Source organism: Corvus hawaiiensis, chromosome 3 (assembly GCF_020740725.1).
Source record: "Corvus hawaiiensis isolate bCorHaw1 chromosome 3, bCorHaw1.pri.cur, whole genome shotgun sequence".
In the NCBI taxonomy this organism is placed as follows: domain Eukaryota; kingdom Metazoa; phylum Chordata; class Aves; order Passeriformes; family Corvidae; genus Corvus; species Corvus hawaiiensis.
Window position 1 is genome coordinate 49,514,945 of NC_063215.1, and position 288,358 is coordinate 49,803,302.

Genomic DNA, 288,358 nt, shown 5'->3' on the forward strand with positions numbered 1-288,358 from the left:
GTACAATTCAGCACACCCCACCCACCCCCCTTACCCCTACCCATAGTTCTGTCTCCTCCTATCCTCTTTTTATCTGTGAAAGTGAGCATTTTCAGGAGATACCTATTAGCAGCATTCACAGCTGCAAAGTTGTAATCAAACACACAAAAATGTAAGGAGCAAATCACAGACAATGCTCTTGACTTGTCCTATTGTTAATGCTGTTGATAGACCTTACATAAGTTCTAGAAAGCATAATAGTAAATAAGGTTTTGGAGTCACTTTCCTGAGAAGAGAACACAGATTTCATCATGCAGATACCTTACTAATGAGATCACTTTATGCAGAATGTCAAAATCATTAAAGAACAAATAGACAAAGAGAACCAAATAGGAAATTAACTGTGAGGTTCAAATTTGCTCCCTTGCTTACTTGTGCAATAAACACTGGCAATATTGCTATCTACTAACTGCTTTTGAATTTCAAGAGGGTAGACTGCTGAATATTCTTCCTTAATTGCTGCTGGAAAGTGCTAAGACTAATAGTGGTTTTGTTTTAATGCTATACAATAGTCTGGGATCTTGCCTTGATCCTGAATCCTCATGTTGATAGTAACACACACCAATGACTTCATTTTAAGTAGTAGTAGGCCAGTATATTTTCTTACATGCCTATCATTTCTCTGTGCAGCGTCTTCATCTCTATGTCATGTGTGTAAGCATAATTCATCTCTATCATATTGTGCCTGGGACAGATGTACCCACCCACTGAACCTCTTCTGCAATTGCCTGAAACTTGTTCCCTGTGCAGTTTTGTGCCTGGCCATTTGATAGCCAGGAAAAGTCTGTCTCAGTGCACAGCACGTAAATGCAGATGCAGTTTTTATTGAAAGTGGCATAATTCAATAGTTCTAATGCTTGTCTTAAAATAAATGGCTAGAAGCATCAATATTCAAATATTTTCTTCTAGACTCTTACTTTTGAAACAGTCGTTAGGAGTAGGAAGGTGGATTAAAAGAAAACTGTAATGGTAGGTATAGTATAATGAGAGCAAAGCAATTAACTTTTCCTATTTGTATTGAAGGTTTTAACAGACCTAAAGAAAATGGTACGCATTCACCTTTAGAAGAACTTAGATCTCTGACACTAGCTTTTTCAGTTTAAATACCATTTATTGGTGACTGCTACAGTGCTGGTGTATAGAGTCTTTCAGTGCTCATTGTTTGCAAAGACAGATCAGTTTAAATTACACTTGCTTTCAGTGAGACAACTGAATGATATTCTCTGTATCTGGTAATTTCTGAAGAAAGATAGACTTTTTTTTTTTTTGAGAAAATCTGACATATTTATGACATTCAAATGACATTCAAAAATATAGATTAAAAATGTAACCATCCATCACAATATGTTTTCCAGAGCCACAGACCTCCATATCAAGCACAGTACTTGTACCTTACTTGTGTCTGCTTTACTTTGTTTTATCCTATCTACTTCTAAGCTAAATACTGAAGTTGAGTGGAAGGCAAACTTGTAAAATGTAGACAGGCCTTCTCAACATATAAATGATGTTTTAATAGCTCTGTATTAGTATGCTTGCAAATTGCTAGGGTTAAATGTTTTTGTTCTTAGCAACAGTATAATTTACAGAAATTGGTATGGACACAGACAGGTAAGGGTTAGTTTTCAGTATATAGAGGGAAACTTGGTCCATGCTAGTGGAAAACAGTTTGCCAATAGGAAGTCTCCAAATGAGGAGCATTGCAGGACATGGATGAGCATGGTGAAGAGTACCATAGTTCTCCAGAAAATTCTGAAGGGTGAGTCTTGAACTGCTATAACCTAGAAATCACTTCCTTGTTTCTTCTGTGTCTCAGGAGCTGAGCAGGTCACAGCTGATAAGACATTCTAGTCCCTTCGATTCACTCTTTCTCCCATTTCCTTGATTAACCCTTGATCTCTCAAGCAAGCAAAAACCAGTGAGCACTGACCATCTATGCAAACAACTCATCAGTGCTAGTTTTTTGCATATCTGGTGTACCATGTGTAGTGTTATTAAACAAAAATATGTCTGCATAAGGAAAATGCACCAATTTATTTTAAATCCAATTTAAATCTAGTCATGAGGCACTGTATAAACACTATTTCAATTTGACAGTGGTGGGTTAGCTTCAATATAAACTGATTCTAATCTTTGGAGACTAATTGATATAAAGCAGCATCCACATAGTTATTTGTATCAATTAGAAAACAATTAAAGGTAAATGGGAAAATTTCTCTTAGAATTGGTACCTATCAGTTTGATTTCTTGTCTGACTGAGTCTTGACAATAAAAAACTTGCCAATGAATAAAACCAGACAAAATAAATGGATTTATGGAGTCTATAGACAGTTCACTGCTCAGAGGACAAGACTACTCACCACTACTTCAGCCATAACAATAAAAGTTTTAATAACAGAAAGAGTGATCTGAGGATGGATGTGTCTGAGAAGATGTGCAGTTATCAGCATGGAGATGAGGTCCTTGGCAATTCTATTTGACTTTATTTCCTCTGTACAGGAATTGCTAGCAGGTCGTGGATCAGCAATCTCATTATTGCAAAGTCATGAATGTTCCTTCTCTCCTCATCAGTTGTTAGGGTGGATATATCATAGGTGCAATGTACCATAACATTTCTTTGCAGCACAGCAAACCTGGGTGTCAAAGAACAGAAACAAAGATGAGCAAAGGTTTCTAGTTACTTCTCTTAAATTTAGTCAAAAAAAGGTCATCGTTTAGAGGTTTTTATGCATCTATGATTTTTTTTTTTTCCAGGAATACCACTAAAAAAAAAATTAGTAAATATTATGTTCTAGAAACCACATAAATTTCCCATTTTAGGGCCTATGCTTTATTGGTAGTTTGTAAGAATCTATGATATTTTATCCAGATGCAAATACTGCATTATATATACTGTGCATATTTTGTCCTTTTACATGCAACGCTGCCTTTGGTAAAGGAAGCAAATTCTTCTCTACACCTTTCTGCCATCATTTTTCCTGGCACCATCAGTGTTGATATGCTGGCTGAACACTCACATCTCTGTTAATATTCCTGTTTCCTCGCCTCACCCCACTTGGTAAGCAGATTTCTTCAGGAATATAATATTCATGCAGGTGGTGTCTGGTAGAGCAAAGCATTTGAAGGGCAGGATGAAACATGTTTCTTGTCACTGGAGTGATTAAGGAGCAAGCTAAAAAAAATAAAGGAGAAACTCGCTGTTACATTTTTATTCCCCATTAAATTGCCCATGGCATTTTATTTGCCTTTTAATCAGTTTTAGCCCATGATATATTCAATATCAGGGTTAAAGAACAGACATCTTGGAAGGCTGTCTGACAGCTGTCATGGCCACAATCTATCTTACTGGACTCTACAGCACTTTCCTATTTCCAGATTTGACTGTACACCCCAAAAGCAGGCCACCTGGATCAAGAAAAGTGTTTACTTAATGCACCATCCTCATCTCTTCAGTCCCTTCCTTGGTTTCTGTGCAGGTCCACGTGTCCCTTGACACATCCGTCAGAAGGCCATTGTGGACAAAGATCAGGCACAGGTGTGTGGGAAGTGCCTCAGTGCTTCACCAGCGAGAAGACTGTTGGGACCCAGGTTCTCCAAAGAGAAGGGCAATACGGTGAGTCAGATCTGCTGAGTACTCGTAGGGTATTACAATAAGAGTCAATGTCCATTAGGCTGACAGCTAAGAGAAGGAGAAAGAGTAAATGTAATGGAATAAGACATATAGAAGCGTTGCCCTCTAAAATGATCAGGAGTGACAAGGAAGCAGTGTGCTTTAGCTGAGAGGTTGTGACTAGTTGTGCTTTACATATGGCCAGACTCTAAATCTCTCCTGATTCTTTCACATCTCCAACCCCAAGTGTGATGTCTCTCTCTTCCCAGCATCGCAAATTCCAAAGTCTCCTGGTAGGCAGTCATGTCTGTATTTTAGGTTTTCCGTGATACTTCCTGCCTGAGGAGAGAAGGCAAGTCAAAAAATGCATTGAGCTGATGAGAGAGGCAGAGGAAGAAAGCTGGTTCAGGGTCTGAGAATGAATTCTTAAATTCTAAGCTTTAGCAAGATTCTATGAAGCAACTTTTTTCTTCTTTTCTTCAAACGATGGTTTACTTAAATCTAACTGTCTACACAAGCAGCTGGTTTAGCACCTCAGCTAATTATACCAGCTGAAGATCTGGACAAGCTACATTCCAAATGATTCCCAAACGACTTAGTTTCACTGCAGTTTACTTAAATAGCCAAACCTATTTTGAGAGCACTGAGTAGTTATTTCTGCTACTGTATATTTGTATCAAAAGTTTTAACAGTTCCCAATATATCTTGAGTTTCCCAAGAGATCTAGGCTTTAATAGCAAAATATGGTAGAAACCAAAGACTTTAGTTCTTACATGAAGAGCAAATAAGAGAACTAGATATCATATCTTTTTTCAACTCAAACATTTAATGCTCTGTCATGGACAAGATGAAAACCTGAGGTTACTCTGTCATAGATAACCTGATAGCCTAGTTCTCCACTACTTTATTCTTCATGGAGTCCTGAATTAAAGCAGAATTTAAGACTGCTTACGAAGTGTCCCTTGGTTCAGATTTTTAGGTGGCAATGATTAAACATACTGAGATGTTAGTATGCAACATTCACAAGGTTGTGAGCTCCATTTTTGAACCATAAGATGGACACATGAAGCTCCATCTGCCTACCTTCTGTTCCAGGTGTGGGAAAGAAGTAGCTACAGATTTCTTTAACAAAAAGCTAAGGATACAAATGTTTTCAGACTCAGCACTTGAAAAGAGGAGATAATAAATTTGCCAGTTAGAAGAATCCACCCAATGAAGTTGCTGCATTTTGGACAACTGACAGATTCTCTACACTGTCTTGAGTTCAAGGAGTTTCCAAAGATTGATAAAGACTTATGTCAAAACCTGACATTTTTCAAGACATGAGAAACACATTGAGTCATGTTACTTGGCGCTTTTTTAGAAGAAAAATATTGAATTCCATTGCATCTGAAGCCAAGTCCAATATAATTTTAAGGTGTTGTGTGTTTTTAGCTGTTTTGAAGTTTGTTTCAGTGTTCAGTGTGCATACAGGAAGAACTCACTGTGCATCTGTCCTTGATGACTCTTGAAGCAGTACGGACAACAAGCTGACAACAATTTTCCAAAGAAGAGGAACATTGGAATGGGTTGCCCAGGGAGGTGGTAGACTCACCATCCATAGAAGTGTTTAAGAAATGACTGGACATGTCACTTAGTGCTATGATTTAGTTGGCATGGTGGCGTTTGGTCAAAGGTTGGACTCAATGATCTTGGAGGTCTTTTCCAGTCTTAATGATTATATGATTCTATGATTTCCAACAATAATGATTCCACCACTTCCCTGGGCAAACCATTCCAATGCCTGACCACCAGTGAAGAAATTTTTTCTAATATCCGATCCAAACTTCCCCTAATGCCACTTAAAACCATTTCCTCTAGTTATGTCACTTGTTACCTTGGAGAAGAGACCAACCCGGCCCTGCTACAACTTACCTTCAGGGGGATGATCACTGCCCTGGTTTCCTTCTACTTAATAGTGTATCACCATGACAGAGAAAATGCTGACGCATTTGGGCTGCTTCTGTAGATTGTGCCTAGGATGTGTTCAAATGCAAGGATTACAGGCCATAAAAACTCACTTGTATCCATTATGTAGCACTAAGGGATGATACAAAGCACTTCATTTAGGAGTAGGTAACAACGTATGGAGTATCCTGAGAGAGAAACTCTATCAGTGTGTCTGCAAACACTTTCCTCAGCCCTATTTTCTTTTATCGTGTGTGTTCAGTGGCCCCTTTCTTCAATACCACCCCATCATGGCAGAATTCCATCACCCAATCTCAATGCATCAATATCTTTTAGCATGCACACTGGTATGATATGGTATGATATATGATGTTCCCACGTAGTTTCCCAAAAGTTAGGCATTTAGTCTGGAAGCCATCATAAGGGAACCTCTACAGAGCTGTATTTGTCATTCGGTTAACTGCTGCAATTCTCCTGTCTGACACAGTTCCTTGATTTACATAATGTCCTTGGAGTAGGAAGGAAAAGCTGTGAAAGAAGCTATTGCAAGAGAGTCTTTCAAGTACACTTCTAGCAGTCCTTTTCCTGTTAACAGATATGTAGAATAAAAATGAAGGACTTTCATTTGTGTTTCATACAAATCCCAGGGTTGCAAATGGATTCCTAGTTTATCTTAGAGAAAGAGGGAGGAATAAAGGAAGGTAAGTAGAAAATACCACCAACCCCCCAAAAAAGAAAAAAACAAAACCAACAACAACAACAAAAAACCAACTAACCAACCAACCAAAACAGTAAAACCCCAACTTTTGTATTTTTTCTTCTGTCCGTAACAATAGTTGCAAAATTTTTGCCTCCACAGGTCTGCTTGAGGGACCTCATCCTTATGTGAGAAGTAACTATGTTGGTAATTGAGAGCATTTGCTATTCATAATATATAAAAAAAAAAGCCTTTAATTAAACAAAAATACTTCCCCAGACCCAGTGCTGTCCCCCAGACCCAGTGTTGTCACATGATCAGATGAATGATAATTTATACATGATCTCATGAATATGTACCCCACCCTCCAAACTAATGTTGAGGTTCCTGAACCCAGTCTTGCTTCTGACCTTCAAGTGTCCTCAGCTCAGCCTCAGCTTGCAAGAGCAGAATATAATTGGTAAGTTAAAGTTCTTTCCAGCCTGGGGTTTTGAGAAATTTGATGGTATATTGCAGTCATTCCTCTTCGTCTCTGATAAGCAGTGATAGAAGGATGTTGACATTTAAAACATTATCAGTGGGTAGCTAAGTTGATGCTTGCTGAGAAGGATGAGGCAAACTGTTCCTCAGAACATTTTTAGTTAAGGTTCCAAAAGTACAAGCAGATGCCACTATGTCTGTAACATCCTCTTCCTGTGTTTTGAGTGCCTGTCTCCCACCATGTTAGCTGGAGATTTCATTCTGAGGCAAACAGACTCAGATATTTAAACAAACACAGATATTTCCCCTCACTTCCCAAGTCTTTATGATCTGCAGAAAGAAGAAATAGCATTTAAAAATACCAATGTATTTTACAGCTTACTTGCCAAATCTAAACTGTGCATGTGTTTACTATTAATATTTATGCATATGATGCAGAAGAAACTTATTTTTATAAATTTTGCGTAAATAGCTAAAAATGTGTGTGTTAAAAACAACGTGAGACTAGAATCTAAGGAAATATGTTTCTCCAATGTGAGAGACATACAGGACAAAATGCATTACGTGGTCTATTATGGCCATTTTCACAAAGAGAATAGCAAAGGAAACAAGCTGTAAGTGGCTAAGTAGGAAGCAGCATATCTTCATGATACCTCTTGCAATTATGGAATAATTATAGATCATTCATAATAATAAATGTCATTAGTGTTTGTTATTCCTTTTGTAGAAGTAATTCAATAATTTACATATATGTGGGTTTTTAGCATGTTGAATTAGTTTTCCTGGCTTTGAAATATTTCTGTATATCTGTTACCAGCATTGTTCTCAACATCACATGCTTAGGACATGCATCATTACGGTCCAAGGGCCGTGAATCATAACTCATAATAATATTTAAGTCCTGTTCTGATTTTTTACCTATCAGGGCAATAATTTTCAATGGCTGCACAGGTTATCTTTTTTTACTTCTGTAGCATTTATACTACAGTAAATTCCAATGGAACTAACTGTGTTGAAGCCAATGGAATAAAATGAGCACAGTGTTTACAGAGAGTTTTTTAAGGGTCAAATATCAGTAGGACAGACACATGTTAAGGCAGAGCCTGAGGAAAGGAACACTTATTTCATAGTTACACACTGAACAATTTACCAGTTAAGCTACCATACAGATGGAGAAAGGCAGCTCCAGACATGCCTTAAAGGAAAGGTTCAGAAGAAACTACAGTCAGCACCAGCTTTCAGGAGCAGGCTGTGGGTTCCAACCAGACAGAGAACCTATCTTGGAGGTCCTTCTGAGCTTTTTTATTAGCTAGCTGTAGGTGGCTTTCCATCAAATTCTGTTCCTGCAGATAGCCCCCATTTATCATGCAACCTGATATATACCAAAAAGTCACTGAAGAGGGTGGCTGTCTTAAATCCTGAGACATAAAAGTTTTCCTTAGCAAGGAAGCTATGCAGGTTCTAAAAATGCAAGCAGATCCATGGGTCAGATTTGAGTATGGTTATGGATCTTTTCCAATAGGCAGTTTGGATGCGGCCATCTGATTTGGAAGGCTAAGGTAATTTTATGTTATGAACATGCACTGCACTCTTCCAGTTGACTTCAATGCTACAGAGCTGTCCTGAACTTGATTAAATTACTAGCAGAGACACTGAAAAAGAATTTATTGTATTTAGGGCTTGCTGTGTTAGTGCATAATGTTTAGTATTAGTTCTTATTTTGGACAGATTCAAGCCTAAATAAAAGTCCCTTGTGCATAAAGTCTATCTCTTTGCAGGTTTGCTTCAGAAAATTCATACTGAGAGTTTATTATGTTGCTTTCCCATCCATTACAAGAATACAATTTTTAATTGACTTGACAACACAATTAAGCAAAAAATTTCATGCCAGTGGGGCACACAGTGATGTATTTTGTTTGGTTGGGTTTTTTTTTAAAGCAATTCAAAGCAGAAAATACTAAAATTCTCCTTTCTTTTTCATTAGGAGGAGGGAACATTCTTTTTTTTTTTCTTTTTTTCTCTTTATTGTCCTTAGTGTCAATTCTGACCTTAAAGTCAATGTCTTCCATAAGATTCTGCTAGTGATTTTTTTTCCCTAGACCATGCAACCAGTTCTTTAGACTGTACTTCTTTCTAATTGACTTGCTAAGCTTTCCTCCAAAAGCCTTTTTTCTTTTCTTCTCCATTTCTTTTGAAATTTAGAGAAGGCAATTTGGACTGATTTCAGTCTGTTATAGATTTTGGAAATATTCCAGAGGCAAAGATAGGACTAAATCAAACTGGAAAACTCAATTATTTTAAAGTTTTAGCTTTTAGTTTAGACAGTTTTGACAATAATGCTGAAAGGATGCTACAAAATGTCACAGTCTGATCAGGAAACTGCAGTATAATGTGTGGTGAATAAATAACACACCAAGTGACACTGATAAAAGAGTTCTGGGGAAAATGACACCCTCAAAATGTTTTCAAATTATTATATCCCAATTTCTGGTCCCACTTACATTGAACTAAGTCTGCAGCAATTTCACTGACAACATCAAGATTATATTCTTTATTCCCACAAACAATTTTTTCATGAAAGGTGAGCCTCATTCAAGTTATTTCAGCAAGAAATAGAGATAGCTCAAGCTTTTAGTGAAGAAAAGAAGCACAAGGATCATTATGCCTGCATTTCGCCTAAACAGTGGTTGCATGGCACAGACTGCTGGCCCGTTTTCCTTTGCAGCAGCCAGCAGCATTCCCTGGTCTGGGTGTCTGGGCTTCTTCCCTGTGAGAATTATACAAAGAGGAATGGGGCCGAGGAAGTGGGCTGAGATATTCTGACATCTTCTGATACTAATATATATACTAGTACATATATTTACTGGTTCTTGAAAATACATAGAAGTAATTCATCAGCTCAGACTAAAAATTTTTTACATCATGAGAAGAAAAGGACTGTTAGATGAGAAGCTCAACACAACCTGGCAATGTGCACTTGCAGCCCAGAAAATCAACTGTGTCCTGGGCTGCATCAAAAGGAATGTGGCCAGCAGGGCAAGGGAGGTAATTCTGCCCCTCTATTCTGCTCTCCTGAGACCCCATCTGGAGTAATGCATCCAGCTCTGGAGCCCCCAGCGTAAGGATATGGACCTGCTGGAACAGGTGCAAAAGGCCACAAAGATGATCAGAGGGCTTGAGCACCTCTTCTATGAAGGCAGGCTGGGAGACCTGGGGTTGTTCAGCCTGGGGAAGAGAAAATACCAGGGAGACCTTATTACAGGTGGTGGTGGGGTCAATGGCTCTCACCCAGGAAGAGGTGACCTGTCCGGGGAGATGGTCCCGAAAGGAATCGCCTTCCCGAGGCCCGGTGTCTTCCCTCAGCTGCTGGCAGGAGGGCCCTTGCAGAGGCTGTCAGCTCTTCAGTGATTATCAGCTCGTGATTCCAGCTCAGCTCTGCAGGGCAGCCTCCAGGCCAAGCCAGACCAGAGAGAGATGAGAGGCTCGTGTGGCTGGTTCCGCACGAAGGGAGCTTTATTGTGGGTCCCCTCCGGCGAAGGGGAGAGCCAGGGACGAGAGCTCTCTCCCACAGGGGCAGAGGCCTTAGCTTTTATAGGGATACAGGGGATGGGTGAAGGCCAATGGGTTACAAAGGATCTGCATAGGGTCTCCTAAAGGATTGTGGGTCTGTCTTTTCTCACCTTGACCAAAGAAGTGGTTGCCTTTCCACGGAGTCCTGCTGGGCGATTGCGAAATCTCTTATCTCAGCAGAGATCCCTCCAGGGCAGGGGCTGGGCATACCCCACAACACCTAATAGCAGCCTTCCAGTACCTAAAGGGAGACTACAAGAGAGCTGGAGAGGGACTTTTTACAAGGGTATGAAGTGATAAGACAAGGGTGAAAGGCTTCAAGCCAAAAGGCATTATATTTAGAACAGACATTGCAAAGAAATTCTTTACTATGAGGGTGGTGAGGCACTGTAACAGGTTCCCCAGAGAAGCAGTGGATGCCCCATCCCTGGAAATGTTCAGGGACAGGTTGGATGATGGGGCTTTGAGCAACCTGGTCTAGTGGAAGGTGTCACTGCCCATGCAGGGAGCTTGGAACTAGATGATCTCTAAGGTCCCTTCCAACCCAAAATTTTCTGTGATTCAGTGACTCTGCGACTCTGCAATTCAGGTACCATCCTTAATTCTGAGGCTGTAGCACTGATCACTACATTTTTCTGCAACCTACATCATTGCGATTCTCTGCCAGCGTAATCATGAGCTGATGTTGTGCAGCTGTAAAGCATGTGCAATGTCCTCCATCACCCAGCTATTCACTGACACAAGTGTGTACAGACAGTCTCACCTCAATCCTCCCAGAAGGGAGAGCAACTACCCTTCAAAGGCAATGATGTTCAAAGACCATCCTACTGAGTAGTATTAGGGATAATTACATAAAATGATGTTTTAACAGACTTTCTATGAGGGAAGGTGGGGTAATATTCCAGTTTACCTGCGTGTTTCCCAAGAGATGTTTTTTCTCCTTATCTGTGACTTTTCTGTGAATTTCTTCAAGCACCACCTTCCAATGACACAAAAATAAAACCTTAGGCCTCTTAAGAATTCTCTGTTCCTTAATGCATGAGCGTGCCCAAATATATAGCTGGACATTTGTAAACCCAGGAAAATAGGAATAAACTGGTTTGCATTAATCCCAGGTGGAATGTTCTTTGTCATGAGAACTGAGTTTTGTCAAAGACAAACCTTGAACCCACAAGATAAATTGCTGAATATCCATAACCAGTCAATTCCATACCAGTACTATATCATTACTTTGTAATAAATCTTATGTGATCATATTTTAATCCCCTTCTTAAGGTGCACATAAAATACTCAGTCTGAGCTGGCGAGTTGCTTACTTATGTTTTGCAATAATAATAAATGCAGCTGCTTTTTTTTTGAGTTTGCCTCCTAAAAGCTTCCCTATCACTACACACTTTCCTTTATTGTCAGAAGATGAAGCAAGTATTTGATTTACTCTGGCTGAGGCAGCAATCCTAAGCCTAACACTTTTCCTCATATAGGATAAACCTGCCTTTATATTACTAAGGAACAAAAAACTCCAATACCATAAAGTAGAGACAGCAAAAAATTGTAAAGGCAATAATTTCTGGCTTCGAGGAAGGCAGCAAGTGCTGTTTTCCTGCCTTGTCTCCTCATTGTTCAATAGCTCCAAGTTTGTTGTCTGTCATCTTTCACACGGCATGAGCTTGGCAGAGTCCAAATGCCACATATTTCTATTTTTGCCAGCAGAACTCTTGGGTCTCTGGGTGGATCTCTAGAAAAATTGCTTTTTATTATATTTTGATTCAGCTAGCTCTGTGATGGAGTTCTGCTGCAGTTGTTTGAACAGTTTGCAATGGAGATGGCATAAGGAATAAATGTTCACTGACTCTCTCGGGAATGAAAGGAATGCATCTGCCTGCTAAATGTCTCAGAGTTGAATTCAAAAGAGTGAAGTGATCCACCCAACAGCATGCACCTTTTCCTCAGACTTTAAAATACATAGTCCCTTAGGTTGTTTCAGGTTATATATTTACTTTTGATTGCTGTTCACTCTTGACTCTCCACCACCCAAATAAACTCCTGAAGTAGCTAAAATATAATAGCTCATTTTCTCTTTCTGGTAAGTGGTTTGGGCAGCCTATGCATAGATTAGCCTTCCAACACCATTGGGATTCAGCTAGAGATGACTGAGTTCAGCTACGCAGGACTAAGGGAGCCTGTTGGATTATTTCGGGTGACTTCAGCCTTCACATGGCCATTTGATTAGCTCAAGCAGCACCAATACTTTTCTATTTGATTTGTGGCTTGGCATTTTAATAGGGCAATGATGCAAATCCTTGACTCATCCTTAACTGGCACAGCCCCTTTGATTTTCGTAAAATAATGGTAGAGTGAAAAATTGCCCAACAGTTACCCTACCTTGAAACTGCCTGTGTAGCTACAAATTGCATTTTCTCAGCCTACAATATTCCACTTTAATGGATTTGAAAGAAGTAAGGGCTATCCTAGTGCTAAGAATGAAACTAAATTTTCAAGTTTTCATTTATTTTTAGTTGTCTTTTTTAATGAATTACTATTTGGTTGTTAAGTGTTACAATTACATCTCTTCAGCTTCTTGCTGGAACGGGCACAATTAATAGGCTTGCCAGACATTTAGATCTAGAAAAAAATACGGTTCTGTATTGAAAATAAAACCCTGTTACCAGTGGCAACCTCATTGGCTGTTTTAACAGACAGACTGGGTACTGAAGGAGCACTGGGACAAATCCACTCTCTTCAACATAAGAGAGGACTCTTTGTGAGGACAATGTAGGAAGGATGCTCAAGCTATACTTGCTTTGTGTAAAATTTCAGAGCCACAGCTTCTAACATGGGCTATTCTATAGTAAATTACTTTTAGAGCAAGCCAGAAATAATCAGAACAAAGCAGGATAATAGCTGCTGTCATCTGCTTTCATGTCTCCAATGGGAACTAAATTCACTAAAATGAACTGTAAGAAATAGCGGGGGTGGCTCTGTTCCTTTTCACCTGAGCCTGAATATCTGGCTGCACCCTTCAGCTGGGTTCAGGCAAATTAGCTCATTGAGGGCAACAGCCATCTTGTCTTCAGACTATTGAGAAAAACTTTAAATCTTTTTGGTTAGTGAAAATTGCAGAGGCCATTCACTGCCAAAATAATTCTGTGGGGACTAAAGGACTGGGAAATAGCTAAGAATTAATAAGAGGTAGACATTGTCCAGTAGAGATCTTTTTATCCCCAAAATGACTCTGACATCAATTCAGAAGAAGGAAACGCAGGATATCCTGAGTGCAGCCCTCTACGTTCACCGAGATGTTAGCACAGGAGAAAAATCACACTGGGTGGAGATGCCTGTGTTCATCCCATGTATGTTAGTGCAAGCAATGGAAACATAGAACACAGCCAGCTGTGAGTTGAGAGCCAGACTGAGACATCCAAAGGGATGGGACAGCAACACTAGGCTGGGGGTCCACAGCACCAGCAGCACCCTCTGAACTGGCCAATAGCCAAACACTTGAGCAGGAGGCTCTAGGTGTCAGGTACTGAGCATCACCTGAAGCCAAGGAGAAGCCAGGCACTGCAGCTACAGCAGCGATCATAGGGACAGGAGCTGGAACAGCACAGCACTGAGCCCTGAGAAGTCAGTGTCACCATAGCCATCACACATCTGCCCAGCCTGTCTGTCATGGACTTGGACTTTGCTGCCAGCTCAGACTGCAGTGGGCAGTTGTGTGGGGCTCAAGAGACCAATGGCTCCTGGAGACCTGCAACTGCTGGAGCTGCTTCTCCCTCAACACCCACCACAGGCACAGTAATCCTGAGCAGCCCCAGGTGTACACAGGTCTTCAGCTTCTCGTGCTACTTGCATCCAGGCAGAATTGCTTGACCATTACTGCCATTATGCTTCTTCCATGTTGCTTTGACATGTGAGCCAAAATCTAGGCACACTTCCTGCAGAACATCATTCCATAAATATTTTTTTCCTTTGTTCTTTGCCACTGGAAACAATGGCAAGTTTCTCTTCAACAGAATTTTGGATTAGTGTTACACTCTACTTACAATTGTCTGTATTTATTGTTTGTGTTTAATCTTTCCTCTGCTGTGTTTTAGAAACACATGCCTGAGAGGTCATCATTTACTCAAGACAATGACAAAACATTTTATTATGTTTTATTTTAGAATTATAGTGAGGAAATGGTGCCTCAGTCCACAGGGTTTAGAAGCTCATAAACCAAGGATTATTTAGAGCAGTAGTTGACATGGGAAATTATTTACCTCTGAAGACTCCAGAACAGATGAGGGATTGTTTTTATCAGTTTATAGTAGGATGGCATCAATCGTCCAATGATGGGAAAAAACTCACTTCATTGATGAGCAATTACTTAGCAGATCTTTTACTAAAAGACAAAAAGTTACAGGATGAGTGAGAAAAATTAATAGGAAATTTCTTCTCAGGAAGAAGCTTATTCATATTATAAACATTTCAAGCAAAATAAGGCTCAGGTAGGACGCTGATCTAGACTCGCATGTCATGGGAATTGCTACCCTCATCCGAGACAGCTGACCATCAAGTACGGAACCACATAATAACCAGATCCAAAATATTTTCTAAGTATTCAGTACTTGCTCCAACCACAGGTTGTTCAGGATTTGTACAAAAGAAGGACATTCACACAAAGGGTTTGCTAGTGTTATACATTCCTGTGCTTCCAGACATTGCTCAATCTGCAAACTTGATTTTGAATAAATTATTTTGCAGTAATCAGTCACATCCAATCAATAGTAAATCACTGGCTACCTATTTAATTTTCCTGTCATAGTTCATCTCAGATTATAGATAATCCAAAGACTGAGATACAGTCACATTTCCACCACGACAGAAGCAAAGACTGCTTCACTGCATTTGACACAAGGGAGAAAAATCCTCTTGCTTTTGTGTAAATTTCACTTATAGTATAAAAATAGACTCATGGCACTTCTCACCACATGCCTCTACTACAAGGGAAAATTTCTGAAACTAGGAGATTCTTTTAAAACAATTAAAAGAAGTTGTTGCTACACAGTGGATAGAAAAAGATATAAGAGAAAGGTTGACAAAATGTGACAAGGAAATGGAAGAAAGAGAAATTCCAATTAGGAAAATATTTTTCACAAAGAGCATTGTTAAATACAGGAACACGTTGCCCAGAGGTGTTGTGGAATATCTGTCCTTGGAGATTTCCAAAGCTGAGGTGGATGAGGGCGCAAGCAACCTGGTCTAACACTAAAGTTAACCATAAAATGCACAGGAAGTTGGACTAGGTGACCTCTAGAAATCTGACCAACCTGCAATAGTTGATGATACTACTGGATTTTGTTGCTGAAGGTGGTTGAGGAATACAGACCATATCAGCAAATTCAGACAGACATTTGACAAATCCATTGACAATGTGTCCATAAATAGACAGTAAAGAAAGAAGATGTGCCCTCCAACATCCCCGATGATGATGGATGCTAGGGATTAACGAAAAGAGCAGTGGATAACACTATGCTCATGATGTCTCTCTAAGTTGTATGTCCTGTTGACATAGCCAAGGGGAAAATATTTGGCAAATGAACAACTGGTCTGATCCACAGGACATAGCATTTTATCATTAATTCTTCTTACTTATTGGTTGGATACAGCACTACTGCTTCTGTGTCTCTCTTACATTTCCTGGATCCAGGATTTGAATTACAAATTATGTTCTGTGCAGAAGATGTGAGCATGGAAATACAGACCTTGGAATTCTGGAATTTACTGGAGGACAACTGAGCTTTGTATTTTGGGATTAAGCTAGTTCCTAACTTGCTAAGAGAATAGTTTTTTATCTCACTTAAGAAAAAATATGGGCTATACCTCAGAAAAGAGGATCAAACCCAGTGTATGTTTTAAACTTTAAAGCAGATTTTTTTGTGCTTTGATAGGTTGAGAAAAAAGTCAAAGGAAAATCTTAGGTAGCAAAAAAATACCTAAAAGCATATCTCAGCATACATTTGCTAAGAGAAGCCTGTAATTAAATGTTTGTATTTAAACTGGTAGTGGTAGTCAAGCTGACTTAACTATTCAGCAAGCCTGAAATGCTCTCCCTAAGAAGCACTCTTTCTTGAGTTGGGATCTAAAGCCTTCACTCTGTAAAAGAGTTTGGTCATACCTAGGTTCCTTCTGCCCTGCTGGAGACACTGTGGTTATCCAAGCTATGAATGCCTCCTGGAACTTCTGCTAGGCTAGCATGCAATCTCAGTCTCTCTGGAATAGTCCCATCTGTCTATAGCATAATGATTCACACATTACTCCTTAGTAAAGGGTAGACAAAGTCAATGCTCTGGGAACCTGCAATCCCCATTGGTCGTCCACTATGCCAGAACCTTGACAACAGCTTTTATTATTGTGCTCGAGTTTTAATGGATTATCCTTTTTATTGTTGGCTGCAGTTGCAGTTCACAGAAATAAACCAAAAATTATCCACTATATTAAAAAATTCTCCAATCTTCATTAATGTTGATTTCTTTAGTGTTATTTATTGAATGATAAAATTACCATTAGCAGATGGTAACTGAAGTATATAGAATGCAAATTCCTACAATATCAAGCAAGCATATTTTACTGACAAAATTTAATATAAGTGCACATCATGATTGGTCTTTTTTTGTGCAGAGAATGGAAGATAATGGGGATGCTTGTCTTAAATTAATTAATCTATTTATTCAACCAAACAAGCTGATGCCACTAGTTAGGTTAACAATATGGAAAGATAGGTGATATTGGAGCATATGGGCTGCAGTTAAAATGAACTTTTTTGCTCTATAATAGAATGTTTTCCTTGTGATTCTAAATTTTAATGGTACAACACCCAAAGCTTAAGGCGTATAAGAAAATAAGGTTGCAAATTGTTTCTCAGCCTTATTCAGAAGCCTCAATAATCCTGTTTTATAGATGAGACTCAGAGCACTGAGATACAGACTCTAAATACCTGAATAACGTAGAAAATGTTCTTTTTCTGGTCACCAGGGTCCTCCACATTCCCCATGCAGTTTGTTTGAACTTGTACACCAAATTCCCATTGATTTCAGTAGGACTTAGACAAGTATCAAATATTCAGAGCTGTAGCCTTTGCAGACTATAATATAAAGTTAATGGGAATCGTACAGAGTATCCCCATTGTCTCATTTCCTGATTCAGCAGGATTAGTTCTTCCTTTATGCATCTAATTCAGCAGAAGCCATCTGAAAAGTCCTGAAAACATCAGGGTAACTGCACAGTGGGGACCCCCCCATGCACACACTCTTCCTTAATGTACCTGTGAGTGGAAAGTCTCTCTCATTACAGAGACAAATGAAAAGTGCCTTCTTTAGTGGGAGTAGCAGTAGCAAAACCAATTGCATTTGCTGCATTCTTCGTTTCCTTTCTAATCAGCCCCTGATACTACAGCCTTTGCAAACCACAAAGCTAGCTGACACAGGGCACAGAATTATTCCTTCTTGCATGAATAGAAATTTGTGATGCAGCCTGGATGTTACAAGCTTGCATTTGCTTACTTGCACATTGTTTGTGACAGATGAGAGGCCACCAGTAATGAGGAGATGGGGTATGAATGTAATGATAAAGTAACTGAAGTGTTTGCAATGTCTGTACGTTGCATGTCCACGGAAATGAAGGTGTAGGTGAGGAAGAAAAGGGTTTAGTCAGCTGAGAGGACAGTAAGAAGAATCAAAACAAATGTTCTCTAGAAAAAAATAATATGGAGTGTTGCTGTGTGGGGGGTACTTCTAACACTTTTAAGGTCAGAGAGTTTTATGATCAGACATGGATCCCTTTACTTGAGGGATTTAGTTTACACTTAAAAATAAAAAAATCCTTCTGCAATTGCACTGATTTCAAAGTATAAACTATGGCTTCATGTGGCTATGAGTAGAGACATGCCTGGCTGCTGACCATTTCCCTCCAGCTCTCCTTGTGTAGATTGAAACATTTGCAGTTCTCAGGTCATAGCCCAGAGGCCACAGCATATACAAAAGACAGACAACATTGATTTTTTTTCTCAGTAAATGTCTATGGGCAGGAAAGGACTACCTACTGTGAAGCAGTATAATTTCTGCTTTCCTCTCAAAGCCATATATTTGCTACTTGAGCTACTGGAGAACTGGGGAAAAGGTTTTTGTGCTAGTTGATTAGAGAAAAGGGGTGCCATTAGAAAGTGCAACTAAAAAGTAGACTGAGGCTTTGTTCTGATGGAGAGTCTTATTAACATTAAGGCAATTCTTGAGAGAGTAAGGAATTATAAGTATTTACTTAAAGTTCTACAGATTTTGTTGTATAGCATAGAAGAGTAGCTTTGTTTGCACCCGCTGAACAATAATTAACTAAATTTGACAAAATTAAGTCAATTAAATCCTTCTGTCCATTTAGCTGCAATTTATTTCACTTTCAAACAGTTGCTACTCGTGTTATGGTTTTTTAAATTGACCAAAAACCACTCTTCTCTCTCAGCAGATTCTACAGCTGTACCATACTTACAGGTAGGTAGGTATAGTAGGTTCCAGGAAACTCTCTGGTTTCACTGGTTTCACTGCCTGTGTTTGTCTTGCAGTTTCTGTTGAATAAATACACATAATTTACAAAGATTTGCTCTTAGATCTCTGGCAGCTGGGCTCTTGAATGACAGAGCATTCCCTCTGGCTGCTTAGGGGGAATAAGGGGCAGTACCAACTCCAAACTTTCAGGATTGAGCAACCAGTGCAGGGCAAGGGCTGTATGTGCACAGTCTACTGCAAAACTGTGAGGGCCTGCAAAATACAAAATCTAACTACTGTGCCAAGAAAAATAGCATGAAACTGTAGCTTTTAAGGACTTGGGTGGAGTGACGTTGCTGTGGCCAATCATGTGTATCATTTTGCTTTCTATCTACTGTACATCATTAAAAGGAAAACCAAAAAGTCAAAGAACAACAATAATTTCAATGTTAAAAAAACCCAGGTACCCATCCCTGGGAGGATTGGACTTGTTAAATACCTTTCTAACTGCCACAAATTGAAGAAGAAATCAAACAGTAAATAATGTGAAAATATGGAAAGTGGAGCCTCTAAGAGTGGCACAGCCAGTATTGTCTTTCCTCAGTGTAAGGAGGTGGAAATAGTCACAGACTGCTAGTGTTTAGTCAACAATGTTCTTTTAGTTAGGATAAACTTCTTAGCCAGATCAAAATTTTATTTAATAATCATATTTATACCATCGCAGTGTGACTGAATGTGGACAGGCAGAGAAAGCCCTAATGTCACTGAAACTATTGCAGAGAGTATCTCAGGCCATCTTTTCCTGTTTAGGATAATTTTATAGCTTTTTGACTTGTCCTATGACAAGTCAAGGTGAAGGGGCACTGGGGATACTAGAGGCAGTGAGAAGGGAACAAAGTCAAGTCCCATTCCTGATGATGATATCACTCATGCTCACCTACTTAGTGACAACTGTTTGGTACTGGGTATTCCCTCCTTCCCTGCCTGTTTGGGTATCAGCACACTATTAGTGCTGCTGCAGTATGAATTCAGCCAGGTGACTGACATTTGTCATATATGACTCATTCTTCTCCACCCCAAAATAGTGATGTGCTGTGTTTTGTTTGATATATACTGTTATTTTGATTGGATTTGGGTTTCTTTATTTATACTGAAAAAAATGTCTCTATCAGAGAAGTAAGGCTGAAGAAGTGCAAAATTTAAGGCTGAGGGTCTTCATGTCTTGGAAGAGTTCCTTCCACAGTTTTTGGACACCATGGCCTAGACTTCCTTGACAGAGTGTGGACCATTTGTCCTCCTGTGTCCCCTCTTTTTGACACTGAGAATTTTCTAGCCCATCATCTTTTCTGAATGTATTGCCTTGACTGACAGTGGGCAGTGGGGCTGCTGGAGAGGTGCTCTGCTAAGAGCTGCTTGTAATGACCCATCTAGCAGGTCTCATTTAATCTGTGATGAAGTGTGAGGGATGGGGCTGAGCCAAAACACAGGCTTTTTGTATTACTGCGGAGTGTGGGTATCACTTATTTTATGGTACAAGAATTGGAGCTTGAATGAAATCATACTTATATCCCCAAAGTCACTAAAATCAATATTCTAATCTTTTCTGGCCTAGGTTTCTTAATTTAAGAACAGTCTCACTTCTACATGAAATTGCTTTGCAAACTACATATCAGCAGTAAGTGACAGAATATGCTGAAGAATATCTCTAAGATTTTGTAGGCTAAGATATAAGGATTCTTCTAGTCAAAATGAGAAATCTGTATCGTCTATCACAAAACTAGTTTCCCATTGTATTCCTTGAGGGGGAGCTCCAGTTTATGAAAACGACTCAAGGTGAAATCCACTGAAAAAAACCCCAACCCTACAAAGTAATGGAATATTTTCTAAAGATGTTAATAAGCCAATTGAAGGAATTAATCTCTCACTCATTTATAGCAGGCTTAATTTTCTAGCTGATACACTGCTTTTCCAGCTATCCCCCTTCAATTACTACACTGTGAAGATTTGTAACCAAGATTTCTGTGCCATCTTCAGGGGAACACAAGAGTCTCCTGTATTCACAGCTCATGCTCCTTGCATGCACAGAATTTCTCAGCCTCTCCCAGCCCAGAGTGGATATACTACTTTTCAGTGAGTTCCTAGCTACTCTCTGGGGAGTAAAAGTTACCAATAAGTTAAATGTAAAAAAAAAAGAAAAAAAAATATTTTATGACATGCAAAGAGAAATGAATGAAATCTTTTGTATTTTAAGATGTGTTCCTCATCCCAACCTTTGAGAAAAAGATACAAAAGCACTACAAATTCTGTATGGACTACTAACCCCAGTTGTTTTGAATGTAGAATGAACTGCATTTTAAACTGCAGGTTCAGAGGTTCTCATAGTAAGGTAGAATCTTCTAGCTGTAATTTTTCTTCCTACAACATAGAACATTTATCTTTTACTGAAACAGATCATCCCCTCCCCCCTCCCCTCCACCTAGTTGGTTTTTTTTGTTTTGGTTTTCTACTTAGAGGTTCGTTTTAACATGGAACTATAATTGCACTCTCTGAGTGAACAGCTACATGATTAAAACCTTACTGCCTTTGAAATGCAAATAGATTACCCTCACAAGTGTGCCTGGGCATCAATTTTGCCTATTATGCTTAGGAACAGGCTAAGCTGCTAAACACTGAGACCTCAAGGATTCCCGTTCTTGTTACCCTGTATTTCAAGATACAAAAAAATCCTAGTATTTGGATAAGAAAGCCATGAACCAACATATCATTGACTTGCCTCTACATCCTGAACAATACAACAAAACCAGCACGTATTTAAATAATTTTATGGCCTTTGTTAGTCACATGGTTTCCCTAATGCTCTTTTAGGCAGGCCTTAAGCATCAATGAGCTTCAGTACAGCTGGACAGAAAGGAATCTTTACTTCTGTAAGATGTAACTATTTCTACATGAAGAAAAACAAGAAGATTAACTTACCTTATGATAATCTGAATATGCTGTATTTTATCCATTTTCACTTGCTTTCCAAATACAAACATAGGGGAGTTGTGCAGTGATAAGGCAGCCATTAGTCTAAAGATGAACTTTACCAGCATTCTTCCATTGTGCAGCACGTAGACAATGCAGGCACAGCTCACCGTGACTGGGGGAAGCTTTCTCTCAAAGGGCAGAGGGAGGTTGTAGGGCTGAAACAAACCAGGCTTACAGGATGACTCTGCGCTTTAAATCTTGCCTCTTAGGGAAATGTGCACAAAATTAGGAGCAAAAGAAAAAGAAAATGCACATTGGGCCATCCACAAATCAAAAGTTGCTCACCACATATAGCTGGGGTGGTAGTTTCCAGCTCCTACTGGATTAATGTAGTTCACAGCAGAGCAAGCTGCCCCCTACTACAACAAGAATTTAATCTCTGGGCACTGCTGCAGTGCACTCCCTCCTGTCAGCCACTGCTCAGCAGGAGCAGAAGCTAGTGCCTGAGGAAGAGCTTATCATCTGCTGCTGCAGAGGTGGCAGTGGTCAATGTTGAGGTCCTGCAAGTGCTTGGAATGCATCCATTTCCTTTCAGAAAGTGACTCCTGGTAACAGTCAATGCCGTCAGCTGTACCTATGCAGCTAAGGCTCAGCATACTCTCTGAGTGTTGGCAGTGTTAACAAGAAGAGGGGCAGCACAACATTAATTGAAATGAAGACCTTGGAAACAGATTTCTGTAGATTTTATAGGTCCAGTCTTTTCTTTAAGTGTCTCAGCTTAGTGTTTTGTGTTGAGTAATAAACAGAAGAATGTTTCTAGGCCTTTTTTGTGATTCAGTAAAGTGTTGATGCTCATGATCTGGTACAAATGTCAATATGCCTTGTGCTGAACGAAGGTAGCCTTATTGCTGCTTATCCCAGTTTTTCACCACAGGATGGCTCACCCAAGGGATTTTTGGTTTTCCATCTCCAAAGCATCTCCTTTCATTAGCTCTGCCATCTGTTTTATATTAAGCTACTCTTAATTATGATGGTGCCTCTGATATTACCTGTGGTCATGGCCAACAGACACTTTCATTCTTGGAGTGTGGGAGAAGACTGAGACCTCCCTACTTCATCTGTTGGGGAATGTAAAGTAGCCAAATTACAACTAGCAATAGTGAAGGAGGAATATATTTGGCTTAGACCTGAAAAAAAGTCTGCCTGTTCTTATTTGTATATGTGACATACTTCTTATCTTAAGCATGCTGTAGCTTTTCTGTATGCTTCATACCCTGGTATTATACATATATATATGTATACCAATATATACCAATAAGGAAGGTGTCCAGACACCACTTGTTGCCACAAATCACTTCCTTGCCATAAGGAGTTCTAGCAGCATGGACCATGGTGAGGCAGTGCTCTAGACTATGACCTGCCCCTGATTAAATTACTGATAGAGAAATATAATTAGATAGATAGATCAGCCATGGTGCTAAACAGGTTTCTTTCCTTGTAACAAATTCTTGATACACCTATTATTTTATCAATACCCTTGTTTAAATGAAGTATTCTAGATCCCCTGTCTTGTTCTTTAGACTTCTAGAATTGAAATAAAATTCAGTATAAATATATAGTGGTTTATTATTTCCTTAAACTGCATTTAAAAGGTACTTAGTCTGTATTGACTGCTTTTCACCTTCTTCTGATATAGCTTTTTCTGTTTTCTGCCCTTTATGTCCAACAAGGATAGGATATTTCTTGTAAAGAATATATTCTGCTAAACCTGGTGGTCTTCTACATTCATCAGTATTTCCTGGCATCAGTTATTTCCCTGACAAACAACTCAGAAATGTTGAATTGCATGCCCAGTTTCCTCTGTAACTAACATCTTAAGTAGCTGCATGATCCATCTCTTGAAGACTTCACCATCAGTAACCTAAACTTTTTGCGTTCCTTATCCATGAACCAATGAGACTTTTCATTTGACTGCTGGGCTGTAAAAAATGGCAAGTTAGTCTTCAGCCTCAGAATCCTGAATGTCTTTTGTGCAGATTATTGGAAATTTAACACGAGCTCCGTTGGAAGTATTCAGCTTTAATGAAAGATCTTGACAACCATGCCCTTGGGAGCAGTTATACTGGGCCTGCTTAGGACATTTCTTTCCACAACTGTAACAGAATGAAAAAGTTTCTCGACAACTCTCCCTAAGTTAAAGCATGAAATGATTCTGTGATGACATTACATACAGCTCTTGCAATGCAAAGCCAGATCTAGCCTGATCCTGGCAATCTGCAGTGAACGCAGGAGGATAGAATAGCATGTTAATGCTAAGTGCTCACACTGGTAGGGCTGGCTGCCGCATTCAGAAATCTGCGAGCTTTTGTCCTACAGTGCATATGTAGCATGAACAAGATTTTGGCTTCATTTCCTTGGTTCTGTATAATTACACCTTTATAACTCCACCTGTGACAACTTTGAACGCCTTCAGTCACAAAGTTCTAGATGTACTTAGGATCTGGCCCTGCCTCCTTGCATTTCACTGCCCTTAATGGAAAAGGTCCTTGTGAACAATTCCCACTGTGCAGTTAGTAAAAATCTCTGGACCATGAATTCCTGTATGTATGTATAATCCAATAATAGTAAAAACTGATAAACAATAAACCTAGAAATTGGGAATCTAGTATCATTTGCAAACAAACATAAATCAAACAGAAACAGAAGGCAGCAAACATAGCTGAGTTGTTCCTTACCTCTGCAGGTGTATGGTTCATCAGGCATATTGTCCAAGTGAACTTTAAATGTGCAAATATGAAAAATGTAAATATTTATTTTGTTAATTTTGAGTATAAATTTATATTGTTTCTGTGGATAGTAGTATGCACTGGTCACATCGCAAAAAACTTCTAAAAAATATCTGAGTTGTTTTTCCTTGTCTTATACCTTGTCTTACTGCCAATCTTCAGATTTAGCTATTAATATGATGCTCAAAGATCACAGAATCACATAATCTCTTAGGTTGGAAAACACCTCCGAGGTAATCGAGTCCAACCTATGACTGAACACCACCATGTCACCCTGACCATGGCATAAAGTGTCATGTTCAGTCTTTTCTTAAACACCTCCAGGGACAGTGACTCCACCACCTCCCTGACAGCCCATTCCAATGCCCAATCACCCTTTTTGTGAAGAAAGTCTTCCTAATGTCCAGCCTAAACCTTTCCTGATGTAGCTTGAGGCAATGTTCTCTTGTCCTGTCACTTGTTACCTGGGAGAAGATACCCACCTCCAACTGGCTACAACCTCCTTCCATAGTTTTAGGGAGTAATAAGGTCACCCCTGAGCTTCCTTTCTCTAGGCTAAACAACTCCAGCTTCCTCAGCTGCTCCTCATATGACTTGTGCTCCAGAGCCTTCACCAGCTCCATTGCCCTTATCTGGACACAATTCAGCACCTCAATGTCCTTCTTGTCGTGAGGGGCCCAGAACTGAACACAGGATTCAAGGTGTGGCCTCCCCAGTGTTGAGTAGAGGGGAAAAATCACTTTTTTAGTCCTGCTGACTGCATTATTCTTGACACAGGCCTGGATGTCATTGGCCTTCTTGGCCATCTGGGCACACTGCTGGGCTCATGTTCAGCCAGCTGCTGACCAACATTCTCAGGTCCTTTTCCACTTGGCAGCTTTCCAGCTGCTCTTCCCCCAGCCTGTAGAACTGGCTGGGGTTGTGTAGGACCCAACAACTGGTCTTGTTGAACCTCATGCTGTTGGTCTCAGCCCATCAATTCAGCCTGTCCATGTCTCTCTGCACAGCCTTCCTACCACCCAACACTCCAACCCATGTTGGTGTCATCTGTGAATTTGCTGATGGTAGACTCAATCCCGTCATCCAGATCATCCGTAAAGATATTGAAGAGGACTGGCTGATCCCTGGGAGACACCACTAGTGGCTGGATGCCAACTGGATGCAACACCATTCACCATCCACATCAGTGACGGATCTTTATCTCTTTCCTACCCCTTTTGTTAAGTATAAATTCTCTGGTGTATTTCTTTTTCTGCTGACACTTTCTGACCTAATGTGACATTTTGGCATTCCAGCCATATGTCTGTTTGACTTTTTGAACTTTTTCATTTATAATATTTCACCAGCTGGCTCCAATTCATTTACACAAACTTTAGCTTTCTGTCACTGCTTTATCAACCAGTTTCTTGAATAATAATAAAAAAAAATCTATAGATTCACACAGGAATGGATGCAAACGCTCTTGTACACACACACACACACACATACACAATTTAATTGAGGAGGCAAGGCATACTTCACTGTGAATTCATTCAGCACACTCTCACTGCTTCTATGAGTAGCTCAAGATTTTGATAGCTGCAACAGTTTGAATTTCAGGGACTGCACATCTAAGTTGTTATGTACATAATTACCTAATGCAGCAAGGGTGCAAAACAGGTGCCTTCTCTCATGTGGCATCTGCTGCCTTATCAGGCTGAAGCTCAGCTACTGAAGCTGGAAGACATTTTGTAGTTTGGTAAAAGTCCAGCAACTCTAAATGTCAAGGGAAAAAAAAATAAAACATAAGTATGAAATCATTTTTCTGTAGCACTAACAGACTTCTGTAGCCACCAACTTCTCTGATACATATCTAATTTATTTGCTCCTTACTGTTGTACATTGTCAGGCTCAGATGTTAATGAATTTGCCTTGTATAACCTCTACACAGCACAGAAATTTGATTCCCACTTTGTTGAGAAGAAACTGAGACATAAGTGACCTGCCAAAGGTCATACAGAGAGAGTGAGGCAGAGCCAGAAATTCAACCCATAGTGCCTGAATTTTCAGAGAGAGTTTTAATATTAGGATGAGCTTTTCCTTTTTTCTGATCATGTATGTTTTTTTAAAGTCAATAATTTCTAGCTGGAATGCCTAAGGTTAGAAACAAAAATCTGTATTTGTGAGTTCTTTCATAAATATTTGCTTTTCAGCTACTTCTTCATCTGCTGACTTGCTACTTCTTTTGAGATTTTTGTTGGAGTTTTCTCTACATTGTAAAATATATTCTTGAAAGTGGCAATACCACTTGTAAAAATAATCTTCCTATGTTTTAATTTGCAATTTATAAACTGGCACAAATATCAGCCTTTTGGAACAGTTAGTTTTTTAACCTTAAATAGGCAAACCCATATGGATATTCATGGAAGTATTATTGTTGTCAAAATCTTATGGTATATAAATACCAGAAAAATTTCCTCCATTTTTCTTACAACTCATTACTCTTTACAACCATTGTGAAACTTTGTTACGCAGTCACTGATGTTTTAATTATGCTATCTGTATCCTTTTGATCTACTGAAGATTAATGGAAGTCAACTGCCTTATTACCTTTCTAAGTGAGACATGATTATGCTTCATTCAGGAAGGTTTACTACATTTAAATCAAGACATTTTCCTTTTTTTAAAGTGTTCCCATCTGATCTCTAAAAAATGGTATCTAATGCTTTACTGAAAAAGGAGTTAGGCTAATTGTTCTGTAATCTTTGTAATACTCATAGGATTTTGTCTTAATTATGACATTAAACTGGTCCATTCTCAGACATCAGAAGTCTCTGTTGAACATCGATTCAGTGATCTCTTTTTAAAAACTACCACTAAAATTTACAACAGCTAGTTACTACTATTACCTTTAGAAACCTTGTCTGTGACAGAACATGCCCGTATTCCTGGCTCATTTTACTGTAATAGAATGCCTGAGGTTCTAAAGTATTCTTCTGTATGAACAGGACACCCCGTCACATGAAGCAGCTGAAACCCAAAGGATTTGAAAGGGGTGTGAAGACTCGATCAGCCTCTCTCCACTTGTTCTGCTTTGTCCTGCACTTACTGTAGCCTATGGTAGAGAAATTAATGCTGCTGTTGGCTATTTGATGCTGTTCACAGAAGCTTGCAGTCAAGAGGGCTGTCAAACAAACCACTTTGTTTGCTCTCTGGGATAAGTTCTGAGGCTTCTTCATGAAATAAGTGATATTGATCTCCTAGAGCATGTGCACTTTTTTTCCCTAGAAATTTCAATTACAAAAAATTTTGACTCATCCATGATTTAAGGATCTTGGCCATCGGGTTGGGCATTCCAGATATTCAGCATCTCAAGTGAAGCTGTTGAGGCTAAGCCAGCTGAGCTGCCAGAAGTTTGGAAACCCTACCCTTGTCAGCCTAACTGCTGTGCGTAATGGAATAGCTCATGCACTGGAGACATTTGCAAAAGATCAGAAACATAGTAACCCCCAGACTGCTATGAAAACTACCCTGCATCCTTATAACTCATTGTGCAGATGATACAGAAAGGCCTTGCTCAGTATCAGATAACAAAACTGGAAGGAGGGATGGTGATACTGAAGGAGACATAATGCAAATGGTTTTGACACTGATAGAGCAATTCTGCGTAGAAGCTGATCCTGATCTTTTTTTTGTGTGAAGTTCAATAAACCAATGATGTCACTTTTGGTCAAAATGACAATAAAACACAATCATTGGGTAGCAGTAGCTGACTTTCTGATTATTTATTCTCTCACCAATTTTTATGTTATCTGGAAATGGCTGGGGAAAGACTTTTATAATCATCAGTGTTGATAAAATATTAAATATCTTTGAGCCATTGAACTTTTTGTGTTTAAAAATGAAATTAATTATTAAATAATAGTGTATTTAAGATATCATATTAAAAAGATGCACCACGGAAGTTATATTCGATTTGATGAACTTTACAGCAGAAATGCCCTTGGACAAAATTATGAGCTGCGGTGCTACTCATAATATATATGTATAGATTGTTATTTTAGTTATGACTCTGGCCTTTGAATAGAAAACTGATGCCTCTGCTTCTGAGTGATGAGCAGAGAGGTCTCTCCACCAGCTCTGTTGGATAATCCAGCTCTTACATTCTCATTATTATTGCTATTATTGTTTTTGTTGTTTTTATTCTTAGAATTACAGCTGTATTAGTTCTTCAGAATTAAGACTACTTGCCTTTGTAATAGCTTAAAATGACCTAGCTATGAACCCAGCTTAGCAGCACTTTCAAAGCAGAGAAGCAAGAGGCAAAGGCTATTCCAGAGAGGCCCTTGTTCAGTTTGGCCACAATTACCTTTCCTATGAAGTTCAAACCTAAGTATCCAGCTGCTGTGGAAGGTGCTTTTTTGGTCTCTCTGTTGGAAGTAGGCTGAGGGCAGGATTGCTTGGAAATTTCTGGGAACAAGGTAGAAAGCCCAACTCTTACATCTGAACTGAAGCACTCAGCTGAGCAAGCGGATCCTTTGAAATGATCCTATATCACTTATAGAGGAAAAATTGAAAAAAAAAATCTAGTATTGCACAGAACATATCCACTTCAGGTAAGTCATACTTATTTACTATCCTGTTATTTTCTCTGTTGTTTCATTTCTGCCATATACCTGTAAAAAGCCTTTTTGATTCCTCTTAAATACTTTGTCTGTCATTTATTTGTTTTGCTTATTTCCAGTTCATATATTGTATCTTCAAATATGGAAACTGATTTATTTTATTGTCTCTTCCTATATTGAATATGTTTTTTTCATATTTACAGCCATAGGCTTTTATGCCTATTTCTTGTTAAATTACATCTGTGCTTGCTTTTATGTGTTCTTTCCTTCCAAAGAAACTAGTGCTTTTTTCTATTACTTTTATTTTTCTCCAAGTTCCCTTTTTTTTTATTTTAAAGTGGCTTTTATTCTGAGAGACAGAAGCTATTTATCCTTCCAAGAGACAAGCTAAAGGATTATAGCAATGATTCATTTGGACAATTCAAGTTGGTTAGATCCACACATAAAATTTCTCATCCACAACTTTTTCAGACTCCCTTGCCTCCTGCAGTCTGACAAGTTCCCTATGTTGGAGAAATAACATAATCCTTGCCTGAAAGGCATGCATGAACTATACCTGAGTAAAATTCATGTGGGTCAGGAATCACAGCTTGGCGATCCCTGCTTTGGAGTAGATCAAAATGTATGCAGGCATCTTCCTTCAGTTGAAACCTCGAGTTGACAACTAGAACAAGCTCCTTTTTAAGTGGTTAATTTCTCCTATGCTTTGATTAGGAGGGTAATAGACTTTGTCAGTCATGCTCATAGTACCTTTGGCTTGACATACAGAGCTGCCTTTTCTGCCCCCCTGGAAATTTGGTAAGTCATCAAGCACGAAACCCAGCAAAAGGGCAAGATTTCTCTCTTGTGAGAAGTCTTAGCAAGTACATAGCTACTGCTTTACAAAAAGACATAAACCCAGCACACAAAAGTCACAGAGTCCCTTCTGTACTGCAAACCCACAACAATATATGTGAACAAACAAGCTCTTACCAAAGAAAGAGATTTTTTTAAACAGCCTTAAGGTGAGACAGAAAAGACCCATGCCAGTGTCTGTCTCCCAGGTGTATATGAAAGATTTAGAATGAGGCTTACTCTGCATGTACATATACAGAAGCGTTATGTAGCAAGGGAGAGACCTGCCTTATATTCCTAAGAAGAAGATGAGAACAGCCCCCCCAGGAAGCACAGTTCTTTACTGAGCTGTGGGCCAAAGTGCATCAGCAAACAAGCCCGCTTACCCTTGCTCTCCCACCACAGCAGATTTTGGTTCCTGCAGCAAAATCAAGCCTCTCTGCCAGCTGGGGAGTGTAGACCAACCCAGGGAGCTGCACTGAGGCTGCTTCTTGGCTCAGGATCTTCCCTCCTTTCATCTGTTTGGTACGAGTCAGCACCATCTACAACCACCCACACAGACACACTGGATTAGTCATTATTCTGGATTTGTGTCTCCTTTTGGTAGAGATTATGGGGAGCCTAATGGTGTGGGACCCAAAGTGGGAAGGTGACTGGATAGTTTAGACAGAGGAGGAGGAGAAGAATGGCTGCACAGATGCTCTCACAGGTGCTCTGTTGGTCCCCCCGAGAGGTTTCTGTTGATTATCTGGCAATACTCAGGGCATGGCAGTTTAACACCAAAGGAGTTTTCCCAATCTGGGTGCAAGCAGAAGATTTGCTGGGATACACTGGATATGCTAGGACCCAAACCAATACAGAAAAAGTATATTTACTACATAGACTTGGTCTGCCTTTCAGTACATGTTATTTTGAACAGTGGCTCCAGCCACTGTCATGGCCCCCTCTTTTCCACATCTGAAAGTTTCCTCAGGAAGCAGGATCATGAAATTTGCTTTAACAGAGCTATCTCCATTGATTTGGCTATACATGTGGCTGGCATGATCTCTTAAATTAAAGGCAGTCATATTTCATTTATGTGAGCTCTGACTCTGTCCTGGGTTTGACTTTCATTTATGTGGGGGAAAATTAACTCCTAGGTTCTCAGAATGCACTTCCAAAATCTGCCGCAGAAAAACAGGAATTAATTGAGTATCGAGTGCTACTATACCTTCAGCTTGATTACACACAAAGCTGTACAAGTTAAAAGGACATCAGAGCTGTTGAATTGTAACTATTAAAGCAACATAAAGGAAATGAAATGAGATAACCAGTGTTACTCAAATGAAATGTAATGCTGTTTTCATAATGCATTACTAGCTTTGAAGATTGCTTGGTGGCTAATAGAGCAATTCCAGCACTCAACCTTTTGACCAGACTAGTCAGGGCTTAAGTTTCCCTATGCCATGTGAACACCTACAATGTCAGCCCTGTAATTCACTATTCAGAGATGAAATATTGCAGAGGACCTGGTCTCATTTCTCTGCAGGACACAGTGGCAGTGTTGGTTTCCCTGTGCAGACTTAGATGGTTTTAAACTGGCTGCTAACTTGCAGACCTAGGGCATGGTTTCACACGTGAGATTTGCAAGTTCAACGGTGCCACTCCAAGACATTTGAGGTAAGTGGGGATCATTTTTGCAATGTCTAAACTTTTTAATCACCTCACAGATTTTGTAACACAGGAATAGCTGCTAGGTTATTTCTACCATGAGTAAGGATAGAGCCTTCTAAGGATTTCGCAACCAATGCAACCAATCAGTCATGCCAGATATATGAGTATAGCCCCTTACCTCTCCAAGACTTTGTGGCATCCATCCATTGGCCTTCTTGAGGAGGCTGTACAAGACCAGCTGGTGCTAAGCAAGCCTAGCAAAGAGTCATAGCACATCACCTTGATTTGCCACTGTTCGTTTTATCTTTGTCCCACAAAACGCCTACCTTACTTTCCAGTTTCCTCAGCTTGGTGGAATTTGAATGCTTGTCTCCTATATTTAAAGAATATCCTAATTATGGTGCGAGCAGCAACAGCCTTTAGGTGTAACTCAATGCGCTTTTGGGCTTGAACAAGAAAGCTGTTAAGAAGAGTCTTGTAGGCTTACACATAGGAACATCCAGGAAGGGAAGGTACATACAATTTTAATCTACTCCTGTGATTATTTTTACTATTTTATGCAACATTAAAATGCATTGCCACTACTTTTATTTCTCAAGTAACTTAGTATTTTGCACAGTTGTTTTTCTAATCCATTGAAATTGATTAAAAATAGAAATCTGAATTGTTTAGGTAGCTCCAAACATTGAGAAGATGTCTGCATAGCTATATTCTGAATTTCTTTTAATATCTAAGTGTCAAAAGTGAAAATGAAAATGACAGCTATGAAATAATCAACTTCAATCTTCAATTGACAACATTTTAAAATAAAGCCTGTGTGGCTTTGCAAAGGAAATTTTGCTGGATCTTGAATATAAATGAACCTGTATAACTAGCTCTGCTTGTTCCCCTTTTGTTACCAGTGGATAGAATGGTAGGCCACTGTGCCAGGGCAGACCACATGCATAAAGGTGGCAATTTTAGAGCCCAGGATGGAAACATAGTAGAGACTTTTTACCTAATCAGCTCTGAGTGCAAGTTTTTTCTCCAGTTAATCCTCAGGGCACTTCAGAACAAATTGATTTAAATGAGCCTGAAGGTGTAACAGTAGCTGCCCATTGTATGGGATATGCATTGCTAATTACTACTGATGGAAATGATAATTACTTGTGGCTACCTCTTGGAAGACTAGCCTTACCATTCACTTAAAAAAGAAAAAGAAAGGAAAAAGAGATTATTAGTTCCTTCATCTCCTTGATGCAGGCTGGCTGTTTTAATGCATACCAAATATGGAGTTTTTAAGACAAATGATGGTTTCACTTCACCAACCTTATAGGTTTGGGCTGCATCTTTGTAAGGTACTGTGCTGCTGCACAGCCATCCAAAGTAAAAAGGCTTTTTTTCTTTTCCTATAAAGCTCTATTACTAATGGAGGTTCACTGAGGAGCTTGCAACTACTAGAGCAATTTTCTGAAGATGAAGTTAGTGCTGCTGTCCCACCTCTTATGAAATGTGTATCACTTTTTTTTTGTATAGTAGGGAATTGTAAATTAATTCTTCTGTCTCCCTGGGTTTGAAATAGAAACGAAGCTTTCACAGTTCAATGAAGTGGAAAGTCTTTCATCAGAAGAAAATCAGCCAAGGAATTGGATGGCAAAGGCCTCATACATTACAAAACAGTTGTTTGCAATTAAGGCCAGGAGTAAGATGTGCATGATTCTGTCATGTTTCCTTTTGTCTATTTAATCAGCCTTAGGCATGACATCAGATGGCTTGAAGTAGCATTGTTTCCTTGTCATATCCTATGTTTTGCTGTATATTATGTGTACTGTATATATACTGCATCAAAGGACTGCAATCTGTTCAAAATATAGATGTTTCATAACCTGATCAACAACCAGGACACTTTCACAGAAGCATTAACCTTCTAAAGTAGTGACCACTGCTGCTGAGGGGAAATTATTTTGGAAGTTGCTAGGGAATCATGTAGGAATCACAAGGACATCAGCAGAGTTAAATTCCTCGTACCACAACCTTTCCCTGTGGTCACAGTGGCAAAGACTATGACAGCCTGTGCTGATATTTCTTTTTCTATTTTCACAAGATATAAATTCCAGGGAGAGCTGTGGATCATTGTGCACCATGAGAGAGAACTTTGAAAGGGATAAGAAGTTGAATGAAGTCAAAGCTGAACTGAAAGTAAGCTAGGCATAAACTAAAAAGAGTCCAGTAGCTTGGTCACCATCAGCTCCTAAAATCATGCCACACTACTGCCAGTTTTAATAAGAATCTCAGAACAGCAGGTAATCTTATTACCATATGCTAGGCATGGTGCAGCAGATGGACGATGGCATTCTAGTCTTTTCTGTGCTTTCCTTGCACTTTTCAATTCAAGCCCTGGGAAAAAGGCTGGTATCCAGATTGATAACACATGGATGTTCTCTAAGGGCTTGACTCTTTCATCAGTGCACTATTGCAGACAGGACTGAAAATCCTTTCTCTGTAAGTGTAAATGCAGTTAGGGATGGTTGGTGGTTCTGAAGATGGTTTGTTATGTCTGTCTCAAAGTTGTCAGAAGGTAAGTCAGTCTTTAAAGAACAGGTTAGCTACAGCTGATCAGCTGATAGAAGAGTGCTATGGAATATTACATGTAAAGTATCTCCCCAGAGAAACTCATAAACAAAGGAAAAATCATCTTATAGGTACTGATGATGGTTAGCCTGGGCACATCCCTGTTTCACTAACAAGCATGAGCCTTCAGTAACAAAATTCAGTCTTTATAATGCAATCTGAGGCTCCCTGGATCTATGTTATTAAGTTTAAAATTGTTTTTTTCTCTGTGAAGTAAATTTTACATGCCAGACTCTAAATTAAATAGAACACTAACAGCAGGGTAGCCAAATAGCTAGTTGTTCTCCTTGGACCTGATGGGTACAATAACAAAAAATGTCTGAGATTATTATTAAAATCACTTTTAATAATTTACCTAAAGTCCTTTTCTCTGCAAACAAGATCTTTCAAAAGTAAAATTTATCATTATTTATTCTGCTTCTACAGTCTTTTACAAATCTGACGACCAAGCCTGCTCAGGGATCTTCAGTAAGTATAAAGTAGTGTGGCAAGTCTTTTTTCAAGAAATGAATTAGACAATCTGTAGCATTTCCAAAGTGAGTTAGGAAGGAAGAGACAACTTCTATTACCATATTGTTATACTTATTATATATTATTATCTGGTTTGAAAGGTATTACCCAAATATCTCTGATTCATTTTGCACATCTATTCTAACAAAATGATAACTTAAGAGGGCTTAGAGGACTGCTTGGGAACAGCTGTTCTGTGGGTTCAAGGGGTTTCTGGCTAAGTACAAAGAAGAGGAAGGCAGTCAGGGCTGCTACATCTGAAGACTATCCTCTCCCACTGGAGGCATCCAGTGACTGCCAACCACTGGAGCATGGAAATGTCTTCATGTTTTCTTTGTCTTCATGTCCTGCTTGAAGCATTAATTACTGGCTGCTTCTAGTGACAGATCCTGGTTTGAAAAGATGTTTGCTCTGATCCAGAACAGTTTTAGTGATGTTACTCATCTTTTTAACAGGTTAGTCTTCTGCCTGCCTAGTGAACTGAAGCAGCTCCACATGGAAGGGGCAGGTAATCATGAAAGTCAGTGCAAAGGAGCAGGAAAGAGCACATTGTGAGAGGAGGGAGGCTGGGAGCTTGGCAGGCATGAGCTGGGTTGACTTAAACTGCCATGGGATTGTGTACTTCTTCTACACACCTTTTTCTAAAGTTATTTTTACACAGGAAAGAAATAGCATTTTATCCCACTTTAAATGAAAGCAAAGATACCACTCCCTGTAACATTCAACTCCTGATCTCTTCTTCATGAAGAAGGGTCCTTTGTGAACTTCCTAATCTCTGTAGCCTTCTCAGTCCATACCAAAACTAGCAGCAGTGATCTGTAGGACTGTCATTAACAAAAGATCTCTCCTATCAGAGGGTTCCAGTAAGTTGAACAGGCTTCCAGCATGAGTTAGATCAGCTACCCAGGGAGTAAATATGTGCCCTGTAGTGCTTCCATACCCTGGGTTTGAACAGTGGCTGGACTGGCTTGTGACATGTGCTTCCACTTTCTCTGTGGTCTGTATAACACTGAAGCAATGGGCAGTACCTAGTAAGAACTAAACAGTATAGAGAGATCTTCACAGGGTCACAGCATAGCTGAGGTTGGAAGGGAAGTCCAACCCCCGGTTCAAACAGGGATATCTAGAGGCAGTTGCCCAGGACAGTGTGCAGATGGCTTTTAAATATCTCCAATGATGGAAAATCTGCAACTTCTCCGGATAACCCATACCAGTGCTTAGTCTCCTGCACAGTAAAAAAGTGTTTCCTGATGTTCAGATGGTAATCCTGTGTTTTCAGCTTGTGGCCATTGCCTTTTAAAAATCTTGGACTGTTATAATGAAACATGTTGCTAAAAATAGTGTCTCTCTTGTATTCTTAGACATTGGGACAAAAAAAGGAAAAATCCATTGAAATAGGGTATATACATTTCCATCTTATCTATTCCACTTGCCTCAAGAAAATACAGTATAGTGGATTAATGGTAAATGAATCTCTGATCTCCAAATGTCCATCCTTCATTTACCTATATACTAATTTCTGAAAATACAGTTTCAGATTCATCTCAAATAATCCTTTATACTTCAAATTGTTGTCCTATGTAGTTTAAATAGCAGCTGGGATAATCTGATAAAAATGCACAGAAATATTAACTGTTTTAATCCAAACATTTACCAGAGCTGTGAGCCTATAATTTTAGAGTACAGAAAATAGGAAAGATGCAATGTCTTTAAAGAACTTAAATGCCACAAGTTAACAGCTGCAACTTCATATAGCTGTGCATCACTCTACAATCATAATCTCAAGATAAGAATGCTCTTCCCAGTCTGAACACTCATGGTCAATTTGAATAGAAATGATTTGCTCAGAATTTGGGAAGCAAAGCAAGGAGATTGAAGTGAATTATTCAGAAATTGCTCCTGAAGAGGTAAGTACCATAAGGTCAGGACTTCACAAACTGGTTATGAACACTGAGGCAAAATCCCCATTAACCTAGGGGTATGCTTTGGGTGATGTGTTGTGTCTATGTATTATGAATCAGTTTTGAAATTTTCTCTTCACTGGGTTATGTCAAATAGACTTGATGACATTGCATTGAAGGCTCAGTGAAAGCGAATCAGTCTCCTGCTCTTTTAGTCTTCCTAATATACATTACAATGCCTTTGAATCCTCTTTCCTCCCCTGCAGTTCCTAACTATTCTTCTGTGCATTTTTGAACCAGATTTGTCTAAGATATAGTCTAAATTTGTCTACGTCTCTCCAAAATTGCAAATGATAAGCTGCAGTTAAGCCAGCTGACTTTAACAGGAATGTGCGTAGTTGTGCCTGGTAGATCACAGTCTTTGTGACTCTTCTGATCAATGCAGAGAGATATTCATTTCAAATCCATAATTTGTGCTTGGAGGTAACTTTGACCTAACTAATTTGTCCCTTTCATTGAAAATACTTCTCAGCCTTCAGTCAGTTTGCAGCCAGGACTATCTGAAGTATCACCCAAAGTATCACCCAAAGCTGCCTGGAATCTGTCTGCCCACCTGAAGACCATGAAAAGGTTAAATTGGATAAAAACTCCCTGTTGGACACTATCAGATAAGTTAAATAGCTGTCTTTTTTGTCTGGAAGTGGGCAAGATAAATGGCTGTCATACAGGAAAACAGTGAGTTGTATTGCAGCTACTGCAGAGAATTTCACATATGCTCCGCCGTGTTGTGCTGGCACGGCTCCGATGCAGCATGAAGAAAGGGCACATTGCTCACAGTGCTAGCATATATGATTAAAGATACAGCAAGACAAGAAGCAATCTCTCACAAGAGTTTTAAAACCCACTTATTTAGAAAAACCAATGCTTCCAAATCACTGAACAAAATAAACAGCCCATGGGGAACACTTGATCTTATTATAATCTGAACTACCAGCCACTCTGCTACTGTAGCCCAGAATATTCAAATGTTCTGGACACCTTCCAAAATTTGTGTCCCCATCAATCTCTAGATGGTGGTTTTAAAGTGGTTGGTTTTTTTTTCACTTCATTTCTTTCTTTTTTAAAATTTTTTAAAAATACTTTTGAATTTGCTTTCACTGTTTTTTTCTTATGAATCTTTAAGAGCCATACAATGTATAATGCATGAAAATATTAATTTCCTGAACTAATTTCTTGTCATTTATTGAATGGAAACATGAGCTATATGTTTATCCCAGTAATAACAATACTGTGGTTGTTTTTTTCAGAGCAGATATGTGTATTACCAGATGAAAGAAAAGGTATCACAACTGCTTCCTTTGACTTCTGAAGCATCACCAGCTTTTGCTGATGAAATCTCCAAAACCTTTCTGCTAATTTTTTCTGCCTGTCTGTTATTTTGGTTTTAATGAGGGCTCTGCTTTTTTGATATACCTGGTTACAGCAGACTTTTACAGTCATGCTTTAGCCTCACAGGCAACAGAATTAATTTTAGCAAAGTGCCACAACAAAACAGCAACAATGTTCTTTGAGTTGAGCATTACACCAGATTCATAGAAGGATGAGCTTTTGAATAAACCCTCCTTGGCCACATGTATCAGTTTTCTCAACTGTCTATAAAGCAAGGTTACCTGAGCAAATCTCTCTCACACATACATATGATCTGTCTAAGCTAAGGGACCACAATGACATACATCAGGCAAAGATGAAAAGCCATTGCACATATAGGTAATTTTAATCCATTCCATTTTTAAATACCACAATAAATTTAATTTTCACAATAAATTAAATAGCCATATTCAGTTTACAAAATAGAATTACTTAGTGTGAAACCAGTATTTACAAACATTGTACACTATGTACACCATGTTTAGCTTTGTCGACACACAAGTATAGAAGAAAAAATTATTTGACCTTTTCTTGACACATGATTGACATGCTACAAGTGACACTATGGTCCATACCATAAAACAATAGTGCAAACTCACCACAGGAACTCTAAAACAATGTAGTTTGTATGAGATAAGATATTAATTTAAAATAATAAGAAAATAGTACTATTCACTCTCATTGTAAAAATTCAGCACTGTGTTTAAAGTGTCAGTATTCCTTTAGCAATACACATACCAAATATAGCCTCAAGATTATGCTTTCTCACAGCTTTACAGACTTTTGACAAGAATTTTTACGGCATAAACTAATGTTCTGCTTAGATCAATAAGTATCTCACATAAACACTTCACTAAGCAAGAGGAACACTGACCCTTTTAACAGTGTCTGACTTTGTTTCCCTAAATACCTCCTTTCCCTTTATTATTATATCTTAAAAGATGCAACTATATTGACAGTAAATTTATGTTAGTTACTACTCTGTAGAAAAAATCGATCCCACCGTATATTTGGTCACACACTGCATTATGTACACGTATGCATGAAAAAGTTACTTTGCTAGCCATGTCTATGAAAAGTGCATATTTCAGCAGAGACATCTATCTCATGCCTCAGGTGCAACAGAAAGTGGTGTATGAAGTTTAGTTTAGGGCCAGTTAAATGTCCTCGCCGTGATCTGGTAAAATTTCTGATTAAAAGGATGGAAGAACTTGCGCAATTTGGTAATGACAGAGGTATCCACCTCTGGATGGATGCGTCCCTTGCTACCCGCCAGGCACTTGTTAAAGACAATGTTAAATCGCAAGCAGTAAAACCCTCTGGTGGCATTGAAGTATAAATTGTACTGACTTATCCTTGGAGGAAGATTTAGGAACTTCTCAACCAGCTGGAGTTCTGGTAGTGGGTCTGTGATGAGCCGGTCTCCATCCACAATATGAAACTGCTCGATTGGGAAGTATTTTAACCACCTCTCCAGATGTTTTGTGTAGATGCTGGTTCTCACTGCCTTGTATTTAGTGTTCACTTCGCAGGTATTAGGATCAATAGCCAGCTTCTCAAATTTGTAGTAAGTTTTGTTCTTTCTTTCCTTGCCTTCCAGCACCTGAGTGTAATCAGAAATAGCTCTTGTGGTAGGTTCCCTGACAATGATCAATAATTTGATAGATGAGTTCATTTTGTAAATCCTTTCAGGTACTTCCTCGGTGATAAAATACGCAGGGCTTTTCTCAATTGTTATTTGATGAGGGTAAGAAAAAGGCATTTTTTTCCGGTACCACTCAATTCCCTTGGCATAGTTTTCATCATTGTCAAAGAAGTGAATCTCTTGAGAAGCTTTGACCACTGCAGGGTGAAGGTTCAGCATCTCCAGTAGTGCTCGGGTGCCTCCTTTCCGCACCCCAATGATAATGGCCTTGGGAAGCTGCTGAACCAGATTGTGCAGTCGAATTTGTTCCTTGGTGGCATTGCCCTTTCGAAATTCATGGAGCAGACCTCGTTTGAACTGCAGGGCTCTCAATGGGATTTCGTCCTGGCCGCGGGGTCCAAAACGACCATCGATGGGGCACAGGGGCTGTAGTCTGCAAGTAAAATAAGAGGTATTTGTAAAAAGAGGATATCTCTCAACACAAGTTTTATGTATAAGGGAATCATGCTCTTGGGAACATTTTTGAATGTAATGTGATGTGCCTGTTTTTCAACTTTTATTTATTCTGCAAGTGGTTAAATAATTCGCAAATTTTTTATTATTTAGTCTGGTATTTTGCTCTGATTTAGCTGGGTAAATCCTAACTTCACCCCCCTGCTCTGTGCCAGCATAGGAACTATGATTACTGTTCTTGGGTCTTGAACCTCACCTAAACCGGTGGTGGGATACTCTTTTTGGGTGGTCACCTACTGCTACAGGTGTCCTGAACAAATTATGTCATCCCATCATTGTTGTCTTGATTTTAGTTTTGATTGGTTTTGTTTTATCAACAATCTTGTACACCATGAATTGGAAAATGATGAAATGGTTAACACAATTGACATCTATAATAGATGTCCGCAATTTGGTCAATATCCCATCCACTGTGGACACACCCAAGGTTATTGACACGAGATGAACTACATGAGTATTAAAATAAGATGTGATAAGAAATTAGAGGTGTATTTTGAATAAAAAATTACATGTGTATTCTGATTAAAAAATTACTTATTCCTTCTTTTGCTTCCTTCTTTTTTCTTTTATTTTCTTTTTCTTCCTTTCTTATTTTCTCTACCCTTTTCTGGGATATGCTACCAGCATTGATGAGTCCCGAAGACTTCACAATAACACTACAAAATCGTGCTGATGGAGCTCGCTTGACAGCAATCGTGAGTCACAGGATGGTGTAAGAGACGGTCCGAAGATCCCTCATCTGCCTCACGATCATCGCCGAGGACAGACTGAACACAGTCTGGCCTGGCCTGGCTGAGGTGGGATGTCTGTCAAGTGTTGCCTGCGGGTGTGCCCACTGGGAACTGGTACGCATTCCTGAGGAAAATTAGTGCAGGTCGCAATGGACTGCGCTGTTCTTGCTGCCCAGGTGGGAAGGACTGCGCTGAAGCAAAAAGGAATGACCTGTCCTGTATCTGTTTTCCCAAAGCAACGGGCCCCATAACAATGGCTGTAGATTTCTCCCACCTCTTGGCCAGCTGCCCCTCGCTTCTGAAAAGGACTATAAAGGGACTTTCTGAAATAACTGAGCTCGAGATCTCCCCATGGAAAGAAGATGGATCTATTGGCAGCAGACCACGAGGACTTCATCTCCTCTGTTGGTAGCTATTGCCCCCCTTTTTCTTCCTCTCTACTCTTTTACTTTGTGTTTCTTTCTCTCTTTCTCTCCTCTATTGCATTACTGTGTTGTGGGCACTTAATAAAGGTGCACTGTTATGATTAAAACTGAAATCTCTTTTGTCCTTTTACACTCTGAGATCTATAAAACGAACCATCATGATCCCCGCTCGTATTAGCGGATTGTGACATTAAACATTTTAAATTAAAAACTCATTATTTTGTGATGGGTTTGGCAGTTTTTATCGCATTCTAAGATGAATTATATTTGGTCAGTTTGATCTGAAAATCCAGTTCATTTAAGTAATCTCTTTCCCACACTTTTCCTATTCCAGCCTGAAGTCTTTCTTCTGCTTTCCATTGTGTTGATCCAGAGATGATTTTTTGAGTGAAGAACAAAAGGAATGAAAACCAGCTTTCTAGGCATCACCTTTCAATATTTCTCCTCCTCTTTGCAATATGTCCAGTGTTTTCTCTGCCAGTCAGAACCAGAAAGTCCAAGGTTCTAATTCAGATAAGATTAGCAAGGTAGAAAAAGAATGGCAAGAAGAGTTTTTAAAAATACATTTATTGCATCATTACATCAATGATTTCCTTATAATCAATTTTGTATCCTCCCACCGAACCTCATTTTGTGCCTTATTATTTCTTCTTTCGCAACCCCCTTTTTCTACAATTCTTTTATATTCAGCTACAATTATTTCCCTTCTTTTCCACTTCTCTACTTCTTTGTTCTTTTATCTGATGCCACTGGATCCAATAAGTGGTTCAGTAAGAAAAATGTTAAAACTTTGCTCCTACAGAACCTTGAATAAACTCTCATCTCCACTCTCAAATCAGCACTTTGGACATTATACAGGCCAATATTTCACTGAAGATTAAATTGGTGTGTGCAGAGAGCTTCCAAGGTCCTAAAAAATATTATTACTAATTTTGTGGAGCCGTGCTCTCCAAAATTAAGGATATGTAAGAACAAAGGTTGCCTAGGCAATTTTAGTGTGAGCTTACTGTGCACATATATTATGATACAGTTCTTAAATTACACGGCCGCATGCTATTATTTTTCACAGGACCCCTGCCTTAGCCAGTATACCAGATGGGCAATGCTCATTAATAGCTGTTTAGGTATTCAGTATTTATTCTGGTTTCTCAGCATGTGGTCCCTCATTCATTTACTGTATATTATTCAAACCCCACTTTCAGGACATAATTATTTATTTCTTTGTGGGTTTTCCATCCATCACTGCTTGTTGGGGTCTCTAATTTGACACTGATGCTAGGACAATGGATGGTTGGGACAAAGTAAGTTTGATCCCCCTGGCTGACCTGCTAGCTGTTTCCTTGATTATCCAGATGCTGAGAGATATAACCTGTCCAGACAGAGCCAAAGAAACAATCCATATGACACTGCTTAGTTCAAATGAGCTCTAGCTAAGTCCTGAAGACTAATTAGAAAGTGTGATGAGAAATGGGTTCCTGTTATTTCTGTTCTCAGGTTTCTAGCTTCTTCCATCCCTTTGCTCTCTGCCATCTGAATAAGCCTGACTTGGTGGCAAAGACTGAATCATTGAAATGCTGATGCAAGCCTGCTCATATTAGGAAAAAAAAAAAGGAAGAAATGTCTTAACACTGCTATAACTTGTGGTGTGGCTGGTGAGAGTCTTAATGTAACAGCAAGGTGGCAGTTAAAAGCATAGGAAACAGAAGCTGCAATTGCTGTCTCTGTTCTCTTCTCTCTCCTTCTGTGTATTTGTTATTTGTTTTCAAGCAATGAGGATTCCACAACAGCAGTTCCAGACCCATCTCAACTAATTTTATCTCTTGCTCAAAAAGACAGCTAGCACTGCCTTCAGTGTAACACAACAGCTTGTCAAACAGGGTGGTTTCCTTTAAAAGTAAATAAATACTCAAGATATCCTCTAGCCTAAGGGAAAAGATTGGATGTTGTTAGAAGTTCGTCCTCAGCCTGTAGATTTCAGGTTTTTTTCTACTCTTTCCCCCTGCTTCTACTCTCTCTAAACAATAAAAAAGTAACTTTTAAAAAAGCTTGGCAGTGGTGGGTAAAAGGCAGATCCTCATAGTTTAATCCTAGATGTAACTATTTACTCTTATGTTGCAACATGCTAATATTCTTTATTGTCTGAGTTATTTTCCCATTAAATAACAATTCTTTGCTAAGACAGAGTATATGGCACTTATTATATCACTGAGTTGCTCTCCCAAAACAGGTAATTTCTCAATTAAAACTCCACAATTACTCTTGAGAAAACATGCCATAAAACAATTCATCTCTGGGAACTGTATTTCTGAAAAATTTCAAAACAGCTGAAGTAGGTCTGGGCAATCTTAATGAGCTGTCTCTCCTGATCCAGAATACTTGCTAATTTTCTTCCACAGCAGCAAAAGATTATAAGTCTGGTTCCAGCAGGAGTAGTTTGTAGCATGGAAATCAGGTGTGGAGACTCCTGGTAATGCTCCTGGTACTGAGTCAGGTAACTCAAAGACTAATCCAGATATTCTCAAAATTGCCACAGAATCTATTTGAGATTCCACATGTGAAGCAGATCCATGCACTCAGGAGCTGAAGGAAGGTGGCCTCCCCTGGAGGGAAGGGCTCATGCTATCAGACTTTATGACTCAATGAATCAGATAAGCTAGTGGTAATTTCCCTTTGGGCCTAGGAAAACTCAAGACACTGCCATTGGGGAGCCTAATCTGAGGCTATTAAACATGAGCCATCCCCAGCTCTCTTGTTCAAATTAAATCAGCATAAATTAAGCATAAATGAATCTGGATTTCTTCCTGAACAATTAGTTATTCCAAAGTCTGTTGAAGCCTCTCAGCATCCTTTTACTGACAGATTCAACAACAATGAGGCAGAAGAATATTTCTAGTTAATTCATCTGTGTCTTGTCCTTTCTGGTACCTCTTTCTCTCTTTATTTCATAACAAGTCCATACACAGGACTTTTTAGCAGTGTGGTATGCTTCACACTGGGTAAAGCAAGAGAACAAAACTGAATTTTACTGCCATTGGCAACACTATGTATGAAACCAGCAGAATTCACTGCCACAGGAGGTCAACGAGTCAAATACTGTGGCGAGATAATTTTATAGCCATCAGTAAATTCTGTAGATGTGCAAGCATAGATAATAGCAGAAGGTTAATTAGATTTCATGCCTCCCGGCATAAAATATACTTTTGCAGGGACCAGTAAGGATTTCTGCCTCCATTTACAGAATCACATTAGTTTCACTGAAGTTTCTACTTCTGAAGTATCAGACATGATTTGAACACCAGGGGAAAGAAAATATAAGTTCCAGGGCTTAATTTGTAATGCACTTCATCCTAGCTGAGTGCATGGTCTCCTTCTTCTTCTGGAGTGGACTTGAGGAGTTGAAGAAGGCACCCAGTGACCAGTGATGGAGCCCACCATTACCTAGCAATGGACAGTAGGTCTTCACTTTCCAAGCACTGTATAGTCACACAGCATTGTGTTACAATTTTGAAATCAACAAATACATTGCATAATTTAAAAGAAGGACATGAATATACCATTAAAACTTGCAAGTGTCTACCAGCTTCTGGAAATCTTATAGTCTTTTTTTCATTCATTCTTTTGAAACAGCTTTTTTTTTTTTTTTTTTTTTTTTTTTTTTTTTTTTTGTGTTGTACCTTTGTGGAGCAGCTTCCACAGCAATCCCAGGCCATTTCAAAGCTGACAGAAACAGCAGTGTCAGTGCAGGTAAGCACTACTGTAGCACTGTCAAAAACTGGTCAAAACTCAGCCTGGTCAGAAGTGCCAAATGCTCTTTGATTTTCTCTGCTGTACTTTCTGCCACTCTCCAGGAAATCATTTACAGAGAAAACCCACTTATTTAGCACATTTGGCTACAGAAAATACCGGCTAATTAACATAGTTAAAATTCTCAAACCCTGAAGCAATCTTTCAAATGAAATAGTATTCAAAACTTGATGAGCTGCTCTGCAGGCTCATACTTTATTTTAACTACCACTGTAGCACATTAATTGCTTGCTCACAAATTCAGAAAAGGAGATGTATAAATACATCATAACTGTTTTGCTGAAACTAGAGGTCAACACAGATGTACACAGGCAAAATGAGCTACTGTAATGACGTTTTTACTGGATGCTGGTTTATTTCTTCACTGAAAACAAATGTCAGTGTGCTCAGAATACAAATGGACACACAGAAGAACTTTGACAGAGATGACTGTGACTGTTTTCCTACTCTCTTCTCCAAAGGGTAGGAATAAGTAATGAAAACCACTATTAAAATGGCAGTCTTTCTGTCTTTCTATATGTGAGTAGACACTAAAAAAAACAAAACCAAAAACCAAAGAATTAAAGAAATCAGACCCTTGAAGCAAAGACTCAGACAATCTTAGCCCATTGTAAATAAGAGAGTAGCTACTTCATGACTTACCTATCCAAACTCCCAACTCTGGCAACTAGATATAGGAGACTTCCAATAGCAAGGCTGCCTAGCACAAAGAGCTTCTGTCTCAGCAACGCCTGCTGTTTGAATAGCATGGCCCTCCATCAATCTTCAGGACTTCTTCAGTCTGCAGAAACAAGAACACATAAAACACTCACCAGAAAGCAATATGCAGGGTAATGTTTAATCAGGTGTTGCAGCTGATTAAGCCACACTTGCAAAATTTTTGCAAAACTGCAAAATAAGTAGTTAAAGTTCTTTTGTTTGCTACTGTTTTTCTGTCCCACATGGCAATGTATCTGGGGTAGGATAGTAATTTTGGAAGTGACAGTTCAGCTGCACCCACCATTGCCAAGGCTGCTGGATAGCCAAAATGTAGGTCTTGTAGAAGCTCATATTGTAATAGGACACCTTGTTAGGTAAATATGTTTAGATTTTAAGCCTTTCGGAATCAGACAGAGCTAGATTTCAACAGAGGTTTAAGTGCTCTGATGTCAAGTAAGGCAGCAATAACCAGGAGCTAGACTTGCAGGTCCTGTGTACAGTTTATGGAGGCACGTTTACTGTGTCTCTATGATTATTAGAGTGCATGCTGGAGAGAAATCTAAAAAAGATGTCCTGATCCATGCCTGCAAGTATTTATGACAGACCTGAGAAGCAGGTATCTGGGGTGGGCACAATAATGATTTTTTAGCATCAGTGTATTCTATAAGCTGTGTCTGTGCTGGGCATCAGCTTAGTCTGTTCTCTGGAGAACCACTTAAGCTCCTCACCTGCCTGACACCAGCCTTGATTGTCACCTCAAGAACTGATGGGACACAAACTGTCATCCTTGAAACAAGCGTGCCTACATCCCCAGTTTTTAGCAATACCAAAGCATATATTTAAATTTCTTTTTCTGATGTTCTCCAGAGACCTTATAAATCCCATAAATGAACATTGCTTCAAATACTATAGTTATGAGGCAGACAGAAGTAAATACATGACCTTATGCCAAGAGAATTTAACCAGGAGGTTCCTAGGGAAGGTGGAAGCGAATGCTGAGTAAAACTGTTTGTCTTTAGTTTGACCCTTCCTCAGACATTACATTTGTGTCTGGACTACAGATCACTTTAGGAGACTCAGAGCTGGATTTCTAATACATTCTTACATGAACTGAGAAGCAAGATCAGTCCCTGCTTTCAGAGCACAATCAAAGATTACATGGTTCTCCATTCTGTACCAGTTTTGAACTTTCTTGTAGATATAAGGAGAAATAAGTTCCTGTCCTTTCACCGGCTCAGGATAAGTAAAGCCATACCGTCTACACTAAAAGAATGCTTTCATCACCAAACGGATCCTCTTGATACAAAAATCATAAATATAAAGTGTAATTGCCTGAACTACTGATCCAGAGTCTCACTCCCTCTATCAAGGAATGTTTACTCGATTATGGAGTAGTTTGAACAACTTTTTTTCCTAAATTTTGGCTGCACTTATTTTGAACAATTTTTGATGTCAAGTTTCTTATGTTTAACTACAGCAAAGCTTCTTTTGCAGCACATTTTATTCTTTTTCAGCCTTAGGATTTACATCAAGCAAGACTGGGATAGATTATTTATAAGCATGTATCTATATACAGAGGCAGAATTGTTGGGAGAGTGAAAGGTTTGACTGGCCACTGCTAACAGAGACTACAAATATTTCTTTGTCCTGCCCACGCTGTTAAACTTTTGGCCCAGAAAGCTCTCTTAAGAATCTGGGATGCAGTCAGGGAGATAATACAAGCTGGAAACCATTCCCAGCAGGCAGCACTCATGTAACCTGCCTGCCCCAGTGCTGACTGGGTTTAAAGGCGCAGATGCAGGTCACTCCATACTGGTTTTCTTCAAGCATTGTTGAATAGCCATTCTGAAGCACATTTATTTTACTGCTGTAGAGAAAGCCTTTCTAATTTCAGCCCACCATCTCTTGATAAAAGAGCCATGCAGTGCTGAAGGTCTGAGTCTGACTTGGTCTCTAAAACACTTCCGGTACGATAATAATAGTAGTAACTCCTTATACAGCCAGGTCATAGCTTAGGATAACCTATCATGTAGGATAACTTTTCACACAATATATATTGCTTTTTACACAGATAAGGGCAACTCTATAATAAGAATTCTTAGATAAGATCTTTATTGCAACAAGAATAATATAAAGCACAGAGTAAAAGGAGTTTGCAATGTAAATACAGAGACAGAAGAAGTATAACTATCCTTTAAAAAATAAATGAGGAGAGGAAGTACAGAGAGATTAAGTGATTTGCTCAAGGTCACAGAGAAAACCTGTAGCACCAGTGAGATTCAGTCTGAAATAATTCCTTTCTAGAGCTTTAATTACATGATAAACTTTTGCCTTTTTGCAATATACTTTTCTTTTTCCATAAAAATCATGAATAAATGAGGAATTCTCTACATTGAGCAAGGCAGAAAAGATGTAGCCAAAGGTGAAATATTAAGAAAAATGCACAGGTATTATATCTCTGTGTTGATATGTTACTGTCAACTACTCTTTTAACTATTTGATTAAAAAGGATGAAAGAGAAGGACATGATGATGGTGATGATAATGATGATGATTAAAAGAGATGAAAGGGAAGGACGTGAAGATGATGACGATAAATTTTCATAGGTTCCAAGTTTTAAATCTTTCAGTTTTTCTCCCTCTAAATGAAAGTTTCACTTCAATGCTACAACAATTGGTTCTGAACTTCATCTCTCAGAAAACATATACATATGCAGCCCTCTACACTTGAAACTAAAGTGCTTTCCATGTGTTCTCCTTTACACAGGCTCTTGGACCCACTTCATATCTGCCTGCAAGCCCTAGTGAGGCTGTGGAGGTCATCAGGCCAAAACAAAATCAAATTAATGACAAGCTGTTTCCTGAAATACATTCCACAAGGCCTCCTGACCTCAGTATTAATGTTTGAAATGAGACTCAGCACAAAAACACCAACCAACCAAACCACAAAACAAACACAAACCAAGCAAATCAACCAATCAAAAAAAAGCCCAAACCCAAACCAGTTCCAGTTTTATGTGTGGGTGTACCTAAGTACAGAAAACTTTCCACAGAATGTCAAGTATTAAGTATACACTAGAAATGTAAGGATGACATTATTTATTTGTTTGTTTCATTTTTTTCTCACTTTTAGGATCTAATTTAAAGGCCATGAAGGAGTTTTATTCCAGAGAGGTGGTCTCAATAAAACTTTCCCTGGATTCTAATATTTTCCTGGAAAAAAATGTGAAGAAATAATATCTTGACTCCAGAAAAGGCTACATCTTGCAATGGATGTATTGAGATAGCTCTATGTGCCAGAGGAGAGGACTGAAAAAACATTTCTATTTAAGACACAGGGTTAGTGCAAACAGAATGTGATTAAGGTGAAGGTCCCTAAGGCAAAAATGTTGCTGGAGACTAACATGGCAAAACTTAAATGAAATGGAAAGAAGAAATGAAAAGGAAGTAATTAAAATTCTGGGACACAAGGTGCACAAAGTTTTCTGTAAGGAACATATACTTTTAAACTTAACAAGAAGCTGGAAGACAAGATAAAATGAAATCCAAAGTGACAAGATTTTTAGCAGTTATTTGAGGAAAATAAGGATGTTTTAATTTTTTTTTTCTGTCTTTTAGGGACAAGAGCTGAACTGGCACAAAACCTGCCGACCAGTAGGAGGAGGGTTGGGATAAAGCCGCAGGCAGAACTTTCCCAATAGCTGAATGCTGAATGTGGAACCTCCCACCAAAAGAGATGACAGCACACTGCTGCAGAGCTCCAGCAGGCTTACATCAGGAATATCTGTCTTGGACAATTTAGTTAAATATGCATACAGGAGAGCTTGTTCCTGGCTATCCAAGAGAGTCACAATGCACAAAGAGCAATACAAATAATTGAATGTATGATTTCTAGAAATGTGTGCAACATCATGTATGTTTAAAAAAATGTAATTTGTGTAAATTAAATGTAAAATGTGCTTTGTGATTTCAGATGTACATCTGATCTGAATTGTTAGACTGACATGGTACAGTTCAAAAAAGAAGCATGAGAAAGTAACCTTACCAGTGTATTGATGTGAATGCCTCATTTAACCCCTTTCTCTGCATTCCCATCTTTGCTGGTGAGAGGATTAGGGTTATTGAGTGAATTGCCAAGAGAAGACAGTACAACTGTGTAGAATTCTGATGATAACACCAACTGAAAAGTAGATGGATTGTTCCTGACAAGATGAAGGGATTACGGATAAAGGTAGATAGTGGGTATGCCGGACAAATAATGTAAATTGTTTGTGAACTGTTGTAAAGGTTAGTTTTTGGTTCAAGTTAGGTCAAAGTCAAATGAGTAGGAGAAAACAGAAAAAGAAGCATACTAATAATGATGGCATTACTGATAAAAATCTGAATTATGCAGAAGCACAGAAAAGAGAATCTGCTGCTATAATCACTTATTCCAAATAAACAGACAATGAAACAAGAAGATTGTCAGGAACTTGTTTGAAAATGCTCAAAGGGAAATTTTTGATCACATGAAGCAGAGATGAGAAGATGCTATAGATAAATGAATAGCATGTGGTTGATTATGGATGGAAGCATAAGAAACAACAACAATATCCTTTCCTTGGAAAACAGGCTGAAGAGACACAGTCCTGATAGAGTGATGTGATTAATCAAAATGAAGTACAAAACAAAGGAAATATGCACAAAGGAGGCTGGGAAAAGAATAAATAGGAGGTGGTTTTTATTAGTAGAATTTATCATTTGACATGTTTCTTTTTTTATTTTTCACACCAGCAGGGGTCATCTGTTGACCAACAAATATTTGTTGTCATACACTGCAGAAAAATCTTTGAGTTTATGCGGGATTTAAATACAGTGATAGAAAACAAGTCAGGGAACTTATCACTGGGCACATTTGTGTTATGTCTCTGGAATGGTAACTACAGTTTCTTCCATTTTTCACTGTCACTAAAATTCATACATATCAAGCAATTAAGACTTTTTCTGGGCAATGAAATCACATGGTATTTGGGCAAGGAGGGAATCTATCCTCAAAATTGTGTGCATTCTCATCAGTTCATGATCTTAGTCATGGTCTGCCTGGAATATCCAGTCATGCTACTGCTCCTGCTTCTCCTCCAGGTCCTCCACACTCCATTTTTTCTGTCTCACCGCTGAGGAAGGCCTGGGCTAGTGGCAAGGAAAAGATAGAGTGCTGCTGTACTTTTTCCCCAGCAGCCTGTGCTTCAGTGGCTTCCTTAATTGCAACGGTACTATTGCACCACATGAACTGTATTAAAGAAATAGAATGACCATGATAAAGCATAACATGATTTTTCATTAGAGAGAGGATTTTTCATTCCTAATAGCATTGAATGGTCTAAGAAGAGACAAAATTCTTCTCTTTTTTGACACAGTAAAATGAAATGGGTAATGGGAACTGAAAGATTTGAAAATAACATCTTTTTTAGGGAACGGTAAAGTGCTGACCCTGCAGAAAAGGAACTTGGATTTTTTTAAAATTATTTTCCATAATGATTCATATTTCAATATAAAAAAGAAATTTAATTCTTATGAGTAATCATAGTTTTCAATTTTTTTCTCTATAGCATAAGACTGAGATGGGATGAAATAAGATTAATGCATGACACTTGCTCAATTCAGGTTTCAAAGGAAGAAAAGAAAGAAATATAACACGGAACAAGTTCACAGATTCATGTAAGTGGTCCTGTGTACCAGACATGTCATTTTCTCCTCATGCCACATATCGACTGAAAGAGTGGAGAAGAAAATGTCAGCAAAGCTGATGGAAAACAATAAATAATGCAGATAAACTCAAACATAAAGATTTCCTATAGTGTTATACCACAGCTGTGACAATAACCTAAAAATACTCTGGTTTTTTGCCTGCTATTGTAGAGTTTTGAGATTTAGGACTACTTTTAACCTGCCCTTGAAGCCAGTTCTTTGTAAAGAAGTCATAAAAGTCTTTCTCCAGAAAAGCTGCTAGACTCTGAGACCACCCACAAAATCAGCATCTGTATGTGGATGCCAGGTAAGAAAACATATGCTCATTTTTCAGAAGTTAGCACTCAATCAGTGCTGAAAGAGTATTTGTGACTCATAATCTCCCATTGGAACTGGCTTGGGTGTATAGCCAGATACCTGTGTTCTCTCGAGTCTATAGAGCGGTAATGACCATTTATTTAGTCCACTGCCCACAGGACATTTCACTCCAGACACACTATATCTCTAGGAAGCTGCTGTGTCAAGTGACAACAGTACAGAAGGCCACAACCAGCTCTTTATCACATTCCGTTCTCAGCCTGACCCTTTTTTAATTTTTTTTGCTTCTCACTGAAAGACACAGAGCAATATGGTGTTGGGGAGAGAGAAACAACTCAAAAGCTTGCTATTGACTTTGTAGTGCCCTGTGCCAAACAGATCTGCTGCCAGATTGTCAGAGTCGTTAGGAATCTCGGGTGCTGTGGTGCCCTTGAGGTCTCAGACACATCTGCTTAGGAAAAGTGCCTTATTGCATCTGAGCTGGCAAGGCAGGCGGCCACGTTCTGCGGAATGATGACTGGGTTGCCATGATCCAGGCTTAGCTACAGCACTCCAGGAACATTTCCAAGCATATAGACCTTAATAGGACTACATTAGTCCAAAATACAGATGCCTATCTCCTTGCCAGCATCCTGAGTATATTACCCTGCACTGCTCTTCATAGAGCATCAGATTAATCTGATAGGGTTGGCCCTTTTCTGTGGATTAATGGTATTTCCCCAGCTACTTCCCTCCTTTTCTTCTGAAATGATCACCTTCTTGAAATTATCACCTTCCTTGTCTGCTCCATTTCTCAAGAATGGTGGAGCTGGTGACACTAAGACAGAAAACCTGTGGAAATGCAACTCTGGTTGTAGAGAGATTAAAATAGATACTAATTTCAGAGTCTTCAAAAGACAATACCAGCCTTGTTTCTTCAAGCTGGCACTACAATAACTGCAACCAAAAATAGTAATAATACAGGAAAAAGAAAGTTGAGGAACAAAATTCAGTGAAATGGAAGAGAGGGAAACAATGACTGCAAAAGTCAAAAGAGAAATCATAAAGGGAGTCCAACAGCAGGATCGTGTTAGGAATAAGCAGTTTGTTTTTCAGCTCTGGGAAAGACTTAGCGAAGAAGATTATGAATCTTCTGAGCAAAAGGTAAGCAGGTAGATATCCAGAGCTTTCTTCTTTTGTCCTTCATTTAGGGCCCAGTCTTTGTCATGAACAGTTTCACTGTGTTGAGCAGGATAAGAAGGCAGAGTGATATTGCTTAATATGATTTAGTGTGAAATAAAATTACCTTTTTTCACATACTAGTAATTTTTAAATGTTCTTCTCCACTACTTAGAATCATGTCCACAGACTATTGCTCCTTTTTTTTCTTGGAAAAACTATCCTTTCTCAAATAATATCATGTCTGAAATAAGACATATGAAAGGCTGTTTGGAGGTTCCTTAATTAATTGAAACTGGCAGATAATTTAAATTAAATTTCTCTTAGATATTAGGCAAAATCTATGTGGCCTTCTGCAGCTGCTTTCAGCTCTGTTTTCTTGTGACTTCCCTTCAGAAAAGTAGAAAAACTGAATTAAATGCAGAATGTTACTAGGAGTCAAAAGCATTAACAAGAAAATGAACAGCAAAAACTTAGAGCTGCAAGTATATTTTGATGGTACTCTGCATTTACAGCAAATCTATCTGACTAGATTTTTGCTCCTGGTTTTTACTCCCCACTGAGAAAAAACACCATTGTATGGGAGCACCCCCCCATCCCTCTGTGCAGCTCTCTCTTGCCCTACATATCTTTATATAGTACACTTATCTCTTTTCTCTTATCCAAACTCACATTCTAAACTATCCCGTTGCTGCTGAATAGACATCACACTGTCTAATATGGAGCACCTACATTTGTTCTGATCAGTAGCATCTCTTTCTTTTACTCAGACCTTGAATCTGAAATGTGATCAGCTCAGACTGCTCTCTGTTATCTTGTATGCAGGCTAAATTTCATAACTTCTTTATCATAAATGCCCCAAAGATTCAGTCTGTTCCACACCTGTGTAAGTCTAACATTTTCCCATGTGTTCCCTTCACCACTTTATCCCAACTACTGCAGTGGTCTTTTCTCTGCCCTTGACCAAAACAATTGTGCTTCATTTATATCCATTCTGAACGATGCTGCAAAGGGCAGTCTTCCAGTCCAGCTCTCTGAATACACCACTTCTGTCTAGGCACAATGTTGCCACCTTCCTATTTTCTCTGTCACACCTTTCTGTATATTTCTGTGTCTGCATATCCCATGGGGATTCTGCTGGGAGAACACGGAGAAACGGAATTTAAGAACTTGGCCCCAGAGACCTTTAAGTTATTTCTCAGAATGCAAAATCTCAGTGCTTCCACTGTAAGTCCTGGCCAAGACACTTCCCTTAGAAGTGCTGCCTATTTTAATGTGGAAATCTAAGTGAAAACATTAATGACAGCTTAGACAAGAACTTGTTAGTGTGCCTCAGTGAGAGAGGCAGACCTATTAACAGCTTCCTCTGAAAATGAAAGAGCTGGGATTTTCTGCTGTGCACGTGTTCTAAAGGCCGACATTACACTGGTGTATTGACCTGAGTGACAGCTCACAGCCCCCATTTGGGTGGAAAAGTAAGGGGAAACAAGGAGACACAGCTGTTACAGTGTTATGGTGTTACAGAGCTGCCCAGTGCTGGAGAGGTCCCCATAAATGAGCTGCCTGGTCACTAAGCATTCCTCTTGTCCTGGCACAGCCCATTCATTCACCCTGCTCCCCCAGGCAGCCTGAGCTGTAGAAATAACTGCTGTCTTGGGTCTGTGTTCACTCACTTACATGTACCCAGACTGGCAAATATGCCTGCTTCATGGTTTTAAATTCTAAAAAAAGGAACATAAAAAGCCAACTGAAACATCTTTGCATGTGTTTTACTGGTAGGTCTCTGAGTCAAGCAAATGCCAGCAGAGAGGTGTGTGTTCCTGATCCTTGCTGGCAGACACACCTGGAAAATTACTGAAGGGCTGCTCCTCTGCTGGCATGAGATGCCTCCTCTCTCTGTCTCTTTCTGAGCAACTTTTTAGAGAATGCTTTTTAGTGTACTATTCATGGTCCTCATACTGATTTCATGCTAATGCAGCTTGATTGGCTTGGTGAACTTAATCTAACGTGGGCTCCATTGAATAGGCTCTAATCCTTTCTCTGTGGGCACTTGTGACTTAGGATCACTTTTCTGGAGATGTACTTTTTAAAATTAATTTAAACTTTTTTCCCTGACCTATCACAATGACAGTAACCTCGTGGACTGGCCATATTTATGGATATAAACATATTTTGCCTGCATGGTAAGATATGCTAGAAATGCTGCCACTAGAAGACGCTGTCGCTTGTTTCCCATACAGTTACTGGTGACTCAGTGAAAGAGACAGAGACATGGATCTAACTAGATGGAAAACTCATGTAGTTTATCCAGGAACTTGAAACAACTGGCCTATGCAGTTAACGTTTGTTATGGTCATTAGTTAAGGTATTCTTGTTCTGGCTTTTGTCCTGAAGCTCATTTACAGAACCTACAACCTGATACCTTTGAGGATCAAGGGCTGGCTGCAGCCCCAACCCCAACTATTTAGTCCAAATATGGAAAACTGTAAAATATGCTGCACAATTCAAAATGTCTTGGTTGGGTGACAATTAAACACAGAATATACCAGAATTTTGTTTAATTGTCTGTGAAACATACAAAACACTTCCCCATGCTCTAGAATACCTTGTATTTAAAGCAACTGCCATATAAGTACACAATAAAGTTAAACTAGTCCTGTTTGTCCATGAAAACATAGGTCCTACAGAGTCCTGCTTACAAATTGTATAGCTATCAGAGTGAGTGACATCTTATGAATGTCTCAACAGATGGAAGAGTTGATCTAATAATGAAGAAAACAATACTCACAAATAATTTATTTGTCATTTGGTGGAAGAAAAGCAGAGTGAATAATTTATTTGGTCAATATTATTCAATCATCAATAGAACTGGTAGAATAATTTATAAATTTACTTATGAATAATTTATTCATCAATTGATGGCAGGAGGAAATTAATGAAGTAAAAAATATTCAGATAACACTCAACAGGCTATCAGAGGCAGGCAGTACAGGCAGGGAGGAACTGGGAGTACGGATCCCTTCTGTCAGACTCAGAGCACGGGGGATCATCAAAGGGCAGCTGCCCCTCAGTCGCTTCTGTAGCTTGCTGATAGTAGTGACCTTCTTTCTCGTTTACCCACCCAGGACAACAGATCTGCAGAGGTGCCCTGAGAGCACTGTGTGGTTTCTTTAGGTCTTTGATGATGGTGGGAAGCTGTGTGGAAATTCCTGCTCTGGTGTTCCACCGGCTTCTGCTGTGGCGGCTCAGGCCAGACGCTGCTTGCTCTGACATATGGCAGCAGAGGCTGGGGGCCCTCTCAGCCTCCCAGTAGCTCAAATCTTGTCATGCAGCTGAGAAATGTGCTGGGCTCTGCTTGTGTACTCAGAATAAGAGACAGAGGGTTTCACTCAGGAAGCCACAGGACACTGTTCTCTGTTTTTAGTCAAAAAATTAAAACTCCAAGGCATTTTATAGAAAAAAAATCTTGGTTGTGTAACTGAACTGTGTTGTGCCAGAAAATACGTTACAAATTGCTGACATACAGAGTTGAAAATAACCCTTTTTCTCACCATGTCTCTTTAGAATACAACTTCACATGGCTGCGACCATCAAAATAATTTCAAGGCAAATCTTATCTGAATGTAATTTTTAGATTTCTTTAACTTAGAAACATCTTTCCAATGTGGCTGTGGGTGGGGGAGGTTTCATTCTATATAATTCATCCAGAAACACCTTACTACCTTCCGATAGCATTCACTAGTTTGCTCTGAGTTTGCTCTGCTGTCATTGAATAAATCCCTTAGAAATCCAGTCTGAACATTAACCAACAGCCACAACAGAATAATTTTAATACAAATCATCTGGAAGTGGCTTTTGTTGTGTTATAATCTCACATTGCAATAGCTTTCATAAAAATATAAATATAAAGTAGACATAAGGAAGTAGAAGGTTTTTTTTTCTGTTTTCAATGTACTAAGTTTAATGGCAGATATATATGCAGTTTGGGATGAGAGCAGATGCCCTTTATGAATAGACTAAGTGGAGGAATCAGCTGGTTTATGTTCTCCTCTCAACTCTCACCAGGATTTTTCCACTCTGTTCCTTTGTTAGCTATAAACTGTAAGCACTGAAAATCAAAAAATGAGGGAAAGTTTATGAATTATACACAGTCACAGAGTTTATTAGTGCTCCGTGCTCATTCTCTTGGGAGACACAGAAGGAAGAGCTTTGAGCAATTTCCAAATTTTCAAATGTGTTCTCCATGTCTTTATCTCATTTAGTTTTTGATATGGTGCATAAATTATTTATTGGGACTACCATTATTTTGTTAGCTTGTGTTGTCCTCTGGCGCCATATCTGCACAATGATATTCATTTTGCATTTGCAATGACTAAACTTAAAAGAAATCAGTTCATTCTTCCTTTATTCAGCTCTCATTCTGCAAAATGACGTGGGAAGGACTGAGATGTGGACAGAATTTCATTTTGACCTTGAATCCAAATTACTGTTTTCATCCTGCCATTTCACAAGAAGTTGTAAATAAAGTTAATTTAAGAAATATTTCTATTTTCCTCTCTGTCTCTCTGTCTCTCTCTCTCTCTTGTGGAAGAAGGAATAGGAGATAAATTCTTCCACATCATAAATTCACCAGGAAGATTTCCCTTTAACAATATATACAGGTAGCTTTACACCTAAAAGAATGTGATAATGGACTGGAGCCAGATCATAGCTTAGTCTGATGGAAAACTTTATCCTCACTGTTCGATACAAAGCAGACTCAATTACACCGGTTCAAAATAATTTTACCTCTGCTGGAAAGAACCACTGCTGTGCACCCCTTTCCTGCCCCTCCTCAGGGCTCTGTGACTGAAGTCCTCTAGCAAAAAAAAGGAGGGTGTTCTAGTGGGAGTGGGCTTGTGGTCATTTCTGTCCAGCTGTGGCTCACCTTATGCAAAGACGACCTGGTGATATCTGGTTAATAGTCCCAGTCTGTGAGGTGGTAACCACACTGAACAGCTGGCTGGGAGACACTGTGATGGAGCTGCCTTTGCTTCAGGGCAGTGGCACATCCCCACCTGAGGCCCCTGTCAGGATGGAGGATGGATGACTGTGCCACAACTCCTTCCCCTGTGCTGACAGCCACTCAGGAGAAAAATTTTTTCCTGACCTCTCTGCAACAGGCTCCATTTTCTGCAAATCCAAGATCACAGCCTAGAATAAGGAAACAACATTACAGCACTACCTAAAATTATTTTGCTAGTGTCAGCTATGGATTAATTCACTGATTTTTTTCAAATTTCTGTCCTATCTGCAGGTTCACTTTAATCCTTCAGTCTTTGAGGATGCTTCTCTCATGATGCTATAAACATTCCTGCTGCTAACTAGCCACCTTATTTTTTTCTAACTATATTTGTGGGGTTTGTGTGCATTAATATACTAATGTCCTGTATTATTTTCTTGAGAATTCTCATTCTTGAGAATGGCAGGCACTTTTACTCTTTTGTGTTTGATTAAACTTAATGCATTTAGTAGTTCTGTGGTACAGATCACAACTGAGAATCCAAGCAGGTGTGATGATGTCCGTGTCCATGTTATTATCAACAGAACCAGACTTCTAGAGAGTGCAGAATGAGATAAAGCACCTCTTACCTCCAAGTTAATGGTCCTAATGCTGTCTATTTAATAGTTGCCTAACAGACTGTGGTTGTAGACATGTCTTTATGTTGTATTAGGTGACATAATGAAGTCACTAAATTCTGTTTTATAAAACACATATATGTAGTAGGTAAAAAAGGCACCATGGAGTTGAAGTTTAATATATGCAGAGAACCTTGTTTTCCACTGTCACACATGCTTCCGTCCTTCCCCTTTGTGTTGGTAGAAGTATTTTTTTTGCCTCTGACAGGTGCTGTTTCAGTGCCCTCCCCAGCTAAACCTACCTGCAGAAAACAGGCCAAAATAGTATCAGCAGCAGCAGGTTTATCAAATTATCCCATATCATTTTCATGGTCCTGCTGTAATTCCTGGAGCAAAGCATTTAGGCAAGTACAGGTGTCCTGCTGATTCCCTGCTATGGGGTGGCTGCTCCCTGCTGCTCTCTCCTTCTACCCAGTTTCCTGTTGATAGGAAGCCTGTCCTGTAGAGCAGGTGTGAGACTCCTGCCCAATCCACCCACATTCCTGGGCTACCAGGGACAAGCCATACAGCTGGTAAGACTCAGTGAGAGGACATTTCCCTGCACCTGCCCACCTTGAGGGCCTGTGCTATCTATATATGAAGGTCGTAGATTTGTGCATGGACCCTTAGGCTAGTACTGCAAAAAAACTGGCACTAAGCATCATTCTGGCTAGTTTACCCCAAAAGGTGCCATTCCACATCAGTTTACACAGTGCCCATCTTCAGGCTGTATTCACACTGCTGTGTGAATAACAGGGAAGACTAAAAAGAAACAGGCACTCCATGTACATTCTCAGTCCTCATCCTAAATGCTCACAGCTCTGTTGGAGAAACCATATACATGAATGTGTTTGTACCTTTTGATGCATCAGGCAAAAAAAAAAAAAAAAAAAAAAAAAAAAAAAAATCTCTTTTATCTCTAGGAATGCTAACAGTTTCTGTCCATCTATGAACATAACAAATACTTGCTTTGAAATTAAGTCTGTGAGCTGAATATTAATGAAATACTAAAAAATGGCTAGCATTTAGTCTGCAGTGTAAATGTGAAACAAAGAAAAATTAAACCATCCCCCCAGTGAGAGACTTCTCTGCACAGGGCCAAGCATCCTACTCCTTCCAAGGTCACTGAAGGGGCCAGCCCTGGCACATGGAGCCTCTGTAAATGTTCTATCTGCTATTGCAGCCTCTGTAAAGATATAAATGTTACACAGCAAGGACAGCTGCTGGCCTTATCCCTTGAACATACAGGAGATAATGCAATTGAGTTTGCTCTTGGCCAAGGAAGGTCTGGCTCAATGCTTTAGATAGAAATGTGGATGAGAGGTTTGACACCAATTTAACACCTAGAATTCTAGAGTAGGCTCTAGCCTCTATCTTGCTGCATTCCTACAGATTTCCCTGCAGTGCCCCAGCGTCCAAGCCTTGATGGCTGCAATGCTGTGAGAATGCTGCAGCCTCTCCTGCTTATAAATGTCTCTCAGGTTGCAACTTTGAAAAGACAAACTCATTCCACTGACAACTTCTTCTTTTGTTCAGGATTACCATTTTCTTCCACCAAAGCCTTCCCTTGCCAGTCAACAGGAGTAATGGAGCTGAGACCTCTGCTGTGACTCACAGTGCTTTAAGCTGTACCAAATATCTGCCTTATAGGAAGGCAGATCTGTTTCAAATTCCCATAGAAGAACAATACTATTATTATTGCTAACTAATAGTAGGCAAGGACACAAACCCATTCCAGATCAAATTAAGTTCCAATCAAAAAAGTCAGCTGTGATTTCTAATTGATTGCATTTTAAAATCAATCAGTCGGGTTGTGTATGTTTTTTTCACAAGATTCAACAGCTTACTAGTGCTTGTCTTTTTAGGGGGACTGAAATTCAAGCAGGACTGTGCAGCTTTCTTTTTTTTAAATGGCATTGAGTTTTTAAATAGAAGATCCATTTTAATTAAAATTTTACAGTGAGGTTTGTCAAGATCATGTTCCTCTGGAAGTTTATTATGAAACTATGTGGAAAAAAGATGCTCTATGTGCTTACTCTCTCCCAAAAGGCCAGATGGAGTTAAAATGAACCTCTGCGCCTGCTAGCATATACAGACCCCATGGGCCTCCTAAATTCCTGCTCAGCCAAGGCTGCTTCACACCGAGAAAAGAAAATATCATCACCTCTCTTCATAATGGCAGATTAAGTTTTCCCTGGTTCCCCCTCTTTGAGAATCAGGCTCCAACATAACATTTATGGGTGCTAAAGAGCCAAGAGGGTTGGTGAAGTTTTAAAGCAATAACATCTGCACTCCAGTCAAATGGGGCATGATACAGTTGAGTTTTTTCATTCCCATCCCTTCTGTGTGTTATATTAATAGTTTAATTTAGTGCTTCTGGCTTTCCTCTTGCCCATCTTTCAGAGAATTGTTGAATAGCTGTTATCTGCAATTGGCTATGAACAATCAGAATTAGGAGGAGGGACAGTCTATGGAGCACCTTGATTCAGACTGTGACATTTAAACTCTTGGGAAGTTACAATAGTGTAACTAATGATATTGGAGTTAAATCTTTGATGCTACAGGGGAAAGCTGTTAGAAAAGTCTAAGTCTCCAAATTCCTGGGCTCTGGGTAGATCATGACTGCATTTCAAAAGGAGGTTAGTAAGGAAAGAATGTAATGTGGACTAAGCACTCTGTACTATGAAGGATGAATGAAGGAATCCCAAATGATAACGATCATGGATCAATGGAAGTCAATACAATGTGACATACAAAAGCCATGCAGGTAAACATGTCACTGAGTGAACCTTTGGAAAAACAGGTCAATATTGAGTCAATATTTCATCTATATGGAATAACCATAAAAATGATGGGGTTCAGTATCAGAATACAAAAATTTTGGTTAAAGACACATTATATTAGTAAAGAAACCCCAAACAAACAAGTCTACATTTCATTGAGACTGAAAAATCACATTTATGTCTTGGGCAGAACCAATATCAAACCCTTTGGGACTTGAATGGAAAGAGTGTCTTACACTGGTGTGTACAATAACAGAGAGGTCACATTACCTGGGACCCGGGACAGATGTCCCTGTCTACAATGTACATTATTTTTTCCTATCATTATTTTTCATGTTGCCAAAGCACAGTTAAAGCTGCTGGAGAATCAATGTATATGTCCTTCTTGCTATTTCCTTTTAAATAGGAGGAAGGGCAGAAACTGGCTGTGTTGTGTTATGTTCCAGTGTTCCTAACCAGCTGACCTGTCTCTGCTGTGAGTTGAAGGCCATGCTCCTGAGGGACACTACAGTACAGACATTCTGTAACTTCAGTGCTTCAGTGTAGCTCCGAGACTGACCCTCCACAATGTGATTTTCCTCTATGAAGAGCATACTTGTCAGTCAATAATTGCTCTTCTCAATCCTTTCTTTTAGGAGAAGTGGAAAACTCATTATATTCTTCTTGCACTCTCTATGTTTTCTTTAACTAAATTATATTCGCCACTCTAAAAGACCTATTGATTAATTTAATAGATTTTTTGCTCCTTCTACAAATTAACACCTTACTTTTTATCTTACTTTTTTGCATTCTTCACTTCAGTCTATTTAAGCACTCTGAAAGCTTTATAGCATTTTTTAAACTCTTCATTCTTTTGTCCCTTATGTATCACCCTGGGCAGGGGTGAAATCACACAAGCACTCAGCAACTACCAGCCACAAACAAGCCCCTTCCCCCCCCTAGAGGGGTGTCTGATGCAAAGATGACAAGTGCCAAAAGCTCTTGTCACTCAGAAAACTGACATCAGGATCCCTGGGCTAAAAGTTTGACTCCAAACCCCAATGGGGCTGAATAGGAATACATAAAATTTTCCTTTTTTCTTTAGCAGAAAAAATTCTGACTCCGTTTAGCTCTCATCTCTGCTTTGGCTATAGCCTTGGGAAGTCAGTCTGGGCGTGAAGCTGCAACAAAACCTGAGGACTTTCAGCAGAGGCAAGAGGAAGACAACTAATATACGAGAGTGATAATGTGTTGAGTGCAGTGTTGGGGTAGGAAAAGCAGGATGCAGTGCATAATGATACAAGTATCACCTCAGTCAGTGCCCTTAATGTCAAAAGCCTCACCAAACAATTTCACAGAGACAGAAATCTTGCTTCAGGGCCACATTCTGGAAAGTCACTTTGCTCCAGATATTAGTCTTAAACCATGACCTCTCAGTGTGCACTCTTCCCATTGAACTGAATATTTAAGCTTTCTCACAAATTTCCCATCTGCATAGAGCAATTTGTTTGTTGATGCATAGACATGATTGACATAATTCGACAATCTGGCTTATTAGCTCTCTTTGTAACTATGTAAAACACTGACAATGATTATCCCAGTTGACTGAGGACATGCTTCCTGTGACACTGTAAACAAATGTAGCAAAGGAGGCTTTTTTCCAAATGATTGCTCCAACCCCCTAATGAGACTGCTAACTTATTTCATCAGGGTTGCACTACACCAAGTGTCTTAATGAATCCCCAAGCCACAGAGCTCCGTTTCCTGAGCCTGAGGTACAGCAGCTAGAATTGTATGCCTATGAACTTTTCTCCTGTCTTCAGCTGCATGCTGCATTATAACAGACCTATTTATTATACTGCCTGCAAAAAGACATTTATTTGAAAAAAAAAAAGTATTTCGGAGACTTAGTTTCAAAACCTACCAAACTCCTTAGAGGAGTGCTTCTTCCTATAAATCACTGCCTCTTAATGGAAAGAACATGATGAAAGAATGAGTAATGGTAGGTAAAAAAAATAAGGATAAATCAACCTGATCATTAACCTGCTCAAACAGTAAATTCTCTGTGCTCTGAAGGCCAGGATTTAAGACAGTTCCTCTAAATCAAAGGATTCTTATGAATCCTGTTCTGCAGCTCCCTTCTATAAGTTATGTTTGTGTAGTCAATGACCATGTGTAGGGGATGTTTCTCAGGTGTTCATAAATATCAGCACTGATTTATTTGGAGAAAATAACACATGGTGTTCCCAAGGAAAAAATCATTACTTTAGTTTTGGTGCATCTAATTACAATAAGTCTATCATACTCACAATCTCCCCTAACTATCCAGGGAATTGACAGAGTTTAACAATGAAGAAGAGAGTGCTCCAGTGTCCAATTAAGGTTTTCTTTGAGGATTAATAAATCATGTCTCATCAGCCCCACTGACCCAGAGGTATTAATCTTCACCTTATCACTCTAATCCTAAAGCAAAATTCTGCAGATCAAGAGTAGCAGAATGGTTAAGTTAATTGTTCCATTAGGCTGATGAAGTCTTTATACCCATATCCAATAATACACTATTCTCTGAGCGTGTTTAGATGCTCTGTTACAGAGCAGAAAACAAACAGCAAAAACATCTGCCACAGCTATTTGGAATAGGTGACCAGTAGCTTGGACTCTGCTCCATACTCAGCTCTTTTGCTATAACTGGGCTGCATTCACATAGTGGAACTGAGAAGATGAGAAAGAGTCAAGAGAGGTTTTAGCACATCTAAATGCTGTTGCAAAAGGAAATGAATTATGTAGTCAATAATGGAAAGAAGACTTAACAGTTATCTGCCCTGTAAACAATACCCTTGATTAGAAGACATAAAAAATACTGTTTTATTTAAGGGCAAGGATCCAGATATTTCACTGCAAAGAGTTTTTCTCACTGACAAGTCTACAGTAATCATGGAGAGTATGGCAAATTGAGTTAAAATATGCTCCTAAGCACTACAATAAATTAGAAATCACATTTTAACTTGTTTCCAGCCTACATTTATTTGCTCTTGTTTCTAAGTAATCAGGCAGGTTAAATTCTTTTGGCATGAACACTCACAAAAAGTACTGAGCTTACATTAAAAATCCATTTCATAACCATTGCTTTTCAAACAGTTCCTTCTCCTGATCTGCGTTAAGCAGGAAAGAAAATGGCAATTGATACCTTTCAGGGTCACATACTTCTGTGCCACTGAACAAAGGGAGAGAGAGGGAGAGACATGGGATCAAAGCCAGAATAATTTCATGGGGGAAAGGAAAGAGAGCTGGATTTCTAAAGGCTTTTGAATGCGTGATCTATATTCCTGTTCGCACAATATTTCCTTCCGTATATCTGTCTCCTTTTCTTCTAAACAAAACACAAAACTCTGCTTTACCTCTCCCCACTCTGTCACACCCCTGAAGCAATGGGACTCAGACTCTTCCCTCTTTCAGGTATATGGCTAAGGATTTTGTGCTGAATTCAAGAGGACAGAAGCATCTCCTTGAAAGTGTTAAAGAAGGCTCAAGTGTTGGGTTAGAGACAGGAAAATGAGTAATGTTTTTTCCTTTCTTTCTCTTTTCTCCAAAATGTGAGTCACATATTATGTTATTTTCTGAAACTCATGCAAAGCCTCTTATTTTACACTCTGAATTCACCCCTGAATGTATCACCTGAGGAAACAAAGAAAACATTAAACAACAGATTTATTTATGTTGCTTGTCACAGAGATTTCTCAGAGAAAGTGGACAACTACTATTTCATCCTCTTTTTTGCATATTGGCAATATTTCAAATAGATTAATCTAAAAATAAAAACAGATAAGCTATTATCATGTCTACCCTGTGTCCTGTGCTGAGAAATAGAACATATCATTATACTGACTTCAAAGCATTTAATCTGTAAAAAAGACAAGTGACTTACACATGAAAGTGTGCATCTTATAAAGCCCCTAGATGAGATCATTTAAATGATTAATTTAACCAATACAGTTTTGAGATAAATTGATTTTCCTCTTTTCCCCTACTTATCTTCCTCTATCCCGTTAAACAATTTAGCATTTAACAAAATACTACCAGGCATAGAGCATTCCCAAGGTCACTCTACTAACCCTCCTTCAAGACCCCCATTGAAATCCTCTTCTAGTATAAGACCATGAACAAAACAAAATTAATCCTCCCTTGCCCTCCAGCCTAAGAGGATTCAAACTCACATATCTCACCTCCCAAGAGAATTGCAACCTCTTCATCTGTGTGCTGGTGTCTTTATGTATGCACATGCATACGCCAGTATCCAGAGACAGAGAGATGGACAGTGCTCCTGAGAAAGCTCTTTTGTTTTACATTAAATAATTAAGGATTCCTTGGACCAGAGAGCAGGACAGAGCATGACCATAGGGCAGCAATTAGGGCACTCAGCTGGGAAAGAGACCTGTTTTCTGCTCTTTGCTTCAAAGATTGCTTGTCATTTAAACCAGTGACTGCTCTGAGTTCTTCAGTCTGCCGTGCCTGGTGAAGCGTGTGAGCCCTCACCTTCCAGGTGACTGGTTAGGTGAATCAGCAGGACTCCCAGGAGAAGAGATCTTCCCTTGTTTGCTGCAGCCTGGGTCTGCATTGGGGCAGCTTCTGGTACTGAGCTTCTGCCAGGTCATCATGTGGTCAGGTCACTGCCATGACAATTACCCCAAAAAGCCAAATAACATCTTAGAAAGCTCAGGCAGAACTCAGCAACAACTGTTGCTTTTATGCTGTACTGGTGTTAGACTAGCTTCTCTTGCGTTGGAGGAGATGCCAGAATTGTGACAGTGCTTTTCTTTGGGCAGGCTTAAAGAAAAGTGGTGGCACCTCAGAGTCCTAGTGCAACCCAAATATTCCCAGTCCCTAAAGCTGAATTCTCACACAAGGCAACTCTTCACCCATTTTCCTAGTCATGCTGGTTCACAGAGGTGCCTTCAGAACATGTCTGAGGCTGTGGTTAATTATTGCTAACAAGTAGGTCACTCAGTTAGGTTATCAAGATTCAAATCCTTGCTCCAGAACAAATAATCAATCACATTGGGTGAATGAATGAATGAAAGAAATATCAAGGAAAAATGCAAAATAACATTGTGTCTGATTCTTAAAATACAGCAAGAAGGCTTGACACCAATCAGTAGGGCAGGGTTTACAGTCAAGGATGTCAAGAGAAACAGAATGTTTGTCTGGCCAGAGGCAGAAGCTCCTTTCCCATTAATTTCATTCCTAATTTGTACAGGTGGCTCCTGCACAATTCCAAGGTGGAGCACCCCACTAGGGAATTGGGAGTCCAGGAGATGATAGCTAAATCTTCTGCATGTCAGTATCTATCTTCCATATGCCAGAGCATCTAAGGGGGTGTAACTTACAGCCCCTCTCCTGTTTAATTCTTATGATGTACAGAAGAAGTAGGTGTTTCCAAAGTTCACTGAAGTCACTCATTGTATTCAGTTGCCATGCCCAGAACAGAGAAGTGTGAGACAGCACTGGAAATTGTGGTGTCAACAAAATAAAATCATTTACACAGAGAACATTATTGTGAGACAAGTAAAACGTTTGGAAAGTAGTTAATGTCAGATAGCTCCCATTCATACATTTTTAAAACAGATTTATAAAATGCATCCATTTCGTAAGTTTTCTGCCTTTCATATTTCTTGTTAGTTTCTTCTATTATGGAATTCCACTGAGTGACTATCTCTGCACATTATGTACAGAACATAGCAGAGCAGTGGAATAGTTTTATATCTTCTGTTTCCCTCTGCCTGAATTATAATAATAATAAATCTGAATGGTTATAACACAAAATTGAAAGCAAGCTGCCCGACAAACCAGGCAGAACACATGAACAACATCAGTATTGCCTTACTTTCCAGATTTGTGACAAATTACATCTCATTTATACAAAAGATGTTATTACCTTTGTGTTTCTTCAAACAACAACAAAAAATTTACTACATTATGGTTCTCATTCTGTTTGGCAAGAAAATGTTAAAAAAAAAAAAAAATAAAAGGATCAAAGACCTGTCTGAGATGATGAAAAATAAAGTGTGAGCTGCATGTACACCTCTCACTGAACAACTTTCAGTTCATCAGCCCAGGCATCCGTTTATAACTCAGTTGCAGCCTTTAAAAGAAGGTCAAATTCAATTTGCTTAAGTCTTAAAAATTAACTCCTATTTTAATCAGCTGATCCTCAGCAACATGAAATTGATAGGAGCATTTCCACACACTTAATGTGTTTGGAGTTGCACTTTTGATTTGCCACCACATTTTGCTAGTTTGGGACACCTTTTTTGCCAGTAGCTGGAACACTGCCATTTTGCATACTTGGTCTGGTTCCCTCTCCAAGTTAGAATTTAATTTCTCTGTTTATTTATTTTCAGTTTGAAATAGTTCTTTTGTCAACCCAGGAAAGACACAGTTGAGGTGATGATTTCTTGTGGGTAGATATAGAGACGGGAGAAATGTTTCTCTTTCATGGAGAGAGGCTTTGCAGAGATTGATGAATGAAGAGAGCCACTGCCATAAACGGAGAAATGTTTATTCTGCCCAGGAAGTAAAGCTAGGAGCTGTGGAAGTATTCAAAGACCTTGAAAGTGCCAATAAAGTAACAAAACATCTCACAAACTGACTCCACGCTAAATACAACCCTCCCTTGTGGATTGCTCCTCATCCCTAGAAGATCAGAGCCACAATGGGCTGTCTGCCACATCCTCTTGTCACCTCTAATTGAGGTGTAAGCAATTAGCTGCCAGGTTTGGTGGCACAGATTGAGAAAAGATTGACAAAAACTCCTTCTCTGTAGCCAAGATAAAGACCAGAAAGGATATTACTTGCTAAGAGTTAACAAGGTAGAAATTTTAGTTAAAAGAGCCCGGTTGCAGTCTCTAACCTAATAGAAAAAGCTATAGCATTGATTTTGAGCACAGCAGTTATTACCATTTGCATCTGATTCTTCAGGGGAGAAAACATAAGCAACTGCTGGCTGTATTTTCCTAAACTGCTTTGTATATCCCTCACTAAGCACAGTGTGAAGTCAACAAATAATGTATTTGGATTACCCTTCGGGATCACCCATTTCTCTTCTGCTAGCCTTCACTTGAAACAGAGACTCTTGTAGGTCTTCTATCTGCAAACTCCCTCTTTCTAAAGTGAAACTCTTACCAGGTCTACTCCAGCTGAGTGCACACCCCTTGAGGTACAACAGGATTCCCTTTCTACCCTTTCTTTGTCCTTGTCTCTCACTGAGTATAATTTATATTGCTACACAGATCTATTGCAGCAAAGATTTAAAAACAAAAAAATTGGTCTACTCCACAAGTATTAGACTGCAAGCTCAGCTCAGCAAATTTATCTTCTCTAAGATTTGATTTCTTCTCTGTCATTTCTTTTACTTCACCTAACAATTTTCTCAAAAAACCAAATTTTGTCAACACAGCTGCTCTCAGCATGCTGTCCATATTACCTCAGTAGAAGAAGTAAATTTGGTGTCTGGACATATGTAGTCTTGTGGAGAAGAATCTTACTTCACTTACTGACAAGCCTAGTGGTATAGCTAACACCATTTCCCAAGTAGGGTGGCCTTGCTTTAAAAAAAAGAGAAGAAGAAAAAGAAAAAAAATCAATATTGACTCTTGACACATTTTCATTTACATTACTGCATGGCTTTCAGTCTGGGCACAAATCAATAAGCAGCTTTTAACACTGCTCAACTAGTTTGTTCTATGTAAAAGAAGAGAGATTTGCCTCAAGTGGCTTGTTTTTCCCCTTTGAGCTCCAGGCAGTCTCTCCTCCACGAACAGTGTGTGATTCTCCGAAATGAAGTTTATTTGACTGCTCTTTCTGTGACTGATCAGAAGAGCTTGAACTGTAATATTAATCACACAACGTTTTCTTCGTCACTACTTACAGTCAATTGACTTTGTACTTAGTGACAGCGTCTCAAGCAGCCAACTCAATGTACCAGAGGGCAAGAAGTCAATAGAAGGAAGAACGATTTAGTTTCAAAACACACAGAACACAGCCTGTGGAGCCACTGACACACATACATCGGGCACTTCATCACACTGCAGGTATGCTGCTGTCGCATGTTTTTATTTGCATGATGAAGGCATCCTCACCACCTTTTGTTCAGTAGGCCTCCTCAGCTAACTACAGCTTTTCCTTCAACCTCACGGTTACACAGATGGTGTAGGGACCAAGTAGTTTCTCCAAATTGCACTGGATTCAGCAACTATTTAGTTTCAATTTAACTCTCTATATATTTCACCAGAGAACTGACCCATGAAGTAGCCACCTTCTGCCTCAGATATCCTGATGACTGTTATTCAAATGCCAGGCATATGTCATGTTAATAATACTACCCATATGCTAAACAAATACCAATTTGCCTAAGGCACCATTAATGACATTTTAATAGCCACTTGCTTACAGTGGGTCTTCTAAAACCACATCATCACATATTGATTTTTGAATATATCGGAGAGGGAGTACAGATGCCCAGGAGGTACAACATTATCAGTTTTGTTTCCTAGAGTCTCAGCACACTACCTCAGAGAATTTTTAGCTCATGAAACCTCCACAGAAGTTTTCACACTAAAGAAGTGCATGCAACATTGAAAACAAGAGCCTAGAGGATTCATTTATTGCATGCGATTCCTTAGAAATGTTCTTTGCTAGAAGCAGGCTCTGTGTGAAGTCCAACACACCATAAAATGGGCAATCACGTCTTTTCTATGGCACATTTAGACATGCATGACCAGAGCCTTCCCACTTGTGTAAAGCAGCTCGTTGGCTGCCTTCGTTGCTTTCATGGGGATTCTCCTTAAATAAAATGGATTCCTCAGTAGTGTGGAATTGATGTAACACCAAGAAAAATGTTGTCTCCCCTTCTCTGGGCTTTTGTGGATTAGGACTCTAACTTTCTACGCACATAGATACACGTAATATTAAAATAATGTATAGTAAATGAGTACATGCTCATACTAAATATGTTTGCTATCACTTTATTAAGAAAAAATACTGGTTTATTTTCTATGAATGAACTAAAGTTTACCCAAGACTGTTTTTGGTGGATAAAATTAGTATCATTTGGATGAAACACACAGAGGATATTTTAGACAGATTTTGCTGGTTATTAATTTTTAAAAATTTCCATAGACTGGACCAGAGCTGCATGAAATAGCTGTCAGAATTAGATGTGCAAATAAATTTTGACTTAAACATCCAAGTTTTCTTGACACTTGTCTCTTACTAGATTAGAGTTACAGGAAAATATGTGTTTCCCAGTGGAAAAGAGTACTGTCATAGTCAGAATAAAGAAGGACTTTCAAGGACACTCACAGAGATCAGTCAAACAAGACAAGGCTTTCTTTAATTCTGTATTCTTATTCTATTTGGAGGGGATTCAAATCAAATCAGTAAAGGAAAGAGTAAAATTAACTCTCTATTCAAATGCATCCAAACATTAATCTGGAAATCAATTCTGTATACTACCAATTTTGCACAACACTTTAGCCCTCAGTTCCTGATGCAAATACAGCAACCACTTGTTCTCAAGTTTATCCCCTGACATTTGCAAAAGAGTAGGCAAAACTAAATTAATTGCTCAATTAGGAAGCATAAAATTGTATTTCTTGTGGAACGGATCCATTTCATTACGGTTTGCACTCCGTGTACCAGTACCGAATACATAAGGCTTGTATTACTACTCACCAAAAAGCCCATTAAATGCCAAGTCCACAAGCACACTCCAGCTGATCTATACTGCTCCACCAGTGGGAACTGAGGTAAATTACCCCTGTATGGTGTGATGGGCTGTCACCCAGAGGCTATGAATGTAGGCTGTGCACAGCCACAGCAGGCAGCTCCATGGAGCCGCAGCGGGGTGAAGGATGAGGGCAGGATTGCTGAGAAGTCAGCTCTGTCCCTATCAGATGACAAACAGTGGGCACACCAGAAAGGCTGCAGTCAGGCTGCCCAGCTGCCCCTACCCCTCTTCTAAAATTCATCCACTACTTAGCTGCAAAATGTGAGCAGTACCTTCATCCCCAAATTTGTAACAGATATAAAATTTCACACCCACCATAAGAATACTTGCAGCTCCTGATTTCTTTTGTAGATCTCTGATATCATGTACTTTCAAAATTCATTCTGAATACTTACTACACCAAGTAAAAATGGGCAATATATAGCAGTTGATATAATCATAAGAAAATCTGAGGTCTAAGATGAAAGGTCACTTGAATAACCTTAAATCTGATTTTCCTGTCAATTAAATAGTCTCATCCTAATTACTGAGACTGCCAGTGAAGATATTACACCAGGATAGAGGACCTTACCATTATCATTTCCCCATTGTATAGAGGCACAGGTGGGAGGGAGATTGACTTGAAGCATCTTGTCTGAGTTCATCCATCAGAACAATGACAAAGAGATCACAGAGCTAGCCATACCTCATTTTCCACTAGATCTGTAAGAAAATCCCTAACTCTGGATCTGAAAGATCACTGGGAGAGCTGAGGGAAGTGATGGATACATGGAGCTGTGTGTAGAGGATAGAGAGAGAGACTAGAACTGCCTTTGTGAATCCTGCAGCTCTATTGGATTAAGAAGAGCATGACAGACTGTTTCAGCTCTGACTGTTCCAGTTTAACTGTACAGTCTAGCAGAGATAACACTAGGCAGGGTTTCAGTGGCCTTGGGGTGAAAATAAATTGTTCTAAACCTCTTGTAACAGAGCCTAGCACTCCTTCCTAGAGACCACACCATTGAAGGGCAGCGTACGTTTAAGTGGACAGTCAGAGTTCAAACATTTGCAGTCATGCTGGTATTTCACAAAGGACTCCATTTGGAATGAAAAATAAAATGAATATAAGGCCATGGGAATTTTTCACCATCTGTGATAATAACTCAGAAAAAGCTTGGCATGCAATCTGCAAAAGATAATTCTCTTTTGGGGATGCAATTCCAGGATTTATTTCCAGGATTCAAGTATTACTTTTTTTTAACACCTTATGATCATTCATGGAGGCAAATGATTTCTGTGCAAGGCGCAACTCCTTGAATGAGTTGCTAATTGGTGTAAAACATTTGGCACAATGTATTTGGTCCAATACTTGCAAAAGACCAGATCCAGTGCCATACTTAAGCTGATTTCCAATACGATACTCCACTATAGGTTGTCCAGTTCTTTCATATTACATTTTCTGAAATCAGAGATTAAAGGCTGATGTGACACAAAATAAATATCATCAACTGGTTTTCTGAGTTTTTGTTTTACACCTGTTTACATGCACAAGAGTTTCATAACTCTTAAGCAACAAATCTGTGCAGGTGTACCTGAATTAGGATTATCAAAATTACATTGTTAAAAATCCCAGAAATTACCATTAGGAACAGGGATATTACCAGACTAAGCGAAGATGACAGCTTGCCTAGGTAGTGGTTGACTTTCTGTGGTCAGGGTAGAGCTGTGCTGTGGCAGGTTGGAAAGTTCAGCCCAAGTCTGGACCAGCGTCCGAAGTGCCCAATAAAACCCACCCCTGGTACATCCTTCTCCCTGATGCCACTGCCCCTTCATAGGGTGTGCCTGGCCCAGTGCTAACTCTGCTGCTTCCAGGCACACAGGGTAAGACCCCTTTTCTCAGGACTGTTCTTTCCCCCTATACTGAGAGAATCTCAGAAAGTTATTCCTAGCAGTTTCCATGGGAGACAAAAGTCTGCTGGCTCTTTCCTTCTGCCTACTTCTCCCACTCCCTGGAACTGACTAGCACAAAATGAGTAAGAAACAACACGGTGAAATATAATCAAAATTTTCATTTGTAGATGAACTTGCTTAATGGGGAAGTTATTTCCTGATCCTCTCAGCCAGTGATTGGGTTGTGCTCAGGATATGGTACTTTTCTGCTTGCATTATTTAAAATTCTGGTGTCAAGTTTAATCCTATTCAGTTTGTGTCCTCAATCATTTCTTCTGACAGCAAGATCCATTGGCTAATCATTTATTCCTGAGTCGGTTGGGGCTTGCAACACACTGGTTATTAATCAGATCAGGTTTTGTATTCATTAACGGTGAAATGCAACTGAAAAAGCATTCCCCTGCCTCAACCAGACTAATTCCAGCACAAATGTGAATGTGGATTGAAATGAAAGCCCCACAGAGCTGAGAAATTCTGGCCTCAGTGCGAACATCAGAGAACCCAGGACAAAATCCTGCTCATGACTCATGCTCTGCTTTGGCTTTGTCTGAAGTTCAGAATTGCAACAACTCTGATCCTGAGACCATAGAATGCAAGGGCAATCAAGATACAGCTAGAAGAAAAGTATTTGGGGAACATCTTCTTTTCCATTCTTTACTGTCATTAAACAAATCTCATCTTTCAAATTTTACTTTGTATTTGTGTTAGAAACTGGAACACTTTGTGTGAAGCCATGGGCACTTTAAGGCTTAGGCAACGTTGGACAGTTTTGTTGGCCTGGGTGTCTGGTTCTCATCACTGGTGTCTGGCACTTGTTCCTCTCCAGCCAGGCTGGCACAGCACCAGCGTGGAAGTGTCTGCCTATTTATATTTATAATCCTGGCCCAGGCACACAATGGCAAGCAGGGCCACATGAGTGTTACAGGCAGGGACATAAATAGGTAAGGACATGCAAAGGTACCAGTGAATGTTGCACACCTTGTATCTGCTGTGATATCTAAGTCCTTTGATCTCAAGTAAAACTTAGAAAGTGAAATAAGGGTAACAAACATCCCAGCATACATGCCCAGCAATGTAAACATCTATAAGTGGAACATATTGGGGTAATATTTAACCTACTTTTATGTAGAAAGAGTTTTTAAAAGACACAATTAACTGAATTCTGCATTGATTTACAACAATTAAAAGTCTAATGCTGATGAACAAGTCTCTGTAGTACAGTGACAAAATTGCAATGGCATCTCTTCAGAGTCCAGGAGCTAATATCAATAGCTTTATTTCTTTTATGCTTCTCAGGAGGACGAGATTAGGAGAACAATTTTCCTGCCACAAAGAGTATTAAGAATTACTGAGCACAATATTGCATCTTTATGCTGCTTAAAAACATTTTAAATAGTCCTCTGGAGATAAAATTTAAGGGAGATGGATTTTCCACAAAAAGCTGCACGTGCTTACTTGTCTTTACATAAGCATTTCTCCTGGTATATCCACAACACTCACATGCACAACCTCACATGTCACTGGAGGCACAATTTCTTCATGCTAAAGGCCGATATTCCACCATGTGGTAACACTACAAAGCAGAATGCACATGATGCCAAGAAATGTGAAAGCCATGAAGTGTCATTGCTATTGCAGTATCCATCACAACATTGGGATTGGTAAGTTAAGAAGTCCATAGCCTGCTCTCTAGAAGAGCCTGCCTTAAAAGAAGTTTGAAACCTGAAGGCTAAATACCCTTTAAATCAGGGTGACCACATCTGTTTTGCTTACAACCTCCTGAACGGTGCTGGAATGTTGGCTTAGGGAATTCTAGGTGGCATGAACCCAAGTGCATGTCAGGGAGAATGCTCTCTGTTAGTGAACAACCACAGGACAGTGTTTTAACCTCTATCCTGGCACTGTCTTACTGCTGCGGGTGCAGCCCTTGGCACTTGTGATCCTGAGAGAGGATTTAAAGTGAGCTAAACTTCTTGGACCTGTACTGAGATCAGATTATCTAGGGGGTGGGACAGGTGCAAGAAAGAAAAAGAAATGGGCACTTAATCCAAATCTCCACTAATTTCTTTCCTGAAGAAGTTACGTAATGATTACCAGGTACCACAACACTTTTATCACTTTTCGAAATTGATTTAGTGAAAGATTCATATTGCGTTGTCTGACACTAACTTTTACACAGGTGGTTGCTTGGTGTATGGGCATCAAGTACTTATATTCATCATATAAGCATAAATATACATAAAACAGATCATTTTGAAAAAACAAGGCTATGGTTTTGCAGCACTACTGCAAAACCAAAATAAAATTTCTCCTGTCTTTAGCAGGCCTAGGAACAAACTTGTTGCAGATCATCAAATATATTCCTATAGCAAATAAATTTGTGAAAGTCAAGGATAATTTTAATTTAATTATTGAGTCGTATTCTAGGAGGGAAAAATTAAAGTGACATGTTAGCTTGTGTTTTTTTCCATGCAGGCTTTCTCCTATCACTTTTTGATGACGTGTCCAATTTAGTTTTGAAAAGCTCCAATCAGGAGATTTGCCTAGATGTTCCAGAGGGAGGTGCATTTTGTCAGAATTACCTGCTGTTGTTCAGTTCTAGCTGCTGTCTCAATGCTGAGATGGATAATTTAAAAAAGTAAGATGCATATAAACCAGCTGTTTTACTAGGTATGTCCTAGTTCTTGTGCAATTACTGTTGCATCTGGCATTGTCACTGTTCATGCAGCCACTGATCACTTCAGGCAACAATTTTTTTGTCATCAATATTATGATTAGCTATTTACAGACTTGTGTGAATGTAGCCTTGTTGTGGAAAATATAGAATCAAGGAATCACAGAGTTGTTGAGTCATTTATGTTGGAAGAGACTTAGGATCATGGAGTCCAGCTGTCAATGCAGCACTGCCAAGTCTACCACTAAACCATGTCCCTAAGTGCCAGTCTACACATCTTTTAGATACCTCCAAGGATGATGACTCAGCCAGTTCTCTGGGAAGCCTGTTCCAATCCTTGACAACCCTTTCCATGAAGGATTTTCTGTAATATCCAATATAACCACCCACAGCACAACTTAAGGTCATTTTCTCTTGTCCTAACAAGCTATCATCCTTGTCTGTAGAATGATATGTGAGGGATCATTCCCTTCATATCGACAATAAACCTTACAAACTGAGCTCATCATGCTGAAGTTACCAGAGAGAACTGGTAACTTCAGACTATCAGAGATTCGTAGAAGAGACTGGGGGCTGTGGGCATGTCAGGACAATCTGCTGCAGAGGCTGCTGAGTGAAGGCTGGTTGCACGGGTGCCCAGAAGTGCTCCAGCTGCAGGGCCAGGGCACTGCCAGCACTGCCACAGCAGGTGGCAGCCTTCCCCTCAAGCAGAGCATGGGTACTGGAGGCAGCAAAAGCAGCTCCACCAGCAGCACCCTGTGCTATTTTCCTGCTTTACTTTTCCCTTGGTGCACAAGGGTGCCCCTTTCTTTTAACTGTCACAAGGAAAACAACTCTTCCAAGCAGGTTTACCGTGCTTTTTTTCCACAATAGTGCCTCAAATTTCTGTTTTCCTCCAAGCTCCTGAAACTAGGGTCAGAATTTGGAAATTTGCTCTGAAGAAATCAGGTGTCCAGTTTCTACTTTCCTTTCCTTAAGGTGCTGTCGCTCTCCATGAAAGCAAATGATCCCCCATCCTGCTATTGCTAGGATCTCAGTGAGTGCCAGGCTGTGCTGGCCTTGCAGCTGGAAGCTGAGGCTCATATGAGCCTCATATGAGTGCAGAATATAGCCCACAGCTTTGAATTTTTGGAAGACAGCCATTTTCTAGAAAAAATGTTTTGATGAATTAGTGCGTGGTGGGAGGGTGATATTAGGATTTGTAATGCATGAAATTCCCAGATTTTATTCTGTGAAAAGTAGAGAGGTCACAAAGGAAATCATATATGTACATATATACACACATACATGAAGAAAATGTGTTTATATTTTAAAAATAATTGCTTGAAAAATTATATCTGCTTCTACTGAATTCTGGAGATACCTTATTCCAATTTCATATCAAGATCTGTTTCAAAAGTATTATTCAATGTGGCTATATAACATTTTTAGCAGGTAACAGTACTTAGGAACATAAGAAAAGGGTCCTATATTTGGGTTTATGTGAAAATTTCTGCTGAATTCCTGCTCAAATTTTTCAATATGCTCTATTTTCCTCTTAAACTGTCATACCATTTAAAATAGTAAATCATTAAAATATATATGTATTATTAGGAAATAAAGTCACAGAGTCAGCTTCTGCTAACAAAATTAAAAGACAGGTATTTTTACTTTCCTATCAGTCAGTTCATACTTAGTGCTTACCTTTTATCTTCTGCCCTCCCCCTCCAATCATTTTGCTCTGTGCTACCTGACACAACTTGTGCTTACACTAATTGAATACCTAAACCACAGTAAAAAATTTACATGCTGTAGGCTCTACCTTCCAAAAATACGAAATGACACTAGTTGAAATGATGATTGATGTGTAGACAAGAGAGAAAAGAAAGGTGTTTTAATTACAGGACAAGGAAACTTTGTTCTGATCTGGTAGAATTGTGACCATTTGGGTGGAACAGAGTATTTAGATAAAACATAGATAGGAAATAAGGTCCTTCTCTCAAAAATTTTGCATAAAAAATATTCTTCAGGTTTCGGCTCCATTTGAATTACACCTTCTGGCCATACAAGCATAAAATTGCTGTTTGTCTCAGTAAGAGCTGATTTTTCTCTCTCTATCCCACCTTCATCTTTTTACAGCACATATTCAGTGACTAATTTCTTTTATAAATCCTAATTTCCTAGATCCATGTGATTAAAGAGGAGAAACAGAATGAAAAAAACCCACCCCACTCAATGTGTCAGCAGCCAACTGACCAGCTTTAATGGCCGTGGAGAACAGCTTGCAAACATTATTGATGTGTTGTCCAAAAGATAAGCTCAAAGCTGATAGAAAGCCAATTTTTTTCCAGTATTTTTTAGCAAACCATGGTTTTTGTGGCCTAACTACATATCCAGGCTGACCATGCTGAGTCCAAGCAAATCCAGTGGCAGAAGGCAGATATTGAGCCAGGTAGGACTGTGAAAGGCTTGTGGTGGTGCTTTAAATCTTCTTCCTTGGTGCTGGTGCCCAAGGGTACCTTTCCAGTGCACGTCTGAGAGACCACAGGACAGGAGATGCCTTTAGAAATAGCAGACCTTTGGAAGGCATCCCACAAAATATAAACCTGCAGAGCACTTGGGTCATTGCAATGCTGAGCAGCACCACTTATCCTTTGTGTAACGTCAGCCAGTTTGATGTCTTGGGCTTCTTGCATCTTTTAAGGATGACTCAGGGAAATATAATTTCCCTCTTAGTTTTTTGTTGCCAGATCTGCAGATTTAAGTAAATAAATTGGTAACAGCACCTGACATTATCAGCTTGCTAATGTAAGTTCTATCGTCTGGCACCAGTATTATCTTTGACCATTATATACTCTGACTGAAAAAAAAGAAGTACAGAGCGGTATAAAATAAGATAAAAAGGGGAATAACAGAATAGGATGGACATTACCAGGGAAGGATGGTCACTGAATTTAAGATACTTTGTTAGGACTCAGAATGTCCAAGTGAGCTCCCCTTTTGCCTAATGAATATTTGCTGACAGGGAAGTGATTTAGAATAGCTGTGCCCCAGCACCATGTCTTAAAATATGTTCTGTCTCAATTTCATCTAATTAGATTCAAACTGTTCAAGCTAGGGGCTTCCTCTAGCTATGTACAGCGATTTACATGAAAAGATGTGTTGTACTGAGTGCATTGGCTACAGTAGTAAATTAAATAGTAAATGCACTAGTAAATTAAATAGTGACATCTATATTTTTAATTATATTATCTTCTAATAATGGTCACATGTGTCTTTAAATAATGCTTAACAGAGCAATGTTGTCACAGTCCACAGAAATCATATATAAGATGTACTATTTTCATAAGGCTGTATAGCATAATACTTTTTCTTCCCTTTTGTTATACTTTTGTTACACTTTTGTTTTAATTATACTTTTTGGCATACAACTACATATTATATATATGTATAGAGTTGTATACTAAATTAAGAATATGAAACAATGCACCTTACATGCAACCTCTTTTTTTCTGTCTCAAGATGCAGAACTAGCTGTTTAGCCCTTATGCTTTCAGTATTTGTAAGACAGTGTCAGTTAATCTCATTCCAGGCTGTAAGCCAGGATAGTTAACTGCATGTTAGAATTTCTGCATATGGTAGTTTCATATGTATGGTTTGATTTGAATTGTATTTTGCTGTTTAATATTATTAATCTAGTGAAAATTTTTCTGTCAACAAGATAGTGCTGGACATAAAAGGAATACGTTTCTCCTTTTTTTTAAATAAGTCATTGACTTACACACAGTTATAAGAATTCTCTCTCTCTGACATGAATAAACCCAGAGCAGTTTCAAGGAAGGTGCTGTAAGAACTCCACATTGAACTTTGTGCAGTCATTTGGGGAAAGAATTGAAGTGATTTTCTGCCCCCTAAAAGCAGCTTCTGGTACTTCCAGCTACTTCTGAAAAAGACTGTGTAGTGGTATGAATTTGATTAGCTCATCTCTTTTCTTTTGAGTCGGGGACAGGGGAAATAATGAATGACTAATCACTTCAGGTTACTGTTTTTTACACTGAGGCTATTACAGAACCAATTAAAAAAGTCATACAGAAAGCTATAGAGATGTGATTAGGTTATAATGCTAACACAGGGAATTGTGTATAGATAATTATTCTGCAGTACAGATAATTTCAACAAAGACTAATCAGAAGATATATCAAACACCTAACAATCACAATTTTGTCTGAATTCTTTTTAAATGTCATTTAAAAAGCTGCAGATATATTGTGACTTTTGAAACAAATATGCTGGGCTCTTTTCTTCCTTGCCTTGCACAACATTGCCACGCAGTTTTCACAGAAGCTCAGTTCTCACTACATTCCTACATTAATCACAGCTGGGTGTAATTCAAAGCAGCTTTGGACCTTCTCTAAATTCCACTAGCTGGTAACAGTTTTCTAGGGACTAACCCACAACTGCAGGGAGTAGAACACAGGCCATAGCTCAGCTGCTGAAGGGGATCACACCTCTGCATCGGGGGCTGCTGAGTGAGAGGCCAGCAGAAATAACACACTTGCAGCAGCCCGGGTGCAAAAGGGAAAATGACAGACTGTAAATTGATGTAGTGCTATGTCACTCTTTGTGTCTGATTTCTAGGAATGGAGAGAGGGCTGGAACAAACTTGCTTATACTGTTATTATTAAATATAGCCACTATGCTAACATCATATTTTGAAATGCAGAAGACAAGTGCTTGTCATATGTGACTCCTCCTGACCTCTTGCACTGTATCTCCTTCTCCCCTCCCTTGTCACCTCTCTCTTCTGAGTCTTCTCCTCTGCAGCTGTGCTCAGAATAGGTCCTGCCTCTCCCTGCCAGCAGCACATATCTTATCTCAAAACATATGACTCAGTACGATGTCTTCTTCTCTTTTTCATTATTTATATCATGTGCCCTACACAAAGTCGTGCTCCTCAGTTCTGAAAACCCCAGTGCAATTCAATTCACATCAAATCAGCCAGTTTGTCAGCTTTTCCATCACCTAAAAGCTCTATATTCACTGCCTGACCTCCCTGAGCATATCTGCTACCTTCCTGCCTTCTGTCACATAAAAAACCCCAACACTGCTGCCGTGGTACTTGCAAGGAATTGACGGATTTGATATATAAGTTGTCTGTCGTTTTCTCTTTCTTCAGTGTCTGCTGATTATTTAGCTGTTTTCTCTTAGCATGCTTGTTCCTCAGGGCAGAAACACTGCACAGAAAGCATTTAGCATGCATGGAGAAGTGCTTAAGTGATGACTACTAACTTCATTGTGTGGCTGCACAAAGCCAACAGTTATAGCTCCTGCTTTATTCCAAAATGCTTTTTTACATCAGCCCTTGAAAGGTCTCAAATAACAACATTTTCCCAACAAACAATGCTCTGTGAAATAAAATCTTTCAAATAAAACCTTTTAAGAACTGCTTGTTAGGATCCATTAATCAGTGGACATATCCTGTGTAAAGACAAATTGAAAAGCTTCTTAGCACCTACCAAGCCCCTGTGAGCTCAACAAGGCTGCCACATCATGCTTCTTGAAGTGTCCAACTGGAAATCCTTTTCTGGCTGAGCACGAGCTGTAGTCTGAATGGCTTCTCAGGGTGATAAAAGTTGCAGCATGAAGTACAGTAGCAATTTAAAAAACACATAGAAAATGGCAGTCTTCTATCTTTCTAAGGTTATCTAAAAAGATAAATTCTAAATATAATTAAGCCTTGATTTGACCCGTATCATGGACTTTATCTTTTAGTAATTTTTTCGATCTTAATTATATTTAGCATTTATGCAAGTCTGTGTGATTTAAGATGCTGTGTGATATATGAGTTCAACAGAGTCCTCAGCTGAAGGACAAGTATTTTAGTGAATGCGAGACCTGACCCAAAGGCTATTTGCAGCAGTTTGTCATTTAGTACAGGGAAGGTTAGGTAGGTTACAGTGATATATGATCTCTCATGCTCTGGACCTAACAGCACAGTTGAGCTGCTCCTGTGACTTTCATTAACTGTGTGCAGCTCTTTTCATATACAGAGTAAACTGAAGATGTGACAACCCTTCTCCCCATGACTGAAAGAGAAGTGAAAACTTCTGATAAGTTTGGTCAGTCCATCAAAACTTCATGCTCAGTCCATGTAAGCCTGAATGCAAATTTCTGCTGAGTTTATTTTGCACTCATTCATATGCCATGGGGGAGTGAGGGGAAATCTTGGCGAGTGCTCCATGTGGAGCTCTGCCAACATGCTGCATTAAACAGTCACCCCAGTGCAGGAGCAGCCCAGGGAATGCCAGGGAAAAACAGCACCTGCAAGTGTTCTGCAAATGGCATGGGCAATGGAGGGGGTGGAGAAAGGATGTAAATGGGCAAAATATGATGAAAAATGGCTAGCAGCCACAGGCAGGCAAGACATATGGGCAAAGCTTTTCTGCTCAAGGGGACAAGTTAGTGGAACAATTCTTCTCTTCCTTTCATGTATACATAAGAATTAGAGCTGTTAAAATTCCAAAGAGCGAGAAATGGCCATTTTTTCTAAACAAACAGTATTTTGAAAAATGTTGCTTTGTTTCACATTGTTGCCACTTTTCCCCTCAACATTTTCCATCAGAAGACTGACTAAAAAAGTAGAAAGAAAACCTGGAAGACAATTATATTTCTCTAGCCAGCTGGACAGGTACCAGCAAAACCAAATAAACAATCATATCAAGAGGCAGTTCATAATGTATTTTCTATTCGCATTTTCATCAATAATGTTCCTGGTTCATATTGAAAATCTTTTAAGTTGAAAAATTTCCAGCAAACTCTAAATCTAATGCTGAGGGCCTGATTCTCCCCGTAGGCTGGTGAAACTGTTTTGTGGAAATCAAGTTGCCTTGCATAAAACTAAGCTGAATGTTTGTTGTGTGCTACTGCATCAGCTTGGGGGTTAGTATATGAAATTCCTCAATAGTGGCAGACCTTTTAAAATGTCTTCCCATGTATGGCAACAAGACAAACAAATGTTCAGGTATGGATATGAGCAAAAAAGGAAGGAAATGCAAAATAATCCTTCTTTAATGGCAATTTTATGACTCTTCCTCACCCCCACCCTGCCAGGTAACAGCTGAAGAGGGAGACCAGCTTTCAGGAAAAAGCGAACACAGTCTCAAAGGGAGAAAAATTCTAAGAGCTATAAATTACAAAAATCAACAACAGGTTTACAGAAAGCCAAGATGTTTACAAACAAAATTTGTGTCCTTGATTTCCATTCAGTCCATAGTGGGAACAAGCTGTCCCCATCTGACCCTTGCTTAGCTAATGTCCACTTCCATAGCAGGGTTGGGTGGAATAAAGGAGGAAAACCATAAGACTTCTCCCATCCACACAATAACATCCTCACAAAGACAAGACTGAGAGTAGGATGATGGCAACAAATGGTGAGAGATCCCTTTCTCTCCTACATTAACACACAGGCAGCCGATTCCATCTGATATTAGCACTAGCATGGATCTGTCTGGTGAAGCTCTGGATGGCATCCACAGGAGAGCATTGATTGTTTCATTCAAGCAAGTCATGTCAGTGAGAGCATGACTCAGGCACAGTGTGGAGGAGCACATCCCAGCTTTCAGCCTCTTCCTGCTGCATGACTTCCATTTGGTTATGGAGCAGTGTTTAGAATCCCTTTAGCCCTTGGTAACCGTTTTCTATAACGATTTTACTAAAGTGACTGAAATAAGCTGCTTGCGCTTCTTATTCCTGTAAGGCTGATTGTCACTAGTTGTGTATGACCTTGCAGCGTGCAATCCCTCCTTTGCTTTAGGATGCTGACTCAGTGCCAAGTACAGGATGAGTCAAATACATTATTGCAGTTGCCTTAACTTCTGTAGCTTTGGAAAGCAGCTATTCCACAGTGCCTTCCACCCCCTCACAGCAGACATCTGCATTTCTTCTATATATAGACCAGAAAGAAAGCCTGTGAAGGAAGGAAGAGCACTGGTATAGTGAGCAGCTGCAGGAACTCGTGCTGGGAAGCTCCCCTTTACATCATTGACTATTCCGGATCTCTGCAGGGAGTCCTTGGCTGCACTTCTCTGATGTCAGAGGGGATTGTAGTAGCACTGGTTGCACCTCTGGTTTTCCAAGACCTTTACACTTGTGGCCAGCAGCGGCCTGAGGGGTATTGTCTTTCACTTGTCTTGCATCAAGATAAAGTTTTTGTTCATTTCTTTTAATTTTTAAATTTTTTTAAACTGTAAGGTTGAGGTACATTAGGCAGCATGATTTCTAGATTCCTTCCCTGGCTCTGGTACTTCTGTAATTGTTACTTGGGGTATATGATGCCCTGGTTATAAAGGGAGGATATATTCTGTTCTTTCACACAAGGCAAGCCTGGCTCCTATAAAGACTCTAGCATGAGACTTTCCATGAAACAAATCCCCTATATATTGGGCCAGAATCTCAGACCAGAAACAACACTGGGCAGAGCAACCTGTAGCTGTGGTTATCTGCATCGTTACATACAGTGTGCCACTAGACACGGTCAGGGACTGCCTCAGTGCAGCAGTGAAGTGTGAGAGTCCTCCCACAGAGTGCTGTGGTGCTGCAAGACCAAGGAGAACCTCCTCTGCTTCCACAGCATTCTTCCAGAGGGTCCAAGACTCTTTGTTAGCAGAAAAGCAATTGCAGTCATGGAAATCTGGAGTATAACTGTGATGTTTCTTATTAGGTTTTTTGCAAAAAGAGGTTGCGTGGAGATTTAAAGGACCATTTTACTGGTCTACCTAAGGAAGATTTAAAAAATAACACTTGATAGACAAGGCACTCTTTTAAGAATATTGCTAGTAACCCAAACCAGTGAAAACCACTTTTGAAGTCTCTGGAAATAAAAACATCTCTGCTTTATTGCACCAGTCCTCCACATTGCTTTTAACATTCAAAAACTCTCTGAATTTCCTTAATCAATTTGTTACATTTTTACTATTTTCATGATTTATTTGTTGTTTTTAACCTAAATTTTCAAGAGAGCCTTGCTGAGAAAATTCTAGCACACAGAACAGCTTCATGAAATTAGAATGGCCATCAGAAAATAACAAATCTACAAGGCTGTAAATAATGTATGAAACTCTGTTTCAAACTGCCTTTTACAGTGGAGAGATAAGACAGATCATTTGGGGATTTAAGCCTCTAAATATTTTTCAACATTTCAGCTTATGGAAAACATGCAAATCTGAAATACGCCATTTGAGGGGTTTATTTGTTCATCAAAAGAAATTGATTTGGTGTTTGCCGGAACAAAAATTACCCTATCTTGAGACAGTTACCAGGAAAAAAAGTCTGAATCAATCAGAGAGATTAACCCAGTGAATTTTATAGGCACAAAATGTCACACCCGTTGAACTGGTCTCACTCATGACACCTGAGAGTGAAGCCTGGTGTCTCTGTCCCATGCCGTGTCACACAAACCTGCAGAGAGCTGTCCAGGTGTCACATAGGAGGTCTGTTGCTGTGTGCTGTGGAAGGGGATGAGGTGATGGTTCTCTAGCACAGACTATGGATGTCCTCTGAGGAAATATGCTGGCTGGCTCCAGGCGAGGGACCTGGTCTATTCTCCACCTGCCTGCTGATGTGAGTTCTCAAAGCAAGTGGTCCAAGAAGGTGTTGGGGATAAGAGACTGGATTGGTTTTGTCCTTTCTTCAGTTTTGGGAGCTGGAGGGTTGTGCAGCAGGATCCAAAGGACCTGAAGGCAGCCCTCAGCAGCTGGGGAACTGCTGGCAAAGGTAAAGCTACCTCACGTTCCACAGCCAGCCAAATGTGCTTACAAAGGAGTTTTCAGCTTTCCCAAATAGCTGTTTTCCAGGGTGCCAACCCTGAGACAAACCTTTTATCTCCAGAGAGCCGGACCTCTTGTCTACAGGGATTTCTCCCTTTGGTCCTATCTCTGCCTGGCCAGCTTGTTTGTTAGTGTTCACTTGTAGAAGGGGCTGAGAGTCATTAGCTCCCTTTGAACTCGCTATGAATAAAAATAATTTAGCACCACAAGCCTGAGATGATTTTGAGGGAAATCCTGGCATATTTCAGGCAATTAAATGAATGGGTTATTATCGGGTCTTTTGTCCAATGGATGCATAATTTTACCACCTGAACAGGATCCTTCTCTTTTCTCGCCTCTTTAGGCACATGCCCTGCTCCACTAGAAGGGAAGGACTTAGAGAGAGGTGAGGTAGAAATTGCTGACCCTAGTAAAAATTTCCTGATGTTTCCTAACAGCAGAGAATTTTGTGGCTTCAAACTCTCCCAGATTTTGAATAAGCAGGCTTGAGATTTCTCTCTGGTGTCTTTCTCAGCCTTAGTTTTGAGCATGGAAATTTCATAGTCAAAATAACTCCGCTGTTTCGGAAAATGAGAACCAGCATTGAACTGAGCCTCAAAATAGAATAAAATTGGAAAAAAGCATGAGGAAGTTATGATACAAAGCAATGGGCAGAAGTATAGGAGCCAGCAAGGAGAGTAAGTGGAAAAGTGAGTATGAAAGAAATATGTATGCCCAGATACAGAGCATAGGATCTGAATTGAGTGCTAGCATGCTCATAAAGTGAAAATAAATTGTGTTGCTAGTTTCCTAGTATACATCTAGGAGTTATTTCATGCAGTCTTTTATCAAACTCTTGCAAGGTGACTTGCAGACACAAAGGGGTAGGCAATAAAGGAGCATTGTCTCATCATCATCTCTTCCTAATTGCATTTGAGGGAACATGAAATAATTGTTTCTTTTGCTAGTAAAACACATCTCTGCTCTAAATATATTCAATTTTTTAAGTCTGTTTAAGTGGCAATGGCTACCTGCTTTTTGAAGGTAAAAATCATTACAGGTGTGCAAACTATTAATTTGGTTTTTAGCATGACTTCAGATATCTTAGGGACGACTCCAATATGCAGACCACCTACAAGATTTGAAAAATAGGGAACAATCACATGGAAGACTGAAAAATTCTGTTGAGAAAGCATTGAAAAGAAATCAGTTTCTTTTTCCTGACTGAAAAAGCTTATGTTAGTTTTTTAATTAGTTGACATTATCTCAAATATTAAGCTCAAAATTTTAATCTGAAAGCTCTTACCAAATTTTATTCCACAATATAATCTAGACAACTGTCAATTTGTCAAAATTGACAACTGTCAATTTTATATTAGTATTTTCTCATAAAATCTCCTTTCCCCCTTTTGCTGCTATATTTTATGTATGCTCTACATATTAATAGGTGTTTGTACTTGTATGGGTGGAGATGAGTCCCTTCCTTCATTACAGAGGAAATTTCTCTTGTTTATGTTCATCATATTTTACTTACATTGGAGTATTTTCATGACTTCACCGCTTAGCACAAAGTCCTTTCTCTTAGCATGAATCAACCCCTTTTTTTTAATCCCTCATGATGTCGAGCAAAGTCATTTCACTAAATGTGGGATTTCTGAGAAAGAAAATATTCCAAATATTTGCTTTTAAGAAAAAGCTTTTTATAAGAATGAAGGTTATCTGAAAGGATATCTGGAAGGATTGCTGTGAAAGCACCCGTAAAAACACGTATGAAAGCAGAGTAATTAAGCAATTATTGTTAACTATGCTGTTAATGTCCTCTCTTGTTGTGGGTAACACATCGACGTACCTGAGATATGAAACCCTTTTCCTTCACCTTTCATTGTTTCTATGTTGGCTAGACATCCTACAAATATAAATTTGCTTTTCTTGACACCACTCTCAGGATTTCTATTGATATGAAGGTACATTGAAGAGATTAGAAGAAACACGGGGTCATAGAAATTGCCAAGGTAGATTTAATCAGAGGCCTACGTAATTCATTGCCAGCAAAAGCTATTAGATAATCTGCAATCTTTAGGTAACAATTCTTCCATGGAAAGTTGATGTCTGAGATCTAGCTTGTAAAACAAACTGGATGAGAACTGTGACCTCTTTTTTTTGAAATGACACTCAGTATGTGAACAACCAATATTTTTGGGGAGGATATTCTAATGTACAAATTTTTAAACATGAAAGCCTCTTGAAAGAAAGTATTACTTTTTTAAACACAAACTCACATATCATGCTTCATGTTGTCAAGAAAACTCTTGTCATTGGCATGTAGTATGTTAGTTTTGTTTCATATTTTACGTGAAAATTTACATGAAAAATTACTTTTCAGTTCTTAGCAATTCAGTATTTCTACCAGGAAAAAATATGTGGAAGCCTTTAATAAAGGCTGTTGCTAAATGTAGGCTCCATTACAGTTTTCACTTCTTGAAACATTTTTCTTTTCATTATTTTTGCTGCTTGCACCTACAAGGTAGAGTACACAGTTCAATCTTGTAATTTGTTGGAGAGAAGGAAAAACTAACCCAGAGGATATGATACAACATACCTGGGACAATAAAGTGTTCTTTAGACGTAAAAATTTCACAGAAACTGAATCAGTTCAGTCTGCATTGTGCTTTCCATGTTCACCTCCAGAAACAGAGAGATTTGTTTGAAAAAAAATTAAACATTTATTTTTGTTCATTCATAGTTGTTTTTGTTTGGTTTTGGTTTTTTTTTAATACATCACTCTAAGTATCATTCTAAAGAAGGTAACAAAATTCAATCAAGCCTTGATATTTTATGCCTAAACTAATACTTTCCATTTTGATTCTGGCACACAACCTTTCCATATAGTAGAAGCAAATATTCTAATAACAAAAATAGCCACTTTCTATATCCAAATTATTTTCTCTTTGCAGCTATCACTGATTCTTCTACCTTCTGTCAAGTTTGGTTAAGGATTTTAAAAATTAATAGGAAAGTATAAGAGCCTGACAGACAAACATGGACAGCATCTTTAAGTAAATCACCTTGTCTTCAGAAAGGAAGGGATTAAAAAAGCAGATTTCTTTTATCTTAAGAAATACATAGCCTCGTGTTTGGTATCAGTTCTTCTTCAGGAGAAGAACATACTCACATACAGAACAGCTTTTTACTGTAGAAGTGTACCTGCCAAATTTCACATGCCAAATAAACTAAAAAATGCCTCACAACTTTTTGACTTTGGTGGATCCCTGAGAAAGAGGTGTTTCTCATCTGCTGGCAAGGCATGTTTGTCACATTTCAGGCAAGAGTATCTGACCATGTTTTAGTTATCTATTTATTTGCTTGCCAGAAAGAACAGATGATGTTAATCACAGCAATGATGGAAGAGAGCATCCAAAAAGTCCACATGGCTTTTGATTAAAGCATGCGAGATAGTGTTTTGACTTCAAGGGTTTTGTTGTTGTCACAGATCCCAGCAGGGATGCCCCTAATACAGCTGTGCTTTTTCACTAAGTACTGTATACGGCACACTAACTCTCTTGCTGTTGTTTTTTTCATGTATATTTTTCTATTTTTGTTCAAATATATAACTAGAAACAGCACAACCCCCAAAATGTACCACCCTATCCAGAATGTGTCAAATGCCTTGCCCCGGCAAGCTCTGTTGGCAGTACTAATAGGGCTCTCAGAGGCATTAAAATTTTCTTGGTCAGTCCAGCTTCATTGGAGGGTGGCTTCTTGGAAGGATTAGCATAAGGCTGGGTGGAGTGACTGAAGGGCATCACCCCTGAATGCTCACTATTGCCACTGAAAGAAATTAACACTGGTTTAATCCCAAGTTAATGATGTGAAGGACATCACCTGCAAGGGGTGAGGGAGCAGGTGAGGATGTATCAGAGAAAGGAAACTTTGAGGATTTGGGATTCACACAGAAACCCATCACAGACAGGTGTGAAGCTACAACACTGTAAAACTGCAGCTCAGTGACTATCCGGTTCTTTCTAAAGAAGTGGTTTAATAAGCAATCAATCTCTCTGAGGAGTTTTTATTGTGATTTGTCTTTATACACGGACAAAACTGACTTGGAAACTGTGTTGAATTGTGAGGTTGAAGGGTGAAAGTGTTGGTATCACAAAAATTTCATGTTACTCCAAAAAACCCTTTGACTAAGAAGAGTTGCAGAAGGAATTTTTGATCAAGCTGGTCTAGTGGAAGCTCTCCCTGCCCATGGCAGGTGTGTTGGAACCAGCTGGTCTTTGAGGTCCCTTCCAAACCATTCTATAATTCTGTGTATTTCCTGGTACTAAATGACAGGAAAAATGAGGTGGCAGGAAAAATTTAATGTCAAAAAAGGCAAACTTACACATGCTGGTAGAAACAACCTTATACATGTAGTGTACACTAAAGCATAGTCATGAAAATCAGCTCTTGCCCAACAAGAGAAATGGATGCAAATAGCTGTGTGCCAAATGTCAGCGTCATCTTAGTGCTCAGGTCAGTTGAAATAACAAAGTAATGGTTGAAAAGAAAGGGGTAATAAGAGAGGAAACTGTGTGTCACTGTGTGTATTCCTGGTGTATCTACATCTTAAATTCTGCAAATAGTTCAGGTTGTGTCACTTCAAACGAGACCAAGTAGAATTACAAGTTTTTCAAAGAAGATGGGCAATGACCTTCCCATGAGAGGTAATTATATAAACTGCAACTCTTCAGGTTGAAAAAGGAATATTGGTAGAAAGAAAATATGATTTAAGTCTGTAAAATTAAGAATTGCATGGAGATACTGAACAAGAGACTGATTATTCATTATTTTTCAGCATGTAAGAACTAGGAAGAACCAAATGAGATTATCATTAGGAGGTTTAAAATAAACAAAAGGAAGTACTTTTTCAAATAAGGCATAATTCAGTTGTGAAACTCTTTGCGAATATCAAAAGTATAAGTGGATTCAAAGGCAGATTGAAGACTTTCAATGAAAAATCCATCAAAAGCTACTAAACACAGTGAAGTGATTACAACATACAGCTCACAAAGTCTCTGAAATGCAAATTGGTGGGAGTAGCAAGGGTACAAGGTAAAGTATCGTTCTGTATTTGCCCTGTTTCCATGACTTCTTCCAAAAGCACACTTTATTTATTCTTGTCAGAAATGGGATGCTCGAGTAAATGCACTTTTGAGCTAATCCTGCACAGCTGTTCTGTGTGTAGTATATAACTCAAATTTCACTTAAGCCAACAGGGTAATTTCGTTGACTTTAATGGGAGCTGAATTAGGCCATCTGACAGAATGAGCCTCCAATCTGATGTTTTGCTAAGGATGGTAAAGCTAAACTTGTTAGATTGGTAAATGCAAATTCAAAGGAAACAACAGTTGTCCAAACCACTGAGCACCTGGAATTCAGCTGCAAAGAGAGACCACTGTGGGGATTCATTTTAAAACTGTATGCAAAATCTCTAAGTTTATGATTGATCTATTCTTGAATTTAAGTGACTGGTCAGCTGACTGCTTTTGCTCTCTTGAGTGGTAGCTGATCTGTTTGCATGACTGCTCATCTGAGCTTCTAAAATGCATGGTCAATTCAAGGTCAGCCTATAGTTTTATGAAATTAAGATGATAATAGATATGGCCAAACTACAAACATGTCACCTCCTTTTCCTGAATTATTTGCTTTCCTGAGACCCTCATTAGTAAGTGTGCATTAGATCAATATTATTTGATTTTCTTTACTTTTAGAGAAAGAAGAACTCTTTTAGGAAAAAAGTCATGTACCTGCAGACAGAATATGTCCTTAAAAATGAAAGAAAATAAAACCAGACCAGAATAATCATTTTAAGACTGTAACCCACAAAGTTACTGCTTCAGTCATACTACCATAAGTAAGTTTTTTACCTAAGACAAATTAAATACCGGTGATGTTCTAGCATGGATAAACATATAATTGTCTGATGAAAATATTTATTATTTGAAAGAACAATACTCTTAATTTCCAGGAAATGTTACTTTGCATATGTAAGCATGTTCTCAAGACATCTCATATCCAAGGGCTGTAACATTGCATTTTTGTCTGAGATTCACTGTATGCTATGTGGGGAAGAGGAAACAATTCCTTCCACTGCAGTACCCTAAAAATGTGAAGAGCAATTCAGGTACCTAGCATGCCCATTTAATATCAATTGAGATACTCTATGGTAATTCAAGATACATGCATGATGCTAACAGCTATGACACAGGAATGATGGAGGACTCCCACCTTACAGAGTTGCAATACTCCAGGACACCTCAAAATGTATTAATGACAAATATTTGATTGTTTCCCTAGGTTTCAAATGTAAGCAAGCTGTAAGGGCTCTCCCAATGGAGAGTAACAGGTATGTTCCAAAGGCAGTTCATCTCAGCCTGTGGCATCATTTTCACATAGGTCACACCTGCCACTTGTGGAAAGTTGCCTTCCTCTGCAGAGAGAAGATTTTAATGGGTAACTGACTAATTCAGGCTTGACTCCCAGTTCTTCTTCAGCCAGTTCCAAGAGAGGTCAGTCCTGCAGGGGGACCATTACACTATCACAAAGCAAATATTAACCATGTAAATGAGTTTTGTTCCCTGTGCTCACAACGAGCTCTAAGGACTTAAATGTTTCTCTTTCTTGATATGGGAATGGAGTAAGGGGACTGAAGTGACTTAACCCAGTACACTTGACAGGCTATCAGCAGAGTTAGCAATACAGTCTCTGCTTGAGAACAGCTAAAGATGGTATATAAAAGCTACTTTATCCTAATACTGAATGATTAGTAACCTGGCTCAAAACAAAGATAAAGCTAATTAGGTTTGTTTCATGTTTTGTAGTTAGTCAAATATTAAATATAATTAATATAGGTGAATGAATTAACATTAAGCTTCACAAGCATGTTTATTACAGACAAATGCAGGAAATTGAGTGGGAAATAGGAGCAGTGGGTTTTACCTTTATTGTCTGGACTTACTGGGGAGGTGCCAATACAAGTCACCTCAAACAAGTATCACAATGAAGAGAGGAAATTCATTACTGTCAGAAGGGATTTTATTAACTTTAACTGCAGTCTTCCACCACTCAGTAGAATGTCTTTATAGGGAGGTATGGTGGGGTTTCTGCACTCTGGGAACACCTTGATGGCCCAAGTACAAAGGAAATTGTTTGTTTTTGTTTTTTTTTTTTTTAAATTACATCCTGTAAAAGAAAGGCTGAGATAAGTGAGAAGAGTATTTCTACATTTCTCTGAGTAATAAAAATATCTTCTTCAGTTTTAAATTGATTAATGGTTGCTCTGTTTTGAACTTTTGTATTTTAGTACACAGTAAGATTTTGTTTTTCAAAAAAATCCCTTTATTTTTTAGAAGAAAAGAAAGAGAAGGATGTGTTGGAAAATGTAATTTTTAAACAGTGGGTGCGCATACAAAACCATACTGTGTCTTTTACAGAAAAAAATTATTTACTATGCATAGAAGTCTCAATATGAATATGCATGGAGGTGATATGCACATGACAAAAGTGTTGATACTTCCATCTGAAGTTCCAAGAGGTGTCAATATGATATCTACATGCAGTGTGTGCCATATTTTTACCAATTTGGGGTTCACTAAATGTGTTCTTTGAATATATTCATACATTCCTCAAAAAAGGACAGCATAATCTCATTTCTCATATGTCTATGTATGTTTTTATTTACCTGCACCCACATGTGCAAACTTATATATTCTCAAAGAAAATTATATAGACAAATTAAAACTCATGAAAAGGAAAATGTGTGGCTTTTATTTCCCTATTTCCTTTTCTCTTCAGAAAGAAAAAAAAAAAAAAAAGAAAGAAATCCTGTCTATAAACTAAGTAATTTTGAATGAAATTGCCAGTCAATACAAATTATTTTAGATAAAAGGTTTTGGAAAATTTCAGAAACCAAACTATGTCCTATGTTCTGTAAACTTAATTAAAACCAAAACCAACATCAATTTCTCCAGTTCTAAAAGCTGAGTTGAAATATGACCTGACACAGTCTTTTGAATTCAAAACCTGATAGCTAGAATCACTCCAGAGTTCCCAATAGGCTGGGAAAACCTGAACAGCAAAAGTGTTGGCTGTCCTTTACTTCTTGAGTTTTCCAACTGTTGAGCTCTTCTGGATCCACCTGTCCTTCTTGGCAAATTTTTGGCATTTAGATTCCTCCCTGGGTGATAGATCAGACATGGTTTCTTATGCATCTGGAATCTCACTGAGATGGTGATGCAGTATCATCATATTTTAAAAATAATTTTATATTTATACATTCACATTTGTACAAACAAACAGTTCTTAAACTCAGTTTTTCTGCAAGCCCAGAAGCCCATACTACTGCACACCAATAATGGGCTTTTCCAGCCCTGAAGACAGAGTGGAGCTCCTGTGCTGTTCTGATGCATCAATATGTAGGTACTCAATTGACAGCTGGATTAGTGCACAGCGTGCATTTTCTTCTTTCTGAGTATTTTTTTTTAAATTCAAGGGTAAATGTCAAAACAATGCTGTAAAACCAATTAAGAGGGAAGAAAACAAGATTAGAGGTGCTACTTGAATTATTTATTGTTGTTCACAGTTGCCAAGTCTTTAAATAAGTACTTAATAGACCTTACTGTAACTCTCTGAGCAATACAGTAATTTATTTAATGCACAGTTCAGCAGTTTCTTAACATTCAACTGAAATAGTCCATATAGTATGTTGTGAGCCTTTGTGAAGCCTCCTAAACTTGGACTGCTCACTGCTTATGAGAGCCTTCATGCAGAGTTACATTTATTAATCTTATTCAATAATCTGATATATTAAACAGGTATTGATCTCTGTGGAGGGAAGTATCAAGATTTATTGACCAAAAAGAATGATTCTGACCAATTTAAAGCCAACTTCAATATTTCTATAGAGGGGACATAAATCTCTTTATTCAGGAAAATAAGAAGCTGCTATGTATATACTGTTATTTATTGTTGGTGCTTTAACCACAAATATCTGGAAATCACTCCTCCGTGGATTTGAATTTCAGGTATATGACCTTTTTCATTGATATTAATATGATAAAGGGGGAAAAATATTGATAGAACTGGGAAAAAACATCTTTCCTAACCTTTGCCCACCAGCATTTCTAGGGAATAAAGTCAAAAAGCATTTACTTTTAAAAATGAAGAGACTAGTCAACATAACCACAGATTTACTGATTTGTGGTCTGCTAAAATCAGGAATCTTGAAGACACAGCTCAGCACTGCTCAGCAGCCTCCTGAGAGTATTCATGAAGGCTGCATGTGAATCTTGTGGGGGTGAAGAGGGCAGCACACCCTGGAGCCCTGTGGAGGGCTCAGGATGAAGCTGAGACATACACTTCCTTATGGGGCACATGGGATCCACAATTTCACACAAACAGTGCCACCAACTTGTCCCAGCTACAACAGGAGCCATGCCTGTTCTCCTGCAATAAAACCTGTTTCCTATCCATAAAACCATTCCATTTGTAAACTATTGCTTATATAGGACCTGTGGCTACGATGCAATGCAGGAATCCAAACATTACCTATTATAGACGTAAACTATTTCTCCACATCACACAGAAGACAAATTCATCAGGGCTTTACCCTTCACACTGCCATGCAAATCAGCCTATGGAAACAGAGGATGCAATATCTTTGAGGCACTCAGGTTGTATGGGAGGTTGCCCTTCTCACAGCTAACAGAAGTTCCTGGTGGTGAAGGGGGAGAAGTTCTGGACTTGAGGGAAGATTATTTTTGATGCCACTATCTGACTATTTGAGCTGTAGGTGTCTTACTCTCCAAACATTTGGGCTGAGATCCAAATCTTTATCTGTACATGTGCCTGCTTGAAAAATAGTGTCAGACACTCATTAGCAGTAACCTACTACTTTTGAAATTGACACCATTTACCTACAGGAAATTGTCTTTTTGAAATAGTACTTTGTACTGAACCATTCTGAGATAATTGCTCCAATTAAAAAATACATGGGGCATTGCTGTGCACCTCAGGATGGAAACTTTATTGTGCTGTGAAAGAAGTCAATAGGAGTTCAAAGTATTCAGCCACCTGCAGAACTGATGATAGAGAGCCAAAAAATTTGTAATTCATGCTGGAAAAAGAAACTGTTCTACAAGCAGATACAGAGTTGAAAAGGCTGAGAGTTTTAGCTTTGTTTATTCTCCTCCCCCACCCAGTCTCCTGCTCTCCCAGCTTCCAAAACAAAAAAAAAAAAAAGGAAAAAAAAGAAAAAAAGAGAAAAATAAACTATGAATTTCTTATGTCTTTGAGTATTGCTGAGCTCTGCATAAATAGGAATATGCTAGCTGTAGGGAAACAGTGAGATTCAACTATTCCCATTAAAATGCTAATTACAGTCCTTTTATAGATCCGTTGGAGAGGATTTGGGGAACAAAAATAGCACCCAGAGATTATCACCGAAAGAAAAAAAAATCAAAGAAGAAAACATGGCATTAAAAAAACTTGCTTCTAAATTTAGAAGCCCACTAAAGTGAGCCTAACCATTTATTCTCCCTGGAGCTGCTCCATATATTAAACTGATACTGAGAAATCATGAATTCTTATACTTAAAAGCACAGCTCGCAATTTGGATTATTGTAGTTCTATATATTTTGTGTCCTGTCCAAGCTATCACTGACAACTGGAAAGAAAGCTCTCCAGTCCTCACTACATAGAAATAAATATTGTGGAGAAACAGCATTAAGCAATACAATCTTAAAATTACCAGTTATTAAAAACAGAGCACTATTTTTTTAGAGGGAATATATTACTCAGCTGTAAAATAATATGTTTGCCATTCACTCTAATGTTTCAACATTATGATTCAATCTTCTAAAAAGCTGACATTGAAAATAACGGTGTAATAAACCAATTTATCATAATGTGTAAAAGAAACTATTGGAATAAATTGGAATAACCTTTCAAAAACTAGCAGCTTTTAAAAGTATTAATTTCTACTCCAGATAATTGGAAAAGACACCTGGGTGGCCAAGCAATATTTTTTATGGGATTGCCCTGTCAGGGACTCAGATTGTCTTCAGAGTCAGGAGCGATCGTTTAGCACTAAGTGACAGTGAATCTTGCAAATGGGTCTTCCTGGATGCTGTTTGCCATAAATTACCAAACTGAACTCCCCTTCAAGGTCAACCATAAAAGAAGGCAGATATCAAATGGCCTTCATGGACACCCAAAGTAGTCTTCAGGCTTCACATAAGCAGGTGTTGGTTATGTTGGATCCTGTAAAAGTGACTTAATACATAGACAACATAAATTATTATCAAACTTTGAAGATATTCTTGGGAACTAAATAACAGAAGAACATAATTGGAAGTTGTAGTTCATAGGAATAAGGACTAACACAAATTCCTCCCCATTACAGAGCAGTATGTGCAATGAAACTAAATTAATAAGGTGAGAATTGAAGATATCAATATGTTTAAAAGCACACATGCAAAAAACTTCTTAAAGTAAGACATCCTAATTCTGTCAACTTCTTTTACCTTTTGCCTTTCAAAAAATCTCTTGTCATTTTTTTTCTCAAGACCATCTGTGTTTACATAAGCATTGTTAGTTCCAGTGTCTCTTCTTTGAAGTCATAATTTTGGATTAATAAAAGCTTAGTCAGTAGGGTTTATAAAAGCAGCCAGTAGTGGCATAAAATTCTGCTACAAAAGTGATTTTAGAAAAGCTTTTTTCTCTGAGAGAGAAGGAATCCTTATAAACAATCTGATGTCTTGAAATGACAGGAAGTTCTTTATTGTCTCTATTGTCATCCCTTTTGATCCAATATGGCAGCTGTGTTCCAATGGTAACAAATGTTAATTCACATTAAAAAAAAGTGTAGGCAAGATTTATGACCTGGCCTCTTCTGCGGTATCTGCGTTTAAGCAGAGCTCCCTGTCACCTCTCACAGGAAGGTCTGGACTGATGGTGTGTTACGGAGCACCAGCTTCAATGCTGCTTACTTGAACGTCTATTGCCACAAAGGCAGAGAAGTCATGCTCAATATCCTGTGTTTTTGGAAAGGCAGGGAAAGCAGGGGGGTGTGAGGAGGCTAAATGAGTGGCACAGTGCAGACAGCACCTGCTGCAGGGACACCAGCAAGCCCATGGATGCCATGGAGCCAGAGGGAGCCCTGAGGATCATAGAATGGTAAAATGGTTTAGGCTGGAAAACACCTCTTGGGTTGTTGAGTTCAACCATTAACCCAGCACTGCCAGGTTCACCACTAAACTATATATCCAAGTGCCACATCCACATAACTTTTGAACATTTCCAAGGATGGTGATTCCACCACTTCCCTAGAAAGCCTGTTCCAATGACTGACCACCCTTTTGGTGAAATAATGGTTTCTAATATCCAATTTAAACCTTCCCTGGTACAACTTGAGGCCATTTCCTCTGTCCTGTTGTTAGTTACCTGTGAGAAGAGGCTGACTCCAACTCTCTACAACTCATTTTCAGGAAGTTAGGTCTCTCCTGAGCCTCCTCTTCTCCAGGCTGAACAATCCTCATTCCCTCAGCTGCTCCTCATGAGACTTGTGCTCCAGACACTTCACCAGCTTCATTGCCCTTCTCCAGGCATGCTCCAGAAAATGTGAAAGATGCTTCAACCCTTGATGTGTTTTGGTTCATGTCATGCATGGGGTTGTCACAATCCCATTATAACCCTTTGCACTGCCCCCTTTCTACCTCACTGAAATGTATCCTCATGCTATCCATCCATATGCTTTAAACAATTCTGTATTGGTGTGCTGCAGCCTATCGGAAATCTTTCAGGAGCTGCTGCAGTGCACAGAGCAAAGCTTCAGCTAATGCAAACTGCTGACATGTTTTTCAGAAGCCTCTCAAAATGAGAAATTTCCCTTTGCATACGTTATACTTTTTAACCTTAAAGCAGCAACAGACCTCATGTTAAAAATAATTTTGAAGTTTGAGGATTTATGGAGTGAACTATGCCACCTCAGTCAAATATTCCCAACAGCATTCCTGTCATAACTGTGTCTTATTGTGTAGTATGAAAATAGTGCTTTTTTAAACTGAACTTTTGATAGTTTTACAATAGTTCTGTAAGAGCCCATGAAAGGATAGAAACTTTACTGGACAAAGCAAGGTTTTTGAACTCCTGTGGTTGCCCACATGAATTAGATGACTTAGAAAGTTTCATACCATGTATGTACCTTTCTTTGCTCTGCAGTGCTTCTTTCCTCCTTCCCTCCCTGTACAGTGAGCCAGTCCTCCTTGTGCTATGATAATACTTTTGTGTCTGCTATGACCTCTGGAACTGAATAGCTGTTTCATATAATTGCAAAGCTACCCCACTCTTTCCCACTAGCTTCACCTGAATCCTGAGAAATGAAACAAAGAGAGATTTTCCTCACAGCCTCTCTTCAGTGAGCTCAGATGTCTGAGCCACAGCCAAAACTAGGTCAAACAGCCCGTTTCCACATCACATACTGACCTCTTAACAATTTTGCTCTGTGATATTCCTAGTGGGTCTTAGCAGAAACATTGACAAGAAATGAGAGGAATAAAATCCTTTCCAACACTTCCTCTAATTTTAAAATAAATTGGTGACATAGTTTGAAGTTCAGTCTAAAGATGTGCTAATTATACAGAGAAAAATCTAATTAACCGAATCAGGAAACCCATAGCAACTATTGTCACATTCTTGTATGACAGAAGCATCAATCTGGCAGTCACTGGAGCATACGCTCAATAACTGCCTGAACTCAGATCCTTTTTCATCAAGACCTGCAAAGTTAAAATGAGATACCAGCTATGACAACAGTTCAGCTTCACAGGCCATATTGCATGAAGCAGCATTTCCCTCTCTCCTCTTTTTTTTTAAATTTAAAAAATAAATAAATATATAAGAAACCTCCCAAACAAAATACACTTAGCATACTTGTAGGTTGAAAGTGTTGAAAAGTTATGAAAATTATATTCCCTGAGAGTGAAAGGGGACGAATTTGTAATATAATGGAATATACATTTTTTTCTTTCTGCAGCAGTTAATATATTACACTGAAAAACATGGAATTTCTGATAAAGATAATGGGACATTAAAAGATAGAGTGAGAAAATGTCAGGAAAAAAAAATCCAATGTGTGTAGGAGAGATGAAATTGCACCACTGATAAAAATGATCACTTCTGCTGGAATTTATCTCTTCCAGCACTCATTACTCTGACTACAGGAAGAAGTTAAAATATTATGGACATTTTGAAGGCTCTTCCTTCTCCAAAACTATCACTAAAAATAGGAAGAAAAATGCTAGTCTCAGAGGCAGGGAAAGATACACAACTTGTAAACTGCAAAAATGAAGGCCCTATTTAAATAAGTTTGGTACATATGTCTTCCTGAAGCTTTTACATTTAAAAGGTTCATCCAAACAATCCCTGGCATAGTTAACATTGCTGATTAAAGACTAGAGGAGGCTTTTAGGGAGTGTAAGATTTCTTTTTTAACCAGCTGATATAGCTAGAAGGAATACACCAGCTTTCAGGCATAAAAGAAATTCAATACACTTAATGGTGTGAGAAGAATGATGCAGGGCAACACAGTGTTTGGGAGAACCCAAAACTTCCTGCAGGGCTGATGTACGTGTTTCTGATATCCATGAATTAGTGAGCTAATGTGCAAGATACATGTAAAGAAGAGACTATCAATGAAGCAGTAAATTCTCAGCATAGTTTGACACAAGAACTAACAAAAGCCCCATCTGGAACACTGTAACATCTCCAGTGGAAAGGCAAGATCTGATAGAAGGGTCAGTCTGTGGCAAGGAACGCACGAGGTATTAGGTAGGATATGGCAAATGCAAATGAAGATTGGGCAGAATTTTGTAATAAAGGCAATGAAAACGAGACCAGCTAGACAAGATTTTTCAGGACTGATAAAATGGTAAGGGGAAAAATTTGCTGCAAAAGGAGGTGAACTGTACTGAGTTTTGCCTGAGCAGCCACACCCTTCCATGGGAAATGGCATGCATGACATACATCTGGTCAGCCACACTGCGCTTGGTGCTACTCCTGAAAAGACTCACCCGCACTTTCTATGAAGAAGCTGAAGTGAGATACCCCTGTTACCCATGTAAGAGGCTTCACTTAAGGAAAATAGGATAAAAATCCACGACAGGATCATAAATCCATTTCTGAGTGTCTAGATTATAAACTCATTAAACAGGTAATGTCAGAGATGGATTTATGTGCTCTATTTCCACTAAGACATAGTAAGCAAAACAGCACAATAAAAGAACACAAATATATATTCCATAGATTAAGGCAGTATTTTGGGTAATGTGCTATAGAAGACTTGGTAGAAGACATTATCACTGTCACAGACTATCACTACAGATTTGGTAGCACTTGATGCACTTTAAATACCTCATGTATTACTCACTCAGCTAAAAAAAATTTAACTGAGGAGATACTAACTTACATGTGCTAGCAGAAAGTAAGATTGCTGGTCTGCCATGAAAAATACTTTGTTTGCCATAGCGATGGGGTCTGAGTTATTTGTAAGGAACAAATATATGTGATTTAATTTTATAGGTGAAAAATACGGTACCATGATCACTAGAATTATAAATCATTATTTCCATCCTTTCCTTCACTATTTTGGTTTGGTCTGTACAAAAAAACCAAAAAAAAAATCAAAATGAGTATGTAGGTTGTCTTTGTTGATCATAGCATCCTCTACTTTGTCATTTTGTCAAGACTACACTTCTTTGTAACTGAAGGTAGCATCATTTTCTTTGGGTTTTATATTATAGATGAACAACCCCCTTTGGATTGTATTGAATTATCAGTTATTCTCTAGAAACTGGGTTTTGAGAAGCCTTGAACCCTCTTATAGTAATTTTTAAGAAAAATGATGACTTTGTTGCTGAATCCCTGGTGCACAGAGTAGCTACCACTCAGTACCTGAGACATTGCTTTCAGGAGGCACTTCTCACTATGAACTCCAGCACAACAGTTCCTCTTATTTACAACCTAATGAGGAAATAAATGAATATTAGGAAATGTTTGCTTTAAAACAGCGACTTCTGTAGCATACTAGAAAGAAAAGAAATCTATTAAATCCTTCCTTAATTAGATTAAAGAAACCTGATCCTTGGTGTATGGGCTTGAGCCTAGAATACCAATGGACGACAAAATCAAATAATTTATTAGTTGTATGTTACTCCCTGAGTTCAGGGCAGGCTCTTGCCAGTCATCAGCAAACCTTCAAGTTATCATCTGAGTCATCAGCTAGAGAAAAGTTTATGTCCAAGCAAGTCCATTCCCTCACCTGCAGTGATTACAATGATATTATTTTCTTCAAGGTAACAAGGACATTATTCAATATAGCCAGGATCCCTCACTCCTTAATGAAGACTTAACTCTTAATCTCTTGTCTAAGAGCTGTTAGGTTTCTTCACTAATGCTTATTGTTGTATCACATCTCCCAGGATAGTTTTTTCACAGGGGAATCTCCCAGGAGATAATTTTTGTAGGGCTGTATATGACATGTTAAATTCATTCAGCATTTAACATATTTACTCGTGATTTTCTTTCCAACAGTAAGACATAATTATCAATCTCAACATAATATTGGAACATATGCAGCAGCTGTCTTTCAAAGGAACTAAAAGGTCATTAGAAGACTGAAGGCAATGACCAGCTGCAGTAATTCTTGTTTCCTCCTAACCCATACAGGAGGACAGAGGGAAAGGTGAGAGACAACTTGTCTGGCTGACTAGCAATTGGCAGTAGAAGGTATTGCTGTGGCTCTTAGTAGGAATACACAGAGTTGGATCCTTGCAGCAATACTTATTACCTGAGATTTTAAGGACTTCAGTGTTTAAGTAGCAAAGTTGTCCTTTTAAAGGTGTCATCACATGTATGCTCTGCTTTACTGTATTTTGTGAGGCATCTTCTGTTCTTGTTGCCCTGCTATGTTTTGGGAAAAAATTTTAGAATATGTCCTATAGAGAAAGGTCTCCTGTTTGTGACATTTCTCAGTGCCTTGGCATTTTCATATTGGGTAGAACTGTTCTTCCCTGTACTGATAAAATAGAGGGTAATGCATCACCAGGAGACAAGACCTGTGGGGTTTTAAAAGAAACATGCACATCTGTGTACAGGAGAGTCAGTGATAGCAGAAACACAAAGCCAGTTCCATATGTCCCCCATATTGCCAGTGAACAGGCAAAAAGGATGAGCCGCCTTCTTTCATCCTGCTGTCAGACAGATCCAGCATGTTCCCGCACATGAGGCAGAAGGGACAGCACAGCCCCTTACTTCAAGAGGGGCCCACATTTCCATGTGATGCCATGATGATTTTTTGCCTTTTCTTTTATAACCCTTTTATACCTTTTTATAACTTCTGTATTCTTTTTTTTTTTTAGCCTACATTCTTAGACTTATTTGTCAAGCTGAGAGACGAAACATCTTAGAAGCTTCGTAGTTAAGGATCAGAATGCCCCAGACACCAAGGTCCTCTCCAGAACACATTCTGTAAACTGAGATAGAACCATCCAGGGGAAGGTTCCTTGGGGAGGGGGGCTCACTCGAGCCTCTCATTGGGGAATCTTAGATAGATATGCTAATTAGTAAAACCTATAATGTTATACTTGATCTATTGTGGGTGTGCATTGCAGTGTGCATTGGGAAGCATTCAACCTGGACTTAGTGCACCTAAGGATCCTTAAAATAAATACAAAGGAAAAATCCCTTTTTCCCTTCTGACAGTGTTTGATTCTTGATTTTAAGACTAGAAAAAGGCACCACATGCATAACATCTTTAAATGTCCATAAGGATCTCAGAGACTGATGTGTGGTTTCTTTCAATCATTTTCCAGGGTGTGAAGACAGACTGGGTGTTGCCCTTCAGAGGTTCTCATAAAAAAATGCAACATTTTGAACCAAATGAAGGTGCCAAATGACAGGCATGAAGGAAGAAGTTTTAGCCAAGGTGTAGACACATCAGCTCTGGAGTCACTCCCAGAGCACATTGAAACTCAACAGAAGTCAGAAATTGATATAAAGGACCACTGGGAATAATAGTTAGGGTACTCTGTGAACCACTGTGAGAAACCCCTACAGATCCTCCAGAGCATCACAGAGTTATGAAGGCACATCTCCACTGCACCAATCACTCCTACAATGGAAAACTCTTCAGACCTTCACAGTGAAAAATTTGTCATATTCCAACATTTCTGTTTCTGTTCTGATTTTTGTTGAGGAAGATTGAGATTCCATTTGGGTTTGTAGAAAAAGATTCAGTTGAACCGTCCTTTGGTTCAGGCTTGACATTACTATTACAAGTATTTTACTAATAAATGTGTGTTCAATTCAAAGCAGCTGCAGCCCAGAGGATTATTTTAGACACTACTCTCAGAGCGTTCATAAGAAAATGTTGAGAACTTTCTTGGCCCCGAGGGAACAGCCTGGGGTCAATCAACACGTTTTTGCTTTGTTGTAATGCACATCTGGATATTAAACCCCTGTTTTCTGCAGCTGGTCTGCTACAGATTTTTTCTGGTATGCATAACAGGCTGGGCACTCTCTGAGCAATAGCTGACCTGCCTTGTGGAGCATTCAGGAAGGTGCTGAGAAAGCAGGAGACAAACACCTCCAGTGCAGTAGTGGGATGCTCTGGCAGTCACTTGGTACGTCTTTTACCTGTGCTGCACTGACCCAGGTTTCATCAAGAGTCCTACAGTGTAGCTTTAGATATGGGGAGCTGAAGCGCTCTGTGTGAGTTTACTGCCCCACTGCCTGACTATTCCCTAACACCACCCAGGGATAAACTGGGGTGTGATCTACACCCAAAGGTAATTTTGTTTGGCAAAGGCCTGTCATAAAATAGTAAGGATGTATTTAATGAAGAGATAAAATTGCACAGTGTAAACAGTGAGAAAAATACTGTGTTTCTTTCACTTTTCTGCAAGGACTGAGAGAAGGAATAACAAGCATAAACATTTTCAGGGGGTGAGTTTGAATGGAACAACGCAGACATTGGTCTGCTGGTGACAGCTAAGTTACAGTATCCTAAAAAGGAAACAACTGGGAAGGCAATGATAGTTCCAACCACAAAAAACAGAAAGAAAATTATAGTGGATTTTTAAATAACACTTAAATGAATTTTCTTAAATAGTCTAAAGTTTGCACAGGTAAGCTGTTTCTTAATTTTACATAACAAAAGCCTGTAAATGTTTTGTGTTAAAACCTGATTCAGCTACAATGGAAAGAAATCGGGCTTTTTTTTTTTTTTTTTTTTTTTATTTTGCAAGGAGAATCTGTCTTGCACAGTTTCTAACAGCATGAGTACTTCTCGTATTATATATATATATATAAAGTAATTGACACTGTCATTGAGCTGAAGATATTAGATCAATATTAGCTTGAGAGGTCCCATAATTCTTCCAGTTTTAACATTTAATTGACATTGCTGAATATAAAGTGTATCAAATATAGATGATTTAAGTATTAATTCCTCATTATTGCAGAAAGAATGATTAACTTCATTGAACCTTCACCCGGATTTCTTTGGCAGGGCATTAAAAACTGAACTCTATTTTCTTATTTTTCTTTAAAAGTCCAGGTACAGATAATAAAATGAGTGTTCAAAACTTGATGTCTTTTACTTATTTATAGAGACAAGGATGCCTATTTCGTGATAATATGAAATAAAAAGGAATTTTATGTATTCTAATTTGAACTGTTGGTATCATTGCTGCAATGAAGTCTCTTCACAGAAGATGGTACGCGATTTCAACAAGAGCAGCAAAATATGTAAATCAGCATGTGTGAAGCAAAAAGGGAAAAATAAATCCTGGTGCTGTTATATTTCCTTCTGAAGTTCTGCAACAAATTAGAAATAATTCCAAAGAAAGGGTTATATTTTACTAGATGACACTTTCATGAAATTGTTTTAGCTTTTCTCTTTACTGCAGGAAAGAAATCATTACAAATAGGATACAAGTGACCTACAGATGAAAAATCTCCCCCTAGCTATTTCTTTGTGTTTGGCTCATTGGGCATTATATATAATAAATACATTAATTTTAAATATGTTTACTTATATTTAATTTTGAAATAATTACTACAACAATATGTAAGCCTTGATGTTATTGCCACAACCATTTCACATCCATAATTTATGAAATGGCGTATAAAGCATATTAAAGCTTTGATGATCAAAAGGCCTAGATGTAATCTGGCCTCTTTGTTGTTTTTGGCTGGTGATTGTCTACAGTAATCTGTTTAGATTTGATACTAGCACGGTCCGCTAAGACACTAACGTACAGCAATATTAGACAACTACAATGACTGTGGGATGGAAATTTCCATTTGGTCCAGAAAATATTCATCAACTCTGCAATGACAAAAACCATAATAACTGTAATTAGGTTGTTCAATATACAACAAATTTTGATTCATCATTCTTACCTGTATTTCCTCCAGTTCCCCCTACTCTGACTCAAATAAATTTCTTTTTTATCTTCTCCAGAGGTCTTTGTTGTTTCAGTGATTCTGTGAGATGCTTTGGAAGTGACTGGAGTCATACTGAACCAGCTAGCTATTTTAATATCAAAAGTCCACTAATTATTAATATCATTACGACTACTTCACTTTTGTGACTTGAATATCCATAAAGTTTCATGGATTTGGTCATTTAGAAAATGGTTATTCTAGTTGCCTCATATACCATTCAGAGTTTTCTCTAGAAGAACCTTCATTGATGTTAATAAGCTTTATAAAGATCAGGAATTTTGGACTGTTAGTTGATTGTCTTTACGAATAGCATGAGGATATCTGGACTGATTTGCTGGTAATGTCTACACTTGGGAAACCTATTTATGGGACAGTGAAAGACAGAAATGGAGAATTTTCTGCTGAATTTATTTGAAAAAATTAGTTCTCAAATGCCACAGTCAAAAGGTCATGGTAATGGCGGCAGCACAAGGAGTCAGGCAGAACAGAAATTTCACTTTCAGGGAAGCAAAGAGTGCCCAGAGGAGTCCAGGAGGCATGTCCTGGGCAGCAGGATCTCCTGGGTCTGCCATCATCACCTACACCTGGGCTGGCTGGCACATTATGAAATGTGTAGAATTAAAAAGACCCAACAAAACAAACAAAACAATCCACTACAAACCCAATAGGAAAACAACCTCCCTTGGATTAAATGACCCAACAAACTCAGCATAAGTTTTAATTCTGTTTCTTTTTTAGCACATTGAAATGCATTTAACAGTAGCAAGTGTTCATATTAGATAAGGGGAATTGTTGCTACTCATATAATTATGCTGTTTCTGTAGCTGAGTCTGGCAGTGAGAGAGAGCAAGACATCGCATTGCACTGTCAGGACAGTTGGTGCCTTTGAAAGGAATCCATTTTCCAGTGATCAGAAATGCAGTTTCTATTACTTCTTCTGTACAAACTCAAACATCAATGAAACAAACTTCTTTCAGAAGACGAGTTCCTTTTAAACTTTTTTTTTGCAATGCTGATGTTTTTAATGTGTTTTTATAAAACCACAGCAAAGACAAGTGTGCAGATCAAAAAATGCTTACAAATAGAATCCTTAATCTGTATCTGTAATAGGAACTGAGTTTTCTGCGTATTACAGAGATATATTTTTTTAATGACTCAGACAAATCCTTTCCTAAATATATTCATTAGTTTGGGCTTCTTTTGCTTTTTCCTTACCTAGCATAACCTCTTCAGAAATCTTGATGTTTATAGTCATGTTCAAAAGCTGTTCACTGTAAGTCATCTGGGGTACTCAAGAAAGTTTTGTTGCTTCAAAGCTCTCCTCCCCCCACCATGCCAGCCCTACTGCTGAGGACTCGTGCATGCCATCTGCTGGCACTTTCTAAACCTCTTATAAGCACATTTCTGTTTCGTGGCCTCTCCCTTGTTCCTCCCGGCGACACAAAGCATCCTCAGTACGGCTGAGGTCAGGTACAAGTTGCCGGTGTCCCTAAAAGACAGCGTCTCGCCAGTGGGATGCCCAGATACTGAGCTATCCACATTTACTAGGCACTTCCAAAAAGATTCCTTTGTCTGATTTTTTTTTTCCTCTTTAAAGCATGTTTATTGATAAAGCTGGTATAACTACTTCTCGTTTAACTAGGAAAAGCATTTAAGAAACACTAGCTAGCATTTACATGTTCCTGTATGAGAAATATTTTATTTCCATGTGATTCAGTATGAGACACACCCCTCTGTGTGGGGTTTTGATATGAAAACATTCATGATTCATGCCAGTGCCCCTGCTCATGGCAGGGCACTTGGAACTAGTTAGTATTTAAGGTTCCTTCCAACCCAAACCATTCTATGATTTTATGGTTTATGCAATATTTTGACAGTAAAGAAATGTTGAAAAAGGCATGCCTACATAATGTAAAACATCAGGTAGTTCCTTTCAAGACCACATTTTAGGTTTTTTCAATCACTTTACTAATATGGCAATTATTTGCAATTTTAAACATAGCCACTTGTAGTTAAATTTTTTTTGTGAATATGTTAAAAAATACATGTCTGTACATGACTATGGAAATGCATGTAATTATATAAAGGTAGATGTGGGTGTTTGTGTGTCCATGTGTTTCTGTAAGGCAAGTAAACCAGCTCTGACTGAAAAATTTTGAGCACCACTGGAATTTCCCCAGTTTTAAAGGGATGAACATACATGCATGCATGCACACACACTCATATAATATCCCTCCATGTGTGACCTGTAGAAGAGCAGGTAAGCTGAACTGCTTTCTGCTGTTTCACGTTAACCAACCAGTATTCTTCAGGAAAAGACTGAAACCCACCAGAGTTCTTGTTCTGTAGTGATAGCGGCCACTGGTAGGGAAATTGTTAAGTGGCTGAAGTGGTAATTTAAGAGAAGCACTGCATAGAAAACTTTCATTTGGATGAGGAAAATGCATTGTGATAAGATCAACAAAATAAATGGGGTCTTCCATCCCGTTTGCACAAAATGACTGCTGTGTCCCAGGGGTGGAGATGAGGACTTGTGCTCTCAGCTCCTACACAAAAATGTGCCAATCTTATGTGAACCATTTCTCGCTCATTAATTTCTGGCTCATCAGCAATGCTATAAAAACAGTGATGAAGAGAGGCCATGGCTAACTTGAAGTGACTTAAAGCAGTAAAACCTCTGAATATCCTCACTGACTTTATTGAACCAGTCCTTCTTTGTGTCTCTTTGAAGGAGAAAATATGATTATTTGCTTTTTTGCAAAGTGTTGATGAAGTAGCTAGTTCTAAGGAAGGAGAAAATAAAAAGACAAACAAATATGTAAGAGTAATTTTGTGTAAGGAAAACATTGCAACTCTCAGACCAATGCAAGGATGCCTGAATCACATTTCCTGAAATGCAAGATGTGGCTTCCCTGAGTCAGGCAGTCAATCTACCTCTAAGGATGTCAGTCTGTGGAAATTCAAGGCTTCAATGACAAGAATTCCAGTCTAGAAAATGTAATAGTGGCTAAACAGAATTTAAAAAAAAAAAAAATCTCTTAAAATGCTAGCATATGAGAAACAAATTATAAATCCTAAAACACACATTGCAATAATACAATGAAAGCATAAATATTCTAACCTCTGCCCCTCACTCTTCCTCCCACACTATGACAACAACGAAAGTCTTACTTTTTGTATTTTCTTGTTTTACTTAAGTTATCTTTGAAATGGAAAAACAGCACACATTGAACTTACATTGGTTTCTGAAATGAATGTATTGTGTGGTTTTAGGAACTGGTTGGATAATCTTATGAAACATTAAAGTTAAGCCTTTTATTAAGATAATATTTAGAAAAATGTCACAGTGACACATTTTTGGAATCCTAATTATGAGAAAAGGTACTGATAGAAGACTTTATTCTTCACAGAGGAATAGAAGAAGCAACATAAAATAATTTTTCTGTTACTTATATAAATCATTTGGTACAATTATAATGGTGTTCAAAGATTAATACTGGAATGTTAGAATAATAACATTTAAAATAATTGCTTTTGTTCCTTTAATCTCCTAGTTTCATTGTTCTTTCATCTTCTGCTTAAATCCAAATGGCTGCATTTGAAAACTTTTAAAAACATTTCACCAGAAAAGCTCATTGAGATATATTATCTCACTTTCATTTCTGTCCTAAGGCTATAGTGTTTGACACTGACAGAAAATAGTTTCAAGGACAATATAGTGACAGAGATGGAATAATAAAGGAAATGACAAACTACTTAGTTGCAGAAATAATTTGCTCTTGTTCTAAAACTGAAATCTGGAATAAATATTTTGGAATTAAAAAAAAAAAAAGTGCCTTTAAAACAGGAGCAGGCTTTAAAAAAGCTGCTACTATTTAATTCATGATAGCAGTGTTTTGAAGGAACATTTCTAACATTATCCAATTACCACTTTCTCTCTGCAAACTATAAAATTTGGGTGAGAAGTTGATTACATACGTATTCTGAAAGTATTTAATCATCAACAACGTTTTGCTAATCAGGCATAAATCTGAGGGATTAGTTAAAATATGGCAGTTGTTTTCTCAGTGCTGAAATACAGCAGATGATCCTCCAGTCACTACTGTTACAGGGGCCAAAGCTACTTCCACATCCTGATGTAGAGCTGAGGGCAGCAGACTTTTACCTCTATACCTGCAGGTGTTTTTCACACCATTTTCCTCTCCCCTTCACACCACACACTTTATACCACTTTTGCTTAAGCAAAACAGAAAGAAACACCAAACATATGGGGGTTGGTGCAAAGTCTCAGCCACAGCCCTGGATTAGGGATCTGGCTCATGACATGGACAGGTACCTCCATGCCCCTGGGACTGAGAAACCAAAGCTAAGAAAATGATTTAGAGTTAACGAGATCCATACCAATAACCAGTGTGTATCAATTAGGCCTGATCTTAATAATAAGTTTGAAAGATACTGCTTTATTTCAGACTTAAAGGTCTACTTTTCTAATTTTAGTGTTTTTAAGAGTTTGCTGACTGTATTGTGGCTACAGCAAAGTAATAATAGTGATTGGTGTTTCCTCCTGATTAGAGGAAATTTTTAAATTCCCTAAGGCCAAAATCCTTTGGTGTCTCTGCAGAAACATAACAAATGGATAAAGAATTTTAAAAACTGAAAAACCAGCAAGTGATAAAAGACATTTGGCACCTCAGAAGTGGAAATATGAATGTGGACATCCTTTCTTAAAAAAACATTGGTGTGGAACTTCCCATGACTACTTTCTGAAATCCATTCAAAATCTTTTATTGTTTCTAGCTTTCATAACTAGGCTGATTTAACCCAGGGTGTCCATTTTCCTTTCGTTCTTTTGAAAGTCTCTACCATAATTAATATTTTGTATAGTAACAGCAAACATGGCTGTTTATTACTTTAAAAAGAAATACAAATATTTATAACCTAATATACCAAATTTGATTCATGATGTCAGGTAGCTAAGTTTACACACTTAAAGAAATCTGATATTAAGTGCTGATTTAATACTTTGTGTTTTCTTTCTATGCATGTTAAAAGGACCACTCAGTGTGAATTACTGACTACTTTCCAAAGTCTAAAGCTATATGTCTTTCAATTTTGATTAATACTCATAAAGGTAGCAGTATGCAATTCTGTTCAGAGTGGCTATGCTTGCAATGCCTAGATTAAATCATTTTGAAGACGTTATGAATTAAAAAAAAAAAAAGACAACAAACTCAAGACAAAACAAACCCAGAACAGTGCTACAGCATTTTAGAAATAGTTATTAATTTCTTTGTATGTTTAGAGTTATTACAATTTCAGTAAAAGCACCAAGTAGAAAAGATAAAGACTTGTCTTCATGAAGGTTTATTTTGGGGAATCATGGCATAATGTTTAACTACTGTATTACTACAGTGTCTCTGCAATAATTACATTAATGAATCTTGCTTTATTTCATACCATATTCCCACAATGCCTTGCCTTTTCCTCAAGTGCCGTACCCTTTCTAGTTTTCTTAATACTTTCCCAGTCGCAGTGTACTAGAAAGCTTTTAAATAACTTATGCCAACCTTTTTCTCTTTTGTCCTTTTTTCTTTTTAAATTAATCACCTATAAAACTGTCTATTCTCTAGATACTATGAGATGAGGATTGCCCCCATTTTGCATAAATTGCATTTTTGTTACTATTACAAGTCTTATAGGCTCAGCTCCTTGTTATGGCTCACAATAAAGCAGAGTTTTTTCAGGTCACACTAGAGAATCTAGCACTTGCCCAAGGATATTTCTGTGCTTATTGCCTTTTTTCCCCAAGAAATCCTCCTCACTGAGCAATAATAATATTGTTAAGTTTGCATCCAGTTCACCTGGGTTTGCAGCTGGGGGCTTTTCTAATGTACTGCCTTCTCTTGGCTTCACCTGGGCCATAACTTTCATTTTCTAATTTGTTTTGTCTGATTGACAACTCAGCAGTGGAGGAAAAAGAGGAAGCCTTTCTCCATTCATCCATCGATGAATCAATCATCGCCTTCAAACTTATTTCCTTCTAAGTCCTTCTGTAATTTTGGTTATGATTGTCCTTTCCGAGCAATGACAAAGGTTGAAAAGAAGTCGCTGGCAGGGGTAAGGCCAGATCAGACACTGCTCTGGTGGGTACCTGCCTCCTTGGCTGCTTGTTGGAAGGTGGCAGCAGGACCTGAGAGGCTAACTTTTCCTTCCCAAAGCCTGAGGTATCTCTATGGTTTGTCCACCAACATCAGAAGAAAAGATACAGAATGGCACGTAAAATAAAGAGCGGTATAGTGTGTGACCACTCCATGTGTGACCACATGCAAAAGCACATTTCCTAGATTGTTCTGTTTCTATTCACACAAAAGGGGCTGCAATTCTTGAAGAAACCAGGCCTTTTGATTTTAGTTACTCTGTTTTCTAATCAGTGTCCTGATGTTTCTAAGCAGTATAGTTCAATTCTGGAACAATTCCATCACAGTGACAATTCAGTCATATTTAATATGGAGTGTATGCTTTCTCCAATTTCCCCCTTATTTGCAAAATAGAATGTAGATAAAAAATATAAATTCCTAATTTTAATACACATAAAACTGAACTTCCCACCTCTCACCGTCCTTGATACGAGGCAAGCTTTTATCTCTTTCTGAACCAATATGTACTACAAGTGGAAAATACAGTCAAGTGAGGAAAAAAATAATCTCATTGCTCAAATAAGCAAGATATGTATATTCATATATTCACAAAGAATTCAGCAATGTTTTTAAAATGAGAGAGTTTTGGACATTTTCCATCTTTCTTCTGGCGCTATCAGTAGGGGATATTTCAAACTGCTGTTTCTTCATCACAAATGCAGTGTCACTATTAAGCAGCACCCAAGAAGATAACTGAGCTTGTGGGTCTTGCTTGGTTCATTGTTTGATGATCGGATCATGGGAATGTAAACAATTCTTACATCTAGAGATGATGTAAGGTAAATTTCCAAAACATAAAGCAACCATGCCTTTTATTACGTTATCAACTTAAGTAATACCAAGAAAACTTGTCTCATGGACTGAAATCAACACATTAGATACAGCTTGTTAGCAACCATATCAGCATTCTAATCAACACTACTTTGAGTTGACAGAGTAAAGGTAACCAATGCAGACAACAGGGCACACGCAGAAAGGCGCTGGGTAATATTGGGAAAGGAGGCATTACACGCTTGAATGAAGAAAAAGAAAAGGAAAGAAAAGGCAGACAAGTCTCTTCATACATCCTTTCACTCACACATTGAAAGCGTGAAAAGGATATCCAAGAATTATTTGCCACATGCTCTGAAGAGCAACTTTGAAAAAAATTGTCATATTTTTTGTCACATTCAAGAATTTTACAAGTATGAGAGAAAAAGCTGAAATCGGACAGCGGTACACAACAGATGGGCTGAATTTCACTTTCTACCTCTAATAGGAATGACAGCTTCCTTAAATGAAGACTTTCTGCAGTGAAGTTCTTTTTAAAGCTTAAAAAATGTATCTCAACAATGCCTGTGTGAGATGAGAGTATTGCTAGTGTCGCCCCACAAGACAGGGAACTGACCAACAGGTGCTCAATTGCCAAATGTAACAGTGAACTTGAAAGTCAGTCCAAGAAGCCTTTAACCTGACCCCTGTCTGCTGGCATGCTTGGGGGAAGGCTACCCAGGACCTTTAACTGCAGTTGAGAGTTTTTCACTTTTTCTGCCAATAGGCCCCAAATATTTCCTTTTGCTTAGCCAAATGGAATGAATTGGGAGTAAAATGCATTTAGGGGACAACAGTGAAAAAATTTTAGTCATGTGCCCATGATTTCCAGGAAGCCTGTGGCAGAGGCCAAGAGAAACCCAAGGCAGAGTTTTCTCTCTAGGTATGTCTTCTCTGAGATAGAGTTGAAGCAATTCAAGAAGTTGCCCTCCCTTGCTCTTACAACATCCACAACTACCTTGTTTTAGTGACCTCACCAAGAGATTGAGTCAGCTTCAGCACAAAGCCAGTGGGCTTGTTTTAAGATGCTAACTGTGAATATAACTCAGCTGTGAAGGCAGAAACCTCCAGCTAAAGCATAGTAATGAACAGCTGGTGGGCAGTAACTGCTAAAATTGCTATATCCACTTTTGAATTCTCAGGTGCTTTAATTTTTTCTTTGTGCATTTTTGTGCCTTAACTGACATGACTTCCATTTTTACTATACAAGACTGGCATCCTACAGAGATTAACATATTTTTTCTGTGTGTTGCTGGTTTGTTCTCAGTGCATAGTCCCTCCTTGTGCAGTGAACGAAGCAGAGGTCTGAAAAAACCAGTATGTAATCATGAACTAAATACTGTGATATAACATATGAAAACAAGAGAAGTGAGTGCTGAAATAGGCTACCCTAGTCCCTGGGTGCTTACCTTGGCTACATTTCAGGACAAAAGCCTGTCATTTCTCCATGTACCCTTGTTTTTCATGGCAGAGAGCTCAGGCTTCTAGGTAAAAAGCATGCTGTAGTGTTCTTCTCTCTGTGTGGGAGAGCCAAGAGGCACACAGGAGCACATAGCAACATCTCTAGGCCACTGCAGACAAGGACCAGGTCTCCATGTGGCATCAGTCTTTTCTCCTTGCTCTAAGCCTACAGCTGAAACCAGACTGTACACCAGACCTTTGTGAAGGTCCCACCAGGGAAGAACAAGCAAATACTTCAATAGGTGGAATGAATGATTTAATTCCAAAGAAATGCTGAAATAGAAAATGCCAGCTTTAGTTCTTGCTGGTTGTCCTTCTGCTACTGACCCCTGCACCGGCCTCCAGCAAGCGCTTGCCTCACTCTGTGACAATTCTCATGGGTTTTACTACTTTTCCAATTTTTAAAATCTACCCCTTTCACCCTCCCCAGCCAATAATGCCCCAGACTTTATTCCCTGTAAAATCTTGTTTGTGTGCTCTCCAAATGTTCACCTTTGTTCAAAATGATTCTTCACCATCTGCAGTAAACAATAGGAGGAATGACCTGCAAGCAGATGCCCACTGTATTTTTTTACCTATAATTTAATCACAGTCCTTTTGTGCCTTGAAAAACCCACATTAATAACACATCTGTAGATGTGTTATTTCACAGAAGTACATGTGAAAGTGCCAATTCACTTTTATTTGCACACTACAGTGGAGAACTAAAAGGCCAGAGGCAATAGAATGAGGAAGACTGAAATGTTGTTTGCAATGAAATGTTGTTGTCTGTCCTTGTCTTTTCAAAAGGCTAAAATTATTACTATTCTCTCAAGCAGTAACCCCATGGATTTGTTTGTATCTTGAATTGTGAGCTTCCTATTTACGGCTTTTCGCAAGTTTTGTCATTTGCCTTGTTTGCAGTGTCTGACTGTGGAAGCTGAAACAAGCTTCCTCTGTGGAGCAATTGCAGGAGTTGCTAAATATTATGAACACAATGCCACAACACATCGGCAGTGCACTACATTACATAAGCTTGTTACCTCTTTGTATGGGGTAAGGTCCTGAGGAAATCATCTTAAAAGTGTCAAAGGATATCTACTGATGATGTCTGGAAACAAAATATCCTCTAATGAAGCTGAGAGAACTGAGAAATGCTGAATGGAAGAATAGTTCTTCATGCACTAAGCGATTCCAGCAGCTGAGGTGTTAAGAAACCTTTCAAGTATCATGGGACTGAAGAAAACGTTGTGGGGATGGCAGAAGTGAGCAATGAGTGAGTGGGAATGACTCGTGTTTGCAAGCCTTGCTGCCCGTTAGTGGTGTACTTACTCATACAGAGTTTATCTTAGGTATTCTTTGCTACTTTCATTCCTTTTAACCTGGAGGCTGTAAACACATTTGTTATGAAAGGCATAAAGAAAACAAAACAAAAGAAGTCTTCACACAAACCCTGTGTGAAGCCTCTGAAACCTGACTACTGGACTATTCATCACCTTCCTATCCTCATCACAAAGGCGCTGCATTATTTATTATTAGTAGAGAACATGAGAACGAAAGGAAAAAAACAGCAACAAAAAAAATGAGAAAGAGGCAACACAGAAAGGAGTTGGGAAAATGAACAAAGGCAGAAGAGACTTGCTGGCGGTGTTGGAGGGAAAAGAGAGGAGACATAGTCATGACAGAGAAATGAGATTCAATTCAACAACAGTTGAATTGAACAACAATACTCCTTTATTAAGGAATGTATTTCTGTTTTCTTTTGCCTCAGTACTTTTCCTATTGTGATAAGATAAGGCTTTTGAGTAAGTTTGAATAGTGTCGTAGCAGTGATTATCAGAACAGTCTCATGTGTACTTTTAGCCAAATAGTCTTCAGAAGTCCTTAGGTCCATTTTGTGAATTCAATGGGAATTTTAATTGACTATTAAAATACAACATTACACAATAAAGACATTACTGAACTGCTGCAGAAATACCAGCAAATATGCTGTCAACAGAAAAGCGGTTCTCTTCTGTAGGTTTATCGGAACTGCTACAACAGCAGAAATAGCCTGGAGCAGCAGTAATTGACGATACAGAAGAGCTTTCCACACATGCTTTTCCCCCAAACATAAGCAAAGCAAAGCAAAAGTCCAATCATTAAAGCATTAATTTTACATGATTCTCTCTTCTCATTACTTCATATGCAGTAGGTTTTCTTTCACTGTGTGATATAGAATGATGGGAGGTACATGTGTACAACAAAGGGTACAAATTATATGACTAAGTGAAATTGGCGTGACAACAATGCACAGAACCCATCTCTTTGAGCATATTTGCCCTCTTTTAAATTTTCAGAACAAACCTGCCAGTAACTGCACTGATTTAAGACATGAGGATTTTTGTGTCCTTGGCTTCATAAGTTCACAGGGGTGGGCTGAACCCCAATTTCACCAGAATCCTGTCCCAGCTGATGGTTCCATCCATACCAAGTTCCTCTGAACAACACTAGAGGGGGAAACGTGCCTCACGTGAGCTCTCCCACATTCACAGCTCAGGTGATGTGACATCAATGTCAGTGACAGTTTGTACCAAAGTCAGCTCATGGGTGAGGCCAGTAAAGCTTGTCATGGCTCTGCCATCCTCAGGGATGAGTGAATGTCACAATGTGAACCAGTGTAAGTTATAAACAGACAACTTGTGTTTTGAAGAAATGATGCATTCACAGGAATGGTAATATCACCATATCACAAAAATCATCTGAAATTACATTTCTGGAAATCAAATAAATGAAACTGAGCTTGTACTGAATCTGTGGAAAGAAGCAAGTGACCTTCCATCTAATCCTGAGTTTCTCATTAAACAGCAAACAATTGAGAAGAAAGTGCAGTAGATTGACAATGAGCAGCATGAAGACCATACACATACAAAAAGCAGTAGGAATATTACACCACTCCTGGTCTCAAAGGGCTTTATTAAAAACAAAAGCATATAAAGTAGCTCCTGAACACTATGATTTTTAATTGTGTCTTCCTGGGAATTCTGTACATTACAGACTCGCTTGCTTCCCTTGTAATCTAGAGGGATCTGACTAGCTCTCAACAGCTTCCCTTTGGTCTAAAATGAGTTACTGCTGAGTTTCTGGACCCTAGTTAAGTCTTAGTGGCAAATAATATTTACCCGGTTCTGAAGCAAATGAAATTTTATTGACATCTTTTTTATTTTAAAAGAAAAAGTAACCCAATACATAAAGGGTTCAATGTGACATTCCACTTTCTTATTAGCATAAATCTCTGAGCATACACAAACAGCAGAGTAAAAGCAGCAAATAGTAGCCATTAAAACAATACCTGCAACATGCCCAAGTGCCATGGTAGTGGCGGCCAGTCTGCATGGCCTTACCCTTCCTAGAAAGCCAGATTATCTGTTTGGCCTTTAGGCAGTGCAAGGCTCTTGAGCTGGATCTAGAGCAGGAAGCTGGGCACAGCACTACAACGCCACACTTTACACCCCTCCATGATCTACATGTGTTCTGTATGTACCATAGGCAATGCATTAGGAAGGCTGGGAAGAGGAAAATCTGTAATGGTAGCTGAATAACATGGGGGAAAAAAACCCACATCCTGAAAGAGAAACCCTCTGCAGTTAACGAAGCTAAATATAAGGAAGCACCAATGGAAAGGATGTGACTTTAACTTTGATCCTGCCTCTGTGTCATTTCAGAATTTTTTCCTGGGCTAGCAGGGGTGCTTCCTTCCCATTGGGATTTACAGGCTAACATCTGTAGAAGGATCAATTATTTATCACAAAAGATAACCAGAGGAGAAAGAGCAGAGCCCTACTCTACTATCCCTGGCTTATTTCACAGCTTTATAGCTAGTGCCAGACAAAAACCATGCAACAGACAGGCAGGACTCTTTCTCTGATGATGAGGCACCCACTTGAAAAGAGACAAACCAGGCTCCAGTGTTTACTTGGCAGAAAAGGAGACAAAGCACCCCAGCAGAGAAGCCTGGCACTCTTCAGTTTATGTTACTGAAATCTCTATGTCAAGAGGTCTCTGCATGACAGCCTGTAACTGGACAGCTTCTACCAAAATTGGGTCAGCTCCGTTCACAGGCACCAGCTGTGGATCTGTCCTCCCAATTATTTATGTTTGCTGTGATATGGTAACGATATGGTACATTCCCCAACCATCCCATTGCCTTACATTGATCTCTCAGATGTTGTGAAAGATGATGAAAGTAGCAAGATGAAAGTAAAAGGAAAAGAGCCAAACAAGCTCATATTAAATATTCATAACTGGTAGTAATTACAAAGAGAAAGTAGGAAATAAAGCAGTAGTGATTATGCAGTGTCAAAATCATCTATCTACAACTCCCTCCAGGAATTTTTCTCCATGGATTTTTGTTGCTAGAATTGGAAAGCGACCAAATATTTTTGGCCTCTGTCTTTGGTCAGATTTTCCTACTTTTTTTATCTGATACATAAACACAGGCTAGGGTGAGTTGAGAGCAAAGGTAAGGCTCTACACCTTAATTCTGCTGTCCGTAATAAAACCTATAATGAACCTCTGTCTTCAGCAAAAACAAAATGGCATCTCTACTGTGCAAAACTTTAGATTTCAACAGCTAAACTGTTGTGTTGTCACTTCAGATGTTAAATATTGTGTTTCATAAAAGGAACTGACCTCTAATTTTTAAAAGTTCTTACAGATTGAGGGTTTTTAATATGACTTCTGTTTATTTTTGTAACTCAGGTGATTCTGATTGGCTGTTATTAATTCTGTTAACCAAAATCTTTTTTAAAACTACGTGTCTAAAAGGTTCCTTTTCAAATGTAAGATGAGAACAAACTAGGAGCTTTATCCGAAGGCTTCTCCTTCATGTACGAATTGATGAATATGCTGACTTCCTTGGAATAACCATTTCTTCAACTACATAAAATCACAAGTTTATTCCACTTTGTCTATATTTCTGTAGTCTAAAACCTGGTGTTGCTTAATTAATGTTAAATATCAACACATGTAGAAGAACAATGAAATATGTCCTAGAATGTCACAGGTTAAGATATGCGGAACTGCTGGATTTGAATCTCACACCAGTGCTAGAGAACAAGATGTTCTGTCAGATCAAGGGTGAAAAAGTTTGTTGAACTGTAGTTTTAGTTTCCTGAGCCATACCAGTCATCTCAAACCACAGAAGCCACAGATAATTCAACCTGTTACTACTGTGCGTAATTTTAATGTTCCCATGAGGTAGCCTTTTCCTCTGATAAGGAACATCAGGTCATAGAAAAAAGAGAGCATTCTACTTCTACGGTGAACTTGTCAGTTTTTGCCATCTGAGCACTCCACTCAGCTTTGGAGACCACAGTAGCCTTTTTAGGTTTCTAAGGCGCCCTAATGACACATCTGAGATTACAGAATGCTTCAATATAAGCCAGCATACAATCAAGTGCTGTGCTTTCACAGATATTCAGAAACATCATCTGCCAGGATAAAGAGAAATTGAACTGATATCTACTGGGTTTTATCTGAAGCTTTGATGCATAATTTTTCATTTTCTTTAGAAGGATTTAATACAAAGAGAGAACATGCCTAGAGTCCCACAGAGGTGTTTTGACATTAGGCTTAATAAAGCATGAAGAAGTCATTAATAAATAATGTTTTGCTGGTTAACAAGTAAAGCTGAATGCATTCACGAGACCCAGAAGTAGATCACATCATGAATGCAGCCAAATAACTTGTTAAAATGACTGCAGTGGTCCCATTCTTTCCATTGTGTTTGGCACAGCCCAACACAACATTGCACGGATAAACAAGTACTGCAGCACATACACATGCACCTTCAATTACAGTGTAACGTGTCAATTTTTATTTGCACTCCGTGGGATTGAGGGGTTTGTAAACAAGCATTCATGAAAGTGACAAAGAGCTATTTATACATTGTTGAGCTTTGCTGAGATTGAGCATTGCTGTCTGGAGTTTCAGAGGGAAAGACCTCCTGTATTCATTGAGTTATGCATCATCCCATTCCTTTGTCAAAGCTACAAGCTTAATACATTTTACTGCAGATATGTTTGAACTACAGCTTTCGAGGCTGTGTCAATATTTCCATATGTCCTTATTTTCCAAGGTTAAACATTCTGGCAAGTTTTGAATCAAGGTCTGAGGAGAGCATCTATGTCCTTTGGGTCAAATACACAGCTCCCATCCTCTTTGGCTACAACCAGGTTTCATGTGGGATCTGGATTGGGAATGTGACAGTGTGAGGGTCTGGATTCACTCTCCATCATGATGACTTTCTCAGTTAAATGCCTAAGTTGGGAGCTGAAGTCACCTCAAACTCTCCCTGTAATCAGTGCCAAGAGACAAATGTTTCCAGAATGTGATTCAGATCTGGGCTTCTGATTACAGAATCAGCTTAAAATGAGCAAGTTCTCAATTTAGAGACTTCTGCTACATACTTACGCTTGTAGGCAGGAAAACTCCTCAGTCCCTCCAATGAGGCCAAGGAACAGATTGTACAATTCAAGTTTGGGCCTGTGAGATCTATGCAGTTTGTGAGGTGGAAGAAAAAAGATAGGAAAATGTTTCCTTATTTTATTTTTAGTTTGAGATATAGTCATATTCTAAATAAAGAGTCATGATATTCAGAAACAGGGACAAAGATTCCAAATGCGTGTCTTCAAGCCTCCAGCACAGTTTGTATAAGCACAAAAATCTTCCAATCCTCTATGTTAGTTTACTGTCATTTGTAGGTAGTGCAACTATCTTGGAATGAACAATGATTTAAAAAAAAATATATATTTGATGTCATCTATTTACTGAAAACCCAACTTCCAACATATTTAGTGTGCTTATGAAAATTAGATTATTTTTCACACCTGATTGAGCTGTCAGGTTCCAAGAGTTACTGAGAATAAGAGGATTGGAGGAAGCTATAATAACTTCTGAAAATGACTTAAAATCTCTGATATATGCGAGGAAAGGAATAGCTATTTAGGTGGGGCAATTTTTCCAGTTGTTTGGAGGGTTTTTTAAGAGAAGATATGAAGACTATAAACTTCAGATCCATGCCATTTTTAGAACATGAAATTGAAAAGTACAAAACCTTTTAATCTGAGTTACAAATGGGGTGATTTTTCTGTGACATTTTGAATTTTGCAAAAGTAGAAAAGCCTTTTTTCTAAAAATCCATATATTTAAGATGTTCAGGCATCTGAAATATTAAATAAGCATTTTTGATATGGAACAGTAAGTAGGAGTGGATAAAGTGCATGGCCCATTTATTTTCCATGTTTTTCTTCCATTTACCACTGAATATCATTTCTATCCATGATAACACAAGAATGCAAATGCATGAGCACAAGCCAGTGAAAACTGAAGTATTTTAGTAAATACACTTTCTATATATTATCCTATGGCTTCACAATCTCTTCTGACTTGGTGTTGGGAAGCAGACTTGGGTGTGGATTACCTCTGAAAATGAGATGTAAATTTTAGAATTCAGTCTCTATTCAACTTTTTTCCTTATTAAAACCTAAGTACTCAAACCAAGAAAAACTTGCCCATGCTCTCAGGTGAGAATCACAAGATTACTAAAAAACTTTCACTGTCCAAACAATGAAGAACACAAATTTTTGGAGATACCTGTCTTGTGAAATCTGAACTGTGTGTGGAATGCAAGAATTAGTTGGATACAAAACACACCCAATATAGCAATGCTTCTGGGTTGGGTGATCACAGGATTTGAAGTGACAAGCGTTCTTGCAAGCTAAGATACTTGTGAGTCTTCAAAGGGTAGGTTTCTCTATTCTGATTTGCCTGTATTATACTTCTGGTATTTACATCCTTCTACGACCATGCCAATAATCCTGAAGCATGTATGAGAACATTGACTTTTGTTCTTAAGGACATAATTTAGGAGCAACTTAGTGTTACAAAACATCGGACAACAAAATTACATCAGAAAGTTCTATCCGTAGCATGAATTTGCATATTTTTAGAATGCAAATTCTACATCCACAAGATGTTAAAATAACAAACATCCAAGCTTTGTTTGTGGTAAGCCTTGTGACTTCACGAGGGTGTAGCTGATGCTTTCAAAGAAGTTACAACAGATATTCACATAGAAATATGTATATATTACCATGTGATGGAATCACACAATATATACAGGTATAAAAGGAAGTGCTTTATGGAAAGAAAATACCACTATTACCTTGTTTCAATGCACACAATTCTGCAAGGAGGAAAAATCAGATAATCATGTTTCTGCTACAAAACATGAAAGTTAGCTAGAACAGTAAATCAAAAACAATAAGGAAAACTATTTAATTTTTTCCCTTTTGCATTAGTAAGTTAAAAGAAACTTGCGATTAAATTTTTGTAAACCATGTGTACATAGTTTTGGTATTTTTGAAATATTAAGAGGTATTTCAAGCAAAAGCTGTTAAAGCAGGGATCATTTTGTCAAGCTGATTAAGACTTGAAGATCAAGTTTCCTTGACCTTCATCAAGATACCAGCATACTAAAAAAGGAGAGAAAATGCCACCCTCTATCAGAACAATGAGGAAGGACACAGAAAGCATTGGCAAGCTTTAGTATACACATCTTGCAATTGGGTTGGTAATTCTCTTTTAGGGAAGGAAGAAGGATTTAAACTTTCAAGTAACAGTTCAAAATATAGGAAAAAGCACCAACCAAATCAACAAGCATAAATTCCCCAGGGAACCCAATATTTTTATGGCAGTATTTCCTGTGAGTCTCCTAGCAGATCAAAGCATGTCAGCTTTCATTATATCCCCTCGAGAGCAAAATGTTCATACTGCAGCTTCTGATTTGCAAAGGCTCCAGGAGGCAGAGGCTGATCAGGAAAGTGTTTTGGAGTGTTCACTGCCCTGTGTCTGCTGAGACTTCCTGCAGTGACAGGGCATTTTGGGGGAACAACACCACTAGACCATGACATGGATTGGTTGGCTGTTCATTCCTTAGAGGAGCTGGGTTACACAAATGGTCAAGGAAAAGCAATTCCCAGCTTTCTAGTGGAGTCCCGTGTGCCCTTTTAGCTGGTCAGACTGCAGTCAGGATTTATGATTATACCTTATGATTTGAACACTGAAACTGGAGGAATTCTACATTTTCATGCCTTCTCTAACAAGCTCTGTCTTTTAAGTACCCCTCTAGGAATATACACACAGTTTAGAAAAAGAAATGCTTTATTCATGATGGCAGTAAGTACAGCATGGCTGTGCACATACAGATTGAATAATAGCTTTGCATTTTTTATTTTATTCCTCCCAATAACTACATGTTCCTACAAGTGTCTCACAAGCATGGACTGAGTTTTTACACAGCTTTTAATGGATAACATTTTAAAGAGTTTTCATAAAGTGAATGAGGCTGTGATAAGCAGCACAGCTGGTGAGCCAACAAGAGACTACAATGAAGGCATTACCAGGAGGAAAATGTTCTAGGAATGTATTTCCCTTATGAGGCCCAAAGATTAACCAATTAAGATCAACGCACCAGTTCATATATGCAAAATATAAAAGGAAAATAAACAGGATGACTAGAGTACTCTCTGAATACGCCTTTGCTTTTGGAACAGAAATTTCTGACAAGTATCCACCAAAAATCAAAACCATGCAATCACCAGTAATAAAGGCAAAAAAGTTGAAGAGCTGTATTATTTTACTCTTGCTTACTCCTGAATGTGAACTGGAGGAAACACAAGGGAAATGTTTAGAGGAGCACATCTTACGTGGGTCATGTTGTGGCCTCAGAAAACCTAGGGAACTAAACCGTAGGTGACTGCTTATACCAACAAAATCCTCAGGAGCAAGACCCCAGGATGACTTCTTCTGCTTCCTGTTGAGGAAACTGAGTAAAGCAAAGATAATGCTTCCAGGGAGAAGGTTCCAGATTTTTACAGTGAATATCAACAATTTTACAGGTATTTCTCCTCCATAAAGATACTAATAATTTTTCATCAGTGCTTGGGAACAGGTTCAAAGACCTGTTCCACCCTGAAATTGTACTCCAGCTTCCCCAGGAGTATTGTGTGTGACTTCTCCCATTGTGTGTTTTCATGGGACATTATTTGTCCCCATATTTGCTTTCATGTATGCTTTCCCCTCTACTTGCCAGTTATTCATTACTGTAGGAGCTGTTGTATCCTGAAACTTCACAGAAGAAGAATGTTTGTATGACCTCCCAGACTTTAAATTACCTGCCTTTAACCTTTTTCCCATCAAGAGTAGAAGTGTTAATTTTCACAGATATACAGAACCTCTGGAAGTCAAATTATTTGTTGAAAGGCCTCTGCAGTATGTACAGACCATACAAGCTCACTGTATAACTAGGTGAGAAGCATTATGCTTCTCTCAGGGACCCTTTTTGCTCAGAAGGTTTCAGATTGTTTCTTGTAGAAGCTGTCCATTTGCAGAAAATGAAAAAGCAATCGTGGCTATCAAGAGATCCAAAACAGCTGTACCTTTGAGAACAAGATTAGTGCTTTTCATCCTGATGTGATTAGGAGCTTTGGAGACATTGCACTGTGGGAGCAATGTTCCCTTACTGTGAAGAGTGAAACAGCCCTGGATACACTGAGTTTTATCAACCCCTTAGAAAGTAAGCAGAGGCATGCAAATGTTTTTAGATTTTTTTTGGTTTTGCTGCCTCATATTATAAACAAAGTGAAAACTAACAAGGACAGAAAAAAACCCGCATTGCAGATGCTTTTAACTGGACTGTGAAGAGTTCTTGGTTCATTCTCTGGGGCCACAGCTGAGCAATGTGCTTATCCTGCCTTTTTCCAAGGATATGGAAACTCATATCGCAAACTCATCGCAAACTAATGCTTAAGGCATGAATGTAGGAATCTTGCTCAACTGGCTGTCTGGATCATTTCTGTCTTTCAACCAGTATCATCTGGATCTCACCCAAATTCATTCTCACCCAGATGCTCTTCTCCAGGAGCCATTTTCCTCTAGGCAGTGCAACATCTTTATGATGGCTCTGGTTACATCTGTAGAAAGTGAGATATACACTTGGGTGTCATCTGCAAAGCCTTTAGCAGCTTAGCCCCTCTCTGGAGCTTTCTGGAGGTATTGGAAAGGGATGGAGGGAAAGGATTTATAACCCAGTGGTCAGACTGCAGGTGCAGGATATTGGGAAAAAAGCAAATTATGTTACCAGTTGTTCTGGGGTCCTACTGAAACCAGTTTTTGTGTCTGCAAGGTATACAAGATTGGGATATATTCACTTAGCATTTAAAGGAAGAAGAGAGACAAGTAATTCCTTGGCCCTGTCTGAAATTAAAAAAGTCCTTGCAAATTAATACAGCCACACCAAACTGGATTAATAATACTAGCAAATGGAAACATGTTGTACAATATAAAACGCCCTGCATAAAATAGATAGAATGATGAATATTGTTTCTTACTGCAATACATTTTGGCCACTGCATATTTTACATTTAAGTTTACAGTGCAAAGGATATTACTGAAAGAACAGCTTTAGTTGATAATTTTCTTGTTTGGTAGAGCTGATATATTAAAAGGTTAATGTACTTTTACATTTTTCTAAACTGATCATTTCTTACTCCAATCTCTCTTTCCTCATTCTTAACCTCTTTAAAAAGAAATGATATAAAATAGGACTTCTTTTTGACGATTTTAGCCAGAAAACCTTACTTTCCCTGCTGATTTTCATGCTCTACAAGCTTTGCCATCATAAACCACTTTGCATGTATTAAGGAGTATTATATTAGATGAGGCAATTTAAGTGTATCCCATTTCACTTGGTGAAACTAAGCAGCTTTGCATTATAACTAAGTTGAGCTAATGAGAATACATTTAAAGCATGTGTTACCTGAAACTGAAGTTAGCTAGTCATTCAATAGTGCAACCTGTGGGTTTGCAAAATGATGGCAGGAATCCTGCTGCGAGCGAGATAGGAAAATTATTATAATCTGCATTCCTAAATTGAATGAGTATTTTGCTCAGCAGAGGCCTCTCGACTGCAAATACTCTGAAATTACATCCTGCTGTTTAAAATGCCTTTTTTCCCAAGTAAGTAAAAATACCCACCTTTTCTTAAATCAAATATTTTTTAAATCTTACATGAATTAAATTATTGAGACAGGGAAATTTATAAATCCTTTACTACCTCTTGTAAAAACTGTTTGATATTCACATTTTTAATAGAAGGGACAAAGTGTCTAGAATTCATGGGTTTATATTTAAATTATTTAATTATTATATTGTTAAAGCTTATCATCATATCTCTCTCATCAATTTTTTACTGAAAAATAATTCCATGTTTACAAGTTCTTTAATTTGAATAGGAGAAAATTATATGACAGATAACAGAATCAGCTAATAGATGTGATGCTTAACATACTACTAAGGTAAACTCATATTGAAAGTTTCCAGAAAAGACTATACAAAAGTGAGCAAAACCACCATGACCTTACAAGATGACACAGGGGATAAACTTCTGCCGCAAGAGTAACACGGTAAACATAATTTCATTCATATGAATTCTTTATCTCATTAAAGCCAGAAATGACACCAAAAAAAAAAAAAAAAACCAAAACCAAAAAAAACCCAGGCCTGGGCATAAGGATTTGGGATCTCTGTACTCACTGTAGTTGTTTGAGAAATTGTTTTCTACCGTGTAAAAGCAATAAATACTGTAAATACTTCTCATTACATCCTCTCTAAGAGTCCAAAATGGAAGAGGAGGTGTCTCAGCTTATCCTCCTCAAACTCTCTCTCCTTTAATTGGTGACCAGTGGAAAGATTTACTATAAAAGATATCTGTGCTCCACAGCTGGAGTCAGTGGGGGCCTTGGCTTTGCAACACTTGGCAGTGTGCTTGTCTCTAAGTTGAAAAAACCAGGACTAATTCTCTTGCCCAGAGTGTGGGTGACAATGTCACTCTACCCCCCAAAAATATGTGCTTAATTTTAGATGCTTCCTGGAAACTGTCCCTTCCCTATCTGCTCCCTGAAATCTACCATGCATTGAATGGGACTGTGGGGAAAAACCGAGGAAATATGTGAATAGATGGGAAGGATGAGCACGAGCCAGGGATCAAACTCATGCCTAAGCCTTGTTTTGCTGTTACAGATAGATGTATGTAGCTTTGTTTTTTCTGATAGGAAATAATGGTTGAGAGGAAGATGAGGTTACTCTTATGTGAAAGGTGGTTCCCAGGAGAACCAACAAGACAGGCAAAGGTGATGACAAGGGTATAGACATATCTTAAACACAACCTGTTTTTCTGTATCTTAAGGGACCTTATGCTGAGTTGCAGTCTTGTTGCTTTAGATTAGGATTCACAGCTCTGACCTACTTCTGAAATGGTGGATAGATCACTTCTGGGGTTTTTTTTGGTCACAAAATATATTTGACAGAAGACATTTTTATTTCCACACATTGATACAACCTCCTAGGACATGGAAGGGCAGAATTCAGTCTTTCCTGTATCAGGGGACTCTCCTCCCGACCTCTGCGAGGAAGTTGTAGCCTCCGGGATATAGCCTGTATGCTGTAGGCTTAACATAAAATCTCCAGGGTCAGTTTTAAGTCTCAGGTTATGCCAAATGTTCCCAGTTCCCAAGCCATTTTTTTTTTTCTTCATTAAATGCACAATATTTCTTTTGACCTAAGAAATTAGGTACTCAATTCAGTATAACCATCATTTATTCACTTACATCTGGGTAATTTCTTACTTTTGCTACCTAAGCTTTTGCAAGCCTTGTGTATAAATCTAGCTGCACATGTTTGATAAAATTCAGCCAGTAACAAAAATTAACCATGGAAAATTTGGACAGGTGGAACTCCATCAGTTTTGCAGCCAGTCAGATAATTTAGCTTATTCTTTTTGATTTGCACTGTTTAAATGAACATATCTATTACCTGTCAAGGACAGTTTGTTCTCCAATCTATCAAATAGTTGTAACATTTTTTGTAATATTAACTACAAAATCCACAAAAATGAAGAACAAAGCAAATTTTTTAACATGATTTTCCATCCAAATTTATATATTGGTGTTAATGAAGGTATGCTTTAGTAGCAATACTGTAAGTAAAGTGAAAGATATGGAGGATGCTTAACCTCATGAAGTTCGACAAGTGCAAGTTGCACCTCAGTTGGGGCAATTCCAGATATGAGTACTGGGAGATGAACTCATTGCAAGTAGCCCTGTGGAGAAGGACTTGGCGATGCTCATGGAGGAAAAGCTGGACATGAGCCAACAGTGTGCTCTCACAACTCAGTAAGCCAAACACATCCTGGACTGCTTCAACCGAGAAATGTCCAGCAGGTCAAGGGAGGTGGTTCTCCTCCTCAACTCTGCCCTCGTGAGGCCCCACCTGAGTGCTGCATCCAGGTCCAGAGTCCTCAGCACAAGAAAGATATGGACCTGTTGGAGTAGGTCCAGAGGAGAGCCACAAAGGTGATTAGAAGGATGGAGCACCTCCCCTATAAAGACAGGTTAAGAGAACTTGTGTTGTTCAACTTGGAGAAGAGAAAGCTTCTGGGAGACCTTATAGCAGCTTTCCACTACCTTAAGAGGGTTTACAAAAAGGAGGGGGAGGGACTTTTTATATTGGCATATAGTGACAGGACAAGGGGCAATGGTTTCAACCCGAGAGAGGGCAGGTTTAGATCAGATGTTGGGAAGAAATTCTTTACTCAGAGAATGGTGAAGTAGTGCCAGAGGTTGCCCAGAGAAGTTGTGGATGCCCCATCCCTGGCAGTGCTCAAGACCAGGCTGGATGAGGCTTTGGCAACCTGGTCTAATGGAAAGTGTCGCTGCCCATGGCAGGAGGGTTGTAACTGGATGATCTTTAAGATCCGTTCCAACCCAAGGCATTCTATGATCCTATCTTCCAGCATTATCTGTCCTAAAACAGCAAGATTCTACTAATAACTACACTGAGCTAGCCAAACCCATAATCCTATCCTTTATGTTTGTTTATCAGTCCACACACAGACATATTGCACAAATCTCCCAAGAAGTACAAACATAGGCACAGTGCAGGAAGATGGTGTTTGCAACGCATTTGACATTTTAACTCCGAAACTGAGATATTCATTCACCTCACAATACACACACACAAACACACAGAGAAGTATAAAAGGTGTAATATTATTTTAAAAAATCCACATATTAAAGCTGCAATGTATGCTCTATATGAATTTCACTTTCTTGGAAAATATTTAGGTATCACATTGAGGGCACCCCACAGAACAAACACAGCTCTCCTCCACACAGAAAACTTTGCACAATCTTGCAACTCCTCTAACCTTCTGCTTTTAAATGGAGTCTGTATTTTTATATTCACATTCTTGTTCCTCTTGAATTCTATTACAAAAAATTCGCAGTAACTTCAATAGAACTTAGATAAAATAGAACCGTATTGGGTTTTTTGTGTTTATTTTGATTTTTTCTCCTCTTCTCCTGTCTGGAGTAGACATTTGGTGCCAATGGGCAAAAAATTATTTTTGATGAGAGATGATATTTTTGTCATCTGATATTTTATACTGGGAGTAAGTGTTTAGAATACAAACAAAAATGCTATCTAGAGTACCAGACAGAAGAAGATTGACTAGAAAGCTATTATTCAGACATCACTAGAATCCCTCCACAGGAAAGAAAAAGCAGAACTCAATTCATATAACTCTAATGCTCAAACTTGACCTCTATAGCTCTATAGCTCAAGTTTGATCTCCATCTACTTTAGCCAATAGGTTTGCTGAAATTATTTTAACAGATTGTGGAGATGTTTAATAAGAAAATATAGCATTTGTAAAACTAAATTTTTTTTAAAATGTCCATATGAAGTAAGATGAAGTTGACAGAATAAAACTGAAAAGAACTTTCCCCCCTCTTCCCCCAAACCCAGATAGAGCATTAATCCTGAAGAATATTCTGTAAAAGATGAAAAACAGATGGCAATCAAAGAATAAAATCAAGGTTACATGATTGTTCACTTTTCTTCTCTACTGCTCATAGCATTATCCACATCATTATGAACATGGTGTTTTTTTATAATGTTATGATTAGTGCTGAAAATCCTGATGTATCTTTATGATCTTGTTACTTTCCTTGTCAGTTATGTGTCTGAGACATGACTTGATGCGCACATATGCCCACACACATTCTACCACCTTTCTGAGCATATATCTGTTCACAAAATTATTTCTTCTATGTTTTCGATCATACCATAGAAAAATGTCAATGTTTTGTTCTGGTCAAGGTTGATTTCCTGAGATGGCAAAGTAGTGTCAGAATGATATCAGTGGATTATATAATATTTTAAGAAAAATCAAAGGGTAGAAAAGCATTTTATTAAAATCTCAAGAGTTTCCAGAAAGTGAATAGCTGCCATTAAAAAGAAATTAATTTTTTCCAATATGTTATGTGTGTCTTTGGCATTCCCCTGAAGCCTATATGCCATCTAGAACAATTAAGCACACAGCTGAACAAACACCTACCCCTGATCCCCACCGACAGTAAACAAGAACCATCTCATGAACAGAGGTAAGCAGAACACTCTTGTCTCCTTTTTACTGGTTGTAAATCAGGTGAGAGTGATTGAAATGCACTAAACACAAGTTTAGAAAAAATACCACAAAAATGATTCGTGGCAATCAAGCTCAGAGCATGGGTAGAGCTTTCTCTTGTTGGCCAGAAAGTAATTTAGAAGGCTTTAGGTTGCCCGAGCTCACTAAGCACATTTATTACGTGGTAGTTAAAAGCATGATCTCAGCTATATGTGCAATGTTAATCACCATTTTATTCATCTGTGCGTCTGTTTAAGCAACAAATTGAAACATAATCCCTGGTGCTAAATGTTAAATGAAGCAGTCCTGAAACCTGAGGCTTTTAAGGAAGACACTAACCTTTGTGTCCTTAGGCACATCCAGAAAGTCCAGTACATCTACGTTTGATGAAGATCATTCCAAAAGGATTTAACTCATCTGTTCCAGTGTTCAGTCCCAAGAAGTCTTTAGTGTTTACTGAAAAGACCATTCAGGGAATAAAGCATCTCCAGGTATGCAGATGGAAAGATCAGACATCTCTGCTGAAATGGTGTACAACTCGCTGAGCCTGTACAAAAAGAGAAGACCCTTGCTGCATATTTGAAAAAAAAAACCAACCCAACAAGCCAAACCAAACAACTGAAAGAACCCAAACTCTCAGTTTCCCTGTTTAAGAATGAAAAGAAATTTTTTGTAGTAGGGCCCTAGAGGTAGTACTTGTCAGCTCATGTTCTGGAAGTACTGTGTCAGTATCTTGTAAACATTGGCAGCTGGAATCTGGAGCACAGGTTAGAGGGGAAGGGGAAGGGGAAAGGAAAATTACAACAAATTCATTTCACAATAATAAGCCCCAAACAAAAGTCATTCCTAATGACAGAAAATAGCTAATTACACTTATTTTAAGTGAGCTGCAGAAAAAGGAATGCTAGATATTTATTTAATGGAAAGAGGTAATATATTGCACATGCTACTGCTACTCTGCTACATTTCACCCTTGACATTGGCCAGAAATGTACTTTACAACCATTTTGTAAATCACTGGAAAAACTACTTTTATACTGAGAACAATGCCAGACATAGCTGATGAAAATGGTAACAGCATTTAGTGAGAATTGTTTAGTTGATCTTGTCTTTTTTCTATTTTCTGGTTTTGGTTTCCTTGGTTTTTTTCTTTAATAATCAAACTATGCCTCCATATTGAAGAAGTGGGTCACAGACACAAATGTGAATATGGTACTTAATTGCAAACCCTGTACTACAATATCTAGCTTCGGGCATGAACATATCTACTTTCATTCGAAGAAAATCAGGTCCCAAGGAATTTGGAATACAGTTAAGCCCTCAAAACCATCAATGCCAATGTGACCTGCCAAAAGATATTAACTCTGCAATTATTCTCTTAGTTGGGAAAAAATACTTGTGAGTAGAGGATCAACATTAAATCAAAAGGTTTCTGCAAAAATGTTGCAAAGAATGACCAGTTTGAGAACCTTATAGTATGGTTGGAGTCTAACAAGTGCAGATGCCTTTGCACACTTGAAACTGAACTTTGCACCAATGAAAGAACGTAGAATCTTGTAAAAGTCTAGGAGAATAGCAGCCATCCTTTTTTTTTCAATGAAGTGTTTATTTCAACACATAATTTCCATCTGCATTACACAAACCACTTGGCTCAAGAGCAGTTTACTTCTGACTGCAGTTGCCTGTAGGATACATGATTTGCAACACTGAATATTTTGTTTTTCCATCACAAGCACTTATTCATTAATAATATATCAGATAAATGGCTTCTGATTGAGCAATTAAAAAAATGTAGGCAAATCAATGGCAAAAGACACCAAGCACCATATTATAATGATACAATAATTCGAGCTCATACATTAGATCGACTTGATAGTGTCCCAAATGCCTTCTTTTGATAGATCAGTTTCACAGAGTAAATGTTCGGCTGAAATAACTAGTAAAACATCTCAACTACTGCTCTGAGAAATCGTGCCAGTATCATGTACAGTATCTTTGAGAACTAATAAGTTGGCTCCAGAAAGCAAACAAGCAAACAAAAAACCCCTAGAAAACATCTCTCTGAACATACAAGCTCTCCCTGGGGGGAGATTAATAGTCACATGAAAAAGACAATGAACTCATCTCTCAGTCGTGTGAATGGGACTTTGATAATCATAAGGGTCTGATTCCTTTGATGACAGTGATACTTAGAGATACAGATTGTAGCATTAGATCCAAACAGTGCTTGTTATCACTCCTTTGTGCGACACAGAGAGTGAGGGAAGCAAATGTGATAAGTCCCTTAAGAGGGAGCTCTCAAGGGCTCCTAATGTATCACGAGTAAGTCCTGCTCTGAGTTGCAGGACTTTCAGCTGAGTTGCTCACAAGGAAAATACAATGCATTCTAAGGGCTGTGCTATGGCAAGCATCACCACCTTTTGAGGTTTCAGAGAAAAGAAAGGAGATTTGAAAACACTTTTGGAGAAAAGCTGCGTATAAATATTTTCCCTCTTTCCTAGGTGTATTGCATGAATTAAATTACTTAAAATTTTCTAAGGCAGTACTCAAGCTCCCTAAGAATAATGTTGTTAAAAGTCCTATCATTTTATAGGCATTCTGTATTTGCAGAATGGACTGGTTTCCCATCAGGCTTGAGGAGACAATATGTAGACATTTATAAAATGGATACTGTTCAGTTTAAATGAACACATATATTCTACAAAGAATAGATTGTTTTCAAACTTAGATGGAATTTATCTTCTATTATCTGATGAAGACTCATTAATGATATACAACAAGTTTCAGTAATGACAGATCTACCAATAAAAGCCACAATTCAATGTGGAATATATGCAAATATCAATATAGGTAATTATATATAAATGATCACAAATATAATAAATTTATTTATTGTAAGCAATTTAGATGAATACATATGAAGTGAAAAATCAAATTAAATGGAGTAACATAATAATTTTTTTCTTATTTGATTTCTAATTTAACTGTTTCTGTTTGTGCTAATGAGAACACTAGAGATTCTTGTTTAGTGACTATCCATTTTCAGTGTGTGTTTACCCACTCTACCTAAGACTAGAGTCTTTGTCCACACCAAAAGTAAGACTTGCTGAAGATCATGTTTGTTTATTTTAAATAATGGACTTGAGTTGGTTTACAGGTTTCCCTTTCTGAATCAGTTAGACATAGGGGGTTTTTGCGCAGTTCAAGAACAAGAACCCTGCAAGAAATATTATAAAAACAGATGACGAGAGTCTGCTGATCATCTAAAGACAGAATTTAATAAGAAATTTTCAGTTATTTTGTTTTGTTTTGGTTTTTTTTAATGATTTATTTTTCTAGTTTAGAAAATAGCAAGCAACTAAACACTTGGACATTGTAAATGACCTTCTCTTTATTCACACATGAAAGTCACTCTTCCTCAAAAAATACCAAAATCTGGTCATGTGCACACACCTTGTCCATTTCAATGAAAAATAAAATGAGCTAGATTAAACCATGAGAGCTGAATCATGCTTAACACTTCTACAGAGTGAGACAGAAGGCATTAACTTTCAAAGTGTCAAGGTTACACTGGAAGGTTCAAATCACAGTCAGAGCTGGTCCCTACAAAAACAATGAATTTGCCATAATGCCATGAAAACAGATAGAGAGAGCCATAACTGTGTGACAGGGGGCAAAGAAAAAAATAAAATCACTTATCAATCACTTACACAGATTTTCATTTTCAGGCTTCCCCTGACTTTCCTCTGCTCCATGAAAATCATTTTCAGAAAACCCCCAAACTTCTGAGCCTATGGCATCTGTCCAACTCTATTAATCAGACTGCCTCAACTTCTAAGAAGCCAGAGCTTCTAGTGTTTGTGTCTCTGGGATAAACCTTTCTAACAGAATGCCTTGGGGCAGAAGCATTGGGAAACCCTCCAGCACAGTTCTTCAGAGCTGACCGCACATAGTCCGCGAGCTATTGATGAAATCTGGGAGGAATTTCTATAGTTTCTTCCACCTGCTGCATAAATATGAAGCGTAATTACCCTCAGGGAAACAACCCTCCATTCTTGCAAATTTTGACATGCTACATATTACCTTTTCAGCTGTTAGTCAAAATGTTTTTGAGACCTGTGCAGTCACGGCAGGTCACAATGGCTACCACACCACTGTGTTCGCCATCAGCTTTTCAGTTCCAAAGTAAGTTTCGGTTGCATGATGGAATGAATTTCAAGCAGATCAATGATTTGTCCCCAAAAATACTAACAACCTGTACTTTTAAAAAGATATATTTTTCCTTTTGAACCCAAATTTCAGTGTGATAAAACATGGCTGAGAATATTTGCATCAAGGTAATAGAAGTTGGTAAACACTCTGCCAGTGTGTCCACATTTCAAAATAAGCACAAACCTCCTTTTTTTCCTCTGTTTAACAGTCAAGCAAAAGGTGAGATCGGCATTCCACACTAAGTAATGTGTTACTATAGTGTAAACCTAGTGTAGTGAGTCTACACTAAGAAATTTATAGCAAGTCAAAAAAATTATCGAACTAAAATTACATTAAGAAAAGGTGTGAAATGTGCAGTAAATCTCTTGAGGCAGTAGTCTTAAATAACAAGGCTGTGTTGCAATAAATATTTAATAAGAAAAGCAAGAATAAAATAATCATGAACAATTTTTCTCAAAGTACCCTAGAACAGGGGTACGTTCAGCACAGAAAATCTCATTTATACCTGAGCCCTGTTCAAAGTACCACAAAAGGGCACGTATATCCCTGTAATCCACCATATTTCATATGTACAATAAATATGTACAATACACACTTTACGTTGGTTCTTGTGCACCAGTTCTGCAGCATTTATTCAGTACAAATTAGTACCTGTGACAAGAGTAGCTGCTTTACTGATGTAAATTCAGCACTTCAGCACAACTGTACAGACAGCTACAGCAGTGGAAACTCTGTCGCATGATCTACAGAAATAGGTCAGCTTTACAAGGAAATCACTGGTTCTTGGAGGAAATAAATAATGAATTTCCACTCGGGGAGAGACTCCCTTGCAGACATGAGGCCAATGTGAATATTCTTAGCAGGAAACCTGTTTTCTATGAGAGTCAGAAAAAGGAAGAATGTCCCTGCCTGGGCGCAGAGAGATGCCTTTCATCACACTTACATGAGACACAGTGCAAAAGGGTACAAGGAGAGGATGGAGCTATGACAGCACTCATGTCACAGCCCTGGCAACAGGGGTATACTATGCTCACTGGGAAGGGAAGGCTACAACACATAGTGACCCTCGGCAGCTTTGTGTGACAGTGAGAAAGTGAAGAGGGCTAGTGGGACTCACACATGCTCATCAGCACATTACAAACTGACAACCCTGTCCAAACACTTCATGCATGCAGTTAAGGTACCCATATTGAAAAAGAAGACATTTGTTATGAATTTATTTTTCATAATATACGTATTTTTACATTCAAATATATTTAAAAACATGTATTCATGACACAAATTATTTTCTGGCAAAAGGAAGAGGGGAAAAGCAGCATATATTATGATAACTGCTATGGATTTTTTACCTTCCAAATCTCTGTATGTTAGTATCAGCTGCTTCATCTCTTCACAGCTACTCACTACATCTTACCATGTAATGTCTGATACAATCTGTAAGTGAACAGTTGAAAAACCACCATAAGGGATTCTTCTCTCCTTTGTCATGGGTACTCTGTCTTTCCTAATCCATGAGTTCACAGGCAAGCTCTTCTTTATTTTAGTGTTAGGTAGTGTGAGGATAGCTATATTTTTGTTTGCTTTTCCTGCCCTCTCAACTGCAGCTTCCAAATATTCTGGTTATCCAGATTTTTAAACAGAGACAAGAAAACCCACAAGAATACCCACTACTGCAGCCTATGAGAGACAAGGAGAAGATGAGGGAACTGGGTTTGTTCAGCCTAAGAAAGGAAGGCTAATGAGAGACCTTGCTGTGGTCTGCAGCCACCTGAGAGAAGGATGTGGAGAAGGTGGAAACAGTCTCTCCTCAAAGGTGCACAGTGGGAGGATGCCAAGCACTGAGAAGAGGCTGAGGTACCTGCTGTGTGACTGGCCTGTTTTTAGTGAGAGATTGGACCTGAAGCACCCTGAGGCCCCTTGCCCCCAGGTGACTCTCCTGAGCAGAAGTCCTGGCTCCCCTGACAGATCAAACGCTGCTTCCCACAAGAAGCTAGGCATTGCTTGGAGGAAAGAGCTTATCATTCTGAGTGAAATCTACACAGCAGTACTCTGAATCCTAAATAAGATTTTATGCATGAGACCCAAAGAGTCTCAGCCTCGTCAGCTTTCCAGAGGAAATACAGTCCCACGCAAACGTTACTTCACAGACCTGAGCTGACTTACAAAGATGCACAGATTTTAGAGAGCAGTAAATAAAATCTGAATGCAGATATCACTTTGACTTATCTTTTCAGTTAGTTTGCCCATTAAAGTTCTTTTCTCATTTGGGAATGAAGCACAGGCCAATTGTAAAATCAGTTAAATGTCTCTCCTTGATCTTCACTCCCTAAACTGATGAGCATATAAATTAGATGAATTATTACTTTTTATTCTAATTTTTCTGACTGGACAGCTTATTTATTACATCTACATTTATAGGAGCTTCACATCTTCTCAATGTGAAGGGTTTTAGTACATTTCCAGGCAGGCAGTGAAATGCTGCACTGAACCTCCTGGTATCTGATTGAACCCCCTCCTCAAAGGCAGCATCCTTTGATCTCAGTACCTTGCCCCTGGACCCCTTCTCTCTCCTGACTGCAGCAGCAGCAGCCTTATGTGACACCTACAACTGGTGGGGAAATGGGAGTTTTCCACAGGCACGCCGAGGGACAGCTGCCAGGTGCACGAGGCAGCACTCTGGGTACGGATGCATTGTATATCTGTACAGGCTATAAATGCAGCCTATCACTACCCAGTCAGCTGTTTAAGCGGTGTAAATGGCCACTTTTTCAGAAATTGGATCTGTACTTTGAGTGAAGACACTGTCAGCCATGAAGAATCCAAAAATTTGCCTGTGCTAACAAAGTTATCTTGCTGTTTCCTGCTTTCTGTCATAAACACACACAGAAAGAGTTGCTCTGCACCATGTAACAGCTGCATTTGAGATAGAGCAGCAGTCTTTATTTCCAATTTGCTTTTATATCAGTCCCCACCCAAGCCAAATCCTGCCAGCAATTATCGTATTTACAGCAGATTTGAAAACCGTTTTTCCTTTACAGAGCAGAGATATTCAGTCCAGTCTCAGATGACATGGTTAAAGTTTCACAGTGTTCTCCTGTCACACGTCAGATCAATTAATTTAGCCCTGATTAACTTAAACTAGAAGTTTCTTTTATTCAACCATCTAAAATACCAAATTCCACTGATTTCCTGCAGAGGTACACAGGCACACCAATTCCCATTGCAATCTTTCATTATTCTTTACAAAGATACTGTGCCATATTCCATATTCCCACTAGAATTTTACTGATGTGGCAGTACTGACATTAGTAAAATCATTCTTGATTTACTTTGGCACAAAAGAGATCAGCATCATGTCTGTTGGGATAAGGCAGTTCCTCCCCATGGTCATATTTACTTTACTTAAGACTACCAAAAAAAAAGTATTGCTCAGGCAGCTTCAATATACCATCCTTTCTCATAGGAAAAAAAAAAGAAAAATGTAATTACAGACTGCTCTAAGGTGACCTACTGCTTTTTGTGATTACCTGGAAGAATGAGAACTCTTAACAATCCAGCTAAATATCTCTGATGTTCCATTTTACTTGTGTGCACAGTATTCTTTATCCAATGCTGCTTAAGAAAAAACAGGCCTGAAAAAAAATCCTTCCTCAAAAAAAGGGAGACAGCTTTCATTAAAAATTGAGAAAGCAACTGAAATGAAAATAGTTTAAGCTCATGTTATTTCTACACTCATATGTTTGCCAGCTCTGGCAAAACCAGCAGATCCTCTAGAACTGACCACCAAGAATTGCTGTCTTTGGCTTTTAGAGTTTCATCAGGTAAGCAGATAGGAAGGCTGGGAAAAACAACTAAAAAAGAGGTATTTGATAAATGAAGATTTTCAAGGATAGGCAAGCAAGAGACAGAAGCTGCTTCATTGAGAAAGGAAGATGAATGCTTCAAAAGACTTTCTTTTCACACTGGTGAATATCTTCCAATATTTCTGTTTAACATATCAAGATGAGTGCTATCTGAAAAACTTATTGGCTTTTTAGAAGCCAATTAGCATTAGTGAATAACCACTTCTCATGCATATCATTTTTGGAAATTAAGTGTACATTCTTAGGGTGCTCAGGCATCAGAGTGGTAAGAACAACACAAGACCCTGAAATGAGTAGAAACTGTAATCATACTGAAACAATGCTAATAATGTGATAATGTTTCAGCAGACTGTGTGGAAGAGCGACAGAGCTTCTGTGGATGCATAGAAAGTTTGGTTAGCCACAAATCTTGGCCAATATGTCTTCTCTTTAGCACTAGTTTGCAGCCCTAGAATCTCCTAATCAATCTATGAAACTATGAGTTACATGATGCAGCCAAGAAGCCTTAAAGGCAATCCTCCTAGGCCTTTCTCACTAAGGACTTCCACTAACATTAATACAAATACTTTGCACAGACATCTTGCAAATGGGGTTCAAAAAGTTAAGCAGAGACTCTGTTAGCTCTTCATCCTGACATAACAAGCTGGACATGAAGAACATTGATTTAGCTCCATGTGTGTACTACTTAACCCATGAGCTTTGAAGACATGAAGAAAAAAATTTTCTTAGGAGTTCTCAGTGCTATAGCACAAAAATCTTTTGCAGCTGAAAAACCTCCTTCTGATTAAAATATAAATAGAGAATTTCCTCCCTCCTCTGATAATAGAGGCATTATTTTCTATTATTTTATGGTGATCTTCCATGTGCAATTAGGGCATTCTAGGTTTTACTTTTCCTATAACTTGAGGTCTATTTTAATTCATTCCTCAATGAAAACTGGGGTTCTTACGTGCTCCCTTGACTCTGGGCTTTACAAAACTGCAGCAAAGTATCGTGCTTAAAGAACACTGGCAACACTAAAAAAACCCACAAAATGAGATACTCATCAGCAAAGCACCACCTTTTGAAAGCAGGTGTTTATAGAGAGGAAGATCTCTTATTGTCTTACAATTCCTTCTTAACTTAATTTTGCATAACCTCCATGGTTTATTGGCAGATTGGGTGGATGTGGCACAGCATGTGACCCAAGAAGGTCTTCAAGGGCCATTCTCTGAAACCTAAGGTGTTCTCTGCACACATCAGCAGAGACTGAAATGGATGTCAGAGGCAGTTGAATGCCAGACAATGCAAAAAGCTGTGTGGGTCTACCAAAATGCTGATGTCAGCTCAGGTTCTTACACCTCCTTGTGCTCAGGCTGTAGTGACACTTCTGATGTCCATGAATCTTCCACTTTTACCTCTGGTTTTCTTAAGGGATCAACATCAAGGCAATGAATAAGGCACCAGGCAGAGCTGAATTAAACATACAGACATTTTTTCAGCCATGTTCTCTATACCCTGCCCTAAGCAGTTACAAGTTCAGTACAGGTAGGGACTAATGCATGTCTGAGAAAGGGGTTTAATTCACCAAGTTTAGTCCATTTAGAAGGACTGCTTTCAGGAGTACAAAGAAAGAATCATTCTTAAATCAATATCTGAGAAGATCTGTGTCCAGTAAGTGCTTACTCCTTTTTTCATACTCTTCTCTGGAGACCTGTGAGACAGATGGTTCAAAGGACCTAACCCTCATTTCTCCAGAATAGAAGGCTTTGTCTTTGGGTTTATTGCTGTCACAGCATGCATATAACCTCCACTTCTCTTTTTTCTGAAGCTCAGCTTGCCCACCAGTTCTAGCTCCCGTGATGACTGATATGGACAATTTGTCATCCAATAAGCTTAAAATTATACATAGCCAAAAAAAAAAAAAAAAAGACAAAACTGGAAAACAATTAATGAATAATGTTATCTTGCATTTTTGGGGAAAAATTTTTAGACTTTTCAAACTAGCTTTGCTGAAAGTCAAAAGAGTAATCCAGTTTGCAAATATGTATATGCAAATGAACTATACCTCTCAAATGAGAACTTGCATAGACAAACTTTCAGGTTCAAGAACCCAGGTGTAGCAGCTGCGGTCATTTAATTTCTACAGACACATTTCTGATGAAACAGATTAATTTTAAAATGTGCAATATGGACAGAGAGATGCAGCAATTCACACTGCATTTCAAACAATTCCTGCTCAGCATTGCTAATTAGGAAATCCCAGCAAAACAAGAAATATGCTACCTCATAGTGCTATGAAAAGTCTGAAAACCAGCAAATTCCAAACACTCCAAAGAGAAAGTCTTAAGAACTCCCAGTGCAACAAATCTGTTCCATATGAAAACTTTATAGATCTCGTTCAAAGCTTCAACAAATGCAAATACCATCATGATGTCATTTGCCATACCTCCATGGAAGTCAATGATGATACATTGATTTCCACTACAAGTGTCTGACCTAAAAAAATGCTGCATTCATTTACCTAAGAAAGGTTTCTTTTCCCCCCACTTTCAAACTTTATTTAGCTTTTCTCCAGGGGACCAGAAGTGATGAATTAGCATTAAATACATTCAGCATCCACACCCAGAGCTAACCAGACCGTAAGCACAAGCAGGGCATAAAAAATTCACCATTGTATCTCAGTCTTAGTATAGATTGAGCTAATTACTGTCATAGACGTGAAGAAAGGGTGACACAGAAGGTGCTCTGGAAAAGTTTTCAGTTGCCTAGAAAATCCATGGCAGTAATTGGGAAACAAGTTAGGTAGTTTTAGGACTCCAGATACAAATAAATGTGTAGCATTTAGGAAGAAAAAATAATAGAAAAGAGTTTAGTTGGGTTTTCCCTCAAAAAATTTTAAAGAAGAAAACTTCTGAGAAACAAGATGGATTGGAATAATAAAAATATTTTAAAATATATCCTGCTGTTTTAGCAGTATTTTTTAGTCCTATCAAAGCACTGTTTTTTCTGATAAACAATAAGAACGGAAGTATAACTTTCCTTAAGAAGAGTGACGAGTGACCCAGTTTTAGAGGTAGCATTCATACTGTTATCCTCTGGGTTTTATGTTTAAAAGATTATCTTGACATTAGTAAAGAAGCTTTACTGTATTTTTTCCAGTTAAGTTTTGGACTCTATGTTTACAGGGAAAGTTAAGCTGATAAGAGAGAAGAAAAAAGGTTTCGAACAAGAGTTCCATAAAAAAAAAAAACAAACCCTTTTAAAGAAATACGTTTCTGGAATTTCTGTTTGGGTTCCATTTCCCTCCCCTCCAAAAATACATGTTGGATGGCTTATTTGATACTATCCCCCATCTAGAACTCAAAAGTTCTGCACAGTGAGGCTCCTTAGGTTGCAGGAATTTTAAGTAGGACATGTATTCTCCCCACAGAAGAGAGCAAAGCCCCAGGCACCCAGTGTACTTTCCTGCCACTTGTCAGAAGTATTTGCTTTGTTTGATTTAGAAGCTGGGAATATACCAAAGATGAGAGTCATGGCTATGACTATTTAAAAAAAACCATTTTATTCTTGCACCTCCATAGAACTGGAACCCACATCATGATCAGTTCATCGAGTTTCTTTCATTAAAAATATTCTTTCACCAGAATCACAGATACAAAACTCTTATTATCCAAGAAATTAACCTATAAAAATAATTTATTCAAGAAAATAATTTACCTATCCAGGCAACAGTTAAAAACATATCCATTTTGCTCACATGCCTTTCTCTCTTAACAAGTAATAGAAAAAAGGTTTGAATTTTTCAGTGATCAAAATCTAGCTGGGAATGAGATTTGAATGAGATGTTGGTTGCCAGGCCAGATAAACAGATTCGTTGTCATTTCAGTGTTTCAAAGGTTGTTTGCAAATTGAATGCCTTTTATTTGGGGATGACATATTCCAAAGCTGTTCTGGAGGGCTTAATGCAGTGGTTACAACCTGCAGAGGTTGACCTGAAATATACCACAAACAGTTTGATTTAAGGCCAGAAGGAAACTTGTACTCTTCACTTTTCCATGAGAGCAACTCAGACACGTGACGTTATTATAATATCTTTATAGTTTTGAAATGCAAAAAGCCAACCCTATAATCATCACTTTATATTCTACATAATTATAGTAATTTTGTAACATATCCAGAAAGTAAACACAAAGGAAATGTAATTGCAGTTTTCCCCAACAGCTGGTAAAACCACTGTTTTAAACTTAAACCTACAAAACCACTGTTCTTCCTTATGCTAGTGATGCCTGGAACAGCAGAAAACAATCCTAAAGCTTTGTTGTTTTATAAAATATATTGATTAAACAGTTGACTGAAGTTAGAAATTTCAAATAGTGGAACATCCCAAGAGATATAAGAAGGGTTTTGCATATTGTCAGTGGAACAAAGGAGCAGAGAGCATTTGCACAAAGTGGTTTTGATATCAAAAGGCTGAATTGTTACAGCTATGAATCATCATAAAAAACTGCTGTAACAAGTAATACAAGATTTTGTAAGACATTCTTTAGTGAATCGTAGGTTTAAAAAAATCCCAAAACTAAACCCCAAACCATTTAACTTCTTTTAACTTTTTCTTCCCTATCAGAATAATATTGCACAACACAGAAAACTGATTTTCACATTCTGGTGCCCTATTGTACATGCCCTCAAAAGAAATATAACTGCTCTCTTTTTCTTCAAGGTAGTTATGAATATTTGAGAAAATATCAAGACTCAAAACATCCCACCATTTCTTTCAACACACTTGCTGAACTGATTTGATTGAAAGATTAGCATCCACTGAATTGTTTCTATTATTATTATTTTTTTTTAAGTTTCATAGTATCACTTGCATTTTATCTACCTTTTTGTCGTTTTCTCAGAACATGCTTTCACATCTCCTGAAGGAGGATAAGTAGTAGGGAAATAGTATTCTAGTTATTTCAGCTTTTGTCATCAGGAAGAAAATGGACACTTTTTTGTGGGATAGGTAGGCTGCAGGGATACAGCACATCAAGCTTACCGAGGTGAAGGGAAATGCAACTGGTGTAGATAAATCAGACAAATGGTATGCTCTGAACCCATGTGCAACCTTCTGCTTTGCCCAGCACTCAGGCTGCACCAAACACAAAACAGATTTATACATATTTTAAAATGGAGATGAGGTTCCAAAGAGGCTGGGTGGCATGAAACAGAGATGCATGGTGGCACAGACATACACTTCATGGAGAAGGGGAGCACAGCTGATTTAGCAGGTGCATCTATAGCTGTGTGCAGGACACCAAGGATTTCTTCCCCACCGTCCCAAGGGAAACCTCAGTTCCAAGACCAGCTGCTAGAAACACTCAGCTTTGCAAGTTTGGTTTTCCTAATATGACACTCGCATAGGGAACAGAACTGCATGATGAAACTAAGCAATGCAATTGTTTCCGTTATTAAATTTTTCTTTGAATAAAACGGGATCTATTTTCTCATAAAAAGTGTAGAAGTTTAACAGCAGTAAATACTATATAAGACAAAACTATTTCTTAATCATGGATCTGCTGGGAGTTTTTGCATGATCTTGGTTAGCTCTACAAAGCAAGCATTTAAAGAGTAAAAACAGATTTCATGAGATTAGTTGACAAATAACTACTTCTTTTCCTTGTTCTAGACCACTTTATCAAAAATTCATAGAAAGGAATCCATAACCCAATGGCTTTTAAAGACAGAAGATAACATTATAGGTTTTCAATGCAATGTGAAAACATATTAAGATGAATTCTTCAAAGAATTTCCATGGAGCTTGGAATATGATAAGTGTAAAACCTCAAAATCTATGATGACAGTTAATCATCTAACACAAGAGAGTCCATCTCCTAAATAAGGCACCTCCCTAAACTGAGCTGCCTTACCAAGCTTTAAACTTAGAGCTTAAAGATTAATTTAAAAAATACCTCAGTGAAAGATGATTTTGACACATCTTTAGCATCCCTCATATCTTCTCATGCAATACTTGGCAAGAGTTATTGCATATTTAGAAAACAAAAAAATACAGTATAGAAAGCCAGCTCTGAAGGGATACAAGTATACTTTTTGGGTGTTTTGCATCTCTGACCTATTCCTAGAAGAAATACCGCTTACTAAAAGTTATACTGTTTCTGTACGAGTGTGTAGTTGTAAATTAGTTTCGGTACAAAAAATACCCTTTAACTGTTGACTAGTAACTACAGGTTCTCCCAATAATACTGAAACCTGTGACATCCATTTTCAGAATATCTGAAAAAATTCTTATACAAAGCTCCAAAGACTAAACAGAGAAAAAACAGACTAGACCTTTAGCACTCTCCACTTATGCAAAAATTTTTAAGAGTCAAAGATTTAATCATGTGAATACAGTCTTTGGCCAACAACCATACCAAGAAGCTCCTGCACTGGCACAGACGTGTGCATAGCTCAGTCATATGAAAAATAAACTACAGCGAACCCACAAGGGAGTGAGCACTAAGGAAGAAGAGGAAACAAACTCAACAAGGTGTGATCAAACAAAAAAGAGTCTGGGAAAATGCACTGAGATCAGAAAACCAAACAGAAAATGAAACTGATATCTGCATAGGCTGGGGTGCTAAAATTGATTTTACAGTAATTTCTGCCACAGATCTAATGTGGTATAATATAGCATAATTTTGAACTGAAATTAACTCTCTATTGGATCAGCTCTTATAAACAGTTTTCTTGGTTCTCCTATCTAAAGAATGAGTCTCCTATATCTGTGAGATGCATTTTCCCACCATGTCCAGCTAGACCTTTCTGATTTCTTGGCTGTGTGACTACTCTGCTTGATGAGGGAAGGCTGAACCTCAGCTGAAGTTTCACATTACATTTAGGGAATGCATACAGAAATCAATGCTGATGGTGAACATGTGCCCTGGGAGGTGGGAGAGGGCGATTCTGTGAAATCTGACAGAATTTACTGCCTTGCAGAACAGCTGGGTCAGCCGAAAGCAGACTCAGCTCTCCTGACTTACACAGGCAGTGTTGGTAATGGTTGGACTTTTATTAGTCTTTCATCATCATGCTTTTACTTTCTAAGGACTTTTAACTGATTCTGTTGTCATATCTCTTCAAGGTGAAGCAACCAGCAAAACCCTGATGTGACTTCCAGGAAGGAAAACCTGCAGAAAGTCTGCAGAAAGGGACTGGTCTAAGCAGGTGGTACTGACAGAAATCTCCTTTGCTTTATTTTCTGGCTGAAGAGAATTTTGGAGTTGTATGTGTTGGACAACATGACGTAGAAACATTTGATCTGGCTGAAGGACCATTATAGCCCTGGCCATCCTCTCAGGCTTCCTCAGCAGAACCTCTTTAGGCACAAAGGTGCTCTTCCACCTTGTGTCCTCCAATTTGCTGGAAGTGAACACATTGTGTCAAGTCAAGGGGATCACCATCATACACAACTTCTGAAGATTTTTCCTCCTTTACCATCCTTCAGCATGGTCTTAGGCACTTGGGATCAGAATTTACCCAAACAGAAAGAAGAATAGATTCTTACCTTTCAACCATCTTTCCTATCATGGTTCTCTTTTCCTTCCTCTATCTCCCTCCAGGAATACAGACACCAGGCCCGCTTTTTACCCAAAACTCTTGCTACCTAAATCCTGGGTGACATGACATCCAACTTCTTTGAAAGTTAAGCACTGAAGATTTGCAGGTCAGGGAATACCCAAACCTCACAAAATGTGATGAAACCTTATGAGTAGTTAGGGAATTATTAATATGGACAAAAATGCTTTTTTGTACAAGACAAGCTTATTTAGAATAAAACATTATTTTTCTTGAGCCCTTATGCTTAATGGATTTATTTTTTCCTCCAGCAGTGTATCTCAATAACATAGCACTTCTCAGAAACTGACATATAATAACTTCTGTTTAAGAAGGCTGAGTTTTGTTAGTCATTTCTTTTGGCTCTGGAAAAAACCCACCCTTTTATCCCTAAAACACAAGGACTGTTTCCTCTGGGCTTTGATACCAGATGAACTCTTGCAGGAAATCTTTAAAAAACAATAGGCTAAGCAACAATGGAGGGGTTATTTTTTCACCAGTGGTGATGCTTTTGACTCCTGTAAACTCCTACTGGTAGCTCTCTAGGACATCTGAACCTGTGATGTTTGCCTTTAGTGCCCCCAGCTGGGGCGGCAAGGAGGAACAAGCAGAAGTATGGTTTTACAGAAGCACTAAATTGGATACTATTATTCTTAAACCATGACAGCTATCAATTTCACTCTTTTCTACTATGTATATTTGTTCAGAAACAATCCATTATTAAAAGATCATAGAATGGTTTGGATTGGGAGGGACCTTAAAAATCATCTAGTTCCAAGCCTCCTGCCATGGGCAGGGACACATCCTACTTGACCAGGTTGCTCAGAGCCCCATCCAACCAAGCCTTGAATGCTGCCAAGGATGCAGCATCCACAACTTCTCTGGACAGCCTGTTCCAGTGCCTCACCAGCTGTTTGCATATCTACCTACATTTTCCCTCTTTCAGTGTGAATCCATTATTCCTTGTCCTATTGCGATGGTTCCTGATGAAGAATCAAAAAATATTAACGAGTCCTATGCTAGCAAGTCCTGTGCTCTTATGCAGTAGGGAACTTGTCATTTTCCTGTATCTATAACTCAAGGTATTAGACTCACTAGGAAACTGGAGCTGCTCTCACAGATACTGCAACAGATACTGCCTTCCAAAGCCAACATAACTTGAGAAAGAAAATTATCCCAGGTAAGGGAGAACATTATTATGGCTGTTCTGCTGACTGCTATCCTTCCAGCTCACATACAGGAAAACAGACCATATCTGGGAAAAAGTGGTACAATGCGGTACCAGCCCCACATCTCCTGTTGCCCCATCAAAATTGGCTGATACCAATGTTAAGGCCTTAAGCTGGTGCTACACGCAACCCTACTTTCTCTGTGGAGCACTGGCTGGTGCCCGCACACGTGGACAAGACAGATACATTTCTCCTAACACTGTGTAACTGTCTTTGTGTAGCTTTATCAGGGATAGCGCTGACTCAGAGGTTCCACTTGTGGATCTGCTCAGACTGCCAAAACTCAAAGGAGGGATATGTACATTTCAAATGCTCTAACTCACAGTGAAATCTCTTTCTTCATAAATAACAGTGATTTCTAGTCTGCACTCTTCTCTGCTACTTCTCCCATAGACAGTACAGGACAAGCTCTGTGACAGTGATTGTAAACCCTGACATAAACAGCAGGATTGTTATCTGTCCTTCAACAGATAGGAGCACTGCCAGCAGGAGCTTACTTAAGCTTGTGAAACAAGCAAGGTCATTCACTCCTGTCAAAGTTTTGTTTTCAAATTTCTCTGTGGAAAAAAGTTTTCTTCATTTCTATTATCATTCTCCTAATGTTTTCATTCACTGGTGAAACTTCTCCAGGCAAAGGAGGAAATGCGGCAATTTTCATTTTAGTCCCTTAGCTACATATATTACTTCTACCTTATCAGCAAATATGTATCACTTTGCACAGTCATGTGTTAATCTATGTAACAGCCAACACAGGGGGTTATGTAGTCATCTTTAGCACTCTGTAGATATGTGTTTTCCATTATACTGTGCTCAGAAAGCTTTTCTCCCTGGGGGGGCTTCTAATGTGATATTTAGCTTGAATCCTAATGCAGCTAAGCTCCATCAAAACCATGCACATGGACTCAAGGGTAACTGTAAATAATGCAAAAATAGATCAATACTAATCTTGACTTGTTTATGTGTAATTCTCACAGAACTCTTATGACTCCAGCCACATCCTGTGCCATAGGTTCTGACTGGCTGCTCATTCCCAAGTTGTGGCAGGGACTTCAGGAGTATGTAACATAAGCATTGCTCTTACAGGTCATATGTGAAATGTAAGAAGAATTGCATTCTCTCTCTCTAAATATATTTAAGGATAAATAGGATATACTCTCTAAAATACATTTTTTTCTGGAGAAGAATGAAATTAAAGATGTAGAACAAATAACTTCAGTGTTTGGGGGACAACTTTCTGATCTTGTTGGGTGATTGTGTTTTATTCATCCAGCCTTTCATGAATAAACAGAATCAGAAAACAACTGTGATTTCTTCTAAATCTTAAAAGAAGTAAACTGTTTTCCTATATTGTACCTGTTATGTCAGTAGACTATATTTGTGCATGTGTATTCTACGCTAGAAAAAAGTCAACCATTCACATTCATTTATTGAAAAACTATTTGAATCCAACTATTTGTTGGACCCATTAAATAATAATAATTTAGTTCTTATAGTGTGTATTTTTATTTTAAGGCTAGAGTCCCATGAAAAAACATCTAATTATCCTCTAAAGGCATTCTATTTGGAAATCATTCTGAATTATGCAACTTCTTGGACAAAGAACTGCCTTCAGTCTCCTCCCCTCTTTCCCCATTCTATTTATCTGTTGTGATTTTTCTTGTTTTGTTTTTCTATTCACCAGCTCCTTTTAGGAATACCAACCCAAAAGCTGCTTTTTCAAACATCAGAAGAGCATTATGTTGAGGCAATCAGCTCCTTGCAGGGTTCTAGAGGTAGATTTTGCTCATTAGAAAGTACCAGACAGATTGTTGATGAAAATTCTAATAAGCAACATTAAAGCATTAATACCATGAGCTCAGGGTTTTGTACAACATAGCAAACCGTATGTTGCAGAACTTGGGATCTCTTTCCAGCTGTCAGTTGACAGTATCCCTAGGTTCCTGCTAATTGGCGACACACCAAGGCAAACAAGTCAGCTAATTCCAGAACAGTGAACTGATTAACTTCGGGTGTATATACATATTTATAAAGAGAGTGTTGCTTTTGTCTCAATAATCAAAAGTAGGTTTAATTTTCAATTTTAAAAGTTGTGGACTACAAAAATATTAACGGCACAAAAAACCCAAACCAGGACTAATTCTTTCAACTAAATGTTTGAAAACTGTATTGATGTCAAAAATAGAGAATGTATATGTATGTAGAAAACTGGGATTAATCAGTCATTGTATCACTCCTTTCTACTCATAAAAGCATCACAGTTATCTTTCTACTATAAGATAAAGACATTTTACAACAATATAACATTTTCTCTACTTTAATCTGGAACAATTAGATTAAAATAGACTAGTTTTCACTTTTTACCCTGTTAAATTCATGCACTTTTATCAGAAAGCCATAAGCTGAAAAAGTCATGTCTTTTTAGATCTACATCATCATAAAGTACTTCCTTTAATTCTCTTTAGTGTAAATATGAATGTTTGGGTCAGCAGGTGCCACTTTCCACTGTCACGTACACTGGGCAGTCTCTTGGCTCCACAATCAAACCTAATGTTTGCAGGGCACAAGATCCTATAAAGCAGTCAGGAAAGCAGTTCTGCTTTTTTGACCAGAATTTTGTGGTTTGGTAAAGAAATAAAACTAAAGAAACCAAACAGCTGGAAAAGGAAAGCATGTTGATAGGCATGCTGCAGAGTGATGGCATTAGAAGATGTAGAGGCTGAAGACAATCATAAAGCAACTTCTGATTGTATTCATCTCCCATGCATGATCCCCTTACAAATCAGAACGTGCATCTCCATAGATGTCAGGGTTACCATTTTTACCAGGCTGAAAGCAGAAGCTGAAATCCCATGTCTGGTTAATAGCAAGAGTGCCTTCCATTTTAAACCAGAAATGGGTGTCTTGTATTTGTCTTTCTTCTGGTCCCATCACTTCTGCATTCCTGGTTTCAATGTGGCCCAACTAGAAGAGAGAGCTGGAAAATGTTCCAGTAATCTGCCCTGCTCTCCTGGTGAGGGGAGCTGTGCTTTTAAACTCCCTGAAGATGGGAACGGCCTTGAGATTTGGCCTCCCAATTCACAGCACAAATCAGTAGAATACATCCATGGTTAAAAGTAGAATTATTGTGGTGATACATGGTCAACTATCATTAGCTTTTCTTATTTCTGAGGAAAAAAAATCAGACCCTATTTTCTCCTATAGTGTTTTAATCTATAGTTTGTCCTGTGTTTTTTGGTCAGGTTCTCTATACATTTATTGTTGTGACTTATCAATTTAAAAACAATCACTGTGACCACAGCTAATTTCAAATAGCCTAAAAGATTGGGAATATTATGTTTTGTTAAAGAACTGAAGACCTTATTCTAGGACTACCTCTCCACCACCTCTTTTATAATTTAGAGCAACTCTACAATAGCAAACAAACCTTCTGCACCAAGTCCTTGTTACTGTGAGTTTCCAAACAACCTTCCTTTTGACAGGGTTTCTCATTGGTAAAATGCTATACCTGGAAATTATTTTTAAGTGCTTTGTTTTTCTTTTGCCCACCATACTAGTCTTAATTTTATATGAAATTCTCTTCCTGGAGGTCATTGAGTCTCTTCTGAACGCTGTCCACACTTATTAAATTAAACCATTATATAGCACAGAATGCTGCTATGGCTGCAGGCAGGAGCAGGAATCCTAAAAGATATGTATTCAAATATTAAAAAATTATATGCAATATTTTCTGTTTCCTGAATAAGCAAATCAACAGAGGAAAGGGTTATGCTTATATAAAGTATCTCAGCTTGAGTGTGACAACATTAATTATCCACTGTAACATGCTGATTTATAATTATGAAATCAGTAATTTAATTGGCATCTAATGCAGTAAAAACCTTCCTGCCAGTGTTGTTATCTAAGTGCCAGTGCTTGATGCTTTCAACCTTAGTTAAACTGTCAGAAATTATTATTCTGTTAAATGCTTATATCTGCAAAACTGATAACTATTTAACAAAAATATTTTAAAAGGTGCTACTACATGACCAATGAAGGTACTATCTACACATTTCAGACAAACCAGCCAAGCTCACTGCTGGTCATCAGACACCTCTCACTGTTGATAGAAATAGCATCTATACTCCTTGGGAGGAGAAGCTGACACTGGATCCCACAATTGGTATTTGGATCACTGATTATGTCAATCTGAGTGTCAGAACTCAACTCCTGGCTGCAATTGCATCTGTGTGTTTGTAGGTTTGGGATGGGTGCTATCAACCAGAGATTCATGCACCCATCAAAAGATGAGAGTGGCCACTTTGAATGAGGCACAGATGAGCAGTACAAGAGCTGGGATCAGGTAAGCCAGTTCACTGTACTTGAGGTACTCTATGTTAAAGAGCCTGGGGACTAGTTTTATTCCTACTAGTCCTTTCACTCCTGAACTAGAGATCATAGCCTGAACAGCAGGAAGTTCTTCAGCCTTGTAGACTTGGGTGAAGGGCCTGATCTTCACAGAGGGAATCACACAAAGGAAATATATCAAAATAACCTTAACAGGACAGTGATCTGCATGAATGATGCTCTGTCAAAAGAAGAATCTAACTTAAAAACTGGATACAGCAGGTGGTAGAAAGCAGAAAAAAGAATAAAAAACCAGTGCTGTAGTCAGTAAATCATTCTACAATGGTTTCTTAGCCCTGCTCTACATGACGTATTGTGCCGTGTAACTATTTCTGTGATGGAAGGGATTTCTTCCTCTGAAATTGTTTTACGTCTCCAGCTGCTAATAGGTCTGAAGTACTACCACTCTATGCAGTTCATTAAACCCTATGGGAATAAGCCTGGATAAGCTAGATTTAACTGATGACATAACAACACATGCTGCTGAAATATTTAGGCATAATTTCAGTTATTGCATACTGGCCTTTTTTGGCTTCCTAGCACAGTTGAAGTGCTGCAACTGCTGAGTGTGAACAAGACCATTTTCTCAGATCATTTTAGAAGAGTGTCAGTTCCTTAGAGAATGTCATTTTGATATAAATAAAAGTATTCTACTAAAAGCTGCTAAGCTAAAGATAGATATAAGTATAACCAAGAAAAATATAGTATTACCAAGAGCACGGCCTATGAGGATTCCTGAAGGCAAATAAATAAATTCCCATTAAAAGTATCATGCTGTCAGATGTTTGTATATGGAGTAGGATTCAACTCATATGAACAAAAAGTTAAACAACAAAATTCAATGGGAATCCCTCTGCAGCCACTGGAGACATGCATTTCCCTGGGGTGATCCATTCCTTCCCAAGGTAGTATTGCACAGTGTCTCTGTGTTTTCTATCACAAAGGGCTTTCTACTTGCAGTTCTATAGCCTGTCTTTCACTTGCAGCTCAATTCTCTCATTGAAGTCACAACAGAAGTGTTTTCCCATTTCTTATGACAATATTTTCTTGTTCTTGCAGGAATGACCACCAGCAGTGTGAGAGTCACCCTTCTCCATCCTTTCCCCACATTTTGGTTACTCAGTGGACCAAATGGCATGCATGCAGACAGCCTAACTGGTTGCAGCACCTCCTCCCAAAGTGTGCTTCCATCAGCACTTCACAACATTATGCCTGTAAAAGCTGTCAGTTTGAGCACGTCTTGAAGACACCCATATAGGTACTGCTGAATTTTGTGTGCGTGTGTGCTGGTAAAACACCTGCTGCTGATGGAAGCAGAACCTGAGGGTGCTCAGCTGTGGATCTTGTCACTTCTCTCCCACTGATGGCCACCAGGGAAATTTTTCATTTTCCCTTTTCTCTCTCTGTTGGTTTTATCTTTGCCCAAAAGCTACTTTGACTGCCCATGTATGCCACCAGCTATAGAGCCTGCTGATAAATCTCTGTGCATGTGAATCTGTCTCCTTTGTGCCAGAATAGGTGACTGATATCTTTTAAGCACCTAATTTTCTGACAGCTGGAGTTAGGTCAAACAAATCCCACCCTCAGGCAGTGCTAAGATGGAGGGAGTTGGCAGGAGCCTTTTCCTAACATCTGACTTTTAAGTACTTATGTGCAGAGTCCTGAAGACTGTGAGCAATACACAGTAGCAATAGGACTATAGCTTATGCTGATATAACTTAATTATTCATGCTCAGTCTTTCCAATATTTCCCACAGCTTCCGTTCTGTTCGAAAGTAAGCCTCAGCCTCACAAGCACTTTTAAGTATGTGGTAACATTAATAGACCATAATCACAGAAGAATTGGAACTGTGAGAAGTAAACTCCCTAGTTTAGTACTTGCAACTCAAGACTCACAAGTTGCTTTGATCAATATAAAGGTAATTAACTGGAACATGAAAAAGAAATAAATAAAAAAAAAAAATGAAAAACTAAGCTATTATTTAGACAAAAAAACCCCAGGATATGCAAAAGAATGTGGAATACTTAATTCCATTTCTTTGTGTGTTTTTATTATCAATTGTCATCACTAAGAAGATTCACAATGGGAGCATCATCCCAATTTTTAATCACTTTAAATATAGATTTGTGAAGCATCACACAATTACCTTTTATTCTCCCTTTTCTCCCGTAAGAATGATAGAAAAAGAGCTGTTTTTAAAATAGCATGCTGCAATAGATAATGGCCAAGTATTTATAAAATATTAACTGTTAGTGAGACTCCTCAGAATAATGAATTGTTACTCATTATCTAATGAAAATGAAGCCAATTCAAAGCACTCACTGTTGCAAAAATACACAGCACAGGGTACAGGTTGTAACGAGAAACATAATATCTTTAAAAGAATAAGAAAGAAATGTGAAATACAAAAAGTTCCCATTTGAGTACACAAAACACAAAGGCCTTCCATTAGGGCATTCTGAGAGGCCTGACCCACCAGCCTTCCAAACCAGGCAGACAGTGAGAAACAGCAGGGCAAATTAGGAACACACAGACATAGTTATGTAGTTTCTGGAGCAGAGCTGATTCATATTCAGCCTAAGAGAAGCCTAGGGAAAAAGCTAGCCTGGCAGAAGTAGTCTGTTAAAACATTTGCTTACTCATTTTGCTATTAGATGTAATCCATAATTCAGCATTAAATAGTTTGTTCCAGATAATTCAATGTTGAGAGTGCTCTTAACTTTTTGTGAGTCCCCTAATGTGCTTTTCTTAAAGAACTAGCTTCTAGAAGTTATTTTTACTTAATTGTTGAGTTATAATTGTTAAGCCTATTTCTGGCCTCAGTAGCTGTGCTAGATTTTTAAAATACTATCAGAGGATATAAAACCAGAAGCCAAATTAAAATAAGTGCAAGTGTTGTTGGCTTGTTTTGACTTATTTTTACATTGTGATTTTGAGCAGCAAAGATTAAGCACATGCTTATATGTTTTCCTAAACTTGAGTTGATACCTGTTCCAAAGGAGGAAAGAGAACTGGAGTGAATAGGAGGCAGGTAGGACCTAAGGCTTGAAAACTAAGGGCTTTCTGGGACTTGGGGCTTGGTCTGTCTTTTGTACAGGCTAATTTAGATTCTACTTAGCTAAAACACAACTCAGTCACATATTAATTTATTCAAGTTGTTCAAAAGTAATTAGTGAACAAGTCAAGAAATAAAATTAATCAATGTTACAATATAGATGTGTCTGAAAAAAAAAAAGCTACAAAGTATATAAGGAAAAAGTAGCCTTCATTTATATTAACAAAAACTCACTTCACATAAATAGTAAATGTCAGTTAAAGCCAAGGGAAATATGCACCATGTTCAACAGTATTAAAACTGACATAACATGAATGATTGTCAAAAACTGATGGGATCTGGCAATGTTAAGAAATATTAAATAGGCAAGAGGTTTTTATACTGTTTTACCATTTTTGACAGTTAATATACCTAGAAAAAAGGTTCATTTATAGTTTTAAATGCAACCTATTCAATTTTGTTTCATATTCTCTGAGACACTTGAGCAGCTATGAAAAGATAATTTGGGCTCAAATAAAGGCTTTTGTAATTGCTGTCAACTTGGCCGAATACTGTTTTGAGCAATCTGGACAAGAAGTTTGACAGTATACTTAGTTCAACACAAAATTAATAAAGGCAACTGAAAGCAAAAGCTGCTTCTTACAGGGGGAGGGAAAGTGAAGGAACCTGCTATTTCCACACATTTTTTTCATCGTTCTCTCCTGTTAAGGACTAAAATCCATTCATTTTGATCTACAAGTTTCATTTGCATGAATGGGTACCTCCAGGAATTAACCTGTGTCTGAAAATGAAAAACAAAATCTTTGACACTGAGTCATTTACTGACTTGGGGTTATGTGAACACAGCATTTGCATGTTGTTCTCTTCCATGTATTGTGTGGAAAAACGCCGACATGTATATTTAATAAAATATTGTTGATTGTTTCTTCCTGTTTTAGCCAAGTGACACAGTTTTTGTTTCCCAAAAACAATCCTGCTTCTTTATTCCACCATCCCCCATCTTCCTCTCACTTGCTAATTTCTATTCTACAAGATCAATGGTGCTCAGGAGGGAAACAGTGGCACCAAAATTCCAATTCTGTGTCTTAAATTAGTTGATATAAATTTGTTTTACTGTTTGAACCAACATTGCCTTAGTATTTGTGGAAGATAATGATATATCTATCTGAAAAAGGACCTGTGACCTACATAAAAGAGGATTAGAACCAAAAAGTCAAAATCCCCACACTTTGCCTCCCTTGTAGAATATAGAAATTTTGGAAGATGATAAAAAATTAAAATATTATGTTAACCACAGAAACTTTTAGCAAGAGGGAGATATTTGGAAAATGTTGCTTTATTGTCTGAAGCTGCATAGGAACTTCAAAACACAAACTCTCAAGAATATGCACTATAAATATACACACTGGAATGAAAAAAAAGGAATTGAAATCCATAAGACCATTCAGATGCAGTGCTTCTGTTGTCAGCATTAATGATTTTTCCTTTCTTCCCTAAGTGTTGATTGCTAACACTGTAGAGCATCAGAGGCTTCCATCAATGTGATGAAAGAAGCTGTTCCAAGACCCAAATCTTACTTTGCCCCATTCAGAGTTGTATCTACAAGATCACATTCTTCAAATTAAGTGTTTTCCAATAACTTTTACATTATAATAATTTTCCAAAACACTACAGTCTGAGCACCAACAACCCTTAAAAGGAAAACAAATATAATTAGATCATTTTGAAAACACACACACACACACAAATGATTCACAAAAACCACAGACATTGAAGAGGTAAAGAAAAGGTAAAGTCAAAGCATCAGGAGTTGTAAGAATGTGAACAGAGCATCTCACATCAAAGGTATATTTGTGTAGTGTTCTGCTGCTGCACTCATACATGAGCCAAGACCTATGGGTCACATCCTCTGGGAGAGAGATGTGGTTGAGTCACTAAGGCAGGATGCAGAGCACCAGGTCTCCCTGTGCTATTCCAGTCCTGGTATACAGCCCTGAACAGAGCCATAGAGACATCTCAGCTCACCTGGGCTTGATGAATCTCAGCAGTTTTTGCTGAAAGAGCAGCTAAGTCTGCACTTTCCTTTGTGGCTTTTTCCATCCATTTTTGTCTGTCTGGAACATTTCATCCAAATCTACTGGTGTTTAAGCCTTTGCTATCTGGATGACTAAATAGGACTGCCTAAAAACTAGAGAGTTTTATTTGGAACAACATCTCTCTCATTTTGCAGCAAGGACACAGCACTGAAAACACCTTTTGCATTTCCAATTTCCCCCAAATTCCTTCCAGGAGGCCAGAAAAAGGAAGTGTTATCACAAATTACCATAGCACCTTGCATTTACATCACAAGAAACATAAAAATATTCCTCCAGAAAACATACCAGTGAACGCAAGAGTGTATAAGTAAATAAATAAATAAACATAAATGAACATTATAAATAATAAACATTGCAAATAAATAAACTTTAAAAATAAACATTGTAAATAAACAGTGCAGCAAAGTTGGCAGACAGTTCTGAGGAGAGGTTGTGCTGTTGGGGTCTAAACTAATGAATTTTATCCCAGGTTTAATTAATAAATGTAGTTTGTATGGGAAGACAGGAAGCAAAAAAAGTGCTTTCAACATCACCTGTCTTAGAGATAAGAATTTTTAGGCAATGTGCTCTAATGGGGTCTGGTTTATATGTATCTCTTCAGTTATATAATGACAGCCTTTAGTTATCTGACTCACATCCTACCTCTCAGTATTAGGTATGAATCAAAGCCAACCCTGGTCAGAACACATTACCCTTTGTCACTGGAACACCACCTAATGGAACAAGAATTATATAAACTCTCAGAGCTTTCGTTTTAGGCAGTTCCATTTTTTCTCTCAATGGCAAAAAAAAATAGTTTTGAAAAGTTGAAAGCAGAATTAATTACGAATTTACTTGTTCATGTAGAATAATCTGTCTTTAAAATAGCTCAGCATTGAAATTGCCTCAAAGGCAGAAACATCTGCTGTAGAGCAGAAGCACATACACGCTGGCTAAAAACAGAAACCTGAGATTTTACTGTTGATCAGCTTTGCTATTGCTTGTACTTAACATTGGTACCCAATTGCATTGCAAGCACTATAGAAGTTTAATGATTACCCTGAGTGGCACCTAAAACACAATATGCAGGAAGGATGAGTATGTGGAAGCAGAAAACCAATGTCAAAATGCATTCATGTAAAATGATACAGTCCTAAGAAACCTGCCCCTTCAGCACAAAAAGCTCATGCATACCTAGATCTCAGAAGGATTGTATTCAAGAAACAGATGGAAGTTCGCATATTTTTCAAAATGAAAAGTGAAGCAATAGGAAATAGCCTGCAGAGAGCTAGACAGTCCAGATCGTTCACCAGTAGCTTACCATTCAGGAACTAGGAGGGCAGGGAAGGAAAATAAAAACCAAGAGCGAGCAAAATTTGTTCACCACAATAGGCTGTAGTATTTGACATGGGGATTACTTTTTCCTTTACAAGAAGGAAGGAAAGTTCATTGTGCTGGAGTGAGAGACACTAGCTGTGCAACTGAATAGTGCTTGCAGTAATGACTAATCAGCTAAAAGGAGCCTGCAGCAGGGAGTGAGTCTGTTATGCAGCCTCTTGCCTTGGAACAGCAGCTGCGCTTATTCTGAGAGCGTAGAACTTTAGCAGAGCCTTTCATACCAATAGGAAAAGGCACAGGAGCAGGTAAACACACAAATACACCACCTAGGACCATTCCTTACTGCTTGGAGGTCAGTGGGTGACTGCGGGTCCCCAGGAAGCTTTGAAGCTCTGCCTAAATACTGCTCCGAGCCAGTAGCTACCAGCTTTGTTTTCACCATGAATGGAGCAGTGGGGACATGTTCTCCTCGTAGAGCCCTCTGATCCTCATGGTTTCTAACCCTGCTCACAGTAACACAGGGTGAAGGCAGCTTCACCAGGCAATAGCTCTTCTGTTGGATGGACTTGCTGGAAATTCATTGCTGTTTGATGTTCTAACCTCCTTCAGAAAGGTACCTGTTAGAAGCCTGTTACACCTTTCAGCACACATGCACAGGTGTGTTATAAACAGCTCCTGATTTTCTGGGATGTTTTCTGGAAGGCCCCAGAAAATGGAGAAAACATGGAGAACACAGAAGATGTGTATTGTAAGTACATATAATTAAAAAGTAGATGAGAAAACTTAGCAACACAGTAAATTTAGGGGAAATTTAAAAACACAGTTTTGACTGTGCACCACTGATATTCTAAGTGATGAAAAAATGGCCAGAGATGTTAAATGTACCACAGGTGAAGTGATGCTCTGTATTATAGTATAGAGCATCATTTCACCTGTGGTACAGTTAATTCCCAAGCTACATAACTTCCCTGTTCAAAAGCAAATTTATTGACTTTAAATTATTGGCTTACAGTAACATACCATAACATATCTTTTCTGATAGCTGTGAAGTATTAACTATCCTTCTTTCTCCCAGTACACAATAAAGAAGAGAAAATAAAATAAAAAACCCCACTTATATACCTGAATATCAGTCTTATTTTGCCTCTGATAAACAGGAAAATCCATATAGAATTAGTCTTTTTGTGATGTGCACCTGAGAAGCAGACAGCAGAATTTTTTAGCATAATAACTCACTGTTAGATTTCCACTTTCCATGCACCAGTGACAGGGAAGAGAAGAAACAACATCTGTGCTTTCTAAATAGCTGCAAACTTATAAAAACCCTTCTAGAAATAAGGAAAGCCAAGGTCTCAGAAGGGCAGAGTAAAAAAGAGCTTGTCTGAAGCATTTTAACCACTGATTTAGGTCTGGCTGTGTGAACAGCTGACTCTATTAAATCAGATGAAATGACCACCAGTATGTTCCTAGCCCATCACTGGTTAAGAGGTTAAAGTGACTTGGGTGTCCCTGGCTCTTCAGCCTGCAGAAGAGCTCCACTACCTTTGAAAGGGGATGAATGCAGTACATGCAAGTGGAAATTAGTAGAGAATGGTCATACTTAGCAGAGAATTTATACAACCCACTGCCTGATGGATTGGAAATCAAGTTCAATTCAACTGCAACCATTTTGGAATTCAGAAAACCGTCCTGAGAAAAATCACTCAAAAAGGATTTAAGCAGCAGTCAAATAACAGGCTGTGGTACTGAGCCCATAATGGCAAAACAAACAGCATGGAGGAAACATACTGAAAAGCTACAATAACTGAAAAGATGTGGTCACTGTTTTTCTCTTTTTCTCTCTTGTTTTTCCATTGCATCTTCTGGACAAAGAAAGCGGAATGCCCTAGCCAAGGAGTTCCCCTGTGTCATAGTTAGCCCAAGTGCTTTCCCCAAGTCCCACTGGTGTAAAGGAACATATTGGCAGGGAAGGGACATGGTTATACTGTTCTGGCAAACTCCATCTGGCATATATGTCCCAGGGGTGCTGCAGACAGCTGGCATTAGTTTTAACAGTCACATTCAAACCTTTCTCTGGATCAATGTGTACAAATCAGACCTGTATCTCTGCTGCTGTGCTCCTGCACAAGGCAGGATTTTCCACAACTGGAAAACACTGAGTTTTATCTTATCTGTTCATTTTTAAACCTAAAATATTATCCACTGAAACACCGGTCACCCAGCAACATCTTCCCATTTTTTGGTCATTCTAGCAGACAAAACTGGATTTAAAGCCCTTTAAAGGGGATCTATCTCAATCGGTCCTAATCTGCTGAAAAAGAAAACCATTGTAACTGCAGCTCAATCCCTACAAATGTGGGACATCCAACTGTCTTAACAAAAAGATCAAACCAGTTAAAATGAGCATCTTCTTCCACTGACAGTACTGAATATTGACAATAGACTGGATCAAATGTCCCTACAAGATTCTCCATAAACAAAATTTAGCTGCAATCATACCTGAAGAACCTGTGTGCTACCTTAAAAATTTAAACAAAGAAAAAATTTAAAAAAAGCTAAAGCTGTTACTTCCTTCTTTTTCCCAGATAACCTGAATGAGTACTTTAAAAATTTATTTAATTAATTTAATTATTTTAATTAATTTGATAATTTAAATACTTATCAATAGTAGACCAAGGAGTCCAATAATATGTATGAAAATAGGTGTTCATTGCTGACTGTATCATAATTCAAGACTGTGGTGCAATACCACAGAAACAGGGCAACACAAATTGCTAAAAAGATTAATAAAAAAGATACCTATTACCTACTGCTGTGGAATTTTACTGTCAGGAAGAAGTATAGCAGCCTAAAGACTTCTTTCACAGTCCTACATCAGGGACTAATAAACTGTTGCCCCAATATTGCAGACATTAGTCCTTGAGAATGGTCCCATTGAAATTTAAAACCTCAAATATTCTTTTTGTATTATGATAAAAAAGGTCTTTTTTTAGAAAAAAACAGCTTTGAAATCATTCCAATATCTAAATCCATTGTAGGATGCTGCTTCCATGTGAAATTCATTCTAACAGAAGAATATTCAAAAGCTGTCTTTTAAAGTTTAAAGAAAACCTTCATTTATGTAAAATTTGCTAATAGTATGAATAATGATGCAGAACTGGATAGCAAAAATACCTTTTAAAATTAAGTGTTGTGTTTCCCTTCATGGTGTTTTAAGTGCCTATTATTCTCTTAACAGTTACATATCAGCACAGCACCAGCTGAGTAATAATTCCAGTTCTTTGATGACTCAGCTGCTTAATCTGAAATTAGTGTCAAATGTTTATGTTCTAGTAACAAATAAGGGTTTGCTTGAGCAGGTTCTATGTGGCATCATATCCAAATGTGGCATTTCTATTACTTAACATTTTAAAATATGATCAAAAGGGTAATCGGTCTTGAAAAAAACCCTGAAAACCCAAAATACTCCCTCTTCTCCAGTCCAATTCTTTCTTCCCTTATGGCTATGGGGGAAGCTGCTCAAGTTTGACCCTCTAATGAAACAAATAAAAGAATGAGATAAAATTTTAGAGCTATCTGCAGTAGCAAGACAAGGGAGATACAGATTTTTCATGGTGTGTTTCTTCCATTATCCATATACAAAATATTCTGGTTTATGTAACAGAACATTTTCTCCCTCTCTGAGACACTGCTTTGCGTGAGACACTTGAACTGCCCCTCAGCCACCAAAACAGTACTTCTCTGATACGTCCATCAGAACTTCATTGGAGAAACTGAGATTGAAGGGTGTGTGTGTGTGTAAACTTTAAAAACAGAGTGAGGGGAGAGAGAAAGGATGAGAGGCTGGCACAATGTAACCAAAAGCAGAAAAAGAAGTATCTTTCATTAAAATGATGTCCAGAAGGTATCAAACTTGACTAAAGGCATTTCCTTCTTTGGATTGCAAAAGGCATTTGAAACAACCTTAACATTAGTTTATTTCATAGCATATATTCAGATAATCTCTCTGCACATCCCAGAGTTTCTCAGTTTTTTTCCCCCATACAAATAAAGTCATTTTGACAGGACTAAGGTAGACATTGCAACGCAAACAACTTAAATGTAACAGTTGTGATCAAAAGTCCCTTGACTTTGCTGGAAACATTTTCATTGACCTTGGTAAGCTTTGGCTGAGCTCTAAAGGAGATTATTAAAGTCTTTGATTCAAAATCTAACTAAAATGTGGAAGATTAAGACTTGTAAGGGACAGGTTTGTAGCTGCTGTAAATTTTCATAGCTCTATTGACTTTGAGAAAGTTTAAATAATTCATACTAGCAGATGATTTGCCTTCAAAATTCACAAACAACTTTCATTCCCCGTCTATTAATCTTCCACATTGTACCTATCACATTTTGGAGAGTAAATATGAATGCACGGTCAGTACTTTGACTTTTATTTTTTTATTATCAGCTCTTGGAAGATGAATAAGTTGTGTGCCCATTGATTTCCTGCTGCTCTGTATGTGGAGCAGATAATAAATCCATATCACATCAAGTGTGCTTTAGAAAAAAACGTACTCTGGATTTTAGAGCACATAATTAGGTCAAAAAGGCAGCCTGGATAGCTGGCTTGTCTGGAATCAAAGAGAGTATCTGGAAACAAATTGAATATAGCTTGTAGACATTTTCATTGACACGATGGCTGAGAATTTCAAATTTGTATGTAGTAAATCCATAGGTAGAAAAGAAAGTAATTTGGAGATCTTTTTTTTTTTGAGAGACAAAACTCAAAACTTTTGATTTCTGAGTTATTGTGGTAGGAAACAAAGAGTTCTTTTGTAACTCTACAGAGAAGAAAGATTTGAGTGTGCTAGTAGGGAAAGATTATGAAGTTGGGAAGCATGCAGGTTTTTACCAGAATCATAAAATAGCTTAGATTTAAAAAGACCTATGGAGGTCACCTGGTTCGACTCCCTGCTCAAAGCAGGGCCACTGTTAGATTTAGTCTTTGAATTTAGATCATGTTACTGAGGGTAATATGGTGTCAGGTTTTAAATATCACCAGAGAAGAATCATCTCCCAGCTTCCCTGGGCAGTCTTTTAGCAGGTTTGACCCTTGCTACTGTGAATGGATCAAAAAATGGTTTTCACAGTATTTAACTGAAATATCAATTATTATAACTCATGCCCTTTTGTTTTGCACCTATCAGAGGAGCCTGGCTCCACCTTTCCATCCATCAGCCTTCCCATACACCTCATGTGCTTCATCCCCTTTATCATTTTGGTGGCCATCCTCTGGACTTGCTCTACCATGTCAACATCTTTCATGTATTCGGTGCCCCAAACTGGACACCTTTCTCCAGATGAAGCCTCACAAGCACCAACATGAGGGACATGGTCACTTTACCTGAATGACTGCAAATAACTTGGTAATACAGTTCAGCCAGTAGTTCACCTCCATTGCTGCAACAGCACACAGCTGACTCAAGTAGCACATTGCTGACCACCCTCAGATATAGCCCAGGGCCAATTTTTTAAGTGTCAGGGACAGAATTTTAGGATGTCCCTTCCATGTTCGTTAGATATGGCTGAGTAAAATCTTCCCAGGTTCCAGTTTGCCCTCTATTCAGACTTTCTGCTTGTGGAGGGGCTGTTGCTTCAAAGAAAAGGTGAAAAGAAGTCTATTACTGAGTTTGCTTAGCTGCTGTTTTAGCTGTTATTGTGAATGTTAAAAAAAAGATGGGTGTTGAAATGCCCTTGAGATACAAGTATGTTTTAAAGGATGTGGAAGGTTAGACATTAAAGCAACCGTGGATTATTAATTGTGCAATAAATTGTTTTCTTATCCACCATATGGGTCATGAGGTTTCTCAAAGGGATAGGGAAAAGGAAATGTATTGTCAGTAATATGTGCAGGATACTTGTACAGGCCCTGGAACTTGGATGAGCTCTGATAATAAAAAAGAAACAAATTGGAAATACAGATTGCACCACACCTGTACATGCCACGTAAGGCTAATTAATTAAAAAGATTTTTTTCATTGCTCTTAAGTGTTCATTTAGCATCTAACACTGAGTTCTTCCACCTCTCTATGGTGAGATAAAAACATTTCTTTCAGATGGGAGTGCTGCTTCTGTTATCTGTGCCTTCGTCACCTTGAGACAAGGCTGCCAAAACACAGCCTGTGTGAAATCACATATTTGTGAGATCATTTTGAAACTAAAGCAAGTTATGAATGCCATTTCCTGAATATTATGGGACAAATCCTATTGGGAACACATAATTATAACAGTTCAAAAGATACACTGGCTGTTAATTTAAGAGATGCATTTGAACTTATAATGTCCTTATTATTTGGATCCAGGCAAACAGTCTTTTTCTCTATAAACTGGGAGTAGATCTAGGACTGAGTTATAACTCAGCATCGTTTGTATTTAGAACTGCTCAGTCTTGGACTCAGTATTCAGTTTTGGTTTTTTACCCCACAAAATTATGTAGTTTTTTAAACTGTGGAAATATGATCAAAGACACAATTTATGGCAGACATAGAAAATTTTTTAGCAAGCCAATCTGTTCAATGTGGAGATGACATATGCAACTGCCTTCTAAATTTTTCAAATACTTAATTACTTAAAAAAGGATCTTTCTTTATAAATCTTTAAACTTTGTTAGATTCTAAATGACAATGAGAGTGATCTAGTCAAGTCAGAAATGCCTCTGGTTTACACACTTACAAACACTTACAAAGCTATGGCTCGTAGACCTGCAGGTAGATCAAATATTAGTCAATAGTGGAAAGCAGGGTGAAATTCATAACCTGAAGTTCATTGAACTTTTCATTTCAAGTCCTTGAAGCCATCTGTTTCAAGAGGCTTTAGACTGGTCTTATAGAAGAAGTTGTTTCTAAGGAATAAACCTTTGCACTGAGATATTTGTGAAGTGAAATGGCGTATTTAAGAAATGCATTGTGTGCATCATCTTTCTAATGTGTCCCAGCCATCTGAGCTATGATAAATAGCACCGAAGACTATCTATGATATTATTTCCTTTGTGGGAATATTTTAGTATTACTAGAATCACTTTGGGCTCTCCATGCATAAAGGTCACTGTTACAGACGAGTCTCAGGGAACAAGCACCCCTCCTGACGACTCCCAGCAGGCAGCTCCTCAAAGGACAGGGAAAAGAATGGAAAGTAAAGTACTTTGACTCCAACAGGCTACTCTTTACATAGATATAAATTATTAAGCTGGAGGTGGCCCTTGAGAATTGGAAGATTATAATTATAACCTGTCAGAGGAGCCTGGCTCTACCTTTCCTTCCATCAGCCTTTCCATACACCTCATGTTCTTCATCCCCTTTATCATTTTGGTGGCCATCCTCTGGACTTGCTCTACCATGTCAACATCTTTCATGTATTGGGGGCCCCAAAATGGACACCTTTCTCCAGATGAAGCTCCCACTGTTTCACTTCCCACAGAAGAAAGAAGAGATGTCAATGAATCTCATTATCATGACCCGTGAAAATTTTTACTGCATTAATCTTTACCTGGACACCTTTTAGAAATACAACTACATTGCAGACAATTTTACAAAAATCAAGTACTACAGTAGCTAAAAGAAATCTTTCATAAGAAAGCCCAAATCTAGCCTATTTTACAAACTTTCTAATCTCAAGACAATGTATTATATAAAAATTTTAAACAGAATTACTTACCTTCTAAGTCTTTTGTTCCTGGTTTTATTGTGTGACCCCTCTCTTAATGCAAGTACACAGCAATTAAGCATCAGCATTTTCCATTCTGCTTATCTGACAACAACACACCTGGTCTAAAATCTGTAAACCCAGTCACCCACCCCCCCCACTGTCTCGCCTGAGCTGAGTCACGAGAATTCAAACTTGTCTTTTTTTTGCATCAGCGGCAGATGGACGATATTGATGGAAACAAACAGCTGCTGATTTGTCACTGACCCCAGGGAGAATACACAGAAATTTGATTCAGTCTCTATAGTCTCTTGTCTCCTGACTCTGAAACCTTGTTAAAGGTTTGCACAGATGCGTACTACATAATCTCTAGGGTAGGGGAATGAGTTTGTAAGATAATTTTTGAGATGTTCCAAGTTTCGGCCAAAGATTAAATATACCAGGGAGATCTGTTCTTAAACTTCAAATCAGTAATTAGTGTTGTTGTTTATAAACATTCCATGCATGGTGTTCTCTAAAAGAGCAGAAGGGAAAGCTACAGAAACAGAAACTGACTAAGCTGAACACACTATCTATGGCACTCGGCGTTATAATACTGGGGATCTCTGAGCCCTCAGTAAAATGTGTGGATATTGAGATTCTCTAGTACAAGGTCCAGGACTTTGATGTTTTGTTGCTTATTTTTCCCCTCTTTATTTAGCTTTTGTTTGTTTGTTTGTGTTTTTGTTTGGTTGTTTTGGTTTTGTTAATTCTATTTTACAGTTTGGGATGCCTTAGTAGTAAGCACATGTTCTAATAATAGGCTGTTTCCAATAACATTTTAAAATATAAAACTTCACTTTTTAGTATTTTCCAAGCTGCTTTAAGCGTAACTTCAGATGAAATAAGGAACTGCTTTCTCCTGTTGGAGACTGATACATAGACCAGCACCATATATTAGACCAGTAATATTTGACCTCTTAATTTATGCCTTACTCAGTATTCTCTGGTTTGATGTCTTTCTAAGCTGTGAGATTTTCACTTTTCCAACAGATCTCACAACACCAAAAATTCGATTTACCCACGAAACACACATACTAACAAATACAGCCCTTGGAGTGTAGAATCCAACAGAATTTATTTCAAGTCACACCAGGTACGGTTGAAGACTGCCAATTATTTAATGTGAAAACTTTGAACATTGCTTTTCCTTCAAAATATGACTGGATAATCTATCTGTATTTAAAGACCAATAGGGTAAAACTCTTCCTATGGTGTGGGGAGGACAGGTGGCTAGATGTAATTACATACACAACTTTACAAAAAACAGAATACTTAAAAGCTTTAGATTTCCATTCCTTCAATGATTAAGAAACAAAAATATTGATCAGAGTAACAGAGATCACTCTTCACAGAGAGCACCAACTGCTGTTCATGGTCTCAGCAGAAATCAAGGACCTACAACAATCTCTGCAATGCACCGTTTCCTCTACTCTCTTTCACAGGAAGAAAAGTGCAATTTGCTTCAGAATTAGTGACTCCTTGTTCATAACTGTTGTATTGCTTTCTATTCCATGTAGAAGTGAAATATGCCCAGATAATTTACGTGAATGTACTATGAATCCTAAATACCAACAGTTGCAAAAAAGACTTTGTTGATGTAATTGTAGGTATCTTGTAGAAACTAAATTGCCAAAAAAATCAATGAGTAATTTTCCAGATACAACTAGAAAACTGAAATGTATGCTCTGACCAACAGACTGCATTTTGACCATGCAGTGGATTTTAAATAAAAGATTAAAAGTTTAATATTCTTTTATCGGTGATCCTGTCAGAGGAGAAGAATGCTGTAGAAGAATAGAAGAAGACAGAATTCTTCCTTTAGTCAATACTTGCCAAAAAATGAGATAACACAGTGCGAAGCAGACAGCAAAATATGGTTTACCCTTTTACAAACTAAAATAAATGCTTATTGTTTTAGACTACAGGTAATATAATTTAAATCTCATTTGTACATAGCAAATTAAATAAGTTCTAACAAGTGAACAGGATGAACAGGAAAGTCAGATATTTTCTCATGGGATTTACCTTACTTTTCTGTTCCATTTTTCACTGATAGTCCTTGTGATATAACCATAACACAGAACAATCTGTCTTTCACATGCCACTGTGAATTTTAACATTTTCATTTAATTTCATGATTAATTTCAATGTTAGCTATGAGTTTGATAAGCAGGTAGTGGTAGAATAAATACAGATTTCTAATAAGTATACAATTGACAAATACATTAAAAAAAAGGCATTACAGTTTTGTTTCCTTGCTTGTTTTACCTAAGAACAATGTTTGTAAAGTTAAATTTTTAAAAAAGTGTACCTCCAATGGATCATCCCAGAGTTATCTTTCAGATGATGAAAGAAATTTTCTGCTGCCACCAATACATTGGCTCAACTTATTATCCTGACTTGTACTTTATGTCATCAGAGGTACCAAGCTATTATAGAAATGACTTTAGAGAGCAGGCTGAAAAAAAGGAGTGGGGGAACTTTGTCAGGTTTTGATGCCTCTGGACTTTGACTGCATCTACAACAAATCAATTACATGGTCCAGTACGGATCTAAAGTCTGAAAAGACTTGATTTAAACTACTTACATCTCATCTCTGGAGAATGGGATGTGAATCTGATTCACAAAAAAAAGGAGAGTGAGTGATTTTCCTGTGAAACATATTACAGGCCACCTGAGTTTGGAACTATATTCTTTTAGACAAGTCCCATATGGAAGCAGATATCTTTGATACTGGACAAGAAAAGTGATGTTGCAACTGTTCCAAGGAAAAAAGAATTCAATATTTGGGATTACTCTGTCCCAGTAATGCTTAGCAAGTATACACAAGCACTAAAAATTTTCACACCAATACATCCAATTCAAAGTATGTCTAGCTTGTTTGATGGGATCAGCTTGATTAAAGAAGACAGAAGTTTCCAATTCTAATTCAGGTGTTTTGGAGAAATGCAATTCACCTCAGTTACATATTCAAAGACATCAATATATGTGTGACAAAGCAAATGAACATTTATCCTATGCCCTCAATTTAAATTGGACATTTAAAATTATGTAAATAATACTCAAACTAACTTTATCTAGATTTTTTAAAATCTGACATGAATTTAGAAATAATTCTTTTTTTTTTTTAATATTACATTTACAAAATGTTTATTTTATATCCTTCAATCAAAAGCAAACCGAAATATCTAAATGTGCTTATATGTTTATTGTAAGTTTATTATGACTTTATAGGAAAAACCTCATTTTTTAAAATATCATGTGAGATCATGTAATAAACTTTACTAAATCATTTCCCCACTGTTCTGCAAGAACAAAATTAAATAAAGTCTCTTCTTCAGAAAAGTGTGCTGATTTCTGCTCATCTTTCTGTTGTCAGACTGGCATCATATTAGTCAATATATTTGTGACAATATTACAGTCTTTGGCCTTCCAAGAATTATCTACTAGTAAATTCTCTCTCTTTTTTAAGTTAATCTTCTGCTTGTCACCCTTATTACAAATACACTTAATAACTCTTTTTTTTTTCTGAGAGAGTGGTTTTTATGTTCTTCCTAGCTGTAGCTCTGTATACAGTATCTCTGTGGTCTTTGTTTTATTCCTACATTTTGTTGGTGGCAATCCAATCTATTTTTCTCTTTTGTTATTTTTTCTGCTTATATGGCAGTCAATAAACACCGTTGGATTTAGTCATATTGGTCCCTTTCTCTATTTCCATAAGAGTGGAACAATTTGGATCTGTACTTTTAAAATTACTTGTTGAAAACTGCCGGTTCTGCCTACCTCCCTTCTCCTTAAGCTTACTTCTCAAATCTCAGTGTTTGCCCACTGCCTGATCGTTTGTTGTTTGTTATTCTGCTCTCTGGGCTCTTTTCTGAAAAGCTGTGAACTCTGTCAATTCACTGTCATTCTCATTAATGTTGTCTCCAGCCCTCATAGTACTAGTGAATATTTTCCTGTTGGCTGGAATCAGTCCAGAAAAATGTCTCTCTCAACTATCTTCTTGAAGATTCATACTGAAGTCTTCTCACAGACACATTCTTAGAAACTGCTGGACATCATATCCCTGCAGCACTCTCTACCCGCAGCCAAAACCCTCAACTGCCAGTGGGTAATTCTGCCACGTACTTATGAAAAATGCTCGCAAAAAGTTTTATCCATCTGGTCTGTATTGGGTCTGCAGTCTTCTAGGGATCTAAGTCTGAAGTCAATATGTGAAGTACTAGACAAGAAATATATATCCCTTGTTCCACTGTCTGTCCTTGGACAAATTAATCTTTTATTGCAATATTTATGCAATTTGAATTAAAAGGGGTAATTGGTATGTCTCTCATACCAATGACATCATATTTTATTCTTTTAATGTTCTTTTTAGCTCCTTTTCTTTATTCCTGTATTATCTGCCCTAGTATATTTTTGATTATGTTTGGCTTTCAGTAGACTGAACTATTATCATCCTTCATGATCCTCTTATGAATGCATTCTCATTAAATTTTTCCTTCTTGCATTTCATTCTTACCTTTGGGCTTCCATTCCTCAGGGCTCTCTGTCCTTTAACCTGTATACCTCTTTTCACAAGCTTTGTAAAAAGGTTCCTTTTTTCTTTTTCTTCCCTGCCCCACTGCTCTTGGGACTTCATCTCAGATAAGGCAAACTGAAGTCCCCTGAGGACACATCCAGTCTGCAGGTGTCTACATATCGTTAGATTATATACTGGATTTCACATATTTTCAACAGGTCTAGGTTTTTATGTCTCTTAATGTGGAAGCCCGTCACTTTCCCTTACAGGCTATTTCCATAAGTTAACTTTCCTCAGAAAACATTTTAGTTTTCTGCCCTGCTGCAATATTTGAGTTCTGAGATAAGATAAAATGCAATCACTTGTAGTTTTAATATACTCCGTAGTCAGAATGCTCTCATATTTTTACACACTAGACAACCACTTCAGCCACATTTACATGATTTTATGACCTTTAAATTTGATTATATTTGTATTTGTTTGACATTCTCACAGTCTTTTGAACTCTGAGATAATCTCAGCAATACATTTTATCGGAAGATTCAAAGTCAACTGAGTAGTCATTGGATCATCAATAAAAAAATAATTAGTGTTACTAGGAGTACTGATTGTTTGAAATGCCAAAATATATGCATGTTCTAAAACTAGCACATGCAGTATGGTCATCATAAATTATGACGAGAATTCCCAGAAAATGTTGCAAAGTTTTGGCGTTTTTAATGTGATTTACCCATCCCTAATAAGATGCCAGCAATAAATACCACTCCAAAGATGGCATTTTTTATAAAGCATAGACCAAATTCTGAAGTCTTGACTTGGTTTGAAGGAGAAATACTGAGTTCAGAACCTAGTTCCTCAGTACATTTGTGATGTTAGATACAGTATACCTGTGAGACTTGTTGTATCACCTAACATTTTAAGACAAACTGGAGTGGGTATTACTAATTATCAGAACTAGAAAAGATTTTAAGATTTTTTAATTATGTAGATATTCTTAAATGTACTTTTAATTTTCAGGTTGTTGTGAGGGGCGTTTTTTATTTCATCTATAATGTAAAATATTTATAGAGACCCAGGACACCAAGCAGTTCGAATGAGTAAATTCAAACATACATTTGATTCAAATTAAATTATTTGCCTGTAAAAAATTATATCTTTCTCTACATGAGTCTTTATTTTGAGATAAGTTTGAAAATTCAGATATCAGAGAGAGTGTCTGACGAATTACAGGGTACTTTTCATCAGAATCTTGTCCCAGCCCCACTGCTGGTAAAGTGAGCAGAAGACTCTGCTATACCTTTCTCAACAACTATGTGCAGTGCAGTGATTGACACTAGGAAAAGGCCACCTTCCTGAGTTAAATACAGAAGAAACAGACCAGGAACTTCTTGAAGACAGATCCTTAGTCTCAGAAAGATCTTCTTCTCTCATCCAGCATAGCAGAGTCTCATTGCAGATCTTGTCAGGGTAAGGTAAAATGGACTCTTTTGTAAGTAGCAACTTTTCTCTGTGCTACTACAAGGAGTATTAAACTAAAATGGAATAAGTAATATGAAATCGACTGTTATTTTTGCCAGTTTTCAGTTTTCTTGTTTCTATGTCCTCTGCTTTCATTACTTTATTTATTCTATTCAGAACTCCTTTTGGCTTTTAGTTTAAAATATCAAGGATCAACTTCTCTTAAAATTATAAACAGCACACTTCTTGTCATTCTTCATGAGTACATAAATTATTGAAGGGTCTCTGTCGTGGTGCAGCTTTCTAGTTTACTCTTATTTCTTACTAAAATTCATTGGCAATTGCAAATCATGTTTCTCTTTAATCTTCATTCTCTTCTCTCTTTCATACATGTGCAATGACATGTTGACATAAGATATATATATAACACACATAAATCCTTTCTTGTACTTAGCTATTGCTATTACATTTTCTGATTCACTCTAATTGACATTCAAAAGAGCAGTCTAAAAAGATATGCTAAACACTGCATGAATCAGCTTTTAAAAGTGTTCACTGTACCCAAAACAATAACTGCTGTATATCATGCTGGGGGCTGGAAATGACAAATACTTTGTTATTGTTCTTTTTGTAGGCTCAGAATAATTAGCAGTTGATTAGACTTAAAAAGGAAGGTTCAGAGATTTCTTCTAGATACAGATAAGAAAAAAATATTAAAGGAATAGAGTATAATTCTAAAGGCCCTCTACAAACTATAGGTGCTGCCTCGAACTTTGCATAAATCTGGTCCTGCATTAAGAAGAACCCAATCAGATTAGGCAGCAAAATAAAGGAAAAAGTATTTTAGCCAGTCTTTTATATACTGATACTCAGAAAACCTACTTAACTAAGAAAGTACATATGTTGTATTTCTGTTCAATATCTAAGGAAATTCATATTGTCACGTGATTGGTGTTTTAAAGTATAAAATGTCAGATTAGAGACAATATATCAGTACTCCTTGGCTGTGCAGATTAACTAGGAATCCACTTTTATTAGCAAGCAATCACAATGACTACAGTTGACTTGTTTCAACAGCCCTGTAGCAGCAACTAGGAAGAAGGGATCTTACTATTCTGCAACATTGAAAGAAATATTTCTCTTCAAATATACAATGAAGAGTAACTTGAAAAAGAGACAGTGATGTACACTTGCATTGAGGGACAAATCTTAAAAATTTATGGATAGTCATTATAAACAAAACATTTTTTAGAAGGAATGTTCTTGCATCGATTAATGTTTTAGGACATACAATAATAATTAAGGCAATGGAACAATTTGTTGCTTTCAGGGGAAAATTCAGACTTTGAATTTAGTCAGAACAATATGACAATCCTAAGCAGAAGTGGACTTTGTTTCTGAAAGTTATAAGCTGACAGGGGGATGTTAAATGAGCAGTTCACTACGCGAAAATTGTGTTTCTTCCAGTATAAATCCTACTAGAAATAATACGGTAGAATATACAACTGGATTTGAAACTGATTTTCTTTTCTTACTACACGATGCAGGATTGCCATAGAAAAATACAGCTTAAGTACAGATTCCTTTTTGTAAATTCAGCAAAAATATCTTCACTATCAATATTTCAACAAGGTACACATTATTTTTAATCTTATCATATGTATAATCGGTCTTAAAGAAGGCAATAACTCTGTAGGTTGAGCAAACTGTAATACCAATCTAATTTTAATAAAAACTTCAAAAGGGACAAATAGTATATCAATGACTATGGCTAGATATTGGTTTTCAAATGTACAGTCCACTTTTCTTAAGCTTGAAAACAAATGTGAAATATCAGCCACATAAATAATGATCATAACCTTTTACTGTTGAGGCTGCCAACATGAAGCTAAATAGTAAGAAGAAAAGAGACCTTAATTAATCATTCATGCAAGATTATGCTGTTATATGTATCCTCTGGTATATGCATTTGTTTCGTTTTGATTAAAATTAAGTAGTCTAAACACCTGGACAGAGGTTATGGTTCCAGATATTTAGGAATATATGAAAAAAACTTTAGAGAAATAGTGAAGAAAGAAGGCTAATATTCCACTAAAAAATGGAATTGAGGGGAAAGGAGGATTTCCAGATTTGGTCTCTGCAAATTACTCCTATTTTTAGCACAAAAAACTGTATAAAAGTTCCAGCATCAAAGTCCAGATCTACCCTGCTAAGGCATTCTTACAGTAAGATGCTTTAATAACACTCTAAGTGAGGTGTTTTTATGGCACTTGTCCTTTCCTGATGGCTTGTGTTGTTTCTCCTCTCTCCAAACAGGTCTAACAGGATGAGGGAGGCCACCCACCTACCAAGACCACAAGTGGAGAACGAGGAGATGCTGACCTTTATCTCAGGGACAGACTTGGGCTCAAACTCAAATCTGTCACTGACTTCAGAGAAAGAAATAAGGCAAGGTTTGCCCCATATTTTTTTTCAAACATTGCTATATATGTCTTATATTCTATTTTTTTCTTTGGCTGTTTTGTGTTTTTGCCTGTTTTGCAGTTAGTTTGTTTCTGTTAGACTTAAGGAAAATGAAGCTCATTTTATTGATTAAAATAATGACCCTTTCTAGAGTCCTTTTATTCCAGTGTGAGTACTTACTAACTGTGCTGAGTTTACTTGAATTCAATGGGTCTAGTCAAAAAAATGGGAATGGAGCATGACTGAATTATGCTGCAACCCCAGCAGTCACAGCTTTACAAATCCTGAGGTTTTGCTTGTGAAAAGCCATGCGGATAAGACACCATCCTTGGCACATGCTTTATTTAGCACAAGGAAGAACACCATCTTGATATTTCCTATGGTGTAAGGGACTTTAAAACCACTCTGATGGGACAAGCTACACACAGTGACAGTGAAGTTTCCTGCTCCTGTCTCCACCCATAGCACAGACTCAGCTGCACAAACAATTTGCTGAACCAGGGCAGCCCATTGACCCAGCGAAAAACGGGCAAGTGCATTTTTGCCAGGTTACTGAGCATAGTGGAAGCACTGGGAGGCTGGGGGCACACTAGAACTCATCCAAGGGAGGGGGCAAGACAAGTGGAAAAGGGGGCAAGGAGTAACTGAGGCTGGACAAAAGAGAGGGAAAACAGAGCAAGCAGATAGTTTGGGAAATGCACCTTTCATGATATCTATGCAGTTACATTGGTTCAGCTCCATCATCTTTCTGCCATCTTTCATCCATCATAATATGACCTCCTGACTACTTGCTATTTTAAATTCAACTTCTGATCGGGAACCCACTAGGAAAGCAAGTAAAGAGCTGATCTTGTGATGATGACCTGCAGACTGTAGTTTAACGTTAACTCTGCCATTTTTAACAGCCCAAACACGATTCGTCTTCTCTACGTTTAGCCATTCATTCTAGTTGCCCCTAGGAGATTTGTCTCCTCTCAGTTATGCTGATTTAGCTCTTCACATGGCTGACCTCTAAACTGGACTTGCAAAATGAAGCACTCAAAAAGTCTAGTCTTTAAATAAAAACATGCCATTTCATCAGTCTGATTTATAGTCAGGGCAAAAAACTGCAGAATTGGCATAAATAAATGTCAGGGCTCAAAGGGAGACAGGAATGCATGACCACTTGTGGGGAGGGAGGGAGGGAGACATCTAACATGTGATATTCTCCTGACAGAATACGAGCATGAAGAAACTACTGGCTTAATTCAGGCATTAGTTTAGACTTGTGAATGGTGTGGACAGGCAGCAGATTAGACCGCTTAGGGAGGCTGTGTAGGCTTCTTTGGTGAAGGTTTCTAAGAACAGATTAGACATGAGCCTGTCAGGATGTGCACAGCTTATCTGAGCTTGGGAGTTTGGGTACTACAACTTTGTTTTCTACCAGTTGGTGGATTGTTCTGAAACATTGTCAATGTCCGGTTATATCTATATTCCCAGTATATCTTCAAAATTAAGAAAAAAGGGTTTTTTAATGTAGTTTTGCTGGAAGTAGCAAAAATGTGTTAGAATGTTGCATCTTTTTATGGATTCCATATCTTCATTAAGACTCCTTTTAGCAAAGGGATAATAAAGCCATTAAGCAAGAGCTACTTATTCTTAAAGCAAAAGGATCTAAAATGTTTTGAACTTGAATATCCACATTTATGTGTACTTGGCTTATGTCAATGTCAGTAGTATTGAATTGTGGAAACTCACTGTAATTAAGCAGGCAATTTGCTATAGGCTGTCAAACAGCAGCTTTACAGAGCTGAGTGCACTGCAATTATTAGGTGTGATACCGGGCGCTCATTCCAGGTGGCTTGGAGCTGAATTACAGGCTCAAAGTGGAGACAGACAGTTCTTGAGAAATCAAGGTACTTTGGAGACTCTCAGATATACATATTCGAAATACTCAAAATGAACACCGTAGGATAGGAGAGTCAGCCATTTCAATGTTTCATCTGGAGAGGTTTGAGCTAATTTGGATGTACACTCCACCTTTCACAGCTGTCATATAGGAGTTTATCAAGCAGATGAGAATGCCTTGTTGGAAAAGCTAATCCTTTTCCAGTTAGATTTTTTTCTCTAGAGACCAAATCTTTATTTAATCAATAATTTATTTATTTATTTAAACAGGACTTATTTAGACATGTGGAACAGAATGATGGTGCATCAGGGGATGTTCAGATTGGACATGAGAAAAAGGTTTTTCACTGAGAGGCTGGTCAGTCACTGGAACAGGCTCCCCAGGGAAGTCATGGTGAACGCCAGCCAGAGTCCAAGGAGCATCTTCAGGATGTTGTTACTCACATGGTTTAGTTTTAAGTAGTCCTTTGAGGACCAGTTAGTTGGACTCCATGATCCTAGCTGGATCCCTTCCAGCCTGAAATATTCTATCATTCTATGATTATCATACAAGTAAATCTGGCCTGGTCACTTGAGGCTGCCTTGCTTTCTTAAAACACAGTTTCAGGAGTGCTAGGTGTTTAGGAGTTATACATGAATGTCAAATCAGCCAACTATTTAAGTTTAGACTTTTTCCATATAAATGATGGATGTAATTTCATATCCTTTTAGATATTAAGAACATAAACACAAAAATAACTTGGATATTATTGATAAATTATGTGATGAAAAAGAAACACTTTCCAGATTTAAGAACTGCACAAGCATCCTCATGCTCCATATTTCTTATATCTTACCTAAAAGTACAGGCTTTCACTTGCAGTATCATATTCTTGTTTACTGAAACAGTTTGTACTAAGTGAGAGACTGAAAGATTGAAAGACGAAAGGAAACAGATTCATAAAGACAAAAAGCATAAATACTACTCCTCAGGTGTTAGATGCCAAGGGGAGGGGAAAAAAAAAGAAAGGAAAGAAAGGAAAGAAAGGAAAGAAAGGAAAGAAGAGAAGGAAAAGAGGGAGGGAGGGAGGGAGGAAGGAAGGAAGGACGGAAGGAAGGAAGGACGGAAGGACGGAAGGAAGGAAGGAAGGAAGGAAAAGAGACAAAGAAAATAAAAAATATTGTAAGTGGAACAGGATTATTTCTCCAGTCTTCTCTTGTGTGTACAGCATTTTAAAAAGCAACAGCATATTATAAATTTGTGCCAAAGCTACTAAGCCATTCAAAAGATTCCATAGAGAGCTGATCGATTCTTTTTATGTCTTCTGCATACTTATTAACTCTACAGCTATTAATCAGGTCATAGTCTGAAATTTGTTCAATATCAGAAAACATAATGTTGCCTAATACTTTCTGTTGAAAATCTTAATTTCTGTTGTTTGTAACCTCCCCAGATTTGAATAATAGGAGCTTAGAGCCTTCATCCTAGGTATCTGTCTCGGAATGAAACATTTTGGTAAGTTCCAGCCCTTTGAAAGAAAGAGACTTGGGAAACACCAATGATAAAATAAACACTGAACAAACAAATAGAAAAAAAAAAAATAATGAATGCCAGTGGGGAAAATAAGTTTTTGGATTTAAGAGTCCCCAGTGTTTCAGGAGCAAGATCCCCAAATATTGTACAAATATGAACGTAGTGTCAAAGATGTGTCTTTTACTTTTTCTCACACAAAAACAAATATTTCCATGGGAAACAACAATCAATACTCATATACTTATCAGGTTAGATTTTTAGCTTTTCTTTTCTTTTTTTCTTGATGTTTTTGTTCTCTTTTGGCATTAACCAGCTTTAGATGGTGGTGTGGGTCATTCCAAGCACTGATCTGAGCTTGTGCCAGGAGCTGGCATCCCAGTCAGCTTGGTGGGAGAAGGCCACCTAGCTCAGGTGACCAGTAGGCAAGAGGTAGGTACCCTTTGTGCTTGGGCATGTGGTGATGGAGGAGCAGCTGTGTGGCAGGAAGAATGAATGTTTGGGGCTGAGGAGGGAACCTGAACAAATGATGGGGGAATGGAACAGCAGGATGTCAACAGGACAGCTTAGCCAGAGGAATAGGAGACAGGATGAGGAGAAGGTTTCAGATTTAGATGCATTAAATGACTAGGATTTACTGGGCATCAATGGGCCTCAGAGGTATATTCAACAAGAATAGCTGGAAAACCAAGCATGAAGCAGATGTGGGGCCAGGAGTCTAAGATGTTAAGAGAGGAACAGGATAAAGAAGTTGGAATGGGGTGTCCATGACAATCTTCAAGCTGAAGATGCTGAGAAAGAAGCGAGAAAGGGAAGAATGAGATAAGAAAAAGAAAAACTAGATGGGTGAAGAGGTAGGTAAAAGGCATGTGGTCAGGGAAACTGCTGTTGGAGAGTGTCTGAGAAAGACACATCACAATGCAATAAGATGTGGGAATATATCAAGACAAGGGAGACTAACAAGTTGCACTAAGAGAAAGAGAATGAGATGGTCTAGAGAATAGCATCCAGAAGTCTGGAAGGATAGCCTGAAATAGCTGTCAAGGTGATCTGTGAAATCACCTGGCAATTTGTGCTTCTTTCTCCTGTAACACTGATTTATAATGATCATAGCTGTATGTTCCAGAGTGCTATAGAACTGTAAGTTCTGTAGGGCTACAGTGGTCTCACTATCTGCATATAAATAAATATTTCCCCAAGTAAGAAGGGAATATGAAGTGTCTCAGGTCTGCTGAGGTATGTTCAAGTGTCTATCTGATGCCATAAGATCAATTTTTGAGGGATGCAACATATTATCTTCAAATTTTATTTCTGTTTTCTATTTTAATAAGAGCCTTGTCTGGTTTGGTGACAGACCTGCTGTAGAATGACTCTGGAACATGAAGAGGAGAAGACTGAGAGCTGCTTTTGTTTCGCTTCCTATGGAAGATGGAAGGTGCTTAGGGATAAGGTAAATGATTCCAGAAATGGAATAAAACGTATTTTAATGGTAAAGCCACTCTGGAGATATGATTAAGTCATAGAATTTGTATGTGAATATCTGAGAATTTTTAAATCAGATTAATCTTTGCTCATTTTTTCCTTGCTCACATTATCCTGGCGTCAGATTTGCAGAAATTCTGACAGTAGCAGGTGCAAAAAATGTTGAGTTTTGATTAATCAAACTGCTGTATAATGCTGCAAAAGATCTAGTTTTTCAACATCTCAAACAGGGCTTCCTAAATCAGTGGACAATTTTAATCTCCTCATGTATAAATTTTCAACCTGTAAATTTGAACTAATATTTCACATTTTACAGGACTTTGTGAAGAATAAATACTAATATTTGTGAATCACTCAGGCAAAATGGTAATGAATATCTAAGTAGGGAAAAACACAAGAAAAAACACACTATTATATTCAAAATAAAAATAGCTTGTACACAGTTCTAGGTAAAGGCATACTGAACCATGAGGACAAACAACTACACTATGCAGCTGCATATGATGGTCTTCTGTGCCCTGGAAAAGTGCACAGAAATAGAGGCTGTGACTGTGTGGTTCCTGTGTCCTGATACACACCCTGGGGAACTGAATGAAGATGTCATAAACACCTTAATTTCTGGCATTTCCTGGAAGACCACTCCCTGAGTAGGGGTGTTTTCGGTGTGTATAGTTTAATGTCCATGTTTCTTTACACTTGGAATCTTGGTGTAAATGTCAGTTGGCATCTTTGTAAAAGTGCAATAACTGACATAAATATGCTTCTACTCTCTCCTTCAGACTTCAATGACAGAACAAATTGCATGTCAGAACAGTATCTCAAAGGAAACTGCTTCTATATCCTGATTAAATCCCTCTCCTCCACTCAAAAAAACGTATTTCCAATATACCATATTTTCCATGTACTCCGCAAAAAATCATCTTCACTCTAAAACGTTTTTTTAAGAAAAAAGTCGACTAACAGACTAGACCTTAAATATTGAAGTTATTTTAGGATATGATAACAGTAATGGGGATTCATTGTGTGCAATGGCCATTGTGTAAAGTGGTACCATCAAATTCTTAACTAGAAATTAAGAGACTGACTCTCACTGTAAAAGAACTACAGGGTTCTTTGACTGGCATACATGAGAAATTAAGTACCCACCAAATCAAACCAATTTATTGCTGGGACACTATCCTGTGGCTTTTAAGAGGGTGAAGTGAAGCTGCCCTGCCAAGTGCATTCTGCGCGACAGCAGCAGCACTGCCAGCGCAGTGACAGGTCCTCCTTACAGGAAGAAACAAGCAAGGTTTGCTCAAGCTCAGAGCATGAGGGCATACTTGAACTCATCTACAAGTTAATTTCTGTGCTTCATACAGCAGAGTAGTTGTACCCATGAGGAAGCACTCTCTTCTTTAGCCTCTTGACTATTTGGTTTGCCCCCCAGTGCCTTCCTCAAACTCATTGAACAAGGTGAGCTTTACAGTAGAGTGGGGACTGCCTGCAGCATCAGAAAAAATTTGCATTGGCTAGTTTATTCCAACAATTTGCAGCTCACAATAACTAGAACTCTCTATAAAGAGATTCCTTTAAATTAAGTGTACCTTAATAACGACTGTAAAATACATACAGGTTTTGCTAAAAATCTAGTTATCTGATAACTGATCTCCATGCAATTTCTTCAGTTTTGCAATTCACAAAGAGCTGCCCTTGTTTTGAACAGGTTGTACTGTTGCTACATTGTCAGACTTGTTTACAGTCACAACCGGGATACACTGGCCTTAGAGGAGTCCAAAGGCTGATCTTATAGACAGTCAGTATCTTCAGATAAAATTAGGGTTTTTTTAGCTAATGTAGTCTGCCAAAATTCTTTCTATTAGTGGCATCTTAGCTTTTTACAATACTAATGTCACAGAGCCCTATAATTACAGGGCATTCATGTCTCCACATTGTCATTAGTATAAAATTTACTTGTATGGCCAAAAACAAGTTAAGCATTTGATTGAACCAAAATAGCTGAGGGAAACTGACATCAATAATCTCTCTGCACTGTTAAAAACATTACTAAAAGATTAAGGATTATGCTTTACATTTAACTGGGCTCATATGAAGTATTCTGCAGCTAATTCTATGGAACTTCAATTAAAAATGACACCGTTTAATTCTCACATAAGTTTTAAGCATGCTATATCTTCTCTCCTTGAACTAGGGGATTCTGGACAGCTGTCATTGAACTAATTTTTCTATGTTTTCCATACTTCCTTCTAGGAGAAAGGGCTGCCTACTCAACAGAAAACTCATATGAAGACTAGCTGTTTAAAAAATGTGTACTATCTATGAAGAGTTCTTAAGAATATCAAAGTACAAATAGTTCCTGCATATATAAAAAAATATTAAATTTACTTTTCTTGTGATCCTCTTAGCATCATGTGAATGCTGCTTATCTCTATTACCAAATATTCAAGGAAAGGTGGCTGCCAAGTACAGCATTTTCGTACATCTGAACTTATAGTAGGACAAGAAGATGACTACTACTGAGTTCTCCTTTCTAAAAAGTACCCCAGCTACACATCTAATTTTGTACAGGTTATTCAAAAGTAAGCATCAAAGTGCCAATGCTTTTGTTGGTGTGTAGGTTTTCTGAGATATAGGACGTAGGTGAGAATACAGTAACTCTTCAATGTTACGTAGTTGATTATAAATACATTTCAGGTATATATTAGCAATGCCAAGATCAGGGAGTCTTTGTGTCAGATATTCTTTTTCAATATGATACAATAACTACAGGGTCCCGACTCTTTGTTCCATTGTGAAGACACAGGATGTCTCTGTTTTGAACTTGATAAATGTGAGATAAAGTATCTTTCAGAAAAACGAGTAAAATTGCGTGGAATAATAACACTGTTAGCTTAGTCTGACACACATCAGCTAAGGCAAAAACAGTGAGGGACAGGATTCCTGACGATCCTGAAAGCAATAGCTGATAAATTCTGGTTAGAAATGAGGAAGAAATATACAGTATAGTAAAGGGAATTGCTAAAATCCCAAAATAAACATGTCTGGAGACACAGGTTTGCTTTCAGCATTTTCTTCAACTGTTGCAATTAAATTAAGACTGTAGATTATGTTATTAAAAAAAACCCCACAAACCAAACCAAACCAAACTTTAAAAACCCACCTATTTTTAGAGTTTTACCTGTAATATGCCTCTATCTGTCAATATAGCTATGTGAAACTTTTGTTGCAGAGAATTTGAATATAAATTTGGAATTTATGCAGCACGTGGATATGACCTCAGGCAAAGGAAGATACAGTAGAGGGGATCAGAACCTTGGGTGCAGTGAAAATAAAATCTTTATTTATTCCAGTTAAAAAAAACCAAACAAAACAAACCTATATGGCATCACAAGTTAACCATAAGGAGCAGATCAGAAAGGTAAGTGCTTATGTAAAAAAAGCAAGCAACCAGTTACAGCTTACAAAGAAAAAAATTTTGGAGCCTAAATATTGGCCTACATAGAATTTTTTTATAGAACTTTTTTCCTATAGAACTTTATATAGCCAGTGCAGTTATTTAACTTTTCTAAGTGAAAGCGATATATCGGTATAAGACCTGATAAGACTTACACAGTAAAAAGTTTTTTCAGGTCAGAGCCTGTGTAAGAGTTGTTTGTGGTAGAATATGACAAGCAAAATACTTCTCTTGACAAGGAAATTTAAATCAGCAAAACTGTATTCCAGTGAGTATACTTTACTCCAGAACACCTTTCCTCTTCCTATGATAAATAAGTTATCTTGAGAGCCTGGCTGCACTTAGCAGGTTTGGTGATAAGAGCTGCACAGATAGAATTACACCAGCCACTCATTTGTAGTACAGAAGTAGATCGCTCTGACAAAATCGTTTTCTTTCAGGTATAGATTAAGCCAGCTCCTTGAACAGAATAACATATACTATCAAAATACTTTTTGCTGACTTTTTAAACTAAAACTTCTGCCTTCTTTACTATTTTGATAAAGGGTGTTATACCTAGAATGACCAGAAGAGTAAAAACTTTGAATGTTTTTACTCTTCTGCTGACTACTGCTGACAAAATCTTAAGATTCTTAGCTTAATGACTTCTTTACATGCTTTTAGGTACCTTCACTCCTACAGTTGTGTGTACCAGTGTGCACTGTCAGGATTTTGGATAATATAGATATGCTAGTAAAACCTGTAATGTAAATTTGGCCTTAGACTGGTGTGATTTATTCCCTTTCCAGGTGGGATAGAACTAGTATATGCCCACTTATACTTACCACTGGTTGACTGTTTAAATCATAGATTGTACCAATATAGATTTTTATGTGTATTAATGCAGTAATCTTAATGTTCCACCTGCAGGGCAGAATTGCACTGATTTAACTTAAATTGGATTTAAATCTCACATAAATCTTTAACACAAAAATTCAGTCCTAGGAATCAGTTACTCTGATGTTCCTATGAATTATCCTACTCTGCAGCAGCATCCTCCATACATGTCAAGAAGCTTACTCTCCTTAAGGAGGGTAACCTGTATGAAATACCTCCCATTTATCATGAGGAAATGGAGCATGCACAATGCACAGTTATCATGGAGCCACTGATGCCTGGTAACATATTGTCATCCGCTCACTCGCTAATATGTCAAAGCTGATAGTTATATTGAGATAGGCACCTGCATGGACATTACTACAGGGTATGCCTAAATGCTTCACACAAGTAGGGTAAATTACCCTGTCCCAAGGTTTATGTTGCCATTACCAATACAATTTAGTAGTAGTCTATAACGTTTAATCCTAGATCTGTACCTACATGGTACACTGAAATTGTCTCTCTAGCTGTGCTATGGACATATCCTTTACGCTTCAAGCATATGAATATATTAATTTCTGACAAGAGATGACATCCTTTCCCTGAAGAGTTTCAAACCCTAAAGAGCTACGAAGCAGCTTCATGAACAGGTGGGTGCCCACACTGCCCTAAATGAGGGTAAATATAAGAAATTTTTTTTCATGAAGTTAAAGTGATTTAGTTTATGTCTTGACCCCTGTTTCTATGTTCATATGTCCATCTCTTTAGACCAGTGAAAGGGTGATTTCATTCATTAATCTGGCCCCTGCTGTATCATAAAATACACAGCTAGAATGAAAACAAAGTCCACAGACAGGTTTTCACCTATTTACCAAGGTCATTTTAATTAATGTTTTTGGTTTGTGCCTATGTAACTCTCCTGCATGGACAAGGACAGAAAAGGAAATGCAGGTGGTAGGAAGAATCTTTTTCTTTTTTTTTTTCTGTGTTCTCTTTTTGAAGAGCTAAGTGGGAAGAAGGAATTTGCATTTTTATTTAAAGCAACAAAAGTGAATTTGCATTTTACCAAGAACTGCAGTTTCTTTTCTCAATGCCTAATAAAATATTGATATTAAAATAAACAATGAAGGCACTTGAACAAATAAAAAATTTTAATTAGTGCAGCTAAATGATGAATTCAATTTTCTTTTCAGATTTAGAACCCTTTTGGATGCTGCCCACTGCTCATTTTGGATTCAGGGAAATGTAGGTTTTTAACTACTGCATCTAAAACAGAGACAGAGCTTAAAGAACTGGAAATTAAAAATAAATAAATTAGCTCTCTGCTGTTGTGAGCTGGAGCTTCAAAGGTCACATTTGAGCTGCAAAGAGTTACTAGAAACAATATCAGCACGGAAAAGAAAGTTCTTTATGATGAGAAATAGGTACAAGTGACTCTAGGAAGGACTTGTGAAGTTTTCAGGAAGGGTTCTGGTTGACAGGAGAGAAGAAAGTATCATCTTGTTCTCTTTCTCTTCTGCTGAAATGAAAGATTGGTCTTGGCTGAAGGTGGCTGTTCTTTTCTTGGAATCCCACTGGTTTTTTTAATAGTGACAAAAGGACTAAATTAAGCCTTTCTGCTCCTCCAGTTTTTGTAGATTGACTTCTGCCAACTGTTTCACCATAATCCCTTGGCTTGTATTAAAACTGGAATCTCCTGTTTCCCTTCTCAGTGCTAAATGGGCCCAGCCATGCTTTACATTGAAGAGCAAAGAGCAGTGTACATCAACACAGTCAGCCAAAGTGCCTTGATTTTAACTGAGCTTTTTGAATTTGCACTACTGATTCCTCATTTCCAGATCAGTAAGAGCAAATAGATATGTCTCCTCCAGAAAAGAAAGTGAATAAAACAGATGATATATGGGGAAAGAATTCATGGAAGACAACAAAGAGCCCAAAGCAAAAGTAGAGCAAGTTTAAATAATGGAGTGTGCAGCAGCCTCTACTGCTATTTCAAAAGGACACTTGCAATGCATACATGGAAGCACTTTTATTTAAATTAATAAATACTGTTATAAAAATAATGCATTTGCATCAATAAATAAAGCAAGTATTTAAAAGGCATATTGTATGCATTCAAGGTCCCCCTGGAGCATGGACTACACACTTCATGTGATCCACTTACCGTATGTGGGCAAGAACAAAGACAGCGTCAGCATTTGTGTTAATGGTGCTGCTCTTTATAAAATTATTCAAGATTGTAACATTCTTAATATAGCAGAAACATCTACATGAAGATTTTCAAACCCTAGAAGTTTATGTACCTAAATTTTTCTTTATCCAAACTGGCACACATTGAGATATCAATCTGAAAAGGCCTATGATCAGGACTGCACAAAATTTGGAGTTTTAGGGTTATGTCACGCTGGGCATATGGAAAAAATATGATTGATTATTCAGGTTGTGCTCTTCCAGCTGCTGTGAGTAGTTTTGACATTTTCAATGTAAGAAAAAATTATGGATGATTCATACAATTTTTTGAGACAAATATTCTTTTGAACCTTTAGTGGACTTTCAGTTTATATTGACCTATATCATAGTTTGTGGCCTGCTTTTATTGTCTGTATCCTGTGTTTTTAAAATGAATACTGGTAAAATTGCTTAAAAATTAAGTTAAGAAACTAAATAACACAGAGAGTGATGTTTCTCTTTTCTATTGCAGGCCCTGCATGTTTAGTAGTGATTTTCTTATCCAATAAATAAGGTATTGACTACCAAACCTCCTGTTTATGATGACTAAAAGTGTAACTATCTTCCCCAGTAAGACTAGCACATAACTCCCTAACAGTCTCCCTAACATCACTCCTTTGTCTCTCATTCATTGCTAGATAAGGACACATATATTTCTGAAAAATTGCAGATAAACCCCTTGTTTTCCTGTAATGTTATACTCACCTAAAATCAACACTGGTAATCTCAAACCAAGCTAAACTTTTGATAATGCACAGCTTAGCAAGTTGGACAGTCAAACATCAAAGGATTATGTTACACATGGTTTCAAAAATATCCCCATAAGCTAAGGAGTAGGAAGATTAAAAATAGAGCAGCAACATAAAAGATGAGAAGAGTACTGGAAACAAAAAAAAGTCAGCAACAGGGGAGGCTAGGATGAAAAAACTCTTTATCCCTGTTAGCATTAGCTTGAAATAAAAGGTATGTACATATTTGGTGACTGCTGTCAATGAGAATGATCTTCAACTTCTGTTTTTTAGTGCCTCTTTCTATTTTAGCTTTCCCTCTCCTCTTTTGTGTTGCCATTTCTGCATACCTTACAATTCTTGTAACTTATTCATTGCCTTGATTACTGCATGCAAGGTCAACTATTATAATAGCATGCCCCTGAATCCTCCCACTCTGTACTTCACCAAACTCAGAACATTGTGTAAATGGGATATGCTCTCTGGATATCTTTGCCAAACAGGGCATTATGCAGAGAGCCAAGTAAGCTCTACAGAGCTCTGAACTCCAGCAATATGCTGAGAGGGCAGGTTCATTATGGTTTTGGATTCCAAATTTCTGTGGACCAAACACTGCAAACACCAAATAGTGTAAACCAAACACTGAAGAAAGGCCAAATATAAGAGCTTCATGAACAGATTTCTAAATTTGAGAAGCAAAAACAGGCTAGTAGTCAAGTAAAAAAATGAGACATAAAGGTGTTGGGGTTTTTTCTTTTCCTTCTTTTTTTCTTAATTGACACTGTGGAATAAAGAACCCTTCACTGCATGTCATCTTAGTGTAAAGTTAAAGAGGTCTGGATGGCAATAGGCATCGTAGAAGATGGCATCTCAACTGCAAGCAAGATTATCAGAAATTAAGGGCAGATCGCAGGGAACATGTGACTATTCATATTATCCTTATTGTTGTTAATCTGAGTAGCTTTATGCATATATGTATGTGTGTGTGTGTGTATGTATGCATGCATGCATGCATTTTTAAGGAGCAACCAGTCCACGGCACCTGACCTCTCTTGTTTCTTTAGATGCTAGTATGACCTCAGAATTGAAGGAAACCTGGAATTTTCAGCTCTCTGGGTTTGCTAAGAAATTTGTGCAGGAAATAACTTCCTCCATGCTATTCCCTGAAAGTCTCACAAGAGAGCTGTCTGGGGAGCAGTAATCCCCTGAGCAGTATAAAAGCTTATGCCTTGAATAGTCACTTCAGGGAAGGGGAAATGCACTAAGTGTGTAACACTGCAAATCAGGCAGACTGGCTAGATCCCTTGGATATTAAAGTGGAAAAATCCCAACCTATAAAAATGATCTGATAATTATCTAATTGCTATTATTTGTTGAAATCTTTAATATACAGGACCCTTCCCTGAATAACACAAGTCAATTGGTTTTACTAGAAGCTCATCACCCCCCCTCCTAAAATCTTTGTCAGTTGGAAGAGAAGAGGAACTATTCACTGCCCCAGCCAAGGTGGGAGCCACAGAACTGCTGCTGGCCAGGTGAAGCAAAAGAGCTTTGAGTTTCAGTTGACAAAGCAAATTTATTTTTCCCTTCAAACAGTTTTCCAAGTCCCCTTACAAAGAGACTGTAATGAGGCCTAGCAAAATAAAACCAACATTATGTCATGCTGCAGTGAGACAGCACTTGTCTTTATCTCTTCCAAAATCTTACATTGAAAAGTGCTGAACCCAAATAACTCCTCTGAGTTTTCAAGGGAACAATGGTTTCTAAGGTCCTCAGAAAAAGCCAATGCCAAGTCAATGCTCTACCCAACTCAATTATCAGGGGAAAGAAGGAAGCTTTGACACCTTGAGGAATTCACTTCCTTTGACACCTTGAGGAATTCATCCATTGCAGATGGATGTGTGCTGTGTGGATAATACTGTTATTTCTTCTGCAAAGAGAAACATGTCTAAGTGACATTAGAGTCAGGAAATGCAGGAGAACAGAAGAGGATGTAACTTTTTCCTCCAAATGTAAGTCATCAATTCTCTCTTTAAAACTGTTAAAGTGAAGGCTCTGGAATGGAAAGAAAGAAGGTGAGAATATTGTCTGCAGTTCAAGTGACTTCTTACAGCTGCATTGCTAGAACGGACAAAATAAAACTTCTTCTCTGTCAGCAGGGCACAATAAGCAGGACTACAGCATCTGTTCCTGAAACACTGTTATGTTTGAAGCATGGACTGGAACTTTCTGCTGTAGCTAGTTAGTTCCCACGCTATGGGCTCCCCTCCCCAGGCTTCCCACCTGCAAAGCAATGCACATCTGGTAAAGAAAGGGATCCAGAGAAGTGAATTTTAATACTGAATATATTTCTAAGCACTGTAGCTAAAATCTGTGGAAATTTATTAGAGATTAATCTGAACTCTTTATCAGTATGTAAATAACCATTAATATGAGGACACTGCTGACTGATTTAAAGCCTGACTTTCTCTGAAGTACTCACTGGTATTAATAAAAATTTGGGGTATAATGCAGTATTGGGTCAGGACTACTCAGGCATAATTGAAATATTAAAAGGTTATTTCAGATATGTAGTTCTCTTGACTGCAAAATCCTACAGCTAGAAGTACTTGGAAAGCATTTAGATTGTAGCAAATTTACTACTTGTAGCCAGTGATTTATTTCATGCCCTAATGCACTAAAAGGTCAGTAGCCTAAATTTATCTCAGTGATTTTCAACAGATTATGGCTTCTACAGTGTGTTCATACATCAGCTACCTTTGGATGCTAATGTTCATTCTAATCTCCAAATTTTTCAAGTTAATGGGAATTCCTTTAGATCTGAACTTTGCCTTTTTCTTTCTTCCCCTTTAATCTGAGCATAAAATCACCTTGCAGCAAGATGTTATATTCTGACTTTTTACCTTGTTTTGAGCTGCTAGTAACAGCTTTTAATTTGGAAAGACTATCTCTGAGTCTACTGCGCCTGACTGGTTTCAGCTCAATTGTTTCCCCAGCCAACAGAGCATTTCATTTCTCCTGAAGGTCACTGCAAGCTGCCAAGGCATTGAAACACATCAGCTTTTCATTCATGCTGCAATCTAATGTCGCAGTACCATTAAGATAAATGGAAGTAGGCATCTATGTATTACTTTTTTCTATCAACAATTACCAAATTTATTATAATACAAAGCAAATTAGTCCATCAGTGAATGAGCAACTGGTAATAACCTACCCTCTTTGACTCCAACACTGTCTTCAAATCACTAGAAATTAATCCTTTCATTACAGTGGTTTGACTGCATGCTGATAATTATTTGTATAAATTACACCATCATGTCATCTGCTTGTGGAAGTGGCTCTTCCAACTGCACCACAACTAGTTGCAATAAGATGGTGATGCAGAAAGCTGCATGGATCCAAACCATCTCATAAAAAAACCACAGTGGCCATCTGTTGGAAGAGGGCAGCCATTAACTGTTTTAAGGGCCTGGATGTGGTCCAGTATTGTTCATTCTACCACCAAAATGAAATTACTATTCTAATCAACAATATGAATTTTAAAACTGGATCATCGTATGTCTCCAATGCCTGTGTTGTTTGGAATCAATACATGGAGTGCTGACTCACAGTATCAAAAGGCAAACTACTCTGTTTTCAAGCTGAACGATTTTCTTGTGTCTCAAGTTTGCAGAATTCCTTTAATCTGTGATATTGTTAAAAATTTTGTTATGGCTCAACTTCAAATTGGAAAACTGAGACTAGAAAGTCTGCCCAAAGAAGCTTAGTTTCTTAGCAGCTCTGCTGGACATTTCATTGCAGTAGTAAAAAACAGTAGTCAACAATGACAATAAGAATAAAGATTATATAAGAAACCACAATATCATTAATAGCCAAAAAAAAAGAAATACAAACTTGGAAAAAAGAAACGTACTGGAGTCTGTGCATTAGTTACTCTAGTTTATTTAAAATTGCTACTCTACAGTTTATTTAAAGACAAAACAAGTTTATTTCCTAGACTTTCCATACTTCTGGTTAAATATTCTGTTTAAATTTGGACTTCTGGGTAAATCTGGAGATTTTTAAGGAGTTCTTAGATCTCCTGTTGCAGTGGTGGGAAACCCATTAGCTGGATGTGAGAAGAACATAATGTAGACACAACATGGCAAGTTTCCTCACAAAAGCCTGCCAAAAGGCATAAAATGGGTCTATCAACCTCTTTGTTGTTTTACAAGTGGTACCTTGGGAAATGTTGCAAATTATGCCTAGGTCTTTGATAGTCTTGTCATACAGATAAATACTTACTACAATCAAAATAAATTAAGCTAATTTTATTCATGGTTTCAGTCAGAACTAAGCTCAAATCTCAAGCAGTGAATAACTAGCACGCTGCATGCAGTCCAGACTGAAAAGATTCTCAGCTGATAATTACAGATACAAGGAAAACAAGGGTGGCCTGTTTCACACAAATATTTTTCTTGTATTTGTACCTTATGTAAAATTCTAATTAATTAAATGTTAGACAAATACTAGAATAACTAAATAATGTTTGCACTTGAAATTCAGGAACAGAATGCTGGAGAAAGCTTCCATGTCTGAACACTGGTACTAATGTATTTATAATGTAAATATTTAAGAAAAAAATTAGCCTTTTATGGGATTTTTATCCATTAAACCAACCATATTACAGATGTATTACTTGTTGTAAAAATCTAATTAAGTAATCCATCAGTGTAACCGGTCTAGACCTTGTCTAACAGTAAGGCTACTTTACTCATCTGACTAAAGTTCTAAAATGGAAAAGTAAGCCAAAATGATCACTTGGGGTCAAATCATTCTCAAGGCATGAGGTAAACTTGCTCAGGTACACCAGGCCCAGAAGCACAACTCCCAATCTTTCTTTTAGCTTTTTTCAGAGGAATGTATTTTTTAGTTAATCACGTTGAGGGAACGATAACACTTTTTTCTCTCCAAAGCAGTGAGATAAGTCGGAAGTCCTTGAACTTGTATAGGAGCTGAATGATTTCTGATCCTCCAAGAGAGAAACTTCTCAGCCATTGGCACTGAAATCCTATTTTAAGCATGAAAGTTATACAAAGACAGATTTTGAAGTCATGCTATCTCAGGCACAGAGATCTTCTCTAGAGCTGAGTTGCCGGTATGTATCAGAGAAGAAATTATCCAAAATACAGTACCTAACTTATGTGTCTAGGTTGTATGCAGCTAGAGTGGTTATGCAGCTAAAGTACCTGTAGGTTTTTCTATTCACTGTTGGGATCATTCTATGTGATTACTGTGTATTTCATAAAATTATTTATGCTGGGACAGTGGCTGAAAAATATATCATTATTATTACACCAGTATTTTACAAGCTATTTTGTTCTTATTTTTGGTTATTTGAACGGCTGTCCAAATAAGAGGCGAATTCAGGAAGGGGAACAAATGTGCATTTTTTTCCAAATACTTTAGTATTTTATGAAAAGAATGGAATACAGAAACACCAGCCTCACCAACTATTTCATTTCTACATGTACAACAGCTGTAAAGAGCAATAATTCAGTGACACATTTGGATCTTTTCATAAGAGGAGTGTGCTAATTTTCAAGTAATGTAATAGTGAACATGTGAACATCAGTGTGAACATTTGATTGCCATCAAACAGAAGAAGAGCAATTACAGCAGCCAGAACAAACTCAGAACCAACACAGTTCTAAATCCGGCTTAACCAGTGTCTGATCTGTGCTGCTAAGACATTTCAGCCCCACTCCTATAATCTTCTCCCACAAAAAAGGGCAGTATGAATGAGTGTCTGATTCACTGGGATTCCTAGGTAAGTGATTGCCTATGTTGGTGACTCAGATTAAAAATCTGGCTCAGGGGAACTGTGGGAGACTGCTCTCCCTCTTCCTCTGACTGTGGATCAGCTTGCTCATGGCTTAAATTAGTCCTTGTTTAATACTTCCCAAAGCAACTGGCTGCCTGTCATACTGACTCTTCTGCTAACATATATTTTGGATCTGTCATGTTTACTAAGCACCAGCCAAAGGATACAGAACTAGTCCACAACTCAGGCTTGAAGCATACTTGGGGAAAAAATTACCTGGTGGGCTCTGTAGAGCCATAAACAACCTGTTTCTTGCTGATTTTTCAACTTTGGCCAAAAGCTGAAAAGTCTGCTCCCCCTGACAAGCCAATAGCACAGTTCATACAATTGATTCCCAATCCAATGGCAATAAAATCAGCTTACTTTGGACTAGCAGTTTAAACTGTTTAAATTGCCCATTTCACTTTGTGCTGGAAGCTGGTGAGGGACCTCTCACACCCACACCACTCAGCAGGGCAGTGGCAAGTGTGGAGCAGTGAGTGCTGCAAAGTGTTCACCCCTGCATAAGAAAGAACCCAGCTGTCATCTCATTTCCTTCTGGTCCAAAGGTTTCAGCACCACAGAGACAGCAGAAAAAAAAAAGAAAGCAAAATTTTTTTCTATTATTATGGAAAAATCATAAGCTCTTATCTGAACTTTTACCTCATTTAACTTTTCACTTTATCCTTGCTCAGAAAGAAACAAGAAAAATAAGAAAACTCTCTCCTCCAGTGATTTGTTCTCATTAGAGTTCAGCCTCTGGCTAATTAAATAGCCCCAGGTGCCAGACAGAACCTTTTTTGCAATAACTTATCTTGTTTTGGTCGGTTCCTCAGCTCTGCTAGCCAACAGCAAAGCAGCAGATACTTCTTTCCATTGCTTTACTATGGTATAACAAAATTAGAGGTAATTAAACCTTCCATTTGAATCAGTGTAAGTGGCACGGCATATCTCTAGGTCCTGCCATTTTCATTGCCTAAAGAAACCTTCAATACATGCAGGAACTTTTCTCTTCAGATGGTTTGTAACAGTTAATAGTGTGGATTACACTGTTTGGCCTAAATGACACAGCACTTGACAGTCATCAATGTCCTAACATGATAAGAGTGTAATAAATTTGTTTCTCCTCACACCTCCTGTCTATTGAAAGAGTTAACTCTGAGATATCACATAAGGTAAAAGAATAGGGGTGGCAAGTTATGAGAAATCTCCAGGATAATATATGTGATGTTATGTTGGTTATGTATTAGAAATCTCCCAAAGGAATTTTATATATTTAGTAGTAAGAGCAAACACCATTAAGGGCTTGGCAGAAGATGAGATTTTCTCACACCTCTCATAAAAATATCTATTAGACACAACTGAATGAGATCTTTGTTTTTTACTAGGCGGCACTCTCATCACACTGAGTTTGCTGTGCTGAATCCTAGGGAAATCTCAGTTCCGCTGGAACAATATCGTGTTTCTGTCACACTTTAGCCTGGATCAGTTTTATAGATGTAAAGAACAATAAAATGGTCGTGCTGGAGTAATTGGGTAGACAATGTAATCTGGTGGAAGAGAGTGTCCAAGCAGCTGGAAGCAGGCTTTCTGTTTTTCACAGGCAGCCCATAAATGAGTTAGAAGCAGGGAGATTGTTTTACTGGCAGAGATATTTGTTGGACTGATAGAGTAAAGGTAGTCATTGAGACAACTTCATGCACAGGAAACTGGTATAAGCACATCTCCAATGGGCATTATGCTAACATAGGGTATAAATAAAGATCCCCCCAAGCACAGCAGCGCAGCTTTGGTGCAGTCAGAAGAGGAAGGATGGTTTGGTAAGCTATAAAATATTCCTTGTCTGAAGGGGCTTGTCTGGACACAGATGTTTTTATTTATAACATATAAGTCATATAGGTATAGTGGCTGATATGAATGTTCTCATTAAGAATGGTTCTGGTTTTTTTCTTGTGGTTTCGTGTTGTCTGTTTAAATTTAACAACAGCAACAAAAAAGACACATCCCAATTTAAAGTTATTAAAATGAGATAATTTACAAATTGAATTTAGATCTGTAGACTTAGATCATTTAAAACCCTGTCTTTGCTTATACCAGTTTACTTTCCGTAAGTTGACAAGACCATATCGCTCAACAACCCAGCTGTGCTCTGACTCTAGTAAAAGCTGATGTACTCAAAATAATGTGGTAAAAGTGCTGCTGTGAGGGATGCTGACTTACCTCTTTTCCAGAGCACAAAGCAGCATGCACCTTCCTCTCTCAATGCTAGGAATAATTTCTGTGAACTTTTCAGAAGATTATGGAACCAGGTATTGCCTAGATATCACAAAAAGCATGTCTTGAATATGCAAATCCTTCTATATTCTCGAATTAAATACCCTCAAGAATTAAACACAGCAGTTTCTTGATAAGTAATTGACTTTCTCCCACCCACTGAAGAGATAAAGGCTCTGTATAACATATTTCTGGATACATTCAGGTCGTACATAGTGACAAAACACAATATGCCAGAGATTACTAAGTAACTTCATACTGTTTGGCAGAAATGAAGAGAGGAAGTCATAACATTTTGGCACACATTCAGCTAGACAGCATATCTTTATTGAATGAATATACATATCTGATAAGTGGCCACTCAAGAGACCAGTATAAATTGGCTATATAGCAGAAAAGGTCCTCAACAAAAGGTCAAATGATCTTGTTCCAAATATCACATGGAGATATTTTTACGTGGTCAATTAAGAAAAAGGTTTTCCATTGGAGCTGATTCATAAGGTTATCAAAAGCAAGAATATAAGGATTGATTCTTCTGAAAGGCAGAAGGCATTCACTAGATTTACAAGGATTTGCTAGAAAAGCATTATACCATGCTGTGAGGACCTAAATAACGAAGTTACACGTCTTAAAACACTCTCCCCACAAGATAAGCTACCACAACAGAACTTTAGAAAAGCGCAGACAGCACAGCAGGAAGGAGCTAATTCCAGGCATAATGGAGGTAAAGGTTTGGTTAGAATCTGGACAAAAATTCCCACTGTGGGAAACTGGGAGAACAGAAATCACTGCTTATACCCATGCCAGCCCAAGCTGTGGGAACTTCTCCTTGGATATCTGAGACTTGAGCTGCATACAGTGGTACCTCCAGAAAAACGACTCAGGACCCCCACCACCAAGAAGACCAGAAGAAGAGGACCAATGGGACTCCATCAGAATCCACGGTGTGGTGACATCTTTGCTTAACCTCTCTCTCTCTCTCTCTGTCTCTCTCCCTTCGGCACCCCCTTCCTATTTTGATCTCTCTCTCTACCTCACATTTACTGCTAAATAAAATCTGTACTATTGAGTTTGGCATATGTTCTCCTTTGCACCTTAATTCAGGCAGAGGCAGCTCTTAATAATCAGATTCTAACATATGTCTATATTGGTAAATCCTGACCATGGAGATAGAGCAACAGCAAAAGGAGTTTCGTTCCAGGAATAGAATAAGTGGTACTTGCAAATTGGCTTTTTTTTTCAGAAACATTTCTACATCCAGGGATTTCCTAGCATACTTATGTCAGTCAGGATGATGAAAACATTTCACTCCTTCCTAGCCCAGCTATGCCAGCAAATTGTTTTAAGGACAAGCAGGATCTAAGTAAAGAAATCATCACAGACCATTTTTTAAAAAGTTCTGCTTGTTTTAGTAAGACATATTGGAAATTATTTTGGATTTATTGTATTAGATTTTATTTACAAGATATCATTATAAATCATATTTGGGATTTTAGAGGATTCCTACTACTCTCCTTCTGCTTCATCCTGTCATTTTTTTTCTACCATTTTCCCCCTAGACAATAATGTGCTACTACTGCAAGTAGAGTTCATTTGTGGGAAAAGACACAAAGAATAATGTTCAAAATTGTACAAGAAAGCTGACTGCTTCCTGGGCTGCATAAGAAGAAACATGACCAGCAGGTTGAGGGAGGTGGTTCTCCTCCTCTAATTTTCTCTCCTGAGACCTCATCTGGAGTGCTGTGTCCAGTTCTGGAGCCTCCAACATAGGAAGGAGGTAAACCTGCTGAAGTGAGTTCAGAGGAGGGCCATGAAGATCATCGGAGGGCTGGAGCACCTCTCCTAGGCAGACAAAAGTGAGAGAGCTGGAGTTCAGCCTGGAGAAGAGAAAGCTCTAGGGAGACCTTATTGTGGCCTTTCAATATTTAAAGATGGCTTATAAGAAAGAAAGAGAAAAGCTTTTAACCCAGGCCTGTTGTGACAGGACCAAATGATTTTAGGTTAAAAGAGTGTAGATTTAGATTGTCTGTAAGGAAGAAATTTCTTTAAAATGAGGGTGATGAGACACTGAAACATGTTGTCCAGAGAAACTGGGGATGCCCCATCTCTGAAAGTGTTCAGATTGGATGAGGATTTGAGCAATCTAATCTAGTGAAAGATGTGCCTGCCTGTGGCAGTGGTGTTGGACTAGGTATGTTTAAAGGTCTCTTCCAGTCAAACTTAAGGGAAAACAATATTCTTAAATTAAGGCTTAGATGATAGAGATTACTTGTATATCAGCTCCATACAGGAGTGGATTTCATTAATTAATTCTAATCACTAAGTTGAAATTCCTAATTTAAGTAAGTGTAAAAACAATAAGAGTTTCACATTTGATCTAGTTCCTCTATGTTTTCTTTTTAGTGGAGGTACTTCTTTGGTATGCTTCATCCATTCCTAAAGTAGACATCTGAAAAGGGTCAAATGAATCATACCCTAAAACTGCCTCCTTCTTTTCTTCAACTATAAAGACCATCTAACTGAAATACTGTAGATGTTGAGAGTTATGTTACATGAATTTCAACCTATAATCATGACAAGATAAAAGAGAACAAAAAATGGAAAGAGAGATCTGGTCACGGAAAGTGAGAAGATAATCTGAGCAAGCTTCATAAATCCATCTGTGAAAACTAAGCCTCAGTGGATAGCCATAATTACCTATAAGAACTGAGTAAAATGACCTCCTAATTCTTTACTCACTTGCTTACTCATGAATGGAGGAAGGCAGACAGCAATATTTACTTTTGTTTACTGACCAAGTATGTTTATAAGACCTCTGATTGAATTTGATGCATTTCTTTTTCCATGCACTTTCGCATATCCCATGTGATCCCTGTTTCAAATTCCAGAATCAATGGGCAAAAATATATTGATTTCTCAGAGGAAAAAAATTAAAATAATAAAAAACTTTAAGTCTGCCATCTATTTACCTAAGCAGCTAGAAGCACCTTTCCAATTATCTGCAGCTCAAAGAACAGAACTGATAACAAATTAATACCTTGCAGAAAACTACTCCCACCTTGGCTCTAACCATCTTCCCAGCAGATTTTTGTAGGCTGATGCTCTACATGATACATCTCAGAGGCAAAAATAAGTTTTAAAAGATAAGGAAGGAGGGTTCCAGAGCCACAGGGGAGAGGATAACTTTTAGGCACAATTAGAAATTGCAACTTCCATGGAAATGAGGAAAACTGCAGACAGCATGGCTGGCCATGGGGACCTAAAGTGGTAGGTACATGAGAACAGGTATGACAAATTCTGATGTGAGAATAGCAGAACAGAGACACTAGGAATACCAGTATAGGGAAAGAAGGATTGGGGAAGAAAAGGGGGAATGGAGTGTACAGGGAATCACATCAAATGATGAAAAATGGACACCTGGGATGGGAAGCAATGAAAAGCAAAGTGGGATCAATGTCTGTAGGGACAAGCAAACAAAAACTGATGAGTGGACTACAGAGCCCCTAAAACAGAAAGGAGATGTCAGTCAGTTCACAGAACTCACGTGGGTTAGTGACAAAACATGAAGTCACAAGTGTGATTTCAATGCTTCATCCATTCCTAAAGTAGATATCTGAAAAGGGTCAAATGAATCATAGATACCCCATTTGGCTTTACAAACCATCAGAGCTTGAGGAGGGCACTGATTCTTCTGCTATGGCTCAGGGTTTCCATAGGACACATCTACTGTTAAATCTTTAGCGCAGTATCAGGAGGTTAATTTAAGTTTAGTATATTTGTCTTACAAGCATTAATGACACTGTGCAGTTAACATATTTCTTCAAAGACTGGTGGCAAATGCAGGCTGTTCAGCATTTTGTTTTCAGGACAGTAGACCAACTTTTTTCGGGTACTTTTTAAGAAGATTTATGAGCGTCTAATAATATCACACCTATCACCACTATCAACTGCAGTGTCCTCTCAGTAGTTAAGGAGTTTAAGTGCACATAAAATACACAGGTCCAAACTCAGTAGAGTAAATCTTCAGCTTTATTTTAAGGACTGCTAATTTTCTTAGGAAAATTAATTCATCTTTTGTTAGAAAAAATGCCTGTCACCTATTATTCACTATGGATCCAATTCTTGGACAAGATCTTACCGCTGAGTTCAGTGAGGAACAATGGAATACTTGGAACCTGTTGCTTTGTTTAATATGATCTAGCTCTTTGTAACCATAAATTTTTTTAGCTTAAGGCACATAAATAAATATTTTAGAATCACTTCACAACACAAACTCTGCAGTACCTACAGGTTAAACTGGGGTTAGATTCTAAAATGTATTAAGTATGTTTTATTGTTTTCTAGGGATTTGCACATCATCTGTGACTTGTTTACAAAGGCTTTGCATGTTATTGCTCCTAAGCACCAGCCAAACAAACTTACCCCGGCCTCTGAAAGCCAAGCTGTGCTTTTTCCTTTTCACACATCATCACCAGTAATAAAGACTCCAAAGGCAAAATTAAACCCCAAGATAATTCTAGGCCACCCCACTGTCTTTTAAGCCTGCAGTGACATTACATAGATGTAATTGACTGGAACTTAAGTAAATAATTCTGGTAGGGAAGAAAAAGGAGATCAACTCACTCCATATTCCCTAAATTGGTCTACAGTAGTACCAGAAAAAAAGAAAATTCTAGATTTTAATTCTTCACATGTTTTCTTTAATTATTAAAGCTTCTTTATTGGACTACCACTGTTAAGTTTCATTTTATACAACTGCACATAAATAATTTCTATAAGAATTTCATTTTCCAGAAGTAACAAATGCATCCGTTCGTCCATATGTCCTTGATCTATAATGAGCTTGAAGATTCATTGTGAAATTTTCTGTCTTTTGAGTAATTATTGTGATAAAGAGAAATTAACAATTGGTTTTAAGCACCAAGTTAAAATGAGTCTAAATTATTAATTATTGCAGAAATGCCTCAAACAGACCAATAAATGAAAAAAAAAAAAAGTCTTTTCAGTACTAGAAATAATGTTAATTTGGCATTTTGATTTTTACATAGGAACATAAGGAAAAACTACAGCTTTCTGGAACTCTACAAAAAGTTGCACTACATTGGATAAAACTATAGACAACCTCAGTGCTGAACAGAACAAGCTATAGTTCACACTCCTGTCACTCTTCTCCCCCAAAAGATGTATTTTCTTCTGTCTAAATGTAACTATATAATCAACACTGTGTGTGAAGAATCCAGTCCAAGGCAGAGGGTGAACTCCAAATTTCAAGATAAGAAGGGGTGGAAGATTTCAAGATAGGAAAAGGTGGAAGACAGGAAGCGTTAGGACGCAGGAAACTCTTATCTCTGACACGTGGTTTCTGCTTGGCACTGGGGATGAGAGTATGAACAATAGCAAGGACCCTTGCAGAGGTTATATAACCTCATTTTCAAATTCACTGAACCTATACATCTCTCATTCATCTTAGTGGAGAAACTGCAAGCAAATCCATAGGTCCAGGATGTCTCCTAAGTCCTTGCTTTCAAAAAACTCTCCATGATCCACTTCCCCCGCCCCTTTCTCTGTGGATGTCTAGGCCATTTCCACCTAAATTAGCATCTTTCTGTCTTCTAGGAAATCCAAAGGAACAATGATGCTGAAGTGTAATTTAAAAAAAAAGAAAAAAAATTAAAGCCTATTATTAAGACAGTTGTGTCCTTCTGTGTACTAATATTTTGCTGTTGAAGATTTCAGTAGGTAAGCAGAGGTATTAGTTAAAGATGACAGAGTAAAAGAAGGAGGATTATACATAGAGATGGTAAGTTCCAAAGGTCCATGCAAGACAGAAGCGATTGAGAGACAATTTTGCTTCTCCCAACCGGGCTGTTCAGTTCTACATTTCACACCTTATTGCAGCTCCTCTGCCATGGTTTAACCCCAACCATCATCTAAGTACCAGAGCGACTCATGCCCTGCCACAAGGTGGGATGTGGAGCAGAGGCAGAAAAAAAAGGTAAAAACTTGTGGGTTGAGGTAAGAACAGTTTAATAACTGAAACAAAGTAAAATATATTAATAATATTAATATCAGTAATTTCTCACCACCCACTCAACCCATCCTGGAGTAGTGATCAGTGGCTCCTGGCCAGCTCCCTCCAGTTTAAACACTGAGCATTACGTTCTATGGTATGGAGTATCCCCTTGGCCTGCTCAACTCAGCTGTCCCCTCTGCTCTCCCTTCGGGCTTCTTGTGCACCTGCACACTGAGAGAGCATGGGAAAAGTCCTTGACTGAGGATAAGCACTACTGAACAACAACCAAAGTATCCGTGTTTTATCAACATTATTCTCACACTGAATCTAAAACACAGCTTCTAAGAAGAAATTAACTCTATCCCAGCCAAAACCAGGACATCCTCCTAATGAAGTATTATGTTTGTGGGCTCTTCAAAGTCATTAGGAAAAAAATCAATGATCATATTACAATGTCCACTTTACAGGATGAACCACTGAGCCACATACAATTTATTCTACAATGTCAGAGGAAAATACTTGTCCCTTATTAATCCTCTGATAACTAGAACTGATAAAACACAGTGAAAACATGGTTCATATATTTTTTTTTAATAATGGCCACTAAAAATAAAGCTCCAAGGGTTAGCAATTAGAGAAATGAAGTGAAAACATAGATGTGAAGATGTGTTTGGACATAACATTTCAAGTAATATTTGTGTCAGCATCAAGTACTTGTCACATACATGTGGTCACTGCCTCCAGGTACACAAGGCAGACATCAAAGACACATGTCAAAAGATATTGAAAGCTTTGTATTTATTAATTTGTTTCTTTGTTTTATTTTGTGGAAAAAATTCAGATTTCCTTAGTTCAATAATGAACATAATCTCTTTTGACTTTTGGACTGGCACGTTGTCATGACCCAGCCCTCTGGGCCTCTATACACCTTGATCACAGAAATGTCCTCTTCCTTAATATTTTCATTATCTGTTGTCAGATTTACATTGAAGTGTTAAAAAACTACTTAATGCATTCATAAAATCCAGAAAGCACTCTCTCCAGTCATAAAATTCATATTTGACTGGAGACATCCATGTGTAGAAGTTTTTTTCCTATTTCTTGTGAGATTTTTTGAGATGCTACATGGTATTGAAATAAAAAGCAAATAACCAAACAACAAAAGAGGAATTGAGGGGTGACATTCCTCTGGGGAGAGGGTTGGATGTTAGTGAGTTTCCACAGGCATACAAGCTGCTGCCTCACAGTGGAGTGACCTGAGAGAGGCAGCAGCTCCCAGCCCCTGCTGAGTTCCCATGGAGCAGGCAACCCCACACTGCGACAAATTATCACTCTATGAATAACATCATTAAGCAAACTCAGAGGGAAAAAATAAATCGCCATTCAGAAAATAGCTATTTGCTAAAAGAAGCTGTAGCTTGATGTACCACCTCATGACAGTTCCTGCATTCACTGGCAAAAGTTTTCTTATTAAAAAAAACTAGTATTTTAAAAAAAAAATTCTCAATACTTTTTCTTAAAAAAAAACCCCAAAACACCACTACTTAAAATTAGGATGAACTAAGGCAATATATTCAATTTTGTCTAATATCTTAAAATGCTCTGTAAGATACTCTGTTATACCTAAATCTAAAAGAGTACATAATAAAAGCATATACAATTGTGTTTGCCTCAGATTAAGTACTTTCATAATGCATTTGTGGACTGCATAAATGTCTCTTCCAGCTTTCAGTTATTCAGACTAATACACAAAATTCCACTACTGTTTCTGAATACATAATGGAATGCAATGATCGCAGCTATCATTAAAGTAACTTGCAAAATTCTTAAAGTTAGCATCATATAAAAAAGAATGTGAATTACTTTATGAAACTTTCAAAACTCTAGAAACATTTTCTTGATTATTTACTACATTTTCACAAGACATTAACCCATAATACTTTCACTATGATAACAAAGTACTTTTATGTGGGGACTTATGGTTTAAAAATTTGGGTTTTTCTCCACTTTAAGATAATTTTCCTTATTTACAATTAAGGCTTTTTCTTAATGAACATATCTACATGTATTTTAGAAACTGGGGTAATTGTAAGGGATGTCACAGGACTGAAGTTAGCCCATAAAAGTTCTAGGGGGTGATACTCTTTGTCGGTGTTTATTTACAAACATTTCTGTTACTGTAAACTTAAAAAAGGCTATTTGAAATGAATTGGTGTTACAGCTATAAACTTATAGTTATGCCACATAAAAAATATTGACTGTCTGTCCTTTTCTGTTCTGGCCTGGAAAAGATAGCCTGACCCATAGCACTACCATTCACCTACCATAACCTCTAGATCAGGAGAAAAGAATTAAAAATGAAAGGAAAAAATGGTCAAAACTCTAAATAGGCTCAGATGCTGGGTATACAACAGAAGAAATCGAACCATCACAGCACATTTCCTACACATGATGGTAAGATATGACCCAGATAATTATACTCTCCCAAACAAAAGGGAGAGGAGTGTGTTGTGTCAGAGCACTGGAACCAGTCCTTTTGAACTTCATACCTTGTGACAGGCATCCTTAAATGGTGCATCTGTCTCCAGACCCACCCGAGCTCTGGCACAGTCTGATTCCAGTGGCAGAGCCCTGCTCTGGTAGATTATTTCTTGTGTCAGTTACATAGGCTCTGTGACCCAAAAGATGGGCCCCCATGCAGCCACCACACTGGTGCTATCCCAGCTTCCCTGCTCATGTTCTGCAGCAGGGTTCCAGCACCCATCCACACCAGACCCTTCCCAGTAATAACCCATGCCAAGAGGCTGGAGTTTTCAAGAGACTCAGCAACAATATGGGGACTCAATGACACAAGGTATTTATGTCTGCACTGGAAGAATACATTGTCTCTCCTGACAGAGTGAGTGTAGAGAAAGATAGAGCTCTGTGACACGTGCACTGAATGAGTGACCCTTCCAAAGGACAGCATGCTGTAGTAAATGCTTTTTTTTTTGCTTTTCCGAGTCTGAGGACTGTTTTGGTGACTTCCAGACAGGAGCTATGACCAGTGGGTAATAACTACAGGGTAATGCACCTGGATGTCTCAAAACCCTGATATTAAAAACAGCACAGTATCATCAGGAATATTAAAACTTTTTGACAAGAATAATTGGAGTTTGGGGAGACCATGTGTAGGAGCAGTGATCTCTCCTTTCTTCACTAATCCTACTGATAATCCTGTTTTGCTGCAGGCTTGGACAGGAGCCAGTTGCAGTGTGATGTGGCATCAGGACCTCTACTTTTCCTCCACAACCAGGTTTTTACCCCTGCCCGCCTTTTGGCCAAAAAGACCACTACCAGCCCAGACAAGTGCTATTTTACCTGAGTGTTTTTATTTTCTGCTTTATTTGATTCTCCAAAGAGAGAAGAAATTAGCTCATGGGCAGCTGTGCTGCCCAAACATATAACGACCTCCTGCCTATCTTACCTTATCCTTTTTTCTTACAAGGCTTCAAACTCTTTCTCCCAGTGAGATTCAGTCCTCAAATCAGTGTCCTCTCAGGTGCTCTCTGAAGGGGAGGTGACGGACAAGGACCAGGCCATGTAGTTATGCTAAAGCAGGTGAGGGACTCAGTTTTCCCAGGATTATGTGATCCTGACTTAAGACTAGCCCTTGCTATTTGGAGACTGGCTCACATAAAATGAGCATATCAAAAGCTCTGAAAATTCAGGTGCCAATGGGCTGGCAGCCTAAGTTGCCAGGAATATTTTTTACATATTTCAGGGATGATTGATCATTCTGGCTTAAGTATGACAACCAAAGCTACAGTAACCTCTCTAAAGCATGGAACACAATAAGGTGGAAGAACCAGATCTCCTAAAGAGATCATCTGAAATCTCGCAGCTGAAGCTCATCCTGAATTCAGAAGCCAGTACTCCTCAGTGCCTGTCTTCAATTTGATCCTAGTTACCTTGATGTGGGTTACTATGTAATTCAGAAATACATGGTGTGTCCACAGGTTGGCCTGGTTAACATTTTACAGTCCTGACATGTACCAGAAGCAGCTTCTCTCAAAATCACATCACAAAACTTCTTTGGATAAAGATCCTTAAGTCCTTCCACAATTTCTTTCATCCTACTCCTACCAGTGAAAAAGACTCAACAACTTTGAATATAATCAAATATAACATTGATCTTCAGCATCTTTTACAGTGGGATTACTGAGTATTTATAGTTGAAAGATAAAAGAGAGTGGGAAAAGAGAGAGCTGGTTCATTAAGGGCATACTCATCCTTTGTTGTCTCCTAAAACACAAGATGAAACACAGCTGCATTACTGTATTTTTAGTTCCATCTCTATTTATACAATTATATGGTTGGGTTTTGAAACTGTAAATTTGCTGTTACGGATTGCATAATTTAGTTTCTGTATTGCACTGGAGTCATTCTTAGTTCTATTATGCAAGTGACAGGTGTGGGAATCAAGTAGAACACGAGCTTGTGGTAAGGGGACTGTAGAGCAGCATTTCAGAGGGAGCACCAGATGCTCTGATCAGCCCGGGCCAGCTGTGACATTCAATAGAGAGGCAAGTGTGTGCATCGCCCTATCTCCCCCCAAGTCAAGAGCAAACTTAACAGCCCTGGGCACATCTGTTCCCAAGGACTCTGATTACTTCTGTCCTCCTATGGGTCAGTAAGGTCACAGGAATCTTCAGATCCATTTTGGTTCATCTTTATGTGATAATGTCAAGTTACTGTACCATATGTACCACACATGACTCATTTAAAACTTGGTTTTTTACATGAATTAGAGTTTACAAAGACCTGATATCCTGCAACAGGTAAGCACTGCTCTGAATAGATAAACTTAGTTTCTTGGAACATAGTAAGATTTCTACAATTATTTTTCGTCAGAGCTGATGATGCCTCATGATACTAAACGGCAGTAAGAAATGCAGCCTTTTCTGCAGGGCAATGTAGATATGATACTCTATTTGTTACTAGTCTTAATTAAAAAGCAATCTTTAAATTTGAAATTTTAGAGAAACTATGCAGAATATTAATTAGTCAAACTGGAACATAGCCAAGACACCAGAGTTTAACATCCTTGCTCTTGTAAAAAGCAGCAAAGCATATTTTTCCTATGACACTAGAAGTTGAGGATCTTGTAGGAGAATATGAATACAAAACAAAGTGCCTACACTATACTGGGGCATAGTTTCATTAGTTCCTCTCGGGGGTGGTGGTGGGGGAACCAAACCAAACAAAACCACAAAAATGCACTACTAGAAACAATTGTTTCAAAGATCTTGGGGTTTTTTTAATTCTTCAATTGCATCCAAAGTGAGTAAAAATTGGAATTTGATATTGTGATTAATAAAACAAAAGGCTCTTTTAGAACAAAGAACTTCTGGTAGGAGGAAAGCCCTATAGAGTAACTATTTCTAATATGAGGTATGTGGAAAGAAGAGAAATACAAATAATTATCGCAAACATGCATTACATACATCCAGCTTATTGATGAAATACACCATTCAAACATAGAGAAAAAAAGCCTGACATTTAAATTCCGAGCATTTTGAAGTGAAAACAGATCTTCAATATAGATTTTAGATAGATCTTTAGATCTGTTATCAGTTAGTACATTTATGGACATATAGAAATGAATTAAAAAATGCAAAACAAAAAACCAAATAAATGAGCCAATCTACAATAAAAAAGTTAGACTACCACTCTAGTAGTGTTAGCATATCACCCAACTGTGGTCCTATCTGCTCTCCTATATCTTTGGGTTTGTTCCTTCCTCATGGATTGGAGAGGTACCATTGCACTCTCCTAACATGCACACATACACAAACTCCCCCATCCCAGAATTACATATCTCATAAAGTGGAGCTCTCAATTTTTTTTTTTCATTTGGGATTTTTTTTTTTTTTTAAGAAAATTAGTTCTTTGGTTCTGGTATTAAAAGTGACAAATCTGCTTGAATGAGCCATATTCTGGAAATGAACCTTTGAACAGCTAGTATGTTCTTCCAGGAGATTTTTTTTTATATATATGAAAGAAACCAGGCATCTTCTACTTTGTTCTTTCATTTTCCCTTCGAGGTCTTCATACCTGTATAGCAGAATTTCAAGCTGAACAGCAAAAATGAGTTCATGTTCTAACATTCAGTTAAATTTCAGTTCTGAACTGCAAAAATGGACTAATGATGTTTCCTCTTCAGGATACATGAAAATTAATAATTACTTTAGTGAATTGTGCAAATCACAACAATGAACAATGAAAAAAGCCAGTGAGAAAGTCAAGACTTCTACCTTCAAAATGAGACTATAACAGCATGAAGTGAGCAAGGCATGGGTTCACTCGATAAACAATAAAAAGAAAAAAAATATAATTGAAGCACTGCTCACTAGAGAGCCCATTCTAATCATCATACCAGATGAGTCAAGGTTCCTTCAGAAAAACTACTGCACACTCATGTTATTGAAGTCTGAATCATACTGCACCCTTATAAGAGGGCTGAAAACAAAGTGCTCTGCTTGCGACGTTTCCTAACATTTGATCTCTTGGTTTCAAAACCTTCCTAGTAATTTTAAGCGTTTGCCATTTGTTACATGGCTGCTTACTTGCTACAGCTTGGTAAAAAGGCAAGTTAGTGGTATCACATCATGATACTTGATTTTAATTTCTTCTCATTTTGGATGACTAAATAAGGTTTCTCAAACTGCACATCTGAAAGCAGTGGTTATTTTAAAAATTGTCCTCCTTTTATATAGACAGGCTGTTAGTGCACCCAACAATTATATACATTCCCTATCATTGTTAGATTGTGTAAGAATATACAATACAAAAAGGATTATTAAGAGAGCCAAAATTAGTATACTAATGATTCCATTTGACAGTTTCATTATGTATAATGTGGATAAAACTGAGAACTCTTTTACTCCTGCCATGTTCGGAACAAGATCACTAAACCAACTTAGAATAAACTAGCTTATGTCTTTTTGTAATAAATTTATCATAATGCTGCATATGTACACAGCCATATATTTTTCTTTTTATGCCAAATGTTCAGGACATTATTTTGATCTAATTATATTTCATCTAATTATAGTTCATCATGGTTAAAGTATCAAATTTAATGGTATGTCATGGATTAACAGAATAATTTGATTTCTACACTGTTAATTAGAATTTACATTTACATGATTATGGAAAGTTATACATGAATTACAAAATTAATAGTTAATGTCTAAAAAACCCTTTTTCCTGCTTCTAAGAGGATCTATAGACAAATGAAATTAATAAAATATATGTTTAGGCATTTAAGGTCAACTAATGGGTTTATTGGGGAACTATACTCTGCTATAGACATCATAAAAGTAAAAAACTAGTTAATAAGAAATTAGGCACTCCTGGCTAACAAACTCAAACATAAACTTGGAACACCCTAGGGATTCTCTGGCTAATTAGCTCACTTGACTTTCTCTTCTGGTGCACATCCACTGTCACTGAGACAGGAATGTCCCCTGTCCCCCAGGTGCACCCACTCTGTAGTTCAGACAGAAGTGGAAGCAGGAATGTCTGGATGTGTGCAGGACAAACCCAATTCCAGGCTCTGTAGTGCAAAGCCACACACATCTCATCACAACATCATCTTACAGGTGGGAAGGACTTGACAGCTAAAGGAAATAGATGTGTTTGGAATTTCCTAGGGCTGACAAGCAAACACAGCCATTCCAACTCAGAAGATGATGCTAATAATTCCATGGTAAAGGGCTATATTGCCCTGCTACAGACCCACAGCAGATGAGTTTCTGCTGTCATCATCTGAAGATGTGCTGCTTGTAGCTGGGGAGATAAGTTATTCCATGCTGTAGGGCTGGGTGACCTGGGCTGCCCTGCAGTTATGTCTGCCCTCAATATTGGCCAGGAGGAGATCCTTCACCACGAGCTTCTGAGCTGTAAAAATTACCAGCTTCCCTACCTTAAATGCAGCTAATACACACTTCCCATGTCAGAAAGGGTGAGCATGTCAACAACATAATGGTGACAGTCACTTTGCAGGCTGCAGTCAGTCATAGGGGCAGTGGCATATGACACTATGAACTGTGCAGAAACGTGCAAAATACTGAAGAGATCCAGCATTCATCTGGAGGGACAAACAGGGATTTAGTTCCTTCCCAGTGACATCAGCCCTGCATGCAGATTCAATACACAAAACAATGAAGTCCAGCAATTATTACACTGGGTGAAGAAAATCAGAAAAGGAAAGAAAGTTTGTTTTGTGCATTTTTATTTCTGAATGCATGGCAGGTCAAACTTCTGTGGTAAATAACAGCCCACTGACATGTCAAGTGACACAGTGTGTAGCTGACTGTAGGAAAATTCCACACTGTGGGGATGACTTGGTTTTGGATCATTTTAGAGTACTTTAACACATCACAAAAGCAATTTCCTGTCCTTTCCTCCTTTTTATTTTTTCCTTCTCAAATTCAAGTACCAGCTCACTATGCAAGTTTATCTACTGCCAAGATTTATCAGAAATATCAGTTACTTGTGTACAATTACAGAAGGGTTATAAATATGCAAAGGAAATTTAAGTACAAAGATTTGCAAATCAAGGAAGGGCTCTTGGCTGTCATGACCTCTTTCTGAGTTTAAGACCTGAGATTAACAATCTAGCATAAATAACACCAAAAGACTAAGAAACATATTAAGTTTCCTAGTCCTTTTATTTTCCTTTTTTTCCTTTTTTCTTTTTTTTTTTTTAATGAAGACATTCAATATCAATAGAAAGAAAAAATCACTTCCATTAGGAAAATGTGCTTTTATTTCTTCTGCTATTGCACTGAACTTTTCTGAATCCTTCCCAGGAAAGAAAACTCAAGAAAAAGTAAGATGAAAATGCAATACAGTTAAAAAATTAAAAATTACGACTCATCTGATTTGGGCCTTAATAATATAAAATTGTAGTCCTTTAAATAGTACTGGTTCAAACACACTATCACTCTGGGAAAGCTTGGCATTATACTGCACTTTCAGAAACCCTAGGATAATAGAAAAACAGGCAACAGGTGGAAAATATGTAAATAAGTCTTTTCATCATGTACTGACTGAACCAAATATCAAAGCCTGGATAGAGCTAATTAGCTACCAAGGCAGCTGTTGAAAATTTGTCCTACCTGAGAATCTCAAAGGGATTCCAACACTGCAGTCATGCTGGGAGCCCAGCTCATGTCACACACCAGATCATGTACAGGAGAGTCATCATCGTAGAGAGCCTGATGTCTTCCCATGTTTTCACCCCAGGTGGGACATATCTCAGATCACAGACACCAGGGGCAATGGTCAGAGAGAGGCCCATCATCAGAGTTAGATTAGTTGCTGGTGTAGGTGATACTACAGTCTTGAACTGGGTTTACTGGTTGGTTACACATTAAAACTCCCTCCCTGTTAGGCCAGAGGTTCTCTTGAGAAAGTAACAAAAGCGATGCAGCTATCAGTAGCAGATTGAAGATCTGGTTCCTTTTCCACTGCTTCTCTTTCAATCCAGACCCAAGCTCTGCTTGGTAAATTACACTTAGTCAGTGGGCACCTAGAGGTCCAGCCAGCCATACAAATTATTTTGAACTTAAGGAACCACTGTTTTTCCTCTGAGTTGACACCCTGCCCTTTTTCCAGCATCCTCAGAGCCCTTCCACACTTTTTCTTGACTATATACGGTCGCATTTATGCCACCACTATGGGTCTTCCCACATGACCACATATGTTCAGATTGTCCTAAAAACTTATAAAAACCTTATACGTATTGCCCTAAACTTCACCTTTACTTCTGTATGGAATTACTGTCATGGATGCTGCAGAAGCTGCAATTAACTGTTTATATTATACATTAAATCTTTAGATCTCAAGGTCTCCCTAAAGCGAGGCAGAAGTTCTATGTTTAGTGAGAGAAATATTCTGAGGATGGGATAATGCTCCTCTTACCACACTGGGAATGGGATCTGCAGCACTCTCTTTTTTACCCGCTCTGTAACAAGAAAATTCTGTGGAATACCCACTTTAATAGAAAAGGTAAACAGCTTTTTCTCTAATTTTAGGTGCAGGAAATACCTGAAGAGTCCTTAGGGTGGATATGGTAAAATGTGGGGAGGTTTCCCCTTGTTTTCCTTTAAAATAATTTTTAAAGCTCATGTTGTGAAAGAATATCTTGAAAAGCAAGTTCCTTATTTTGGAAATCATTATAATTTGGTTTAATTATGGATAATTTCCAATAAAATTAATTTGTTTCAGTTATTGTTCATGTATTCAACTGGCAGGTGTGTGAACTAATAGATGAGAAAGTTTCATGAAATACTGTCTGTCTTATCAGAGAGAAGCCTGTGGTTTCAATCATATTAAAAAATGGCAGGAGCTGCTGGCTAATTCTAGTGCAGACATCTCTGTCCTACTGTCCTTTATTACTGAGTATTTGAACACTTTCAGTCCCATTAGGTATCTTTTGTCTCCTTATAAATATATAGCTGTATATAAATATACAGCTGTAAACACCATATTTTGTAAAACGAAAATGCCCAGATATATAAATAGCTCAGCAAGATGAAAGATTGATTTGCTTAAATGTGCATTCTACAGAAATGTAAAAGTAATGAGTTTTAATGACAGACAAGTCTACAGATTTTTATCCCAATTTATATATTGGAAATGCTTAAAGATATAGATATATATGTGTGTGTGTGTATAAACTAATATTAAATATTAAAGTAGCAATAGTTCAACATATTTTCAAAATTCTGTGTCTGTTGAAATAGAATATATACCTGTGCATGAACTGGTTTATATACGTCAAGAAAGGAAAAGACTGAAATATAAGACTAAGCATTTAATCTCAAGTAAGAATGTTCACACTGATAGAGCCAATGGACAGGCTCCTATGAAAAACACAGATGTGACAATTTTCTGAGTACATGACCAATTAAAAAAAAAAGAGGAGGTATTTGTACAAGTTCATAGTGAAAAGCACCTTGTGCAAATACAGTTTGGAAAACTTCACCCTTCCTCCTGTTCTTATCCTACATTGAGCATTGCAATAGGATTTGGTAAGCTGTAAAATAATTAAAATAAAATATAAAATTAATTAAAAAATAGGAGGTTCTGAAATATGGCAGATAAATCAACTGCAATGGTTTCTGTAATAAGTTTTGATATATTTTATTAATTAATAACATACTTATTTCTCTAAAAAGAATGAGGCAAAGATTATTTTTCTAGGATTAATTTCTTAGCTCCTATACTATTGAGTCATAGATATAGTTTTGGAAAATTACGTGATTATACTAGGGAAATATCCTGGGTGTGAAAAAATTCAGAGAAAATACTGGAAGTCATGCCATGATTTTATGAATTTCTATCTCTAGTAAAAGTTTTTCAGCGATGGGACGCTGATTATTTTTGGAATCTCTCCTTATTTAAATTATCTTTGAGTCATATTTCTTCAGGAAGTCTCCTATAGCATAGAAGTTTTTTCTTAATTAACTGAAAAAAAAATGGAGTGGCTTAGTTTTGTAGCGGGGTTCAGGCAGTAAGAAATGGACTGAGAATTCTCACACAACACAAAGGCAAATTCAGGCCCAGTGCAGATACAAAGAGCTTTACAATATGACTATTCACACCAAAAATTGGATTATATCAAATAGTAAAATTCAAGTGCCACTTTCTCTAAGAAAAAAAAAGGAAAATCTTAACTCATGGGGCTTTTTAAGTTTTCTTTGTTATGGCCACGGTTAGAGATTTATGCTTCTCCCCTCCACCTTGTCCTCACCCCCACCTTATTTTCTGCTTTTATTTAAAAATAAAAGATAGAACTTTCAGAAAATCACCAGAGAAATGCTGTGCCAGGTTCCAATAAAAAATAAAATGTGCTGACACAGATTTTAAGGTCAGGAGGAAAAATATGATAATTCAGTCTGACCTTTTTCAAAACACAGAAAATTGGGTGGTAATACTTGCAATAAGTTATTTTTATTAAGTTTACAGTTTTGCACAATGACAGCTTAAGTTTTCTCTCACTAGTTGTACTTTTAGTAGGATTTTTCCATGGTTATCTGGCAATGTTTTCAAGGAAAACTTGAAGGTAACAAGAGAAAAAAGGATTTCTTAGTTTGAAATATGCTGACTGTGTACTACACAATGTCATTTGACTGCCTTTATCAGATATAAACTCTCCCATTTTCTGTAAGCAATCCACAGGATAGCATTCTTCTGAAATGAAAAGCTGAAATGTGCATTAGGACACCCTTCATGCCAAATACAGAGGACAAGTGATCTCTTTCATTCCTTTGAATGCTCAGGATATTCCAAACAATTACAAAAAATATAGAGAGCTAAATTTATAAATAAATTTAGAGAAAATTCTTTTCACTATATACTTTTTGAAAAGCTGGAGCTCAGCCAAATGTCACTGGAATGAACAAATACATTTTAAGAAAAATATATTTGTGTGACAGTTTTGGATTTAACGTTTTCAGTTTTTCAGCTCTGGAAGTTTCTGTTTTCACAGGCACTAAAAATATTCAAGTTTTTTGCTTTTTAATGATTTATATGATTGTGGAGTTTTCCTCAAAGATAAAAAGAGAAACTGTTTTCCTTGACCTTTCCAGATAGGCTGATCCTGGAAATTTCAGTTCAGAGACATTTTCAGAAACTTATAACTCCTCCAAAACCATGTTTTGACTCCTCAGGGTTATTAAACATACCTCAGGTAGTTAGAACTTCCCCAGTGGTGATATTTGTATGGCAGGTGACACCAAGTGTTGCTATCACAGGCAGTGTTCCTGCTCTGTGTACGTGTGTGTTCTCAGCTTTGGCTGTGGCAGACCCTTTGCAAAAGAGTTCAGCTTCTTCCAGCAGCTTTTCCCTACAAGTAACTGAGGAGTTTGTTAACTGCAAGGTCACTTTTATCGCAAAGCTGCCACCTAAGAACGAGGTAGAAGCTTGGAGCTGTGCCTCCCAGAGACAGTGCTGGATATTTTTTGGCCAGGAGAGATATATATTCATTCAGGAACAAGTTACACCTGGGACAGAGCTAGATTATCTGTCACTTGGTTACTTTCAGCTAGGGATGCAACTGCGCCTCTCCAAATAGTTGTAACTCTTCATAAGCAACAGTCACATCAGTGTGCATTCCTCCTGTCTGCTTACATGTGCAAGAGCTGTACACTTTATACCCCTTGACATGTTATATAAAATTTGAGAGGACTTGAGTTAATTAAAAAAGGTAGTCATGATCTGTTAGGTTTAATATGAAACCTTTAGAGTGACAATGCAAAATCATTCTGCAGAAATCCCAAGACCTCCACACAAATGAACTCAGTTGATAATATTTATTGACAGAACACTGGTATAATCTCATTAATATTTGCAAATTTCTGTTACAGGGAAGGCATGAGCCTATTTAAGTAGTCACAGTTTTCCATTATGATTGGAACAAACACCAATTTATTAATTCATCTTCTAATTTTGAAAAAGGTGAAAGTGTGATGCTGGTAAGAATGATATATGATGAAGTAAATTATTTTTGCATAAGATGTAGTGTTATTTTCTTCCTGCGACATTGAAATTCTGTGACAAATTCTGGTAGAGAGGAAAAGATAAGAAAGCATAGGTCATTCCTCATATAAATGAAAAATTGACATGGATCACTAGCATTATGAAAGCAAGTAATACATTATTTCGTTATTCAAGACCTGAATCTGTTGGATAAAAATCACAAGTGTGGTTCACAAATAGGGGGGTAATTGTGTATTTCCCAAGAGGAAGTGAAAGGCAATGAAATTACATTTTGATCCTTTATTTTTCTTTTTCAGCAAAGATTTTCCCAAAATGAAAAAATGAACTCCTAATCAAGCAGAATATTTTGACTGTAGGACTCTGTCCTCCTAAGGACCTCAACCAAAACTTTTAAAAGAGGAGTCTTGCAAAGCATCCATAGACAGGGATTTTGTGATATATCTTTACATCTTCTACACAACTGTATGCTTATAGACATTAACAGAACGATTTCTAAAGTAATGTTTTATTTCCTCCTGATTTGTTTTGTAAATAATACAAAGCATTATCATTACTTTCTTATTTGTATTAATTGGAACATATTTGTACCAAAAGGCTCCAGTGCAGAATCAGAACCATTTTCTACTTCAACTAGCAATCAGTCACCCAGTTCATATGGAGGCAATGATGTTAGGCTAGGACAAGGATAAAATAAACCCTCTGAAGCAAACTGTGCCCTCCTTCTACTCAAAGAGCAGAACTGGTGTGTTTATGCATCACACATCTAACACAAAAGCAACCATTCAGCCCCAGAAAGAATAGCTTGCAGATGTCACTGCCAGGCACAGTTTGCTGTCAATCTAAAAATAAGATACACAATCTTAAAAGGAGCTGAAGAAGCATTCTAGAAACTCTTTGTTAACTAGCAAAGGGCAGGACACATGGCAGAGTGAACAAGTTTTCCAGCACAGGGTAGATGAGAACTTGTTAAATGTTCTTCCTAGAGCCTGCTGGAGCACTCAGAAAAGATTGTGACTTATCTGAGCAGCCAAAGAATCACTTTTCCTCACAGTCCAGGTATACAGTATCCTGCAAGAGTTCACAGTAGCTGCCATCCTAGGCTTTCTATTTCATTCTGCTCCTGAAAGTACAACAGTGAAACACATCTGCTTTAGCATTCTTCATTAGATGTGACAAAAAAAAAAAAAGCACCCTAAAAAACCCCCTGAGGTTGGAACCACAGCCTCATCACCTATCATGGAAGATGTCACTCTGTCTCATCAGGGTGCACAGTGTGAATGGATCTGGACTCGTAGTTCCTTGGAGGGAAGATGAATATGCTTGGTGGCAGCTGGTAGAACAAGGAATATATTGAGCTCATCCTTCCTTTCCCTCTGGCTCAAAAATACCTTCTCCCAAAGGAGAACAGCTCCAGTCAAGCTGAGTAAGAAGATGTGCTGTGAAATGGGAACTGTTTACAGCTTTTAAAAATTTGGTTTCAATACGGAGAATATAGAATACTTAGCATGTGTCTAAGGCTGCAAGCAACAGAGGGTTCAGATAAATCAGAAAGGTACACTTGCTAAAGGCCTTGCTAAAATCTACCTCTGGGTAGCCCTTATCCCTAATGATCAGGCAGAACAGATGGCTAACGGGTTTCAGTCCCTGCCTGGAAGCAGTGGGGTTTATTCTGTGCCCAAAATCTGGTCCCATTCCATGGCTGGATGCCCACTGCAATCTGCACTCTGGAAAGAGTCTGAGGGCAGGGTCAGATCAGAGGAGAGAGGTGGTAGAGGACCAGAGGAGGAGCCCAATGGGTTGAGCTGGATGAGCTCAACTCAGCAGTTTTGCAATAGAAGATACCACAGCAGAAGAAGATGTAAAACAGGCTGGGGGATATGATGAGAGTCAGGAAAAATCCAAGTAGATCACTGGGAGAAGCAACAAATGCTAAATAAGCAAAACATGAAGTACTTAGATAAATATTTCCAAAATCAAAGAGGTGGTAATCTTATTTTTTCTGTATATACATGTAAGGGAATGGATTAAGAAATGCCATTGGTTGGAAAAATAAAACTGTATCTTTTTCACCTTGCCTATTTCCAGACTATAAAAGAATCAGTTCCTATGTAGGTTTCAAAATTATCCCACATATTTGAATAGGCAGTCAGCGACAAAACCAGCAATGCAGAACAGTTAATTCAGATGCAAATATTAACAATTACAGTAACACAGAACTCATATAGTTAGCACTGCAGGAACAGATACTCTGATAATGAAAACTAAAATAACTGCTGGTATCCATAAATTCAGAGATTCTTACTCTACATTTTTATAAAATTCAGTCTGCATATCAGTGTGCTAACTGAACTGAGCTTAAAATTCTGTGTGCAGTCTTTAAGATAATTTTTGAAAAGGGTAGCCTTCTGAGGATAGTTATTTAAAATTCAGAAGGCTGCCCAGAATATCAGAGTAAGTTCAGCATTAGTGTAATTTTTCAACCTGACCCCAGAGGCCTACGAACTAAAATGCCAGCAGATTAAAATGCCTTTTAAGGGCCATTCTGCACTAAGTGTATGTATGACAGAGTTATACTTTGAGTTATAAGCAGACAATATCACTTTGGAGGCAGCAGCTGCCACAGTCAGACAAGGACAATTTTGCTGTAGCATGTGTCAAACAGTTGCAGGATCAGGCTAATTGAGAGGTCTCCATCACTGTAAGAGCAGCTTCAAGGTTAGTTCAGGGAGTGGGGGTCAGAGTCAGGCCTGCACCCTGCTGGAAGCAGTCAAGAGGAAGGCACAATTTTGGCCAGAGTAACATCTGGTTTTTTACAGTTTATAGGAAGCTATTGGCACCAGTACCACATTGTCACCAAATGTGTCATGATCTTTCTCCCTGAATGTCTCAGCCTAACATCTGTTCAAACTACCTTTGTAAAAGGGATTGAAATATTTAATAGAAAATTTATTGCCAAAAAATGCAATGTCTTGCTACTGAGGCAGTCTGCAAAGTGATTTGCAAAGCTGGATCATAATTTGGAGCTTTTTCCAAAAAACAGGCTGGAGGAAAAGCCTCATCTTTGAAAGAAAGGCACTTCAAGAAATCTCAAACTTGTGGCAAATTCTTTGTCTGACCCAGATTTGAGGCTGGCTACTAGTCCACTATCCATTAGCAACTGCTTGGTATGAAACCCTCTTTTTCTGGACTGCATGAGTTGTACTCATCAACTGAGAGCTACCATCCCTGCAGACCAAACTGAAGGGAAGGAAGAGATAAAGGCAGAGGCACCAGAGGCATTACAGCAGGATGCAAGGAGCAGGATGCTCTTTAGATCATGGATTGCAGTTGTAGTTTGTAGACATGCTTCAGACACACACCAAAGAAGCTCCAGGCTGGCTTTAGATCTACTTACTTAACTATTCCTTTTTAAGTATCAGTGATAAATAACTTAAACTTTTTAGAACACTCTCATATCTCCTTAATCATTATATGCCATACCAAGTGAAAAAGCTCATTTATATTTAGGAGAGACCGTGTGCAATATATATCAAAGTATAAATTAGAAATCAATATGCAGATGTACGTAACGAATAATCATACAGTACCTCTCTCAAATTTTTATGAGGGATATTTCAGTATCCGCTCCTACCTTATTGTTTCTAAATATATTTACAGAGTTGCAGGCTACACATAATTTTCCAAGCATGAAGAATTTTAGGGAACTCAGTAATTTCACTAAAGCAATGTGACTTACATCATCTCAACTTCCAAACTAAGCTAAGCTAAAAATCCTGGTATGCTTCGTTAAATTTCAATGTTCTAAAAAAGTCTTCACTTCTTTGTTGGTCAAGGCTTATAGCTCCTACTGAATAATGAAACCGATATTTTATCAGATTCAGATCCAGGTTTTTTTTAGGTTGGGTACATCAAGTTCATTATATATGTGCTGCTGCAATAATTAAATCAAACTCCTTGAAACTCTGTTAAAAGCATCACTTAGAGAAAAAAAATGACTAAAATATTTAGATTTGTTCTTTCACCCAATTTGAAACCTCCAGAGGAGATAAATGCAGCTTGCTGAAGCCCTAACTGGAATTAATGTCCAGAGAAGGCACTGGGACCTCATGACATTCCCCCCGAGATTCAGTCTTACCACACACCTGGGGTCACAGCATTTGGAGGCAATTATTTTACCATTGGTGGGAAATTATTAGCTCTCTACTAAGTAACTTTTCCCCAAGAGCACTTTAATTTACATATGCAACTCATGAACCACAAAACTGATATTGCAGGACTATACCAAGAAGTAGAATCTCTTCTAGGCAGCATTTCAACGTGTCCACACCCAGACTAATCACTACTTTTGAAGCTGTGCTATCTTGCATCAGTGAAAGAATAACAAAACCTTGCAAAAGCTCACAAATAAAAGATGAAGAAAGAATAGAAGAGATGACTTGTAGATGTTGCAAAAGATGCACAGCGATGGTAAATATCAAGAAATAAAAATTTATTATGAGTCACTATAAATTAAATGTATTTTCCCCCACAGCTAAATTAAATATTATTTTTCCTATGCAATTATCCCACTGTCATACAATTACATATTAAAACTGTATCCAACTATCCTGTGTAAGCATAATTTCCAGTTAGCTAAAAGGTGTGTATTTTAAAGCTTAAAGGAGTTTAATTTCTGAGACCCCGCCCTAAAAGATTTGTTATTCTTTTTGTTTTCTTGACTCACAGAATACTGGTAGTCACCAAATAAGGATTTTTGTCGTCATTTGCCTTCTTGGTAAAAATTAGTAATGCGTCTTTTAAAAGAAGTGCTAGTACCCTCACCTTTTTGTACCTCTGAAAAACCAGATTTTTCAACAGTATATAAATTTCTGAAAACAAACGCACTGTAAATAGATAATAGCTTTCCTATAACAGCAATTTCTGGAGAAATTGACCCCAGCCTTTGATAAGAAATGTAACTATAAGTAATGTAGAAAAGAATGCAGAAGAGTAGCCACCATTTCCTAAAACATTTTACCACATTCAAATCGTCCCCTCTTTTCAGAATATTAATGCATATACCACAGTTAATGACTGGTTACAAACAAACATTAAGCCCCTTTTACACCATTTGTAAAAATATCATGCTGTGCTGTAGTAGCACCACTTAAATCAACTGTGTTCATTCCTAACAAGTAAAGTGAATAAACAACATCTATGTGTTTGGAGTCACACTGACATAGTAATACCAAGACTACATCTATGGAAATGAGTTAAATAGTGGTAGGGCATGAATTTATGCCCTGGAACTATTTTTTTCCTAGAACATAAAATGTCAGGGCAAGCCCTGACACTCTTTTGATCTTGGTTACTTGACCAGCTGTCTCCCAAGGGTTTCCTGCGCACAGCTAGGGCACTAGCCCAGCTTTGGGGCTTTTCCCAAGAGGCAGGCTACATGCAGCCTGTGCTTGGAAGGCTGAGGGAACTTAACCATATGGAAGTGGCCATGCTTAGCTGGCCTCCAGGCAGGAGGGAGGCCTTGCATCATTCAGTTTATTCATAAAAATGATAGGCAAGGGGCAGAAATGCAGCTGTAATAGAAAAAAACCAAACAAACATGTAAAAAACAAACATTCCCAATTAGTCTCCCAACAGTAAACATTCCCAATTAATCTCTCATAATTACTGGAATAAAAGAGACAAACCCTGACAAATCTGTTCTCTTGTGTCCCTGGGGGATAAACAGACGTGAGTGGCCAGCTTCTGTCTAGCAGCGTGCCGGGGATTTGCGCTGCCTCTCCGTGCTGTGCTTTCCATATTGACCCAGTGCTCTGGTGCTGACACACGGCCGAGTCTGGAGGCAGCTGCCTCACCCGTAAGCACCACTTACTGATACGTGTCAACTCACATAAACAACATGTATGCAACTTAAGGGACTCCAACACTACACTAGGTTAAGTAGATTTCTTCCCAGCTGCACCCTAAGCCTTTACCCACATCTTAAACATACATCCTGAGCCTATATATTGTTCAGCTGCAGGGCATTTTCCACTTTAAAGTTTTTAAAAGACACACTTAATTTCCCATTCACTACTTTCTTTAGTTATGGCAGAGAGACACATCCTTTCCTCTTTCTTTCTCTTCTCACCTAAATTCTTTCTCAATGTATGAGCTGTATTCAGGAATAAAATAATCAACCTTCCACTAAGCAAGCACCTTTCAAAGAAAGCACCCAGTTATCTTTCTAATACTTCCACTTTATCTGTTAGACTAAAACCATGATCTACACAATGTTGTGTCTGCTCAGAAATGGGGTAGGGATTATTCTCTCCATCAGGAAAAATGTTTGGAGGTTTTGAAATTATTTTTTTGGAAGTTGAAAAAGGAAGTTTAAAATCTTCAAAGTCTAGGAAGAAAGGAATTTTTATCAGGGAGAGATCAAGAATCTTGTGTCAGTATTTTAGGGACTTCTTTCAGTTTTTTATTTTTTCATATTTTCACAAGAAAATCACCTTAAAGATTAAGAAAAATGAAAAATATACCTTTTAATTAATATATGATCACAGTGCACAGAAAATTTGTGAAAATACATCTTTCCTACAGACAGCTTTGTTTTAAATTAACTTATATGTCTGAAAAACCTAAATTTCAAAGAAATTCAACCAGCTTCAAGTTTTACTTGAGACTCGACTGAAATATCTTCAAAGACAAGACTTTTGTGATACAAAGTTTTGATCCATTCTGAATTGACATTAGAAAAATTGATTTTTCAGATTTAATACAGATTATTTCAAGGTGATGAACAACAAAGAGGCATTATTCAGATATATTTGCTTTGTGTAAGAGAAATTTTTTGAAAGTTTAAAAAAATATTTTTATCCCTTTCTCATCTTTCTTCCCTTTTTCTCATTGAAATTCTTTCCTGCTTCCACAAAAAAAAAGAGTAGTGGAAAGTAAAAGAAAAATGGCACAATATCATTAAGAAAACTTATATGCTCTCTATTTCTTAAACAAAGCAAAATTTCTAGTTTTCTTTGTTACAGAAGAAGAAAGATGACAAATCTTAATGACACATAAATCTTTTCAACCCATTTTTGTTAAAGAAAATAATTTCTGTTCAAGGATATTGCTCAAAGGAAAGCTTCTGACAAGAAATTAATCCTTTGTTGTTTCTTGCTATTAAGTTGTGTAAGATGGAGGTAGACAAAAACCTCTCAGAGGCACCTGCACCATAAATAGTCCCTTGTTAGCCACCAGGAGGGAAGCAAGGGCAGTTACAACACTGTAGGTTCAACATATCATGGAGCAAAGAACTGTTGCTTCATGCTCACCTAAATCTACCTCACTAGCAGCCAGGGAGTAGTCCTGAGGAAATGGCTGGGAAAGCAACCACAGAAATAAAATATGGTTTTAGGCACATTGGCACGAAGGCCTGAGTTTCCATTTTCTGCAGTTGCACAGTTTGACTTTTTGAAGCCCATGTTTTTTGCCATACCTGAAGGAAGTGAATTTCATTCTTAGTTCAGAAACCAAAAAATGCAGCATGCTGAAAGAGTAGATAGCAATGTCAGTGGTAACCAGAATTTTCTCATATGCAACCTGAGAACTAATCCCAGGACAAATTTTTAACTAGTTCGCCTCAAATCTTTTCTACCTGCCAGTGAAACTCTGTGGTTGGTAAAAAGTTTATCAGTCACATTTTCTTTTTCAGAATTATTTGCCAAAAAAATTATATTAGATTATTTTATACAGATTGTGCATCACTACCCAGGAATGTAATTTTCCACCAGAAGACAAATAAAGACATGTTGTTTGACTATACTGATAGATTCTACATTGACAGATATTTTTCCTGCTGTAAATCTGGTTTACTTTAGATTTGAGATTAATCCTTCTACGAGAGTCAGGAATGTGAAATTATGAAGAGGACAGAGGATTTGCTGCCACTTCTGACATTATTTATACTTATATGGCACTTATGAGGGTGAGGACATGCAGCAGCAAAATTATCTAAAATATTTTTCCTCAAATCTTCTGACATCATGTCAAAGTTAGCTCCACTCAATCCATTCAACTGCCTTTTCAGCATCAAAATTTTCTATGAAAAAATGGTATATCTATTTACTGTATTAAATAAAATGCTGCATTAAATACTCCTCTGCTCTACTGTCATCTTCAGTTTTCCTAAAAGCTCCACATTACGTTCATGGAAAATATTTTCTATTTCTCCAGTGTAAGACTGCAGTTGATTTTTCAAGTCTTAACAGGAAGATCTTGACTGTGATTGTAGGTGACACTAGCCTATAGTTGGTAAAACATCTTTCAGATTCATGTTTTTCAGGACATAATGTAACATTGGCTTCAGACAATGACTTGGAGATTCATTTTGTTTTCTCCTTTTCAGGATTTGATTACTTTTTTGGGATTTTTTGTTTGGTTGGTTGCTTGGTTGGTTGGTTTGGGTTTTTTGTTTTGCTTTGACAGCACTGCCTCTTATTGATATCCTTGGGTTTAGAACATTCTGCAGGAGAACCATTGGACCCTACTGCTTTACCTTCAGGAAACAGTCTAACCACCCTCAGCTATTTACTGTATTATCAAATCTTCCTCTGTAACTTCATAGTCAGACAGAAAGAAGAACCAGCAAATCCCTGCTGGGGTGAGGAAATCAGTAACAAAGTAGGGCATTATACAGATTTTAATTTTAAAAGAAAAAAAAGTATATATGTATGCACATGTATACACACAGATAAATGTGTATACAAATGCACACAAAATCTGTTAGGGCCATCTGGATTTCCAACATGGGAAATGGTTATTTTCTGGCTTTAGTCTTCTTTTGAGGCTCCCATCCTGCTGGTATGTCAGCTTTAGTTACTTCTCCCGTGGCCAGAACATGTTAGGTAACTCAACTTTCATAATTTTATTTTTAACCTCAGTTGCACTTTTTTATGTCTTACTTCTGTCTTAGGGATCGTTCATAAAAGAGTGCACCTTTTCCTCTCTTGAAAAAACAAACCAACAACATAACATATCCTTATTTTTAATTTTTACTTTGTTTAGCTCTGTCTCCACCATTTCCAAATTTGTTTCTAAGTTCATTCAGGGTTTTGCCAAACTCATTTTTGTTTTCATACCTGGTGAAAGTCATGCTTTCTATAACAGTAAGAGGAGAAATAAAAACAAACCTGTCTGCACAGAATCCAGGATGCAGTGCAAATCCATTTCCATTGATGTAAACTGACTTATCTCTCATGAGATGCCAGTTTTCTTAGGCTGTCATCACAGCAGCAATGTCAGCTTGCAAAGGGAGGTTTTGATGTAGGCTGAATGTCCGTCAGCTAGCACAGAAAGTTTACACACTGCTGAGAAAGCTTAAGCACTTGTTGTAGAGGACAAACCCCTTATTTCTTGTCTCATTTCTTACTTAATTCTACATAGGAATAATTCATTAATGTTAATGTTGCATTTGCATACTTTAAAAGAAAAATAGCACAGGTATATGTATTATAAATCAGTTTATTAATCCCTTTTACCAATAATTTTTGGTAATTCGCAGACATTTTTAAACATTTTCTCCTGTAATGTAAAATCCTGTCATCCTTTGGTAGACTCTGAATATGTGTCTGCTATAATACAGTCTAATAGCTTTATTTATGACAGTCCTTTGGAGACTCCAGCAACTGTGTGCACTCAAGATTGTTCAAGCCATTATAATATAAGATTGTATTAAAGTGATTTGAATGGATAAAAGTTCTTTCATTTCCAAAACAGAAATAAATTGTTAGATAACTGTTCTGTAATGTATGAGGACAAATGTGTTCCTTTAGTCCCCTAGACACAGAGCTGTATTTCTAAACCAACACTGTTGCAAAAAATAAAAGGCATAGGGACTAGAGTCTTAGTGCAGAAAAAGTACAGGAGTCATCTAATTATTTATTTACTTATTTTGTAGCGTGAAACATTGTATATCAACTCAGGTACCTTAAAAATCCTTAAAAATATTTGGGGATATTCAACAGCTTAACCATGGAGGCCTTCCTTCAATTTGTCTCCTTGAAAAATGTCTGAATCTTACAGAATTGGCTATTAAAATCTACCTTGTGCAGTGTTAGTTCATTAATGTATCTGAAGTTCACTTTGCAGTAGTCCTTCATTATAAACGTCATCCTTCACATCTTATCTACAAAAGTTCATTTTGACTAGAAATATGAAAGAGAATGGCTGTGCAACCCATTTTAAAACAGTTAATTGCTTCCAGCCTTCCAAAGTATAAAAAACATTTAAAAAATAAGTAGAAATATTTAAAGACTTTCCCCTGGAAGTTAAATTTAAAGTTGTCTGGTGCAGACAAAATTTTATAACCACAGATTTAAATGTTTGAATAAATTTGGGAAAATTATTACCTTTCATGATCATTGATCACAAAAGCATCTTTGTTCAACAAAATGTGATTAGGTCCCTTTGAGGTCAGCACATGCTTAAAGACGAATATTTATTTAAGGGTTTTGCTGATGTGAATCTTTCTGTAATTACCATTTCATCTGATTGTGTTAACAACACACAGTAATGCTTGTTTGTTCAGGAAGAAATTTTGTGCTTACAGACTTGTAATACTTGAGAGAGAAAGGGAATGTGGAGCTAACAGTATTTATGCAACAGGATAGAAGTACTGTTAAGTGCTGTTGCTGTGTTGGGCAAACCAACAGCATAAATAACATAGAAAAACACAGTCTTGGTAGTAAGCAGTATCTGGCCATTTGTCTTAAAAGACTGATATTTCTGTTCTTGATTTATGTATTTTTTATTTTCCATGCATTTGTGTTCTGCGCCCAAACTGAACCAAGCTAGTTTTTCTTCTATAGCCATCTTTTTATTCCATTTAGCCAGTAGCATATCATTTCAGTCTGCATGTTTTTCTAAGGAAGATCATATTATCAAGGAGATGTCGCGGCTGCAGTAAGAGAAAATTGAGCGCACGCACACGCGCACACAAATACACACACACGCGCGTGGAAACAAAGCGCAGCTGAAACTAGACATAGTCCAGTGATTGATATTTTAAGTTGCACGTGACACTCTTTCCTTGTTCTGTTGCACTGCATTTAGATATTGTATGGCTCTCCAGACATGCTATGCATAATTTTACATACCATCTGCTTTACATGCCAGGTTCCATATGTACGATGTATAACCTAAACCCAATATTTTGATTGATTTGAGCTACAGTGGAGGTTTTTGTTCTTAAATTGTTGGATAGAAGAATATAGTCCTAAATAAATTATCCAATGAATATGTTCTAGGACTAAAAAACAATAAAATTTATTTTGAAAATGGTCTTAAAGGTGTAATAATGACAAAATTTAGGTGACTTTCAAGAATCCCAGTAATGTTGCTTCCTAGATTCAAATACCAATAGACCTGTAAATGCTTGCTACCATTCACTTAACAACCATAGCAATACAAGGGTATAAACATGTTTCAGAGTCAGGCAAGGGACAGCAGAAATAGTCTTGAAATATTCGTCCAAATAAAGATGAACAGCATTTACTCCTCAAAAAAGGATGAGGTTTATAAAGCTGCTAAAAGTGAGTAATGGTTATTCAGAATCATGTCCTGGAGTCTCCTGGTAGTTCATTATCTGGCTTCATTCAACTCTGCCTTAAATACTCAAATCTTATATATGCTTCACTTACAGGTAAGCCTAAAAAACTAAATTTCTATTTTGGAGATGCTATCCACAAGATCTGTTTGAATCTCCCTATACACCGTTGAAGAAGTACTGAAACACCAAAATGAAAAAAACCCACAGAATTTCAAACAATGGCTCTCAGACAAACCCAAAGATTTATTCAAATATATATCTTCATTTTTAGAACTGCAGACTCTCTTCATTTAATAAAGAAAAGAGAATTGCTTTGGATCTTAAAAAAAGCACCATCATCACACTCTGCCATAGCCCCCAATAAAAAAAAAAACCAAACCTCTTAATATTGAAGTAATTACCATATTTTTCACATTTGACTTGAAATAGAAGTATTATCAACAAAAATAGGTTGTGGCATCACAACGTGTTAGCAAACAGCAGATAGAATGGAAAATACAGGAAGCAACAAAGTAGCTCTAACAAAATTTTACTCCATGTAATGTCCCATGTACCCTTCACTTCCATACATGGCACGTGATAAACATTTGAACTCACAGGAAAATTAGAAAGAAACCTGCAATATGGTATTTAAGAATGAGGTGTCTGTCTTGCCTATGGACTTGCAAGGAGAGAAGAGATAATCAGTGAAGCATTTGTCCATTTTGCAGTTTTTTTTCCCCACTGTAACATGAACATCTTAATCTGTTCACAGTTAAGTATTAGTGACACATTCAGTTCACTTCAATGACAATTCTACCAGATGCCTACAAATAAAGCTGAACAAGAGATGCAGCACTTCAAACTTTGTTTTTATATTTGCCTATTAACACAAACTTGTACTTAAATGGGAAACACCATTATTGGGCCATAACTGAGAAAGGCTTTCTCTTCTTGTATTGGGTTTTGTTAATGGTGTGGGCTGAAGGGGTGCCTTCTATGAGAAGCTGACAGAAGCTTCTCCTGTGTCCTGCAGAGCCAATGCCAGCCAGCTCCAAGACAGACCCACCAGCGGCCAAGGCTGAGCCCATCAGCAGTGGTGGCAGCACATCTGGGATAACAGTTTTAAGAAGGGAGAAAAAGACCCTGACCAGCAGAAACTGCAGCCAGAGACAGGAGTGAGCAAGAGAAGCTGCAGTCACAGAGAGGACTGAGAATATGTGAGAGCAATAGTTCAATAGGTCAGAAAAGAAGGAGTGGGAGGAGTTGCTCCAGATGCCAGAGCAGATTCTCGTGGTGCAGACCATGGTGAGGCAGGATGTCCCCCTGCAGCCCATGGAGGCCCATGGTGGAGCAGAGATCCACCTGTAGCTCATGAAGAAGTCTGTGCCACAGCAGGTGGGTGGGTACTCAAAGGAGACTGTGACCCCTTGGGAAGCTCACACTGGAGCGGGCTTCTGACAGGACCTGTGGCCCTGTGGAGAGAGGAACCCACACTGGAATAGTGTCCCTCTGTGGAGGACCCACACTGGAACAGTCTGCACCTGAAGGAGTGCACCTCGTGGAAGGGATCTACTCTGGAGCAGCTCATGAAGAACTGCAGCCCATGGGAAGGACCTGTTGGAAAAGCTGATGGCGGACTGTCTCCCAAGGGATGAGCACCACACCAAAGCAGGGGAAGAGTGTGAGGAGTCCTCCTCCTGAGGAGGAAGAAGCAGCAGAGACAACATGTGATGAACTGACCACAATGCTCATTTCCCATCCCTTTGAACCCCAGGTGGGGATGAGGTAGATAATTAGGGTGTCAAGTAAAGCCTGGGAAGAAGAATGGACAGGGGAGGGAGGAGGTTGAGAGGGGAAGGGGAAGAGTGGATGTTTAGTATTTAGCTTTTATTTCTTGTTTTCCTACTCTGGTAATAAATTACACAAATTTTCCCAAGTTGAGTCTGTTTTGCATGTGACAGTAACTGCTGAGTGATTCCTCTGTCCTTATCTCAACCCATGAGCTTTTTGTTACATTTTCTCTTCCCCGTTCAGCTGAGGAGGAGAGTGATAACACCATTTTGGTGAGTTCCTGGCATGCAGCCAGAGCCACCCCAACACACCTATCAATATAATAGTTACATTGTTCAGGAAGTATGGGCATACTTCTGATACTTGACAAGTTTTTGACAAAACTCAGCATATGGGGGGCTTGGGGGTTCTTTCAACACTCAGGTTTGAAAAAAAAACCAAACCACACTTTCCTTTTTAAGGCATTCCAAGCAGTTGAGAGTGGTTAGTCAGGTTACAGGAATAAATCTAACTTTTGCCATTTGAATATCAATATTTGTATTTGGTGCTTCATTATATATCTGACTGCTCTCGATCTAAATACTGCACTGAACAGAGGACGTTCTGTGAACTAGAACTTCCATTTGCTAATGGATTTTTTTTTTTTTGCATAAAATCTTCTTTGCAATCCATATGAATATGGGCATTTTAATTATTAATCAGAAGCATTTTTTCTTATTTGTATCTGTGCTGTGAAAGAGTTGGATAAAATGGGATAAAAAATTAATGTACATTTAGATTTTTCTCCTCTCTAGAGGGAGGGTGTTCATGAGTTAAATGCTTATGCAACACCTTTCCTTACAAACTGTACTACAGTTCTCTTGTTACTTCTCTATTGAGCCTTTCTTGGCCTGATTCACAGGCCACTGAAGTCAATGAGAGCCCATCTAATTGTCTCAGTGGGCTCCCTCTGCTTCCAACTTTTCAGTGAGAAAAAAGATATACAGCACTGGAAAAGTATAAGTTACTAAGTAATACATTATAATGTCTGTGGGTAGAACAAACGGATTCAGCCCACTTGATATCCAACACATCAAGAGATCATTCTGGTATTTCTCTAGTGCAAAGTGGCAATGCAAATCTAGAAGACATTTCCGACACAGTGCTGCTAAAACTCATTGGTTAAAAAGCTAGCTTCTAAAATGAAGTTTCTTTTATACATCTCTTTCATTTTGCCATCTCTTCACCTTCTGCCCAGTCCCTTTCATTCCGTATTGACCATAACTGTCTTCCTCTGAAGTCAGTCAGGAGTTTTGCCATTGACTTCAGTGGCAGAGTTACCATATCCAGGATGCGAAACACAGTGAGAAGAGATCATTGTCAAAATACACACAGTAAAAGTAAGAAAAAAAATTTCAATGATTTACCAAAGTCCACTAAAAAATCACCAGCAATTGTGAGCTTTTATATGTGTTTCCCACAAATCGCACCAGGCAGTCTAGGAGAACAAAAAGCCCCTTGCCCGGTGTCCCTGGCATTCGGTAGCCAGAGCTGAGCCCCTGCCAGAGCGGAGTTATCCGTGCGCAAACCCGAGCTGAGCGGAGCCACCCGCTAATTGTTAGCAAACATTTTGCAAACATTACTCTTCCCTAAGGGACAAGCGTTTTCCCACCGGAGCCCTCTGCAGCGCAGGAGGATAGAGCATGCAGGACGGGGAGCGGGCAGGGGAGCCGCGGGCACCCTCTCGCTGCGGTGCCGGGGCACCGGCCGGGGTTCCGCTCTGCTCCCCACGCCCTGGTGCGCAGCACCTGGGTGCTCCTCTCCGCAGGTGAGGCGCCCGGCGGAGCTCCGTTTCCGTGTCCGATTGGTGGCACCGCGGCGCCCGAAACACCGGACAACGCTGGCAGCCCCTGGAGACGTGGCCAAAACCGAGGAGTAGCAGCGGACAGTCCCCGAAGCGTAGCGGGGGCACCGTGCCCTCCGTGCCCCGGTCCCAGCACGGCGCGGAGCAGCGCCGCCAAGGAGGGAGCCCCAAGCGCGGCAGGGCACCCTCCACCCCTTACCCGCCCCCGGGGGACCCCGGCGAGGCGCGGAGCCCCGTACTCACCGCGGTGCTGCAGGCAGCAACCCGCAGCGCAGGCGAAGCGCCCCCGCCCCGGCCGGTGCCCGCTGCGGTGCACAGACCCCGTCCCTCGGCGCCCACATCCAAGCCCCGGCCGCGCAGCTAAAAGTCCTTCTGAGGAGCACCCGGCGAGCCCCGCCGTCTCCTGCCTCGGATCGCTGTCACCTCCCCTCCCCTCGCCCCCCCGCCCTGCGCCCCCCCGGCGGGCGGCAGCGGTATAAGCAGTCCCTAACCCCTCACATCGCGCACCGGCAGAGGTGCCGGTCCTCGTCGCTACTTACCGGGCATCCTTCAGAGCGGCGGGCGGGCGGGCGGGAGCGAGGGAGGAGGAGGAGAGAGGGAGGGATGGATGGAAGGAGGGAGGGAGGAGGGAGGGAGGGGGCTCCAGGCGGGCTGCGCGACGCTGCGCTGTGCTGTTCGGCAGCCTGGGCAGCTCGGCAGAGTCAGTGAGTGAGTGCCTCCGTGCGTGACGGCGTGTGCGTGTGTGCGCGATGCTGGACACAAGCGAAGGGAGACTCAGGCACGGAAGGGCGGCGGGAAGTGGCGGGGGAGATCAGGGGGAGCAGCCCGCGCATGGCGGTGCCACCAGGTGCGGCCCAGCGCGCCCCCGGCCCCGCGGCCCCCAGCGCCCCGCAGCCGCGGCGGGAGCTGCCGGGGAACGGCTTGGGGGAGGCGCGCATCCTCCCCGCTGCCACACGCACCGCCGGGGGAATGGGGGGAGCAGGGGGAGGGATTAAAAATAATGGTAATAAAAAAACCCCAATCACTAGGAAAGAAAAGATAAAATCGCAAAACTCTGTCTCTACTTCCCGGCAGAGGTTTGAGCCCCCCGCCCTAGAGCTGCGGTCCCGCGTCGCGCCGGGAGCCGTCACCGCCCGCGGTGCAGCACGGCAGAAGCCGCGCTGCCGGTAGCGCCCAGCTGAGAGCCGGAGCCGCTCCCCGCGCACGGAGGAGCCTCCCTCTTTCCCTCCCTCCCTCCCTCCCTTTTTTCCCTCCTTCCCTCCCTCTCTCTCTCCCAGTCCTCTAAGGCGGGCAACGCAGCCAGGTGCTGTCGGCTCGCCCTGCAGCCGAGGGAAGAGCCGGGCAGGGCCCTCCGCCGGCGCTGGCTCCTCCGCGGGAGGCGGCTGGGCTCCCCCAGTCACTGAGGTGGCGCTGGGAGGCTGCCGCCGCCGGGACGCGGCTGGAGGGGGAGAAGCGGGGGACGCAGAGGGGAAGTCGGCTGCCCCCAAGAGCGGCCGGCGGGGCCCAGAAGCGAAGGCAGAGGAATGAAGCAGCAGCGGGAAGGGCCTCTGCCGGGCAGAGGTGCGGTGCCCCAGCGCATCCCTGCAAACGCCGCTTCCCCCTCAGCCGCTCACCTCCTGCCCGAGCGGAGTGACCCGCTGAAGAGGACCGAGGACGGTGCACCATTACTGCTGGATGTTTGGGGGAGGAGGGGGGAGCAAGCGGAGAAGGGAGGGAGGGCATGACTATAAGAATCAAACGGAAAGGGGGGAAAAAAGGCAACACGCACACTAAAAAAAGCTCGTTCTCGAGAGAGAAATCAAAAATAGCCACAACAGCATTGAAAGTTGCTCGCTTAGTGATTTGCATTATAACGCTGCCGCTGCTGCTTGGCTCCTCCAACAGTGTGCCTAAGGAACATGCAAGATGGGAGAGGGGGAGCTATATACTTTTTCCGTGATCTCTCTTTCTTTAAAAAAACCCCAAACCCAACCAATCACATCCCTCACACTCCACTCTTTTGATGGAGAGGTGGCTCCAGGTGGTGGTTTCGGAGTCCCAAGTGGAGTTATCTGGGGGAAAGGGTGTGTGTACAGTATCCATGAGAGTGCTCCTCTGGCGTTTTGGGCCCTCGAGTTTGGCGACCCGGGGAGAGGGGGCAGCTGGCGCTGATGCCCGGCCGGAGGGATGCCAGGGAGTGCCCGGCGGCAGCTAACGGGGGCAGCGCCCTATCCTGGGGCACGGGGAGCGCGGGAGGTCCCCGCCTACTTCCCTTCGCTCCCCCTGCCGTGCGATTCGGGATCAGTGACAAATGGCTCTGTTTTCCGGGGAAAAAAAAAAATAAAAAAGGAAAAAAAAGACTGGATAAAACCTAACTTTTATTTATCAACCGTTCATGCCCTGATTAAAAAACTAGCACCAAATCTTGAACCAGATTATGCAGTTAAATGTATCGAGCCGGAGACAGCGTGGCTGTTTGCCAGACCTATGATCCATTAACCTCTTTAGCTCATTGTTGGCAGGCAATAGCACATGATTAAATTCTTACATTTTAAAGACAAGCCATTTTCTTTTCATAGTAAACTCCCCGCTCCTATGTTGCAATTAAAAATAGGGTATCGACAATAAAAATTATAAGAAAGAAATAATACTGTAGTTTTTAGCTACTTTGTGTTCATTTTATGGGCAAAAACATTGTACTGTGCTTAAGGCAATATGTATAAAGGTGGACAGAGGCATATTAAAAGTTCTTATTTTATAAGAAGGATTTTGGATAATTTTACCTTCACCACTGGATTAAATACTGCTTAGACTTTCTGGCATTCAAAGTTTAGTTCCAGTTCTTTTTACAGAGATAAACCAAGCAAAGCCCTACATAATCAAAATAAGAGTATGAAAATGGGATATATAGGGCCTTTTTTCCCCTTTCATGTGTTATAAATATATACACACATATAAACCCCTTAATCAAAAAACGTTCTGCGTGAAGCTATATATTCTTATATAAATGTTTGTGCATGTATACATGCTCTCTCTATATAAAACTATTATATAAATAGCATATCTTAAAATAATTTGAAAATTAGAATAAAAAAGAGGCAAAGCTCAAAACACAACTCTCAGCCTACTGCAGAGTGCTATGAAAAAGTGCTACCACTTGGAGGAGAAGTCATAGAATCACTGATACAGAAAGAATATGAAAGTTATACCTTACACCTTATTCTTTACACAAACAACGTAGGTAATAGAAATACATCTGTGAAAATAAAAGGAAGCATACAATGTTTTCTGTGGTTCTCTTTTTTTGTGTAGGATATTAGGCTGTGGCCCTAATAGCCAAAATATTTGTTTTGGAAAGTCTGCATTCAGAGAAATTGTATCTGTTACTGCTAAATCAAGCTATCTCTCTTGAGCGTGGAGGATAGATAGCATGTGCAAGAGGGATGACTAATCCCCTGAGGATCTGGGGGAAAAGAATCGTAAATGTGATGGGGATGGGGAGTAGGGCTAGCTGGATGACAACAGTGAATTCAAGAAGCTTGTGTCTTACAGAAGTAGCTGGGCCTGTAAACAAATTCAATCTCATATGGAGGAGGTAGCAGGAAAGAAGACCTTTATTCCTTCTGCCATGGTCAGGCTGTGCTGTAAAACACATCCTACTGCTCATTAGATAATGAAGAGTGTAAGATAACACCTACATTCTCTGAAGACCTCCACACATTGTTTCTAAATCCTCTGTGGTTTAGGAAAAGTCCTCTCAAAAACACCAAACCTGAGACTCTTGGAAATGCTAAAAGATTTAAGTTCATAGGACTCACTCACTTGAGGAAAGTTTTAGTGGTGTATTTTTTGTCCCCTTAACAAGCTCTTCAGACATAGTCAGCTGGCACCATGCTGTCGTAGCCCAAAGAGAAAGGCCCAAGACTCTTTACTGGATATTTAATCCAAGAAAATGTAGTCTTGATCCCATTTTCATTAAGATCAGTAATAAAATTAAGACATGACTGCTACACTAGCAGAAAGTTTTGAGTGTGTGAGACTGCCTGGTTTCAAGAGCAGATGTTAGGGACGGGAAAGAGATGTAAATCTACACTGTAGTGTTAAATTTAGGCTATATTTCTACCTGTTGCAGCAAGAGTGGCCATTAATGAATGAGTGATTATTGCTACTGTGGATAATATGATAAATGATTGAAAGCAGATATATTTTAGCCTGGTTGTTTTTCTCTCTGTTTTCTTCACTAAATCCAAAGTGTTTTCACCTTACTTAAGAGCTGTCTGCTGTAGCAGGGGAGAGGTATAAGGTATCACACATACTGGTCCATCTTTGCATGTGTTGTGTAGGGTAATCACGTTGACATTAGCTGATGTAAAACTGTGAAGTTTCTGTCTATTCAAAATTCCCAACTTTCATGTGGTATAAAAATATTTGGTAGCCATAATTTTAAGGAAATAGAAAATGGAGACCTCTGTTTTTAATAAAGTTCTGTTTGCTTCTTTTGTATCTTTTTCTACAGCAAAGCCTACTATCCAACAGCTTTATTGTATTAATTTTCAGTACTGTAACTTGAAGAAGTAGGTACCATTTATTACAAACAGGCATTGATGGTAAATAACAAGCAAAACTTGTTCTCTGCAAAAATTAGATATAAATGGCAAGATTGAAATTCCCAGCCTTTATTACACTTGCTGTATGGCTGCATTGGTTTGCAATCTCATTAACGACTTGAAACCAAGTGAGGTCTCGACACTCAAGAGGATTTTCTGAGAAAGTCAAAATGACAGAGAAAATGCTACAGATTGGTACAGGATGTCTACACTTCTCTATATAACATTATGGAACCAAGATTTGTAGTTTAAATTTCAAGTTTCACTAATAAATCTGGAAAATGGACTAGAGTGTTTCTTTACTTTTTAGACATCTAGTCTGTCATAAATGTGTTTTATGCAATTGTCTCCCAAATTTTCAAACTTGCATTCTGTTCCATGTGAAGTGTCTCATATGCCAAGTCTTTTTGGACTTATGGCAGGTCGACTTATGTTTTGAAAAAAAAAAAGTGCTTTTCAAGAACTTTGTAAAAACTTAAGGTGTTCAAGAATCTTATAGGATTATGTAAACTTGTGAATTAGATTTCTTAAAAATTATAACCAATGTATGTCTGTTAAGTTGGAATTTGCCTTCATAACCCATTAAAACCATGCTTCACTGAATCAGTAAGTACTATATGTTTGAGCTGTCTGCATATTATTGACTTTTCTGGTTTCTGCAAAGCATTACATTAGAAGTCCCTTCCCCCCTTTGTTTTCATACCAGAAAAATCAATTCAAATCTTAGATATACAAAGCAACAAAGGTAATCTAACCTTGATATATTTCGGAATTTATGCAATCTCCTTCTTTATTTTGTTGAAGCTCTGCTTTGCAGGCTAATCTTCAGCACCTGAGAGTTTTGACAATTCTTTCTGAATATATAGGAAAACATACTAAACAATAATTGGCTGAGAGGCAGCTTATTTAAAATCATAAGAGAACGTGACTAGCATGTTAAGGAGAGACTTTCATTTTGGGGAAAAAACTTCAAATATACTAGGCTTAGAATCAAATTCTGCCTTCAAATGTCCATGCATGATTCTCTTTAGGAAGAAAAAAATATTATATGCAAAGGCATAACATTAATTTTAATGGAAGATCCACGGATATCTAGTGCAGAGCTATTTGGTCATTGGGCACCCACACTAGTCATCATTTTCACAGAGGTTTATGATGGTTTTTCTACTCTGTTCAGTTCAAAACTAACATACAAGACCTACTGACTCGTTTTCCATTCAGATAAGTATTGACAAAATAGCTGAGGTTTGCACATAAGAGGAATAATTCTAAATTATTTTACTGCTCATTCCATGTTTCTTCCTGACACTTACACTGCTTTCAGCTTACTATAAGTTTGCTAAACTTCAGTGATTCAACCTAAAATTCTGTGTGCTGAAGTTCCATCTCAGGCTCCATGTTTTTAGCATAACCAACCAAAATGGCTCAGCTATACCTGAGAATGAGATTGAGGGACAATTATTGTTTTTTATTTCTTGCTAATATATTCATTGTAAGGCTTATTTTTTTAAGAACTCTAGCACCTTCAGATAATGGAGAAGAGACTTACAAGTTGGCAGGTTTTAGTTGAGGATGACTTGTTATCTCCATGAAAATTCATTTACATTTTTCCAGTTCACGAACATTTGGAAGCTCATTTGACACATGTTAAATAGGAGTTTGTTAGAGTCATGCAATTAAATGCATATGTGTAGCTGTTCTCCACCCAGGTACATCCAGAGGTGGCCTGGAATTGTATCTCCCAATGCTGTTGATCTTAAGCAAGAGGGTCTGTTTTTCCTCTGTTCTTCATTTTGTTTAGAGCCCAAGCTGCACTGAGAAGTAGGCTGTTTCAGTTGAGTGCTGGAATGCAAGAAGTCTTCCCTGGATTTCTTGGGACTGGGAAGCTGGCAAAGATGAAGTGACAGGGATTTCAATGGTAAAAAGTATGGGAGAAATTCTGAGACCTGGGAGGAAGTGGTAAGGAAGAGACTGAATTCAGATGACTAACTGCTAGGTGCAGAAAAGGAGCATGGGAAGAGACAAGGGATCTGCCTGTGTGGCAGTCAGATGGGAAAAATATGTGAGAAGCTTATAATTTTGGATATGCTGGTAAGGAAAAAGAAGAAATCAAAATACTGAAGACCGTAGCTGGCTAAGTGAAAAGTCAGGTGGAAACAAGCCAGTGAAGATGTGAAGATGTGAATGAAGTCACAGAAGTGGGGGAGAGAGAGAGAGAACTGGAATAAGACATAAAAGCAGAAAAAGAGACAGAAAAGTCTGTAGTACTGGAGCATACTGCCATGCAGATCTTGGAAATGAACCAACCATCCCAAACCTCAGCATTTGACTGTTATCAATAAATATCTGTGAAACCTGTTGGCAAAGTGCTCCTCACTCTCCTCTGGTGCTGCTCCACACAAGGGGTGACCATCTGTTGCCATTGTCAAGCCTGACAGTAGCTCTACAGGCAGAAACATACCCTGCAGGTCTAACTTCCCAATCTCAGTGACAAATCTTGTTGGTATCGGGCCACTTTTTGAGCTACTTGTGCTCATTCTTCTTTGAAGAATAGAAAAGGCACAGAAAATGGAAAGGAAGAGAAAGAGAAGAAGGAAAATGAAATGGAAGAATAGAACCCTTCAATTCTTATCACAGTAAAATGCTTCCATCATGTGTTAGGCAACATTAGAACTAAGGTTGCCTTTACTAACTCTACTCAACTTCTTTCCTATTTGTGGATATACATTATAACACAGCCTAAAACTGCAAAAGCATATACCGTTTTTTCTTTCATCAACACTGGACATCACTGCAGAAGATGAGTCCTGCTTAATGACTAGGGAGGTGTATAATGCTTATTTTATTTTCATTGGCATTTGGGCAGATCAGACACATTTGCCAATTTATTTAAACTCTACTGAGAAAAAATATTAATTGCCATTTCAGAGGATTTTCTCTGAAACCAGTCAATATGACATCTGCATACCTCACAAATTATTAATTCACTTTCACAGTGCTTCCACCATTCCCATTGCAGAGATGAGAACTGAGACATAACCAATTAAAGCATGAGTATTCACCATTTTTGAATGTAAATAAAAATTATCTAGACATTTTCATTTTACTCTTTGAAAGGTTATTGTGTGCTCACTTCAGCTGACAGGGGAGCACTTCTACAAATGAGACCCAGACTTAAGAAGGGCATTCAAAACCAAAATACTCATAAATTTTGAGGAGTCAGTGACCAGATAATTTTTGGTGAATTTTCTATCTTATGACTACAATTTTCTAGCACTGCAAGGGGATAATATCCCCCATTTCATGTCACCATTCAAATGGTTTAAGAATGAAACATTAATTGAAATGCATACTGAAACTTCTTTCACTGGATATGCTCTAAAAATAGTAATAGCAATAAAAGGCAGCGAGAACGAAGATGACAGCATTGTTGTAAAACTCATCCCACTTTACTCCCAGAGGTGATGATGAGAGGTCCTGCAGAAACAAAAGATATTTTCACAATCTGTGCAAACTACACTGGAACCCACTGATGCTTTAGACTGAGGTCATAACTGAGTGTAGGTTCTTCAAGCATAGTGAAACTCTAAATCCCAGAATAATCTTCTACTGAAAAGTTTGCTGAACATTTATTTTTGAGCCAAACTGGAAAAGTTTGTCTACTATCTAGAAGTGCCTGTAAAATTTCCAGCTTTGAAATTGACAGCCTACTTCACTTTTGGTGCTGTCGTCTCATTTTTTTGAACACTTAAGATATTGCACTTATAGGAGGAGAAAGGATCCAAGCAGAACTAGAGGAGAGGGAAATTGCTTGGAATTGATGGGGTTGGAAGCATTTCCTTCTCTCTTGACATTTTCTAACAACAGCCTAACAACAGCAATGCCAGGATATGTTTCCTGTTTTCTGGTCTGGAACAAGCATTGAAGAAAAAGTAAAATACGACTGTTTCTTCCTTTATTGTCCACATTAAGAAACTTCTCTTGCTAAATTATATCTTCAGGGAATTTCAACGGGACATGAAATGTTACAGTTATTTTCATACCCATTTTTGAGGGAACCTGGAAACCAAATCCCTTTACCTTAACAAGGATTAATTGATATACAATAGGAATGGGGGGGGGGGCGGGGGGAGAGGGGGGGAGAGGGGGGCGAGGGGGGGTAAATTTCTTTGCTAAAACCCACATGTGGGCACTACTATTTGTGTGAGATTTTGTAAAAATCATCCAATGACTATTTCCTCTGGATTTATATCTTTTTGGTTAAGATCTTTGTGCAAAGGAATTGCTTTGCTAGATAAACAATCATCTGATTAATCTGTAATCTAAAACCCGGTTAGTTAATGTTGGGTTTGAGGAGAACAAAGTTGAAAGCCCTGTTTCTTTCACAATGTCTGTAACCATCAGCAGTTTTCTAAGTTACTAGTTCTTTTGAAGTCATACTACAGACTGCTACTCTGAACTTTGTCCGATCCAGGTGCCTACTTGAATCCACAGATCTCATTCACAGTGGAGAGGTGCTGCAGAGATGAGGCCTCTTCTCTTCTTTACAGAATTCAGACATTCCATCATGCACATCTTGGCACTCTCTCCTTGCTGGTGTTTTCCTCCTTGAAATGTTGTTCCACAACAAGGTTTGGACAAGGGAAACAGCTGCTTTTTTTTTAACTCAGACTCTAGGTTTTTGGAAAAAAATCCAGTAAATATATACAATTGTGTGTTGAATAATATATTTCAAGTGCTGCCTGTGAGCGTGACTGTTTACATTTACTGACATATTTAACAGATTTTTTGGGAACAAATCCAAACACTTATAATCACATGCTTAGTAAATTTAAATTTCATGATACGTGTCGCTGGCAAAACTAGAGAGAGATAAGTGGCAACTGTATTGCAGGTGACATCCTATAAATTGGACAAAGTCCTTCTAGGGACTTCCATATTTAGAAGCTGATGCACAAATTAATTTTAATCTTTCTGGTCCAGCTTTGGTAAACTGTTCTTTCTTTTTATTCAATTTTTTCATAAGAGACACGCATCAGTAAATATATGGGTTCTGTCTCTATACATTTAGGTATTACAGAACGGTATATTACACTTTTAGAGTCACTCAGAAGTACTGATGTGCCTGAAACCTTGCTGGTGAGAGTGGAAGGGACGTGTCATGTATCCCATTTCCCCCCTTGCTCAAGCATATGCCAAATAATCCCATTCATAAGGGGCTAGAAATACCTCTTTCAAAAACTTTCTTCCTATGCAATATAACTGAAAAAAACACTGTAAAATTTGCTTGGTGTAATGGCTAGAAGCTTTTTCAATTTCCAGTTCAGCATATTTATGTCCACCTAGAATGTTCCCTGTTTCAGAATTATGATTTAATGAGCTCTTTCTTCTTTATCCACTGACAGATTTATGGAGCTCAATCAGCTCCCTATCTGCTTCATTTTTCTACGTATTTTCCTACCAGAAAACCAGTTTCAGGGTCATCCCTAAAATTGGTCTTTTTCTCCTGTTTTCTTCCATGACCTTCTCTCTAAGTTTTCTCTTTCAAGTTTACCTTCCTGACTAGAAATCTCAATGCTGTATTGCAGTTAAGGTTTAACCAGGGCCTAGTGCAGTGATACCAGTGCTTGCCTGTCTCTGACAGATTCACCTTTTGCAATACGTTTTCAGTTTCTGTTTGAGATTTTTATGCTGCATCACACTGCCAGTTCATTCATTGAGAAGCTGTCATATCCCATTTCTACAAAACATTTCCATCTGATAAGCTTCCAGCATACCAGAAAACTTCTTATTATTAGCTCCATGTGCATGACCTTGCATTTTAATCCACTCCTGTTTCTGTTCATCCACATCTTTTGGTGTTCATTTCTGATCTCCTCTATCCTACTTTCCACATGCATGGTTTATCATTATGGATCTAAACCTGTGCCTGATTGAAAGCAATAAACCAGATGAGTACCTAAAGTGTATTCTGCAGAACTTGACTAGGAACCACCTTAATACTACTGTCTGAAACCTTTGTATGCTGCTATCCCTGAAAACGCATCTTTGCCAATTTTACAATTTCTATCTTAATTGTAATCATTTTTCCAGATATATGATATATGATACATGATAGTATATCATGTGCTACAATATTAAATACACCTAGCCAATGACTTAATAGAAAAATCCACTACAATGTCTGGGGAAAAAAGTTACCTTGTCAAATAAATACATGGATAAAGAAAATATCTCATAGTAGTTCTTTAGGAGAGAAGGAATGGTTGTCAAATTTTTTTTTATTGCCATGAGAATGCTTTTTCAGCTGCTTGAAAAAAAACCAACCAAATAAGCTGCCAAACCTATTTGTGGCTCCTTAAATATTTCTACAAAACTCTACTATTTGGATGCTAGAATAGGTAAATACTAAATGATATGTGGAATTCTGTGAAATCAAGGTGATCCTTTCTAGTTTTATGTCTGTGAATGACTGTAGCTTTCTCAAAAACTTACCTTTGGAGATGAACTTTTCAATGAGTTAGGTGACCCCAAGTTCTTTCACTGAAATCCAAGGGTGATTTTCTCTCTGATTGCATTGGAATCAAAATCAATTAGCAGTAATAAGTAAGGCACTTTTTGAACAAGTGACCAAATCAAAATGTGTCCCATCATGAGAGAGATAGTAGTCCAGGAAAGGATAAATTTCCACAGGCATTTAATAAAAAGACCAATTGACTCTTGTTTTGAAGAGCTCTAAGGCAGTGGTGACACAAAGAATAAAAAAAAAGTCATAGAATTAGGTCCAATAATTGGTCTACAATACGCAGTAACGTCATAAATATTCTCTGAAGTCCTGTGAGCAGGATTACTATGGTGGCCAGTGATTATGCAATGTTCCCATAAGATCTTTTTCCCAGTTAATTATGCATCCCAGAACACACTTTCATATGAAAAAGGGTATATGTTGCTTCCTACCCATTTCCATTACGTTTTCTGTCAACATTATTCATATATCTGTATTTCACTTGTGACTGTTCATATATATTGCATAGAGTTTGAAATGGATTATTAAAACCTTTGTGTACTTTGTATAATTTCTATTGTACACATCTGCGTGAACTGCCAGCATAACCAAATCTTGAAGTGTTTTCTTTTTTCTACAGCCCAAAATCTCTTTTTTAGCTTTATATATATATATTTCCCACAGAGAAACAAATGTTCTCATTTTCAGCCTAAATAAGCCTTTTAGCAGGCATAAGTTTTGCTTATTCTTGTCAGAGCAAAATTAGATATTAATCCAGTGCCAAACAGAGTTTACAAGAAATAAATTCAGACACCAGATTGCAAAGTGCTTTTAAGTACTCCTGCACTATTTCCTTACAGAGATTGGTATCTTAACATTCTGAAGGGGAAGAGCTATAGAACGCACTGTGGAAATATGGAGAATATTTCTTCCCTGTTAATTTATTATGGCGAATTGACATAATGAAGGATGACAAATAGGTCTTTTCTTTTTCATCCACACAGTGCTTCCCATTAAAATGTGAATATTTTCTGTATGAGCATCAAGAGTAACACATTTAATTACACGGACGCCATGCGTCATATGTTGAGAATGTAATATGAAGAGCAACACAAAAGGTACTATGGAATAAAGTGTTAAAGGTGCCTACACTTTAAAAGCAAGCCTCTGGGGAGTTTGAAATCATTGAGAAAAATAATATTTTTTCTTCTAGAAGGTGGAAAAATTAGATAAAGACTTTGTCTTGAGCTTTTCTTCTATCCCTTAGGATTGAACTTTTTGCTGTCATTACAGATTAGAGATTGGTATGCTAAAATATCCATACCTAATATTTAACCATAATATATTCTGTGTAATATAATAGTATATAACTATACTTTGTTGATAATATATGTAAACTGTTCATTGTTCTCAATATGCATATAAAATATTCCCACATTCTAGTAAGGACATAGTAAAATACATCAAATCTTCACTGAATTTGATGAAAGTAAAATGGAAGGTAAATTTAGCCTTGCTTACTTTAATTCCTGTCTAGAAGCTCACTATGAAACTTCATAATTTGCCATGTTACTTGTTGTAAGGAAAAGTGGCAGGCATTAGCATTGCTCATTCAGTAAAAAAACAGGTTCATATTAATAAATTATAGAAAAAGCAGAGTTTTTCCATGCTATATGCAGTTATAGATATTTGATAGCTTTATTTGATATCTGTTTTTTATCAGCAAGCCAAGCAGAAATAAAGTCAAAATAAAGGGAAGATTTCAACAGTTAAAGCACAGTTAGTAGTGTTAAATAAAATATTTTCTTATTTGATGTAATTAAGTGTGGTACAATTTTTATTGTATTTTTTATTGCAATTTTTATTTATATCCAACTGGAAGTGAAAATTGCCATACATAATGCAAAGCTAAATCTCTATGAAATTCGAAATAAATGCAGTATTGAAAAAACCCAACAAATAAATGTCCTCTTCATCTGCAGTTTATATGCTTCTGCATGACAGCATTTCCATATGTTTCAATTTTTTTCCTTGCTTTTCTTTATATGTCAAAGAATAAGAAAACAAAATTGGTCTCTTGTGTGATTGGTTAGTTTTCTTCTTTACCTAAGCAAAGGTTTTTGTAAAGGGCACTGGGACTTCAGGAAACACACCTACCTGTGGCTTAGTGAGCTCACTGAAGAGCCACTGAGTCTACAATCCTCTTAGGCCATTTTTTTTGTAGAGAAATTTTGGTAGGATGCATGGAGCATTATTAATCTATTGTTTTTATGGAGAATTTTTGCCCCAGATTCAGGATTTTTTTTACTTTCAGATTATTTCTCGCTATTATGTTTTGGTTCACTGACAAGGGAAGGGAAGAGCAGCTGTATTGCACTGACAACATTACAAACATAAGAGCCCAACTTTCATTGCTGCCTTAATCTAAACAGATGTGTTCACAGGTCTTGCTAACAGCCTGATTTGTATCTGAAAGCATTTTCTTTTCCATCATGTTCCTTCCCTCTGCTTTGTCTTGTTTAAAGAGTCTTATAATTGTAAGGTTTATAGGGCACTACTACTTCACAGACTAGTTAGCTTAAATGAAACTGAAGCTAACATGACAACACTTGAAAACTAAGTGTCATTTAAATGCCTTTTTTTTACTCCTTGCATGCACGAGCTTACACAGGATTTAAAGTACTACCTGGATGCCTGTCTTGCAAGTACAAAAACACCTGAAATGCTTTATTTTATGTAGTAAAATTACCACTTCTCAGAGAATCAAGCTGTTAGAAAGCTTTACTATCCATCAGGATCCACTGACACAAAAGTTTATCAGAGTGTGGAAGGTTTGGCTTAGCAAAAATAAAGTAATTTAATAGGTCTAAAGCCTCTGTTTTCTTCTGGCAGTTATTTCACTTTCTTTGCAGACAGTGAAGCCTTTTTCTATTTTATTGTTCAGGGTCCTACATTTCAAGTGCTTTGTCATGCATGTCTGCTACAAGAACTCTGTTTTGAGTGCTGACCCTTTGTAGTCCATAAATCTTTTGGATTTATGCTATAATTTTATTTGAACTCATCACACAAATTGATATATTTTGCCTTAATGCAATTTAATAATACAAATCCTTTAGGTCATTTGTTCTTATTCACTTCTTTTGTGTGTCCACATCATCTTTTAGTGCCTACACTTAATGATTTTCACTGGATCTGGGTATATTAAGTGAATGTACTGCTACATAACAGCAGGAATGTATCTGAATGGTTTTAGCCATCTCTCTCTAAAATGCAGGTATCAGATTCATGCCATGAAACCACAGACAACATTCGAGGTCAAGTCAGTGTTTGAAGGTCAGAAAAATGGAGGCTACAAACCCAAAGAGATTGGGATAACCCAGCCTACCTAGCAGTGTGGAGCCACACAGTCAGGGAGATGTGAGTGCTGAGGGAAGTAGTCGGCTATGGATGACTGTGAATGACGACAGCTCGTTTGAAAGGGCTGCTGATGACACCCCATGAGTAGGATGCTCTTCCCTGAACAGAAAAACCCTGTTGTTATGAGAGAGGTGTGTGTGTTGTCCAGTGCTTGTGAGGCTGAGGGGAAATCCTGCCAGCAGGGTGAGGGCTGAGGGGGTGAGCTGAGGCACTTGAGCAGCCAGATATGAGGATGGTTTTACAGCCTGACAAGGCACTGCTCAGCTGAGAGAGACTGTCAGGGAGCACCTGGGAGCAAAATTCTGCATTTGCGATCCCTGTAGCAGGAGGGTGGTTTTGTCCCCACCGTTTCTTGACAAGTTAACAACTAATAGTGAATGGGTTTATCCTGTGTAATTAGCACAAAGAATGAAGGGTATTATTTCAGCAGCATGTACTGCTACCGTGAGATATATTAAGCTCAGGCAGAAAGGGTGGTGTGGGAAGTCACTGATACCCTTGAACACACAGCCTAACCCCACCTGTGGATAAGGCCAGGTAGCTGCTGCTGCCAGATCAAACAAATCAGAGTTCTCTCTTGCAGCCTGCATTCAGTAAAATTTCAAGGGTGCTTACTTTCATTCTAAATGATAATATTTCTTCATGGCTGTTAGAAATGGTCAATCTATTATGTTTATTTTGTGTCATATAGTGTCCTTTTATGTGTCTCTCAGTATGTATCTGTTCATTCCTTTAATATTTAGTACCATCATATGAAAGTTTTATAGTAACACAAAAATCAAGGCAGAAAGCAAGCTCTTGAAACATAGTGACAGGCACAATAAATACTTATTTTCCATATTATGGTATGTATGTCTTCTTGAAATAATTATATACAGTTTTCACCAAAGAAGTGATATGCTGCTTAAATAAGTCCACTCGAGCTCATTGTAAATGGTATTTTTGTGGCTTACTTCCTTATGCTTTTGTCATTCTACACTTGATTTATAAAGAGATTCATGGAAAGTCATAGTTATTTTAAGAAGGCAGCAGGGAAAGTGTTCTTTCAGCATGTCTATAAATCTTTACTTATGCTCTACAGAGAACTCTGCTCTCTATGTCTGTTTTAACAGTTTAAGAAGAGTATATCATAATGCCTTGAGTTGTCAGAGATTCGGGAATCTTTATAATATGAGATCAAAAGTGGAGACAAATTCATTGCAATAGTCCTGGCAACAAAGTAAAAAAGGATACCAATTCAGCTGGCACACTGACATGACAGCAAGAGTATATTGTTTTATAGAGTTAAAATATGTGTGGGATTGGAGTGTGTGTGTGTATGTACATACAAACACATATATGCACATACGTACATATAACTAAGAAGATAGTAAATTTGAGATGTAGAAAAGGAAATGATTACTGAAAACATGTTCTAATTAGAGTATAATATTTCTGGGAGAATGCAGAATATAAAATTTTTCCCTCACTGAATGGTAAATAGCTGCCTTTTAGAAGAAGATAACACTTTTCCTCCTGATGAAATCCACAGCAGATAATACTTGGTCTATTGCTTTTCATTCTTCTAACCACATATTTTCAAAAGACAATTTTCCTTTTCTTTTTCTCTCCTGCAAGGAACTATCCCTTTGTAAGGCTTACAGCCTGTAAGAGAAAAGGCATAGTTATAGTGGTTACAGATGAACACAGATTTCTTGTGAAGATTAGGGAATCTCTTTCACTGAAATTTGGAGAGGTGTGTAGAGAAATATTTGTTGGGAATTTTTTAGGTGCAGCTAATTCTGCTTTGGGTAGTTAATCTAAATGGTTTGTTATAGTCCTTCCCCCTCTTTTTTAAAACACTCCCTATGATGTCATGCTGCTAAGCAAAAACACCTGAAAACTGTTCCTCAAAACCACTTTGTTTTAAGAGCAATGCAGTATTTATGTCTCTGTTTATGTAAAGTCACCTTATGGTCATTTGTAAAGAATGTTTGAGAATGGATGTCTCAAGGACCTGTCTATAGTTTTAGTGTCTGCTCTGCAAGACAGATGCATTACACAGTAAATATTGAATTCTGAGTGTGTATTATAGAATCACAGAATGGATAGGGTTGGAAGGACCTTAAAGATTATCTAGTTCCAAGCCTCTTGCTGTGCGCAGGGATGCCATTCACTAGATGAGATTGCTCAGGGCCTCATCCAACCTGGCCTTGAACACTGCCACAGATGGGGCATCCCTAGCTTCTCTAGATGGGGCATGCCGAACCTGTTCCAGTGTCTCACCATGCTCACACTAAAGAATTTCTTCCTAACGCCTGATCTAAACCTGCTCTCTTTCATTTTAAAACCATTGCCCCTTGTCCTATCACTATCTGCCTGTATAAAAAGTCCCCCTCCCTTCTTTTTATAAGACCCCTTAAGGTACTGGAGGTCTCCCCAGAGCCTTCTCCTCTCTGGAGCTGAACAGGCCCAGCTCTCTCAGCCTGTCTTCATAGGAGAGGTGCCCCAGCCCTCTGATCATCCTTGTGGCCTCCTCTGGACCCTATCAGGTCCATGTTCTTGTGCTGTGGGCTCCAGAGCTGGATGCAGCATTCCAGGTGGGGTCTCACAAGGGCAGAGTAGGTGAGGAGAATGACCTCCCTCCACCTGCTGGCCACTCCTCTTTTGATGCAATCTAGGACGTACTTGGCCTTCTGGGCTGTGACACCGCACTGTTGGTTCATGTCCAGCTTTTTATCCACAGGAATCCATGTCATATTAATGATATGAGTTGAGAATTAAATAAAAAGGACTTGAAATATTTTATTTGTTGGATCCTGACATACAGATATTTCACATTAATACTTTATTTTTTAAAAAAGGAGATTTAAATAATAAAAAAATATATCTAGAGAAAGCTGGGAAAGCTAAAAATTAGGATGGTCAGAAAAAACAGGTGGAGTGCCAACACATTTTTGATGGGCTCCAGTCTACAGTTTTCAGACATGCAAAAAAGTTGCATGTCTTAGTAGTTATGTAAAGAAAACTTAATTCGTTGTTATAGAATATATTTAATGTATAGCTCTCTTTCTATTTGTTTATTGTTTTCCATTAGCAGTATGACTAAGAAAAACTTAATTTCTGTCAAACTCCTGCATCATCTTTTTTTATTGTTTAAGTATGCAAAATATATATAGCTTAAGGATGTTTTCTTCCTAAATGAAAAGAAAGATGCAACAAAATCTGTTTTATTTACACTGGGGTAAATTTTGGAGTATTCTTTAATGTCAGTCTTTCAAGATGGTACTGCAACTGAAAAAACCCACCAACCTACATGTAAGACATTTAGTCTTCACATTAAATTACTTACAATTTTTGTTACCTGAATAAAATATAACAAGTAATAATTTTGGTGACTATTTAACTTGACAGTTTAGGAAAATTTGTAATCTTCTGGTTATTACAATACAATATATTTAGAATATTCAGTATTACAGCATGAAAAGTTCCTCTTTATAAACTGAATAATAGCCCTTCTTTATAAAAAGTCCACACACCAAAATTAATTTTTATGGCAAATTTTTAATAAAAAGTACCATTAATGACTTCCTGGTGCCAAGTATAAATATGCTGTATATAGTTTATGTATACTTAAATTAAGAAAAGATTAGTATGGCTATCAAAAATACTAAATATGTATCTAGAGTCATTGAATAAAAAGAATTCCTTTTGCTATTTTTCCTCTTCTAATTTTCAGAAGCTTTTCAAAAATCTCAGTAGAAAAAGACACAGCTGTTACAGCCCTCCTTCATGCAACTTTGAAGCAGCACAGATGAGTTCTATTATATAAAATACCTTTGCCCAATTAATACCTAACCCAACTACTGCCAAGACAGGGAATTTGTCTCTAAAGACGCTGTTTGACTGATCGAAAATTAGAGAAAGAAAGAAACACTTGACGTCAAAGTAGAGCAGAAACTTGTTTAGTTAGGGCCTTTTTTCTGTGATAGGGCTTTGTCAAACAATATTATTAATAGGTTTTGTTTCCAGCAGTGTACAAGTAGAGGTATTGGTGCCACTGATTAGAGAGACTACAATTCCTGAGACCTAGCCAACCCAATTGCCATAAACTTGGGACAACTTGGTTTTGTAAGACTTGCTACTTCTTACTAGCCTAATTTGCATTCCTGGTCCTGTAATCCCTCTCCTACCATTGTCAATGACTTAGTCAGACCTGGTCACTTCTGAGATTATGAAAATGTCCTGAGGTGTTGAGTAATGATTGTTGTGATTAGCAATGTTCTACATGAATGTGGTTATTTTTCGATGTTCCTTAAAGAAAGACTGTTGGGGTCCCTCCCCTGCCATGGAGCCCTGGGAGAGGGGCCCTGAGGGCACAGACACGGGGTTTCCCTGCCCCTGCTCAGCCTCGTTCCCATTGGTTGGTTTGTGTTCCCTGCGCGGGCAGAAGGACCCTTGGTCCCGTGACTGGAACAGTTCCTCGGCAGAGCTCCGGCCATGCGGCTGGAGAAATAAACATCTCTGAAACAGCTATCAAGAATCTGTCTGTCCATATATATTTCCTTTCCACGGGACTCCTGGTTTGGTATATGCGTGTTGCAGGATCCCCACTGCAACAAATGGTAGAGAATTGAGAGCAGAACGATCCCCGATCCCTAAGCGACTGATTTGTGTGAGTAAACCCTGGAAACTTTGGATTCCTCTTCTTGGTTTTGCTTTGCTATTCCATATCTAAACTATGGAGGAACCGTGGGAAGACTCTTGGCTCTCAGAGCCGCATATGGACATTTATCTTAAACTTAAAATGATTCTTGAACAACGATTTGTAAATTTTAGCTTGATTCAAGCTCAAAAAGAACTGAAACACTTCCTGGCATGGTTGTTTAAGAACTTTTTCTATGTTTCTTGGGATTTAATTCTTACGAAGGGCTTTTGGAAAACCGTTTGGACACAGTTAATACTGGAGTCAAAATATATGCCGATGGAAGAATATTTTCATGAATATTATTTAGTTACCGAGACTGTTGAGCAATGTCAGCTGTGTCCTAGCGAAGGGAAGCCTGGCGCAGGGACCGTGCGGCCCAGGCCATGTGCACCGAGCGCTCTGCGAGCAGCAGCGAGGCAGTTCCCGCGCGCAGGCAGAGCCACGCGAGCCGCAGTGTCGGTGGCGGAGCGAGGCGCAGCGGGAGCGGCGGGACCCGGCGGTGCCCGCCCGGCCCCGCACAGTGCGTGGTGGAGCGAGCCCCGTGAACGCCCGGCCGAGAGGGGCGGCGCGCGGGCGGCGGCTGGCGGCGATGGCGGTGGAGCGGAGCCGCACCCAGCTGAAACGTGCGCTGGAGCAGGGCACGGGGGGGTCGTCGCTCGGGGGCCCGGCCGAGACGTGGGTGCAGCGCCCGGCAGCGGCAGCGAAGCTGCGACCAGAGGAGGCGACGCATGGAGAACTGAGCGGCGCGGCCCGGCCCGGCCCGTGCAGCCCCGAACGCGACCCCGGGAAGAGCGCGCAGGCACCAGCAGCCCCGACAATTCCAACACGGGAGCGACCGAAAGAGAGAGCAAAGATGCAGCGAGACAGAAAACAGCAGCCACTCGGAAAAAGGAAAAGATCATAGTAACTAAGACCTTAGGGATAGTAAAATGGTATAATGTTAAGCAAAATTATGGTTTTATAACAAGGTGTGACAACCAGCAGGACATATTCGTGCATAGAACTGCTATTAAAAAGAATAACCCTGAAAAATGCATCCCAAGCTTGGGAGATGGAGAGGTAGTGGAATTCAAAATTATACGAGGTAGAAAAGGGTTACAAGCATCGCAGGTCACTGGGCCTGATGGTGTTTCTGTTAAAGGCAGTATATATGCAAAAAATCGTAGTCATGTTAGACAATATCTCCCTTGTAAACCCCCCCTACAGTCTCCCTTTCCTAATCCCACCTTTCCCTTTTACCCTATGTCCTGTTACCCCCAGTGTATTCCCAATCCGTTTTTTCACCCATGGTTTCCCTCACAAAACCATGCCTTTGCCAATTGTTTCCCCAAAAATCCCTTTCCAATGCCGAGTGGGGGATGAAAAGGGGGAGGGAAGAAGTTAAACCCTCTCCTGCCTCAGTTTCCCCACAAAGCATGCTCAGAGAGTTCTGTCTCCCTTCTGTCAGCCCTAAGATGTTCCACAGAATCTGTTTGGACATTTAAAGACTCAGGAGGGTGGCTTGTTTTGTCTTGAAACTGTTCTTGTTATGTTTATCCAGTTGTTTTCATTCTCCTTTTATTAAAATAAAACGGGTGAGGTGTTGGGGTCCCTCCCCTGCCATGTAGCCCTGGGAGAGGGGCCCTGAGGGCACAGACACGGGGCTTCCCTGTCCCTGCTCAGCCTCGTTCCCGTTGGTTGGTTTGTGTTCCCTGCGCGGGCAGAAGGACCCTTGGTCCCGTGACTGGAACAGTTCCTCGGCAGAGCTCCGGCCATGCGGCTGGAGAAATAAACATCTCTGAAACAGCTATCAAGAATCTGTCTGTCCATATATATTTCCTTTCCACGGGACTCCTGGTTTGGTATATGCATGTTGCAGTATCCCCACTGCAACAAAAGACCATGATGTGTTTCACTGTCTCAAAACATTTCTTATATCCAAACTAATTAGGTTCAGATATAAAATTTGGGGTTTTTTTTCTTAAATGCCAGCCTCACATAGAACACAGAAAAGATGGATATCCCATAGATCTAAGTGTATGTATTGGTCCCAAGTCTTAAAACTGCAATAACATCTTGTATCAGTCTTGGCCCTGCTGAAGACAAAAGGTAGAATCAAATCTGTCCACCTAGGGATGATGGTGTAGCTGCCATTCACGTTGACACAGCCCTTTTCATACTCCAGGTGGATGTGCCGAAGCAGTATTTGCTCCTTATGGTCCAAAATCATTACTGAAACAGACACTCACCAAAGTTTATGGGAATTGCATTTTTCTAAGGACTATATAAAAGAAACACATGCAGGACTAAGATATTTCCATCTGCTCTCAATTCTAAGTACTCAGCTTCCAAAAAATTATCAAACTTTGCAATATATTTTCCTTAATATCTAAGTGATGTTTTTCTTAATTAAAAAAGTACAACCTGATTACATTTTGTATGTGTGGTAGTTGGATACATAAACAGAAGAGAAAAACCTTGTATCCAACCATAACAGGCTTTCAGAGCAAACTCAAAGAAACAAACATCATATGTCATGATTTTTTTTTTTTTTAATGACATGCCAAGCTGTTCAAGTTTGGCTTTTCATTCCTCTGGTAGTAAGATAGCTGATAAGATCTACAGCTCTCCCATATAAGTGATTTAGGAAAGATTACAGTGTGGTGCATTCAAAATAGAACCGACAACCAGTTCAGAGAGAGGAAGAGGGGATTTCTTATATGAAAAATTGTCTGCTTCCTCGAATTTTACCAGTCATGTCATGTTACATTAGACAGAGTAATAGAACATTAGCTGTGTAATGAGACATGAGTGCTAAAATGTAAAGGAGAATGCACTTTCAGATTGGCTAGTCCTGTTGAAAGTGATAGCTTGCATCTAATCTGCAACGCTTGTAGATATTATGCAAACCAGCTGTTTGCGAATTCCAGATCATTTGGAAATTGGAAGAAGTGTCAGATACATTATCAGCTTCTCAAAATATTTCTGTATCTTATTTTTTCTTTCTACATAACAAGAAGGTTTTGAGAAATACAATTATAAGTTATCTTCACTTAATACTTGTCAGTTTTCTTCCATCCTTTGGATCAGAACTTCAATTGAATCATAAGGGCATTTGTTTTACTGATGTCAGCAGTGCTTCAGACATCTGAACAACTTTAAATCTACTCTATTTTAGAGGTGCAATGGCATAAAGTTTCACACTACTTAGTAATGTAGCAGCTAACAATCTTGGTCCAAAAGTATTTTTACCTTGTTATGAGATGATGTTTAATTGCAACTAAAATATTTCATAGAAAGCCTTCAGAAAAATTTTATCAGGAAAGAGGAAGGTAGAGATTTTAATTTCAGATTATTTTGAGTAATGAATTTAATAAAAATATGACTCGAACTTCAAGGTGTGAGGCATGTTCTCTAACTATTGAGTTGTCAAATATTCTAAGGCTGTATGTTCTCCTATGTTCCATGACAAATAACAAAAGGTTTTCCTTCTTTTCCCCACTCAACCACTAGTAAACAAGAACTAATTTCAGACCACTGATGATTTTGTGTGTTAAAATTTTAGGTTTGAGCCATATCACACAGGAAATCAAACCAGCTGTTTCAAAGTCTGAACATTTCTAATATTTTACCTTTGCTGTACTACTGCTTGCAACAGAAATACTCTGCATCATGCAGGAAACCCTTAGAACTTGATCACATTCATAAGTTTTGTGTCTGAAAAGGGTGAACAAAATGGTTGGCAATGGACCCTTAAGAACTAGGCACTAGACTTATATTTTGGTTGTGTTGATTAATACTGACATGATAAATGATGAATTTCCAGCAGTGGGAATATGAGATTTATTTGATCAGAGGAAAGAACACTTGAAAATGGAAAGATTACATGTATGGAAATGTGCACCCAGACAAAGTCAAGAGATGCAAACTTCTAATGCTATCAAATCAATCTGCTCATTATATCCCTTACATTTAATGTTTAGAAAAGTAACTCTGCTTTCAAGTACTTCAGTTTACACAGAGTGCTGCCATTTTATTTAGCTATGTGTGCTGGGCAAACCTATCTTCCTCTGAAATCACTAGGAATAGTCAATCTTTTAAAAAGCAACTCAGAACAGGAAAAATAAAAACATGAAAGAAAAAGAGATTGATTTTTGCAATGCTGATTGAAGATGAACATTTAAAAGTGAAACAGAGCAGACTGAGTCTATGAACTGCTATGTATGTATTTTTTGTGAAAATTTCTCATTTATTATTACTGTGCAATTACAGTCTTATACATCTATACCAACCATAATTTAGCATCAGTGTAGATGAATTGCCAATACTTGGCTTCCTCTGAGCAAAAGATACACAACTCCTGAGCTGAATTATATTGTCAAGCAATGTACAAATTTTTAGCTCTTCTGTCTTTATTTGCAACTTGAGAATCACATTGCCAAATCTTCACAGAGTATCTTGAAAGAGCACCCCTTTATGACTATCTTTTTCCAACATATACTTTTTATTTAGATAGAAGTTGTCTCAAGTTACATTTTTAATAGCAGTGAAATTTTTTGGGTTCTTATTAGGTGGAATCTAAGCACAAAATTCTCTCATCTGCTCTGCTGTACAGATCTTTGAAGGGTAAAAAAATCTCTTTTATGCTTGCAGTTGTGGTTACAGATTGATATGCTTATGTCTTTATATTGCCAAAATGACAGAGTTTTATATACGCAGTAGCAATCACATTCAAACCAGCAAAGAAATGAGAGGAGAAACTAATGTATGGTTTTTCCAGATTCTGGTTTACACTTCTGCAGATACAGACCTCTTAGAATTTGCATTCACAGAATGAATCTTTGTCCAAGTTCTGATCTGACACATTCTTTGGTTGGTTGGTCAGTTGGTTTTTTTGAGGGGTTTTTATTGATATTAGTAGAAGCCTTGCACTGCAAACAGATCCAGAAGTAGGACTAATGATTGAACCTTATTTAGGATATAGGTAATGTACTTGTAAAGAGAATTCTATTGTAAAAATGTGGCTCCAAAAGACTGCATGCTTGGCCTTAGTGCCATCAAGAGAGTTTTTTCACACCTTCTCAATATAGATTTCATCATGGATGACATTTAAATATACAGAAGTAGATGTTTGGAACTGTATTGACAAGACAGCTTATCAAAGACAAGAAGAAAACCCATTATAGAGCCTGTATGACTTATGATGCTGACCAGAAATTGGCTAACTCTAGTGTCCAGACTAAGTGCGAGTCAGAGACAGCTTTCATTTGTAAAAAACAAAGAAAAATTAAAAGTGATTTGGGATATAAGGAGAACTTAACTTTAATCTTGAAACTATTAAGCTATCCAATTGCAGTATCTCTTTTCCATCTAAAATCTCATTATAATGATGGTGATGACTATTATATTTATTATGTACACAGGTAGATGCACACACATTTTAGTTGCAGGAGTCCATTGTAGGATTACTAATGAAATATGCAGTGATTTTTGTGGGAGTGTAACATCTTACAAATCACCATGCAATACAGAGTCTTTCTCACCGCAGGCAATAAAATAAAACAAAAACAAATAAAAAAATCTGGGCTACATAATTGAAGTTCCTCTTCATTATTGTGACATTAGCTAGCCTCGGGCTTTAGAATCTGCTCAATTGTAATGAATCATTAAGATTTCAGTTGGACCAAGGAGAAGATAGCACCTCATTGTAGTTTGTTGTTTGCAAGATTTTAACAAAATAACATCTGCTCTCTTATATTGTGGATGATTTAATTTTTAAACACTTGTTCCCAACCTTTAATTTTCTGCAAAACAACCACATAAATTATTAATTCATCTATATTTCCTCAAGGCAAGCTAGACTTAAGGTCCTTCATAAATATTTAAGAATTCTATTGCAAAATAAACAAAAACTTCCACTTAACTTTTAATTGCAAGTCCCCAAAACCAGCAGCAGCAGCATCAACAACAGTAAAGAGAACAATTTCAGATTGAAACACTTTTTTGTGAAAGGATCCAGCCTTATAAGCTTGTGGAAATTCAGTGTGTTTTTGCACCAAGTTTGTAAAATATGTATTTCATTAGCAACAAATGTCAGGAAAAAAAAAGACCAGCATTCAAATATAATCCAGTCTTGAACTGAAAATCTCCCTAGTGGTTCCCAGGAACATGAAGTGCAACACACATGTGTACATGCATTTTCCAGGAACACATCTGCCTATATTCATATTGAGTGTTATCCAGGCCCAAATCTGAGTTGCTGTTTAATTCTGGCCCTGGATCTGAGAAGTGAAGGCGGACTCAAGCTTCAGGGCTAGCCTAACATAATTTCAGCTGCCAACTCCTCCCTTTTACCCAAAGGAATTGTGCTAGTAATTATGGATCACTGCATTTGCTATTTCTCACCCTCTCACCAGAACAGTTCTCACCTCTTGGAAAAACAGAGCTCTCTGAACCCTTTGGAGTGGTGCAGAGATCACAGCAAAATTAAGATCCAAATTCTGTGAATGTAACAAATTTACTTTTATATATATATATATCTATATCTATATATATCTATCTATATATATATAAAATACGTACATATACATTTTTATATACTATGTTCTTTTTGCAAAAGTGTGCTTTTCCATAAAATTTTTTGGCATTTTTACCCGTATCATATATGAGAAAAATACTATAAAACTATATATCAATGTTTTCATGTTTTAGTATTGCTTTGAGATATATCTAATATTTTGAAAATATTTATTAGCTGAATTTATGTATTTGGATATAAAAATTATCTTAAGAACTTTTTTTTTACCCCCTAAGATAAAATCAGTGAATCAATCACTTTATATCTCACTTTATATAAGAAATAATTTTATGGACACTTAGATATGTAAAAGTTTCAGTCATTACTCCAAAGGAAGGAAAAAATTCTGCCATAAAATGCAAAAACAAAGTGTCAGCATTTACAGGTTTCCTCTAGAAATACAATACTCCCCTAAAAGATAAAACTTGATTAAAAATTCTAGTGTGTGTGTAAAAGTGGAGAAGTCTAAATACTCTACATAATATGGAAGAGCTTAGCTGTGACCACTTTTACTGTTCCCCTTCTCTTACAGACTCTCATTTTGGTTGTGGTTCCCCACAGATATGGACTCATGGGTTCCAAATGTGCTCTCACCTTTTTCAGTGCTGTCCAGAAATAATTCCAAGGAAGTAAACAAAATACAGGGATGTGAGAGTGGAGTAAGGGAGATTTAAAAGAGGGTCATGAAAGTATTCCTCCTGCCTTGCCATATGGATATTGATTTCTCCCCCTCAGGCTGAATATAATTGCCTGCTCTGATTTAGCATTGATCTACCCACCCAAGTTTCTTAAAGCACTGCACAGGCATCAATTAAATTGTTCCTAATACCACCTTTGTGAAGTAGTATAGCTATAATTATTCACACTTAAATGATGGTGAGGGGTGAAAAGTGATTAGTCCTGAGCTATTCAGTGAAACAAGCCAGGAATAAAGCATGAGACAATTATATCCTGCCATGTGCCCGTTATCAGATCATTCAGAGTTTTTCAAAAGGCAAAATATTTGCTCATCTAATGACCTGGGATTCCAGTGAAACATACCTGGTTAGATAAGGAATATACTATGACTGCTGCTGATCATATCGGATGTGTCTATTGCCTTGACTTCTCTCTTTTGTGGGATTTTTCCACTGTCTTATTTTTTGTCTTTTTTTGATTCCAACCATGCTGCTTAAAATGTAAGAGGCTTTTATTTTCTATGGTTCATCTCTTGGCACTTGATTGTTGATTTGTTCTCCGATAAGAACTTTTACGTTTTATTACCTGCAAGAGATAACACCTTTTGCTGCTGAGGATGACAAACCTGGTTTTGCTGCTCTGCTTTTTAGTGTCATTTTATTCAGTGGTTCAAGAGAAATCAGCTAGGGTGCTGATGAGGAGAAACAAGTATAAAGTATTTCATATACACATCCAAGAGTTCAGAGAAATTAAAAGTTCTAGCATATTTACCATGAAAGTCTGATGCTAAAGAAACACATGGGTTAGAAAATTCTTTGAATCAGATAGTAGCAATAAACCAAAGTCATACTGCATATCAGATTTAATTTAGACAGCTTCTCTATGAAATATGAGACTTGTAGTCAATGAAGAGAAAAACACAAACAAACCCCCACGCACACCTGGCACACTATTACAAGGCTTTAGTCCTGCACATGGGCAAACGTTGACAGATTTGTTCAAATGTAAGTAGTATACAACCTTTACCCTTCTGATTCAAGCTTTATCTGCGAGAAAATCATATTGATATTGGAAAGCTGTACAATATGTACAGACTTTAATTATCAGCTAGGCTATGCTACCCAATGCTTTCACAGAGAAACCACAGGAATGTCAATAACCCAGTACTTATTATTTGACCTCATTTTGCTACACTGCTTGGCTTGAACAACGTAAGCCTGCATCTTTGGCCAAGAATTTCCAACTTCAAAGAATCCCCTCTGGGTGGCACTTAGGGCCCTGGGTTAACTTTAAACATGTTCATAACATGATCCAAGTTGCTTTAGGCTTCACTGTTTACATTCTAGAAAATTAGGGACATAGAATACAAATTCCTTAGGCTGTTTCTTCTGAAGCATACATTTTTCAGAATAGGAGATGCAAGAGATAGCAATGAATTCACTCTTGACTCCTGATGAAGTATGGAAAATAGGCAATGTTTCCTTGCTCTGACCCTTAAAAATATGCAATGACTGATTAAAAAAAAAAGTGTGGTGGTTGTGGATTTTGTTTTACTTTTGTTCCATTTTTTGTTTGTTGGTTTGATTTGGTTTAAATAGGACCTAGACGCATAATCTTCTTCCAACAGACTCTAGTTTGAGGACATGTTTTCTCCTGTATGAGGCCTTCCCATGAAGGTAATGATTTACAAAGGATCAAAGAGTTGCAAGCCTAGTTTTTACTTTCTCCACTATAGTCACAAATATATAGTCTCTGTACTCCTCATCTATATGATGATACATTCTACTGTAAGAAGTTTGGACTCTAATCCTTCCACATGGTGGGCCTTGGGGCAAACTGTCCCCCTTACCTGCCATTAGTCTACATGTAGTGCCCAACAAAACTGCATTGTGAAGGAAATATCATTATTTTTATAATCTTCCCCATTTTACAACACAGTGAATCATATCTGACACTAAACAGAGAAAATATAAGATTATCACAGTCTATTGGTATTTACTTCATTTTGAGATCTCCTTGAAACACATCTGAGTCCCAAACTGTACAAATACTGTGAAGCTCCAGCATGAAGCACTTAATGAAGCAATTTCCCCATGGCTCCAGCATCACCAAAAAAGGAGAGAGAAGAAGAGAAGAGAAGAGAAGAGAAGAGAAGAGAAGAGAAGAGAAGAGAAGAGAAGAGAAGAGAAGAGAAGAGAAGAGAAGAGAAGAGAAGAGAAGAGAAGAGAAGAGAAGAGGGCTTTTCCATCATATGTTGACTTTCTTGCTTTGGCTGTCACTGCCTTTTCCTTTCTCATGACATGTGGGAGTTAGTACCGACCTTACACAGAAGCTGCTGTCCTGCCTACCCTGAAAGTCTAGGGAGCAGGTTGCCTCTGAAGTAACTTGACTAGAAGAGTCAATATTGCACATGAATTTGTTGTTTGGAAATTGTACTTCTGCTATCATTTTTTCCCCTCAAGTAACAGTGAGGTTTGGGGATATACATTATCAGTATTCAAATAGCACATTTTGTTTATACTATTTAAAAGGGGATCTGTGTCTGTAAGAGCAATTAAGTAAGAAGCAGAGATAATTGCTATTGTTAATTTTCCACTTGCAGAATGAAATGGGGAACTTAATGTATATCTAGATCTATCCCTACACACAAAGGGAAAAACAAGTAACTAAAACGTAGTAAGTTCTTTGTAAAAATAGCAGCAAAGAATCTTTGGCTTCATGGTGTTGTCTGGGAGGTAAGGCAGATAATAGCTTTCCTTGATAGAGGTTTCCCAGTCAAAGAACACATTTAACAGCAGCAATACCTGAAGCCCATACTGTGCAACTTTAGGCATCACCTCAGATGCGGAACAGTTGGACATATTCATAGGGGCTTTTTGATAACCCCAGGACATAATGTGTGCTCTGTTCATCTACAAGAAATAGGAAGGCTTTTCATATGCATGACTTACCATGCATTTTAACTGGGAGAGGAAAGGTACTTATCAAGATAACACTGACAGGTGGCAGAGCAACTTGAACAGTACAAGATAGAAATTCTCAGCCAGAGGGTGGCAAGAGAAAATGAAATAATGCTGACTGGTGTAAGCTGATATGTCTCCAGTTACAGCATCCTGATTGTGTGAAATAGGATATTGGGAGTGACTTGGATTGATAAAGTTGAGAATTCCTATTTTCTCCCTATTGGAGTTTATTTTCCTTACAGTATTCTTTCACACTGAATACAATCACAATTTGTGCAGCAAAATTTGGAATAACTTTAAGATTAAGCTACTGAGAACAGCAAGTTTTTTCCTTATCTGCTTGCAAAAGAACAATCACTAGATTCTGAATCATGTGGCTCCAACTAATCTGCTTAAAGGAAGAAGGTATTTTTCAGGCATCCTGAGTCATGGTTCCTTTTATATAATTTTCTCTTTGTCACATTTTCTTTTACCTTCTCCATGACCTGAATAAGTTAAAAATAACTCAAGGATAGTGCATTATGCTTACTTTGTTAGCTGTTAAGTTTAAAATAAGTTCTTTACCTTATACCTTTTCACCACCAAACAAAATCAGAATCCCAGTTAGACTTAGATCTGAACTATTATTATGATCTCACGGGGGGTTTGGGTTGGTTTCTTTTTTCTTGTTTTTTGAGAGAAGTCAAGTATTTGATAAAGAGATGGCTTTCCCTAAAGTTTCTCTTCTTCAATCTTACTGCTGTGTAATGAAAGTGTTTCACTAACATTACTTGCAAATATCATCAGCGCATTTTAGATACTTCAGACATTTTTCTAAATCAAAATAGTCAGAAACTCAACATCACCACCACCACCAAGTCCTTTGCCAGTTATTTCAGATTTACAATTCTTTTATTTTGGCATAAGCTACAGCAGCCCTATATAGACACCTGAGAAAATAGGTGAATTTGACCCTGTATATTTTTGCCTAAATTAATCAACTTCAGCACTATTTCAGTATTAGTGGCAAAAAAATAGTAGAGGTTAGATTTAAAGTTGCTTTTAACTTCCTTTTAGCTTTGTGCAGACATATGCACATGCACATGTGAACTATTAATACACAGCTGTCTCTTGATAGATATATATGATCACTAACTTTAATCACGTCTCAACAAACTAAAATTGTTTAAAAATGCCTCTGTATTATCTGATAATGTATGGTGTTTGCTGCAGCTTGTATTAAGTATGAGTTAATCTCTCACAAAATAATGTTTTGCCAAGTCTCAAGGTTGGCTGTAGGACACACCGTTTTAGCTAATATCACACAGGAGATCAGTTATTTCCCATTGTGATTCCCAATTGGCATCTTGCAGTGAGCTTGTTTACTGCTCTGCAGCAGAATGGATTGTCTGGTGTTAAGTACAAAAAAGCTGCATAAAAATAGTGTTAAGTCTCTGGTTTAAGCTGACAAATTCTAGGGAAGTCTAAATTAAAGATGAAGTATCACAACGGCACTTGTTTTTTGCAGCAATATTACCTCAGAATGGGAAAGGAAGGCAGCATAGGCAATAGTTTTTGTCTAGCCATTACCATGTCAGTCTTTTACTTAGATTCAGAAAAGCAAGAGCTTTTACAAGGTCCTTGTTTTTCCTTTTCAGACATGAACAAAGCAGTGTAAGTGGGCCAGTACTTATAGGCCAGCTTTTGGTACAATTGTAATTTGAAATGATTGGGATATAAGAATAGTATTTCTAATGGAGATGTTGACTGAGCAGACAGGCAGTACATTTATAACTGACAAGATGATAAAATCAGTTCTTCAGGAGAACAGTAAACCTACTTGGCTTGAGGGATATTGGATTAACTGATTTAAAAGGTCTGACATAAGTAATCCAAAAGTAGTATTAGAAATCTGGTATAATGAAACTTGTGCTTTCTCTGTGTCAACTGAATCCTTAAAGGCAGGCAGTGAGAAAAATAACATTTAGATATAAAACTAAAAAGGAAGTATGCCAAAGCCAACACAAAAAAAAGGGACATATTCTGGTTGCTGAGATAAGAATAAATGGGTGGCAGGGGAAAAAGTGCTCTTCAAGAACGGTGACCACAGAGCAGAAGACATCAAAGGAAGGTGGGCATGCTTGTGAAACAAAATAGGAAATAAGACTCTAAGAGGGCTAATTAAGAGGGAGAACAAAGAGTAGTGTTTGTTACATAAATTATACGTCTAGGAGAAGAATTAAAAATAAAATTTTCTTTCAAGGCGCTATTATGCATTTTTTTACTACTATGCAGAGAAAACGTAAAATGAGGAATAAGACATTTCAGATGTCTTATTAGACATCAAAATAAGATGTCTTATTAGACATCAAAATAAGACAATTCAGATCACTCCAAGCTCTTGGGTTCACAGCAGGGCTAGATTAACAAAACAATCCCTGTCCCACCAGCTATATCTCTTCACAGTACTGTTTCCAGGCATACAGAAACCTATGTTTGTCAGAAGACAAACTCCTGAGCAGCCTGCATGAGGGAAAGAATAATCTTTGTATATTCAGTCAAATGAAAAAAATAAATTAAAAAAGGAGTACCTTATGCTAAACTCAGCACACACAGGTGGAAAAAAAGATTTGCAGAAATCATATTTCTACCAGTGACTATTCTAGGCTCTGATTAAGTCACCTAGAATGGACCACTTAGTCGTTTAGACTTTTTGTATGGACAGCAGACAAAAAACCAGTACCTCGAGGCCACTAGTGTTCTAATTTATCTGCAGAAACATCTTTCTCTGTTGGCAACTGTGGTCCTAAAATAGACATAATCGGCAATGTAAGGTGAAGGGATTTGAATCTGTGCTCTAAATTTAGCTAATTGTCCTTGCTCTTTGTCACCATGTTTATTCAGTACCTCAGTAATAGTAATATTTTTTTCTATCCAGTGACTTTTCTCAATAAAAGTCTATCCTTGTGAAGCTGCACAACTTCTGCACAGGTTCTACATGCAGTAGTTGCTATTTTTCAGCCAGAAAGTGGGTTGCAGCTACAGAGAACAAACTTTGGCTTCTATTTTCAAAGCCCGAGGCTCTGGTCTGCAGTCGAAGCCAAACTCTCACTGCTTGAGTTGTGCAGTGTTTAAATAAAAGTAATCTCAGTGTTAAATTCAAGCTCTCCATGCCATAGCAATGAAAATAACATACTGTTCCTGGGAAGTGCCTGTAGGGATGGAGCCATGCTGCTGGAAGCAGGTGTGTGCATACAAATGGCAAGCAGGGAGAGAGGAGCCCTCAGAAAGTACTGGACTTTTTGTAGTTCCTGGAGACTGTGTGGCTCAGCGGTTCAGTCGTTGTTGTAGGTGGCTGGAGATACCCACCACCTTCTGTATATAGATCCTAGGAAGCATCTTAAGAGAATTTTCCTTCTTTTTTTTCTGGCTAATCTTGCATAGGAAGGTTTGAGGCACAAATAAACTGCTGTCACCGAACTAATATGACCCAGTTTCATATTTATTTATGAATAGGTATTGCATATTGCTCTTTTTGAAATGAAAAACCCCATGTTAATAAGAATTTTAAGTACTTGAAGAGCACAGCTGTACATGTCTGTCAAAATATAAGAAAAGTAATTATAAGTACAAGCCAGAAGCAGTGTACTTAGCATTAAAAAAAAAAAAGAAAAAAGAAAAGAGGATCTCTGTGTCAACGCCCCAAGGGCACCAGTGGTGCATAGTGTTTCTGACTAGCCTCACCTGAGAACCTCTGGGACCTTCTTTCACACTGTACACATGGGCCTGGGCACCTCATTTCAGCTCAGCCTGCAGTTGTTGCTGAGCTAAGATTTAGATGTGTCCCCAGCTGATGTTGGCTGAATTTCCTGTGCTGACTTCACCTTGTACCTGACTTGTCACCTTACATTTGTCTCATTGCCACTGGACTGCTGATAGGATGCACTGCTGTGACAGCCCTGCCCTGCTGGCCCCCTTGGCTAGTTCCAGGGTGATGCCTGTCGATGAAGTCACCGTCTGTCCTGGAGTCCCCCTCAGATCCTTCTCATCCTCCTTCACAGAACAGCTCCTGCTGCTCCCTGACACCAACACTCCTTAAAAACTCCTTATTGACATGAATGTTATTCAAGGCAGTTCATTCACAGGGATGAATGTATGGATGCTCTCTCACTAGACGAGGAATGTAGAAACAAAAGTCTGTTCTGAAGTACTGTAATTGCTGAAGAAAGTACCAGTTGTTGATAGCGCTCATGATTTATCTGCACTTCTTTTATTTTGAGACATGCTTCTATAGAGCACCATGGGTTTTACCATAAAATTTAGCTAAGTAGTTCCATTAAGAATATTTTAAAAGCTTTATTTGCCATTTTAAAATTTTGTAGATTCATGATTCTCTTTATTGTTAGTAACAAAAACCAACTTATTAAGCAAGATGCTATTTCCTGCTCATAGATATCTACTCTATGAGGAATGATTAGGAATATCAAACAAAAATGGTTTCAGATCCCTTTCTAATTCCTTTCCATCAAACTGGAGAAAGGGAATTATTTTGGCTTTCTTGTCCTTGCATTTCATTTGTCTTCTAGAACCATCTCAATTGAAAATCCAAACAATGTTTTTGCAATCAGTTGACACTGTCAATAGTGTTGCACTAGATCTTCTCTTGTCATAAAAGGGAGTGTTTGTCGGTTGTAGCTGCCTGATTCTGAACGCCACACTTAGTGCCAGGCAGCCCCAATGCTCGTGTCCTTTACAGGCTGGTGTTGTGTACCAATGTGTCTCCTGTGAGAGGGTGCTCTTGGAAGAAATGGTACCTGGAGATCAGTGGAAGCTCAGATGTGTCAGCCCTAATGATCTGCTGATGTAAGGGTCCCTCAGGTTTGCCATCTATTTGAAGCAGAAGCCTGGCCTGGGTATCTAGTCTTCTGCCTCTAAATAATTCCTTTGTCACCAGTTATTGCACTTCTGCTTAGAGTGCCACCCACCTGAAGAGTCGTGTTTTGGTGAAGGTTTTTAAACATCAGAGGGGAGAACAAGGGCATCAGTATACCCGGTTTCATGGTACAGCCATGCAGAGGAAATCCATCTAGCACCTATTACTGCTATTTATACAACCTTTAAAGGGGTTTTCAGTAGGTTCTTTTTTGCTTAATAATCTTTCTGATAAATTAGGAATTTTTTTTTTTTTTTGAAGCCAGCAGCAGTGATAAAGTCATAGCAACAGGAATAAAAAACAAACAAAATGGAGATGTGGTTGAACCCAACTCTTGGCCTTTAATATGTGCACTTTGAAGTCAGATTTATATAATAATTTGTCATTAATATCCCAAAACTACAATTGCATTGTTAGTAACAGTCCTAACTGAAGGGCCTTAAACAGTGCTATCTTAGTTTGGAATCTTTGGGGATTAATGTTATGATGGGAGAAATAATGATAACATGCTTACTCCTCAGTATAGTCTTGTAAAATTTGACTTTTAGCATTGTAATGCCACTATTTCTGTTCATATTTAAAGATTTATTGTCTCCTTCTCCCAATATCTCTTTTAAGAAGTTTCTAGCTGGTTTATAATCTTACTCAACATGCACAGAGAACATCCTTCCAGTCACTGATTCTGCATCCTAAAATAAGTGCAGGGATCCTTACACTTAGAGTTGGGTTTTTAAAGACTTAATTTTAGAAGTTTGAAGTTTTGGTGCACTGAAATATACATCATTAAAGCTCTTACATGCAACATCTGCTTACATCCTATAATGTCATCCTATTGTAAGTGAACATTTAATCCTAACTCATTATGCCTCTCCAAGCAAGCTGCAACCCTGAAACTTAGGAAGGAGATTTGCTTCTGTTCACAGAGATTGATGCAATCTGTAATTAGAACCCCATACTCTTCCCAGCTGCTGTTGCTGGCACAGTTGCATTTGAGAATGATGTAATATATCTTCTATTGCAGCACTTCCTACTCTTTTCAGTCAAATGTATGAGCTTCCTAGCTTGGAACTCACCCGTGCCAGTCACAAGCCCTTATTTTCTATTTAACTTTGTGCAGAGTGAAAAGGAGCTAGTGTCAGGTACTAGTGCCTTGCTAGCACCCAGCGCAGGAATTTATTAAATGAAGGAGTGAGACAGATGAAGATCTGTAGAAAAAGCTTGAAATGCATAAGTAGCATAAGTTAGAATCATATTTGCATAGGTCTAAATTATATATCTAAAACTGAAGTATGTCACTGTTGGTACAGAATGAGGGGCTGCAGCTCTGGAAAGTAACAACTCCAAGAGGTGGTTATAGTGGACAAGAAACTGTCCTGTGTGGTGGTATAGTAAAAGGGCAAAATTAATTTTGGATTTAGAGATTAGGAAAGATTGACTCATATTTAGAATACATTTAGGTAATTCCACATCTGAATGCGGAATGTCAGCTGCAATCCGCTATTTTACCGTGGTTTCTAAAGCTATGTTAAAAACTGTGGAAGAAAAAGAATTAGATATTTTGTGTGTTACAGAGACATATGATTCTAAACTACAGAAACTAGTTTGAGGTAGCTTCTAATTAACTAGAATTAGCTGAAGATTTATGAAGACAGAGAAAGATGTTTGGTTTGTTAAAAGGAGAACTGAGAAATTATGTGTTCCCATGAATAAATTTCTGAGGAAGATAATGGATGGTAAAAGGCTAAAACTTATCAATGATAGGAAGAAAAACAGCCAGTTTCTAGAAACATAAATCAAGGGAATTCAAGTACTTGAAAAGCATAAGTTTGCAAAAGTCATTTTCTCACAGATTTTAATCTCTGAAACAACACATGTATCGATGCGACTAGTCCTTCAACTTCTAAGGTTGTAAAATCAAGGTTGGACGCCTTTTTGAAAGATAAGCTTTAGCCAAAACAGGTTAGTGAACACACTGGAAAGCTAATTGGATGAAATGTAATATGAAGACATTCAGAGTAGAAGCTTTAATGATTCATTTTAGCCATAAAATCTGTGAGGCCAAGTAAAATACTCCAGTTGACCTAAGTCGATTTTTTTTCTGTAAGAATAATGAAGAGCATTAACCTTCTTAGGCCACACACCAATTATTTAATTACTTTCCATTCTCAGTAAACTTTCCAGAAGTAGCACATTCTACCAAGATTAAACACATCTATTTTTTAGTGAAGAGATAAGAGACCTCACACAGAGGAATACAAGAGATATTGAACTGTATATACACAAGTGAATTACAGCATCTCGTGTCTAATCAATGGACAATCTCTAGCATACATAGGTGGAAATTACTTGATGGGCTTCAAGTTATTTATAAATAAGTTTTTATATTTATTTATAACATTGTCATAGGTTAGCATATATAGCTATATAGCATATATTTATATAAATATAAAACATATATATGTTTCTAACTTATTTATGTAAGTTAGAAACAAGTCTGAAGACATTGTGGTTCCGGATCTGTTAGCTAAACAGAGTGATTGAATTTAATTGCTAGTTCAGCATTTCTTCTTTAAACTTGTTTTGAAAGCAGCTCTGCATGATGGCACATCTGTGAGGGAGGTATAATATTTTGCCCATCAAAAGAGCTGAGAAGGCAAAACCTTGAATACTTTCCTTGTCAGATGATATGAGGAACATGAGTTAATGAAATAGGTTTTGAGATTGTTTCAGTAAATGGCTTGCTAAAATAGGTTTCCTCCCATATACAACGTGGAAAATTGGAACAGAAGTAAGATTCTGTAAAGCTTCTGTGAGGTTTGGTTTGGTTGTTTGTTTTTTTGTTTTGGGTTGTTTTTTTTTTAACTAGAGCCCATATCTGCATATAGAAGTTTCCATTTTTGTTATTGTTACTGCAGAATATAGACTTGGAAATTATCCATAGACCATTAGTCATAATGACATTTAAAAAACAAGGGGACAAAATGAGCTTCCAATTCCTCTTCCTTTTCTTTTTTTTCTCTCAAAAAACACTCTTGTATGGTATTGCATTAAGGAGGACAAATTGGATGGACTCTGTTCCCTGTTACATCCATATATAGGCCTTTTGCCATCTGTGAGATGGTCCACATGGGCATCGCAGAATTTCCACATATCTTGCAATTAATATCAAGTGCTTCTTTAAACATGTGGTTCAAACTCTGTGGGGAATTCTATAACAAGATTTTAGTTTCCCGACAGCACTTCAAACTAAAATAGTTTCAAATATGCAGTAAAAGGGAAAATAGTTGCTGTGGGATAAACTTAAGGGTCATTTTTTAAAAGGACACATTCAGATACAAGAGTAATGCTCTCTTCTGAGCTGAGAGACCTATTCTCCAGTCTGTGAGCCTGTATTTCCTGATAACATTAATCAGAGTAATGTATGCATGCTGAGTGGAGGCTAAATCCTTAATTGTCCTAATGATACTGTTTGGAGTGAGGTGTTTTGGTGGGATTTCTTTTTTTTTTTTTTTTTTTTTTTTTTTGGGTGGGTTTTTTTCCTTTTAAAAGCCTAATGTTTCTTCCATTCTTACTGGATTTAGACAGATGTGTAAAAAGGAAGGGCAAAGATGCCCTATGGGACTTTCATTTACTGAAAAGGATGTTGATGGCAAGAATCAAAAGAACAAGAATATAACCCTGATTCTTACTATGAATCAACAAAATTTAATGGAAATATAAAAGCAGTTGTGCTTCCCTTAATGTAGTAAACTCGTGGAAATTTGAAGCAAGTGAAAACAAAGGTTTTGTTATATGAATAATGCTGTCATTTAATTTCTTAAATAAATTCTTAGCACAGCATCATTCCAAAATTCCTCACACAATCTGCAGAAATGGATCTAAGTGAAAATAAAGATATAATATAGCTAAAAACACATTCTTTATATTGGCCCACGAACAACCTGAATAAGGTCATACCACGGTCTTTTTCCTGTTACTGGTCCTGACACATGGAAGGTTTTCTTTCCCTAAAGAAAAAGCCTGTAAGCATCTATCATACTGTCACCCCACTCATCCTATCTGCAGTACCAATGGCAAGAAAGAGTAAAGTCAGAGCAGGTATGTGTACATGAACACGTCACACCCTGGAACCCTGTCTAGATCTATGTGCAAGCAAAGACTGAAAGCACTGTGGAACTGGGGTTGATTTCTGATCAAGGGACATTCCCAGCAGCTGCTTCCTACCAAATAAATGGAACTTGGAGTATGGAATATCCACTGTGATTTGCATAGATAGCAGGACTGATTTACTAGGATGTTATTTCAGTTTTATGGTGATACGAAGCAAATGAATCACTGAATCTATCTCGGCAGTTTATTTTCCTTTGGTTGACAGAAGACAGATTGCATGATTCTATCTATATATAGGATAGAGATTATCTTCTGTATATGACACAGATTATCTTCTTCCTCCTTTATAGATTATTTAAAAGCAATTAAAAATTTGTTTAAATACTGGTTGACCCAGGTGTTCAAGACATCCAGGTTTGTCAACACAATAGAGAAATTCCTGTATTTGAGCCAAAAGCACTGTCACTCTTGTATACATGTTACTTGTTACTCAAAATCACCAGCAGGAAGGATGCAGTGCATGTATGCAGAGTGGTTTGGCTGCTGTTGTCCCCTCCTTTTTCCCCAACAAGTTCTTGAGACAGAGGGACAGATCATAACCAAGATTTATTGGAACAGCCATTGTTTATTAATTTTTTGTCATTGAAACAATCTTGCAGTTGTTATTGATATCAGATGGCTGTTTGCATGGTATATTTACTTGTTTCATCACACAGTTCACACCCATAGCTACCTAGTGGAAGGTAGAATAAGGAGGCCAACTGAGGAATGAGGCCAACAGAAGTGGAAAGTCACACTGATGCACTGGTGGTCTCTTGGTACAAGCTCAGAAAGTCCCCTAAGAGTTGGTGAACATTCAATCCTCTTGTCTTTGCCCATAGAAGCCACCACGCTTTTTCATGTGGTCTGTCATCACACAACCTGTTGTTCATGTGTGTATTTGCCGTCTACAAATTTGGTTAACCCTTGGTGTCCTGAGTTTGTCAGGTCTCAGATTCATCAGGAACACTAGACTCCAGAGCTTATATATGTCCTCTTGAGCACCTCCTGCCAACTCCCTCTCTTCCTGCCCTGATGTCCTTTTATTTTAAGATTAATACGAAATAAAAGCAAAGTCGTATTATAGTAGGATTCTTTTCTTTCTTGGAGAAAATCTCTTTTCCCTTCTGCTAGCAGTTATTTATAGTGTGTCACCTCAGAATTTGTTACTCTTCGGAAATTCCAGTATAGCAGGTGTATATGGAGTTCATATAATGTGATCTGGTAGTTTTCAAGTATCGTTTTATCACTGATAAAAATTGTTAAATAGTCTCCCAGCCTTTTTGCACTCAAGAATCATGGCAAAGTTTCTCCAGCTAGGGAACTATGAATGTCTCCTGCTTCCCTATTCTGCAAATTTCTGAACGCTGTTTTTCTGTTTATAAATATAAGAGAAAACAGAAACAGCCAAAAAAATTACACAACTAAAAAAAGGCCCATTGTTCTGAATCGTAAAACTGCCAAAAAGGTAAATTGCAGGTCTGAAAATGAATTTATTAAAAGAAGATGGAAGACCTGTTTTTTTCAAACCTTCCAATAGAGGCACTAAATCAAATCCCAAATCTTCAGTAGCAGATATTAGACGTCAAGCTTACAGCTCCCACATTTATCTCCCCATCCTCTGGGTGTAGCTTGGTTCAGTGCTGGAAAGAATAGGGCTGCTATAATTAGGATGCAAAGACACTGTCTCTGTGTTCTTCCTCACACTATCTATATCGTTAGTCCTTGAAGCCCAGGCACCTGAGACTTAAAATAAACTTCATGTGAGGAAAAATAATATTTCTTAAAGTGAAAGATGCTGACAATTTACAACTTATTCAGGAAATTAGAGCATTATGCTTTCATCATTTCTCAAAAAAACCTTTATTAAGTTATTCTTCTTAAAAAACTTAATTCTTCTTAAAAAAATTAATTTGAAGTGATTCATCATTTCTTCTACTAGCTCTTATAGTATCCTTCTGAAAATGTTTCCTTTTAAGATTCAGACACAAAGCTCTCTACTTTTCTGTTAGATACTGCTGTGGATATTTCTGAAGAATGATTTATAAGCTGTAGATTCCCTTGCAAGTAAAAGGATTCAAAATGAAAAAAATCAAAACAAATAGCGAAGCTGACCTAAAAAGCTACTGTTCAGGCCTAAAACTTTGATTTAGTAGGTTGCCCCTCATGCAGCTTACAAATTGGTAAAACAAAATTTGCTTGCTCTTCAAAGGAAAAGAAATATTCTCAATGGAAAAGTCTTGAGAAAGGATGGGGGTACTAGTTTATTGGGATGGGGCAGCAAAATTAAAGTTCCACCTATGCTGTTCTGGCAAAACCAAGCAAACTGAGAAGTGTCACAGAGGTGGCAGCTTTGTAAATTCCTGGACAAATGACACTGACTCTAACACTGAATGATTAAATTTATACAAAAAGAGACAAAGCTTTACAGAATGACCATCAGTAGTAATATGAAGGAGCCCTTTGGAGAGAAAAGTAGAAAATTTTTAGCAATCTATATACTGCTGCAGAATAACGAAATATTTCATACTTAGGTTGTATCTGAAAATGCAACAGGTCTGTAGAAACCTCAATATTTTTTCTGGGTATATGCTATGATAATTAAAGATTGATGGCTCTTAGTTAATTTTGTCTTACTATTCTGTCCTGTTTCTACCTCACAAATGGTGCATTCACAGTTACCTGATTTTTAGGTAGCTGACCTGACAAGCTCCTCACCAAAAGATGTTGTGGATGCATGATTTCAAGGGACACTGGATAAATTTGAAGAAATATTCATGGGAGGCTACTAAACACACAAAGTCTCTCCATGGTTCAGGAAATGGCCTGAATTAAAACTGTTGAAGTCTAGGGGATTAGTTGGGGGAAAAAATGGTTACTAGCTCTTACTTCCCCTTTCCCCCTGTGGTATGGGATAGTGCTGGAGACAGCATACTTGGCTGGTGCTGCCAATGCAGGACATTCCCCAGAAGATCCTGTTGTTCCAGAAAAAAAGAATGTTTGATTTATAAACTACTTGCAGCTATTGGTGTATATTTATCTTGTTGTACATTTCTCCCTGAATTGCCATTGTTATCTAGGAGAGTACCTCCCAGTGTAATTTTGATAGAAATTACTGGATGGAAATTATAAATCAATATCCTTTTCCTAGCAAAATTTAGTACCCTTAATACCTTCTGGTATTTTTTTTTCTTTTTCTTTTTTTTTTCCTTTTATAAATATATACAGAGGAATACATATTGAAACAGATTGAAGGAATGACTCCTTTAGCAGACTAAGTTGCTGTACACATTGTGTTTTGATGAACAGCTGTGCTCTTCCATCTCAATTAGTGTCCATAGTGCAAGTGGAACTGAAAACAGGAGAGAATACAAAGGGCTGCATCAGCAGTATCAGGAAGTTCCTATATCTGAGTCAAAGAAAGAGGTCAATTTATCATTTTTATCAATTTCTGTGAGGAATGAGAGAGGAAGAAGATTGAGTGAAGTATGTGAAAAATAATTAAAAAACCAGGCCAAGTAGTATCCTCTTGAACATGGAGTTCAAAGGAGAATATGAGAAGCATAGTTAATACCTATAGAGAAATGGTCACTAGTGAAAGCCCAGGGCACCCATCGAAGGATTGTACAGGTCAGCCTTGTGATGATTTCTGCTCAGAGTACAAAAGAGAAGGTCTGTGGTTTATATAAATCATCAAAATTATTTATAGTTTTTCACCGTATACTGCAATTTTCTGTTATTTGCTATGGACCTAGCTGAAGCATTTTCTGACTGTTTTAGATGTAGTTTTATTTTTTTACTGCATTTTCCTTTCTGTTTTTCCTTAAGATCTTGTAATTTTTCATATTCTTCTATACTGTAAATAATGTACAATTATCCAGTCAGTAAGTACTCTACCCATATGGTCTTGTTGAGTTTTACAGGATTTACTCGACAACACAGCCTGGGACAGCTACAGGACCCATGGGCTCAGGTTGGTCATCAGAGAGAGTTTTTTGTGCACCGCTTCCCAAGAACATAGAGCTGGATTACTATTGGGGTAAGGGGGCATTGTAAGCAGCTGCAGATGTGCTCAGCCACTAAAGCTGAGGTGAGAGCTAGGATGGGATTCTTATCACCTAAACCTCAGAAAGTACAGCAAGGACATCTCCATAAATTCTGGTACAGAGCAGCACAGTGGAGAAAGATGGGCATTTTTACTGCATGATTCATCTGACAAAATGTAGATGTTTAGTTCAAAAAGATAGGATTTTCAGCACAGAAATACCTATTTTTCTGTGGGACTAAAAGCCTTTTTGTTCAGATGAATCCCATGCAGAGTGTCTGCTATGGCAGAGCATTGAAGGATATCTTCACCCTGATTTGCTGCAGAACTTCTTCTGAACAGTACCTGGTGCCTGGATTTTCTGCAGAAAAAAGAAATAGTCTTCAAGGGTTTCACTTGCTGATTTTTTTCCTTCTAATACTCATTAGATTTTCTCTTTTATTCCTGCTGTGAATGTGTATCATGTGTCAGCCATCCTAAACTAAATCAGAGCTTAACCATGAATATATTTTAGCACTCATTCATTAATTTTTACCCCTTAAAAACTTCTACAAAGCAAGTTACTATATTTCATTAGTGCAAACAAATTTGTGGGGTTTTTTGTCATTTGTCTGGGGTTTTTTTTTTTGTATTCTGAAGCCAATGAAATGCTGTAAAGCAATTTATATCTGCTCAAACATGTTTGCTGATGGAAAGTTCTTTATATACATTACTACACTCAAAATGGAGCAGCCTCTGGAGAGTGTGATTTTTTCCAAAATACAGACGAAGTGTTGAACATATAATCCTACTCCAATGTGATTACATATCAAGTTGCATGAGACGGGCACTCTGAACTTGCAAAAGCATGCAAGTTCAGAGCACCTAGAGTGAATATACTCAGAAATATGTGGGGAAAATGAATAGGCATCTCTTGAAATTTCATATGTTGGAGAGATAAATGAAACTGTATAAATGTACTTCCAATGTAGGTTCTGGGTGTGGGTTCGGCAATCACGATGGGCGCCAGACTGTAGGTTCTTGACGGGACGGACGTGTGGGACGGTCGGTGACGGAGACGAGAGATCTCTATAGTCTGGTCTTGGGACACATGGGGTTTATTGTAAAGGGCGTGGGTATAGGGGCACTGCTCAGAGCTGCCAGACTCAGCTCTGAGCAGGCCCAAGAGAGCAAGAGAGTAAACGGGTGAGAGAGAGAGAGAGAGAGTGTAAGAGCAAGAGTGGAAGTAAGAACAAGAGAATAGAATGGAAGAAGTAGTAAGGAATGGAAGTAAGAGCAAGAATGGAAGAAGTAGTAAGGAATGTCTGAAGTCCTGGTTACAATACAATAAATCATCTTCTGTACTGAATATTCTAATTGTCACTAACCAATCTAATACAAGATACAAATCCTATAGCATTTACATACAGCCTATAAGAGTTCTTATATTACCATAGAGTGTTACATCTTAACTTCTAAAAACTACTCTTTGGACCCCTTCTGCTGAGCTAGTAGGGTCTGCTCTGACCCTTGGACCTGTTTGCAAGCAGAGGGTATTGTTCCATCACGAGGGGATTACCTTCAGTCGGCCATACCATTGTTTTCCAGTTGTTCAGTAACTAAGACTTGGTATTTCAAAAGTGGCTTTCATTTCGATGTTGCCTGTAGTTTTCATATTCCCAAAATCTTTTGTCAGGCAATCATATTTATAAGGCTTTCCTGTTTCATCTTCCCCAACATTCCAAGAACTAACATTGTATTTGAAAAAACAGGATAGAGGGAAACAAGGCCTCCTTGTTTGTCCTTGCATTTTATATAGGATGCTGTTCCACTGTGTGACCTGAAAGAGCTGTTGCAGTGCAGAAAGAACACCAATACAGCAAAGAGTGTCTCGTTTCTTCTGTAGTCTCTTTAAGTGTTAATATACACGCTAATTGACATTGCCATGCTCTACAATACCCCCCTACCCAGTCTCTAATCCCTTCACGTCAATAAGCATGACAGGCCTGGTTCTAGCAGAAAAATAGAGGACTACTTGACCTGTTAACTTAGCGAAAATATTACTTCAAAGGGAGAACTGAAATATACCTCTTCTTCAAAAAACTCTACACTTGTTGTCATTAAATAGTAAAGATTTTTTTTAAAAAGAGGCATTCATTTTTTCATGCTTTTAAATGTATGGGAAATCTGATATTTTGAATGCTTATACAAATGTCAGCAGAGAATTGATTCTTTCAAAGTACCTGAAGAAAAGTCTAGGGGGAGGGTGCCTCAGCCATTTCCCTATGATTTTACAATTCCTGTTTAGTGAAGAAAATCTGCTCCCTAATTTATTTTTAGGATACTCTAACTTACATGTGTTGCACACGTCTCATGGACAAGGATCGAATGGGATCGAATGCACACAGCATTCTACCTTTTCCTGGCCCCATTATGCTCCTATGTTTCTTCCCTCAAGAATATGTTTTAGAAAGGCTGAGGACTGGGAACTGAAGCAAGTGGGTCAGCTTTGTGCCACATCAGCAACATAAAAACTCTGGAACAAAAGCCAAAAGTTCTGCCCTGACTATCTAACTGGCATTCTCTGTCAGGAAGATACTCATAATTCCAGGTAATTAAATGACTAGGAAGCTCATTTTGTGCTTGGCAGCCAAAATTAAACATGTCAAATGAACAAAGCCTTCTTAAATAAGTGTAATACTAAGGGCTGCTATTAATTTCAATTGGTTAATTAGTTTTAGGGAATATTTTGATCAATGTTTTTGACTGCTGAAAATGATGTAAATGAAAAGCCAACATTTTCTCATTTTTTCTCTTGTTAGCGTTCTTGGGACTGGAAGAGAGGTTAATTTGTATTTTTCTACTGCAGGAATAAAGCTACAGCATGTTGGGTTTGGTTATTTCTGCTCGTGATATCTATGACAAATTTTGAAAATAATTAGAAAAATTAAGAATAATTGTTTGGTAAACACTTCTCAGAAAATGTGTACGTTCTTCAGCTAACCCACTACTTTGAAATGTGGATATATAATTCTTTTAGCAATTCTTAGAACACATTTTAGATCGTTATATCTGACTTAGCATGCACTTTGGACTACTGCATTACTCAGTGAAAGAAAAAATTCTTCTATTCTTTACGTCCATGAAATAAAGAAATTCAGTATGTGCAGTTACCAGATCTGTTTTTAGAATGGTAAATGTCACATTCAAAAGAACTGTTATAGACTGCATTATGTATAAATAACATATTTTGATAGATATTCCTTTTATTGTGTAATGAAAAACATCTTCTGAGGGGCTTCGAAGTTCATATATGTATAATGGCATACATACATATTAATATGTCTATATGTAATAATATGTATTGCTTATAAATAAATTAATTCATATTTAGAACAATATTCATAATTTTGGCTCTTTTATTTCTCAGAAATAAGTGTTTTACTGCTCAGTAATCCAAAGGGTTTGGATTCTAAGCATCCAATAATTTTCCATATTAAAACTTTCCTGGAAGTAAACATGCGCAGAATAGATTGCCAGAAGAACTAATTTTCATTTTTTGCATTTTTTTTTATTTGAAGTCTTCTTATAAGTAGAAATTAACAGCAAGGGAAATTGAGAGTAGGAATTTCTACAGCTACCACTATTATAATTTCAAGTAAAGCAGTGCACTGCAGGAAAACCCAGACTCTGGTGTTAAAGCATTCCTGAGATTGGATGGCCCAAACGTGCCTAGTATGCTAGAAATTTTTAGAGACTTGGTTCCTAAAAGTGCAGTGAAATGATGAGCAAAGAAAGTGAGCACAGTCTCTGTTTGCTTTTGAGTGCTACATCTGTTCTCCCAAACCTTTCATGTCAGTCGGCCTTTGATTACCATCCAGCAAGTCTGATGGCAGTGGCCTGCTTTTCAAACTTTATCTTTGAAGTGCTAGAGATGACTTTTACACAGAACATGTAAGTAGAAAACTTCTTGTGTACAGCTATTCCACACAATTGCAAAAGATTCTAGGGAAATCTTGGCCCTTAATGTTTACATCCTCTGATCTGGTAGGCCCTTGAATGTATGTAACGAATAAAAATTTCTTTGCACTGAATTCAGTGGGTTACACACACATGTAAGAGCTTAAGGGGCTTGGAACAGTGGGCTTTTAAATACACTCACCATCAAATTTCACACCTTCTCAAATGTGCTTTGCTGAAAGCATGATGAAGTTCACATGAATCCCTTTGACACAATGATGGAGAGAAGTTGAGCTTCACCTTGATATGGATGAGCACAGACAAGAGATTTTTTAAATCAACTCAGCTCAATGAATATACAGTGTGTCCCCTGCAGAGCTGCCAAGGTCAGTAAGAGTGCTGGTAATCTGCTGTATAAATGCCAGATGCACAAGGTATAGTGCCTCCAGGCATTTTTAGTTCACACTGTTTATAATGGGAGTCAAACGCCAAGCTTCATTACAGTAAAAAGTTTAGTGTTTCTTCTTGTCTTGCTTTGACATAAATCCAAGTACAAATAAATAAGTAATGGTCTAAAGATTCAGGCAGCTCCTTTTTCAGGCTGGCATAACTCTCTAGTAAACTTTAAAGCAGCCATGTAGGAACTTTACATCATTGGATATTTTTTTAAACAGGTTACACTACAAGATTTGCCCTTCTGCACAATCTCTTTAATTAAGAGGGAACTTAAAAAAGCATTTTGCAGCTGGGCATCTTTACCTTTTTGCAAAACATATGTTTTCTATTTAGCTCCTCCACCTCACAGTTTGACCCACTAATCAGCAAAGACAGAGATTCAATGTATTTTGGTTTGTGCCATGACATTTCATGTGCAGCAGGTTTTCTTTATTAAGTAAGAAAGTAATGAGCATTTAACATAGTATGGAAACTCCTGGATCTTTGGGTCCAAACCTCCACTGCTGCAGAGATTTATTCTTTGCAATCCCTTCTATAAACTTATGGAGTGGGGTAGGCAAAAACTCGACTGGAAACATATTGCATGGAATATCTTTCTCTTAATGACTAGAAACCTTCTTCTGATTTCCACATTAGAAATTTATGGCCAGTTTCTATCCATTTGATCTTGTGCCAATGATGTCCTTTAGTCTAAACAGATCCTTTCTTGCCCTGGTGTTTCCCTGTCTATGTATTTATAGATAGTAATTCAATAAAATTTAGCCTCTGTTTTATTAGATTACCCAAACCAAACCCAGTTTTACTCTTCTTCTAAGACTCATGATTCTTTGACACTACGAGAGCCATTTTCTTCCCCTGTTCTTGGCTGAGTGGTCCTAAATATTGCATAGATCTCCAAAAGCAGCCAGTTTACAAAGTACCTTGTGTAAAGCCACTCAGTTGCCATGGCTCCTTCTGGAAATACCTCACCTGATACAAGTATGAATTACCTTTGCCTTTTTAAGACTATCACTATGGTTCATAGGCATTACTGGTAAATGCAGATCCTCTCCTTTTCTAATATTTTGAGCTTATAAAATAAGTTCTTAATATTAGCCCTTAAGTGTATGACATTGTCCTTCGCTTGATTGAATTTTTATCTCATTACTATTATGCAAGTCTCTAACGCCATCAGGTCTTCCAAACCTCTTTGTTGTTGGGGATGTTTTCCCAACGTCATGACATCTGTAAATTCCATTAAAACAAGCCATCTTTTTGCAACAAGGTCACTGAAAAAAAAATAATAGTTCTCAGAACTGATTTGTTACTTGTTAGCTTCCTTCAGCATCTTCAACTTTTTTGTCTCTTTCCTTAATCTTTGTCTAACTTCTATACTAGTCCTAAACTTCTCCATGTTAACCAATTTGTTGTTCCAAAGCAGCATGCAAAATGCTTAAAAGAACATCTCAGAGAAATTCCATGCATTTACAAGGCAAATTACCAAATCAGTTTATCATAAGTTGTTTGGTAAGGTTCTGCCATGTTTTGTAACACTTTATGCCTTTAATTCTTTTGTGCCCCCACTAAAAGGTTAAAACCTTTAATTCCCTTCTGAATACTTGCATATTATTAAGAGCTGATGAGTAGGTCATTACCTGCCTGAAAAAAAATCCTCTCCACTATACTTCATAATTTTTACTCCATGCCCAAAATGATGAATAAGTGAAACAGAATGCCAGGGGGTGTGCAACTAGATTAAGTTCCCAGTTTGTGGTTTAGTACTTCTCTCACAGCATTCAGCTGCAGTAAATCACAATAACTACTGGCAAAGGAAGTCACTGGAGAACAACTAAGATTCTTTAAATTGAACTTTGAATGAAAACATGTAACATTCACTTTCTCAAACACTACTTGTAGATTCAAATTGTTAAAATTTGATGATATTTTCTTTAGTGGGTTTTCTTAATTATTGGCATCTTCTGATTTTAAAGTTCAACATATCATTACCATTCTTTTCTTCGAAATCACAAAGAAAAAGCTAAAGGGCAATACAGAATTAGGATCCAGATTAGCTTTCATTGTGATTCAGATTAAACATACAAAAAATAATGGGGAAATAAGTTGAATTTGTGAAATGCATTTCTCAGCATTTAATTTTTCCATAAAATATTGGCTTTCTAAAGAAAAGAATTACTTGGGCTTTTCCTTTTAAGAGCAAAGGTTGGATTTTATTGCAGTTTGGGAAATCTGGACCATACTATATTTATGTTGTGTACTCTTGAATCTTGATATTGGTTTAGATGGTACATTAAAAAAAACCCAAACAATGCAAAACAATTTCCTTATGCCATTGGAGGAAGATGATATGCATAGTCTCTTTCTAACTTGACAAGGAGAGAGACGTAACACTATAGTTTACAGGGGGAAACATATAATTTAAATAAGGGAGTGAATTACCGAAAATATTTTGACTTATTAAAGGGAAATATCAGAGACTAGTAGGCCAGAGAAAAAATATACAGCAAAGACACTAATATTTTTAGACTTAATATTTCCATTTTGCAATAATTCAGGCATAGACTTTGCCATTTTAAACTCTGTGAGCCCTACTGCTGGAGTTTATGAATTCTTCAATTATTTAACCATCCAACATACATAATTTTATATGATCTATAAATGAGCAGTATTTGATAGTCCCAGAGCACTGAAGAATTTCAGAAACATTTAAGATTTGCGTCCCTTCCTTATAAAATACTGTCATTTGGCTCAAGAGCTTCCTTGATCATACTGTGAGATGGAAAAGCACAAATCACTTTACTGCAGTATTTTCTCCCTGGCCGAGTTACAGGTCTTATGTTTACCAAGTGTAGAATGGTTTTGTGGCAAAATAGAGCGTAGGAGTGAGGAAGTTCCTATTCTAATCCTGGCTGTGCCCCAGGCTTTTGTATGAATCCATGGGCAACTAGTTTAACCTCTTTGGTCATCAATTTATTTTGCAGGAAACCGGGGGGAAAATGATACAGTCTGTCTCACGAAGGTGTCAGGAGGGTATCTTCTGGCACTTTTAGATGGAATTGAGTGCTCCAGAAAAGCAAATCTTATTACCTTTTAGCCCACTTCTGTCTATTAACCATCAGTGGAGATAGGCCTTACCACTTGCCAGGAGACATGTATGAAAAACTCAGTTTGAAGATTTACCTAAATGTTCAACATTAACTATTAAAGTCTTCATTAATTAATTCCAAATACAAAAACATTCTTTTACTGCCATAATTCATTTTTACTTTTAATTGTGATACCTGTGATCACTCAAAATAAATTTCAAATGGGAGGTTAATTATTGCTGCTAAGCATCTCCTCTCTAACAATTGTCACTTGGAACATATTTTCTAGGCACAATCCACACTTCAAATCACTTTAGTTTTATAAATGAATGCCAATAGTGGAAAGACAAGCTTGGCATCTGGACATTTGAAGCTGCCAGGTGTATTGTATATATGACCACTGCTTAACTATGGTAACTGCAGTGGAAAAAAATGAGAAAAATAGAGATAGCCATTAAGAACTGCCAAGAGTCAGCACTATGTTATTATTTTAATTACAAGGGGATGCTGATTTGCTTTCTAATTCCAAAGTGAAGTTGCTTTTGAATGTCCAATATACGTCTGAAATTACGCTTTCATGCCAGTTCTCAATAAAAATAGAGGTTGCTATAGCTGTTTAAGCATACTAAACAGAAAAGGAGAAAAGTAGAATGATGCCTTTTTGCCATAATTTTGGAAGACACAGATCCATCTCTATGTCAAGGAGGCAATAAGAATAATACACCACAGGAAATGGAGAAGAAATCTGTGAAATCACTGTTACAGTCTATGACATAAGAGAAAAATACCACAGATTTCTGTCATAAAAGTAATGCATTAATGTAGCAGCTCTTAAGTGTAATTATTTGGATTTTGAAGTATTTTTTTGCAACATGCTGTAGACCAATAACTCGTGCTGTATATGTATGCATTAGCCCAGCTTAAGACCCCTTCCCCTCAAAAAAACTCTAAAAAAAAGATGAATTTCCCATTCCTAAGCAGTCCCTCACGTAAGTCCCTCAGCAAGAGAACATCTCGCAAGAGTGCTACAGTAGCCCTTTGGTGACTACACTGAGTGGGTTCTTATCCAACACTTCTTTTTGCAGATTTAGGTACGGATGTGACTTCAGTGAACAATGGAAGTGTTGAATTAAAAGAATATGGGTATATTTGAATGCACACTTTGTTTGCAGAAGAGGATTTGTACTACTGAGGTTAGGAAGGATAGTCTTATGACTGGAATTTCAAAGATAAATATTCAAGTCCTAGGTCTGCGACTTCACATCTTGTCCTTGAGCGCGTCATCTGATTTCTATGACTCAGACAGTAATTTGTTTTCTTTGTTCTGTCTGACAAAGGATACTCATCCTTGTGTGTTTGTACAGCGCTTATCATACAGGACTCCCAGTCTTTCAACAGGTTGATGAGGTGTAAGTTATAGTTTGAATTTATGATATCAGGTACTCTGCAATAACTGCCTGTACTTATGCCATGGTAAATGTAGGTAGTTTTCTTCTTCAGTGAGGAATAAGCTGTCTCACTTTTACTGCAGAGAGAGAGCAAGCACTCAGACTGCTGTTAGAGAGTAGCAAAAATGCTATAAATCTGCATCCCACGTTACCGTGTGAAAGCTTATGCATGTAGCTGTTTTTCTGTGCAGGGATTGTTTGAACGCAGCTATAACCAGCACATATAGATAAAATATCACTGAAATTATCAATCTTTAACAATAGACTTTTGAACATAAAATATAGAAGGTTAAGGACTTTTTTTGAGAAACATGGCGTCTTAAGCTTCCCATCTTATTTGCCTAAGAAATTTGTAACTGGCTTTTCCTCTTACTTTGATTGCTCTCAGAAGACTTGTGGTGATTTTTCTTCATTATCATCCTCCTCATCATCCTCTAAACTTCTGAATTACAAATACACTGTAAGGTGGAGATTGTAGGTAACCTCTGTTTGCTCATAAGTGAAAGTTTGTTTATTGACGGCAGATACAAGCAGTTAAATCCTTCAATCATTAACAACACAATGATAATTGAGGGTGAACTTTTAAGAAGTTTTATTGTAAGTATATTCAGAATTGCATGTGTATGTTTTTGATATTTCTTCTATAGCTTTTGTCACTCAGGAATCAATGCTTCTTCCTTGTAAATAGGTTTTTTAATGTAATTACTAGAAGTGGTGGAACACTTATTGGCATAGCTGTGCTTTCTGCCAGGAAATCATGGTGCGAAAAATTAAAATGATTCATAGAGCATATGGATTTTTGACTGGTTTAATATCAATATTTATCATTTCAGCAAAGTCAATTTTGTTGTGATGCATAAAATGCATCATATTGAGTTAAACATTGCAATCACTGTTTATTAAGTTAATTTAATATTTTCAGTATGTGCTATTTCATGAAAAATATAAGGACCTTCTAGACTGACTGGCAAACCCAGAGGCCAAAACTCCAGCATTTTCTTGAAGAGAGAAGTTCCTGCTATTTGTCTAACAATCTAAATAATCCACTGAATTATGAACCACATGACAATATCCCTGTAGATTTGTATTGCATCTTGTTTTCCAGGCCCCAGACCTGATATGCATAAAGTCTGAACCAGGGATCCATAGGAATATTGCCTTGTTTTACATAATCTTCAATCCTTTAATTCTTTACAGCCTTTCAATTTTCCTCTCCTGCTCTCCTCAGTTTAAGAATTACTGTTGGTCCTTAGGCTGAGTTAAAAACTGATATTCCTTCCCATCATAACAATACAGAATGCTGGAAAAAGATTAGCTGCCCTTGTCTCATGTTCATGTAGCAGGCAATATGCTTATTCAGTTTGCATTACACTTCCTTTCCATTTAACCTAATTAATTCCTGGGGGTTTTTTTGTTTTTTTTTTTATTTTGTTGGTTTTTTGGGGTTTTTTGTTTGTTTGCTTTTGTCGTGGTTTTTTTGTTTTTTTTGTTTTTTTTTAATTTTCAGACATTTGAAATCCAAAATAAATTAACACTGGCTACTGTTACCAGCTGCGTGTTCTTCTACTGTGTCTGTCTTGTTGCTTTCCTGATGAGGCTATTTCTTTTTAATCTCCATATTGACTGCTATTATGCTTTGTCACTCTTTCCATTCCCTTGGTCTCTGAAGCTTCAATAGTTTCATCAAGATAATTTCATCAACTTGCATTTCTTTGCAACTTTAGCTAAGGGACTTCGCCTTGATTGCTGTGTTGGACAAAGTTCCCAAGATGGTCTTCCTTCTTACACAATGTCTGTTTCCCTTTTAAAATGAAAGTAAAACTGAAGAATGCACCCATGCAAATTGCTGCTTTAAAGTTCATACCATTTGTTTTTCTAACAGGCTCATTATTAAGATTTTTCCTCCTCAGTGTTCATTGCCCCTTAATATTTCCTGTTATCCCAAATTAAAAGAGACAAGGGAAATTTGTTCCAAATGTGTTAGAAATCAGAAAACCATGAAAAGCTCTGAGTAGTTCAAAGTCAAGAAAGGAAATAATATTTCCATGTAATTTTTATATATTACAAACACATTACATACAGAAACATCTTCCAAAGGTCGTTCAGTTGAGTCTTTGGAAACAAGATACAGTGGCTGGCTAAGGTCTGATTCACCATTACCCCACAGCAGTGGAAGCTGCTGAAGATAACCAGGGGTGTTATCAGCTCTGACTTTTATTGGTTCTGCATAGCAAACTAGGCAATAAAGAAAACTGTAAATGCAGGATTTATTTTTGCAGGGGTATACCTCATGCTTGGAAGATTAATGAAGAATTCCTGGTTCACTGTTTACTAAAGATACCCCTATTCTGTAGTATTTTAATTGTAAATTCCTTTTTTCACATACTAACTAATGGTTCCTGCTGAATTAATAAAAGCGACATATTAACTTTAAATCCCAGACAAAGTAAAGATTGCTGTTTTAATATCCCATCCATATCCTTTATCTTTCTACAGGGGCTTTCAGGCCAGTAGTTTTAATAACATGCATGAATGAAGATGCTCTTTTTTAACACAAATGGTAGCAAAGAGTTTTTCCTTTATATTAGCAGGCAATCAATTCCAATAGCTTTTTAATGCTTTTTTAAAGAATCAATTTTAAAGCAGAAGCTCTTCAGGGGACCCTCTTAGACTTCTTCACAGTCAGTCTCCTAATTTTCTATTACAATACAATCTAAAGCAGCTACAAAAATAATGCTGATAATGTTTGCTGGGTAATGATTTCCAATTTCCCCATTCCATGTACCCTGTTATTAGGAGGATCATCTTCACTGTGTAAATTAATTTTCAATTCACTTCAGGGGAACATTACAATGATTTATTCAGCACTGATGCTGAAGAAAGTGTTGGGAGGTTTTTAGCAATCTGAAAAACAAAATAAATTTGTTTTGATTATTACCATTCTAAAAAATGTTAAGACAAAGTGTTCACAGGAATATTTTAGAGGTTAACATACACCTTACAGAAGCAGTCAGTGCGATCCTAGGTGTAGTTACCTGACCAGAAAGGTCAAGGCAAATGTTTGAGACTTCTTGGTTTCTCCCCACACTTCAACATTATGGAAGGACTGAGCATTTTCTAGGAGTTTTCGTGCACACAGAAAACAAAACAGATCAACCTTTCAGTCACTAAAACTGTCTCTGGTCAGTGAAGAAAATGCTTGCTGTAAATTAGACAAGGAACAGATTGTTTCAAAGTCAACTGTGTTATTGGTAATGATACCCAGGATTTGGGAGAGTTCCAGGCTAGGAAGAAGGACTAGAAGAATTTTCACTTTCACAAATAAAGGATTTGTTGTACAGCAAGCATCTGTTACTAGTGCTCAAGAGACTTACACCAAAATTCTCACTCACTGTAGTGCTCATACCTGATAAAGTAGTACCTGTATCTGAATACTTTTTTTTTTTTGATTTAGCTGTTGCATTTTTCAAAGTGAGATTTGTGTCACTAGACATTCAATGACAACAAAAGAAAAATCCGATCCACGTGAGAGTCTCTTTGGAGAAAAGAGAAAGAAGAAGAGAATCCCTGGAGTTAATAACTCTGATTTGGCCAGTTAGCCAATCTCAGGCACGAATACTTCCCTCCAGTCACAGTAAAGAAGATCTGGAGTGATTATTTCAGACCAAGCTTGAACTAGATTTTGGTATAGAAGATATTTGCATTTTATTTACTGATGTGTTTTGCTGTGTTATCTGTGATATTCCAACATTTTTCAATAGTTTAAAGATCAATGGTAATATTCTTTTCATGTGAAAATCTTGAGGGGGCAGTTGAAATGCCCCAAGTCCATTAGCATCAAAATGGAAGAAATTTTAAAATGAAAGTAAGTTTGTTAAAAACTTCAAGTCCCATCCCCATAAATTTGAAGCTCGTGAAATTGGTTGAAGGCTTTAGGGATGACCACAGGAGAAAAAAAAACAATCATTTCTGAATTGCTGAACTGAAAATTGCCACTTTATGAGGCTACAGTGGTAAGAAGTATACCCCAAACATAATAAATAGCACAAAATCCATTGGTTGTAGTCCCAAAGGAATTTTTTTCATGATTATTGTGATCTGTCACTATTGCTAGTGTTTCCACATACCATGCAATATAAAAAAAAAAAAAATATTATTGAACTACAGATGCATAGTTTGAAGCTGAAGGAAGCTTGATTTCAGTAGGACCTGTGAAACATTGGGACAAAAATTGTGCAATTCCATTGCAGTAATGTCTTCCCGGGCTTTTTGTTCCATATTGATACTAGATTGGAAAATTGGAAAAGAATTGTCTGTTTTCTGTCATGGGGCTATAATCAGGCATTAAATATATCCCAGTTATCATGCTTCTAGCATGCTAGTAGCATAGTTGTCACATTGAGTTTTTAATAGCATGTTGGCAGGGAGCCGAACTGACAATATTTATTAAAAATAAAACAGTAAGGAAGAGCAAACACTCGTGACAAAACAGCAAGTAAAGGTACTCATAGGACATACATCTAGGTTGCCTGATTTGAAAGAAACTGACGAATTTTCTGAGTATATGATTTTGAAAATAAACAAAATTAAAGAGAAAACAAAGAGATTTTTCACAGCAAGCCATAGTCAGATGCCTCATACCAGAGGAGTGAGACTTGTCCCTACAATGTTTTGCCAGCTTCAGTGAATTAACTTGGTAGTTTAAGTTTGTAATTATAATATACTCAAAATGTTATGGACCTGTATAGTTGGCAATCTAGAATTCTTTATGGATGTTTTAAAGGGTCTGTAGAGGACCTTAGGAAAGTACACATGAATAGAAAAACCATACTATGATATGTTGCCTGAAATACCATGAAAGTTTTTGACAATGAGCCATTCACGGGCTTCTTGGTGAAAAGACTATTCTGATATACTTTGGTAAGACTAAATGTTTTCTGAGTCTGCATAAACTACTGTCACCAGCAACATCTCACTACAAAGAAGTCTACTATTTCAAACAAGATGGTATTAAATGCTATTCCCTTTTTCTGTCTCAAACTTCTTCTCTAATATTCTTGTTTTATTCCTCCAAGTCATTTCAACACATATTTCAACGTGCAATTTCTCAGTTCCTGCTTTTCAGTACTTGTCATTATTTATTCTCCTTGATATTTGTCCCTCAGGTTGGAGAGTACTGGTTATCCTAATCTCCTATAGTATGTAAGATATTCCAAATATTTGATCATCCTTATTGTTCTTCTTGATATTTCTGCTAAAAATTAATGCCAAGTAAAGGGGACCTCAGACAACGAGAAATAAAACAACTTACTTTAGCTCTCATGAATCCCACATTAGTGCAAACCTCTGTTATACTTTAAATTGTGTTATACTTACCTTACAATTATTATCATTATTTGTGTTTTTGATGGACAGTTTTATAGTACATGTTCTCACCTGTAATAGTAGCATTGGAAAGAATGTTTCTTCTATACCTGTAAATTAAAGTAATACATCGGTTTCATTTCATTACCCTGACTTTACTTGTAAGTGTCTGTAATATGAGAAAATTAGAAGGAAATCCATTTTACCTAAATCTGTATAGGCATCCAGTGACTCTCATCAGTGCTAGGTATCTACTGCTTCCTTTACAATCAGTGGAGAGAAATAAGGGCATCTCTGGAGACTTATTCATCCCATTTTAAGAGAGATGTTTGTGTTATGTGTCTGAATTGGTCTCCAGAGGATGGGAATAATTACACTATGGAGGTCCCTCTCTTCTATTCCTCTAGGCTCTTTCAATCATGGATAGCAAGGAATAACTTTGATTAAAATGTGAACTTTCAGACAACTAATTAGATGAAATTACTCCTATTCTCAGTGTCTAGGTTTGTAGAGGAGAGACAATAAAACAAATACTGTGATTTGGTGTTTCCATGGACTGCAAGATGCAAGGGACACCAGGAAGGGTCCCCTTCTCAGTTCCCGCATCTTCCTCAGAGGATAAGGGGAGCCTTTCCTTTCCGTGCAGTGTGCTCCTCTTCTAGTGTGCAATCAATCTTTCCACACTGCTTTAGGCACATATTTTACCAATACATCCATATCAGACTGCTCCCTACCTCCTTGCAGGGCACACATTGCAGTGGCAAAGGAGATCTGAGGCAGTGCAGGTGGCTACAGCCACCCTGACCCCTGAAAATCCAACAGACACCAAACAGTGGTGGTCAGGCCCCCAGGTTTAATGTCTTCACTCTCTAAATAGGGTGAGAGCCCATAAACCCCCAGTTCTGCAGTTTACATATTTTGTATGATAGGTTAGTGTTTTCCCCTCCCTGTTTTATGTATAAGTTTGTTAATATTCATTTCCCCTAAAGTTAATATGTATTAATTCTAGAAAGTTCTGTCGTATTCGACACCCCATTGGTTCCTTCCCTAAGTCCCTCCTTTGTGTTATTTCCATTGGTTCCCTTGCCCTCAACCCCACCTCCTGTATCCCATTGTCAGGTATCCCACTATAAAATCCCTGGACACCCTCAGATCTTTGGCTTTCCATCTCCTTCCCCCATCGTTTTGCCTCAATAAACCTTCTGTGTGGGACCTCTACGGAGAGTCCCCTCTCTCCCTTCTTCGCCTCTGCCTGCGTGCCTTCCCATCAGCTCAGGGACGGCTCCCTCGGGTGAGCAGCGCAGCCCCGTCTGCCTGCG

At 38.1% G+C, this 288,358-nt stretch overlaps 1 protein-coding gene and 1 long non-coding RNA gene across 5 annotated transcripts; both read right to left on the reverse strand.

Annotated features, from left to right (window-relative positions):
• Positions 1–42: 42 nt before the first annotated feature.
• Positions 43–22,167, reverse strand: LOC125324198. Of its 2 annotated transcripts, XR_007202858.1 has the most exons (5): positions 21,830–22,167; positions 18,861–18,936; positions 14,600–14,721; positions 3,054–3,208; positions 43–2,669 (listed from the first exon to the last, which is right to left on the reverse strand). It is a non-coding gene; the product is annotated as an uncharacterized LOC125324198 (long non-coding RNA). The 2 variants fall into 2 exon arrangements; XR_007202859.1 differs by lacking the exon at positions 14,600–14,721.
• A 16,305-nt stretch (positions 22,168–38,472) lies between these two features.
• HS3ST5 (heparan sulfate-glucosamine 3-sulfotransferase 5) lies at positions 38,473–231,913 on the reverse strand. Of its 3 annotated transcripts, none has more exons than XM_048298728.1 (4): positions 231,865–231,913; positions 131,658–131,865; positions 45,910–46,048; positions 38,473–40,227 (listed from the first exon to the last, which is right to left on the reverse strand). In XM_048298728.1, exons 3-4 carry the CDS (start codon positions 46,014–46,016, stop codon positions 39,297–39,299), a joined length of 1,038 nt encoding a protein of 345 aa, XP_048154685.1. In that variant the 5' UTR covers positions 46,017–46,048; positions 131,658–131,865; positions 231,865–231,913; the 3' UTR covers positions 38,473–39,296. The 3 variants fall into 3 exon arrangements, with proteins under 3 accessions (XP_048154685.1, XP_048154683.1, XP_048154684.1); XM_048298726.1 differs by lacking the exon at positions 231,865–231,913 and adding an exon at positions 230,495–230,644; XM_048298727.1 differs by lacking the exon at positions 231,865–231,913 and adding an exon at positions 166,751–166,813.
• Positions 231,914–288,358: the final 56,445 nt, after the last annotated feature.

Coding starts and splice junctions, on each gene's coding strand:
- HS3ST5 (XM_048298728.1), bottom strand. CDS start 46,016: ATGCTATTCAAACAGCAGGCGTTGCTGAGACAGAAGCTCTTTGTGCTA. Junction 40,228..45,909: donor AGAGTTGGGAGTTTGGATAG/GTAAGTCATGAA, acceptor TTTTACTTGCAG/ACTACAGCCCCTGTGCCCCA.